Source organism: Mobula birostris, chromosome 7 (assembly GCF_030028105.1).
Source record: "Mobula birostris isolate sMobBir1 chromosome 7, sMobBir1.hap1, whole genome shotgun sequence".
Taxonomy (NCBI): Eukaryota; Metazoa; Chordata; class Chondrichthyes; order Myliobatiformes; family Myliobatidae; genus Mobula; species Mobula birostris.
The window spans coordinates 189,838,515-190,126,872 of NC_092376.1; positions in this window are offsets into that span (position 1 = coordinate 189,838,515).

The window sequence follows — 288,358 nt, forward strand, 5'->3', positions numbered from 1 at the left end:
CGATACTGAATAGTACTGCAGTGTGTGTGTTTAACCACTCTATACTGTACAGTGCAGGATTGTTTGTATTTCCGCACTCTATATTGGATAGTGCTGGAGTGTCTGTGTTTCCCCACTCTATACTGGATAGTGCAGGAGTGTCTGTATTTCACCAAACTAAACAGGATTGTGCTGGAGTGTCTGTGTTTCCGCAGTCTATACTGGATACTGCAGGACTGTCTGTATTTCCCCACACCCTACTGGATAGTGCAGGAGTATCTGTGTTTCCCCAGTCTAAACTGGACAGTGCAGAAGTGTCTGTGTTTCCTCACTCCGTACTGCATAGTGCAGGAGTGTCTGGGTTTCCCCACTCGATACTGAATAGCACTGCAGTGTGTGTGTTTAACCACTCTATACTGTACAGTGCAGGATTGTTTGTATTTCCGCACTCTATATTGGATAGTGCTGGAGTGTCTGTGTTTCCCCACTCTATACTGGATATTGCAGGACTGTCTGCATTTCCCCACACCCTACTGGATAGTGCAGGAGTATCTGTGTTTCCCCAGTCTAAACTGGACAGTGCAGAAGTGTCTGTGTTTCCTCACTCCGTACTGCATAGTGCAGGAGTGTCTGGGTTTCCCCACTCGATACTGAATAGTACTGCAGTGTGTGTGTTTAACCACTCTATACTGTACAGTGCAGGATTGTTTGTATTTCCGCACTCTATATTGGATAGTGCTGGAGTGTCTGTGTTTCCCCACTCTATACTGGATAGTGCAGGAGTGTCTGTATTTCACCAAACTAAACAGGATTGTGCTGGAGTGTCTGTGTTTCCGCAGTCTATACTGGATACTGCAGGACTGTCTGTATTTCCCCACACCCTACTGGATAGTGCAGGAGTATCTGTGTTTCCCCAGTCTAAACTGGACAGTGCAGAAGTGTCTGTGTTTCCTCACTCCGTACTGCATAGTGCAGGAGTGTCTGGGTTTCCCCACTCGATACTGAATAGCACTGCAGTGTGTGTGTTTAACCACTCTATACTGTACAGTGCAGGATTGTTTGTATTTCCGCACTCTATATTGGATAGTGCTGGAGTGTCTGTGTTTCCCCACTCTATACTGGATAGTGCAGGAGTGTCTGTGTTTCCCCAGCATATACTGGATATTGCAGGACTGTCTGCATTTCCCCACACCCTACTGGATAATGCAGGATTATCTGTGTTTCGCCACTCCGTATTGCACAGTGCAGGAGTGTCTGGGTTTCCCCACTCGATACAGGACCACGCAAGAGTGTCTGTGCTTTCCCACTGTATACTGAATAGTGCTGGAGTGTCTGTGTTTAACCACTCTCTACTGGATAGTGCAGGAGTGTCTTTGCTTCCTCACTCTATACTGGATAGTGCGGGAGTGTCCGTGTTTCGCCACTCTGCACTGCACAGTGCAGGAGTGTCTGGATTTCTCCACTCGATACAGGACCATGCAGTAGTGTCTCTGTTTCCCCACTCTATACTGGATAGTGCAGGAGTGTCTGCGTTTCCCCACTCTGAACTGGATAGAGCGGGAGTGTCTGTGTTTCCCCATTCTTTTCAAGATAGTGCTGGAGTGTCTGTCCTTCCCCACTCTATACTGTATAGTGCAGGGTTGTCTCTGTTTCCGCACTCTATATTGGATAGTGCAGGAGTGTCTGTGTTTCCCCACTCTATACAAAATTGTGCAGCAGTGTCTGTGTTTCCCCAATCTACATTGTATAGTGCAGTATTGTCTGTGTTTCCCCAAGCTATACAGGATTGCGTTGGAGTATCTGTGTTTCCCCAGTCTATACTGGACAGTGCTGGACTGTCTGTGTTTCCCCAGTCTATACTGGACAGTGCAGGAGTGTCTGGGTTTTCGCACTCTATACTGCATTGAGCAGGAGTGTCTGCATTTCCCCACTCGATACAGGACCATGCATGAGTGTCTGTGTTTCCCCACTCTATACTGGATATTGCTGCAGTGTCTGTGTTTCCCCACTCTGTACTGGATAGTGCAGGAGAGTCTGTGTTTCCCCACTCTATACTGGATAGTGCTGGAGTGTCTGTGTTTCCCCACCCTATACTGGATAGTGCTGGAGTGTCTGTGTTTCCCCACTCAATACTGTATAGTGCAGGAGTGTCTGTGTTTCCCCACTCCATACTGGATAGTCCAGGAGTGTCTGTGTTTAACCACTCAATACTGGATAGTGCAGGAGTGTCTGTGTTTCCCCACTCCATACTGGATAGTCCAGGAGGATCTGTGTTTCCCCAGTATATACATGATAGTGCAGGAGTGTTGGTGTTTCCCCACTCTATACTGGATAGTGCAGGAGACCCTCTGTTTCGGCACTCTATATAGAATAGTGCAGGCGTGTCTGTGTTTCCCCATACTATACTGGATAGTGCAGGAGTGTCTGTGTTTCCCCATACTATACTGGATCGTGCAGGAGTGTCTGTGTTTTCCAACTCTATACTCGACAGTACTGGATTGCCTTTGTTTCCCCACTCTGTACTGGATAGTGCAGGAATGACTGTGATTCCCCACACCCTACTGGTTAGTGCAGTGGTATCTGTGTTTCCACAGTCTATACTGTATAGTGCAGGAGTGTCTGTGTTTCCCCACTCAATACTGGATAGTGCTGGAGTGTCTGTGTTTCCCCACTCTATACTGTATAGTGCAGGAGTGTCTGTGTTTCCCCACTCAATACTGTATAGTGCTGGAGAGTCTGTGTTTCCCCACTCTATACTGGATATTGCAGCAGTGTCTGTGTTTCCCCACTCTATACTGGATAGTGCATGAGTGTCTGTGTTTCCCCACTCTATACTGGATAGTGCTGGATTGTCTGTGTTTCCCCACTCTATACTGGATATTGCAGGAGTGTCTGTGTTTCCCCACTCTATACTGGATATTGCAGGAGTGTCTGCGTTTCCCCACTCTGAACTGGATACAGCAGGAATGTCTGTGTTTCCCCAGCATATACTGGATAGTGCAGGAGTGTTGGTGTTTCCCCACCCTATGCTGGATAGTGCCAGAGTGTCTGTGTTTCTGCACTCTATACAAAATTGTGCTGCAATGTTTGTGTTTCCCCAATCTGTATTGTGTAGTGCAGTATTGTCTGTGTTTCCCTTCTCTATGCTGGATAGTGCAGGAGTGTCTGTGTTTCCCCACTCTTTTCAAGATAGTGCTGGAATTTCTGTGTTTCCCCAAGCTATACAGGATTGCGTTGGAGTGTCTGTGTTTCCCCACACCCTACTGGATACTGCAGGGGTATCTGTGTTTCCCCAGTCTATACTGGACAGTGAAGGATTGTCTGTGTTTCCCCACTCTATACTGGATAGTGCAGGAGTGTCTGTGTTTCCCCACTCTATACTGGATAGTGCAGGAGTGTCTGGGTTTCCCAACTCTATACTGGATAGTGCAGGAGTGTCTGTGTTTTTCCAAACTATACAGGATTGCTCTGGAGTGTCTGTGTTTCCTCGCACTATACTGGATCGTGCAGGAGTGTCTGTGTTTTCCAACTCTATACTGGATAGAGCAGGAATGACTGTGATTCCCCACTCGATACAGGACCATGCAGGAATTTCTGTGCTTCCCCACTCCATACTGAATAGTGCTGCAGTTTGTGTGTTTAACCACTCTATACTGTATAGTGCAGGATTGTTTGTATTTCCGCACTCTATATTGGATAGTGCAGTAGAGTCTGTGTTTCCCCACTCTATACTGGATATTGCAGCAGTGTCTGTGTTTCCCCACTCTATACTGGATAGTGCATGAGTGTCTGTGTTTCCCCACTCTATACTGGATAGTGCTGGATTGTCTGTGTTTCCCCACTCTATACTGGATATTGCAGGAGTGTCTGTGTTTCCCCACTCTATACTGGATATTGCAGGAGTGTCTGCGTTTCCCCACTCTGAACTGGATACAGCAGGAATGTCTGTGTTTCCCCAGCATATACTGGATAGTGCAGGAGTGTTGGTGTTTCCCCACCCTATGCTGGATAGTGCCAGAGTGTCTGTGTTTCTGCACTCTATACAAAATTGTGCTGCAATGTTTGTGTTTCCCCAATCTGTATTGTGTAGTGCAGTATTGTCTGTGTTTCCCTTCTCTATGCTGGATCGTGCAGGAGTGTCTGTGTTTCCCCACTCTTTTCAAGATAGTGCTGGAATTTCTGTGTTTCCCCAAGCTATACAGGATTGCGTTGGAGTGTCTGTGTTTCCCCACACCCTACTGGATACTGCAGGGGTATCTGTGTTTCCCCAGTCTATACTGGACAGTGAAGGATTGTCTGTGTTTCCCCACTCTATACTGGATAGTGCAGGAGTGTCTGTGTTTCCCCACTCTATACTGGATAGTGCAGGAGTGTCTGGGTTTCCCAACTCTATACTGGATAGTGCAGGAGTGTCTGTGTTTTTCCAAACTATACAGGATTGCTCTGGAGTGTCTGTGTTTCCTCGCACTATACTGGATCGTGCAGGAGTGTCTGTGTTTTCCAACTCTATACTGGATAGTGCAGGAATGACTGTGATTCCCCACTCGATACAGGACCATGCAGGAATTTCTGTGCTTCCCCACTCCATACTGAATAGTGCTGCAGTTTGTGTGTTTAACCACTCTATACTGTATAGTGCAGGATTGTTTGTATTTCCGCACTCTATATTGGATAGTGCAGTAGAGTCTGTGTTTCCCCACTCTATACTGGATATTGCAGGAGTGTCTGTGTTTCCCCACTCTATACTGGATATTGCAGGAGTGTCTGCGTTTCCCCACTCTGAACTGGATAGAGCGGGAATGTCTGTGTTTCCCCATTCTTTTCAAGATAGTGCAGGAATGTCTGTGTTTCCCCAGCATATACTGGATAGTGCAGGAGTGTTGGTATTTCCCCACTCTATACTGGATAGTGCAGGAGTGTCTGTGTTTCAGCACTCTATACTGGATAGTGCAGGAGTGTCTGTGTTTCCCCACTCCATACTGGATTGTCCAGGAGGATCTGTGTTTCCCCAGTATATACACGATAGTGCAGGAGTGTTGGTGTTTCCCTTACTCTATGCTGGATAGTGCTGGAGTGTTTGTCTTGCCCCACCTTATAATGGATACTGCAGGAGTGTCTCTGTTTCTCCGCTCTATAGTGGATAGTGCAGGAGACCCTCTGTTTCCGCACTCTATATAGAATTGTGCAGGAGTGTCTGTGATTCCCCACTCTGCACTTCACAGTGCAGGAGTGTCTGGGTTTCCCCACTCAACAGAGGACCATGCAGTAGTGTCTGTGTTTCCCCACTCTCTACTGGATAGTGCAGGAGTGTCTGCGTTTCCCCACTCTGAACTGGATAGAGCGGGATTGTCTGTGTTTCCCCACTCTACACTGGATATTTCTGTATTGTGTGTGTCTCCCCACTCTATACTGGATAGTGCAGGATTGTCTGTGTTTCCCCACATTATACTGGATAGTGCAGGAGTGTCTGTGTTTTTCCAAACTATACAGGATTGCTCTGGAGGTCTGTGTTTCCTCGCACTATACTGGATAGTGCAGGAGTGTCTGTGTTTTCCAACTCTATACTGGATAGTGCAGGAATGACTGTGATTCTCCACTCGATACAGGATCATGCAGGAGTGTCTGTGCTTCCCCACTCCATACTGAATAGTACTGGAGTGTCTGTGTTTAACCACTCTATACTGTATAGTGCTGCAGTTTGTGTGTTTAACCACTCTCCACTGGATGGTGCAGGATTGTTTGTATTTCCGCACTCTATATTGGATAGTGCAGTAGAGTCTGTGTTTCCCCACTCTATACTGGATAGTGCAGGAGTATCTGTGTTTCCCACTCGAAACTGCATAGTGCAGGGGTGTCTGTGTTTCACCACTCTATACTGGATAGTGCAGGAGTATCTGTGTTTCCCACGCAAAACTGCATAGTGCAGGGGTGTCTGTGTTTCCCCACTCTATACTGGATAGAGTAGGAGTGTCTGTGTTTCCCCACTCCGTACTGCATAGTGCGTGACTGTCTGTCTTTCCCCACTTTACTCCTGGATTGTACAGGACTGTCAGTGTTTCCCCACTCTGCACTGTATAGTGCAGGAGAGTCTGTGTTTTACCTCTCTATAATAGATAGTGCGGCAGTGTCTGTGTTTCCCTAGTCCATACTGGATAGAGCAGGAGTGTCTATGTTTCCCCAGTCTATCATAAATCGTCCAGGTGTGTCTGAATTAACCAACTCCATACTGGATAGTGCAGGAGTGTCTGTGTTTCCCCACTCTGTACTGGACAGTGCAGGATTTTCAGTGTTTCCCACTCTATAATGGATCGTGCAGGAGTGTCTGTGCTTTCCCACTCTACACTCCGATAGTGCAGGTGGGTCTGTGTTTCCCCACTCTACACTGGATAGTGCAGGAGAGTCTGTGTTTCCACAGTCTGTACTGGATAGTGCAGGAGTGTCTGTGCTTTCCCACTCTATAATGGATAGTGCTGCAGTGTCTGTGTTTCTGCTCTCTATACCGGACAGTTCAGAACGGTCTGTGTTTCCCCGCTTCATACTGGATAGCGCAGGAGTGTCTGTGTTTCCCCAGTCTATACTCGATAGTGCAGGAGTGACTGTGTTTCCCCATACTATACTGAATAGTGCGGGTGTGTCTGTCTCTCCCACTCATTACTAGATAGTGCAAGAGTGTCTGTGTTTCCCCACTCTATGCAGGATAGTGCAGGAGTGTCTGTGTTTCCCCACTCTATACTGGATAGTGCAGGAGTGTCCATGTTTCCCCACTCTATGCTGGATAGTGCAGGAGAGTCTGTGTTTCCACAGTCTGTACTGGATAGTGCAGGAGTGTCTGTGCTTTCCCACTCTATAATGGATAGTGCTGCAGTGTCTGTGTTTCTGCTCTCTATACCGGACAGTTCAGAACGGTCTGTGTTTCCCCGCTTCATACTGGATAGCGCAGGAGTGTCTGTGTTTCCCCAGTCTATACTCGATAGTGCAGGAGTGACTGTGTTTCCCCATACTATACTGAATAGTGCGGGTGTGTCTGTCTCTCCCACTCATTACTAGATAGTGCAAGAGTGTCTGTGTTTCCCCACTCTATGCAGGATAGTGCAGGAGTGTCTGTGTTTCCCCACTCTATACTGGATAGTGCAGGAGTGTCCATGTTTCCCCACTCTATGCTGGATAGTGCAGGAGTGTCTGTGTTTCCCCACTCAATACTGGATAGTACAGGAGTGTCTGTGTTTCCCCATTCTGCACTGCACAGTGCAGGAGTGTCTGGATTTCTCCACTCGATACAGGACCATGCAGTAGTGTCTCTGTTTCCCCACTCTATACTGGATAGTGCAGGAGTGTCTGCGTTTCCCCACTCTGAACTGGATAGAGCGGGAGTGTCTGTGTTTCCCCATTCTTTTCAAGATAGCGCTGGAGTGTCTGTGCTTCCCCACTCTATACAAAATTGTGCAGCAGTGTCTGTGTTTCCCCAATCTACATTGTATAGTGCAGTATTGTCTGTGTTTCCCCAAGCTATACAGGATTGCGTTGGAGTATCTGTGTTTCCCCAGTCTATACTGGACAGTGCAGGAGTGTCTGTGTTTTCGCACTCTGTACTGCACAGTGCAGGAGTGTCTGGGTTTCCCCACTCGATACAGGAACATGTAATAGTGTCTGTGTTTCCCCACTCCATACTGGACAGTGCTGGACTGTCTGTGTTTTCGCACTCTGTACTGCACAATGCAGGAGCGTCTGGGTTTCCCCACTCTATACTGGATCATGCAGGAGTTTCTGAGCTTCCCCACTCCATACTGAATAGTACTGGAGTGTCTGTGTTTAACCACTCTCCACTGGATGGTGCAGGAGAGTCTGCGTTTCCCCACCCTATACGGGATTCTAAACGAGTATCTGTGTTTCCCCACTCCATGCTGAACATTGCAGGAGTGTCTGTGTTTCCGCACTCTATATTGGATAGTGCAGGATTGTCTCTGTTTCCGCACTCTATATTGGATAGTGCAGGTGTGTCTGTGTTTCTGCAGTATATACTGGATGGTGCAGGGGTGTCTGTGTTTCCCTACACTATACTGGACAGTGCAGCAGTGTTTGTGTTTCCCCACTCTATACTGGATAGTGCAGGAGTTTCTGTGTTTCCCAGCTCTATACTGGATTGCGCATTAGTGTCTGTGTTTCCCCACTCTATACTCGATAGTGCAGGAGTGTCTGTGTTTCCCCGAGCTATACAGGATTGTGTTGGAGTATCTGTGTTTCCCCAGTCTATACTGGATACTGCAGGGCTGTCTGTATTCCCCTACACCCCACTGGATAGTGCAGGAGTGTCTGTGTTTCCCCACTCTATACTGGATAGTGCAGGAGTGTCTGTGTTTCCCCAGTATATACTGGATAGTGCAGGGCTATTGGTGTTTCCCCACTCTATACTCAATAGTGCAGGAGTGTGTGTGTTTCCCCACTCTATTCTGGATAGTGCAGGAGTATCTGTGTTTCCCAGCTCTATACTGGATTGCACATCAGTGTCTGTGTTTTCCCAGCTCTATACTCAATAGTGCAGGAGTGTCTGTGTTTCCCATCTCTGTACTAGATAGTGCAGGATTGTCTGTGTTTCCCCAAGCTATACAGGATTGCATTGGAGTATCTGTGTTTCCCCTGTCTATACTGGATACTGCAGGGCTGTCTGTATTCCCCTACAACCCACTGGATAGTGCAGGAGTGTCTGTGTTTCCCCACTCCATACTGGATAGTCCAGGAGTGTCTGTGTTTAACCACTCTATACTGGATAGTGCAGGAGTGTGTGTGTTTCCCCACTCTATACTGGATAGTGCAGGAGAGTCTGTGTTTCCCCACTCTATACTGTATAGTGCAGGAATGACTGTGATTCCCCACACCCTAATGGTTAGTGCAGCAGTATCTGTGTTTCCACAGTCTATACTGTATAGTGCAGGAGTATCTGTGTTTCACAACTCTATACTGGATAGTGCACGGGTATCTGTTTCCCCACTCTATTCTGGATAGTGCAGGAGTTTCTGTGTTTCCCAGCTCTATACTCGACAGTGCAGGAGTGTCTGTGTTTAACCACTCTATACTGGATAGTGTAGGAGTGTCTGTGTTTCCCCACTCTATGCAGGATAGTGCAGGAGTGTCTGTGTTTCCCCACTCTATACTGGATAGTGCAGGCGAGTCTGTGTTTCCCCACTCTATACTGGATAGTGCAGGCGAGTCTGTGTTTCCCCACTCCATACTGGATAGTGCAGGCGAGTCTGTGTTTCCCCACTCTATACTGGATAGTGCAGGCGAGTCTGTGTTTCCCCACTCCATACTGGATAGTGCAGGAGACCCTCTGTTTCCGCACTCTATATAGGATGGTGCAGGGGTGTCTGTGTCTCCCTACACTATACTGGACAGTGCAGCAGTGTTTGTGTTTCCCCACTCTATACTGGATAGTGCAGGAGAGTCTGTGTTTCCCCACTCTATACTGTATAGTGCAGGAATGACTGTGATTCCCCACACCCTAATGGTTAGTGCAGCAGTATCTGTGTTTCCACAGTCTATACTGTATAGTGCAGGAGTATCTGTGTTTCACAACTCTATACTGGATAGTGCACGGGTATCTGTGTTTCCCCACTCTATTCTGGATAGTGCAGGAGTTTCTGTGTTTCCCAGCTCTATACTCGACAGTGCAGGAGTGTCTGTGTTTCCCATCTCTGTACTGGATAGTGCAGGATTGTCTGTGTTTTCCCAAGCTATACAGGATTGCGTTGGAGTATCTGTGTTTCCCCAGTCTATACTGGATACTGCAGGGCTGTCTGTATTCCCCTACACCCCACTGGATAGTGCAGGAGTGTCTGTGTCTCCCTACTCCATACTGGATAGTGTAGGAGTGTCTGTGTTTCAGCACTCTATACTGGATAGTGCAGGAGTGTCTGTGTTTCCCCAGTATATACTGGATAGTGCAGGAGTATTGGTGTTTCCCCACTCTATACTGGATAGTGCAGGCGAGTCTGTGTTTCCCCACTCTATACTGGATAGTGCAGGAGACCCTCTGTTTCTGCACTCTATATAGGATGGTGCAGGGGTGTCTGTGTTTCCCTACACTATACTGGACTGTGCAGCAGTGTTTGTATTTCCCCACTCTATACCGGATAGTGCAGGAGTGTCTGTGTTTCCCTACTCCATATTGGATAGTGCAGGAGTGTCTGTGTTTCCCCAGTATATACTGGATAGTGCAGGAGTATTGGTGTTTCCCCACTCTATACTGGATAGTGCAGGCGAGTCTGTGTTTCCCCACTCTATACTGGATAGTGCAGGCGAGTCTGTGTTTCCCCACTCCATACTGGATAGTGCAGGCGAGTCTGTGTTTCCCCACTCCATACTGGATAGTGCAGGCGAGTCTGTGTTTCCCCACTCTATACTGGATAGTGCAGGCGAGTCTGTGTTTCCCCACTCCATACTGGATAGTGCAGGAGACCCTCTGTTTCCGCACTCTATATAGGATGGTGCAGGGGTGTCTGTGTCTCCCTACACTATACTGGACAGTGCAGCAGTGTTTGTGTTTCCCCACTCTTTACTGGATAGTGCAGGAGTGTCTGTGTTTCCCTAAGCTATACAGGATTGCGTTGGAGTGTCTGTGTTTCCCCAGTCTATATTGGATACTGCAGGACTGTCTTTATATCCCTACACCCTACTGGATAGTGCAGGAGTATCTTTGTTTCCCCAGTCTATACTGGATAGTGCAGGAGTGTCTGTGCTTCCCCACTCCATATTGGATAGTACTGGAGTGTCTGTGTTTAACCACTCTATACTGTATAGTGCAGGAATGACTGTGATTCCCCACACGCTACTGGTTAGTGCAGCAGTATCTGTGTTTCCACAGTCTATACTGTATAGTGCAGGAGTATCTGTGTTTCACAACTCTATACTGGATTGTGCATGAATGTCTGTGTTTCCCCACTCTATACTCGTTAGTGCAGGAGTGTCTGTGTTTAACCACTCTATACTGGATACTGCAGGACTGTCTTTAATTCCCTACACCCTACTGGATAGTGCAGGAGTGTCTGTGTTTCCCCATTTGATACAGGATCATGCAGGAGTTTCTGAGCTTCTCCACTCCATACTGAATCTGTGTTTCCCCAGTCTGTACTGGACAGTGCAGGAGTGTCTGTGATTAACCACTCTATACTGGATAGTGCAGGGAGGTCTGTATTTCCCCACACTATACTGGTTATTACAGCAGTGTGTGCGTTTCCTCACCCTGAACTGAATAGTGCAGGAGTGTCTGTGTTTCCCCAGTCTATACTGGACAGTGCAGGAGTGACTGTGTTTCCCCACTCTATACTGGATAGTGCTGGAGTATCTGTGTTTCCCCAGTCTATACTGGACAGTGCAGGAGTGTCTGTGTTTCCCCACTCTATACTGGACAGTGCAGGAGTGTCTGTGTTTCCCCACTCTATACTGGATAGTGCTGGAGTGTCTGTGTTTCTCCACTCTATAGTCGATAGTGCAGGAGTGTCTGTGTTTCCCCACTCTATACTGGATAGTGCTGGAGTGTCTGTGTTTCTCCACTCTATAGTCGATAGTGCAGGAGTGTCTGTTTTTCCCCACACTTTTCTGGATATTGCTGGAGTGTCTGTGTTTCCTCACTGTACTGGAAAGTACTGTCACATCGGGGGGGGGAGGCATTGGGAACAAGGGTGGACCGAAATGCAAGACACATCTTGTGAGGTTAATTAAATTGTTTTGACTGTTTGATATCAGGAGAGCAAGCAGAAGCAGGGATAGCCAAATTGACAAGGACTGAGGACTACTACTAGGCTGGGGCTATGTGTCTGGGCTAGGACTCAGAACTGGATCCCAGAACTAGCTGCGACATGAAGTGGCTATGGGATGGATTCCAAGCCAGAGACTGGGCAAGGACCCAATACCTGGGTCTTGCCTCGGGCTCGGACCCCAGAACCAGACATGGACATGACATGGGCTAGGGAGAGGAGGAACACGGGAAAATAGAGCCTTTGTCTTGAGAGAGCAGGTACATGGAACCATGGATACATACACAGAACACAGAGTCGGGTCCCCTCCTTGGGTACAGGACATAAGGTCGGGACTCATGTCCCTCGGCGGGGCAATGGCAGGACAGTGTGATTTACCCTACTGAGGCAAGGACAAGCCACGACAAGACATGACCCCCCGCGGGGCAACGGCAAGACGGCCAGACTTACCCCACGGAGGCGAGGACACGACACTACAAGACATGACCCACGGCGAGGCAACGGCAAGACGACCTCACTTACCCCACGGAGGGAAGGACAAGACATGACAAGACAAGACCCCCTGCAGTGCAATGGCAAGATGGCCAGACTTGCCCCACGGAGGTGAGGACAAGACAAAGCCAACACGAAAGCACACCAGACAGTACCTATCTAGTTCCGGTGATAGAACTAGACCGAGGTGCAGGCGAGGGCTGCAGACGAGGGCTAGAGGTGACAGGGGCAGAGAAGGGATTCAGATGGGGGGGGGGGTAGGACAGGAATCACAGACTGTGAGGGCCAGTACTTGACTTAGAACTTGGATACCACCAGGGCCAGGACTTGACTAGGAACTTGGATGCCACCAGGGCCGGGACTTGACTCGGAACTTGGATGCCTCCATGACCAGGACTTGAATCGGAACTTGGATGCTGCTAGTGCCAGGACTTGACTTGGTACGTGGATACCACCAGGGACGGGAATTGACTCGGTACTTGGACACCACCGGAGCCAGGACTTGACTTGGAGCCTCCGGGTAGTGGCGAGCTCTCGACTCCACCCGGGAACAGTAGACAGCGGTTCTTGATTCCCTTCGCGGTTTACCTGACGGACCCACATCAGTGAGGAAACTTTGCAGGCTCGCTTTGGCGAGGTAACTTGACAGGAGTTCTCTGGTGAGGAAAGGTGAATTACTGGTACTCGCTTTGGGTGGAGACTAGGCTTGCTCTGGCCATATGACATTGGCACGCCGTACCTTTGGTGGCTTTCAAGACGCTCTCGTGCCGAACACCTGAAATCCGGAAACTATAAACTACCGGTTCAGCCGAGAGTAAATTACCTCGAATCACAATGGCCGAGGGACATGGGGAAACAGGGAACCAAAGGGAAACAGGGAGTTAACGGTCCGGATCGTAACATAAACAGAAAATTTAAAGAGACCCCGATCCGAACCATGACAAGTACAGGAGTGACTGTGATTCCCCACTCTATACTGGACAGTGCAGGAGTATCTGTGTTTCCCCACTCTGTATTGGATAATGCAGGAGTGTCTGTGTTTCCCCACACCGTATTGGATAATGCAGGAGTGTCTGTGTTTCCCCACTCTATACTGGATAGTGCAGGGGTGTCTGTGTTTCCCCACTCTATACTGGATAGTGCAGGAGTGTCTGTGATTCCCCACTCTATACTGGATAGTGCAGGGGCGTCTGTGTTTCCCCACTCTATACTGGATAGTGCAGGAGTGTCTGTGTTTCCCCACTCTGTATTGGATAGTGCTGGAGTGCCTATTTTTCCCCACTCTGTACTGGATAGTGCAGGAGTGTCTGTGTTTCCCCACTCTATACTGGTAGTTTGAGAGTGTCTTTGAAGCCCCACTCTTTATTGGATAGTGTGAGAGTTTCTGTGTAGCCCGCTCCACACTGGACAGTGCATGCACTCAGATAAATATATTTATCAATATTTTGCTCTGCTCTTCCCTATAATAACAATGCATTGCAGTCTTTGAGTTAATGGTTTATTCAGTAGTTTCCATTGATCTGTTCCTGTGATTTCCGTGCAGTTAGTCATATGCAGACACTCTGGTTTTTGCTGTGATCTTTGGACAGTTTTCTCAGCCTTATTGACTGTTTATGTCCTTTCACTTAGAGATCACTTCTACGCTGTAACACTCATGTTACCTGACTTTAAAATATTAACACTTTTTTCTCCACTGTCTTAGAACATTGACCATTGTACTGTATTGACAGATAAAAGGAGGTATGTCAAGGTTCCAAAATGCTTGCCAATTGCATGGGAGGAAGACTAGTGTCTGAATGATCTATTTTCCTGTAGTTATAACAAGGTCTTGGGGTATGTTTTCTATGTCTCTGGTTATGGGTATCAATGTGAGTGTTGGGTGAAGGGTGCTTTTGAGCTTTGGTGGAGATAACCCTAACAAGCTGGGTAAAGGAAGGTATGAAGTTCTGTTACTTAGTTGGTGGAAATTAGTACTACAAGTTTGGGCCATCAGATATTGCAGGAAACTTTGTGACTGGGTAAGTTAAGATCTCAACAAAGGATTTACTTGCAATGGTGTCCAGGGTCACAAATTAGATGAAACAATTCTCTTTTATTTTAAACTGCAGCAACTCATATGTTCCTTGTGAATCTAGCTCTGCAGAATGGTTCATTCACAGAGCCATGCATGTGTAACTGAATTTTGTTGAAGTGGTGTCCAAATATACATTAAAAAACTACAGTCACTGTTCCCTTACTTTATGTCAACATCCCATTTGCAGAAAGGACCTAATAAGAACATTATAAATAGGAGCAGGAGTAGGCCATGTGGCCCATCGAACCTCTTCCACCATTCAATAAGATCATGGCTGATCTGGCCATGCACTCATCTCCACCTACATGCCTTTTCTCCACAACGCTTAATTTCCCTACTATGCAAAAATCTATGCAATATTGTCTTAAAAATATTTTGAGGGAGCCTCCATTGTTTCATTGGGCAGAGAATTCTACAGGGTTCATCATCCTCAGAGAAAACAATTTGTTTTATGTAATAGAGAAATGGAGGTCATTGAAAGGTGAAATTTTGAGAGTACAGGATCTTTATGTTCCTGTTCAGTTGAAAGGAAAGGTTAAAAGTTTTCAAGGGATATTGGAAACTTGGTTTGGAAAAACAGAGGAATCTTCAATAAATATAGGCAGCTTGGAGTTAATGAGGTGCTCGAAGAATATAAAGAATGTAAAAAGAATCTTAAGAAAGAAATTAGAAAAGCTGAAAGAAGATACGAGGCTGCTTTGGCAAGTAAGTGAAAATAAATCCATAGGGTTTTAGTTATGTCAGTGGCAAAAGGATAGTGAGGAATAAAATTGGTCCCTTAGAGAATCAGAGTGGATGGATTTGTGCGGAGCCAAAAGAGATGGGGGAGATTTTGAACAATTTCTTTTCTTCGGTATTCACGAAGAAGAAGGATATTGAATTATGTAAAGTAAAGGAAACAAGAAGAGTAGTCATGGAAAGTATGACGATTAAAGAAGAGGAAGTACTGGTGCTTTTAAGGAATATAAAAGTGGATAAGTCTCCGGGTCCGGACAAGATATTCCCTCGGACTTGAGGGAAGTTAGTGTGGAAATAGCAGGGGCTCTGACAGAAATATTTCAAATGTCATTAGAAACGGGGATGGTGCCGGAGGATTGGGGTATTGCTCATGTGGTTCCATTGTTGAAAAAGGGTTCTAAGAGTAAACCTGGCAATTATCGGCCTGTGAGTTTGACATCAGTGGTGGGTAAATTGATGGAAAGTATTCTTAGAGATGGTATATGTAATTATCTGGATAGACAGGGTCTGATTAGGAACAGTCAACATTGATTTGTGCGTGGAAGGTCATGTTTGACAAATCTTATTGAATTTTTTGATGAGGTTACTAAGAAAGTTGACGAGGGTAAAGCAGTGGATGTTGTCTATATGGACTTCAGTAAGGCCTTTGACAAGGCTCCACACGGACAAGGACCCCACTAAGGAGCACCAGGCCATTGTCTCCCACACCATCACCGACTTTATCCGCTCAGGGGATCTCCCATCCACTGCTACCAACCTTATAGTTCCCACACCTCGCACTTCCCGTTTCTACCTCCTACCCAAGATCCACAAACCTGCCTGTCCTGGCCGACCTATTGTCTCAGCTTGCTCCTGCCCCACCGAACTCATTTCTGCATACCTCGACACTGTTTTATCACCCCTTGTTCAATCCCTTCCGACCTATGTTCGTGACACTTCTCATGCTCCTAAACTTTTCGATGATTTTAATTTTCCCTGGCCCTCACCGCTTTATTTTCACCATGGATGTCCAGTCCTCATATACTTCCATCCCCCATCAGAAAGGTCTCAAAGCTCTACGCTTCTTTTTGGATTCCAGACCTGATCAGTTCCCCTCTACCACCACTCTGCTCCGTCTAGCGGAATTAGTCCTTACCCTTAATAATTTCTCCTTTGGCTCCTCCCACTTCTTCCAAACTAAAGGCACCCATATGGGCACCCGTATGGGTCCTAGCTATGCCTGCCTTTTTGTTGGGTTTGTGGAACAATCTATGTTCCGTGCCTATTCTGGTATCTGTCCCCCACTTTTCCTTCGCTACATCGACGACTGCATTGGCGCTGCTTCCTGCACGCATGCAGAACTCGTTGACTTTATTAACTTTGCCTCCAACTTTCACCCTGCCCTCAAGTTTACCTGGTCCATTTCCGACACCTCCCACCCCTTTCTAGATCTTTCTGTCTCTGTCTCTGGAGACAGCTTATCCATTGATGTCTACTATAAGCCTACTGACTCTCATGGCTATCTGGACTATTCCTTTTCTCACCCTGTCTCTTGCAAAAATGCCATCGCCTTCTCGCAATTCCTCCGTCTCCGCCGCATCTGCTCTCAGGATGAGGCTTTTCATTCTAGGACGAGAGAGATATCTTCCTTTTTTAAAGAAAGGGGCTTCCCTTCCTCCACTATCAACTCTGCTCTTAAACGCATCGCCCCCATTTCACGTACATCTGCTCTCACTCCATCCTCCCGCCACCCCACTAGGAATAGGGTTCCCCTGGTCCTCACCTACCACCCCACCAGCCTCCGGGTCCAACATATTATTCTCCGTAACTTCCGCCACCTCCAACGGGATCCCACCACTAAGCACATCTTTCCCTCCCCCACTCTCTCTGCATTCCGCAGGGATCGCTCCCTACACAACTCCTTGTCCATTCGTCCCCCCCATCCCTCCCCACTGATCTCCCTCCTGGCACTTATCCGTGTAAGCCGAACAAGTGCTACACATGCCCTTACACTTCCTCCCTTACCACCATTCAGGGCCCCAAACAGTCCTTCCAGGTGAGGCGACACTTCATCTGTGAGTCGGCTGGGGTGATATACCGCATCCGGTGCTCCCGATGTGGCCTTCTATATATTGGCGAGACCCGACGCAGACTGGGAGACCGCTTTGCTGAACATCTACGCTCTGTCCGCCAGAGAAAGCAGGATCTCCCAGTGGCCACACATTTTAATTCCACATCCCATTCCCATTCTGACATGTCTATCCACGGCCTCCTCTACTGTAAAGATGAAGCCACACTCAGGTTGGAGGAACAGCACCTTATATTCCGTCTGGGTAGCCTCCAACCTGATGGCCTGGACATCGACTTCTCTAACTTCCGCTAGGCCCCACCTCCCCCTCGTACCCCATCTGTTACTTATTTTTATGCACACATTCTTTCTCTCACTCTCCTTTTTCTCCCTCTGTCCCTCTGAATATACCTCTTGCCCATCCTCTGGGTCCCCCCCCCACCTTGTCTTTCTTCCCAGACCTTCTGTCCCATGATCCTCTCGTATCCCCTTTTGCCAATCACCTGTCCAGCTCTTGGCTCTATCCCTCCCCCTCCTGTCTTCTCCTATCATTTTGGATCTCCCCCTCCCCCTCCAACTTTCAAATCCCTTACTCACTCTTCCTTCAGTTAGTCCTGACGAAGGGTCTCGGCCTGAAACGTCGACTGCACCTCTTCCTAGAGATGCTGCCTGGCCTGCTGCGTTCACCAGCAACTTTGATGTGTGTTGCTTGAATTTCCAGCATCTGCAGAATTCCTGTTGTTTCCACACGGATGGTTAGTTAGGAAGGTTCAATCATTAGGCATTAATATCGAAGTAGTAAAATGGATTCAGCAGTGGCTGGATGGGAGACGCCAGAGAGTAGTGGTGGATAACTGTGTGTCAGATTGGAGGAGGGTGTGTAGCGGTGTGCCTCGGGGATCTGTACTGGGTCCAATGTTGTTTGTCATGTATATTAATGATCTGGATGATGGGGTGGTAAATTGGATTAGTAAGTATGCAGATAATACTAAGATAGGTGGAGTTGTGGATAATGAAGTAGGTTTTCAAAGCTTGCAGACAGATTTAGGCCAGTTAGAAGAGTGGGCTGAAAGATGGCAGATGGAGTTTAATGCTGAAAAATGTGAGGTACTACATTTTGGTAGAACTAACCAAAATAGGACATACATGGTAAATGGTAGGGTATTGAAGAATGCTGTAGAACAGAGGGATCTAGGAATAATGGTGCATAGTTCCCTGAAGGTGGAATCTCATGTGGATAGGGTGGTGAAGAAAGCTGTTGGTATGCTGGCCTTTATTAATCAGAGCATTGAGTATAGGAGTTGGGATGTATTGTTGAAATTGTATAAGGCATGGTAAGGCTAAATTTGGAGTATTGTGTGCAGTTCTGGTCACCGAATTATTGGAAAGATGTCAATAAAATTGAGAGAGTACAGAGAAGATTTACTAAAATGTTGCCTGGGTTTCATTTCCTAAGGTACGGAGAAAGGTTGAAGAGATTAGGTCTTTATTCTTTGGAGCATAGAAGATTGAGGGGGGACTTGACAGAGGTGTTTAAAATTATGAGGGGGATTGATAAAGTTGACGTGGATAGGCTTTTTCGATTGAGGGTGGGGGAGATTCAAACAAGAGGATATGAGTTGAGAGTTAAAGGACAAAAGTTTAGGGGTAACATGAGGGGGAACTTCTTTACTCAGAGAGTGGTAGCTGTGTGGAATGCGCTTCCAGCAGAAGTGGTTGAGGCAGGTTCGATGTTTCGTTTAAAGTTAAATTGGATAGATATATGGACAGGAAAGGAATGGAGGCTTATGGGCTCAGTGCAGGTCGCTGGGACTAGGTGAGAGTAAGAGTTCGGCATGGACTAGAAGGGTCGAGATGGCCATATTGTTATATGGTTATAAAACCAGTTCCTCCTCATCTTTGTCCAAAATCTATTCCCCTGAATCTTGAGTCTATGCCCCCTAGTTCTATACTCACCTACCAGTGGAAACAACTTTCCTGCCTCTATCCCTTTCATAATTTTATGTTTCTATAAGATTTCCTTCATCCTTCTGAATTCCAGCAAGTACCATCCCAGGTGACTCAATCTCTCCTCATAGTCTAACCTCCTCATCACTGGAATCAACCTGGTGAACCTCCTCTGCACTAACTCCAAAGCCAGTACATCCTTCCTCAAGTAAAGAGGCCTGAACGGCACGCAGTACTCCAGCTTGTACATACTTATGTCCAACTTGTACAGTTGCGGCATAACCTCCCTGCTCTTAAATTCAATGCCTCCAGCAATGAAGGCCAACCAACATTTCATTTGCCTTCTTGATAGCCTGCTGCACCTGCAAACTTACCTTTTGTGATTCATGCACGAGCACTCCCGAGTCCTTCTGCACAGCAGCATGCTGCAACTTTTTACTATTTAAATAATAATCTGCCCTTTCATTTTTCTTTCCAAAGTGGATGACCTTGCATTTAGCAACATTGTACTCCATCTGCCAGATCCTTGCTCATTCACTGAACCTATTTGTATCTCTCTGCAGACTCTCCATATCTTCTGCACAATTTGCTTTTCCACTGAATTTAGTATCACCAGCAAACTTTGATACATGACACTCAGTCTCCTGTTCCAGGTCGTTAATGTATATGGTGAACAGTTGTGGGCACACTACTCATCACTGATTGCTAACCAGAGTAACGCCCATGCACCTCAACACTCTGCTTCCCAATCCTCTATCCATGCTAATTCATCACCTCCAATTCTATGCATTCTTATCTTATGGATAAGTCTTTTATAGGGCACCTTATCAAAAGCCTTCTGGAATTCCAAGAAGACACTCGGTCCCTCTGTTCCCCTCTATCCACTGCATTTGTTATATCCTCAAGAACTTCAGTAAGTTTCTCAAACAGGACTTCTCTTTGCATCCTGCCTTTTGCCTACATCCTTTTTTGAACACGGGCATGACATTCGCAGTCTTCCAATCCTTCGGGACCTGTTCAAAGTTCAGGGAAATTTGGTAAATTATCACCAAAGCCTGTACTACTGCCATTTTTTTCAGTACCCTGGGATGCATTCCATCAGGGCCAGGGGACTTAGGTACCTTCAAGCCCACAAGTTTGCTCAGCACTACCTCTTTAGTGATAGCTATTCTGTCAAGGTCCTCACCTCCCATCATATCCATAACATCTCTCTTTAGTATGTTAGACGTGTCCTCCACCGTGAGGGCCAACACAAAACAATCATTCAAAGTCTCGGCCATTTTCTGATTACTCAATGTCAATTCCCTCTTCTCGTCCTCCAAGGGACCTACGTTCACTTTAGCCACCTTTTCCCGCATTGTGTAATCATAAAAACTTTTAGTATTCATTTTTATATTTTGTGCTGGTTTATTTTCATAATCTAGCATCCCTTTCTTTATTGTTCGCTTAGTGGTACTTAGTTGCTTTTTAAAGTTTTTCCAATCTTCCAGTTTCCCATTACTCTTGGCAACTTTGTGTGCAATATCATTTTGGTGTCATTCAGCCTTCAGGTAGTGATCTATCTTCTGATAAAGCTATGTCATATTGTGTACATGGCTGTTGTGCATCCTGTGTCTACATCAAACTCTCCCAAGTCTGAGAAACAAAGAACTCAATAGTTATGAATTAGTGAAACATCACATGATATGCTGAGTGTTAAATGCCTAATTGGTCCAGAATTTGTTGCAGGATAGTTTATGATGCAGTAATGAACAGATCTGTATGTTTTAAAGAGTAGTGTCTAGTGTATTGAGTTGTTAATATCAATAATGATTTTGGTAATGGTTGTATTTATATATCTCCCCCCATAAGGCAATGAATATCATTTTGTTTCTTTGAGAAACTCAGTTGGAATACAATGCTAGTCCTCAGTTGCTAAAACATGCAATATGTGAAGAGGAATATGAAGGATTCAACAATTATATCATACAAAAAATGGGAGTGAATGATTACGTTAGCTCTTTAAAGTAAAATATTGTAAATTAAACTAACGGTGAAGAAATTACTTCTGCAGAACTATTTTGTATCAGTCTGCATGGTGGAGGAAGCAAACAATACATTATAATTAATGACTTCAATTTCATTCCAATCCACCTCTGAAGAAGGTCATTTGAAATGCAAGCCCAACAGACCAGATAATTTCACTGTAGTTGCTCCTTAACATATGTCTCAGATATCCAAGATACTTCTTACTCTTCCAAAGTGCCTTTGAGTTGTGGGTTCCATGAGCCATCCAACACGCATCCTGAACTTATTCACAATAAGTAAGTGTCCAGGATGGAAGCATCCATATTTCACTGGAAATATAATAGGGGATATCGGGGGATGATAGGGGATATCAGGCTGATTGTTCCTATATTAGGGGAATGTGACTGTGCCTTTGATCCAATTCATTTGAATCTCACTTTTGTCGTTCCCCTTCAGGTATTCTAAAATTTTTTTTCACTGCACTCAATACCCTCTTCATATGCTTAGTCTTCTCATTAGTCAGAGCGCAAGTTTTATTTCCTGAAGTTAAAGTAAAATTGACTTGTCTCAAAATACTGAAAGTTAGTGGATTGATTTGAAAGGCAAGAGCGAGGTTGGAATTGCACTTTCAGCACTTCCTTAATATGTATAAATGTTCTTTAAACTCAAACTTGACAAAGAATTGACATACTGAACAGTATATACAAGTTTTAAACTTCTATAGGAATCATAAGATACAGTATGTTGCAGTCATTAATTTAACCCAACAATAATATGGTTGAAACTAAATGTATTTACTTGTCTACACAGTTAATAATTATAATTAAACAACATTTATCCTCACTGATGCCAATATACATTGCAGGCAACATACTCAATTGCTAGGGAGAGAGCACATATGCCAATGAAGCTAGTTACAGGTTCTCTTTTTCCCCAAGGCCCTCCAGATCATCTCCATTTCTCTTTAAGGGTACCAAAATGTCAGATGGTTTCAACGAGCTATAATCTTAAAACATAGAACATTACAGCACAGTACAAGACCCTTCATGCTACAATGTTGTGCCGACCTTTTAACCTACTCGAAGATCAATCTAACCCTTCTCTCATACATAGCCCTCCATTTTCCTATTATCCTTGTGTCTATCTAAGTTTTTTAAAATAATTCTAATGTATCAGCCTCTACCAACACCGCTAGCAGGGTGTTCCTTGTACCGACCACCTTCTGCATAAGGAACATCCCCAACTGATTTTCATCCAATCACATTAAAATTATGTCCTTTATATATTTTAAATATATATTTAGAATATCCAGTTATTAAATGAAATGCATATTTTCTCATCAACACTAGTAATTAGCATGAAGACAATTATTACTAATTTAATTTTCATTGGCGAAGAAAACCTGTGATGTTCACATGGTTATCTTCCTATATAAACCATTTGCTGAGGATCAGACATTTACACTGCAGGGCACATATATCACCATTTTAACCTAGTTGTTCAATTAGCCTCTTTGCAAGCATTCCATGTCCTTGCTATAAGGTTTTATCTTATTTTCAACCATTCGAAAAGGTAGAAAGTCACAAATAAGGAAAGACGTAAAAAAGCATAAATTATCAGAAACCTTTGACAAAGAGTGAAGCTGCAATACAATATGCATTTGGCATATGAAAGACTTCAGTTAATTTAGCAGTACAGCATGTAGTTAGTACAAAGTTACTTGCTGTTCTGAATTCTGGTTGAGAGATTTTAAATGTGCTCCATTGATCTCATATTAAGTTTATCTAATTGGAGACTTAGCCAAGCTGACAGGAAGATACCATTTTTGGTCCCCAAGCTGTCCAGAATTGGTTAATTTCAGCTGGGGTTTATTGCCCAGGGTGCTGCAATTGACCTGAATGAAGGAGCAGGTGAGCCAACGTTCCTGATTCTTTTTGTCACCCAGTGATCTATGCTTGTAAGTGCTGGTGAGTAGTTTAATTGCAGTGTTCCCTGGTGATATTGACTGTTGAAGTTCATAAATAAATTCTCACCTGTTAGTTGAACCACCAGACTGGAAGGGAGCTAAACAAGTGTGTCCCAGAAAGGGATGAAATTAGCAGTGGAAAAAAAACTGGTAGGAAGTAAATTACTTTAGAAAGAAACCTACTAATGACAGTAATAATTCAGTTGTGAAAACCAATTGGCACCCATAAAATAGCTAGATCAGTCCTGCTATAAAAATTAGACTGTCACTAATGTCTTGGTTTGACCTTCTTGTCAGGGAACAGGGTAATATTCTCCTTGATCTTGCAGCTCTCATCCCACAGACTTTCCTATCTCATCTCTCAATCCACAGCATACATTGAAGAAGAGTTATTAAAAAGAATAAATCTCTGACTTTTTCCATGGAAACAGGGAAGCAAGAGGTCACAAATAGAATCGCAAGCCTTTGCTATGAAATGACTACATAGTGTATTCAGTTTCTTCTGTGAGACAGTTATGAAATGGAAGACCACAGTAGGACATCATCAGTCATCCCAAAGTAAAGCTAATAGCAGGTCTGTGTGGTGAAATAGTTTGTTGCCTAATGTTAAATGCTGTTTAAATCTTAACTTCATGGAATTGTAGAATTTTACTGCAACTCACTATGCCCAAAAGAGCAATGCACTGAACATTCTTCCCATTTTTTCCTGAAAAGAGTTTTGTTTTTCTCTCTGCTACTTCTATTCGAAGTCCTAGGCTGGAATCTGTACAGTATTTAATATTTGAGTAATATTGTAAATGCATTGTTTGGTTAAGCGTTCTTTGTTAGTTTACATAATTAATTTTGGGTTATAGAAACATAGAAAATAGGTGCAGGAGTAGGCCATTCAGCCCTTCGAGCCTGCACCGCCATTCATTATGATCATGGCTGATCATCCAACTCAGAACACCGCCCCAGCCCTCCCTCCATACCCCCTGACCCCCGTAGCCACAAGGGCCATATCTAACTCCCTCTTAAATATAGCCAATGAACTGGCCTCAACTGTTTCCTGTGGCAGAGAATTCCACAGATTCACCACTCTCTGTGTGAAGAAGTTTTTCCTAATCTCGGTCCTAAAAGGCTTCCCCTCTATCCTCAAACTGTGGCCCCTCGTTCTGAACTTCCCCAACATCGGGAATAATCTTCCTGCATCTAGCCTGTCCAATCCCTTTAGGATCTTATACGTTTCAATCAGATCCCCCCCTCAATCTTCTAAATTCCAACGAGTACAAGCCCAGTTCATCCAGTCTCTCTTCATATGAAAGTCCTGCCATCCCAGGAATCAATCTTGTGAACCTTCTTTGTACTCCCTCTATGGCAAGGATGTCTTTCCTCAGATTAGGGGACCAAAACTGCACACAATACTCCAGGTGTGCTCTCACTAAGGCCTTGTACAACTGCAGTAGTACCTCCCTGCTCCTGTACTCGAATCCTCTCGCTATAAATGCCAGCATACCATTCGCCTTTTTCACCGCCTGCTGTACCTGCATGCCCACTTTCAATGACTGGTGTATAATGACACCCAGGTCTCGTTGCACCTCCCCTTTTCCTAATCGGCCACCATTCAGATAATAATCTGTTTTCCTATTTTTGCCACCAAAGTGGATAACTTCACATTTATCCACATTAAATTGCATCTGCCATGAACTTGCCCACTCACCCAACCTGTCCAAGTCACCCTGCATCCTCTTAGCATCCTCCTCACAGCTAACACTGCCACCCAGCTTCATGTCATCCGCAAACTTGGAGATGCTGCATTTAATTCCCTCATCCAAGTCATTAATATATATTGTAAACAACTGGGGTCCCAGCACTGAGCCTTGCGGTACCCCACTAGTCTCTGCCTGCCATTCTGAAAAGGTCCCGTTTATTCCCACTCTCTGCTTCCTGTCTGCTAACCAATTCTCCACCCACACCAATACCTTACCCCCAATACCGTGTGCTTTAAGTTTGCACACTAATCTCCTGTGTGGGACCTTGTCAAAAGCCTTTTGAAAATCCAAATATACCACATCCACTGGTTCTCCCCTATCCACTCTACTAGTTACATCCTCAAAAAATTCTATGAGATTCGTCAGACATGATTTTCCTTTCACAAATCCATGCTGACTTTGTCCGATCATTTCACCGCTTTCCAAATGTGCTGTTATCACATCCTTGATAACTGACTCCAGCAGTTTCTCCACCACCGACGTTAGGCTAACCGGTCTATAATTCCCCGGTTTCTCTCTCCCTCCTTTTTTAAAAAGTGGAGTTACATTAGCCACCCTCCAATCCTCAGGAACTAGTCCAGAATCTAACAAGTTTTGAAAAATTATCACTAATGCATCCACTATTTCTTGGGCTACTTCCTTATGCACTCTAGGATGCAGACCATCTGGCCCTGGGGATTTATCTGCCTTCAATCCCTTCAATTTACCTAACACCACTTCCCTACTAACATGTATTTCGCTCAGTTCCTCCATCTCACTGGACCCTCTATCCCCTACTATTTCTGGAAGATTATATATGTCCTCCTTAGTGAAGACAGAACCAAAGTAATTATTCAATTGGTCTGCCATGTCCTTGCTCCCCATAATCAATTCACCCGTTTCTGTCTGCAGGGGACCTACATTTGTCTTTACCAGTCTTTTCCTTTTTACATACCTATAAAAGCTTTTACAGTCCGTTTTTATGTTCCCTGCCAATTTTCTCTCATAATCTTTTTTCCCCTTCCTAATTAAGCCCTTTGTCCTCCTCTGCTGAACTCTGAATTTCTCCCAGTCCTCAGGTGAGCCACTTTCTCTGGCTAATTTGTATGCTTCTTCCTTGGAATTGATACTATCCCTAATTTCTCTTGTCAGCCATGGGTGCACTACCTTCCTTGATTTATTCTTTTGCCAAACTGGGATGAACAATTGTTGTAGTTCATCCATGCGATCTTTAAATGCTTGCCATTGCATATCCACCGTCAATCCTTTAAGTGTCATTTGCCAGTCTATCTTAGCTAATTCACGTCTCATACCTTCAAAGTTACCCCTCTTTAAGTTCAGAACCTTTGTTACTGAATTAACTATGTCACTCTCCATCTTAATGAAAAATTCCACCATATTATGGTCACTGTTACCCAAGGGGCCTCTCACGACAAGATTGCTAATTAACCCTTCCTCATTGCTCAAAACCCAGTCCAGAATAGCCTGCTCTCTAGTTAGTTCCTCGACATGTTGGTTCAAAAAACCATCCCGCATACATTCCAAGAAATCCTCTTCCTCAGCACCTTTACCAATTTGGTTCACCCAATCTACATGTAGATTGAAGTCACCCATTATAACTGCTGTTCCTTTATTGCACACATTTCTAATTTCCTGTTTAATACCATCTCCGACCTCACTACTACTGTTAGGTGGCCTGTACACAACTCCCACCAGCGTCTTCTGCCCCTTAGTGTTATGCAGCTCTACCCATATCGATTCCACATCTTCCCGGCTAATGTCCTTCCTTTCTATTGCGTTAATCTCTTCTTTAACCAGCAACGCCACCCCACCTCCCCTTCCTTCATGTCTATCCCTCCTGAATATTGAATATCCCTGAACGTTGAGCTCCCATCCCTGGTCACCCTGGAGCCATGTCTCTGTGATCCCAACTATATCATAATCATTAATAACAATCTGCACTTTCAATTCATCCACCTTATATATAAAAGTACATGAATGGCATACATCTTTATGCCACCACATCATACATGAGTGCCTCAGTAAAAAAAAAAAGAGGGGGAAAAATAAAGTAGGCAAATATCCAGGTTTCTGTGCTTCTCTTTCAACTGATTTCTGTAGTTACAAAACTTAACAGTGGTAAAAACAAAACATGTGGTTAAAAACAAGAAGGCCAGCATTGTGGGGTGTGATTGGCTAAGACAATTACAACTTGATAGGAAATCCATCTACCATTTGCATGCCAAATACTCTAAATTAGAATTAACTGAAAGCAAATAAGAAAGGTACTGGATGACGCCACAGCAATGTTCAAGGATGGCACTTGAAAACTCAGATATATCGAGGGTATAATAGTGTTAAATGAAAATGCCACACCCATGTTTTAGAAAGCCTGTCTGGTTCCTTATACATGATAAAGTCGCCAGTGAGCTAGATCTAATGGAGTCCAAAGGAATTCTTTCCAACATTGAGTGAAGCCCATGGGCAACACTAGTCCCAGGAGCCAAGAAGGGAAATACTTCATCACAGTGGACTTAGCTGAGGCCCACCTACAGATGGAAATAGAAGAAGATTCTAAAGTGTTTCTTACCAGAAACTCTCACAAGGAGCTTTATCAGATAATAGACTTTCTTTTGGAGTATCATCTGCACCTACCTAAGAGCAGTCATGTCACATGTTATGAGTGATGGAAGTGAATGCCCCATAACCGTTGCATCACACTCCCTTACCGCTACCGAGGAAAAGTATGCACAGATTGACAGAGAGGCCTTGAGTCTGGTTTGGGGCACAAGACACTTCAACCAGTACTTATATGGGAGAGATTACCCTCGTTACTGATCATCAACTGCTTTCAATCCACTAACAGCACCAGCAGAAATGCAGCGGTGGCCTCTGTTTCTTGGGGGACATAATTACAAGACTGAATTCAAGAGGACAACTAATCATAGAAATGCAGATGAATTGTCCCACTTACCCTTAGAAAAGGAAATACCTGAAAAATTTACAAAAGAGGACTCTGCTTTATGAAGTTTTTCTAATGCAAATTGAAAGTCTCCTTATTATGGCAGAGATTATCCAAAGAGAAACCAGAAAAGACCCCACACTGTCTCAGGTCTACATTGCAGCAAAAAAATGGCTGGAATGTGCAGCAGCAATTCCAGTTCCCCCATTTTTACCAGCGCCGGGATAAACTTACGCTTGACAGTGGTTGCCTTACGTGGGTATTGAGAGTTGAGAGCTAAAATGTAGGAAGATCCTCATACTGGTCTTCTCGGCATGGCCAAAATAAAAACATTGGCTCGCAGCTTTGTCTGGTAGCCTGGGATAGGTCAGCAGGTCAGGTAGCTCGCCATACACTATTCGTGATACCAAGATGCCAAAAGCAAAGCTTCTCTGTACCTGGGAATGGTCTGCATTGCCCTGACAGAAGATTCATCTGGATTTTGCTGAAGTATTCATGGACACAAATTTCTTGGTAGTCATGGATATAGCTACACAGTGGCCGGAAGTGTTCCCCATTGCCTGCATTACAGCCTCACACTCTGTTGATGTGCTGAGAAACCTCTTCTCAAGGATTGGTGTTCCAGAACACTTAGTCAGTGACAAAGGATTACAGTTTATTGTGGAATAGGTACAGTTATTCCTCAAAATTAATGAAATAAGACTTATTACATCTGCACTCTACCACAAAGCTACAGATGGCTTGGTGGAAAGGCTTGCACTACTAAACATGCTACACTGAATTGGAAGCTTGCCAACTTCCCCCTGCCATATTACAATGCAGCACACTCCGCAACCACAACTCACAAGCTATGCTGTTCCTTGGTCATTGCTTACAGATACACTTAGATCTCCTCAAACCCAGTATCAGAAGGGGTACACAGGTCACACAGTTGAGATAAAATTGAGGTCTCCACAAATGAGGTTCACTGTTTCACTGCTGAACAAACAGTTACAGCAAGGGGCTACACAGGTTATCAAAGGTGGATACCAGAAAGATTAAGGGCAGAACTGGACCACTCCCCTTTCACAATGGATATTGCATCTAATGTCATTTGGAGATGACATATTGATCATCAAAGTCAATTGTTAGACTCTTCTACTCCTACAACCATCATCGAGGTGGCTGCAGAACCTGAGATTGTTTCACAGCTATAAGTCTGACCTGCCAAGCAGAGTGACCTCCCTTGTCAAGAAAGACATTATCCCACATGAGTAAGAAATCCTCCAAGCAATTAAATCTTTAGGCTGGTGGCACCCATCCCTCTCCAGCCCATACCACATCTGATGTCCTCCAACTCAATCGCTCACCCTGGTCTCGAACAGGGAACTCATCTGCCCTAGTCGGTGATTTTGGCAATGAGGTCCTTCGTCCAGTAGTGCCATGTTAACACCACCCCCTCACATCATAAAAAATGTATAAAGCACATGACATTCCTTCTTGCTTAGTCATCTTGTCTTGTTCATCCATCATCATCATCGATGAAGACCTCGACACCATTGATGGTGTCGAGACTAGCGCATGATTTGGATTTAAGTGAGGGAGAGTTGCGCAGCGTCAGCCTCCCCCTCCCTTCCCAATTCCCATCTGGATCCAATAGCAAGACAGAGTCGAAACGGCTGGAGATGGGACTAGGTGCAGTGGATGACCAGGACGTTCTCTGTGTCTTGTCCTGCTCTACACGTTCCACGACACTTGAGAGACAGCCTTCTTGACCATTGGACCTTCCAGTGGTCACGTCCGCTCAATCAGCCAGAGTCTGTCTTCACATGCTGGGATAGACAACTCCCTATCTCACCAAGCGTTTGAGACCCGTCGGCTACCCTCACCTGGTTTAGCCGGTTTGTTGAAGCTGTTGCCCGCTGTGTAGCCGCTGTCGCATGCAAACAGCTAAGAGGAGCCGCAGGTGAGAGCTGAGTGTCAGGTGGGGACCAGAGGTGGACTAACCACCTTGAAAAGGACACGACATGTTCCCCCACTAGAGGTGCTACCCCTCCCTGACACCGTATACACCCCATCACTGCTTAACAATAAACTCCAACTCAATACACAATGCAACTCAACTCAAATATGTAAGGCATGGCACTCTAATCATTTTAGAGAGCAATACATTACCTATTTGAGTTGAGTTGCATTCTATATTGAGTTGGACTTTATTGCTAAGCAAGGAGGAGTGTTGTGTATTTAATATTTCAGTAATATTGTAAATATATTGTTTGATTAAGCATTCTTTCTTTGTTTACATAATTCATTCGGGTTATATGTAAGAAGTACGTGAATGGCATACATCAGTACATCACTACTTCATCTGTGAGCAATTCACTAAACTGACTCCTTGTGTTTTTCTTTCAATTAGTTTCTGGAGTTACAAAATATAACACCTTCACTGAAGAGAAATCTCCTAATATCCTTTTGGCTATGCAGGAAATGTAGTCTCCAGTGCAGTTCTGATCGAGCTGTTCTAGGTATGTCCTATGTTCAATCTCTGTAACCAGCCACAGCTACATAGATAATGTAGACTGTCTGAGATAAGAATCATTGGGATTCCCAATTCTTATTGCTATTTACTTACCTTGACCAGGATTAGAGCAATATTGATGTCAAAGCTCTATTTTTGAAAAAGGCTAAAGAGAATTGTCTTTCCAAGATTTGTCATTCATGCAAAAGTCAATTCTCTTGCAAAGAGGGAAGAAAACATTTAACTGGGTAGTGGAGAGGATTGGGTGATTTTTATATAGTATAAGTTCTCTTGAGTGTGGTACTGTATCTCTGAAAGGAAAAGGATCTTTCAAGAGCAAGATCTGAGAAGAAAAGTTTGATAATTGTTGCAGGACTTCAGTTTTCCTTCCAGCAGATGATGATGTCCCTGTTGAATTCTCAGTGGGTGAGACCTTGGATGTCAAAGTCACAGACTTTTTGTTTTACTGAGTTGAGTCTTGGTTGTCAATAGGTTGCTGAGTCTTTTGTTCTCTCTCTAGCCACCATTTATTTTTTTTTTCGCTTATACTTCTTCTGCTGGACCACTGTCTTCAGGGGACTGTAGAAATGTTTCTTGTCTTTTGGAGAAAGGAGAAGCTTCCAATCCAGAAACACCTTTTGTTTGTGTTTAATTATCTCTTTGGTTCCTTGGCAATTCTCATTCAGACTTTGTTATTCTTGGTAAAATAGGCAAGTGCCAAATATGGCAGAGTTCAGTGAAGCCCGTGAGCCATGAACATGTAACAATGCCTTCTGGAAGTTGTTCTGAGAGCAGCTAGCTTTTTCTGTTTCTTCAGAGCTTAACATTTTTTTTTAAATGAGTGCCAATACTGATCTTTGATGACAGGTTAATGCAGAAAGTAGAGTAAATCAGGTGAGGTCAGTCCACCATTCAGTGGTAGTTGTCATGTATAGGTTCAATTAGTGGAAACATCAGGGATCATTGTTATTATCTTAACTATTTACAATTAAATGACCTAGATGAAATGACTGTAATGAATCAGGTTTGCTGCCAGTACACATGTAGATGCTAAGTTGTGAAGAGGACACAAAATGTTTTTATATTCCAGATGTTGATTAGTAAAGGAGAGCACTCTATATTTATTTTGACCATATTAACGACCGGTTCTGCTACTTTTAAGGACCTCTGGACATACACTCACCAATCAATATCCTGCCATGCATTGCTTTGGTAGACCTCCACATTTGCACTACCTCCCATGTCACAATAGGGTGCTGGGAATGGACCCAATTGAGAGATACAAACACTGAAGTACAAGGAACAGGACTTGACTGGAGAAGGGATGTGACAGGATACAGGCAAGGAGCAGGGACAAGAACGCAGACTTAGGCTAGGGAAAGCAGAACCAGAACTAGGAACCATGGACTAGGAGACAAGGCTTGGACTACGAGCCCGAGACTGGACAAGGACCAAAAACCTGGGTCTTGCCTCAGGCTCGGACCCCAGAACCAGGCAAGGACATGACGTGGCTTGAGGCTTGGGGTCTTGGGTCTTGAGCTTGGCTTGGAATCCTCGAGGCTTGGGGTCTTGGGTCTTGAGCTTGGCTCGGGATCCTCGAGGCTTGGGGTCTTGGGTCTTGAGCTTGGCTCGGGATCCTCGAGGCTTGGGGTCTTGGGTCTTGAGCTTGGCTCGGGATCCTCGAGGCTTGGGGTCTTCATCTTGAAATGCAGAGACTAATAACTCAGAGACTGGAGCTGAAAGACAGACTGGGAACTGAAGATCAACATAGAGCCAGGACTTATCCTTCAACAAACCAGGACTCAACTTCATCTCCACACCAAGGTGGGACAGGTCTCTCCATCAGGTAATGGCAGAACAACCAGACTTACCCAACAGAGGCAAGGACAAGACAAGACAGGTCCCCCTGCAGGGCAACAGCAAAACAGCCTGGCTTACCCCCACAGAGGCAAGGACACAACAAGACAAGACAGATCCTCCTGCAGGGCAATGGCAAAATGGCCTGGCTTACCCCACAGAGGGAAGGACAAGAGACAAACACCAAAGAACAACAGACAGTTCCATCTCTGCTCCAGGGAAGCTCCAAGTCTCAGTTCGGCCAGCAACCTCAGCTGGCTACAGAAACAGCCAGATCCCTAGCTATCTTGGAGTGGTTGGCAGCCACTCAGCTGGCCCAGGAAACGGCCAAATCCATACCACAAAAACCACTCCAACAAGTGGTAACAAGGCTCCATGAAGCAGTGGTCCTCCAACCAGGCCTAGAGATCACAAATGGTTTCACTAGCCTTCCATCAACAGGTTGCTCCAAGGGGGACTGACAAGACAAACCAGCAGCCCACACTCAATCCCAAGGCTACTTATAGTGCAAGCCCAAAGATATGAATCGGGTGCCTATATTTAACTTAAACGAGGGACAGCTGGAAGACCCAGAGTCCTGAGTCCATGGACTGGACTGTGAACCGGAATGCAGACTTTACGGACCGGACCATAACATCCCATTTCTCTGGATTAAATTTTATTTGGTGTTTTCCTGACAACAGACCAAATCATCTACATTTTCTTGCAGTCTAAAGCTTATCTCCAAACTGTCACCCAGACAACCAGCTACTACCTGATGCACCATGGCTGGAAACTAAAGGTTAAAGCCTGAAGCTTGATCCAAGAACACTATAGATTTGTTAACTTGGAATTTCTGGATCGGGAAAAGCTAGGGTGTGTCATAAAAGGAGACATTGAAATCCTTTTGGCAGACTAAATAGAATAAAAGCTATTCAACATGGGATACTCAGATGCTGAGCAATTATTGAATTCTTCAAGGATGCAGCAGAATTGATGAATAAAGCTATTATAATGGATGTTTTATACCCTGACTATTTAAAAAAAAACACGATCTGATGTCTCACAAGAGACCCATGCCTAAAGTGAGGGTTCCTGGAAAAAAGAAATAGTAAATTAGTTAATAAATTGTCCAGATAACAGGAAACAGAATCAGTGAAAATGTCAGCCGCAACTACCCGAGGGAAAGATCTGTGAGTAAAAAAAAGAAAAATAAAACCTACAGATCAGGCAGCATCTGGGTTGAGAGAAGCAAAGTAAAATTTTAGGCTGATAAATTTCCATCAGAACAAGTCAAAAAGGAAATGTACTTTAGTAATTTCTTGAAACAGTACAGCATAGGAAAAGGCTCTTCAACCCATAATGTGCTGAATTAAATTGTTAATCTGATACCCAACTAAACTAATCCCTTCTGCCTACTCAATGTTCCTAATCCTCCATTCTCTGCACATTCCCTATCTATGACCCTTGTGAATGCTCCTATCATAGCGACACTATGACCCATGCAGTTCATTCTGAGCTATTAATCTGCCTCATTCCATCGACCTGCACCTGGATCACAGCCTTCCGTACCCCTCCCATCCATGTACTTATCCAAACTTGTTTTAAATGTTGAAATTGAGTTCACATCCAACACTTCTGCTGGCAGCTCATTCCACAAGCTCACCACCCTCCGAGTGTAGAATGTTCCTCATGTTCCCTTAAAAATGCCACTTTTCATCCCTAACCCATGACCCCTAGTTCTAGTCTCAGCCGACTTCACTAGCAAAAACCTGTTTGCATTTACCATACCTGTACTCGTCAATTTTATATACTCTAGCAAATCTCCCCTCATTCATCTAAGTATCGAGGAATGACTACTCTCTGGCTTCTCCCATCAATCAAATGGGAGACAGACGGGGTGGAGTTGAAGCAAAGAATGGGGCTGATACTTAACCTCGCTGACCACACTCAACACTTTCAGTCGTGATGCATGATCACAACCCAAAATATTGATTATTCCTTTCTCAGTTCATACTTTGCTCCAAATTCCAGCATCTGCTTTCTTTGTGTCAACATTTCAGAAGTACTTAGCTGGCTATAAAGTATTTTGTGATGGTCTGCAGGTACAAAGAGTGAGATGTAAATTCAAGCTGTTGCTTTTGCAGACCAACATATGAACAAAGAGTGATTGTGGACCTAGTGGGACATCTTCTGTTGAAATCCTTCATGACCTGCCCGCAAAAGAGTCTGTTCCAGTCAATTACAAAATGCAGACAGAAGATCCTTCCGCTCAACAGAACACTTACTTTAGGACCCTTACTGTGTCCAGCAGTGGTTGCCAAATTATGCAGATTTCAAAGATTAAAATTCAAAATACATTTATTATCAAAGTATGTATACTATATAAACCTTTAAAAGTAAGTAAACAACATTCAGAACTGAAGTTCACAAAAGTGAGTGCACAACCACAAAGCCAGTCACAGCCAATCCAGGAGCCTATTAGCTGCAGACCACAGTAAGCTGAATTTATCACTCTCCTCTGGCCCTGACACCCTCACCTTTTCAGTCTGGCAGAGTGATTAAATCAGCTAAACATTGGCTCATTCCTGGGACCCTCCACCCTGATTCAGCATGTACCTAGACCTTCCATTCTGACCCAATGCCGAAATCAGTCAAACATCGGCTTCTTCCTGGCTCTTGGTCCCGAGTTCTGCCACCTCAGCTCTGCCTCATCTTGGCTTGCTTTGCCTCGCCTCAGTTCTACACTTCAAATCACCTCCAAGTCTGCTCCAGCAAAGGCTCATTGGCTCATTTCTTGCTCTTGGACCTGAGTGTTACTGCCTTCATTTGGCCTGTACACACCATGCCTCAATATTCCTGCAGCTTCAAGATAGCAGTTCATACTGCAAAAATGCTAGGCCATGAAGGTGCTTCAATAGCTCAGTTACAGGCTATTGATTGCAGTGATCATTTTCAAGAAAAGTGTGATTAATAGTCAGTAGTTTTGTTTGCTGCCAGTAAGTCGCTGCCTATGCTTCAGCAGCTCCAGAGGTTTTCCAGCACAACAGCCCCATTAGTTGTGTATTTTTTAAGTATACATGTACTTTTGGTCTTTCAACTTTTTCAGATAACTTTTTTGAGATGATCTCGAACATCTATGAATGCCATAAGGGAATGCAACCTGAATTTAAACTTTTACCTTGCTCTTACAGTACATTTGCTGTTGTTGAATCCATAGATATGAATGTCAAAAACTACATTAGTAATTTGATCAGCAAAAGGATTAACTTATTTGGGCCAAATCACCTGCTTCTATGCTGCACTGCATTGTTCTATGTTCTGTATTCAAATGTGAGTCAAACTATTTTAATTTTATAAATACGGTAATGGTATTTTGATAATAAAGTTGATCTCTTTTGACTACCGTTAAAACAGTTATTTCAAACATTAAACGTTTTACTTCAGTTTGACAGCCAGCAATAATGTCTATTTTTCAAGGGTAGGAGGCTGTTTGTGTTTCATTCTGACATACTCCGTAGCCTGATAGCCAATGTACGATGTACTGGTTCATGGCAGTCAGGTTTTCTGACACTTAGATTCACACTGGTAAAGATTATCAGGAAATGTAGAGGAGGCTTGGCTCAAAAGCAGAGCAGCGGAGATAACCTTTGTGGTGAGTTATAAATTTAATAATAAACTGCAACACACCATGTCATGCACGAGGATTGATTCAATAATGTATTCCCATTCCTCCATCTCTAGCTGCACTATGATGCTTCTTCTAAAGAAAAAAGTCTGGATAGAGGTGAATGCATGCTGGTCTCATCTACCCTTCGCCCAGATTATATTTCCTCTTAATTGATTTTTCACGGAAATATTCATAAAATTGCATCTATTCAAAGTTCTAACATTGGGCAGACATTTGGTGAGCTTAGTCACAACTTGGAAACAATAATTAAAATTATGGTCAGCAAAGTTATGCATGCAGCAAGTTACATTGCACAAAGAGGCCGAATTTGTTTTGTTTTTAAGGCGTCAGCCCTGTGTAGATGACAGACACGGAAAGCTGACACTGAGCCACGATTTTTAATGAGGATGATCAAAAACACTTTCATAGGTCACTAATTGTCACTAACTTCCAGTTATTGGTGAAGTTTTTCGCACCAATTTATGTCAATGGAGATTTAGGGAGTGATAGAATCATACACCCACAGAGTCAGGACCTTCGGCCCATCCCGTACATGATACCTCCCTTCACTGCAATATCTAATGATTAAGTGCTGACTCTTCTACTTACTGAGAGATTTTTCTGCTGTTATCCTAACCACAATTTACATTTCGCCAAAGGCAGAAGTTAAGCACGCCCCTGATCTATTTAGTGCCATGATTATCAAAAAACAAACAGCCTTCCTGACACCTTTCACATACTTCTAGGACTTCAGTCAGACTAACCTGAAGAAACTTCTTCCCAATTATCATCAGTATATCACCTGCAGCACCAGGGGTCCCAACACATTTGACCACTGCTACCCCACCATCAGGAATTCCTAACGTTCCATCCATATTGGTTGTTCTCCTCCTACCTGCATAAAGGCAGGATCTAAAGAACAAGCCAATAGAGGTAAAGACTTCAAAGAAGTGGCCATAGAGGGCAGAGGAATGGCTATGGGTTTGCTTTGAGTTGGTGGACTGAGCCATATTCAAAGACGCAACAGAAAACCTAAATAATTACGCCAGAGTTGTCATGGATGTTATAAAGACACTCATGGATGATTCATATTTTCATATTTCATTCATATTCTTCCCCAACCAGAAGCCCTAGATGAAACAAGATATCCGCAATCTGCTCAGGGCTAGATTGGTGTCATTCAGTTCTGCAGACCAAGGAAAGTAAAAGAGGTCTAGGTATGACCTCTGGAGAGCCACTTCACATACCAACTGGCAATTCTGGACCAAACCTGAATCACAGGAGCATGCTCAAAAGATGTGGTAGGACATGATTGCTATCACATCCTGCACAGTTGTCAAGCGGCGTATATGACAACAATGTTACGCTCCCATATGAGTGTGATGCCTTTTATATTCACTTTGACTGACATAACACCTTCACAAACTCCCACAACCCACACAACCCTGTGATTGCAGTCTCTGAGGCTGACATGAGAGCATCCTTCCAGAGGGTGAGCCCATGCAAGGTACCTAGCCCAGACAGTGTATCTCCCTGAGTACCAAAGACTTGTTCTAATCAACTGGCATCTTTAATTTCACAGTTTGACAGTCTGTGATACTCACCTGCTTCAAGCAGGATTCAACCATACAAGTGCCCAAGAAGAACGTGCTAACCTGCCCCAAAGACTATTGTCCAGTAGTACTTACGTCCACTATGATGAAGTGTCTTGAGAGGCTGGTCATGAAATATATCAACTTCTGCCTGAGGAATGACTTGGATCTATTCCAACTTGCCTACCATCACAACAGGTGAACAGCAGATGACATTTCATTGGCTCTTCTTTCAGTCCTGAAACATCTGGTCAGTGAAGATGCATACGTCAGAATGCTCTTCATTGACTATAGCTCAGCATTCAACATTATTGAAAATACTGAAAGTAGATAAATCCTCGAGCAGATGGACTACACCCCGGGGTTTTGAAAGAGGTAACTGAAGAGATTGTGGAGATAATAGAACTGATCTTGGAAGAATCACTAGATTCTGGCATGGCTCCAGAGGACTGTAAGATTGCAAATGCTACTTCACACTTTAAGGGAGGGAGGAAGAAGAAAAGAAAGTATCGGCCAGTTAGCCTGAGTTTAGCAGTTAAAGGGATTTTGGAGTCTACTATTAAGAATAAAGTTTGGGAGACTTGGAGCCACGTGATAAAATAGGCCAAAGTCAACTTGGTTTTCTAAAGGGGAAAACTTGTCTGACAAATCTTCTGGAATTCGTTGAGGAAATAACAGGCAGGATAGACAAAGGTTGTTGACTATTTAGATTTTCAGAAGGCTTTTGATAAGGTGGGATGCGTGAAGCTTCTGAACAAGAGAAGACCCCATGGTTTAAAGAAAAGATACCAGCAGGGATAGAAACTTGGCTGACTGGCAGGAGGCAAAGAGTTGGAATAAAGGGGACCTTTCTGGTTGCCTGCCAGTGACCAGTGTTGTTCCACAGGGGATGGTGTTGGCACTGTTGTGTATTTAATATTTCAGTAGTATTTGAGTAATATTGTGAACATATTGTTTGATTAAGCATTCTTATTCCTTCAAATAATTCATTATGGGTTATATGTAAAAATAAGTGAACAGTCTATGTAATGAAACTATCACATGATACATGCACACTTCACTTAAAGTAAACACAAAATTAGATAAGTTATTCCAGACTCCCTTGTTTTTATTTCAATTAATTTTTACGTTTTAGAGATACTAAACATAAACAGTGGTGACAAGAAAGTTTAGAATGAACCAGAAATGTCCACCTACCTTTGAAGCACACACACTGTTGATGTATTGAAAAGCCTCTTTGTAAGGACTGGTGGTTCAGAACATTTAGTCAGTGACAATGGACCTCAGTTTGTGGTGTAACAGTTTCAGAGATACTAAAATGAAGCCTGCAGATATCCAACTAAGAACTTATATGGGGAAAAAGATAACTCCTGTGGGAATGACATTGGGGAATGACATAATGAAATGTAACAACGAACAAGCCACATTGGGCTTGTACGTGGTAAAAATATGTGGGCCAACATTGTTGGGATGTGATTGGTTGAGACAACTATAACTTGATTGGTGATCCACCCACCATTTGCATGCCACATATCGAACAATAAAGCCAACTGAAAGCAAATTAAGGAAGGTACTGGATGATGCCATAGCAATGTTCAAGGATGGCATTGGAAAACACAAACATATCAAGGATAAATTAGAGTTAAATGAAAGTGTCACATTCAAAGCCCGTCCGTTTCCTTATACCTCAACTGTAATAATGTAGCCAGTGAGCTAGATCACATGGAGACTGAAGGAATTCATTTCAAGGTTGAGTGGAGCCCATGGGCAATGCCAGGGGTCTCAGTTGCCAAGAAGAATAGGTCTGCCAGGATCTGGGGTGATTTTAAGGTCACCATCAGCCCAGTACTGAAAGTATATCGATACCTTTGCCCAGGATAGAGGATACCTTTCACAAACCTTTCTGGAGGAAAACACTTCAGCAAAGTGGGCCTAGCTGAGGCCTACCTACAGATGGAGATTGGGCGATGGAGTGTTTCTCATCGCAAGCACTCACAATGGGATTTATTGCTATAATGGGCTTATTCTTAGGGTAGTGTCTGCAATTGCACTCTCATGGAAAGCTATAGACCAAGTGCTACAAGGCTGCCGAGGCACTCAGCTGGACGACATCGTTGTTACTGGTAAGGATGACAAGGATAGTGTTAAAAAGATTAGAATATTATTGGCTCTGAGCATGAAGGGACAAGTGTAAGTTCTTTAATCCAAGCATCTCTTAATGTGATTGCATCATCGACGCACAAGGATTGTTCAAATGTGCTGAGGGAATCCGAGCGGCAGTGGGTGCACCACACCAAAGGCCCCATCACAGCAGCAGCCTGCTTCAGGGTTTGTCAATTACTGGAACGGAATCCCACCCAATCTGGCTATTGTGCTCCATCTCCTCAACTCATTTCCACAGGCTAGGAGAAATGGCAATCAGCAAAGCAGTGTGAGGTGACTTTCTAAAAGGTAAAACAAGTGGTGACATCGGACACTGTACTCACACATTATGATCCACATTGTCCAGTGAAGCTTGCCTGAGATGCCCTCCCTTATGATATTGGTGCAGTTATGTCACATTTTATGAGTGATGAAAGTGAAGACCCCCAAAAAAGCCTTTGCATCACGTTCCCTTCCCGCTGGAGAAAAAAATTACGCATAGATCGACAGAGAGGCCTTGAGTCTAGTTTGGGATGTAAAATATTTTAACCAGTACTTACATAGGAGGGAGTTTACCCTCATTACTGATCATCAAACTTCTGGCCATTTTCAATCTCCAGAAGCAGCACAGCATGAAGGCAGAGATGGACTGTGTTTCTTGCAGGACACAATTACACATTCGAATTCAAGAGGATGACTAATCATAGAAATACTGATGGGTTGTCCCATTTACCTTTGGAAAAATAAGTATCTGAAAATTTTTCAAAAGAGAACACTCCTCTTGACGTATTCTCCCTAATGCAGCAGGAAAATCTCCCTATTACAGCAGAAATGATCCAAAGGGAAACCAGGAAAGAGCCCACACTGCCTCAGGTCTAAATGGCCACCCAAAATGTACAGAGGGAACTCCAGTTCACCCATTTTTAGCAGCACCGAGATGAGCTTGCCTTTGACAGAGGCTGCATTGTGAGTGTTGCTGTGCCATCCAAGCTGATAGCTAAGGTGATGGAGAAGCTACATGCTGGTCTCACTTTACACTTTATGTGTGGCCAAGCACAGCTCCAATACCATTTTCAAGTTTGCTGATTACACCACCATTGTAAACCGATTCAAAAATGACGATGAATCTGCATATAGGAGGGAAATGGAAAATTTGGTTGATTCGTACTACAATATCTTCTTACTCAATGTCAGCAAGACCAAGAAGCTGATTATTGACTTCAGAAGGAGGAAACCGGAGGTCCATGAGCCAGTTCTAAACAGAGGATCAGAGGTGGAGAGGATCAGCAACTTTAAATTCCCGGGTGTTATCATTTCTGAGGAACAGTCCTGGGCCCAGCATGCAAGTGCAATTATGAAGAAACCGTGGCAACACTTCTGCTTCCTGACGAGTTTGCAAAGAGTCAGCATGGTATGTAAAACTTTGACAAACTCCTACAGATGTGCAGTGGAGAGCATACTGATTGGCTGCATCACAGCCCGGTTTGAAAACACCAATGCCCTTGAACAGAAGTTCCGACAAAAAGTGGTGGATAAACCCGTCTATCATGAGCAAAACCACTGAGCACAGCTACATGAAGCACTATCACAGGAGAGTAGCATCCATCATCAGGGACTCCCATCACCTAGATCATGCCCTCTTCTCGCTGCTGCCATCAGGAAAGTGGTACAGGAGATTCAGGACCCACACCAACAGGTTCAAGAACAGTTACTATCCCTCAACCATCAAGCTCTTAAACCAAAGGGGATAACTTCACTTGCCCCATCTCTGAAAAGTTCCCACAAACAATGGATTCATTTTCAAGGGCTCTTCATTTCATATTCTCAATATTTATTACTTATTTTAATTATTATTTATTTCATTTTGTATTTGCACCGTTTTTGTTGTCAGAAGTGTTCCCAAAAGCCTCCACAACAGCACACTATTGATGTGCTGAAAAGCCTCTTTGCAAATATTCGTGTTCCAGAACACTTAGTCAGTGACAATGGACCACATGTGGCGGCTCACCCACAAAGCAAGCGAACCGGCTCCAGCAGTCGCTGGTGAGCCCGCAGCCAGTGGCAACCAAGAGGACTCTGAGTGCGGGACAGACCTCAGCCCAGAAGCCGACGTCGCTTCTGCCCCGCAGAGAGCGGGGGTTGTTGGGTGCGGGTTCTTAAGTGTGCACCGATTCAAACGGTAAACAATTCAACCCGACCCTGCTCGAGTCAGTGTGTTGTTTACACTTGGAGCATATCAGCGCGACTACATTGGTGACCCCAACGGTCCAACGGCATTTGGACCCAACATGAGTGACTCGGCTCTGCAGAATGCAGTTTCCCTTAAACTGCCAACCTTCTGGACCACCCAACCCCTGGTCTGGTTTGAGCAAGCTGAGACCCAGTTCCAGGTCAGGCAAATTGTCTCAGACGCCACCAGGTATTACTACGTGGTGGGCGCCCTCGACCAGGAGACAGCAGGCAGCGTTATCTACTTTCTACATCAACCCCCGGCAACAGACAGGTACGAGGCACTCAAGGCCCTGTTAATCCGCACATTTGGCCTCTCCCACTGTGAATGGGCTGCTCGGTTACTACATATGGATGACCAGGGCGACCGCGCGCCATCAGCTTCGATGAGCGACATGCTAGCACTGGCAGATGGCCATAAGCCTTGCCTGCTGTTTGAACAGATCTTATTGGAGCAAATGCCAGAAGATATCCGCCTCCTGCTAGCAGATGAAGACTTCAGAGACCCGCGTGGGGTGGCTGCCCATGCGAACGTGCTTTGGTGCGCCAAACAAATTGGCGGAACCACCATCGGAATTAGTGCTGCTGCACGGCTGAAAGCCCATCCCTCCCACACCCCAGCAGCGAAGCACGTAACACCCACACCAAGGGACGGCGTCACTTCTGAGTCTTGGTGTATTTATCATTTTGGGGCCCGCCGCTGCCAACCGCCATGTTCGTTCCAGAGAAATGCCAGGACCAGCTGTCGCTGATGACTGCGGCGGCTAGTCACCGTAACAGCCTCCTCTACGTTTGGGACAAGCTCTCCGGGCGAAGATTCCTGGTGGACATGGGGGCGGAAATCAGTGTCCTACCCCCCTCGAGCCACGATACCCGAACTAGAAGAACAGGAACGGAACTTACGGCAGCCAACAGCGGCACCATTCGCACCTACGGCACAAGAACCATCCCCTTGCAGTTCGGTTCCAGCCTCTTTACATGGACATTTACTCTGGCCGCAGTATCACAGCCATTGCTGGGTGCACTGCCTGTTCGTGGATTTGAAGGGATGCTGATTGGTCGATACGAAGATGTTCCAGTCTTTCTCCCTTGGTGAGGCCAGGTTACCGGCCCCGCACCTGGATTCCGTCACTTATTCTGAGAACGAGTTCGCCAGAGTGTTGTTGGAGTTCCCATCTACTACCACGCCACAGTTTTCCTCAACAAACCCCAAGCATGGCAAGATGCACCACATCCCCACACAGGGAGCTCCCCTTCATGCCCGGGCCCGCAGGCTACCGCCCGACAAGCTCCACCTTGTGAAAGAGGAATTCACGAAGATGGAGGAGATGGAGATCGTGCGGCATTCTGACAGCCCGTGGGCCTCCCCGCTCCACGTGGTGCCCAAGTCCGCGGGAGGGTGGAGACCGTGTGGCGACTATCGGAGGCTGAACGACGTCACCACGTCCGATCGTTACCCGGTACCGCACATCCAGGACTTTATGGCCAACCTGCACGGGGCGTGCATCTTTTGGAAGATTGACCTGGTCCGAGGGTATCATCAGATCCCAGTCCACCCGGATGATGTGCCCGAGACGGCCCTCATTGCCCCCTTTGGCAGGTTTGAGTTCCTCAGGATGCCGCTCGGGCTCAAAAATGTGGTGCAGACTTTACAGTGCTTGATGGACACAGTAGGGTGAGATCTGGACTTTCTGTTCATCTACCTGGATGACACACTTATCGCTAGCCACTCCCCCCAGGAACATCTAGCACATCTACGCCTGCTCTGCCGCCACCAAAGCGACTACGGCCTGGCTATCAATCCCGCCAAATGCCAGTTTGGCCTATCCGCCGTCGACTTCTTGGGACACCGGATTGACGGCCATGGAGCTGTTCCTCTGCTGGCGAAAGTTGAAGCCATCCGCCAATTCGCTAGACCCAGCACTGTTAAAGGCCTGCAGGAATTTGTTGGGATGGTTAACTTTTACCACCATTTCCTGCCCTCAGCGGCCCGGATCATGCGGCCCCTTTTTAGCTTGATGTCCAGCAAGGTCAAAGAGGTCACCAGGCGAAGGGGGCTTTCAAACAAGCCAAAAACGTGCTAGCAAACGCCACAATCCTGGTCCACCCCCGGGTCGATGTCCCCACTGCCCTCACTGTGGATGCCTCCGACGCGGCAGATGGCGGCGTGCTCGAGCAGCTCATCGAAGGTCAGTGGAAGCCGCTCGCCTTCTTCAGCCGGCACCTAGGACCCCCGGAACTTAAGTACAGCGCTTTCGACAGGGAGCTGCTGGCCCTGTACCTTGCCTTCCGGCACTTCAGGTACTTCCTGGAAGGGAGGGAGTTCACGGTCTTCACAGACCACAAGCCCCTCACTTTCACGTTTGCCAAAGTGTCGGACCCGTGGTCGAGCCGCCAACAATGCGATCTGTCATACATCTCGGAGTTTACCACCACGGTCAAGCACATCTCCGGGAAGAACAAGGTGGTGGCAGACGCGCTGTCACGAACCTCCATCTAATCAGCGCACTCTGTCTCCGGGGGTGGATTATGCGGCATTAGCTGAGGTGCAACGGCTGGATGGAGAGATGCTGGAGTACCGAACTGCAGTCTCAGGACTCCGCCTTGAAGAGATACCCATTGGGCCCGAAGGTAAGAAGCTCCTTTGCAATGTGTCCAGGGGGCAACCTCGGCCCATTGTCCCAAACACTTACAGGTGCCGCGTTTTTGACACCTTGCACGGTTTAGCCCACCCTTCCATCCAGGCAACCATCCGGCTGATCGCAGACAGGTCTGTGTGCAGGTTTGCCACACAGGTTTGCCTACACAAGCAGGTCGGGCACTGGGCCAGGACATGCACGCAATGTCAAACCTCCAAAATCCAGAGGCACGTGACGGCCCCACTGCAACCCTTCTAGCCGATACATAGAAGGTTCGAACATGTCCACATGGACATCGTCAGCCCACTGCCAGTTTTGGGACAGGTTCACAAGGTGACCGGAAACAGTCCCACTCGCTGACACGGCCACGGAGACATGCGCCAGAGACCTGATTACCACCTGGGTGGCACGGTTCGGACTCCCAGCCCACGTCACTTCAGACAGGGGTGAGCAGTTCACATCGGCTTTGTGGTCTGCGCTAGCACAACTACTCGGAACCCAGCTCCACCGAATGACTGCTTACCACCCGCAGTCCAACAGCCTGGTGGGACGTTTCCACAGGCACTTGAAGTTGGCCTAGATGGCACACCTCTGAGGGCCAGACAGGGTGGACGAACTCCCCTGGGTGCTGCTTGGTATCCGCACAACACCCAAGGAGGACCTGGCCACATCATCAGCTGAACTGGTTTACGGTGCCCTGCTCACAGATCCCGGTGAGTTTGTGCCAGCACCCCGTGGCCCGGAGGACACACTTGCTGGGGTCCGAACTAAATTTTGGGAGTGGCTTGGAACACTTGCTTAAGTGACCTAAGATCGAAGGAGATGAGTTACACAGCTCTTGTTATATGCACGTGCAGTTCAACTCTTTAGATGTTTATGCAGAACGTTTGAAGTTAATAACTCATCTCCTTCTACTTTAGGCGACAAACTTATCAATCACCCCTGCTGTGGACCAGTTTCCGGAGGTCCAAGATGCCGACTTCTACAAAGAAGGGATCCGTATGCTCCATGACCGCTGGACTAAGTGTGTAAATTTTGGAGGGGACTATGTTGAAAAATAGATGTGCTAGGCTTTCTAAAATTGATTCTTTCTACCTTAGGCCACCAAATTATCAATCACTCCTCGTAGAAGACTGGGGGGAAGTTTTTAAAAACGTGCAGAGAACAATTTAAAAAATCATTAGAAGGGAAAAGATGAAGTATGAAAGCAAGCTGGTAAATAATATCAAAGTGAATAGTAAAATTTTTTTCAAGTATGTTAAAAATAAAAGAGAAATGAGAGTGGATATAGGACCACTAGTAAATGAGGCAGGAGAAATAATAATGGGGGACAAGGAGATGGCTGATGAACTAAATGAGTATTTTGCATCAGTCTTCACTGTGGAAGACACTAGCAGTGTGCCAGATGTTATAGTGTGTGAGGAAAGAGAAGTGGGTGCAGTTACTGTTACAAGAGAGAAGGTGCTCAAAAAGCTGAAAGACCTAAAGTCACCCGGACCAGAGAAACTGCATCCTAGGGTTCTGAAAGAGGTAGCGTTAGAGATTGTGGATGCATTAGAAATGATCTTTCGGAAATCATTGGACTCTGGCATCGTGTCAGAGGACTGGAAAATTGCAAATGTTCATCTGGTAGTGAAGCATCGCTGCCATTCACGCTATTGGGCTTCGCTTTGTAGGAAGTAATGCCTTGCAAACCCCGGCAGAGTTGCTGTGCATCCAATGTCGCCTCCAACCTTGTTCGAAATTGTCTGTTCACTCTTGAAATTGCCCTCTGCAAATCATACCTGGTTTTCTGGTACAGGCCTGGATAACCAGACTTGAAAGCCACAGATCTAGCCTTCAGCAGACGATGTACCTCCTTGTCCATCCACAGCTTTTGGTTTGGGAATGTACAGTAAGCCTTTGCAGGCACACACTCATCCACACAGGTTTTAATTAAGTTGGTAACAACTGCAGTATAATCATCCAGGTTTGAAGATGAATCCCTGAATATGGTCCAGTCCGCCGATTCAAAGAAGTCCTGTTGGCGCTCCTGTGCTTCCCTTGTCCAAACCTTCTTGGTCCTCACTGCTGGTGTCACAGTCTTCAGTCTCTGCCTATATTCAGTGAGTAGAAGTACAGCCAGGTGATCAGACTTCCTGAACTGAGGGTGTGTATTAGCACAGTAGGCTTTCTTGATGGTGGTGTAACAGTGCTCCAGTGTGTTGTTTCCTCTAGTATTGCAAGTGATCTGTTGAAGGTAATTGCTTAGTGATTTTTTCAGAGTGGCCTGGTTAAAATCCCCCAAAACAATGGTGAAGGTGTTCGGGTGCACTGTTTCACGCATGTTGATCCCATCACTCAGATTATCTAAAACCTATTATGTTATTTGAGAAAGGATGTTATGGCATTGGAGAGGGTCCAGACGAGGCTCATGAGAATGATCTCAAGAATGAAAGGTTTAACATGAGGTGCGTTTGATGGTTGTGGACCTGTACTCATTGGAGTTTAAAAGAATGAGGGGGCGCTCACTGAAACCTATCGAACATTGAAAGTACTAGTAGAGTGAATGTGGAGAGGATGTTTTCTATAGTGAGAAGTCTAGGACAGCAGGCACAATCTCAGAACAGAGGGACATCCATCCCTTTAGAACAGAGATGAGAACATATTTATTTAGCCAGAGAGTGGTGAATCTGTGATATTCATTGCCACAGATGGCTGTGTAGGCCAAGTCATTGTGTATATGTAAGGCAGAGGTCGACTGGTTCTTGATTAATCAGGGTGTCAAAGGATACAGGATGAAGGTAGGAGAATGGGGTTGAGGGAGATAATAAATCAGCCATGATGGAATGGCTGTCGACTCAATGGGCTGAATGGCCTATTCTGCTCATGCATCTTATAATTTTAGAATCTATCATCCGCACAAAACTAAGCAATAAACTTGAAACCTTGGGCCTAGATAGCTCTTTGCGCAACTAGATCCTCAATTTCCTCAGTTGCAGATCCCAGTCAATTTGGACTGGCAACAGTATCTCCTCCACAATCTCCATCAGCACAGGTGCTTAACCTCCTGCTCTACTCACTTTATACTTGTGATTGTGAGGCTCAATACTGCTTCAATGCCATATTCAAGTTTGCTGACAACACCACTGTTTTTGGTAAATCAAAGGTGGTGATGAATCAGCATATAAGGGAATGTCGACTCAGACCATGAGAGGCCCTGTAAGGCATTTTCATGCCTTACAAGGTGCAGATCGGAAGTCTGTGTGGGGCACCACTCCTCGCACAGACACTAGAGCAATGTGCGATTAAGTACTTTGCTCAAGGACACAAACATGCTGCCACAGCTGAGGCTCAAACTAGCGACCTTCAGATCACTAGATGAACACCTTAACCACTTGGCCACATGCCCAACACAAATATAAGAGAGATATATAACGCATATAAGAGAGAGATTGAATATCTGGCTGAATGGTGCCAAACAACAAACCCTCAGTCAATGTCAGCGAAAATAAGTGTTGTTTATTGGCTACAGAAGGAGGAAACTGTAGGTACATAAGCTAGTTCTCATCAGAGAATCGGAGGTGAAGAGGGTCAGTAACTTCCAATCCCTTAGAATTATCATTTTTAGAGGATTTCAGAACCAGCATGTGAGGACCATTAAAAACAAGGCACAGCAGTGTCTCTACTTTCTTAGAAGTTAGCACATATTTGGCATGTCATCGAGAACTTTGACGAACTTCGATAGTTGCATGGTGGAGAGCATCCCAACTGGTTGTATCATGGCCTGTTATGGAAAAACGAATACTGTACCCGTGAATGGTAAAGCCTATAAAATGTAGTGGATACAGCCCAATCCATCATGGGTAAAGCCTTCCCCACCATTGAACACATCGATATGGAGCACTGCTACAAGAAAACAATATCCATCACCCAGGCCATGCTCTCTTCTTTGTGCTGCCATTGGGAAGAAGGAACAGAGCCTTATGTCCCACACCACCAGGTTTGGAACAGTTATTACCCTTTAACCATCAGGGTCCTGAACTAGTGTGGATAACTTCAGTCACCTCAACACTGAAATGATTCCACAACCTAGGGACTCGCTTTCAATGTCTCAACAACTCATGTTCACGATATTATCATTACTTATTTCTTTAGGGTTTTCTTGTATTTGCATTTTGTTTTCTATTGCACATTGGATGTTCACCAGTCTTTGTGTGTAGTTTTAAATTGATTGCTCAAAAGAAAACAAATCTTATGACAATATATGATGACTTATACATGTTCTGATAATAAATTTACTTTCAACTTTGAACATTTTCCATTTGCCAGCACTGGGCCTCTATCCCTCCACACCTCTTATATCTAAGTGTCTGTCCAAATACCTTTTAACTGTTGTATTTACAAATACCTTCACTACTAGGTAACTACCACAGTCTGTGTGAAAAATTTGCCCTCAGATCTCCTTTAAATACTTCCCCTTTCACCTTAAACCCTAGTCCTCTAGTTTTAGTCACTCCTACCCTGAAAAGAGACTGTGACTATTGACCCTATCTATGCCCACATAATTTTATCAACATCCTCAGCCTCCTGTGCTCCAGTAGGAATAATTCCAGCCTCTTCAATCTCTCCTTGTAACTAAAGTCCTCCAATCCAGACAGCATCTTTTGAACCTCTTCTGTACTGTTTCCAGTGCTATCGCATCCTTTCTATAATTAGGTGACCAAAATTGCACGTAGTTCTCCAGGTGTGGCCTCACCAACATCTTCTAAGACTGTAACATGATGCTCCAACTCTGAAACTCAGAAATACTGCCAATGAAAGCAAGCAAGCTGACCATCTTCTTCACTATGCTATTTACCTGTGTCACAATTTTCAGGGAGCTATGAATGTACTAAAAGGTCCCTCTTACATCAATGTTTCTAAGCTCTGACAGTATTAAATAACCTGAATGCTTTACTTCACTTCTCTCCTCAACATGAGAATGTTTACATAGAGCGCTGCCCCAGGAAGGCAGCATCTATTATCAAGGACTCCCATCATCCACTCCACGCTCTCTTCTCACTGCTACCATCCGGAGAGAGGAACAGAAGCCTTAGCTCCCTCGCCACAAGGTTCAGAAACAGCATGGGTAGCTTCACTCACCACTGCTCCGAACTGATTGTACAACCAACAAATCTACAACTCATTTGCTCAGTTTTTAAAATTTGCAATATTTCTCTTCTTTTGCACATTGGTCGTTTGTCAGTCTTTGGTTATGTAGTTTTTTGAAAATTCTATTGTATTTAATTTTCTGTAATTGCTTACATAAAATAAATCTCAAGATAGTGTATGGTTACATATACGGACTTTGATAATAAATTTCATTTTGAATTTTAAACTTTGTTTTGGATTAAATTCCATCTGCAAACACACCACCCAGCTTCTCAGCTTACCTCTGCTCATCTTTATCCTTGGGCAACCACTTTCATGATGGTATCTATAATTCCATAAATGACCATGGCCTCAGCAGACTTACTTACCGACCAGAATCAAAGTTATTAGATTATGAGGAGACGCAGTCCTCTTTTATTGTCATTTAGTAATGCATGCATTAAGAAATGATACAATATTCCTCCAGAATGATATCACAGACAAGACAAAAAAGACTGAAAAACTGACAAAGACCACATAATTATAACATGTAGTTACAACAGTGCAAAGCAATACCATAATTTGATAAAGAACAGACCATGGGCACGGTAAAAAAAAGTCTCAAAGTCTCTCGAAAGTCCCATCATGTCACGCAGACGGAGAAGGAAGAAAAACTCTCCCTGCCATGAGCTTCCAGTGCTGCAGACTTGCCGATGCAGCATCCTGGAAGCACCCGACCACAGCCGACTCTAGAGTCCATCCGAAAACTTTGAGCCTCCGACCAGCCCTCCGACACCGAGCACCGAGCACCTTCTCTGCCGAGCGTTTTGACCCCGGCCCCGGCAATAGGCAAAGCCGAGGATTTGGGGCCTTCCCCTCCAGAGACTCTCGATCGCACAGTAGTAGCAGCAGCGAAGCGGGCAATTCAGAAGTTTCTCCAGATGTTCCTCCGTGCTTCTCTCGTCTGTCTCCATTAAGTAGGACGTGCACGACATCCTACTTAACAAAAATGATATCATTTCGGAGCGGCTGCATGCACTGCGCCGCGCCACAATCTTCTCCTCCCCTCCTATAACATACATGACTACATGTTACATAACATGCATGACTGACAACGAAGTTCCATGACTGATTCCTCCCCACTGAGGGAGCAAAATTTCTTATAATAGCTACAAATTGTAAAATGCAAAGATGAAATGTAATCATATCTAAAGATTCTGATGATCTGGCAAAATCATCCATTACAGACTTCCAGTAAGAGGTGGCACATGTATTTCAAGGACAAAGATGATGGTGATTCAATTTGCCCGCTACCTTTACAGAAGCAACAGTTAAGAAGTTAATTTATTTCCTGCAAGATCAACCTTAGCAGTCCTGTTGTTTCCTCACAGTCTGACAATGTTTTTGTCCTTCAAGTCTCTATCCAGTTAACATCTGAGAGCAACAATTGAACTGTTTTCACCATCTTTCAGCCAGTGAACTCAGCATCATACTCTTGCTGCATGAATGAGCGTTTTAGGGCAATGGAGCTTTGATCTATTATTTTTGCTATGAATTAACTCAAAAGTGCAGGTAGCCTGTTCGTTTTGGTGTTTACTATCTAGTCCTGTACTGGTTTACTGCTTCTTCATTCCCAAATATTCCCAGTACCGATCCTTAATGCACTTTTACACTGCTTGTTGCACAGGGATTGGTTTGATCTGAAGTAGAGAGGCCTGGTTGTTCGGCAGCTCAGTCTTTTGCATGATGATAGAAGCCACAAACACCCATGTCACTTTAAAATTACATTTTGTATTAATATACAGACCACCAAGATTAGCACTCTACCACTCTGGTGATTGAAGTCGTCTGTATAAAAGTACTGATAAAAGGTAATTATTAAATCCACTTCATGAAATACTGACATTGCTTTGTCTGGGGTTTATTCGTTATACCATACATAATTGTTCTTGTTATATTCCTGACAACAGCAGCTAGGGGCATTCACTGACTGAGAAGATCAAAAAAACTAAATGAACTGTTGTGGCCTGTAAAAGGATACAGGAAAAGGCAACAGATAAAAAGTGGCCCATCTTGATTGCCAAATGTCTGATAACTGCGGTTGCCTTAAAAATAACATCCTTTCATGATTCTAAGCTGACTAATAAATCCCAAGGTATTCCTGAGCGGCCAAGTAGGAAGTCAATCGACATGCCCTTTGCCTGTACTGACACAGCTGCCATTGAAATAAATATTTTGAAATCATCTGCAGGTGTAAATGAACAGTGGCACAGAAAAACTTTAGCTAGCTAATTGTCTCACCACATTAAAGGAGAACATTGTGAGCACAGCTGATCACGGAAATACCTGTCAGTCATCTAGGATGTTTCAGTGACTTTTACTTTATGTACTGGAGAATAGCATAGAGCAGAGAATAGGGGTAGGATGTGGGTCCCTGATATTATAACAACAGCTGCCTCTTAAGATAACTTTATTTATTATTCAAAGTGCATTGCAACGAGGCTTCTCACTGAGGGCCCAAGTGTTGCCTCAGAGTTGTAAAATGCAAACACTACATATAATCAAGTCTACTGAGTGCGTGGAATGGGCTGCCGGCGACTGTGGTGGAGGCGGATGCATGTACCTTTTAAGAGACTCTTGGATAGGTACATGGAACTTAGAAAAATAGAGGGCTAGGGGTAACCCTAGGTAATTTCTAAAGTAAGTACATGTTTAGTGCAGCATTGTGGGCCGAAGGGCCTGTATTGTGCTGTAGGTTTTCTATGATTCTATCTTTCTAAACCATTCTGATAATTTGACAAAAGCATCAGTGGAGGAAACTCAATAACTTAAGTAAATGAAATGTCCCATAGTCAGAGCTTTAATATTACGGGCTTCTGATGAAATATTGGTGACAGTTATTGGGTTGTTGATATGCAATATATGTTTGTGGTGCGTCATGCATCAGATGTGCCATTTCGTCAGCATTTTGTTTGTGTTTTTTTGAGGCTGAGTCACCAGCTCAATGCTCAACCCAACATAGATGAAAGTGTGCAAAGTGATGGTGGGATTCAAACTCACGACCACTCGCCTCAAAGTCCAGTGCAGATGCCACTACAGATGCCAGTACACTACCAGTCAGCTAATAGATGTTTAGCATTATAGTAATAATCTGCCCTACCCTACCATACCAGACTAAAAGACTGAAAACAGCTGTCAGGAACTGGATGCTGAAGTGTAATTGTCAATCCAGTGATGTCTGCAGACTACATTTCATGAACTTCTTGAAATTTAGGTACAATGAAAAGACAGTGATTACATTTGGGATGTTCTTAATCCTCAGATTTAGCTCAGATTAAATTTATTATCGAAGTACACATTTGTCACCATATGCAACCCTGAGATTCATTTTCTTACAGGCAATCACTGTAAGTCCAAGAGCCATAATAGAATAGACAAACAACCAATGTGCAAGACAGCAAAATATGCAAATACAAAAGAGAAAAAAAATCATAAATAAATATTAAATAGATATCAAGAAGATAAAATGAAGAGTCCTTGAAAGTGAGTCCATAGGTTGTGGAAACATATCAACGATGGGGCAAAAGAAACCTTTGGTTCAAAAGCCTGACGGCTGAGGGGTGATAACTGTGTCTGAACCTGGTAGTGTGAGCCTTGAGTATTCTATACCTTCTTCCTGATGGCAGCAGCAAGAATAGGGCGTGTCTTGGGTGGATGGGGTCCTTGATGATGATTGCTGCTTTCCTGCGACAACGCTCCATGTAGGTTTTGCTCATGATGGCCTGGGCCATATTCACTACTTTAGTAGGATTTTCCAGTCAAAGGCATTGGTGCTTCCATACTAGACTGTGATGCAACCAGTCAATATACTCAATATACTACCACACATCTATTGAACTGGATTAACTTTATTTCTTAAATCCTTCACATACGAGTAAGAATCTTTATGTTATGTCTCCATCTAAATGTGCAATGTGCAATCATAGTAATTTATAATAATTTGTAATAAATAGAACAGTCAATGTAATATAGAGTACACTCAAATCAGCGTGAGTTCATCACTCTGACGGCCTGGTGGAAGAAGCTGCCCTGGAGCCTGTTGGTCCTGGCTTTTATGCTGCGGTACTGTTTCCCCGATGGTAGCTGCTGGAATAGATTGTGGTTGGGATGACTCAGGTCCCCAATGATCCTTCAGGCCCTTTTTACACATTTGTCCTTGTAAGTGTCCTGAATGGTGGGAAGTTCACATCTACAGATGCGCTAGGCTGTCCGCACCACTCTCTGCAGAGTCCTGTGATTAAGGAGGTACAGTTCCCATACCAGGCAGTGATGCAGCCAGTCAAGATGCTCTCAATTGTGCCCCTCTAGAAAGCTCTTGGGATTTGGGGGCCCATAACAAACTTCCTCAACCATCTGAGGTGAAAGGGACGCTGTTGTGGCTTTTTCACTACACAGCCGGTGTACGTGAGGTCCTTAGTGACGTGGATGCCGAGGAACTTGAAGCTGTTTACCCTCTCATCTCCAGATCCATTGATGTCAATAGGGGTTAGCCCATCTCCATTCCTCCTGTGGTCTACAACCAGCTCCTTTGTTTTTGCTACACTGAGGGAGAGGTTGATTTCTCGACACCACTGTGGCAGGGTAATAACTTCTTCTCTGTCGGCTGCCTTGTTATTAATGAGATTAGGCCAATCAATGCAGTGTCATCAGCAAACTTAATTAGCAGATTGGAGCTGTGGGTGGTGATACAGTCATAGGTATACAGGGAGTAAAGGAGGGGATTTAGTACACAGCCCTGAGGGGCTCCAGTATTGAGAGTCAGAGGGATGAAGGTGAGGGAGCTCACTCTTACAACCTGCTGGCAATCTGACAGGAAGTCCAGGATCCAGTTGCACATGGCAAGGTCAAGGCTGAGGTCTCTGAGCTTCTTGTCGAGCCTGGATGGAACTATGGGTTTGCATGCTGAACTGTAGTCCAAGAACAGCATTCTCACATAAGCATCCTTCTTCTCCAGATGTGTAAGGACAGTAGGTAGAGCAGTGGCTATCGCATCATCTGTCGATCAGTTGTGTCGGTAGGCGAATTGTAGGGGGTCCAGTTTGGGTGGTAGCAAGCTGCAGATGTAGTCTTTGACCAGCCTCTCAAAATAGTAACTTATTATTGAAAACAACAGGAATTCTGCAGATGCTGGAAATTCAAGCAACACACATCAAAGTTGCTGGTGAACGCAGCAGGCCAGGCAGCATCTGTAGAAAGAGGTGCAGTCGACTTCTCAAGCCGAGACCCTTCGTCAGAACTAACTGAAGGAAGAGTGAGTAAGGGATTTGAAAGTTGGAGGGGGAGGGGGAGATCCAAAATGATAGGAGCAGACAGGAGGGGGAGGGATAGAGCCAAGAGCTGGACAGGTGATAGGCAAAAGGGGATACAAGAGGATCATGGGACAGGAGGTCCGGGAAGAAAGACAAGGGGGGGGGACCCAGAGGATGGGCAAGAGGTATATTCAGAGGGACAGAGGGAGAGAAAGGAGAGTGAGAGAAAGAATGTGTGCATAAAAATGAGTAACAGATGGGGTACGAGGGGGAGGTGGCGCCTTAGCGGAAGTTAGAGAAGTCAATGTTCATGCCATCAGGTTGGAAGCTACCCAGACGGAATATAAGGTGTTGTTCCTCCAACCTGAGTGTGGCTTCATCTTTACAGTAGAGGAAGCCGTGGATGGACATGTCAGAATGGGAATGGGATGTGGAATTAAAATGTGTGGCCACTGGGAGATCCTGCTTTCTCTGGCGGACAGAGCATAGATGTTCAGCAAAGCGGTCTCCCAGTCTGCGTCGGGTCTCGCCAATATATAAAAGGCCACATCGGGAGCACCGGACGCAGTATATCACCCCAGTCGACTCACAGGTGAAGTGTTGCCTCACCTGGAAGGACAGTTTGGGGCCCTGAATGGTGGTAAGGGAGGAAGTGTAACGGCATGTGTAGCACTTGTTCCGCTTACACAGATAAGTGCCAGGAGAGAGATCAGTGGGGAGGGATGGGGGGGACGAATGGACAAGGGAGTTGTGTAGGGAGCGATCCCTGCGGAATGCAGAGAGAGGGGGGGAGGGAAAGATGTGCTTAGTGGTGGGATCCCGTTGGAGGTGGCGGAAGTTACGGAGAATAATATGTTGGACCCGGAGGCTGGTGGGGTGGTAGGTGAGGACCAGGGGAACCCTATTCCTAGTGGGGTGGCGGGAGGATGGAGTGAGAGCAGATGTACGTGAAATGGGGGAGATGCGTTTAAGAGCAGAGTTGATAGTGGAGGAAGGGAAGCCCCTTTCTTTAAAAAAGGAAGACATCTCCCTCGTCCTAGAATGAAAAGCCTCATCCTGAGAGCAGATGCGGCGGAGACGGAGGAATTGCGAGAAGGGGATGGCATTTTTGCAAGAGACAGGGTGAGAAGAGGAATAGTCCAGATAGCTGTGAGAGTCAGTAGGCTTATAGTAGACATCAGTGGATAAGCTGTCTCCAGAGACAGAGACAGAAAGATCTAGAAAGGGGAGGGAGGTGTCGGAAATGGACCAGGTAAACTTGAGGGCAGGGTGAAAGTTGGAGGCAAAGTTAATAAAATCAACGAGTTCTGCATGCGTGCAGGAAGCAGCGCCAATGCAGTCGTCGATGTAGCGAAGGAAAAGTGGGGGACAGATACCAGAATAGGCACGGAACATAGATTGTTCCACAAACCCAACAAAAAGGCAGGCATAGCTAGGACCCATACGGGTGCCCATAGCTACACCTTTAGTTTGGAGGAAGTGGGAGGAGCCAAAGGAGAAATTATTAAGAGTAAGGACTAATTCCGCTAGACGGAGCAGAGTGGTGGTAGAGGGGAACTGATTAGGTCTGGAATCCAAAAAGAAGCGTAGAGCTTTAAGACCTTCCTGATGGGGGATGGAAGTATATAGGGACTGGACATCCATGGTGAAAATAAAGCGGTGGGGGCCAGGGAACTTAAAATCATCGAAAAGTTTAAGAGCGTGAGAAGTATCATGAACATAGGTAGGAAGGGATTGAACAAGGGGTGATAAAACAGTGTCGAGGTATGCAGAAACGAGTTCGGTGGGGCAGGAGCAAGCTGAGACAATAGGTCGGCCAGGACAGGCAGGTTTGTGGATCTTGGGTAGGAGGTAGAAATGGGAAGTGCGGGGTGTGGGAACTATAAGGTTGGTAGCAGTGGATGGGAGATCCCCTGAGCGGATAAAGTCGGTGATGGTGTGGGAGACAATGGCCTGGTGCTCCTTAGTGGGGTCACGATCGAGGGGTAAATAAGAGGAGGTATCCGCGAGTTGTCGCTGTGCCTCGGCAAGGTAGAGGTCAGTACGCCAGACTACAACAGCACCCCCCTTATCGGCGGGTTTAATAATAAGGTTAGGATTAGTGCGGAGGGAGTGGAGAGCAGAGTGTTCCGAAGGAGTGAGGTTGGAATGGGGACAAGGTAGGGTGAAGTCGAGATGGTTGATGCCCCGTCAGCAGTTAGCGATAAAGAGATCCAGAGCAGGCAGAAGACCAGAGCGGGGTGTCCATGAAGAAGATGAGGGTTGAAGACGGGAGAAGGGGTCATCGGTGGGGGTGGAAGAGTCATTGCCGAAGAAGTAGGCTCGGAGATGGAGACGGCGGAAGAAAAGTTCCACATCATAGCGAACACAGAACTCGCTGAGGCGTGGGCGAAGGGGGACAAAGGTGAGGCCCTTACTGAGGACAGAGCGTTCTGCCTCCGACAGTTGAAGGTCAGAGGAGATGGTAAAGACCCGGCACGGATGAGAGCTGGGATCGGGGGGGGGGGTGGGGAGGCTGGGGGTGTCAGTGGAGAGGGGAGGGTTGGGGTGAGAGGATGATGGAGCCTCCGAGGGCCCAGGAGCTGACGGTGGGATCTGAGGAAGACGGGGCTGCGGAGTGGTGGTGGGGGAAGGGGAGAAGGGAGTCACAACAGCAGCACATAAAGACCCGGCCTCGAGTTCAAGGCTGGCATCGCAGTTGGTGGTTGCGCAATCGCTGTGAAGGTGTCCATGGTCGTTGCTGGAGTCCGGGTTTTGAAAATGCCTTGAGGTGCTGGAGCTGCCGAGATCAATGGCAGAGGCAATCTGAAGTTCATGCCTGCTAGCGTCAGGGCCAGCAGGCTCTGGAGTCCGTAGATGTAGAATCTTGCGATCTTTGCCTAACATGACAAAGTCAAAAAAACGGCGATTGCAGGCGTGAATCCGACGGAGGATGAAATAACGGGTAGGACCATTACAGACGGTGAAGAAAGTGTCCCGAAGGTGAGGAAGGGTCTGGGATAGGGACACCAAGTACGTCCTCATGGCGGAGAGAGTCGCCTTCAGAGCTTGACGGGAGAAGCGGCGAGACGCAGAGTCAATAAAATGTGAGTACCTGGGATCCTCAGAAGGTCCAAACTGAGAGGCTTGGAAACGAATCCTAGAGCCAACTGGAGTAAGTTGGCGATGGAGGCACGTTCCAAGAAAGGATATATGGCTGTGATAGCGAGTCTGAGTCAAAGTGTGGTCGAAAAGTTGAAGAGCCGAAGAAATTACAGATGGGGAGCAGTGAGAGATGGTTTCACTGAACTCCCGTCGAAGAGAGGATCTAAACTTCTTCGGTGTAGGCATCACCGGAAGAGGCTTCGCAGTAGTGAATTTAAACGCAAACAACAGGAATTCTGCAGATGCCATGTGCCAAAAGCTTTCTTTACGATCGTATCTACCGATGACACTACTTTCAATGAACTATGGACCATATTACCAAATAGCTTTGTTCTACAGCACTCATTCATTGTGTAAAACCTACTCTAGTTGGTCCTACCAAAGTGCAACACCTCACACTTGTCTGCAATAAATTCCATTTGACATTTTTCAGCCCATTTTTCCTGCTGGTACAGATCCTGGTACAACACTGCTAATCTTGGTGTCATCCACAAATTTGCTGATCCAGTTTACCATATTATGATCCAGATTGTTGATATAGATAACAAACCACAATGGATCCAGCACTAATTCCTGTGGCACACCAGTAGTCACAGACCTCCAGTCAGGCAGGCAATCATCTACTGCCACTCTCTGGCTTCACCCACAAAGTCAATGTCTAATCCTATTTACTACCTCATCTTGAATGCCAAGCAACTGAACATTCTTGACCAACCTCCCATGCAGGACCTTGTTAAGTGCCTTGCTAATGTCCATGTAGATAACATCCATTGACTTGCCTTCATCAACTTTCCTCAAAAAAATCTGTAAGGTTGGTTAGACCAGACACAAAGCAATGTTGGTTATCTCTAATCAGTGCCTGTCCAAACACTCATATATCCAGTCCCTCAGAATACCTTCCGAAAAAATTCCCGTGAGTCAGGCTCACTGGCTTAAAATTTGCTAGTTTATTTTTAGAGTATTTCTTAAACACCAAAACAGCTTGGTTAACCTCTAATGGAAACATAGAAAGCCTACAGCACAACACAGGCCCTTCGGCCCACAAAGCTGTGCCGAACATGTCCCTACCTTAGAAATTACTAGGCTGACCTACAGCCCTCTATTTTTCTAAGTTTCATATACCTATCCAAAAGTTTCTTAAAAGACCCTATCACACCTGCCTCCACCACCATTGCCAGCAGCCCACTCCACGCACTCACCACTCTCTGAGTAAAAAACTTATCCCTGACATCTCCTCTGTACCGACTCCCCAGCACCTTAAACCTGTGTCCTCTTGTGGCAACCATTTCAGCCCTGGGAGAAAGCCTCTGGCTATCTACACGATCAATACCCCTCATCATCTTATACACCTCTGTCAGGTCACCTCTCATCCTCTGTTGCTCCAAGGAGAAAAGGCCAAGTTCACTCAACCTCTTTTCATAAGGCATACTCCCCAATCCAGGCAACATCCTTGTAAATCTCTTCTGAACCCTTTCTATGGCTTCCATATCCTTCCTGTAGTGAGGCGACCAGAACCGAGCATAGTACTACAAGTGGGGTCTGACCGGGGTCTTCTATAGCTGCAACACTACCTCTCATCTCCTAAATTCAATTCCACGATTGATGAAGGCCAATACACCATACGCTTTCTTAACCACAGAGTCAATCCGCGCAGCTGCTTTGAGCGTCCTATAGGATCGGACCCCAAGATCCCTCTGATCCTCCACACTGCCAAGAGTCTTACCATTAATACTATATTCTGCTATCATACTTGATGTACCAAAATGAACCACTTCACACTTATCTGGGTTGAACTCCATCTGCCACTTCTCAGCCCAGTTTTGCATCCTATCAATGTCCAGCTGTAACCTCTGACAGCCTTCCACACTATCCACAACACCTTCAACTTTTGTGCATCAACAAACTTACTAATCCATCCATCCACTTCCTCATCCAGGAGGGGAGGGAGGGAGGGAAGGGACAGATTGGAAGTCTGTGTGGAGCGCCACTCCTCGCACAGACACTAGAGCAATGTGTGGTTAAGTGCCTTGCTCAAGGACACAAACATGCTGCCACAGCTGAAGCTCGAACTAGCGACATTCAGATCACTAGACAAATGCCTTAACCACTTGGCCACGTGCCCATCCTGGTCATTTATAAAAATCACGAAGAGTAAGGGCCCCAGAACAGAACCCTGAGGCACACCACTGGTCACCGACCTCCGTGCATAATATGACCCATCTACAACCACTCTTTGCGTCCTCTGGGTAAGCCAGTTCTAGATCCACAAAGCAATGTCCCCTTGGATCCCATGCCTCCTTACTTTCTCAATAAGCCTTGTTTATGGGGCACCTTATCAAATGCCTTGCTGAAATCCATATGCACTACATCTACTGCTCTTACTTCATCAATGTGTTTAGTCATATCCTCAAAAAATTCAATCAGGCTCATAATGCACGACCTGCCCTTGACAAAGCCATACTGACTATTCCTAATCATACTATACCTCTCCAAATGTTCATAAATCCTGCCTCTCAGGATCTTCTCCATAAATTTACCAACCACTGAGGTAAGAATCACTGGTCTATAATTTCCTGGGCTATCTTTACTCCCTTTCTTGAATAAAGGAACAACATCCGCAACCCTCCAATCTTCCGGAACCTCTCCTGTCCCCATTGATGATGTAAAGATCATCGCCAGATCATCCCTCACCTCCCACAGTAGCCTGGGTTACATCTCATCTCGTTCCGGCGACTTATTCAACTTGATGCTTTCCAAAAGCTCCAACACATCATCTTTCTTCATATCTACATGCTCAAGCTTTTCAGTCTGCTGCAAGTCATCACTACAATCACCAAGATCCTTTTCCATAGTGAATACTGAAGCACCTCTGCTATTTCCTCCGGTTTCATACATACTTTCCCACTGTCACACTTGATAGGTCCTATTCTTTCACATCTTATCCTCTTGCTCTTCACACACTTGTAGAATGTCTAGGGGTTTTCCTTAATCCTGCCCTCCAAGGCCTTCTCATGGCCCCTTCTGGCTCTCCTAATTTCCTTCTTAAGCTCCTTCCTATTAGCCTTATAATCTTCTAGATCTCTAACATTACTTAGCTCTCTGAACCTTTTGTAAGGTTTCCTTTTTTCTTGACTAGATTTTTTACAGCCTTTGTACACCACGGTTCCTGTACCCTACCATAACTTCCCTGTCTCATTGGAACGTACCTGTGCAAAACTCCACACAAATATCCCCTGAACGTTTGCCACATTCCTACTGTACTTTTCCCTAAGAACATCTGTTTCCAATTTAAGCTTCCAATTTCCTGCCTTATAGCCTCATAATTCCCCTTACTCCAATTCAACGCTCTTCTAACTTGTTTGTTCCTATCTCTCTCCAATGCTATTGTAAAGGAGATAGAATTATGATCACTACCTCCAAAATGCTCTCCCAATGTGAGATTTGACACATCACCAGATTCCTTTCCAATACCAAATCAAGTACAGCCTCTCCTCTTGTAGGCTTATCTACATATTGTGCCAAGAAACCTTCCTGAACACACCTAACAAACTCCACCCCATCTAAACCCCCTGCTCTAGGGAGATGCCAATCGATATTTGGGAAATTAAAATCTCCCACCACAACAACTCTGTTATTGTTACACCTTTCCAGGGTCTGTTTCCCTATCTGCTCCTCCATATCCCTGTTACTATTGGGCGGCCTATAAAAACACCCATTAAGTCATTGACCCCTTCCTGTTCCTAACCTCTACCCACAGAGACTCCATAGACAATTCCTCCATGGCAGTCTCCTTTTCTGCAGCCATGATACTATCTCTGATCAACAGTGCCACGCCCCCACCTCTTTTGCCTCCCTCCCTGTCCTTTCTGAAACATCTAAAACCCAGCATTTGGAGTAACCATTCCTGTCCCTGAGCCATCCAAGTCTCTGTAATGGCCACCACATCATATCTCCAAGTACTGATCCACGCTCTAAGCTGATCCATTTTGTTCACAACACTCCTTGCGTTAAAATAGACGCATCTCAAACCTTCGGTCTGAGTGCGTCCCTTCTCTATCACCTGCCTATTCTCCCTCTTGCACTGTCTACAAGCTTTCTCTATTTGTGAGCCAACCTCCTCTTCCCCAGTTTGGTTGCCACCCCCCAACAATTCTAGTTTAACTCTCCCCAGTAGCCTTAGCAAACCTCCCTGCCAGGATATCAGTCCCCCTGGGATTCAAATGTAACCTGTCCTTTTTGTACAGGTCAAACCTGCCCCAAAAGAGGTCACAATGATCCAGAAATCTGAATCCCTTCCCCGTGCTCCAATCCCTCAGCCACGCATTTATCCTCCACCTCATTCTATTCCTATTCTCACGGTCACTTGGCACAGGCAGTAATCCCAAGATTGTTACCTTTGTGGTCCTGCTTCTCAACTTCCTTCCTAACTCCCTGTACTCTTTTTTCAGGACCTCTTCCCTTTTCCTACCTATGTCAACGGTACCAATATGTACCATGACCTCTGGCTGTTCTCCCTCCTACTGCAGGATATCTTGGACGCGATCCAAAATATCCCGGACCCTGGCACCTGGGAAGCAAACTACCATCCGAGTTTCTTTCCTGCGTCCACAGAATCGCCTGTCTGACCCCCTAACTATAGAGTCCCCTATCACTACTGCCTTCCTCTTCCTTTCCCTACCCTTCTGAGCCACAGGGCCAGAATCTGTGCCAGAGGCATGGCCACTGTTGTTTTCCCCAGGTAGGCTGTCACTCCCAACAGTACTCAAACAGGAGTACTTATTGTCAAGGAGTACAGCCACAGGGGTACTCTCTAGTACTTGATTCTTCCCCTTCCCCCTCCTGACCGTGGCCCACTTATCTGTCTCCAGTGGCCCCGGTGTGACCACCTGCTTATAACTCCTTTCTCTCACCTCCTCGCTCTCCCTGACCAGGCGAAGGTCATGGAGCTGCATCTCCAGTTTCCTAACTCGGTCCCTTAGCAGCTGCAGCTCGATGCACTTGATACAGATGTGGCCATCCGGAAGGCTGGGAGACTCCAGGACCTCCCACATCTGACACCCAGCACAAAAAAACTGGCCTCACATACATTCTTCCTTTCTGCAATTAACACCGGTAAACCTACTTTACCTCGTTCCGTTACCACCTAAGCCCGTTGAGCCAAAGCCCTATCACTCTGCTGCCTCTCACTCCGCTGCCCGCTGGATATGGCAGTCTTCTTTTTAAGCCTTTCGCGCTCTACTGGCTGACGTCACGCACCTGCGTAGTCTTGCCTCTCTGTTACCCTGAGTGGTAAAAACTGCCTTGGCTCTGAAAATCAGCCATTCACTCACAGCCTTCTTGCTTTAAATCAAAAACCCTCCACTTATTGCTAAGGATGAGTTAAATATCCCTGTTAAGGTCCCGGCAATTTCTGAACTTGCCTCCCACAGGGTTTGAGGGAACACTTTGTCAGGCCCTGAGGACCTATCAATCCTAATTTGCCTCAAGACAGCAAACACCTCTTCTATAATCTGTATAGGGTCCATGAAGTTGATGCCACCTAGCCTCATTTCTACAGACTGTGTCAGTCTATACATACAGTATGTGCAGTGCTGTTTGAGATATGTGCTCTCTCCGGGACTGTGTGTAAAAACCATCCACCCTTCTTTTGACACCTTTCTCATTAATCATTCAAATTTTTATAATTGATAAAGTTGTTTGAATATAGTGGCGAGCATTTGGTCCACAATGACAGAAGAGGAAGCTCGTTGAACTCAACAACTGTTTCATTGTGATAAACACAAAACAGCCCAGGAACCATGACCCGGAGAGTGAACCCAGTCAGTCTCACACCGACAGCGGAGGTGACCATCACACATCCCGGTTACGGTCAGGGTGACCCACAAATACACAAGCAACTAACTGCATAGCCCAAAAAAAAGGAACTGGAACTTCCCATCATAATCGCACAAAAGCATTTTAACATAAGAACAACAAACAGTGCTGGTCATTAGAAATGCAAGGGACTGCTGTCAACCATGCCCACCTCAGAGCTCCACACTGCCCCCACCCGAGGGTCAGCAGCCTCTGGCAGCCCCAGAGTCCATAGCAAAGTCCAAAATCCCTCGTGGGCATCAACACTGCCTCCTGTTTGTGTGAGGCAAGGGGCAGGGCACCTGCAGTGTCACTTCCTTCCTTCAGCTTTGCCAAGGGCTGGCACAGTGCCAGCTGCATCCAGTGCAGCATGACTGCCTTCCACTGCTCAGGTACCTGCACCCGATTTATCACATCGGAGATGGGGTTGAGCACCTCTCCCGGCCCCTTCCAGTGGCTTCCAAGCCTGGGGGATGGCCAGGAGGGGCAGTAGACCCATACTAGGGCCCCCACCATAATGACAGATGAGGAAGCTCGTTAACTCAACAACCGTTTTATTGTGATAAGCACAAAACAGACCGGGAACCATGACCCGGAGAGAGAACCCAACCAGTCTCACACTGACAGGGGAGGTGACCATCACACACCCCGGTTACAGCTAGGATGACCCACAAATACACAATCAGATAATTGTATAACCCAAGCTAAAATGTGACGATAAATGAACTGGAACTTCCCACCATAATCCCACAAAAGCATTTTAACACAAGATCAATAAGCAGTACTGGTCATTAGAAATGCAGGGACTGCTGTCAACCATACCCCCCACCGAGCGTCACGATATGAGGTTCACTCTGAAGATTCAAATTTCAAGACAAAAATTCATTCAACTGAGCATAATAAAGCAATTCCTAAAAATAACTAAATGCAATAGATAAAAAAGTTTTTAGTATAAATTACCAGGGAGCAAGCTTGAAACTAATGGTAACCTGATGTCTTGTTGCTAATTCCAAAATGACAGTTTTATTCCATACTTAAATGATGCCCAAGTTAAATCGGCTTGGATTTTTCTGCATGGCTAAAGAAGCAAAGACAAGCATCAATGGGGATGCTGAAGTTGATGAAACCTGGGTGTGGGCGGAAGCACAGAAGAAGCAGGATGCAAGCAAGGGCCTCGTCCCATTAGAGAGGGGAAATAAAGAAAAGGCAGTGGGAGGCCGCCTGAGCAGCAGCTGAGACTGGTGCAGTGAGGCCACAACAAAAACCATCTGTCTTCATTACAGTCTGGCATTTCTATACGCCGTTGTGCTCTCCGCAGTTTCCTCAGTGCTTGGGAAAGAGACCACATTTTGCACACTACCATGTTTGTTGTTTATTATACCAAGTATACTGAATCAATCAGACTTCAAATGAATAAATATCAGAAATTAAATTAATAAGGATAGAGCTAAAGTAATATATACAAATTAAAAAGAGATAATGAAATGCATTTGTCAGTATATATTACACACACATAAAAATTATTCATTACAAAAGAAAAATACTATAACTATTATAATATTTTATGCATTGCTCTTTTGAGTCATTCTGACTACTTAATTGTTTCATTAAGAAACACTTCATGTGTCCTTAGCTTCATCTTCAAATTGTGAATCAGTTAGGGGGCTTAAAGTTTTTCCTCAATACTTTATTTATTAATTTAGACATACAGCATGGTTAGAGGCCCTTCTTCCCCAGTGAGCCTGTGCCGCCCAATTACAATCATATATGATATATGCTGTAAGATTGGTTGTTATGTGGCAGCAGTACAGTGCAATACATAAAAAATACTATAAATTATACTGAAAAATATATAATAATGTTAAATAGGTAGTGCAAAACTAGTGAGGTAGTGTTCATGGATTTATTGTCCATTCAGGAATCTGCTGATGGGGAGAATAAACTGTTCCTAAAATTTTAAGTCCATGTCTTCTGGCTCCTGTACGTCCTCCCTGATGGTTGCAGTGAGAAGAGGGCAGATTTTGGTTGGTGGTGGTGTGTGCTGCCTTTCTGAGTGTCTCCTTTTGAAGATGTCCTCATTGGTGGGAAGGCTAGTGCCTATGATAGGTTTACAACCCTCAGTAGCCTTTTCTGATCCCTTGCACTGTGAATTACACCATGTGACAAATTAACCTAGGTATTTCCAGTGGCAGCTGCAGGAAAGTGAAAGGGAACAAAATTGTCAAGCCACACATGGAAATAGAGTAATAGGGTAGGAATTAGATTGGTTCTGAGAGTTATGGAACTGCCCAGGACTATTAGTGGGTTAGAAATTCTGTGCTACTAAAGTAGCTCTTAGAGCCAACCCACGCCTGCTTCTCCTGCCCGCAGCTACAGTTTCTGAATATGGTTCTCATGCAATAGTATGGATACCGTTTAGAGCCATGTTGGTTTTAGTTCTCTATTACTAGGTGTTAAGTGTGTGTTAAAAAAATAACTAATACCATTCAGCGGCTGCATTAAATTATGTCAGGACTCTCTTTCTTGAAGGTGAATCTGACCACTAAGGCACACCTATACCAAGAGGCATTGCAAAGCTTTAAGCTGCAGGGAATGGATCCCTAGCAGGCGAGAGCAGTGGTATCAACATTCTGATGGAAGAAGCAACGATTAACAAGAACATTTTTTACACAAGTTAGGATAGTCATAAACCCTGTGAAGACAGACATTTCTGAACTGCAAAGGTGTCACTGTTTCACTGTGGACCCATACTTTTTCCCCAAACCGTGATAGACTCTTCCTCTAGTAGGTCCGCAGTTAACTGGTCTTGTGCATGTCCAGTCAGCAGCTCCTTCTATGTCCCATTCTGTGCTGTCAGTTTCACCCATGGACTTGACCCTGCATGTTCAGAGACAAACAAGGGAGAACAAGGAGAAAAACAAATGATAAGCTGTGACTGGTGTGACAGTGAACAGTGAGAACACAAAAATCATCAAGTACTTGGAGACAGCAGGTACTAAAGAGGCAGCAACATAATGGTCAGAGGATAAGGAACTTGTGTAGGGTAATATACATAATTCACAACCACTGACATTGAATTGGGGTTTCTCTTTAAGGGGCTAGTCTGACGAGATGATGTAGTTACATAAAAGGCTTTCACCACATTTTGTGTTCAGTATTTTGGAGTTCAATAAATGAGTTGTACACTTTTTTCTGAAACAAAAAAATGCCTCATGTTGTTTTACTTGTGAAAACCTAGATTAGAGGTCCTGATGCTCTAGAACAATTCCAGAGTTATTGAACATGTCGAGTGATGCAGTTGCTTTGAAGCTGCTGGAGTTTTGGGAACAAAATGCCGCTGCTTGGTTTGTACAAGCTGAGGCCAAATTTGCTCATCAAGAAATCTCCACCAACAACACCAAATTCTACTACATGGTAGCATTGCTTGGAAACTCCATGGCTGCAGGAGTGATGAGCCTACTAGAACATCTTCCTGAACAGATAAATACCGATCACTGAAAACTCACCTTTTACAGACTATTGGACTATTAGAGTCTGAGCACACCAAACAGTTGCTCTGCTTACCTGGTCCTGGCAATGCTAGATCTTCCAGTTAGGGAAACGTTCAATTGGAGTAACGGGAAATATGAGGCTATCAGGTAGGAAATTGGAAGCATAAATTGGAAACAGATGTTCTCAGGGAAATGTACGGAAGAAATGTGGCAAACGTTCAAGGGATATTTGCTTGGGGTTCTGAGTAGGTACGTTCCAGTGAGACAGGGAAGGGATGGTAGGGTACAAGATCCATGGTGTACAAAGGCTGTTGTAAATCTAGTCAAGAAGAAAAGAAGAGCTTACGAAAGGTTCAAAAACTAGGTAATGATAGGAATCAAGAAGATTATAAGGCTAGCAGGAGGAGCTTAAGAATAAAATGAGGAGAGCCAGAAGGGGCCATGAGAAGGCCTTGGCTGACAGGAATAAGGAAAACCACAAGGCATTCTACAAGAGCGAGAAGAAAAAACGTGAGAGAATAGGACCAATCAAGAGTGACAGTGGAGAAGTGTGCATGCAACCAGAGGAAATAGCGGAGGTACTTAATGAATACTTTGTTTCAGTCGTCGTGGCTACCCCTCGAGGTCGGGGATGATGGTCTTCGTTCTGTTGATCTACTTATGGGTTCTCAAGTGGCTGATGAGTCCAATCTCGGCCTTGAAAGTTCTTCCGCATTCAGGACAGGTAGTTCTAGATGACAGATCGGGCTTTGGTTGTTGCTGCCTCTTTCCATTTTCTTCTCTTTTCTTCTAATTCTGCACATCTATTGGCTTGAAAGTTGCTGTTCCTTCTCGGATGATAGCTTGCCAGAGTTTCCTGTCCTTGGCATTGGGTTCTCAATTGTTGTTGTCAATGTTACATTTCTTCATGTTGGCTTTTAAGACATCTGAATCTCTTCTGCTGTCCGCCTCTTTTACATTTGCCTTCTTTAAGCTGGGAGTAGATTTGTTTCGGCAGACGTTCGTCTTTCATCCGAACAGTATGACCGCTCCATCTTAGTTGGTTCTTGATGACGTAGGCTTCAATGCTTGTTGTTCTTGCTTCATTTAGCTCTCTGACGTTGGTTCTTCTATCTTCCCAGCTGATATTTAAGATGTTTCGAAGACAGCGTTGATGGAACTTTTCCACTGCCTTCAGATGTCGTCAGTATGTTGTCCAGGTTTCTGATGCATACAGGAGCGTTGGGATCACTGCTTTGTACACTAACATTTTGGTGTCTGTTTGGATGTCATGATCATGAAAGACTCTTGTTCAGAAACGTCCAAAAGCTGTTCCAGAGCACTTAAGACAATGCTGGATCTCATCATTAAGGTCATCATTGGAGGAGAGGTGGCTTCCAAGATACGGAAAGTGGTCCACGTTTTCCAGGGTTGTTTCGCCAAGTTGAATTGATGATTCTGTCCGATTTATCTCAGTTGGTGACGTTTGATAGATGATCTGAGTCTTCTTGGAATTGATGGTAAGTCCAAGTTTCGTGTATGCACGGCTGAAGGCAGTCAGAATCTGTTGTAGGTGGTTTTCTGAAAGAGCTGCAACACTGTTGTCATCTGCGTATTGGAACTCGATGAGGGAACTCGTGGACGTTTTCGTTTTGGACTTGAGACGGCAAGATTGAAAAGTCTGCCATCTGTTCTGTAGACAATTTCGATTCCTGGGGGTAGGTCATCCTTGATAATGTGGATGATTGTCACAATGAAGATGGTGAACAAAGTTGGGGCAATCACGCATCTGTGTTTTACTCCTGATCTAACTTGAAAAGACTCACAGTTACTGTTATTGACCATGACTGTGGCAAGCATGCCATCGTGGAGGAGTCTCAGAATTCGAATTTACTTTTCAGGGCATCCATAGGTGGATAGGACATCCCATAGGAGTTCCCTTGATACCGAGTCAAAGGCTTTGGTGAGGTTGATGAATGCCATACACAAAGGTTGAAGTTGTTCACAACATTTTTCTTGCAGTTGTCGCATTGTGAAGATCATGTCAATTGCTCCACGTGATGGTCTAAAACCGGCTTGTGTCTCCAGAAGGATCTTCTCGGCTAAACGCTTAAGCCGGTTGTTCATGATGCGGGTGAGGATCTTTCCTGCTGTTGCTAACAGGGAAATTCCACAATAGTTTCCGCATTTGGATCGATCACCTTTCCTTTTGCAGATGGTAATAATTGCTGAGTCTCTAAAGTCTGCTGGTACATCTTCATTTATCCAGATCTTGATGAGAAGTTGACACAGTTGATAATGAAGCAGGTTACCTCCAATTTTAATTCCACATCTCATTCCCATTCTGACATGTCTATCCACGGCCTCCTTACTGTAAAGATGAAGCCACACTCAGGTTGGAGGAACAACACCTTATATTCCGTCTGGGTAGCCTCCAACCTGATGGCATGAACATTAACTTCTCTAACTTCTGCTAATGCCCCACCTCCCCGTCGTACTCCATCCATTAATTATTTTTATACACACATTCTTTCTCTCACTCTCCTTTTTCTCCCTCTGTCCCTCTGACTATACCCCTTGCCCATCCTTTGGGTTTCCCCCCGACCTTTTCCTTCTCCCTGGGCCTTCTGTCCCATGATCCTCTCATATCCCCTTTGCCAATCACCTGTCCAGCTCTTGGCTCCATCCCTCCCCCTCCTGTCTTCTCCTATCATCTTGAATCTCCCCCTCCCCCTCCCACTTTCAAATCTCTTACTATCTCTTCCTTCAGTTAGTCCTGATGAAGGGTCTCGTCCTGAAACGTCGACTGTACCTCTTTCTAGAGATGCTGCCTGGCCTGCTGCATTCACCAGCAACTTTGATGTGTGTTGCTTGAATTTCCAGCATCTGCAGAATTCCTCTTGTTTACCTCCAATTTTGTAGACCTCGGCTGGTATTCCATCGAGTCCAGCAGCCTTGTTGTTTATCAAGATTTTGATGGCTTCCTCGACTTCTTCAGGTGTTGGTATTTTGCTTAGGGAGTCATCAATGGGCTGTTTTGGAATGTTGTTAATCACATTCCTGTCAAGTGAGACGGTTTGGTTTAGAAGATCTTCAAAGTGCTCCCTCCATCTAGAATTGATGTCAGCATTGCTCTTCAGGATGGTTGAACCATCTTTGCTTGATCTTGGTGATTGTAGGGATGACTTGTAGTGGACGGAAAAGCTTGAACGTGTAGACATTAAGGAAGAGAATGTGCTGGAGCTTTTGGAAAACATCAAGTTGGATAAGTCACCGGGACTGAATGGGATGTACCCCAGGCTACTGTGAGAAGCAAGGAAGAAGATTGCTGAGCCTCTGGCAATGATTTTTGCTTAATCAATGAGGACAGAAGAGGTTCTGGAGGATTGGAGGGTTGCAGATGTTGTTCCCTTATTTAAGAACGGGAGTAGAGATAGCCCAGGAAATATAGGGCAGTGAGTCTTACTTCAGTGATTGGTAAATTGATGGAGAAGATCCTGAGAGGCAGGATTTATGAACATCTGGAGAGGCTTAATATGATTAGGAATAGTCAGCATGGCTTTGTCAAAGGCAGATCATGCCTTATGAGCCCGAGTGAATTTTTTGAGGATGTGACTAAACAGATTGATGAAGGTAGAGCAGTAGATGTAGTGTATATGAATTTTAACAAGGCATTTGATAAGGTACCTCATGCAAGGCTTATTGAGAAAGTAAGGAGGCATGGGATCCAAGGGGACATTGCTTTGTGGATCCAGAACTGGCTTGCCCACAGAAGGCGAAGATTAGTTGTAGACGAGTCATATTCTGCATGGAGGCCAGTGGCCAGTGGTGTGCCTTAGGGATCTGTTCTGGGACCCCTACTCTTTGTAATTTTTTATAAATAACCTGGATGAGAAAGTGGAGGGATGGTTTAGTAAATTTGCTGATGACACAAGGGTTGGGGGTGTTGTGGATAGTGTGGAGAGCTGTCAGAGGTTACAGCAGGACATCGGTAGGATGCAAAACTGGGCTGAGAAGTGGCAGATGGAGTTCAACCCAAATAAGTGTGAAGTGGTTCATTTTGGTAGGTCAAATATGATGGCAGAATATAGCATTAATGGTAAGGCTCTTGGCAGTGTGGAGGATCAGAGGGACCTTGGGGTCCGAGTCCATAGGACACTCAAAGCTGCTACGCAGGTTGACTCTTGTGGTTAAGAAGGCATGCGGTGTATTAGCCTTCATCAATCGTGGGATTGAATTTAAGAGCTGAGAGGTAATGTTGCAGCTATATGGGACCCTGGTCAGACCCACTTGGAGTACTGTGCTCAGTTCTGGTCGCCTCACTACAGGAAGGACGTGGAAACCATAGAAAGGGTGCAGAGGAGATTTACAAGGATGTTGCCTGGATTGGGGAGTATGCCTTATGAGAACAGGTTGAGTGAACTCGGCCTTTTCTCCTTGGAGCGACGGAGGATGAGAGGTGACCTGATAGAGGTGTATAAGATTCATTGATCGTGTGGATAGTCAGAGACTTTTCCCCAGGGCTGAAATGGCTAGCACAAGAGGGCATAGTTTTAAGGTGTTTGGAAGTAGGTACAGAAGAGATGTCAGGGGTAAGTTTTTTACACAGAGAGTGGTGAGTGTGTGGAATGGGCTGCCAGCGGCAGTGGTGGAGGCGGAAACGATTGGGTCTTTTAAGAGACTCCTGGATGGCTACATGGAGCTTAGAAAAATAGAGGGCTATGGGTAAAGCCTAGGTAGTTCTAAGGTAAGGACATGTTCGGCACAGCTTTGTGGGCCGAAGGGCCTGTATTGTGCTGTAGGTTTTCTATATTTCTATGTTTCTAATGGACCACATGTTGTCTCTCCTTGGAAATCATCATTTTTGGTTTATTTTTAAAGAATTCTTCATACAGCAAACACCTGATCAAGTTTGCATAGCCCTTGTTAATGCCCCTGTGATGGACCATAAGGATATTGCTGAAATGCCTGTTAGTCTACAGTCAGCTCAATGACTACAGACCGGTGGCATTGACCTCCCACATCATGAAGGCCCTGGAGAGACTTGTTCTGGAGCTGCTCTGGCCTATGGTCAGGCCACACTTAGATCCTCTCCAGTTTGCTGACTAGCCCCAACTAGGAGTTGAGGATGCCATCGTCTACCTGCTGAACCGTGTCTATGCCCACCCGGACAAGCCAGCAAGCACTGTGAGGGTCATGTTTTTTGACTTCTCCAGTGCGTTCAACACCATCCACCCTGCTCTGCTGGGGGAAAAGCTGACAGAGATGCGGGTGGATGCTTTCCTGGTATCATGGATTCTTGATTACCAGACTGGCAGACCACAGTACGTGTGCTTGCAACACTGTGTGTCCGACAGAGTGATCAGCAGCACTGAGGCTCCACAGGGGACTGTCTTGTCTCCCTTTCTCTTCACCATTTACACCTCGGACTTCAACTACTGCACAGAGTTTTGTCATCTTCAGAAGTTTTCGCATGACTCTGCCATAGTTGGATGCATCAGCAAGGGAGATGAGGAGTACAGGGCTACAGTAAGAAACTTTGTCACATGGTGTGAGCAGAATTATCTGCAGCTTAATGTGAAAAAGACTAAGGAGCTGGTGGTGGACCTGAGGAGAGCTAAGGTATCGGTGACCCCTGTTTCCATCCGGGGGGTCGGTGTGGACATGGTGGAGAATTACAAATACCTGGAGATACGAATTGACAATAAACTGGACCGGTCTAAGAACACTGAGGCTGTCTACAAGAAGGGTCAGAGCCGTCTCTATTTCCTGAGTGGACTGAGGTTCTTTAACATCTGCCGGATAATGCTGAGAATGTTCTACGAGTCTGTGGTGGCCAGTGCTATCATGTTTGCTGTTGTGTGCCGGGGCAGCAGGCTGAGGGTAGCAGACACCAACAGAATCAACAAACTCATTCGTAAGGCCAGTGATGTTGTGAGGATGGAACTGGACTCTCTGACAGTGGTGTCTGAAAAGAGGATGCTGTCTAAGTTGCATGCTATCTTGGTCAATGTCTCCCATCCACTACATAATGTACTGGTTGGGCACAGGAGTACATTCAGCCAGAGACTCATTCCTGCCTGTGGCCATCAAACTTCACAACTCCTCCCTTGGAGGGTCTGACACCCTGAGCCAATAGGCTGGTCCTGGACTTACTTCATAATGTACTGGCATAATTTACATATTACTATTTAACTATTTATGGTTCTATTACTATTTATTATTTATGGTGCAACTGTAACGAAAACCAATTTCCCCCGGGATCAATAAAGTATGACTATGACTATGACTATGACAGCTAGGCAGCGGTGCATCATTCCTCCTCCTTTCTCTCCCTCAGTAAGTCCGATTAGCAAGGCCCCCAACTTAAGGACGCCCGCGGCTGTGAAACACACCATGTGCTTTCACCATGCTCGTTTTGGTACCAATACCAGGAAGTGCCAACCACCTTGCAGCTTCAACAGTGTCAGTGCATCGGGACATTTGAGGTCTGTGAATGTTGTGCTCCCAGCTGCCAGGGTCATCTACTCTTCATTACAGACACCCTTTCAGGACGACGCTTCCTGAGTGATATGGGTGCTGTAAATGAGAAAGCAAAGAAAGGGAAAGCTGTCAATGGAAGCAGGATACAGATCTACAGGACACAACAGCCGACGGTCTGCTTCAGTGAGTGATGTTGCACGTGGGACTTTTTCTTGGCTAAAGTGACTAGACCTCTGCTCGGTGCAGATTTCTTGGGTGTCCAAGGATTATTAGTCAATCTTATAAGCTGCCAACTTGTGGATGTCAAGGAATTGGGGTTGTTTCCTTGCTCCCCCAGTAAGTTCCTCACAATGACTCTGTCAAGCGCATGTACCACCACATGTGAGTTTACTCAAATGTTGGGTGAATTCCCAGACCTATCAAGCCCACAATCTCCAGTACAGTGACAAAACATAGGGTCGAGCACCGCATTCCCACAACTGGACTACCAGCCCATGCCTGTGTGTGTAAACTGGACCCAGAGAAACTGGCAACCACAAAGGCTGAGCTTGCCTGCCTCTCCACCCATCTTCATATTGTCTGCAAACTTTGCAACAAAGCCATCAATTCCATCATCCAAATCATTGACATATAATGTAAAAAGAACCTGTCCCAACACAGACCTCTGTGGAACAACACTAGCCACCGGCAGCCAGTCAGAAAAAGCTCCTTTTATTCCCACTCTTTGCCTCCTGCCAATCACCCATTGCTTTATCCATGCTAGAATATTTCCTGTAATACCTTGGGCTTGTAGCTTGTTAAGCAGCCTACTGTGTGGCACCATGTCAAAAACTTTCTTAAAATCCAGGTAACAACATAAACTGATTCTTCTTTGTCTATCCTGCTTGTTATTTCTTCAAAGAATTCCAACAGATTGGTCAGGCAAGACTTTCCCTTGAGGAAACCATGCTGACTATGGCCTATTCTATCATGAGCCTCTAAGTACTCTGAGACCTCATCCTTAGTAATTGATTCCAATATCTTCCTGACCTCTGAGGTCAGACTAACTGGTGTATAGTTTCCTTTCCTCTGCTGCTCTCCCTTCATGAAGAGTGGAGTGACATTTGTAATTTCTTTCTTCAGCCACCTCTTTCAGAACTCTGGGGTGTACACCAGCTGGTCTGGGTGACTTAATTATCTTCAGGCTTTTCAGTTTCCAAAGAACTTACTGTCTAGTAATGGTAACTTCACAAACTTCGTGCCGTCTGACACCTGGAACTTCCACCATACTTCTAGTGCCTTCCACAGTGAAGAGTAATGCAAAATACTTATTCAGTTCATCCGCTGTTTCACTGCCCCCCATTATTACCTCTCCAGCATCATTTTCCATCAATACGACATCCGCTCTCGCTTTTCTTTTACACTTTTGTATCTGAAGAAACTTTTAGTATCCTCCTTAATATTATTGGCTAGCTTACTTTCACATTCCATCTTTACCTTCTTAATGACTGTTTTAGTTGCCTTCTGTTGGTTTTTAAAAGCTTCCCAATCCTCTAACTTCCCACTAATTTTTACTTGATTATATGCTCTCTCTTTGGCTTTTTTGCTGGCTTTGACTTCTCTTCTTAGCCAGGGTTGTGTCATCTTTCCTTTTGAATACTTTTTCCTCTTTGGGTTGTATATATCTTGTGCCTTCTGAATTGCTTCCAGAAATTCCTGCCATTGCTGCTCTACCATCATCCCTGTCAGTGTTCTTTTCCAATCAATCCTGGACAAATCCTCTCTCATGCCTCTGTAATTCCCTTTATTCCATTGTAATACTGATATATCTGACTTAATCTTCTCCTTCTCAAATTTCAGGGTGAATTTGATCGTATTATGATCACTTGCTCTAAGGGTTCTTTTACCTTCAGCTCTCTAAGCATTTCCGGTTTCTTGCACAACACCAAGTTCAGAGTAGTGGGCTCAACCATGAGCTGCTCTAAAAAGTCATTTTGTTGGCACACTAGAAATTCCCCCTCCTGTAATCCAGCACCAAGCTGATTTTCCCAATCCACCTGCATATTGATATATTGCATGACAATTGTAACATTTCCCTTTTGGCATGTGTTTTCTACCTCCCATTGTAACTTGTGAGCCACATCCTTACTACCGTTTGGGGGTCTCCATGCAACCCCCGTCAGGGTCTTTTTACCCTTGCAATTCCTTAGCTCTATCCACAATGATTCAACATCTTCCAACCCTCTGTCACCTCTTTCTAATGATTTGATTTAACTTTTTACCAACAAAGCAACACTGCCCGCTTTGCCTTCCTGCTTGTCCTTTTGATACAATGTGTATCATTGGACATTAAGCTCCCAGCTATAAGCTTTCAGCCATGATTCAGTACAACATCATACCTGCCAACCTGTAACTGTACTGCAAGTTTATCTACCTTATTCTGTACGCTACGCACATTCAGATACAACACCTTCAGTCCTGTATTCACCCTTTTCGATTTTGTTGCACCATGCTCAACATTTTGATTCCTAACTTTGTCTGAGGTCTTGCCAACATCTACCTCCACAACCTCTCCACCAACTGTTCTGGCACTCTGGTTCCCATCTCCCTGCAACTCTAGTTTAAACCCCACCATGCAGCATTAACAAACCTTCCAGCAGGTGCAAACCCTCCCTTCTGTACAGGACCCACATTCCCTGGAAGCAAGCCCAATGATCCAAAAATCTTATGCCCTCCCTCCTACAGCAACTCCTTAGCCACATGTTAAACTGTATAATCTTCTGAGTTCTAGCCTCATTAGCCTGTGGCACAGGCAGCAATCCTGAGATCACAAATCTGGAGGTTCTGCCCTTTAGTTTAGCACCTAACTCCCTGAAATCCCTATGCAGAACCTCATCATATCATCCTACCCATGTCATTGGTACCTATGTGGACCACGACTTCTGGCTGTTCACGCTCCCACTTAAGATTGCTGAGGACTCGATCCAAGATGTCCTGGACCCTGGCACCCGGGAGGCAACATGCCATCCGGGAATCTCGTTCTCAGCCACAGAACCTCCTGTCTATTCTCCTAACTAACAAAACTCCTATCACCATAGCGTGTCTCTTCTTTCCCTTCCCTTCTGAGTCACAGAGGCAGACTCAGTGCCAGAGACCTAACCACTGTGACTTTCCTCTGTAGGTCATCCTCCTCAATAGTATCCAAAGTGATATACCTGTTGTTGAGGGGGTTGGTCACAGGGGTTCTCTGAACTGGCTCCTTAACCCCTTTCCTCTTCCTGACTGTCACCCCATTTCCTGCACCTTGGGTGTAACTACCTCTCTCTACATTCTATCTATTACCCCTTCAGCCTCCTGAATGATCTGGAGGTCATCCAGTTCCAGCTCCAGCTCCAACTCCTTAATGCAGATTGTTGGAAGCTATAGCTGGATATGCTTCTCACAGTTACTGTATAGTTGTCAGGGACACTGTAGGTCTCCCTGCCTTCCAGTGGCTAAAATTAGCTACAATTGGCTAAAATCTTTCATAACATCCAAAATCTCCTCAAACTTCTAATGAAGTGTAACCACTGGCATGCCTTCTTTATAATTGCTTCAATATGTTCAGGCCTGGATAGATCCTCTGAGTTGTTGATGGCCAGGAACTTGAGACTGCTCACCTTTTACTCTGCCGACCCCTTGATGAGGACTAGTGTCTTTTTTCTCGACTCCACTGACCTTAAGGCACAAGGGCAATGAGGCTTGTCGGCCAACTTGATCCAAAACTGTTGTGGTGATAAGAGGCACTGAGTAATAAGACCATAAGATATAGGAGCAGAATTAGGCCATTTGTCCCATCAAGTCTGCTCTGCCATTTCATTGCAGCTGATCCACTTTTCCTCTCAGCTCCAATCTCCTGCCTTCTTCCCATATCTCTTCATGCCCTGACCAATCAAGAATCTATCAACCTCTGTCTTAAATATACATAAAGACGGCCTCCACAGCTGCCTGTGGGAACAAATTCCACAGATTCATCACCCTCTGGCTAAAGAAATTCCTCCTCATCTCTATTCTAAAGGATGCCCCTCTATTCTGGGACTGTGTCCTCTGGTCTTAGACACTCCCACCATAGGAAACATCCTCTCCACATCCACTCTATCAAGGCCTTTCACAATTTCAATAGGCTTCAATTAGGTCACCCCTCAATCTTCTAAATTCCAGTTAATACAGGCTCAGAGCCATCAAACGTTTTCATATGATGAGCCATTTAATCCTGGAATCATTTTTGAGAAAATCTTCTTTGAACCCTCTCCAGTTTCAGCATATCTTTTCTAAGATAAGGGGCCCAAAACTGCACACAGGCCTCACCAGCGCTTTATAAATTTTCAACATTACATCCTTACTTTTCAATGGTAGAAGTATGTTTTCCTGATTGAAGTCTGTAGCAAGTGGAGTGCCACAGGGATTGAGGCCGGGTCCTTCACTGTCTGTGATTTAGATGACAGTTTAAGTGATATGATTAGTAAATTTGCAGATAGAATGAAATTTGGTAGTTATAGCTAGTGAAGAAGGTTTTCTAACGATGCAGTAGTACATGGATCAGCTAGATGTTTGAACAGGGACAGATGGAATTTAATCCATACAAGTGTGAGGTAATGCACCCCAAATTCCGGTGGAAAATAGAGTATAAGAGAAAATGGCAGGGATTATAGGAGCATTAATGTACAGAAAGATAATATTAACTGCATGGAATGGATGCCTCTTGTTGTAAGAAGATTGGCTAGGCTGGGTTTATTCACACTGAAAGATAGGAGGCTGAGGGATGATGTTATACAAGTTTATAAAATTATGTGGAACAGATACGACAGATAATTAGAATCTTTTTTCCAGGGTAGAGAAGTCTAGAACTAGAGAATGCAGGTTTGAAATGAGAAGGGAGACACTTTAAAGTGATATGAGGGCTGAATTTTTCACACAGAGGTTGGTGGTTATCTACAAACAGCTGCCAGAGGAGATGATAGAGATAGAGATATTACAAAGTATTACAACATCTAAAAAACATTTGGGCAGATACTTGTATTGGAAAGACATAAAGGGATACAGGTTTAATGAGGGCAAATGGGAAAATGTAGGGGCCCATTTCTGTGCTGTAGGATTCTTTAAATATATGAGAGATTGCATTTTGACAGGTTTAATAAGGCGAGGCTATCAACCATATACTGTAAGAACCACTGAGAAGCAGAAGGACTTTGGTCCGCATATCCAAAAATGCTTGAAGGCTGTAGTTTAGATGGGTTAGGTGGTTAAAATGTTTGGCATAGAATATCAGAGCAAAGTGGTTATGATGTATATTATAAATAGAAACATAGAAACATAGAAAACCTACAGCACAATACAGGCCCTTTGGCCCACAAAGTTGTGCCAAACATGTCCCTACCCTAGAAATTACTAGGCTTACCCCTAGCCCTCTATTTCTCGAAGCTCCATGTACCTATCCAAAAGTCTCTTAAAAGACCCTATCGTATCCGCTCCATCACTGTTGCCAGCAGCCCATTCCACGCAATCACCACTCTGAGTAAAAAACTTACCCCTGACATCTGCTCTGTACCTGCACCCCAGCACCTTAAACCTGTGTCCTCTTGTGGCAACCATTTCAGCCCTGGGAGAAAGCCTCTGACTATCCACACGATCAATGCCTCTCATCATCTTATATACCATATCAAGTCACTTCTCATCCTCTGTCGCTCCAAGGAGAAAAGGCCGAGTTCATTCAACCTATTCTCATAAGACATGCTTCCCAGTCCAGGCAACATCTTTGTAAATCTCCTCTGCACCCTTTCTATGGCTTCCACATCCTTCCTGTAGTGAGGTAACCAAAACTGAACACAGTTCTCGAAGTGGGGTCTTAGCAGGGACCTATATAGCTGCAACATTACTTCTCGGCACCTAAATTCAATTCCACGATTGATGAAGGCCAATACACCATACACCTTCATAACCACAGAGTCAACCTGCACAGCTGCTTTGAGCGCCCTGTGGACTCGGACCCCAAGATCCCTCTGATCCTCCACACTGCCAAGAGTCTTACCATTAATACTGTATTCCGCCATCATATTTGACCTACCAAAATGAACCACTTCACACTTAGGTGGGTTGAACTCCATCTGTCACTTCTCAGAACAGTTTTGCATCCTATCAATGTCCCACTGTAACCTCTGACAGTTCTGGATCCACAAAGCAATGTCCCCTTGGATCCCATGCCTCCTTACTTTCTCAATAAGCCTTGCATGGGGCACCTTATCAAATGCCTTGCTGAAATCCATAAACACTACATCTAAGGCTCTTCCTTCATCAATGTGTTTAGTCACATCCTCAAAAAATTCAGTCAGGCTCATAAGGCATGACCTGCCCTTGACAAAGCCATGCTGACTATTCCTAATCATATTATACCTCTCCAAATGTTAATCAATGCTGCCTCTCAGGATCTTCTCCATCAACTTACCAACCACTGAGGTAAGGTCTATAATTTCCTGGGCTATCTCTACTCCTTTTCTTGAATAAAAGAACATCCGCAACCCTCCAATCCTCCAGAACCTCTCCCGTCCCCATTGATGATGCAAAGATCATCGTCAGAGGCTCAGCAAACTATATAGGCCTCGGCTTAAATATTGTGTGCAGTTCTGCTTGCCACACAAGAAGGCGATGATTATACTTTCCTTGCCAAGGAGAAGGCTGAGAGGAGAATAGATTGAAATATACAGAAAGTGTATGGCTCAGAAAATGTTCCCCTCAGAGAGCATAGGTTTAAGATAACCATATAACAATTACAGCATGGAAACAGGCCATCTTGGTCCTTCTAGACCGTGCCGAACTCCAACTCTCACCTAGTCCCACCGACCTGCACTCAGCCCATAACCTTCCATTCCTTTCCTGTCCATATATCTATCCAATTTAACTTTAAATGACAACATTGAACCTGCCTCAACCACTTCTGCTGGAAGCTCGTTCCACACAGCTACCACGCTCTGAGTAAAGAAGTTCCCCCTCATGTTACCCCTAAACTTTTGCCCTTTAACTCTCAACTGATATCCTCTTGTTTGAATCTCCCCCACTCTCAATGGAAAAGGCCTATCCACGTCAACTCTATCTATCCCCCTCATAATTTTAAATACCTCTATCAAGTCCCCCCTCAACCTTCTACGCTCCAAAGAATAAAGACCCAACTTGTTCAACCTTTCTCTGGAACTTAGGTGCTGAAACCCAGGTAACATTCTAGTAAATCTTCTCTGTACTCTCTCTATTTTGTTGACATCTTTCCTATAATTTGGTGACCAGAACTGCACACAATACTCCAAATTTGGCTTTACCAAAGCCTTTTACAACTTCAACATTACCATCCAACTCCTATACTCAATGCAAACACGAGGAAATCTGCAGATGCTGGAATTTCAAGCAACACGTATAAAAGTTGCTGGTGAACACAGCAGGCCAGGCAGCATCTCTAGGAAGAGGTACAGTCGATGTTTCGGGCCGAGACCCTTCGTCTCAGCCCAAAACATCGACTGTACCTCTTCCTAGAGATGCTGCTTGGCCTGCTGTGTTCACCAGCAACTTTTATGCGTGTTCCTATACTCAATGCTCTGAGTAAGAAAGACCAGCATACCAAAAGCTTTCTTCAACACCATATCCGCATGAGATTCCACCTTCAGGGAACTATGCATCATTATTCTTAGATCCCTCTGTTCTACTGCATTCTTCAATGTCCTACCATTTACTGTGTAGGTCCTATTTTGATTAGTACTACCAAAATGTAGCATCTCACATTTATCAGTATTAAACTCCATCTGCCATCTTTCAGCCCACTCCTCTAACTGACCTAAATCTCTCTGCAAGCTTTGAAAACCTACTTCATTATCCACAACTCCACCTATCTTAGTTTCATCTGCATACTTACTAATCCAATTTACCACCCCATCATCCAGATCATTAATGTGTATGACAAACAACATTGGACCCAGTACAGATCCCTGAAGCACATTACTAGCCACCGGCCTCCAATCTGACAAATAGTTATCTACCACTACTCTTTGGCGTCTCCCATCTAGCCACTGCTGAATCCATTTTACTACTTCAATATTAATACTTAACGATTGAACCTTCCTAACTAACCTTCCATGTGGAACTTTGTCAAAGGCCTTACTGAAGTCCATATAGACAACATCTACCACTTTACCCTCAACAACTTTCCTAGTAACCTCTTCAAAAAATTCAATAAGATTTGTCAAACATGACCTTCCACGCACAAATCCATGTTGACTGTTCCTAATCAGACCCTGTCTATCCAGATAATTATATATACCATCTCTAAGAATACTTCCCATCAATTTACCCACCACTGACGTCAAACTCACAGGCCGATAATTGCTAGGTTTACTCTTAGAACCCTTTTTAAACAATGGAACATCATGAGCAATACGCCAATCCTCTGGCACCATCCCCGTTTCTAATGACATTTGAAATATTTCTGTCAGAGCACCTGCTATTTCCACACTAACTTCCCTCAAGGTCCTAGGGAATATCTTGTCAGGACCCAAAGACTTATCCACTTTTATATTCCTTAAAAGCACCAGTTCTTCCTCTTCTTTAATCATCATAGTTTCCAAAACTTCCCTACCTGTTTCCCTTACCTTACACAATTCAATATCCTTCTTCTTAGTGCATACCGAAGAAAGGAAATTGTTCAGAATCTCCCCCATCTCTTTTGGCTCCACACATAGCCGTCCACTCTGATTCTCTAAGGGACCAATTTTATCCCTCACTATCCTTTTGCTATTAATGTAACTGTAGAAACCCTTTGGATTTATTTTCACCTTACTTGCCAAAGCAACCTCGTATATTCTTTTAGCTTCTCTAATTTCTTTCTTAAGATTCTTTTTACATTCTTTATATCCCTTGAACACTTCATTTACTCCATGCTGCCTATATATTGTAGATTTCCCTTTTTTCCCGAACCAAGTTTCCAATATCCCTTGAAAACCATGGCTCTCTCAAACTTTTAACCTTTCCTTTCAACCTAACAGGAACATAAAGATCCTGTACCCTCAAAATTTCACCTTAAAATGACCTCCATTTCTCCATTACATCCTTCCCAGAAAACAAATTGTCCCAATCCACTCCTTCTAATTCCATTTTCATCTCCTCAAAGTTAGCCTTTCTCCAATCAAAAATCTCAACCTGGGTCCCTTTGTGGGTCTCGGCCTGAAACGTTATCTGCAGCTGGCTAGGTAGCACCTCTTCCTAGAGATGCTACCTAGCCTGCTGCATTCACCAGCCACTTTGACATATGGGCAGAAGTTGGCTTTGCATAAATATCACATGCAATTTTCTGCAATTTTTACTCAAGGTGATAAGTGAGCAGAGGCTACACTATAATCACAGAAAGGCTGTTTGCATTTAAAGGTAAAATTTTGAAAACATAATTTGACAATATTGGGTGAGAATTTCAGGGGAGAATTAGAAAGTCACAGTAAGGATTAGCTTTGCGGGTTAGGGGAGTAAATAAGGAAGAAGATATTTTTCGCCTGGTTGGTGGTTGCTATCTGGACTAGAACTTGAATTGTCATAACATTGAAAAAATTGGTACCAGTATTATAGTTGTTGGACAGTATGGAGATGCTGGGCTGAAAGGCCTGATTGTGTGCTATATGACGATGATTTTAAGAGCTGATGTTGGCAAGAGAAGCAAGAAGTACAGATGGTGTAGATTGATCTTGACACTGTCAGAAATGGATGGGTGAAAGTAGGAGGGTATATCACCAACTAAGGTCTGAAATATGGGAAGTTGAGGACTGGAAACAAATTGTAAATAAGAGAGAAGCAAATGTTGTGCAAGAGATATTTTAAGCAACTCAGCATGCAGGCAATAGAATTTTGGATGAGCTGAAATTCACAGAGCCGGGAGGATGAAAATATCAAAGCAAGCATCTGAATCATTAGATCTAGAAGTGACAAAACCACCAATAAGAGTTGAATAAAAGGTGGATTGGACTGTGCCAGAGACTAGATTGAGAGTTTTTGTTGAGTTGGATGTCCTGTATAATAAAATTTATTAAGTTGCAACATTATGTTGCAGTTGTATAAACTGCTGGTGAGAATTTAAGGTGGGGGGTTATATGGGAAGCAGAGTTTGAGGGTCAGCACAACAATGTGGGCTGAAGGGCCTGTACTGTGCTGTACTATTCTATGTAAAATTGATCAAGCTATGCCAGGTTAGTTGGGGAGCGGCAGAGGACAGCAGTCTTGAAGACCTGCAGGAGACGTTCGATCGGGTTAGGGTCGGGAATCTGATTGGGCCACTCAAAGACATCAACTTTATTCATTTGAAGCCACTCCATGGTTGCTCTGGCAATATGCTTTGGGTTGTTGTCCTGATGAAAGACAAACATCCTCCCCACTTTAAACTCTTTGGCAGAGGCTAGCAGATTTTTATTCAGGATCTCTCTTCCTGTTCATCTTCCGATCAATCGTGATCAGATTTCCCATCCTTGCAGGTGAAAACCATCCCCATTAGATAATGTTATCTCCACCGTACTTTAAAGTGGAATGGTGTTACTTAGATGATGAGCAGTATAAGATTTATGCTACATGTGTCGATTAGTGTTGAGGCTGAGAAGTTCTACTTTAGATTCATCCAACCACAAGACCTCCTTCCACATCTTCACAGTAATGCTTTGCAAAGTATTTACGGCAAGAATATGCTTTTTGTTTTAACCAGGGCTTCTTCATTGTCACTCTTCCATAAATACCCTATTTTTAGGCAAGGCCTTGGAGACTGTGGAGCCATGAATTTTACCTCCAGTTGTAGCCACTGACTTCTGCTGTTCACTCAGAATGACTGTTGACGTCATAGTAGCCTCTCCTACAAGTGCCATTCTTCTCCGATGACTATGTTTAGAGGGACGACATGACCTAGTCAGTGTAGCTGTGGTTTCTCAATGGACTGTACTGAGCTCTAAGGTATTTTCAGAATGGTCTTGTGTCCTTCCCCAGATTCATGCTTTTCTATTATCATTTATGTGACTTGTCTTGAATGCTCTTTTGTCTTCATTTTGGTTTTGTCTGTTGAAAAGCTACCTTAGGGAGAGAAAGTACTTATTAGATTAGACTAGATTACAAAGTTTGTAGATTCAACTTTATTATCTTTGAGCCGAGTACAGATACAAAACCAATGAAATGCAGTTAGCATCTAACCAGGAATGCAAAGAATAGTGTTATTTACAAAATAACTGTGAATAAAAAGTAAGTGCTACAGTACACAAATGTAAAAGTACTGAGGAAGTACAATATGGGTGCAATATTTCTTAGCGCTGTGATGTGAAGTTCAGCAGGGTCACAGCCTCAGAGAAGAAGCTCTTCCTGGGCCTGCTGGTGCGGGAGCGGAGGCTCCTGTAGCGCCTACTGGATGAGAGGAGAGTAAAAAGTCCATCGTTAAGGTGAACTCAATGAAAACAGATGATCCTCCAATTTTCTACATAAACAAATTGGGTGAGTTGGTAAGGCTGTGTATTGCACCTGAGGAATGTTAGCATTGTAATTACCGTAAGATCATAAGATATAGGTGCAGAAGTAGGCCATTCAGCCCATTGAGTCTGCTCCACCATTCATGAGCTGATCCAATTTTTCCAGTCATCCCCACTCCCCTGCCTTCTCCCGATCAAGAACCTATCTATCTCTGCCTTAAATGCACCCAATGACTTAGCCTCCACAGCCACTTGTGGCAACAAATTCCACAGATTTACCACCCTCTGACTAAAGTAACTTCTCTGCTTCTCTGTTCTAAATGGATGTCCTACGATCCTGAAGTCATGCCCTCTTGTCCAATACTCCCCTATCATGAGAAATAACTTTGCCATATCTATTCTGTTCAGGCCTTTTAACATTCAGAATGTTTCTTCATAGGGAATGAATTACAAAGGGAATGAATACTTCTTCATCCTCACAATTCAGGTTTTTAATTTTTAGTAAATTGTTGACAAATATTGAAATTTTTCTTTTGATTTGACATGAAGTGTTTTGTAGATAGACCAAAAATCGTACTTCAATATTTTTAAATTCAGAAAATGAGACAGTAAAATGTGAGAATAGTTGTGGGGCCTGGGTACTTTTTCAAGGCATTGCATTATCTCCATCAAAGCTCCTGTCATTCTCCTATGCTCTAGGGAAAGTAGTCCAAACCTAATTAGTCTTACCCTACCTCATGCTCCCAGGTCCTGGGAACATCCTTACATGTGACTGTGCATGATTTGAGATGGTTGCTGTGCACATTTAGTCATTGTAGAATGTTTGTGTACTTCTTGCTGAGTAAGCGGTCTCTGTTTGTAATTTTTATAATTTAACCATATAACAATTACAGCACGGAAACAGGCCATCTCGGCCCTTCTAGTCCGTGCCGAACTCTTACTCTCACCTAGTCCCACCGACCTGCACTCAGCCCATAACCTTCCATTCCTTTCCTGTCCACATAGCTATCCAATTTAACTTTAAATGACAACATCGATTTTTATAATTTACTGTATGTTTATTTTATGTTTTTCTTGTGAGTGCCTGTGACACTGCTGCAAGTCAGTATTGCATTGCATCTGTGTATACATGCATCCATGTATACATGCATCTATGTATACATGCATTTGTGCATATGTCAGTAAACTTGACTTTAAGACTTTGATAATGTTTTACATGTTCCATATGCGTAAAGACCATTTATATATTGAGTATGCCTTATACTTCCAGCATTCTTACCCGTGGACTGCTTGGTAAATGGTACGGGTTTTGCCTACAAATATAATGAATATGTACTTTGTTTAGATTTATATCTAGACCCATAAATACAGAATGTATTAAGGAAGAGACTTCAGTATCATATATCTGATATGCAGGTGCTGGTGTGATTTATTACTCTGCTTCATAGCTGAAAGGGTTAATAAGATGACAAGCAGTTTAAGCTGAAGCATTGTTGATATTACCTTCTTTTACATTGACAAGTTCACTTATTTTCCCTTTGGCACAGGTAATCAGACCCTATCCCTCGAGAACATCCCCAAGGATCAGCTTTACACTGAAACCCAAGGGCATCTCCATATGCTTTTCTGCATTGAAGGCAGCTCTCTGTGGAAACTATATGAACTTTGATGTTTTCCAGTTAAATGGGGATTTCAACTTTGACAATGCACTAAAGGCCTTCCTAAAAATGCTGCTGTCAATTTGTTACAGCGATCTGCTGATCAGTCACTACAAAACCATCCAAATTTTTATTTCCCCATAGGTTAAAATACCTGCTATTCTATTTTAAGTTCTTTATCACTGTGCAAGTGGTCAAGATCAAGAGACCATGTCCTCATCTTGTCTTGGGTCCTAGTGTGAAAAGCTGGAATGCTAGTTCCATTATAGTACGCACGTCACTGCCTCTATTTTGTTGTAGGGTATTATTGTCAAGCCTTCCTGCCATATATCCATCTCAATAGTTAGTTCAATAGTAGCAAGATATAAATTCTTTCATGTCATTGGTATAAGTTGTCATCATGTGCACATACGTTGGCTCCACAAGATGAGCGAGGTACCAGGTGGACACTTTCAAAGTGCTGTTAAGTATACTTCATCCATAAATGTTTTAATATAAAAGAGAAATTTGGCCTGAGATCTCTCAGTGAACAGTCAGGGTGACAAGTGGATATACTAAACGAATACTCCTGGAAATTTTCACCAGAATCAGAATCAGAATCAGGTTTATTTTCACCGGCATGTGTCATGAAATTTGTTAACTTAGCAGCAGCAGTTCAATGTACATAATATAAAAGAAAATAAATAAATAAAATATAATAATAATAATAAAACATAAGTAAATCAATTACAATATATATATATTGAATAGATTAAGAATCATGCAAAAACCAGAAATAATATATATTTAAAAAGTGAGGTGATGTCCAAGGGTTCAATGTCCATTTAGGAATTGGATGGCAGAGGGAAAAAAGCTGTTCCTGAATTGCTGGGTGTGTGCCTTCAGGTTACTGTACTGCTACCTGATGGTAACAGTGGGAAAGGACATGTCCTGGGTGATAGAGGTCCTTAATAATGGACACTGACTTTCTGAGACACTGCTCCTTGAAAATGTCCTGGGTACTTTGTAGGCTAGTACCCAAGATGGTTATAACCAGACTGCACGGATTATGCTCTTCCGGTTAGGAAGTCAAGGATCCAATTGCAGAGGGAGGTACAGAAACCCAGGTTCTGCAACTTATCAATCAGGATTGTGAGAATGATGGTATTAAATGCTGAGCTATAGTCGATGAACAGCATCCTGACGTAGGTGTTTGTGTTGTCCAGGTGGTATAAAACCGTGTGAAGAGCCATTGAGATTGCATCTACCATTGACCTGTTGTGGCGATAGGCAAATTGCAATGGGTCCAGGTCCTTGCTGAGGCAGGAGTTCAGTCTAGTCATAACCAACCTCTCAAACCATTTCATCACTGTAGATGTGAGTGCTACCAGGCGATAGTACCAAAGCAAATTGTTGGGATTCTCTAAATGACATTTTGCTTGGAAATTTAATGTTATTAACCTGTTGGTCCTTCAATAAGGTTTGATATGAGGGAGCTTTATTTTAAATCTACTTTATGTTGTATTGGTACATACCCTAAGGGATTTTTCCCAAGATAGTGTAGAAGGATGTATACTTTCCAAATTAGGCATCATTCAGGAGGTTGCACAACAAAATGTATATTGACATAAATACATCCATAGAACAAGTGTTTAACCTTTCCTACAGTTAAACACTCTCCACCCTTCTGGTACAAAGAAGCATCATCAGTAAATAAAATGTCAGACTGCAGCTGTTCACTGTGAAGAGTAGACTCTGTGACAGCAGAGAAACTAGGTACATGAATGAGCACAGAATAAAATATAAAGAAAAGTAATCATAAATTGTTGTTTACTGAACCATTGAATGTTTGAGACAGAATATAATGGGAATATTAAATCATTTTAGGTAAAGCATGTGCTTCTAGGCAAACTTTAGGTGCCGTGATTGATCCAGTCTTTGACATCTATTTTTCATCATTACTCCATAAGATGTCTGTGATTATGATTAATTGAAAAGTGTAAATAGTTTGCCAGCAAAAGGCTTAGTTATTATCCATCTCAGTAAAAACAGCCTTTCTTAGCTAATTAACATTACCTTTGAGAACAAAATCTGCACAAATATTTTTTACCAAATCACGATGCCTTAGCTCGCGAGCAATGAAAGAAGAAACTATGTCTATTGTGAATCTTTCATCTTTTATTTCATGTTTCCACGAAAATGATCAGCTAAATTTCAACAAGGCTGTTAAATTAAAATTAAGTGAAGGCTGTACAATTAAAATTGATGGCCCAGATTTTTCTCCTTGGTGATTCTGGGGAAAAATTACCAGCTAGCAACAATTTCTTGGTCAATGTACTTCTGGTATCAGCATCTGCTCACATGTAAGCTCCATTTCAGTGCTGTGACCAGTGGCAGAGCTCAGTCACGCAGTGCTGAGCAGCCGGAAGTGCTTTGTATTAATTGTGATCCCATTTAACCATATAACCATATAACAATTACAGCACAGAAACAGGCCATCTCAGCCCTTCTAGTCCGTGCCGAACTCTTACTCTCACCTAGGCCCACCGACCTGCACTCAGCCCATAACCCTCCATTCCTTTCCTGTCCATATATCTATCCAATTTAACTTTAAACAACAATATCGAACCTGCCTCTGCCACTTCTGCTGGAAGTTCGTTCCACACAGCCACCACTCTCTGAGTAAAGAAGTTCCCCTTCATGTTACCCCTAAACTTTTGCCCTTTAACTCTAAACTCATGTCCTCTTGTTTGAATCTCCCCTACCCTCAATGGAAAAAGCCTATCCACATCAATTCTATCTATCCCCCTCATAATTTTAAATACCTCTATCAAGTCCTCCCTCAACCTCCTACGCTCCAAAGAATAAAGACCCAACTTGTTCAACCTTTCGCTGTAACTTAGGTGCTGAAACCCAGGTAACATTCTAGTAAATCTTCTCTGTACTCTCTCTATTTTGTTGACATCTTTCCTATAATTCGGTGACCAGAACTGTACACAATATTCCAAATTTGGCCTTACCAATGCCTTGTACAATTTTAACATTACATCCCAACTGCTATACTCAATGCTCTGATTTATAAAGGCCAGCATACCAAAAACTTTCTTCACCACCCTATCCACATGAGATTCCACCTTCAGGGAACTATGCATCATTATTCCTAGATCCCTCTGTTCTACACCATTCTTCAATGCCCTACCATTTACCATGTATGTCCTGTTTTGATTAGTGCTACCAAAATGTAGCACCTCCCAGTTATCAGCATTAAACTCCATCTGCCATCTTTCAGCCCACTCTTCTAACTGGCCTAAATCTCTCTGTAAGCTTTGAAAGCACTCTTCATTATCCACAACGCCACCTATCTTAGTATCATCTGCATACTTACTCATCCAATTTACCACCCTATCATCCAGATCATTAATGCATATGACAAACAACACTGGACCCAGTACAGAACCCTGAGGCACACCACTAGTCACCGGCCTCCAATCTGACAAACAGTTATCCACCACTACTCTCTGGCGTCTCTCATCCAGCCACTGTTGAATCCATTTTACTACTTCGATATTAATACCTAACGATTGAACCTTCCTAACTAACCTTCCAGTTGGAACCTTGTCAAAGGCCTTACTGAAGTCCATATAGGCAACATCCACCACTTTACTCTCGTCAACTTTCCTAGTAACCTCTTCAAAAAATTCAATAAGATTTGTCAGATATGACCTTCCACGCACAAATCCATGTTGACTGTTCCTAATCAAACCCTGTCTATCTGGATAATTATATATACCATCTCTAAGAATACTTTCCATTAATTTACCCACCACTGACGTCAAACTTACAGGCCAATAATTGCTAGGTTTACTCTTAGAACCCTTTTTTAAACAATGGAACAACATGAGCAATACGCCAATCCTCCGGCGTATTGCTCATGTTGAATTATATGAATTATTTTAATAATTAAATCAATATCAGCTGTTTTCAGATGTGCTTACCAGAGACACATAGAAACAATCTGAAAAACCATTAACAAGAGTCATCAGTATGGTTGGAGGAAAGACTGACAGTGGGGGCTCAGCGTCTCTCCTCAAAACCCTACTTCATCCCCAGCATCTAGTCACTACTCATCAATTGCACATTGTTACACATTGGTTTTGAATTCTGTTCAAGGAGCTTCAAAAGTTTAGTACGGTCATGGGGGTTGCCCAGTGGGCTCCAGTTTGGAAGTAGGGGTTGGCTGAAATAACAGTGGGTGGGGATAATTTCTGCAAACTAAATTCTTATCAAATTAGTAGTCTTACCAGAGAAGCCTTGCCTAAGCAGGTTCTCGACCCAATATGTCAGCAATTCATTTCCCTCCACAGATGCTGCTTGACCTGCTAAGTTCCTCCAGCAATTTATTTATTGCTCTCATCTAATTACATGTGCCTTATAATATGTTTCATTAATGAATGTTACTGATATCTCCCCAAAACACCAGCTTAATCAATTAAACTGGTGAAAAAGAGCTTAATAAGTTAATGGCGATTTATCTTGTGTTCAAATATTTTTATTATTTTTGCTTTTGAAGACATTTTCAATGGAAACAATAAGTATTGCAAGGTTTCCATGTTCATTCAAACAGCAACTTAGAAAAATGTATCTTTGACACTTTGTCATTATTATTAATATTAATTTTATGCACAACAGGATGTTTGAGAATAACAGTCTGCTCAATGAGTAATACCTCTGTCTGTTAAATGGACACAAAGTGTATGGCAAATCCCCACATTTTCTACTTTTTTGCAGCTAATGATGTTTATCTGTATTTACAAAATTCTATGAAATGAGAATGAAGAGAAGAAAAGTCTGCTTTAGGTGCCAAATAAAACCCAAACCATTTTGGGGTGACCAATGTATACTGATTTTCTTACCTTGCATCTGGCTTTTAAATCTTAATTAATATTTTTGATAAATTCTCTTCTTGCTCCCAATTGCTATCACTTATCTGCTTTCTCCAGACTCAAATGTCTTGTTTCTGCAATAAACTTTGGTCTTTTTTTAATTAACAAGGCATGATTTCACATTGACTCTTTTTGTGTTGAAAAGCAACAATAGTAAACTGGAGAACAGCACCAAGGTTTCGGTGAATGATGGAAATATGAAACCAACTCAAATGAGTCCAGATTTGTAATGGGAAGGTAACAATGAGAAAAACAAGTATGGAAATTTATGATAATTGGCAAGCCACCTATTCTCATTGCTAATGTCCAAAATAAGTAGGAATTTTCCTTTTGCAGTTTGGACAGCTGCGGTTTATGATGGGGAGCCTGTTGGATTCCTGAGCAAAGATAGAACACCTCACTGTGTAATGCAATTGCATGTTAGGGGACAAAGAAGCTTCACCCACAAACAAGATCTGAAAAAATACCTAGACCCAACTAAGCCATGATCTATGACTTCACTATTTCAAAGCTGTCAAAATCCATTTTTTTCTCACACTCAAAAACATTCAGAAACATTCAAAAAGGCCATTAAACAATAACATGTTTTGAAAAACAATGTAAAATTCTGTGTTAAAATTGGAAGGAATAATAGAAGAGCAGATTATTATTTAAATGGTGAAAGATTGCAGCATGCTGTTGTGCAGAGGGACTTGGGAGTGCTTGTGCATGAATTGCAAACAGTTGGCTTGCAGGTACAACAGGTTATTAAGAAGGCAAACGGAATGTTGGCCTTCATTGCTAGAGGGATTGAATTCAAGAGCAGGGAGATCATGCTGCAACTATACAGGGTACTGGTGAGACTGCACCTGGAGTACTGTGTGCAGTTCTGGTCTCCATACTTGAGGAAAGATATACTGGCTTTGTAGGCAGTGCAGAGGAGGTTCACCAGGTTGATTCCAGAGATGAAGGGGTTACCCTATGAGGAGCGATTGAGTCTCCTGGGACTATACTCTCTGGAATTCAGAAGAATGAGATGGGATCTTATGGAAACATACAAAATTCTGGAAGGGATAGATAAGATAGAAGTATGAAAGTTGTTTCCTTTGGTAGGTGAGACTAGAACTAGGGGACATTGCCTCAAGATTCAGAGAAGAAGATTTAGGAAGGAGATGAAGAGAAACTGTTTTCCCCAGAGAGTGGTGAATCTGTGGAATTCTCTGCCCAGTGAAGCAGTTGAGAATTCTTCTTAAGTATATTTAAGATACAGTTAGATAGATGTTTATATCGTAGGGGAATTAAGGGTTATGGGGAAAAGGCAGGTAGATGGAGCTGAGTTTACGGACAAGTCAACCAAGATCTTACTGAATGGCGAGGCAGGCTCGAAGGGTCGGATGGCCTACTTCTGCTCCTATTTCTTATGCTGTTATGTTCTTATGTAAAATAAACCTTGGTTCCTTACAGCCATCCCACTCAAATGAAAAGATTGAGAAAGCACTCAGCATCTTGGTCTTGAACTGAGCATTCTTGTAAATAGTGTTCATAATGACTTGACCATGTTATCTAGCATATTTTCTAATAGCAAAACAGCACTGGAGATTGAAGCTCCTACTTCTTCATTTCTGATACTCCACGCCAGAGATACAAATTACACCCAAATTTGGTCTTTTAAGTCACTGAGGTCATGACATCAAGCTCAAAACAGAATTATCAAACTTGATATATGCACTGATGACAGTAGGATGCAGGTGGGCGCTGAACTTGTGGTGAAAGATGATGTGGTTACTTAATGCTATTAAGAAGTTATACAAGCTGTTTGACTAACATTCCCTTGGCAAGTATGAGATCATGATGGCATCACTCTTGAATAGGCTTTCCATTGCTGAAATGTGTGAAGTTTGCACTCTCTTCTCTTAACTGATCATCATATGTTACTCTTGCTTAGGCAGCAAGATCAATAATACACATTTCAAACTCCTTTATTCACTATTGTAATTGTCTACCAATATTCAAATTATTGTATGCTTATTGCTTTGAACCAAGAAAGATGTAGTTTTCCAGCCCCAATAAGGACATATATAATCTTCCCTCTCCATGATGGTTGAATCAGGAATAAAAGGATTTATCATACGAGGAACGTTTGATGACTCTGAGTCTGTACTCATTGGAATTCAGAAGGATGAGGGGGATCTCACTGAAACCTTTTGAATGTTGAAAGGCCTAGACAGAGTAGATGTGGAAAGGATGTTTCCCATGGTGGGAGAGTCTAGAACAAGAGGGAGCAGCCTCAGGATAGAGGGACACCCTTTCAAAACAGAGATGTGGAGAAAGTTCTTTAGCCAAAGGGTGGTGAATTTGTGGAATCTGTTGCCACATGCAGCTGTGGAAACCAGGTCGTTGGGTGTACTTAAGGCAGAGATTGATAGGTTCTTGATTGGACATGCCATCAAAGGTTACAGGGAGAAGGCCGGGAACTGGGGTTGAGGTGGACATAGAAAAGAAGGATCAGCCATGATTGAATGGGGGAGCAGACTCGATGGCCCAAATGGCCTAATTCTGCTCCTACGTCTATGGTCTTATGGTCTAAAACAAGTCCTGAAAACGTCTGCGCAATACTTAGTTACATTAAACCTGTCCCATTTCCTCTAATCTGTTACTACAGAGCTTGAAAAATTGATACGGTGAAGTTAGTTCATGTAACAGGAGTGTGTATGTGATTTTTAAATATGGCCTACTGCATCTTTAGTAGCAAGTGTTCAGAGTTCTGACAAGGCAGCTATCTAAAGCCTGTGAGGAAGGAGAGTTCAACAGTTGTACATCTCCATCTGTTTCAGGCGTTGTCTGCAATCACACAGTTGTAGTGCTTTGTGAAAACTAATTATAGCAAATAATTTTATTCTAGGATGGTGAAGATAAAGGAAGTAAGAAGAGCAGAGAGGATAATTATGTTTGGAAAGCAACAAGAAGTTGTTTGTGGGAGGGGATTGTAGAAAGCAATTGGATAAGTGAAACTGAATTAAAGGAATTAAAGTATTAACAAAATAATAATTGATACAAATGTAGCCCCCTGGTAAGCCTCAGGCTCCCTCAGCTCGCTGTCGTCTAGGGGGAGCCCCCTTTCGCCCCGCCAAACTGGGTAATCAAGTTTGTGTGGATGCTGTGTGATGTACCCGACCCCACCAAATAACAGACAGTACACCATATGCGACTAAATGATTACACTTTATAGATCTTACTGGAGCTGTGTAATTAATAGAGATAAAATATAAAAGAAAAGTAAAAGGTGCCAAACTTATCAAAGTTCAAAACTTCGTGCACAACAGTTGGAGTTTAAGTAACGGAGTCTTCTTTCCACCATTCGATCCCCTCCGACCACCTCGACCCACCGCCTGGGATCAACCACAGTGTTCGACCAGATGCTCCACATGAGTCTGTCTCCGTCTCCTTTCCTCGCTGAAGACCCTGGGCCTCGGACTCCCGCTCAGGGTCCGTTCTGCCGCCCAGCTTACAGCATCACGTCTCCTCTCCCTGTCCCCATTGCAGATTCTCCCTCAAAGCCCGTGAAAAACAATAGCTAACAAACACACAAGAAAGAATAACATCTATCCCAATTGGTTCATTCCTTCTCTTATCAATAATATAACCCAAACAAGCAGAAAGAGAGAGAGAGAACTCCTTACATCACAGTTATTATTATAGAAAAGCCATTTTAATTATAACATAACAAAGAAGCCATTTTGTTAGCCTTCGCAGTAACATAAAAGAAGAAACCTCTTACACTCTCCACCCACCAAATAAAGTCATGTCCTCATGACTTCTAAATAAATAGCCAACCCTTCCTGAAGACACAAGAACCCAATCCAGGTACAAACAGTGACATTGCTCCCCAAATAGAGGACCTTACATAAGGCTCCTCAGGCGCTACATAAGCCAACCTACCTGGGAGTTTCCTAATCCTCCGAGACCTCCGTACCCCCTCACCTAAACCCTTCAGGCTCAGACACTACTGGGGATACCTCAGGTCAACTTACCATCTCCTCTCAATCTCTCACTCATGCCCCCACTGCAACTCGGAGCCCCCTGTCCCGTGTCCGGGGCCCCGCTTCTTTTCCTTCAGGGTCCTGCAGTAACCCAGGCTGCCCACAGATAGCCCTCCCCACTACACCTGACTCAGTGGGAGAAGGGCCAAAAGTCTCTTCCTCAATCAAGGGGAAATTAGCGAAAGGTAACATGTACTACACATTGAGTACATCATCGTTTAAATCCGTATTCTTCCTCATTTCATCGATCGGTAGCTGCTGTTTGATTTTCTCCAAACTGAAGCGCTTAGCCTGGGCTGCCTCTGCAGCCTCTTCAGCCTCCTTCAATTGAGACGTCAGCTTCTTCTCTGACCCCTCCAACTCTCTCCCCAGTCTCAGCAGTTCTGACCCACGCTTCTTGGCCATCTCAATCTGGGATGCAATTACACCACCATCTTCCAATCTGTTCTGGATCGATTTCTTGAGTTTCTGCTGATCCTTTTGAAGGTTGGTCATGGTTTTGTTTCTCTGGATTAATTCATCAGTAAATGACCGTAGTTTCAGCTCAGATTCCTGTTTCCCCGTCTCCACTTTGACGAGCGTGAACTCCAGTTCTTCAGTAGCTGTCCAAGGCTCCGGCACTCGCCTCACATCATCCTCCCCCAAGGCGAATCCAAACCCTAGGCAATCATCCACATACTCCAAAACTCCAAATACCTCCACATCCCCCATGGCCTTCCTCATGCCCCGCAGGAAGATGTCAGGGGATCCGGATATGCACTGTGGCATCTTTTCGGATTGGAAGAATCCTAGGGGACCTATAATGGCCGTCTTCTCCTTGTCAGCCTCACTCATCAGGATCTGGCAAAATCCACTCCTCAGATCCAGCACATTAAACCACGTCACACCACACAAACAGACCATAGCATCTTCGGCCTTCAGGGCTATATTCTGGTCAATGACAGTGCGCCTCTTCAGAGTCCTATAATCCACACACACGCTGCCTACGTCTTCCACGGCTGCAGGGTCCAGTCGCTGCAACCTCTCTCTCACCGAGGTGTCTTCAGCGGTCAACTCCCCTCCCTTGCGGTAGTTCGGAGTGTTTGCTAAGAGGGTCTCACCCTCAGATACGTCCCCCAGGCCATACCACAATCGGCTCTCATTTAAATTCGGTACCAGCCCCATGCTGCTACACACGTCCTCACAAGCAGCTCGAAAGACTGAGTGCACAGACAATGTCCCCATGAACTCCAATTTCACTGACCAATAATCATCTTCTCGATAATCACTGGCACTGGTACCCCAATCTCCAGTACCCTTTGTGATGGGACCCCTATGAACTGTGCTTTTGAGAAGAGAGAGAGAGAGAGTTATTTAACATCGATATCTTGTTTTGAAGAGAGAGAGACAAAGACTAACTGTTGGACTGTCACTTTAAGGCACGAGGAAGAACTGGCTAACTTTTTGATTTTTGCTGAGTTGGAGAGAGAGGTGGCACCGAGTAGCTCGTAAGTTGTTATGGTGACCGAAGGTGGTGTTATTTGATGGACACTCGATGTTATGATTTTTTCGGCAGCGTGTTAATACTTCTCAAGGACTTTAGCCTGCTTCCATTTCTTGCACAGAGAGAGGGAGGAGGAGTTATCTGAGTGACAGTTGGTGCTCAGCACGGGAAGATAAAATAGATAAAATAGGAGGTCAAATGATAGACCTCAGACACATGTGTATTTATGTATACATGTATATGTATACATTTATATTACTGTATTGCGTAGTTACTGATAAATATTATTAGTTTATAGCAATACTGGACTCCAAACTGTTTTCCATTTCTGCTAGTTCTTTATTCCCGTCACGGAGTACGTGACAAAATTGGGGGCTAGTCTGGAATATGAACAAAATTGGTTGGGAGGTTTGTTTGAATTGATTGGGGGAAAATCCCTTTTGATTTGGTTGTGTGGAAAAACAGCAGAAATGGATATTAGGAACTTTCTGAAATCACCAGACCTGGTGACTTTGAAGTTAACTAAAAAGGATGATGTGTGGGACATGGCTAAAGAATTGAGAATTGAGGTAAAGAAGGGTATGACTAAGGTAGAAATTCAAAGAAGAATAGTTGAATATTGTATTTCAACCAAGTAGTTTACTGAGGATGTGTTGAAAATGTTCATGGAAGGTAAACCTATTGATAATGAGTTTCAGCTTCTGTTGGAAAAATTAAAGATGGAGCAATTGAAATTAAAACAGTTCAAGAGAAAGGCTAGAGAGGCAGAAAAACAGAGTTTGAAAGGGAGAAATGGCAACGTAAAGATCACGTGGCAGAAAGACAGAGACAGTTTAAAAGGGAGATTTAGAGGCAAAGAGGTTTCGTGTCGGACCCTGATGATTTTTACAGCTCAGAAGGGCTTGTTTTGTGTGATGAATTGAAAAGTCGTGTTCTTGATGATGTAAGGGCATACCCAGATGCAGAGGATGATGATAAGAAATCAGACAAAGAAGTTTTAACCCACAAGGTTGAGTTTACTCCAGAAAAGAGTTTGCCAGTGAATAGCTGGTTCAGGGTGACCTTGAATGTAAAACTGGGGCAAGTGATGACAGTCCAGAAGAGGCAGCTGTCCTGATTGAATGTGTTCAGGTTGTTGAAGTACCTGTGAGTTCACAGGATTCTGAACCTTGTGTTGAAGCTCAGTTAAAGTCAGAGGTGTCTGACTTGGTTGAAAAGGAATGCAGTTTTTTTGTGTCAGATGATCTTGGTTCAGTGAATAAGGGGTTAACCTTGGTACCAGTGGAATGTAAGGATTCTCAGTCACTTGTATTAGACCGTGTTTTAAAAGTTGGTGATGAGATGGAAATTGGTGAGGTCAGTGTTGCTGAAAATAATGGGAAAAGTGCTGTTCCTGGACTATTAGATAAAGTGCTGGAAAAGGTTGGATTGGTTGCATGACCTTTGACCCTGCTTGCAGGACAAAGGCCTGCTGAGAAAGGACGTGCTACTCTGTGGAATTTTGTTTGGACATTTGGACACCTACAAGGTTACGATGTTGTGGAGATGGAGAAAATTTGTTATGATTTGGGGGGGAGGGAGTTATGGAAGCAAATCGAAGTGAAAGTTGTAATCAGATGAATGGATTGTTTGATCTCTTCCATAATGTATACATGGTTCTTATAAGCCTGATGATGGTGCAAAGTTTGGTAAACAATGGAGCCATGTTGACACCTCTCCAAGATAAGGTTGGTATAGCTGTTCAACTGATGAGCAAAGCTACTGTTGAGGCCTATGATAACAAAACCAGAGGTTTAAATTATGATGACGTGTCACAGACTTTTCTATTTTCCAGATTTCAGCAGGACTTAGAGGCTAGTACAGTTGATAAGAATAAGGTGTATGAGAAAGGTTTGTGTTTATTAAGAAGGAATTTATAGAGGAACAGAAGCGAGATTCTGAAATGATGGCTTTAAAGGAGATAGCTCTCACAGGAGAAGAGGTTCAGAGAGAGTCAGTGGGACATTACCCTAGAAATGGGGTGCTGATGAGGAAGTGGAGACCAACCACTGTGCCTGCAAGTCACGTGGTGGTTCTGGAAGTTTACAGGGCTGAAATTTTAAACATGGCTCACAGTATGCCTTTAGGTGGACCTCATGGAGTGAGAGAGACAGTGAATAGGATTATGAAGGAACTTCACTGGCCTAGTTTAAGAAAGGGTGTTGTGAATTTTTACAGGACTGACCATACCTGTCAAGTTGAGGGGAAATCTAATCAGGTTATTCAACTAACACTACTTAAACCGATATCTGCTTTTAGTGAACTTTTTCTGAGGGTCATAGTGGATTGTGTGGGCCCATTGCCAAAGACTGCAGCTGGTTATCAGTATGTGTTAATAATTGCATGTGCTGTGTCTAGGTCCCCTGAAGCATTGTCTTTTGAAAACACCGAGGCCAAGACTGTGGTAACAGCATTCAGTAAGTTTGTCACACTGGTAAGTCTGCCCAAAGAAACTCAATTTGACCAGGGAAGTAACTTTACTTTGAGAACATTCCAGGGGATAGTTAGAGAATTGGAAGCTAGGCACATGGTGTCATCTGCATATTACACAGAGTCCAAGGGAGCCTTGGAACGGCTGAACTCAACGCTTAAGACCATGATTAAAGCACATTGTGTGAGAAATGGGAAAAATTGGGATGAAGGGGTTCTCCTCCTCTTATTTATTGTTGGAGATTCGATTCAGAAGGCATGGGAGGGTAGTTTATTGAAACTTGTATTCAGTTACAGGTCAGAAGAAACTTTGACCTTACTCAGAGAACTATGGTCTGATTTAGAAAAATGTGTCAGTGTGTTTAAGTATGTTTTAAAATTCTGGGAAAGATTTAATAGGCTTTGTGACTTTGCCAAGGGAAGCTTACAAAATGGTCGAATAAAAATAAAACGCTTGTTTGCTAGAATTGCAGCTGGAAGAATTGTTGTTGAACAAAATGGAGTCGTGGAATCTGATAATGGAGTGGAAAAACATGTTTACCCACTGAATCTAGTCTCACCAAGATGTCAGAATTCCACTGTTTTGGAAACTATTACTGATAAGGTCCATCAGTTGGACCCTAGACCACAAAAACCACAAAAACAAGTGAAAGGACTAATTGACCTTTTGAAATGGTGCACAGGTGCAGTGCATCACGTCATTATAAGTTCAGCCCAGCCCATGAAACAGCATCTTCACAGAGAGAACTTTGAGGAAAGTAAAATGGTTGAAGAAGAAATTAGAAACAAGAAAGAACAAGGAAAGCGAATGGATAACCGTATTGATAAAGTGGGGAAGGCTAAATACCTTATTAAGATTGACTTTTTAAAAGGATACTGGGGTGTTCCTTTAACATAGAGAGCTAAAGAGATATTAGCATTTGTGACACCATCTAGACTGTGTGAGTACAATGTTTTACCCTTCGGGATGAAAAATGCTCCAGGGACATTTCAAAGAATGATCAGTTCTGCGATTGGAGGGTTAGAAAGCACAGGGGTTTATATCAGGGGTTTATATCAATGATTTAGTAGTCTGGAATGACACGTGGGAAGAGCAGATTGCAGCTGTAGAAAAATGGTTTGACAGACTTTCCAAGACCAATCTTACCATGAACCTTGATAAGAGTGAGTTTGATCACGCTACTGTTATTTATCTTGGCTATGTAGTAGGCCAGGGCCACCTGGCTTCTGTACAGGCCAAGGTTCAAGCTATTGCTGGATTTCCTGTTCTGACCGGCAAGAAAGCTTTGAGAAGGTTTTTAGGAATGGTTGGGGATTATGGTGAGTGATGTAAGAACTTTGCTGACATCGCTCTCCCCCTAACAAAACTCCTAGGGAAGAGTAAAAGATTTGTATGGAATGACCTTTGCCAGGAGGCATTTGAACGTCCAGAGCAAGGGCTCCAGAACAAGGGGTCACAGTTTGAAGATAAAGGGGAAGCCTTTTAGGACCGAGATTAGGAAAAACTTCTTCACTCAGAGAGTGGTGAATCTGTGGAATTCTCTGCCACAGGAAACAGTTGAGGCCAGTTCATTGGCTATATTTAAGAGGGAGTTAGATATGGCCCTTGTGGCTACGGGGATCAGGGGGTATGGAGGGAAGGCTGGGGCGGGGTTCTGAGTTGGATGATCAGCCATGATCATAATAAATGGTGGTGCAGGCTCGAAGGGCCGAATGGCCTACTCCTGCACCTATTTTCTATGTTTCTATGTCTGAAAACCATCCTGTGCTCAAAGCACCTGATTTTTCAAAACCATTCTCGATAGCAACAGACGTTAGTGACGAAGCTGCTGGGGCAGTACTGTTACAGGAAGGAGTGAATGACATTGAACATCCAGTAGCTTATTTCTCAAAGAACTTTAATGTACACCAGAAAAAATTATTCAACTGTTGAAAAGGAATTATTAGCACTTATTCTGGCCTTACAACATTTTGAGGCCAATGTTAAAAAAAAAGGACCTCGAAATCTTTCTGTTGTCCAGAGACCACTTGTGGTTTACATGGGTTATAATCCACTGGTGTTTCTAACTAAGATGAAGGATAAGAATAGAAGGTTGTTAAATTGGAGTCTGATATTGCAAGAATTTGATCTGACAATCAAACATGTGAAGGATACTGACAATATTATAGCTGATTAGTTATCCAGATATTAAGTTGGAAATTGTACATATTTTTGCTCTGTCATCTGATGATTTTACCTGTATTGTTTCAAACACTGTAATTTACATCCAGTCAAAAAAAAATTCGTCTTCGTCAAATTTTTTTTTCTGCAGAAGGGGAGTGTGACGGGATCCTGAATTAACCCTATGAACTGTGCTCATTTACCCCATTAACTGTGCTTTTGAGAAGAGAGCGAGAGAGTTATTTAACATCGATATCTTGTCTTGAAGAGAGAGAGACAAAGACTAACTGTTGGACTGTCACTTTAAGGCACGAGGAAGAACTGGCTAACCTTTAGATTTTTGCTGAGTTGGAGAGAGAGATGGCACCGAGTAGCTCGTAAGTTGCTATGGTGACCGAAGGCGGTGTTATTTGATGGACACTTGATGTTATGATTTTTTCGGTAGCATGTTAATACTTCTCAAGGACTTTAGCCTGCTTGCATTTCTTACACAGAGAGAGGAAGGAGGAGTTATCTGAGTGACAGTTGGTGCTCAGCATGGGAAGATAAAATAGATAAAATAGGAGGTCAGATGTTAGACACGTTCTGGACATTGAATGAGCATTGTTGTGCCCGCAAAAAAAGTGGGGTTTGGAGGATCGATCCATCGCTCTTGCAGTGAAAAGCAAAGGGGTTGACTGCTGGGGAGTTGTCCATGTGTCCACCCTCGCCTGGGTGATAGCTCCACCATAGAAAACCGGTCCCCTTTGCTGTGGTCACAGTCAGTGACTTTTAAAGGATTTCGAAGGACAACGAGAAGATCGACGGCATCAGCTCACCTGAAGACTCAAATCTCTCTCTCCATCACTACTCAACTCAATACCACGAACCGAACTGAACTGTTCTTTACTCATCATCGTAAGACTGTATGTTTTTACCCCTAGACTTAAAGAACCTTGGTTTTTCATACATGTAGTTCCACACTTACTGATATATTTACTTATATGTATAATCATTGCCAAACTGTTTGATTTATCTACATTTATATTACTGTATTGCATAGTTACTAATAAATATTATTAGTTTATAGCAATACTGGACTCCAAAGTGTTTTCCATCTCTGCTGGTTCTTTATTCCTGTCACGGGGTACGTGACACCTTAATGTTGTCAAGAACAAATGCTTCAGAAACCAGTTGTAAAACAAATTTTTCAACAACTTGACCTGAGCCCCGGTGTCGAGGATGGCTTTAGCATAGCTTCCATCTATCCGTAACGACACACGGAGGCGTGGTCCCTCTAAGCCTTCAGGCATATGGTCTGTTCCTTTCGGAAGTTCCTTGGTATATTGCTGGGAACTTGCTCCCCCAGAGACCCCAAGCCGTTCCCCCCACTGGGCCTCCACTCAGTTTCCCGACACCTCTCTGATCAGCTGAACAACTGAGGGAGGGCCTGATCCCCTTAAATGATCCCCCTGGCACTGCAAGCAATTTAGCTGCCCTCCTAGCCAAAGAAGATACACTGAAAGCTCTATCCCAATCTCCCGACACAGGTATGGAAAGCCCCCAGGCACTGCATTTTACTTCCAGTCGATCCAGATGCATTTTCCCCTGCTTTCAGATAACCGGCAGCTGTCACTACAGAGTAATTGAACCTGACAGCTCTAACACCGTCAACAGCCCGCCAACTCAAACTTTCAACCAATCCCTGTCGCTCTCCCTCAACTGAGCACTGCCACTCATCTAACAACTGAGAGATCCGCTCTGCCCACATCTCACATGCCTCCACCCCTTTAGGGGTGGACATTATCCCAAAATCCAGGCAGAGCCTGCCATAGCTGGAACATTTATTCACAGACACTACCTCCGAATCAGACCACTCTTTCCTCTCTCTCCTAACAGTATGGACAGCCCATGGTCCCGCCTCACCTGAGGCACCAATAGACACTGGCAGTCCCACCACCAACTCGTCAGCGCTAGTCTGAACTCGAACAAAGACCTCCGGGGTACCAACAGCCACCCCACCCAACACGCATGCAGTAATAACCAGCAATTCCACAGAGACACATATTATTAACCACAATCCCACAGAGACACAGCAGCACGGATTTAAACAGGGCAATTACACAGCACCCCACTGAATCAAATCTCAGATGAAACCCCCAAATGTAGCCCCTGGTAAGCCTCAGGCTCGCTCAGCTCGCTGTCGTCTAGGGGGAGCAGCCTTCGGCCCCTCCAAACTGGGTAATCAAGTTTGTGTGGATGTTGTGTGATGTACCCGACCCCACCAAATAACAGACAGTACACCATATGCGATTAAATAATTACACTTTACAGATCTTACTGGAACTATGTAATTAATAGAGATAAAATATAAAAGGAAAGAAAAAGGTGCCAAACTTATCAAACTTCAACCACTTTGTGCACACAGTTGGAGCTCAAGTAACTGAGTCTTTTTTCCACCATTCGATCCCCTCTGACCACTTCGACCGGCCGCCTGGGACCAACCACAGTGGTCGACCTGACGCTCCTCACAAGTCTGTCTTTGTTTCCTCTCCTCGACGAAGACCCTGGGCCTTGGACTCCCACTCAGGGTCCGTTCTGCTGCCCAGCTTACAGCATCGCGTCTCCTCTCTCTGTTCCCATCGCGCCTTCTGCCCAAAGCCCGCAAAAACAATAGCTTACAGACACACAAGAAAGAATAACATCTATCCCAATTGGTTTGTTCCTTCTCTTATCAATAATATAACCCAAACAAGCAGAGAGAGAGAGAGGGAACTCCTTACATCACAGTTATTATTACAGAAAAGCCATTTTAATTATAACATAACAAATAAGCCATTTTGTTAGCCTTCGCAGTAACATAAAAGAAGAAACCCCTTACACAAATAAAAGAGCAGAACCAGAACAAAAGACCAAAGAACCAAGGCCACATTGGTGATGATTGGCCACTGGCCAATGAGAAAGACTGAGATGTGATAGGGTGTGAAGTTTGTGACTAGGGTCCAAAGAAATTAAATATTTACCATGACGCTGAATGTGATTTGACCCATCAATTGCGTTGTCTAATCAATTCTCCTTCATTGTATTCTCCTTTAGTCCTATAATTTATTCTAGCCATCTGGACACAAGATGGGGTCTGATCAGCCCCGACTGGGTCACCTGGAGGAGGTTGTATGATGTTGAAAGACTCGAAACACCCGATGATTCCAGGAACATCACTGAAGATGTGTCCAGAAGCATCAATAGATGTATGTACACAGCAGTTGCCAATCACACCCCTCCTGCAACCACGTTTCACTAATAGCTACAACATCATATTTCCAGGTATCAATCCATGCTCTAAGCTCATCCACCTTTCTTACAATGCTCCTAGCATTAAAATAGATGCACTTAAGAAACTCTCCACCTCCTACTCTGTTTATCCTTAATGGAGCTTAAAACTTTGTTATCTTTTTCTTCCTTGTCCCCTACATCTTTGGTCTGAGTGCTCCTGATTTCTGTCCCCTGCCTATCCTCCCTCACACACTGTCTACCTGCTTTCTCTATTTGTGAACTAACCTCCTCTCTCTTAGTCTCTTTAATTTGATTCCCTCCTCCCAACCATTCCAGTTTAAAGTCACCTCAGTAGCCCTCGCAAATCTCCCCGCCAGGATATTGGTCCCCTAGGATTCAAGTGTAACCTGCCCTTTTTGTACAGGACACACCTGTGCCAAAAGAGGTCCCAATGATCCGAAAACTTGAATCCCTGCCCCACTGCTCCAATCCCTCAGCCAGGCATTTATCCTCCACCTCATTGTATTCCTACTCTCACTGTCGCGTGGCACAGGCAGTAATCCCGAGATTACTACCTTTGTGGTCCTTTTTCTCAACTCCCTTCCTAATTCCCTATATTCTTCTTTCAGGCCCTACATGTAATGGCCATTACATCATAATTCCATGTATGTATCCAAGCTCTCAGTTCATCACCTTTTTTTCCTGATGCTTCTTGCATTGAAGTACACGCACTTCAGCCCTTCTACCTTACTACCTTTACACCCTTTATTCTGCCTCTCTTTCCTCAAAGCCTCTTTAGATGTTAGATCTGGCTTTACTCCAGTCAGTTCTCGCGTGACTTTTATCCTCCTCCACCTCACTATCTGCTCTACCACTCTGGTGTTGGAGCAGATGTTGAAGGACCTAGACAGAGTAGATGTGGAAAGGATGTCTCCCATGGTGGGAGAGTCCAGGACAAGAGGGCACAGCCTCAGGATAGTTGGGCGCCCTTTCAAAACAGAGATGTGCAGAAATTTCTTTAGCCAAGGGGTGGTGAATTTGTTGCCACAGGCAGCTGTGGAGGCCAGGTCATTGGGTATATTTAAGACAGAGATTGATAGGTTCTTGATTGGACATGGCATTAAAGGTTATGGGGAGAAGGTTGGGAATTGGGGTTGAGGAGGAAAAACATAGAAAATACAGAAAACCTACAGCACAATACAGGCTCTTCGGCCCACAAAGTTGTGCCAAACATGTCCCTACCTTAGAAATTACTAGGCTTACCTATAAACCTCTATTTTCCTAAGCTCCATGTACCTATCCAAAAATTTCTTAAAAGACCCTATCGTATCTGCCTCCACCACAGTTGCCAGCAGCCCATTCCACGCACTCACCACTCTCTGATTAAAAAACCTACCCCTGTCATCTCCTCTGTACCTACTCCCTAGCACCTTAAACCTGTGTCCTCTTGTGGCAACCATTTCAGCCCTGGGTAAAAGTCTCTGACTATCCACATGATCAATGCTTCTCATCATCTTATACTCCTCTATCAGGTCACCTCTCATCCTCCGTCGCTCCAAGGAGAAAAGGCTGAGTTCACTCAACCTATTCTCATAAGGCATGTTCCCCAATCCAGGCAACATCCTTGTAAATCTCCTCTGCACCCTTTCTATGGCTTCCCCATCCTTCCTGTAGTGAGGTGACCAGAACTGAGCCCAGTACTCCAAGTGAGGCCTGACCAGGGTCCTATATAGCTGCAACATTACCTCTCAGCTCTTAAATTCAATTCCACAATTAATGAAGGCCAGTACAACGTATGCCTTCTTAACCACTGAGTCAACCTGTGCAGCTGCTTTGAGCGTCCTATGGACTTGGACCCCAAGAGCCCTCTGATCTTCCATACTGCCAAGAGTCTTACCATTAATACTGTATTCTGCCATCATATTTGACCTACCAAAATGAACCGCTTCACACTTACCTGGGTTGAACTCCATCTGCCACTTCTCAGCCCAGTTTTGCATCCTATCAATGTCCCACTGTAGCCTCTGACAGCCCTCCACACTATTCACAACACCTCCAACCTTTGTGTCATCAGCAAACTTACTAACTCATCCCTCCACCTCCTCATCCAGGTCATTTATAAAAAATCATGGAGTAAGGGTCCCAGAACAGATCCCTGAGGCATTCCACTGTTGACCAACCTCCATGCAGAATATGATCCATATACAACCACTCTTTGCCTTCTGTGGGCAAGCCATTTCTGGATCCACAAAGCAATGTCCCCTTGGATCCCATGCCTCCTTACTTTCTCAATAAGCCTTGCATGCAGTACCTTATCAAATGCCTGCATCTACTGCTCTTCCTTCAAGGATGTGTTCAATCACATCCTCAAAAAATTCAGTCAGGCTCATAAGGCACGACCTGCCCTTGACAAAGCCATGCTGACTACTCCTAATCATATTATACCTCTCCAAATGTTCATAAATCCTGCCTCTCAGGATCTTCTCCATCAGCCATGGTAGAGAGGACTTGATGGGCCAGATGGCCTAATTCTGCTCCTATGTCTTTTGGTCTTATTATGAATAAACCCTGGTTGCCATCCTTACATTGGAGTATATCTTTCCACCGCACTTGGTTTCCAACATTGCCACCTCACACCATGACAGAAGTCCCCGCCAAGTAATGGATCCAGTGAAGGTTGAACAGTGACTTTTTGACATCGTTTGGCTTGAGGTGAGAATGTCATCTATTCACAAGACCACATTCTGAGTTTCTCATTTACGTTCTGAGTTTCTTACGTCCTCGTTCTAAACTTTTCTTGTCAACAGTCCGAGTTTCTCAAGTCCACGTTCTTAGCTTCTCTAATAAGAATCTGAGTTTCTCCAGTCTCCATTCAGAGTTTTTCCAGTCATAAGTACTTGGGTTCCCAGCTTCAGGGTCTCGTGATTCAGGTGTGCATAACGACTGAGCGCTTCAAGCAAGTTTATCAACAAAATTTGTTAGATTCAACAAATCAGCGTTCAATCAATAGCGAAAATTTTGGAAGAACTTGCCTTTTTCTGACGCTGTTCTTTGCAAGTTCCTTGTCTTTGTTAATGTCAAATCAATGTTTGGAAGGAAATTATCCGGAATAATTGAAATAAGCTTCCATGCCAACAACTGCAGTGGGATAGACTAACCTTTTACAATACATAATTCCCAGTTGTCTGTTCTGATGAGTGATGCTAATGGTAGCAGGGGTCTCCTGAAAGAGCTCTACAGAGAGCAAACTAGCTCAGTGATAAGAAGGTTCAGATATGCTGTCCGAATCTGTAAAATTGAGAGTACAGACTTTTGTATCCTAATTGCCTCTGGAAAAACACTGAGCAAGACCATTCCAGGACCTTCACTAGGTTTCAGGTTTCATGTTTTCAGGGTCTCAAGGCTTTTTTCTAGCCTAAGCATCCCAGGGTCTCAAAGTCATCAAGGTTCTCAAGTTTTCCGAGGATTATTCAATGTTCTCCCTGCCTTGTGGTTTCCAGGCAGCTATCAGGTGCTGGCTATATGTTACACACTTGGACACAAAAGGGACTTCCAGGTGTGCAGAAGTTTAAAATAACATCTTTATTTTTCTTTCTGGAAATACAGGAACACCAGCGCATCAGCTCACCGTGCATGCTGCCAGGCCGTCTCCGTCTACTCCATCACGTGTGCCCAGCTGTGCCCCCAGGACCCCTCAGCTGCCCTAAGTGCCTGTATAAGCGTTGCCTCTTGTAACATTCAATTAACCTACATAAATATTACCGTTGCTAGTGCAACTGAACATTAATCAAATTGTGAATGAACAAAATAACAAACCAAAGCAATAAAAATAATATGAACATAATATAAGAAAATTAGGGGGGTATCCAGTGTCCATTAATATGCTCCACCTTACTATGGGTCCCACACCCTCCCCTTCAAAATGAATGTTGTCCTGACATTATAGATTTCCCAGGGTACTCATGTCTTCAACTGGTGAGTTATAGTGGTAGGTTATAAAGGAGTCAGTCTTTTGGGATACTGTCTGTACAGTAACAGTCTTTGACATGACATAGATCTCCCTCTTTATGTCACATGTCAGCAACAGGCATCACTGGCCAGATGATATCTTAAGTGCTACTCCACTACTTGTGTGGGCTATGTATCTCGGACTGAAGGTTTTGACCCTAAGTCTACCCCATATCCCATTACACAGATCCACATGTCCTACTGTATGCCTCACACATGTTCCAATGTCCTTCTATATATCAGTGGTCTGTGTTCGACTGATGGTTGACCTAATGTGTTGTATGTGAGTGTCTTGGGTGAGTTTCTTTGTTGGAAAGGATACTTTCTTATAGGAGATGACCACTGCTCAAGATCCCTCTCGTCTGCTTCATCAGATGACGACGCCTGCTCAGAGCTCATCTCATATAACCATATAACAGTGCCGAACTCAGCCCATAACCCTCCATTCCTTTCCTGTCCATGTATCTATCCAATTTAACTTTAAATGACAACATCGAACCTGCCTCAACCACCTCTGCTGGAAGCTTGTTCCACACAGCTACCACTCTCTGAGTAAAGAAGTTCTCCCTCGTGTTACCCCTAAACTTTTGCCCTTTAACTCTCAACTCATGCTCTCTTGTTTGAATCTCCCCATTCTCAATGGAAAAAGCCTATCTCGTTTGCTGTTTCTCCATTCTCCATCTCTGGTTCCATCCTACCTTCCTCACCCTCATCTGGACACTCAACTTTCTCACCGCCTTGCTCTAGTTCTCTGTCATCTGCTTGTGGTTGGAACTCCTCTGCTTCCACTCTCAGCTGGCTTCTGAGCGGGTCGAATGACTCTGCTGGTCGTGTGGTGATGAATCTCCAGTTACTCTCATCCCCTGAACTACTGTGCGGATCTCTCTCCTTCTGCCTTTCCTGCCTTTCACTTTTCTTATCTGTGTTTGGCTTTTTCTTTTGTATTTTCTTTTTCCCCTGCTCATCTTCTTCCACGGGCAGAAAGTCACAGGGCAGTAGCAGGTTCCTGTGTAGGACTCTAGTCTTTCCTGGGCCTCTCTCATGTCGTACGACGTAGACAGGACATCTCGGTTACGATGTGGACTTGCTCCTCCCAATAAGACCTGAGCTTCCCGGGTCCTCCTCTGTCCCTGAAGCTCCGCACTAATACTCTACACCCTGGCTGTAGTTCCACTCCATAAGTCTTCCGGTCATACTGCTTCTTTGCTCTATTTTGCTCCCTCTGAGCTGTCTGTGATGCCAGCCTGTATGCCTCTTGCATCCGCCTTCTCCACTTACTGGCATATTCGCTGTGAGAGGTGCTCTGGTCACTTGGTGTCAGGCCAAACATAATGTGCACAGGTAGCTGGGGACTTCTACCATAGAGGAGGTAGTATGGGGCATATCCTGTCGCTTCACTATGCGTACAGTTATACGCATGTAGGACCTTGGCTAAGGAGCTCTTCCAATCTGACTTGGCTTCCTCTGTCAAGTTTCTCAGCATGGAAAGGAGTGTTCGATTAAATTTCTCAACCTGACCGTTTCCAGCTGGGTGTTAAGGTGTTATGCGTGAGTCTTGGATGCCACAGTATTCTTCCAGCTTGGAAAACAGCTTATTCTCAAACTCCTTGCCCTGATCATGATGCAACTTGGCCGGAAATCCAAACTTGAGGGCAAAGTCTCCAAAGATCTTTTCAGAGCCAGTTTTTGCTGACTTGTTGGTACATGCATATGCCTGGGTAAAGCACGTAAAGTGATCAATGACAACCGGGATGTACTCATATCCTCCTTTACAGCTTTCCAGATGCAGATAATCTATTGAAACCATATCAAAAGGATATGTGGTTACTACATTAACCAGTGGTGCTCTAGTTGGCTTGATTGGGCGCTTCCGCTTCAGGCAGCTACACACCTTGGTCACATAATGGTCCACATCTCTTTGCAGATGAGGCCAATAGAATCGCTCATGGATCAGGCTAAGTGTCCGCTCCGCTCTGAGGTGTCCCATCTCCTCATGCAGCTCCTTGTATATCAGCTGATGGAATGTTTAAGGTAACACTAGTTGATCTCGAGCCGCTGACTTTCTGTACAGAATGCTGTCTTTGTTGAGATACAACTTGTTTCTCTCCCTCACTAGAACAGAGGTGTCATCACGCCGATCTCTTCCCCATCGATGAGGCCACTGTCCTGTCATGACATACTCTCGCACCTTGCCAATGACTGGGTCATCCTTTTGTGCTTCCTTTAGGTTCTCGGTGGAGATTTCTGCCACTGTGGAAGTTAGTCTTTCATGCTCTACATCAGTACATGCTGCAGTGATGGTGGCTGGACACAACCAGGGGTCACATTCATGCAATTCGAGTGGAGTGCCTGTGTGACAGTTGTTATTGTCTCTGGCTCCATTTCCTGTGAGCATGTGCGGATGTACTGCTCCATATCAAGTTGCAACCGTGACAAGCCATCCGCGTCTCCATTAACTTTCCCACGTCGATACTTGATTGAGAAATTAAAGTCAGCTAACTCCGCAATCCACCGGTGTGTTGTGGCGTTCAGTTTCACTGTGGTCAAAACATAGGTTAGGGGATTATTATCGGTGTAGACAGTGAATGAGGGCGCATAATATAGATACTCACGAAAACTTTCACAAATGGCCCACTACATTGCCAAAAACTCTAACTTTCCAGAATGGAGGTGGTAATTCTTTTCTGGTGCAGTTAGTGTTCTGGACCCATAACCTATGACGACCAGCTTGTCTCTGGTACAGTACTGCACCCAGCCCCTCCTGAGAGGCATCACAATGCAACACAAACGGCTTCTCAAAGTCGGGGTAACCTAGGAGTGGTGGGCACAGCAGGTACTCTAACAGCTGGCAGAGCACTTCCTGGTGCCTCTCGGTCCAGGTGATGGGTTGGCTTGAGGGTAGCTGGTCTGACTATTTGCGCTTCCCCTGCTCCTACTTGCACTTGATCCTTGGACCTTACTTCCTGGGGTCTTCTCGGTGGATAACAGACTGTACAGCGGCTTGGCAATGCGTGAGAAGTTTGGGATATATGGGCGGTAGTACGATAGGAACCCTAGCATTTTCCTCAGGTCTCCCACAGTCTCAGGTCTGCGGCCTTTGAGCGCTTATACTGGTGCCATCTCAGCAGGATCCATGCAGTAGCCATCTTTGGATACAATCTTTCCCAGGAATTTCACTTTGTCTTTAAACACTTCACACTTTTTAGCTGTCAGTTTTATCCCATGTGCTTGGTAGCGACGTAACACCTCTCTCATATCCCGTAGATGGTCTTCAAAAGACTGGCTGTGGACAAGATTGTCATCCAAATATGGCTGACATGTTTCATCTCTCAAACCCACGAGGCACTCCTCCATACTGCGCTGGAACTCTGCTGGGGCTGAGGACAGGCCGAAGGGGATCCTTACCCACTCGTATAAGCCCCAAGGTGTTATAAAGGCTATAAGTGGCCTGCTACTCTCCTTCAGGAAACCCTGATTGTACACCTTGTCCTGATCCAGTACCGAGAACCATACACTCCCACTCAGGCTGTTCAACATATCTTGCACTCGAGGGATGGCGTGACGGTCAGGGATGGATTTTCCGTTCAGCTCACGGTAATCGACGCACAGACGTAAACTCCCATCCTTCTTACGGATGCAGACTATTGGTGATGAGTATGAGGACTGGGATTTTTGAATCCATCCTCTATTCAGTAGGTCCTCCACATACTCCTTCACCTCCTTGTGGAGTGGTTTGGGTACAGAAGTGTAGGTGTGCCTTACAAGAGTTGTGTTGCTCAGTCTGATTTTTAACTGCAGAGATGGAATGCATCCCACATCACTCTCATCTTTTGAAAATGCAGCACACTCTTCTCACAGCATCTGTCTCACCTGTTCCTGCTGGTCTGGAGTCAGGTGATCAACAGACACTGGAGGGTCCCATGACTCATGTTTGCATGTGTCCAGCTGTCTGTGTTTCTCTTTGTGATTCTCAGGAGCGCTGGCTGTTTTTGCTGTGTTTACACTGGCATTGACTGGCCTTACATCTACTGGGTAAATAGCCTTGATTTGCTGTAGCTGTCCCAGCACTGTGCGAGGAGTGAGAGTAATGTCGTGATTGCTGTCATTAGTGACGGGAATAGCCACCCAATTTCCCTTCTGCAGGCAGATGACGGTGTCAGTAATGTTCAACCCCTCTGGCCACTTTGGGACTTCATCTGGTTCAAAAAGAACTTCTGTTTTGCGGAAAGGGGCCCTGTCCTCACACGACACTTAACCTCCCTGGTCTGGCCTGCCGGAATCACTGTCTTTAGTTTTCCAACTCTCACCTCGCCCTCCTTGTCATTCTGGTCACCGCTCTGCACTACGTGGATCAACTCAATTGCCTTTTTGCAGTCAATGGAAAAAGTGTCTCTTACCAGAGCAGGTGTAACTTCTGGATGCTGCTCCATTCCATTCATCGCCAGCTGTTCGGTTACATTGTAGCCGATGATCGGTGGCTCTGCTACTCCGGGCTCATTGGAGACAAGCACCGGAACAAGCAGTTCTGGCGTTGGGCCCCTATGTGATCCCAACTTGAACTTCAGCTCAACCCATCCTGCAAAGGGTATGGGTGTCTGGTTTGCTGCTTTGCCCACAAGTTTCTTGTTCTCACCCAGGAGCACACCCGTGTTCCGTACCCCGATGTGTGGAAAACAGGACTCTCTGCACTTTTCATTTATAATAGTGACTTGTGAGCCAGTATCTCATAATGCTTGCGTTGCTACTCCCTCAAAGAAACAATCTACCGTGCACTTCTTCCCGATGAGAGCTGTCAGCTTAGCGTGGTGACGTAAAGAGAGATGACTGACGTAGATAGCACCCACCATCTGTAGTTCAGCCCTTCCAATTTTCCCTAACTCTGCCTCCAGCTGCCTGACTGTCTCGCAAAGAAACTCATGCACCCTGTTATCTGGTCCAGCTTGGCTTGGAGCTGATGACTCTGGGATTGTGACAGGCCGGATTGTCACATTGCCGTCAGATTCCCTGCCAGCCTTCTTTGTCCTCTACAGCCCCTTGAGAGGTGCCCTGTCTGCCCACACTTGAAACAGTGTTCACACTGGTCACCTGTTCCTTGCTCCTGACATGCTTTACATCCTCTCCTAACACTCATTCTTACTTGGCGGGTGGGTCCTTGAGAGTTAGATGTGCTTTTCCTTATTTCAGCCACTTCTTCTCTCAGCAGCCTGACTGCTTCATAAAGCTCTGTGTCTCCTGAGCTAGCTACAGCAGGTGCTTTACGGCTCTTAGGCTTCACAACTTCGTCTGACTGCTCTAGAACCCCCACCCTGGCTTCGGCTGCACCCTGACTCTGCTGACTGTTCTGTATTTCTGTCTGTAATTCACTTACTTTTGGGACTCTGTTGCTTGCGTTCTTTCTTTGCTTGGACTGTCTTTCCGATTCAACACTGACTGCTTCATTCATCCTGTCCACGAGTATTTCATCGGTCACTCTCTGATCGTCGAGATAAGGCTTAAGCTGAAACTTGATATGGTCACTTGTCAGCTCAGTACTAACTGACCTCAAGAATCTCTTCTGGATGAGCTTGGGACTGTACTGTTCGTCTGACCCTACTTCTTTCGAAGCAAGTAACAGCCTCTCTTTTAACTCAATTGCTCTAAAGAGGAAATTTTGGGGAGACTCACAACTGTCTTGTGTTATGTTTACCAGTCTGTGGTATAAATCTGTAGAACTGTTCTCATTGAAATGTCCCTTTAATATTGTCTTCAGTCGAGGAAGGGTAAGGTCACTTTTATCTCAAGCATATCACGAATACTCAAACCTGGACTGATTGACTTGATCACTGCTTCCATGATCTCAGCCTCACTGTGTCCCCTACTCAGGCCTCTGTCAATCCGATGCATCAGGTTTGTGTATGAGAGTTTGTCCTCTGTCCCTTTTCCCCGATCTGACCCAGATCTTGAATTCTCTCCTTATTGTCACTTCCGGGAGCCGGTTTGCAGCTGTAGGCAGCACATTCTGTGAAGCTGAAGCTTGACTTGAAGATGCCCTGTTCACTCTTTCATTCAGCCTCCTAACTCCATCCTGCAGAGCTTCACTGTTTAGCTGGAGCTCTAAGTATTTTTCTGCCAAGCTCCTTTCTTCAGCTGTTCTCTGGCTGGTTTGTTTAATGTTGTCTGTTCTTTCCCCCTTACCAGTGTTTCTAGTATTTCCTCTCAGTTGCTCAACTGATTCCATCATTCTCCTTAGATAACACTTCACAACATCCTCCTCTTCATCATTAATTGCATTGTCCATAGATTCAGTAATTAATCTAATTAACATTCGCCTTGTGGCAACATTTTCACATGGGATCTTAGCTTCCACACACACCTCTTTGAGCTGATCCAGTTGCAAAAGACAAGGTCTCTGCCGACTCCTCCAGATCCATTATGTGTGAAGCAGCCGCGCCCCGAAGCTGCGCGTTCCCGCTGTCCATCAAACGCGATTCGTGTCCTCGTTGTTGTCACACTGAGCGCGACGTTAATTGTCTCGGGCTTCGGCACCAAATGTTTGTTGCACACTTGGACACAAAAGGGACTTCCAGGTGTGCAGAAGTTTAAAATAACGTCTTTATTTTCCTTTCTGGAAGTACAGGAACACCAGCGCATCGGCTCACCATGCATGCTGCGGGGCCATTTCCGTCTCCTCCATCACATACGCATTCCCGAGCTCCCCAGGCCCCCTCAGCTGCCCCAAGTGCCTGTATAAGCTTTGCCCCTTGTAACCATCAATTAACCTACTAAAATATTACCGTTGCTAGTGCAACTGAACATTAATCAAATTGTGAATGAACAAAATAACAAACCAAAGCGATAAAAATAATATGAACATAATATAAGAAAATTAGGGGGGTATCCAGTGTCCATTAATATGCTCCACCTTACTATGGGTCCCACATATAGCGAGGGAGGTACTGTAATAAGTTATTTGGGCATGCGGGGTGTCAGAAAGCATCAGGCTCTGGGGTGTTTAGAGCGCTCAAACTAGTTAATTGTTCAATGAGAGTTGTTAATCATTTGGAGTTCTTGTACTTTTTCTTGAGCGACACACATTCTAATGCAGACCACTGGCGCTTTCTGTTTAAACTTGATAAATTTACTCAAAATGCTCAGGGATTACGTGTTATTTGTATTACTTAAGTGGATGTACACTAAGGCTAATCGCAGGGTGAAGATTTTGAGAATGCTGTGTCTCACAGTGTCACTCAGCCGAGCCACTGATGTTGTGTTGGGATTTTATCAACAGACTCTGCTCCTCATCTCTGCTTCAGAATCTGTCTTTCCTCTGCACTTGGGTTCTGACATTGCCAGTGTAGATTGTGACATAGAATTGCTCAGGGCGGTTTAAAATGATTTAGCAGGGGTATGAGAAACAGTGATGGAGCTGAGGATGGGGCAGTGGGTTTACAGACAGAGGGAGTGTGTAGTGCGTCTGTCAGGAAGGACAGGCTGATGAAAGGGCGAAGTGGGATGAGTCACTGTGTAATAGGGGGACAGAATTGAGAAGGGTGATAATTATAGGACTGAAGGTGTTATATTTGAATTTACATGGAATAACATAGATGATCTTTTATCTCAGTTAGAGATTGGTAGGTATGATGTTGTGAGCATCATGCCTGAAAGAAGATTACAATTAGGAGCTTAACATCCAAGGATACACATTGTATCAAAAGAACAGGCATGTAGATAGAGGGGGTAACTTGGCTCTATTGTTGAAACATGAAATCAATTCCTTCGAAAGAGATGACATAGGATCAGAATATATAGAATCATTATTGGTAGAGTTAAGGAACTGCAAGGGTGAAAAGGCTCTGATGGGAGTTGTAGACAGATCTCCGAACAGAATCCAGGATATGGACGACAAATTACAATGAGAGATAGAAAGTGTCAGTGACGACAAATTACAATGAGAGATAGAAAGTGTCAGTGTCATAAGGCCAATGATTCGAAGAAGGAGTCTGAGAGTCTGAGTGGGAGTGCCGAGAAAGACATTTTTGAAATTTTCGTTATTTTTTTTCTCCAACGGCGTTCTGAGAGGCGGGACTGCGCAGGCGTGTGACGTCGGGCTGTGCAGCGCGGCAGATTTAAAAGGAATAGAGCCTCATAGAGCGGGCAGCGGAGTTTGCGGGCTGCGGAGTGAGCCGGGAGCAGAGTGAAGACTTAAGGGCTTCGGCTCAACAGGCTTAGGCGGAAACAGGCGAGGGAGGTTTGGCATTCATTTTCTGTTGTTATTTGAGGAGAGGGGCAGTATGAGTGTGAGGGCAGTTTGCTGTTCTCGGTGTCGGATGTGGGAGGCCCTGGAGTCTACAAGCCTCCCGGACGTCTACATCTGCGCCAAGTGCATCGAGATGCAGCTCCTTAGGGATCGCGTTACGGAACTGGAGCTGCAGCTCGATGACCTTCGTCTGGTCAGGGAGAGTGAGGAGGTGATAGAGAGGAGCTGCAGGCAGGTGGTCACGCCGGGGCCATGGGAGGCAGACAAGTGGGTCACGGTTAGGAGGGGGAAGGGGAAAGGTCAGGTAATAGGGAGAACCCCGGTGGCTGTGCCCCTTAACAACAGGTACTCCTGTTTGAGTACTGCTGGGGGGGACAGCTTACCCGGGAGAAGCGACAGTGGCCGTGCCCCCGGCACAGAGTCCGGCCCTGTAGCTCAGAAGGGTAGGGCAAGGAAGCGGAGGGCAGTCGTGATAGGGGACTCGATAGTAAGGGGGTCAGATAGGCGATTCTGTGGACGCAGTCCAGAGACCCGGATGGTAGTTTGCCTCCCTGGTGCCAGGGTCCGGGATATTTCTGATCGTGTCCAAGATATCCTGAAGTGGGAGGGTGAGGAGCCAGAGGTCGTGGTACATATAGGTACCAATGACATAGGTAGGAAAAGGGATGAGGTCCTGAAAGGAGAATATAGGAAGCTAGGAAGGGAGTTGAGAAAAAGGACCGCAAAGGTAGTAATCTCGGGATTACTGCCTGTGCCACGCGACAGTGAGAGTAGGAATGCGATGAGGTGGAGGATAAATGCGTGGCTGAGGGATTGGAGCAGGGGGCAGGGATTCAAGTTTTTGGATCATTGGGACCTCTTTTGGCGCAGGCGTGACCTGTACAAAAAGGACGGGTTGCACTTGAATCCTAGGGGGACCAATATCCTGGCAGGGAGATTAGCGGGGGCTACTGAGGTGACTTTAAACTAGAATGGTTGGGGGGTGGGAATCAAATTAAAGAGGCTAGGCGTGAGGAGGTTAGTTCACTACAGGGGGATGGGAACCAGTGCAGAGAGGCAGAGGGGTGTAAAGTGAGGGTAGAAACAAAAAGTACTATGGAGAAAAGTAAAAGTGGCCAGGCCGACAAATCCAGGGCAAGCATTAAAAAGGGCCACTTTTCAGCATAATTGTATAAGGGCTAAGAGAGTTGTAAAAGAGCGCCTGAAGGCTTTGTGTGTCAATGCAAGGAGCATTCGTAATAAGGTGGATGAATTGAAAGTGCAGATTGTTATTAATGATTATGATGTAGTTGGGATCACAGAGACATGGCTCCAGGGTGACCAGGGATGGGAGCTCAACGTTCAGGGATATTCAATATTCAGGAGGGATAGACATGAAGGAAGGGGAAGTGGGGTGGCGTTGCTGGTTAAAGAAGAGATTAACGCAATAGAAAGGAAGGACATAAGCCGGGAAGATGTGGAATCGATATGGGTAGAGCTAAGAAATGATCGGACAAAGTCAGCATGGATTTGTGAAAGGAAAATCATGTCTGACGAATCTCATAGAATTTTTTGAGGATGTAACTAGTAGAGTGGATAGGGGAGAACCAGTGGATGTGGTATATTTGGATTTTCAGAAGGCTTTTGACAAGGTCCCACACAGGAGATTAGTGTGCAAACTTAAAGCACACCGTATTGGGGGTAAGGTATTGGTGTGGGTGAAGAGTTGGTTAGCAGACAGGAAGCAAAGAGTGGGAATAAACGGGACCTTTTCAGAATGGCAGGCGGTGACTAGTGGGGTACCGCAAGGCTCAGTGCTGGGACCCCAGTTGTTTACAATATATATTAATGACTTGGATGAGGGAATTAAATGCAGCATCTCCAAGTTTGCAGATGACACGAAGCTGGGTGGCAGTGTTAGCTGTGAGGAGGATGCTAAGAGGATGCAGGGTGACTTGGGTAGGTTGGGTGAGTGGGCAAATTCATGGCAGGTGCAATTTAATGTGGATAAATGTGAAGTTATCCACTTTGGTGGCAAAAATAGGAAAACAGATTATTATCTGAATGGTGGCCGATTAGGAAAAGGGGAGGTGCAACAAGACCTGGGTGTCATTATACACCAGTCATTGAAAGTGGGCATGCAGGTACAGCAGGCGGTGAAAAAGGCGAATGGTATGCTGGCATTTATAGCGAGAGGATTTGAGTACAGGAGCAGGGAGGTACTACTGCAGTTGTACAAGGCCTTGGTGAGACCGCACCTGGAGTATTGTGTGCAGTTTTGGTCCCCTAATCTGAGAAAAGACATCCTTGCCATAGAGGGAGTACAGAGAAGGTTCACCAGATTGATTCCTGGGATGGCAGGACTTTCATATGAAGAAAGAATGGATGAACTGGGCTTGTACTCGTTGGAATTTAGAAGATTGAGGGGGGATCTGATTGAAACGTATAAGATCCTTAAGGGATTGGACAGGCTAGATGTAGGAAGATTGTTCCCGATGTTGGGGAAGTCCAGAATGAGGGGTCACAGTTTGAGGATAGAGGGGAAGCCTTTTAGGACCGAGATTAGGAAAAACTTTTTCACAGAGAGAGTGGTGAATCTGTGGAATTCTCTGCCACAGGAAACAGTTGAGGCCAGTTCATTGGCTATATTTAAGAGGGAGTTAGATATGGCCCTTGTGGCTACGGGGGTCAGGGGGTATGGAGGGAAGGCTGGGGCGGTGTTCTGAGTTGGATGATCAGCCATGATCATAATAAATGGCGGTGCCGGCTCGAAGGGCCGAATGGCCTACTCCTGCACCTATTTTCTATGTTTCTATGTTTCTATGTTACGATAGTCAGGTTGCTAGGGAATATCAGGTTGGTGCTGATCTTGGATCCCAAGGGATTGAATTTGTGGACTGTCTATGAGATAGCTTTTTAGAGCGGTTTGTGTTGAACACACTAGGGAGTCAGCTGTTCTGGATTAGATGCTGTGTAATGAACCAAATTTGATGAGGGAGCTTAAGGTAAAACAACCCTTAAGAGGCAGTGATCATAATATGATAGAATTCATTGACCCTGCAAAATGAGGGGGAGAAGGTAAAGTCAAATGTATCCGTATTATAGTGGAGTAAAGGGAATTACAGAGGCATGAGAGAGGAAGTGGTCAAAGTTGACCGAAAAGGGATACTAGAAGGGATGGTGAAAGAGCACCAATGGCTGGAGTTTCTGGAAGCAATTTGGAAGGTGCAGGATATATACATCCCAAAGAAGAAGAAGTACTCTAAAGGCAGGATGACACAACCATGGCTGAGAAGGAAGTCAAAGCCAACATAAAAGCAAAAGAAAGGGCAAATAATATCGCAAAAATTAGTGGGAAGTTAGAAGATTGGGAGGCTTTTAAAAACCAAAAGAAGGCAACAAAAAACTCATAAGGTGGGAAAATATGAAATGTGAAAGTAAGCTAGCCAATGATATCAAAGAGGATACCAAATGTTTTTTTTTTCAGATGTACACAAAGTAAAAGAGAGGCAAGAGTAGATATTGAACTGCTAGAAAATGATGCTGGAGAGGTAGTAATGGGGAACAGGAGATGGCAGACAAACTGAATGAGTATTTTGCATCAGTCTTCACTGTGGAAGACACTAACAGTATTTCAGAAGTTCAAGAGTGTCAGGGAGCAGAATTGAGCGTAATTGCTATTACTAGGAAGAAGATGATTGGGAAACCGAATGGACTGAAGGAAGTTAAGTCACCTGGACCAGATGGACTACACCCCAGGGTTCTGAAATAGGAAGCTGAAGAGATTTTGGAGGCATTAGTAATGATCTTAAAAGAATCACTAGATGCAAGCATTTTTCTGCAGGACTGGAAAATTGTAAATGCCACTCCAGTCTTCAAGAAGGGTGAGAGACAGAAGCCTTTAATGCTTGGTTGCCAGTAACTAGTGGTATTCCTCAGGGTTCAGTGTTGGGACCACTTCTCTTTATGTTATATGTCAATGATATGGATGATGGAATTGGTGGCTTTCAGGCCAAGTTTGTGGATGATATGAAGATAGGTGGAGTGGCAGGTAGTATTGAGGAAGCAGGGAAGCTTCAGAAGGTGATACTAAGATAGGTGGCGTTGTGGATAATGAAGTAGGTTTTCAAAGCTTGCAGAGAGATTTAGGCTAGTTAGAAGAGTGGGTTAAAAGATGGCAGATGAAGTTTAATGCTGAAAAATGTGAGGTACTACATTTTCGTAGGACTAATCAAAATAGGACATACATGGTAAATGGTAGGGCATTGCAGAATGCTGTAGAACAGAGGGATCTAGGAATAATGGTGCATAGTTCCCTGAAAGTGGAATCTCATGTGGATAGGGTGGTGAAGAAAGCTTTTGGTATGCTGGCCTTTATAAATCAGAGCATTGAGTATAGGAGTTGGGATGTAAAGCTGAAATTGTATAAGGCATTGGTAAGGCCAAATTTGGAGTATTGTGTACAGTTCTGGTCACCGAATTATAGGAAAGATGTCAATAAAATTGAGAGAGTACAGAGGAGATTTACTAAAATGTTGCCTGGGTTTCATCTCCTAAGTTACAGAGAAAGGTTGAACAAGTTAGGTCTTTATTCTTTGGAGCGTAGAAGGTTGAGAGGGGACTTGATAGAGATGTTTAAAATTATGAGGGGGATTGATAGATTTTTCATGGATAGGCTTTTTCCATTGAGAGTGGAGGAGATTCAAACAAGAGGACATGAGTTGAGAGTAAAAGGGCAAAAGTTTAGGAGTAACATGAGGGGGAACTTCTTTACTCAGAGAGTGGTGGCTGTTTGGAACGAGCTTCCAGCAGAAGTGGTTGAGGCAGGTTCGATGTTGTCATTTAAAGTTAAATTGGATAGTTGTATGGACAGGAAGGGAATGGAGAGTTATGGACCGAGTGCAGGTCGGTGGGACTAGGTGAGAGTAGGAGTTCGGCGTGGACTAGAAGGGCCGAGATGGCCTGTTTCTGTTCTGTAATTGTTATATGTTATGTTATATGGTTATAAGGACAGATGGATTTGGAAAATGGGCAACAAAGTGGTAGATGGAATACAGTGTCAGGAAGTGCATAGTCACGCACTTTGGTAAAAAGAATAAAAGTGTAGTATATTTTCGAAACGAGGAGAAAATTCAAAACACAAAGTACAAAGGGATTTGGGAGTCCTCATGCAGGATTCCCTAAAGGTTAACTTGCAGGTTGAGTTGCTGGTGAGGAAGATAACTATAATGTTAGCATTTATTTTGAGAGGACTAATATATTAAAGCAAAGGTATAATACTGAGGCTTAATAAGATACTGGTGAGGCCTCAGTTAGTGTATTGTGAACAGATTGTGCCTCATACCTAAGAAACAATGTGCTGATGTTGGAGAGGGTTCAAAGGAGTTTCATGAAAATGATTGCAAGAATGAAAGGCTTATCATATAAGGAGCATTTGATAACTCTGGATCTGCACTTCTGGGAATTTAAAAGAATGTGTGGGATTCTTTTTGGAACCTATCAAATGTTGAAAGGCCTAGATAGAGTGATGTGGAGAGGATGGATGATTGGGGTAGCTTGGTCCAGAGGGCACAGCCTCAGAAAGGAGGGACATCTATTTAGAACAGAGATGAGGAGGAATTTCTTTAGCCAGAGAGTGATGAATCTGTGGAATTTGTTTCCACTAGTGGCTGTGGAGGCCAGGTCATTGGGTACATTTAAGGCAGAAATTGAGGATTCTTGATATTGTCAGGGCATGGAAGATTATGGAGATAAGGCAGGAGAATGGGGTTAAAAGGGAAATGGATCAGCTATGATCAAATGTCAGAGCAGATTTGATGGGCTGAATGGCCCAATTCTGTTCCTATGTCTTATGATCTCATGGAATAGGGACTAGCAAATATTATACCTTTTTTCAAGAAAGGAAACAGGGATAACCTAATTAATTGCCAATGAACCTCATGTGGAGGTGGCAATGGTGATTTATGAGGATAAGGCAGAGAGTGTTATCCACATGGATGTTAATAAGGCATCTGACAATATCCTTCATGGCACCTTGATACAAAAGGTAAAAATGCATAGGATCCAAGGTAAACTGCAAGTTTGGATTTGCAACTGGCTTGTCCATAGAAGATAGAGAATAGGGTTGGAAGTCTGCTATTTTGGCTGGAAGTTTGATACCAGTGGTGTTCTGCAAGGTTCTATGCTGTGACCTGTGTTGTTTGTGATCTATTTCAATGATTTGGATGAGAATATAGATGCGTGGATTCGCAAATTTGTGGATCATACCAAGAACACAGCAAGATGTGCAGTGAATTGGTTATGGATATGGGCAGAGAAGTGGCAGATGGATTTATTCCAGGCAAGTATGAAGTGTTGCACTTTTTAAGGTCAAATACAAGGAGTAAGTATACAGATTATAATAGACCCCTTAATAGCAAGGTATAGAAGTATCTTGGAGTCCTGGCCGTAGGTCACAGAAAATGGTTATGAAAGAGGAAAAGGTGTAAAGAAGGCATATGGAATACTTGCCTTCATTTTCAGTGGTGTTACATATTAGAGTTAGGAAGTCTCCAACTGTATAAAACTTTAGTCATATTGCACTCAGATTATTGTGTTCAGTTCTGGTTGCCCTATTATATGAAGGATAGGGGGATTATTGAAAAATTGGAGAAGAAGTTAATCAACATGGTTCCAGGATTAGAGGGAATAAACTGCAGGGACATTATAGACAAACTTGCGTTGTTCTCTTAGAGCATCAGGTGCATCAGACCAGATAGAGTTTGTTAAGATTATGAGAGGCTTACATAGGGTAGGCAGTCAGAATCTGTTCCCCAGCATAGAAACCAAAAACACCAGAGGACATGCTTTGAAAATTAGAGGGAAGTGTATTGCATAGATCTATTTCTTGTAGAACAATGGCCTCACCCCTTAGCATTATGTGTTCAACTGTTGTTTGCACAAATGTATTGTCTACACATGCACATTATTCTCTCTCTTGCTGCAATGTAAGTACACTAGTTAAAGCCATCTCCCACATGCATGCCTTTATTTAATATATATGTAGCATGCACAGACACAATAAACTGGTGACAATTACGAACCTAAATATCAGAAAATATCACAAACTGCACTGACAGTTATGGGACAAAACTGCATGAGAAAGCTGAAGGACACTAAACATGAGTAACAGTGAAAGATGCACTGAATTTGAGTGCAAATAACATGGCAATGGCTTCATTTGGGAAAGTTGAAAAATTTGATAGCACTAATGACAGCTGGGAGTCATATATCGAGAACATTGAACTGTATCGCAACACGAACAACGTGGTGGTGCAAAAGGAAGCCCCTACAGTTCTTAGCTTAATGGTCCCAAGAACATACAGTCTCTTACGCAACCTAGTAGCCCCTGAAAAGCCCACAAGTAAGACGTTCAATGAAATTGTTACAATTTTACAAAATCACTTGAGCCCTAAATCACTGGTAGTAGCTGAGATTTAGGTTCTACAAAAAGAACCAATCAAAAATTGAAAGCATTTCTGAATACTTTGCAGAACCCTGGGTGTCAAGATCTCTGAAGACCTAACCTGGTCCCAACATATTGATGCAGTTATAAAAAAGGCAAGACAGTGACTATACTCCATTAGGAGTTTGAAGAGATCTGGTATGTGAACAAATACACTCAAAAACTTCTATAGATGTATCACAGAGAACATTCTGACAGGCTGCATCACTGTCTGGTATGGGGAGGGCACAGGACCGTAAGAAGCTGCAGAGGGTTGTAAATTTAGTTGTCTCCACATTGGGTACTAACCTACAAAGTACCCGGGACATCTTTAACGAGCAGTGTCTCAAAAAGGCAGTGTCCATTATTAAAAACCTCCAGCACCTAGGGCATGCCCTTTCCTCATTGTTATCATCAGGTAAGAGGTACAGAAGCCTGAAGGCACACTCCCAGTGATTCAGGAACAGCTTCTTCCCCTCTGCTATCTCCCCTCTGGGATTGGTAGACGCTCAGGCATGAAGACCAGAATTGCACTGGATTAAATAGTGACACCAAGATTCCATAAAGCATGTCTAGTGCCTTATGCTATATCATTAGAGACTGCAGAAAAGGAGTTAGAATGTGAAGTGTTCAAAATGTCTCTGACAAAAAGCCAAAGATGTTATCGATGTGGCAAATCCTCCCATGATGCAAATGCCTGTTCGTTCAAAGAAAAAGTCTGCAATCAGTGTCACAGACAAAGTCACATAGAGAGAATGTGCAAGGCACACAAAAAGCACAACCGAGTGAAAAGTCTCAAACACAAAACTAATGCATAAAGTTACCTAATGTAAAACAGAATTAGACAACATAGAGTCTGACAAAGGTGAACTCTCATGCCAGGAAAAGCGTAGCATAACTGAAGCAGATCACAAAATCACCTGGATCACAATAGATATGTCTGGTGTAAAGCTGGATATAGGGTCAGCTTTCTCCAGAATTCCAGAGGCTGACTACAATAGACTCATTTCTAAGATACCATTAGAGAAGACCTCCATGATGCTAAAGATATACACAGGCAAAGAAGTGTCTCCCAAAGGCAAACTGAAAGTAAATGTGATGTATGGAGGCCAAACACAACAGTTAGAGCTTTATGTGTTGAAGGGTGGAAGGCCAGCACTTTTCATATATGAATAGTTGAGAAAAATCCAACTAGATAGGCACTCAATCAAACCTTTCAGTGTGACGTCAAAAGGCAATGGCAGCCTAAATGGCAACACTAACCAGAGACTGGCCCAGCTGCTTAATGCTAATGAGAAGGTGTTTGAGAATGGGATTGGGAGACTTAAAGGCATGAAGGCCAGAATTGAACTGGATGAAATAGCAACACTACGATTCCATAAGGCATGTCTGGCACTGAGCCTGGCGCTGTTGTGCAGGAGAGAAGAGGGAGAAGAGGAATGTGGTAGTCGTAGGGGATTCCATAGTCAGGGGAGCGGACAGGAGATTCTGTGAGCCTGATAGAGATACCCGCATGGTGTGTTGCCTCCCAGGTGTCAGGGTACGGGATGTCTCAGATCGGGTCCTGAATATTCTGAAGGGGGAGGGTGAGCAGCCAGTTGTCTTGGTACATGTTTTTACCAATGACATAGACAGGACAAAGGAGGAGGTCCTGAAGAGAGATTTCCAGGAGTTAGGAAGGAAGCTCAGAAACAGGACCTCCAGGGTAGTAATCTCGGAATTGCGACCTTTGCCACGTGCTAGCGAGGGCAAGAATAGTAGGATCAGGCAGATGAATGTGTGGCTGAGAGACTGGTGCAGGGGGCAGGGCTTCAGATTCGTGGATAATTGGGATCTCTTCTGGGGGAAGTATGACCTGTTCAAAATGGACAGGTTACACCTGAACCCGAAGGGGACCAATATCCTGGCGGGAAAGTTTAATAGAGCTGTTAGGGAGGGTTTAAACTAATTTGGCAGGGGGATGGGAACCGGAATGACAGAGCGGAGGAAGGGGAGAAGAGAAATAAATCTAAAATAGTGAGCAGTAAAGATGTCAGGAAAGACAGGCAGGTGATGGGGCAAATTTGTAGCCATTGGGATGAGTTACAGTGAAATCAAAGTGAAAAGTACCAAATACTGGTCTTAGTGTTATACTTAAATGCACGCACCATAAGTAATAAGGTGGATGATCTTGTCGTACAGCTACAGATTGGCAGGTATGATATTGTGGCCATCACTGAGACGTGGCGAAAGGATGTGTGTCTCTGGGAGCTGAACGTCCAAGGATACACGGTGTATCGGAAGGATAGGAAGGTAGGCAGAGGGGGAGGCGTGGCTTTATTGATAAGAAATTATATTAAATCATTAGAAAGAGGTGATATAGGATTGGAAGGTGCAGAATCTTTATGGGTTGAGCTAAGAAATTGCAAAGGAAAAAGGACCCTGATGGCAGTTATTTATAGGCCTCCAAACAGCTGCAGGGATGTGACCTACAAATTACAACAGGAAATAGAAAAGGCTTGTCAGAAGGGCGGTGTTATGATAATTGTGGGGGATTTTAACATGCGAGTGGATTGGGAAAATCAGATCGGCACTGGATCTCAAGAGAGAGAATTTGTAGAATGTCTGCGAGATGGCTTTTTAGAACAGCTTGTTGTTGAGCCCACTAGGGGATCGTCTGTACTGGATTGGGTATTGTGTAATGAACCGGAGGTGATTAGATAGATTGAAGTGAAGGAATCCTTAGGAGGCAGTGATCATAACATGATTGAGTTCACTGTGAAATTTGAAGAAGAGAAGCGGAAATCTGATGTGTCGGTATTTCAGTGGAGTAAAGGAAATTACACTGGCATGAGAGAGGAACTGGCCAAAGTTGACTGGAAAGGGACACTGGTGGGAAGGATGGCAGAGCAGCAGTGGCTGGAGTTTATGCGAGAAGTGAGGAAGGTGCAAGACAGGTATATTCCAGAAAAGAAGAAATTTTCGAATGGAAAAAGGATGCAACCGTGGTTGACGAGAGAAGTCAAAGCCAAAGTTAAAGCAAAGGAGAAGGCATACAAGGAAGCAAAAATTAGTGGGAAGACGGAGGATTGGGAAATTTTTAAAACCTTACAAAAGGAAACTAAGAAGGTCATAAAGAGGGAAAAGATTAACTATGAAAGAAAGCTAGCAAATAATATCAAAGAGGATACTAAAAGCTTTTTCAAGTATATAAAGAGTTAAAAACAGGTGAGAGTAGATATAGGACCGATAGAAAATGATGCTGGAGAAATTGTAATGGGGGATAAGGAGATGGCGGAGGAACTGAACGAGTATTTTGCATCAGTCTTCACTGAGGAAGACATCAGCAGTATACTGGACACTCAAGGGTGGCAGGGAAGAGGAGTGTGCACAGTCTTAATTACGACAGAGAAAGTACTCAGGAAGCTGAATAGTCTAAAGGTAGATAAATCACCCGGACCAGATGGACTACATCCGCGTGTTCTGAAGGAAGTAGCTGTGGAGATTGCGGAGGCATTAGCAATGATCTTTCAAAAGTCGATAGATTCTGCCATGGTTCCGGTGGACTGGAAGATTGCAAACGCCACTCCGCTATTTAAGAAGGGGGCAAGGAAGCAAAAAGGAAATTATAGACCTGTTAGCTTGACATTGGTGGTTGGGAAGTTGTTGGAGTCGATTGTCAAGGATGAGGTTACAGAGTACCTGGAGGCATATGACAAGATAGGCAGAACTCAGCATGGATTCCTTAAAGGAAAATCCTGCCTGACAAACCTATTACAGTTTTTTGAGGAAATTACCAGTAGGCTAGACAAGAGAGATGTGGTGAATGTTGTATATTTGGATTTTCAGAGGGCCTTTGACAAGGTGCCACACATAGGGCTATTTAACAAGATAAGAGCCCATGGAATTACGGGAAAGATACATATGTGGATGGCTGATTGGCAGGAAGCAGAGATTGGGAATAAGGGGATCCTATTCTGGTTGGCTGCCGGTTACCAGTGGTGTTCCACAGGGCTCCGTGTTGGGGCCGCTTCTTTTTACATTGTACATCAATGATCTGGATTATGGAATAGATGGCTTTGTGGCTAAGTTTGCTGATGATACGAAAACAGGTAGTGCTGAGGAAACGGAGAGTCTGCAGAGAGACTTGGATAGATCGGAAGAATGGGCAAAGTGAAGTACAATGTTGGAAAGTGTATGGTTATGCACTTTGGCAGAAGTAATAAACGGGCAGACTATTATTTAAATGGGGAAAGAATTCAAAGTTCTGAGATGCAACGGGACTTGAGAGTCCTTGTACAGGATACCCTTAAGGTTAACCTCCAGGCTGAGTCGGTAGTGAAGAAGGCGAAAGCAATGTTGGCATTCATTTCTAGAGGAATAGAGTATAGGAGCATATGTGATGTTGAGGCTCTATAAGGTGCTGGTGAGACCTCACTTGGAGTACTGTGGGCAGTTTTGGTCTCCTTATTTAAGAAAGGATGTGCTGACGTTGGAGAGGGTACAGAGAAGATTCACTAGAATGATTCTGGGAATGAGAGGGTTAACATATGAGGAACGTTTGTCCGCTCTTGGACTGTATTCCTTGGAGTTTCGAAGAATGAGGGGAGACCTTATAGAAACATTTCGAATGTTGAAAGGCGTGGACAGAGTGGATGTGGCAAAGTTGTTTCCCATGATGGGGGAGTCTAGTACGAGAGGGCATGACTTAAGGGTTGAAGGGCGCCCATTCAGAACAGAAATGCGAAGAATTTTTTTTAGCCAGAGGGTGGTGAATCTATGGAATTTGTTGCCGCGGGCAGCAGTGGAGGCCAAGTCATTGGGTGTATTTAAGGCAGAGATTGATCGGTATCTGAGTAGCCAGGGCATCAAAGGTTATGGTGAAAAGGCAGGGGAGTGGGACTAAATGGGAGAATGGATCAGCTTATGATAAAATGGCAGAGCAGACTCGATGGGCCAATTGGCCGACTTCTGCTCCTTTGTCTTATGGTCTTGTGGTCTTATGGTCTAGTGCCTTATGCATTATGTCCTAAGTGGATGCTGTACTGCAGAGCTTGGAGGCATCTGCAATTCTCTCCAAGGCTGAGTGGAGCGACTGGGGCACTCGCATTGTCCTGGTGATACTTGCATATGTGGGGATTTTAGGATGAGCATCAACCGGGTGTTGTGTACTGTGCAGTATCCCCTGCCACGAATAAAAGAAATTTTTGCATCTTTGGCTGGCGGGGAGAGGTTTTCAAAGATTGACTTATCACAAACCTATCTGCAAATGGAGGTTGACGAGTCAACTGTCAGTGTGTCAAAGAACGCTGATGTGTGGATCTTGTGTTGGGGCTCCCTCTAAACTGCGCACCAGAAGGTTAGAAAATCTGCAAGAAGGACACTTGGGTACAACTAGGATGACGAGTCTTGCCTGCAGCTACGTGTGGTGGCTGGGAATTGAGAATGGCCAAAAGCTGTTCGGGATGCCAACAAGTTCAAAATGCACCCCTACTGGCACCATTACACCCATGGGATTGGCCACCATCACCATGACAAAGAGTACATATTGACTTTGCTGGGCTGTTTACGGACTCCATGTTTATGATTGCTGTGGATGCTCATTTGAAGTGGCCAGAGGTTAAAGCAATGAAGTTGATGATGATGAGATGATGAGAGGCATTGATTGTGTGGATAGTCAGAGGCTTTTCCCAGGGCTGAGGTGGCTAGCCCAAGAGGGCACAGTTTCAAGGCGTTTGGAAGTAGGTACAGAGGAGATATCAGGGATAAATTTTTTACACAGAGAGTGGTGAGTGCATGGAATGGGCTGCTGGTGGAGGTAGATACGATAGGGTCTTTTAAGAGATTCCTGGATAGGTACATGGAGCTCAGAATAATAGAGGGCTATGGGTAACCCTAGGTAATTTCTAAGGTAAGGACATGTTCAACATAGTTTTGTGGGCCGAATGGCCTGTATTGTGCTGTAGGTTTTCTATGCTTCTATATTTCTAAGTCAACCGCCTCAGCAAAGATTCTCTCCGCACTGAGGACTATCTTCGCCAGAAACGGCTTATCAGAACAAATTGTGAATGACAATAGACCACAATACATGTCAGAAGAATTACGACTGTTCTTGAAGAAAATGGCATCAGACATTTCTAGTCCTCACCACCCAGCAATGAATGGGTTAGCTGAAAGGTTTATCCAAACCTTCAAGAAGTCCATTAAAGCAGTGGACAAGGAGAATATTCCTCTACAGTACAAGGTGGATTTCTTTTTGTGTATTGAAACTCTGTTCATGCGACGACAAGTCAAACAGCTGAAATGTTGTTCATGAACAAGAATCTGAGCTCTTGCATAGTCTTCCTGAAACCAGATCTACAGAGGGAAGTGCCGAATAAACAGTTCAACCAGTTGCCAAATTAAGCAACGAGAAACTTCGAGATTGGACTAGAGGTCCGAGCGCGTGATTATCGAGAAAACAAGTGGACGCTCAGTAGGACAGCTTCAAGAACTGGACTACTGATAATACACAATGGATGTTGAAGATCAGACATGGAGTCATTATGTCATATGGATGCTCAACCAAAGAACACACCTGAGTCGATTGCATTCCAACAAGACGGACACATTACAGTCACCAGACTTACCTTTCAGGGAGGATGATGTCACTGACAGCAACGTGACACCGGAAACCGAGAATGTCGTCTTAGACAAGGTATCTACTAAACCTGATGCCATTCCACAGGCCCAGAGATGCAATGAGAACATTATCATTGACAAGACAACTGCCAAACCTGATGCTACTTCACATGTCCAGAGGTGCTGTCCGGAAGGAAACAGAGTACCACCCAAAAGACTGAACTATGAAGTTATTTATGGACTGGTATTGTGAAAGCATGTTTATTTGGAATATGGGTTTATGAAAGGGAAATTGAATGTTTTGTACATATACAGTTTTACGTTGCAATAATGTAAAGGGGGATGAATCTATTTCTTTTAAAGAAATGGCCCTCTCCACCCTTAGCATTACGTAGGCATGCGCATTGTTCTCTCTCTCTCTCCCCAGTGTGAATACACCAGTTAAAACCATTCCCCACATGCAGGCCTTTATTTTATAGATATGTAGTTGTGTAACAGGAAGTATAAAAGTAATATGTGGCACAGGTTTTTTTATCCAGAGAGTGGCACGTTACCAGGGATGGTAGTGGAATCAGGCTGTCTGGTGGAGCTTAAAATGCTTTTAGATAGAAACATGAAAATCAAAGTGAGATTGGACAGGCACATTGGTTTGCAGCGAGAGAATTTTATTATGACATCCAGATATCTGGGTTCCATTTATCATCTATTATTTCCTCTATAATCATCTGCCAGGTATAAGATCTGGTCATCTATTTCTGATTATTTCTTGAATACTTTTGCATTGGCAACACCAATCCTTAAGCTTGTAACCATGATGATACTGGCAGACAAAATCAGTTCTTTTGGTAAGCTTTGCCAATGCAAGCCTCAACATTTTAACAACCACTTTCTTTATCAACAGTAGTCATTGCAGGAATTCATACTTAATCATCCATTTTTTTAGAATTTAAAGAAGTAAGATATAAAAGGAGTAAGCCCTCAAGAGTTTCATCATTCTCAGCATCCAGTTGTTTTGGAGAAACTAATTCCAAAGATTTACAGCCCTCTGTGTTCAGGCATATCTCCACTCTCACTAACATTGTATGTTGAGATAATTCTGAATCCTTCAGTTCAAAAAGAATATCCTCTCAACATCACACACAAAATGCTGGAGATACTCTGCAGGCCAGGCAGCATCCAGGAAAATTGTACAGTCGACATTTCGGGCTGAAACCCTTTGGCAGGAACCCTTCAGTCCTGTGAAGGGTTTCTGCCTGAAACACCAACTGTCCTCTTTTACTAGATGCTGCCTGGTCTGCTGACCACCTCCAGCATTTTGTATGTGCTGCTCAGATTTCCAGCAACTGCAGTTTTTCTCTTGTTTGTGATCCTCTCAGCATCATTCCTGACAGTTGCTTTCAGAATTTTATATGTCAAAATGAATTCCAGAGCTATAGTGTATTTGACCTATCTCACTTTTCAAGGGAAACAGATCACAGTTTCCCCAGTCTCACATCATGTTGGCTGTTCCGTCCATCATCACCATCTCCAGTGCTATCAGATCTTTCCTATAGTGGCATGACCAGAACTACACATAGTACTCCAGCTGAAGTTTAACCAATGATTTATAAAGTTGGAATATGACCTCCCTGGTTTTGCATTCAGTATATTGACTAATGTAGGCCAGTATCATATTTGCCTTATTTTAAACATCTTATCTACCTATGTGCCACCTTCAAGGATTTTTGCATTTGTGCACCAAGGTTCCTCTGTTCCTCAGTATTCCTGAGAACTCTACCGTTCCTGGTGTAATTCTCAACCTCATTAGTACTCCCAAAATGTAACGTGCCATGCTTATCTGCATTAAACTCCACCAACCATTCCTCAGCTTATTTTATCAACACATTGACATCACCCTGTAGGCTAGGGGTCCCAAATTTTTTATGTAAGGGATCAGTGGATCCCAGGTTGGGAACCCCTGTAAAATGTCCTATTCTATCAACTGCACCAACAATATTTTTGTCATATGAGCTGTTTATGCCACCGACATTCGCATCCAAATTGTCCACATATATTACAATTAGTTCTATTACTAATCCCTGTAGAACTTCACTAGTTATAGCCTTCCAGGCAACAAAATATGTCAACTCTCTAGCATCCACATGCTGTTGTGCAGAAGGACATAGGAAGGTGTGGACATGAATCACAAAAGATCAGTTTGCAAGTGCAAAAGTTATTAAGAAGGCAAATAGATTACTTACCTTCATTACTCGAGGGATTGGATGTAAGAGCAAAGAGATTATACTTCAACTGTACAGGGTACTGGTGAGGCCACATTTGGGGAAGGGTACTATATGCAGTTCTGGTCTTATTTGAGGAAAGATACTGGTGTTAGAAGTGGTGCAGAGGGGGTTTACAAGGCTGATTTTGGAGATGAGGGAGTTAGGAGAGATTGAGTCGCTGGGACTGTACTCACTAGAATTCATAAGAATGAGATGGATTTTATTGAAATAAGTAACATTATGAAAGGAATAGATGAGATAGAGGCAGAAAAGTTTACTCTACTGTAAGTGAGAGTAGAACTAGGGGACATAGTCTCGAGATTTGGGGGAATAGATTTAGGATGAAGATGAGCAGAAACTGCTTTTCCCAGAATGTAGTGAATCTGTAGAATTCTCTGCCCAGGGAAGCATGAGAACCACTACTACTACATTGACTCAGGCCTAGGGGGCGTTGACCATAGACTTGGGAGGGCGCCCAGGGTTCATCCTCCCTGGAAGCATGAGAAGCTACATCATTAAATATATTTAAGACACAGATAGGTTTTTGCACAGCAGGGAAATTAAGATTTATGGGGGAAAGGCAAGGAGGTGAAGTTGAGTCCATGGGCAGATCAGCCATGATAGAATGGTAGAGTAGACTCAACAGGCCAGACGAACTACTATTCTACCTATTATGTTTGTAGGTTATCGCCCTCTGTCTCCTAGTATCAAACGGGTTCCTTTCTCCATCTCATGAATTGGTATACTATGGCCCTGATGTATTATACCAACTTGTATTTAATTTCACAAATTTAAAAAATACTTTACATTTTTACAGCCACATTCATCCATACCTTGCTCACTTGCCTACTTTTTACAGTCTCTATGTCCTCATCACGACCCATTTTGTATTATCATCCAGCACTGATATATTGCACTCAGACCTTTTGCTTTAGTTAACACTATAAATTATAAATGGCTGAGGTCCTGCAACTGAACCTGGTAGTACTCTGCTAATGTCTGCTGCCATTTTAACTTCTGCTTTCTGTTCCTTGCTTTAACAATGGTAAATGTTTGCCAAAAAAGTGTATGGCATAGTTTTATTGAAGGAATAATACATTAAGAGCTGAAAAAAGAGCACATTAATTGTGACAAGCAACACACATCAAAGTTGCTGGTGAACGCAGTAGGCCAGGCAGCATCTCTAGGAAGAGGTACAGTCAACGTTTCCGGTCGAGACCCTTCGTCAACGTCTCGAAGGGTCTCAGCCTGAAACGTCGACTGTACCTCTTTCTAGAGATGCTGCCTGGCCTGCTGCGTTCACCAGCAACTTTTATATGTGTTGCTTGAATTTCCAGCATCTGCAGATTTCCTCATGTTTGCCAATCTAAAGCCACCTACATTCTGACATCCTTATCAGAGAGGCTCAATGCCTTAGTGAGCTGAAGAAGAGTGTTAGAGTCCTTCATACCAAGTGGGCCATCATATATAAAGGTTTTCTTCGATGATATGCATAATGCATGCTTATAAAAATTAAAGTACGAGATGTACCCCAGGCTACTGTGGGAGGTGAGGGACAAGATTGCTGAGCCTCTGGTGATGCTCTTTGCATCATCAATGGGGACGGGAGAGGTTCCGGAGGATTGGAGGGTTGCAGATGTTGCTCCCTTATTCAAGAAAGAGAGTAGAGATAGCCCAGGAAATTATAGACCAGTGAGTCTTACTTCAGTGGTTGGTAAGTTGATGGAGAAGATTCTGAGAGTCAGGATTTATGAACATTTGGAGAGACATAATATGATTAAGAATAGTCAGCATAGCTTTGTCAAAAGCAGGTCGTGCTTTACAAGTCTGATTGAATTTTTTGAGGATGTAATTCACATTGATAAAGATAGAGTAGTAGATGTATTGTATATGGATTTCAGCAAGGCATCAGACAAGGTACCCCATGCAAGGCTTATTGAGAAAGTAAGCCCCATCCTATTATGGCAATTTTTGGTTTGCCAATGACAGAACATAGATGTTTATCCTCTTCAGCCTGTCAGATGATCGCATTTGTTACTTTAATGGCCAGAAGATCCATTTTATTGAACTGGAAGAAGACCAAACCTCCTACCACATTTCAATGGTTTTCCCAAACTATATCCTGTTTAAATTTAGAAAAAATCTGAAGTGATGTTTTTGATCCTTCGGTTAAATTTGAAGAGACTTGGAAATCATTTATTCAACATTTTCATATGATGTAATTTGACCTTTCCAAATCCTTCTTGTTAAACTAAAATATATGAATAGAGGAGCGGAGTTAATAACATGCTTGAATGTATTCGATTTAAGATATTGGTTCAGCCTTGTTTTGTTCCTTTTGCTTTTTTTGGATTTAGTATTTAGTTATTTTTGTTTTTTTCTGGAGTTTTTCTTTGTATTTCTTTTCTTTTTATTTCTTTTTCCTCTATGATTAGCTACAGTATATATTAAGAGTTTGGAAGTCTATTACACCTGTATTAGTTGAAATCTTTTTTGTACATGTTTATGAACAATAACATTATTCCAATCTCTCTGTATCAATATTGTTATTCTGTTTATAATTTTGGAAAATAAATAAAAAGATTTAAAAAGAAAGAGAAAGTAAGGAGACGTGGGATCCAAGGAGACATTGCTTTGCGGATCCAGAACTGGCTTGTCCAGAGAAGGCGGATCATATTCTGCATGGAGGTCGGTGGCCAGTGGTGTGCCTCAGGGATCTGTTCTGGAACCCCTACCCTTTGTGATTTTTGTAAAATACCTGGCTGAGGAAGTGGAGGGATGGGTTAGTAAATTTGCTGACGACACAAAGGTTGGAGGTGTCGTGGATAGTGTGGAGGGCTGTCAGACATTACAGCGGGACATTGGTAGGAAGCAAAAACAGGTTAAGAAGTGGCAGATGGAGTTCAACTCAGATAAGTGTGAGGTGGTTCATTCTGGTAGGTCAAGCATGATGGCAGAATATAGTATCAATGATAAGACTCTTAACAGTGTGGAGGATCAGAGGGATCTTGGTGTCCGAGTCCATAGGACACTCAAAGCAGCTGCGCAGGTTGACTCTATGGTTAAGAAGGGATATGGTGCATTGGCCTTCATCAACCATGGAATTGAATTTAGGAGCCAAGAGGTAATGTTACAGCTATATAGGACCCTGGTCAGACCCCACTTGGAGTACTGTGCTCATTTCTGGTCGCCTCACTACAGGAAGGATGTGAAAACCATAGAAAGGGTGCAAAGGAGATTTACAAGGATGTTGCCTGGATTGGGGAGCATGCCTTATGAGAATAGGTTGAGTGAACTCGGCACTTTTTCCTTGGAGCAACGGAGGATGAGCGGTGACCTATTCGAGGTGTATAAGATTATGAGATGCATTGATCGTGTGGATAGTCAGAGGCTTTTTCCCTGGGCTGAAATGGCTAGTATGAGAAGACACAGTTTTAAGGTGCTTGGAAGTAACTACAGAGGAGATGTCAGGGGAACGTTTTTTACGCGGAGATATGTGAGTGCGTGGAATGGGCTGCCGGCGACAGCGGTGGAGGCGAATATGATAGGGTCTTTTAAGAGACTCCTGGATAGGTACATGAAGCTCAGAAAAATAAAGGGCTATAGGTAACTCTATGTAATTTCTAAGGTTAGGGTTTAGCACAGCATTGTGGGCCGAATGGCCTGTATTCTGTTGTAAGATTTTTATGTTTCTATGTTTACAATAGATCAACAAAATGAGAATGGAGTTGTGGGGATTAGGAGAAGTAATGAAAAATGCTCATGGATTCAGCCATGATCCATTGACTAGCAGACCAAGTTCCTGAGCTATTATTGCATCCACCTACTTCTGTCTCTTAAGTTCTCAGAAAATGTTGCTTTTCTAACGTTTGTATTTAATGGTGATTTCACGATGATAAAATAGCTTCTTCATCAGCACATATTGTTCCCAGCTCTCAATAGCTTTCACAAGAATGCACTCATGCTAAGCAATCCTTAACAGCTCTGGTTTTCTTATTATGCAAGACTTTTCAGAGTCTTAGACCTTAGATAGGCCTATTCTCTGAGCTGCTGTGCTGTTGGACTTTAAATTGCAGCACATCAGACCAAGTTTAAACAACTAGCCCTCATTACTTAGCCTTTATGCTTTAATATTATTCTGATGAATGTGATCTTTATACAATCCAGACTAATTAATTTTTCCTGTGATTGATTGTACAAAATTGAATGCAATGCTCCAAATGAGGTCTATGATGATTCTGTTGTCCAGATGTATCACTTTCTTCCTTTTGAATTCCAGCCCTCTTGAGCTAAAAGGCCAGCATTGTATTATTGATTAGTCTTTGTATCCCTGCACTACTATTTGCTTACATGGTGCTTAATTTTGTTGTTATTTGCAACTAGATTTTGAGCATTAAGCAATAATTTTCATTTGATTTTCTTTGATTTAGTAAGGATAACCTAACTTTTTTCCACATTAAACATTATTTGTATTAATTTTTCTATCACTTTATATATCTCCTTTTACTAACCCTTTGTTTTCCATTACCTAACCAATTATGGCACTGAGTCACAGGGTCACCTTAATCCAATGTGTGTACACATTTAATAATAATTTCTTCTGTGGACCTTTGGCAATTCCGTTAACGTACACATCCTGTACCGAATGAAGTGGTCACTGAATGTCTGCTGCTGCAGTAGCCCGTCCACTTCAAGGTCTGACATGTTGTGCATTCAGAGACGTTCTTCTGAGCACCACGGTTGTAACCTCTGCTTATTTGAGTTACCATCGACTTCCTGTCAGCTTGAACAAGTCCTTTGACCTCTCACTAACTAGGTGTTTATGCCCACAGAACTGCCTCTCACTGGAAGATATTTTTGTTTGTTTTTCGCACCACTCTCTGTAAAATCTGGAGAACTGCTGTGCATGAAAGTATCAGAAGATCAGCAATTTCTGAATTACTTAAGCCACTCCATCTGGTACCAACAATCAATTCACAGTCAAAGTCACCGAGACGACATTTCTTCCCCATTCTGACATTTGGTCTGAACAACAAATAGGGTGGCCACTGAATGTATCTAATACTGTAATCCACCAGATTCCAGATCAATACAAAACAAATATCAGATTGGTTAGACAGACTAACATAGTTTTATCCAATCTAGTCCACTTCTCTTTGAAAGGCATATATTTGTGCAACTGTGTATGGAACCAGAGGAGATAGCAGTGGTACTTAATGAGTACTTTGCTTCAGTATTCACTATGGAAAAGGATCTTGGCGATTGTGGGGATGACTTACAGTGGACTGAAAAGTTTGAGCATGTAGATATTAAGAAAGAGATGTGAAGGATCTTTTGGAAAGCACCAAGTTGGATAAGTCACCGGGACAGGACGAGATGTACCCCAGACTACCCTGAGGGAGGAGATTGCCTCTAGCAATGATCTTTGCATCATCAATGGGGACGGGAGAAGGTCCGGAGGATTGGAGGGTTGCGGATGTTGTTCCTTTATTCAAGAAAGGGAGTAAAGATAGCCCAGGAAATTATAGACCGGTGAGTCTTATTTTAGTGGCTGGTAAGTTGATGGAGAAAATCCTGAGAGGGAGGATTTATGAACATTTGGAGAGGCATAATATCATTAGGAATAGTCAGCATGGCTTTATGAAAGGCAGGTCGTGCCTTACAAGCCTGATTGAATTTTCTGAGTATGTGACTAAACACATTGATGAAGGAAGAGCAGTAGACGTAGTGTATATAGATTTCAGCAAGGCATTTAACAAGGTACCCCATGCAAGGTTTATTGAGAAAGTAAAGAGGCATGGGATCCAAGGGGACATTGCTTTGTGGATCCAGAATTGTCTTGGCCAGAGAAGGCAAAGAATTGTTGTAGACGGGTCATATTCTGCATGGTGGTCAGTGGCCAGTGGTGCTCCTCAGGGATCTGTTCTGGGACCCCTACTCTTTGTGATTTTTATAAATGACCTGGACGAGGAAGTGGATGATGACACAAAGGTTGGGGCAATAGTGGATAGTGTAGAGGGCTGTCAGAGGTTACAGCGGGACATTGATAGGATGCAAAACTGGGTGGGCTGAGAAGTGATAGAGATATATAAGTTGATGAGATGCATTGATCATGTGTATTGTGCTGTAGGTTTTCTATGTTTCTACTGCACAGCTTCACTTCGACAGATTCGAGATTCAAGTTTATTTATCACATCTGCATCGAAGTATACAGTAAATTGCATCATTTGCATTAAAAATCAACACACACTTGGGGGTGTGCTTGTACCAGTCCACAAAGGTCACTGCACATTCTGGCACCAATTATGCTCACAATGCTCGACAGAACCACACAGAACACAACAAAACACAAACAACATGCAATAAAACACAATTGCAAAATAAGCTCTATTCCTCCCTCCCACTCACAAATACAGGTCTCTGACCCCAAAACAGTCCATATTTTTCAGCCTCCCACCTCAGTGGACACACAGATATTAGGCATTCAACTTCCCCTATGAACTTGCAGATCTAGAGTTCCAGCCAACAGGTCTCAAGTTCCAAACTTCTGATTTGACCCTTGGGCCTCAATCCTTGGCATCAATACAGGACCCTCCAATTACTGAACATCTGGCCTGGCACTCCAGACTCACCAAAATGGGATGCTGAACACTTGATTTCAAACTCACCAATTCATGAATGCAAGAGATCATCAGATCCCGTTCCTCCTGCCTGCATGAAATTCTGACTGCACAACCTACCAACAGATTGCTGATCCTAAGGAAGCCACCAGACTCATCCTCTCTGTCTCCAAAAGCATCACCACAAGTCCAAAAAAACATTAAAACTCAACTGTGGAAATTGAAGCTCAACACCATCTTGAACAAATTTCTTTCCATGATATTGGTTTTCCTTCCTCCCGCTTCAGACTCAGCTAAGTAAGGCTCAGTCAGTTTAGTCAGTAAAGATGCTACTCAGTGATAGATATTGAAATCCCCACTCAGAGCACATTTGCTACCTGAAGGACCTATTAAGTAGATTCAATACATAAAAATATTCTGTGTTTTATCCACTGACGTGAGGGCACAGTGTCAGTAGGTAGTAACAACAAGGGCGTTGCGTTTCTGATAAACACAAGAGATTCATCGATGCTGGAGGAACACAGCAGGCCAGGCAGTTCTATGGAGAGGAATAAAGAATCAACATTTTGGGATATGACTCTTCATCAGGACTGGAGAGAAAGGACTTCTTTCCCCTTTCTTGAAACGTTGACTCTTTATTCCTTTCCATAGATGCTGCTAGACTTGTTGAGTTCATTCAGCATTTGGTGTGTGTTGCTTTTCTCGTGTTTTATAGGATGCATTGAGACCATTGAGTGCCTATAAAAAGAATTCCCCCCTTGGAAGTTTTCATGTTTTATTGTTTTACAGCATTGACTTTTTTGACACTGATCAACAGAAAAAAAACTCTTGTGTCAACGTAAAAACAGATCTCTACAAAGCGATCTAAATTAATTATAAATATAAAACATAAAATTATTGATTGTGCAAGTGTTCACCCCTTTCAAGTCAGTAGTTAGTGGATACACATTTGGCACAATTCCAACCTTGAGTCTGTGTGGGTAGGTCTCTATAGCTTTGCACATCTGGACACTGCAATTTTTCTCCCATTCTTCTTTACAAAACTGCTCAGGCTCTGTCAGCTTGCAGCGGGATCATGAGTGAACAGCCCTTTTCAAGTCCAGCCACAAATTCTCAATTGGATTGAGGTCTGGACACTGACTTGGCCACTCCAGGACATTAATTTTGTTGTTTTCAAGCTACTTTTGAGTAGCTTTGGCTTTATACATGGGGTCATTGTCTTGTTGGAAAACAAATCTTCTCCCAAGTCACAGTTCTCTTGCAGACTGCATCAGGTTTTCCTCCAGGATTTCCCTGTATTTTGCTGCATTCATTTTACCCTGTACCTGCATAACCTTCCAGGGTCTGCTACAGTGAAGCATCCTCACATCCACCAACATGTTTCATGGTCACGATGGTGTGTTTTTGATGACGTGTGGTGTTTGGCTTATGCCAAACATAACATTTAATCTGATAGCCAAAAAGCTCAATTTTGGTTTCATCAGACCATAGAACCTTCTTCCAGCTGACTTCAGAGTCTCCCACATGCCTTCTGGCAAACTGTAGTTGAGATTTCATGTGGGTTTTTTCCCCCACAGTGTCTTTCTCTTTGCCACTCTTTCATAAAGCTGCAACTGGTGAAGCACCCGGGCAACAGTTATTGTATGTGCAGTCTCTCCCATCTCAGCCACTGAACATTGTAGCTCTAGGCAGATTTACAGCTGTGCCATATTTTTTCCATTACTTGATGATTAACTTAACTGTACTCCAAGGGATATTCAAGGGAGTTCAGCTTTGTGGGCCAAAGGGCCTATATTGTGCTGTCGGTTTTCTATGTTTCTATCAAATTTCTCGACATATGCCAGTGATATTTAACCTGAATCTGATTGTGATGCTGATTTTGACTCTTCAGCCAACATCTTAAATTCTTCACATCCTCTTTCTTAACATCTACATACTCAAGCTTCTCAGTCCATTGTAAGTCATCCCTACAATCGCCAATATCCTGTTCTGTCGTGAATACTGTAGCAAAGTACTCATTAAGTACCTCTGCTATCTCCTCCAGTTCCATACACACTTTTCCACTGTCACACTTGATTAATCTTATTCTCTCACATCTTATCCTCTTGTTCTTCACTTACTTCTAGAATGCCTTGGGGTTTTCCTTAATACTGTCCACCAAGGCCTTCTCATAGTCCCTTCTGGCTCTCCTAATTTCTTTTTTAAGCTCCTTCCTGCTAGCCTTATAATCTTTTAGATCTCTATTATTACCTAGTTTTTTGAACCTTTCGTAACCTCTTCTTTTCTTCTTGACCAGATTTATAACAGCCTTTGTACACCACAGTTCCTGTACCCTACCATCCTTCCCCTATCTCATTGGAATGTACCTATGCAGAACTCCACACAAATATCCCCTGAACATCTGCCACATTTAGAACCATAGAACCATAGAATATTACAGCACAGAAACAGGCCTTTTGGCCCTTCTTGGCTGTGCCGAACCATTTTTCTGCCTAGTCCTACTGATATGCACCTGGACCATATCCCTCCCTACACCTCCCATCCATGTACCTGTCCAAGTTTTTCTTAAATGTTAAAAGTGAGCCCATATTTACCATTTCATCTGGCAGCTCATTCCACACTCTCACCACTCTCTGTGTGAAGAAGCCCCCCCCCCCCCTGATGTTCCCTTTAAACTTTTCCCTCTTCACCCTTAACCCATGTCCTCTGGTTTTTTTCTCCCCTAGCCTCAGTGGAAGAAGCCTGCTTGCATTCACTGTATCCATACCCATCATAATTTTATATACCTCTATCAAATCTTCCCTCATTCTTCTACGCTCCAGGGAATAAAGTTCTAACCTATTCAACCTTTCTCTGTAACTGAGTTTCTCAAGTCCCGGCAACATCCTTGTAAACCTTCTCTGCACTCTTTCAACCTTATTTATATCCTTCCTGTAATTTGGTGACCAAAACTGAACACAATACTCCAGATTCGGCCTCACCAATGCCTTATACAACCTCATCATAACATTCCAGCTCTTATACTCAATACTTTGATTAATAAAGGCCAATGTACCAAAAGCTCTCTTTACGACCCTATCTACCTGTGACGCCACTTTTAAGGAATTTTTTATCTGTATTCCCAAATCCCTCTGTTCTACTGCATTCTTCAGTGCCCTACCACTTACGTTGTATGTTCTACCTTGGATTGTCCTTCCAAAGTGCAATACCTCACACTTGTCTGTATTAAGCTCCATCTGCCATTTTTTAGCCCATTTTCCCAGCTGGTCCAAATCCCTCTGCAAGTTTTGAAAACCTTCCCCATTGTCCACTACACCTGCAATCTTTGTATCGTCAGCAAATTTGCTGATCCAATTTACCGCATTATCATCCAAATCATTGATATAGATGACAAATAACAATGGACCCAACACTGATCCCTGTGGCACACCACTAGTCACAGGCCTCCACTCAGAGAAGCAATCCTCCACTACCACTCTCTGGCTTCTTCCATTGAGCCAATGTCTAATCCAATTTACTACTTCTCCATGTATATGTAGCAACTGAATCTTCCTAACTAACCTCCCAAGCGGGACCTTGTCAGAGGCCTTACTGAAGTCCATATAGACAACATCCACTGCCTTCCCTTCATCCACTTTCCTGGTAACCTCCTCAAAAAACGCTAATGGATTGGTTAAACATGACCTACCACGCACAAAGCCATGTTGACTCTCCTTAATAAGTCCCTGTCTATCCAAATACTTGTAGATCCTAATCTCTCAGTACTCCTTCCAATAATTTACCTACTACCAACGTCAAATTTACCAGCCTATAATTTCCTGGATTACTTTTAGAGCCTTCTTTGAACAACGGAACAACATGAGTCATTCTCCAATTCTCCGGCACCTCACCCGTAGGTACCGACATTTTAAATGTATCTGCCAGAGCCCTTGCAGTTTCAGCACTAGTCTCCCTCAAGGTCCGAGGGAATACCCTGTCAGGTCCTAGAGATTTATCTACTCTGATTTGCCTCAAGATAGCAAGCACCTCCTCCTCTTCAATCTGTATAGGTTCCATGACCTCACTACTTGTTTGCCTATTTCCATTGACTCCATGCCAGTTTCCTTAGTAAATACAGATGCAAAAAAAACCATTTAAGATCTCCCCCATTTCTTTTGGTTCCATACATAGCCCACTACTCTGATCTTCAAGAGGACCAATTTTATCCCTTACTATCCTTTTGCTCGTAATATACCTGTAGAAGCTCTTTGGATTATCCTTCACCTTGACTGTCAAAGCAACCTTATGTCTTCTTTTAGCCCTACTGATTTCTTTCTTAAGTATTTTTCTGCATTTTTTATTCTCTTCAGGCACCTTATTTGCTCCCTGTTTCCTATACATGTCATACATCTCTCTTTTCTTCTTTATCAGAGTTCCAATATCCCTTGAGAACCAAGGTTCTTTATTCTTATTCACTTTGCCTTTAATCCTGACAGGAACATACAAATTCTGCACTCTCAAAATTTTTCCTTTGAAGGCTTCCCACTTACAAATCACATCCTTGCCAGAGAACAACCTGTCCCAATCCACGCTTTTTAGATCCTTTCTCATTTCTTCAAATATGGCCCTTTTCCAGTTTAGAACCTCAACCCGAGGACCAGATCTATCTTCCTCCATGATCAAGTTGAAACTAATGGTGTTATGATCACTGGAACGAAAATGTTCCTCTACACACACTTTCATCATCTGTCCTAACTGGTTTCCTAATAGGAGATCTAATATTGCATCCTCTCTAGTTGGTACCTCTATATATTGATTTAGACAACTTTCTCTGAACACATTTTACAAACTCTAATCCATCTAGCCCTTTAACAATATGGGAATCCCAATAAATATGTGGAAAATTAAAATCCCCCACTATCACAACTTTATGTTTCCTGCAGTTGTCTGCTATCTCTCTGCAGATTTGCTCCTCCAATTCTCGCTGACTATTGGGTGGTCTATAATACAACCTCATCAATGTGGTCATACATTTCCTGTTTCTCAGCTCCACCCATATGGCCTCAGTAGACAAGCCCTCTTATCTGTCCTGCCTGAACACTGCTGTAACATTTTCCCTGAATAGCAATGCCACCGCCGCCCCCCCCCCCCGACCCTTCATTCCCCTGCCTCTATCATGACTGAAACATCAGAACCCTGGAACATTAAGCTGCCAGTCCTGCCCCTCCTGCAGCCAAGTTTCACTAATGGCTATAATGTCGTAATTCCATGTGTCAATCCACGCCCTCAGCTTGTCAGCCTTCCCCACAATACTCCTTGCATTTAAATAGACGTACCTCAGAATTTCTTCCGTATATTTCCCTGTGAACATCTGTTTCCAATTTATGCTTCCAAGTTCCTACCTGATAGCCTCATATTTCCCCTTACTCCAATTAACTGCTTTCCTAACTTGTCTGTTCCTATCCCTCTCCAGTGTTATGGTAAAGGAGATAGCATTGTGATCACTATCTCCAGAATGCTCTCCTACTGAGAGATCTTACATCTGACCAGGTTCATTTCCTAATACCAGATCAAGTACAGCCTCTCCTCTTGTAGGCTTACCTATATATTGTGTCAAGAAACCTTCCTGAACACAACCTAACAAACTCCACCCCATCTAAACCCCTTGCTCTTGGGACATGCCAATCGATATTTGGGAAATTAAAATCTCCCACCACAACAACCCTGTTATTATTACACCTTTCCCGAATCTGTCTCCCTATCTGCTCCTTGATGTTCCTGTTACTGTTGGGTGGTCTATAAAAAACACCCAGTAGAGATCATGACCCCTTCCTATTCCTAACTTCCACCCACAGAGACACCGTAGACAATCCCTCTATGTCTTCCACCTTTTCTGCATCCATGTCACTATCTCTGATCAGCCGTGCCACACGCCCACCTCTTTTGCCTTCCTCCCTGTCCTTTCTGAAACATGTAAGACCCGGCACTTGAAGTAACCATTCCTGTCCATGAGTCACCCAAGTCTCTGTAATGGCCACCACATCATAGCTCCAAGTACTGATCCACGCTCTAAACTCATCTGCTGTTTTGCAGTAACAGTACATTGCAATGTAGAATTTTAAAAAGCTATAAATTACAGTAAGAAATATAGTTATAAAATTAAATAAGTAGTGCAAAAAGAGAGCAAAACAATTATTCTATGATATGAATATAATTTACTCAGTTTAGTTGGGAAATTCTGAATGAATCATGGAGTTGAGGTGATGCATATACACCAAAGTTTCTTCATTAAAGAAGTTTTACAATTGTAGAATGTTCAACAATATTGCTGGTAATCTTTTAATCCAGATTACATAATTATTTGTCAGCAAATTCCCTTGTGGCTGTGACATATATTCATGGAATACTCACTCAAATGCTTTAATGCCTGATCCATTAATAAAACAAGAGATGGCTATTCTTCCTGAAGAATGATGGTCTTGAAAACTATCTTTCAATGTATTTCCTTTACATATTGGTAGCTCCGCTAAAGCCAATCATCTCCAGAAGAACAGAGATACTGTTGACCCTTCTTGGCCATGGCATTTATGTGTTTAGACCACAAGACAGGCTATTGGTGATGTTCATTGCCAGGGTCCTTAAACGCCCAGCACACTCAATTGAGGAAGGGCCAAGAAGATGTCACGAGCAGAGAAGTATGAAATATTTTTTGTAAGTTAATGATCTACAGATTAAAGAAAAACAGCCAACTATTTATTTACCTTGCTACACCTGAATTTTTAGTTCAACAACAGCTTCAATGGTCATTATTTTCTACTTACACCCATCTTTCAAAAATGTTCACTAATTTCCACCTGCATCCATCTTTCATCAATGATCACCACTTTCTACTTGCAGTCATATTTCATGAAAGGTCAACACTTTCTACCTGCACTCAACTTTCTTTCTTTTTAAATCTTTTTATTGAATAAGTACACAGAAGGTAAACCATATAGGCACTAATACACAGTTAGAATATAATATATTACAGGAAATATTAATACAGAAAAAAATTAATACAAACAGTGCAATTTAAACATAAAATAACAAGGTAATATAATAGTATACTAATTTTTATATATATCAATAGAAAAAGAAACCCCCCCCCCCAAAAAAAAACACCATGCAACTAAACTAAAAAGCAAAGCAAAGCAATGGGCTAACTAGGAAACAAGTAGAGTTAAAGAACTTAAAATCACTTCCTCAAACTCGACCTCCATTAAAAACAGTTAAAAAAAAACAAGAAGGGAATATAAATATGGACCGAGAGAAAAAAAATTACATTAAATGAAAATGTTGAATAAAAGATCTCCAGGTCTGATCGAATTTAACTCAAGAATCATAAAGATTACTTCTAATTTTCTCCAAATTTAAGCATAATATCATCTGGGAAAACTAAAAATACGTAGTTGGAGCATTAGTCTCTTTCCAATGTTGTAAAATACATCTTTTCACCATTAAAGTAAGAAATGCAATCATTATACGGGCTGAAGGAGAAAGATTACTGGAAATTTTAGGTAATCCAAAGATAGCAGTAATAGGGTGAGGAGAGATATCTATATTCAATATCTTTGAGATAATATTAAAAATGTCTCTCCAAAAAGTTTCCAGAGTAGGACAGGACCAAAACGTATGAGTTAAAGAGGCTATCTGCCCCGGACATCTATCACAAAAAGGATTAATATGAGAATAGAAACGAGCTAATTTATCTTTGGACATATGTGCTCTATGGACAACTTTAAATTGAATTAGGGAATGTTTAGCACAGATAGAGGAAGTATTGACTAGTTGTAAAATCTGCCCCCAGTCATCCACGGAAATAATAAAACCCAATTCCTGTTCCCAATCTGACCTAATCTTATCAAATGGAGCTTTCCTAAGTTTCATAATAATATTATAAATAATAGCCATTGCACCTTTCTGACATGGATTAAGGTTAATTATAGTATCTAAAATATATGTAGGAGGGAGCATTGGAAAGGAAGAAAGTATAGTACTTGGGAAATTTCTAACTTGGAGAGATCTAAAAAAATGTATTCTTGTTAAACTATATTTATTAGATATTTGTTCAAAAGACATAAGGGAACCATCTAAAAATAAATCCAAAAACCGTGAAATACCCTTAGTCTTCCAAATTTGAAAAGCATGATCTGTGAAGGAAGGAGGAAAAAATATGTTACCTAAAATAGGGATCACTAGCCCAAATTGGGTAAGATCGAAAAATTTTCTGAATTGAAACCAAATACGTGAGGTATATTTAACTATCGGGTTACAGACCTGTTTGTGGCGTTTCAAATCAAAAGGAAGAGAAGAACCTAAAATAGAGCCAAGTGCATAACCTTGACCAGATTGTAATTCCAATGCTACCCATTTAGGAATGGGTAGTGTATCTTGGTCAAGTAACCAAAATTTCATGTGTCAAATATTAATTGCCCAATAATAGAATCTAAAGTTAGGTAATGCTAAACCTCCCTCTCTCTTAGCTTTCTGTAAATGTATTTTACCCAGTCTCGGGTTTTTATGTTGCCAAATAAATGAAGAGATTTTAGAGTCAACTTTATCAAAAAAAGATTTTGGAACAAAAATCGGTAATGCCTGAAATATATATAAAAATTTTGGCAGAATAAACATCTTAACTGCATTAATACGACCAATCAAAGTTAAATATAATGGAGACCATTTAAATGAAAGTTGAGTAATATGATAAATTAAGGGTAAAAAATTAGTCTTAAATAGATCTTTGTGTTTACAAGTAATTTTAATCCCAAGATATGAAAAATAATTATTAATCAATTTAAACAGAAGGTTATGATACAAGGGAAGTTGCTTATTAATCGGGAAAAGTTCACTCTTACTGAGATTTAACTTGTAACTGGAAAAGAGACTAAATTGTGCTAATAAATCTAAAGCAGCAGGGATAGATTTTTGGGGATTAGAAATATATAGAAGTAAGTCATCAGCATAAAGTGATACTTTATGAGTCTTTAAGCCCCGAGTTATCCCAATAATATTTGGAGATTCTCGAATAGCAATTGCAAGAGATTCTAATGCAATGTCAAATAATAAAGGACTAAGAGGACAACCTTGTCTAGTACCTCGAGAAAGAAGGAAAAGGGGTGAACTTAAAGAGTTAGTATGAACTAAGGCCATAGGAGAATGGACTCAACTTTCAACAGTGGTCACTGCTTACTAACTACAATCAACAGTCACTACTTTCTAATTGGCACACATCTTTCATCAATGGTCACTACTTTTTACCTGCACCCATTTTTTATCAATGCTCACCACTTTTTATCTACGCCCATCTATCATCAATGGTCAAAACTTTCTACCTGCACTCAACTTTCATCAATGGTCACTACTTTCTAACTGCACACATATTTCATCAATGGTCATTACTTTTAACCTGTACCAATCTTTCATCAAAGGTCACTTCTTTCTACCTGCACCCAACTTTCATCAATGGGCAATACTTATTACCTGATGTCAACTTTCATCAATTGTCACTACTTACTACCTGCACACAACTTTCATCAATGATCACTGCTTTCTGCCTACATCCATTTTATTCAAAGGTCACTTCTTTCTACCTGCACCCATCTTTCATCATTGATCACTACTTTCTACCAGCACTCAGCTTTCAACAATGGAGACCACATTCGACCTATACTCAAATTTCATCAGAGGTCACGACTTTCTACTTGCATTGAACTTTCATCAATGATCACTACTTTCTTCCTGCACTCATCTTTCATCAATGGTCACTACTTTTTATCTGCACCCATCCATCACCAATGGTCAAAACTTTCTATTTGCACTGAACTTTCATCAATGGTCGCTACTTTCTACCTGCACCCATCTTTCAACAATGGTCACTACTTTCTATCTCCATCCATATTTCATTAATGGTCACTACTTTCTACCTGATGTCAACTTTCATCAATGATCACTACTTTCTACCTGATGTCAACTTTCATCAGTTGTCACTACTTTCTACCTGCATCCATTCTTTTCAAAGGTCACTTCTTTCTACCTGCATCCATCTTTCATCAATGGTCACTACTTTCTACCAGCATTCAACCTTCATCAATGGACACCACATTCGACCTATACTCAACTTTCGTCAAAGGTTACTACATACTATCTGCACTCAATGTTCATCAGTGGTCATTACTTTCTAGCTGCGCTCATTTTTTAATCAACAGTCACCACTTTTTATCTGTACCCATCTATCATCAATGGTCAAAACTCTCTAACTCCACTCAACTTTCATCAATGGTTATTACTTTCTACCTGAACACTTATTTCATCAATTGACAATACTTTCTACCTGCACTTAACATTCATCAATGGTCATTACTTTTAACCTGCACCAATCTTTCATCAAAGGTCACTTCTTTCTACCTGCACTCAACTTTCATCAATGGTCACTTAACATTCATCAATGTCCACTACTTTCAACCTGCACCCATCTTTCATTAATGGTCACTACTTTCTACCTGATGTCAGCTTTCATCAATGGTCACTACTTTCAACCTGCACCCATCTTTCATTAATGGTCACTGCTATCTACCTGATGTCAACTTTCATTAACGGTCATTACTTTCTCCCGGCAATGAGTTTCACCTCTGGTCACTGCTCTCTACCAACACTCAATTTACATCAATGGTCAATAGTCATAGTCATAGTCATACTTTATTGATCCCGGGGAAATTGGCTTTCGTTACAGTTGCACCATAAATAATTAAATAGTAATAAAACCATAAATAATTAAATAGTAATATGTAAATTATGCCAGGAAATAAGTCCAGGACCAACCTATTGGCTCAGGGTGTATGACCCTTCAAGGGAGGAGTTGTAAAGTCTGATGGCTTCCTATGATGCTCAGTGTTGCACCTCGGTGGAATGAGTCTCTGGCTGAATGTACTCCTGTGCCCAACCAGTACATTATGTAGTGGATGGGAGACATTGTCCAAGATGGCATGCAACGTGGACAGCATCCTCTTTTCAGACACCTCCGTCAGAGAGTCCAGTTCCATCCCCACAACATCACTGGCCTTACGAATGAGTTTGTTGATTCTGTTGGTGTCTGCTACCCTCAGCCTGCTGCCCCGGCACACAACAGCAAACATGATCGCACTGGCCACCATTGACTCGTAGAACATCCTCAGCATTGTCCGGCAGATGTTAAAGGACCTCAGTCTCCTCAGGAAATAGAGATGGCTCTGACCCTTCTTGTAGACAACCTCAGTGTTCTTTGACCAGTCCAGTTTATTGTCAATTTGTATCCCCAGATATTTGTAATCCTCCATCATGTCCACACTGACCCCCTGGATGGAAACAGAGGTCACCGGTACCTGAGCTCTCCTCAGGTCTACCACCAGCTCCTTAGTCTTTTTCACATTAAGCTGCAGATAATTCTGCTCGCACCATGTGACAAAATTTCCTACCGTAGCCCTGTGCTCAGCCTCATCTCCCTTGCTGATGCATCCAACCATGGCAGAGTCATCAGAAAACTTCTGAAGATGACAAGACTCTGTGCAGTAGTTGAAGTCCGAGGTGTAAATGGTGAAGAGAAAGGGAGACAAGACAGTCCCCTGTGGGGCCCCAGTGCTGCTGATCACTTTGTCGGACGCACAGTGTTGCAAACACATGTACTGTGGTCCACCAGTCAGGTAATCAAGAATCTACAATACTTTCTACCGACACTCAACTTTCATCAATGGTCACTTCATTCTACCAGCACTCAACTTTCATCTATGATTACTACTTCTTGCTTGCACCCATCTTTCATCAATAGTCATTATTTTCTACCTGCACTCAACCTCCATCAATAGTCATTACATTCTACCTGCACTACTTTCAACCTGTATTGTGTCTGTCGAATTGTAGATTATATTCTTTTCATTATCTGTCTTAATTACTATTATATATAAAATCAAATTCCAAATTGTTGAAATTGGTACGCTTCTTTAATATCCGAACATTGCAGAATGGGATTATTGAAGGAATGGGATCTGGATATACTTTATACTTTATACTTTATTGTCGCCAGACAATTGGTACTAGAATGTACAATCATCACAGTGATATTTGATTCTGCGCCTCCCGCTCCTACAAATCGATAGTAAATATTAAAAATTTAAATTATAAATCATAAATAGAAAATAGAAAATGGGAAGTAAGGTAGTACAAAAAAACCGAGAGGCAGGTCCGGATATTTGGAGGGTACGGCCCAGATCCGGGTCAGGATCCGTTCAGCAGTCTTATCACAGATGGAAAGAAGCTGTTCCCAAATCTTGCCGTACGACTCTTCAAACTCCTGAACCTTCTCCCAGAGGGAAGAGGGACGAACGGTGTGTTGGCTGGGTGGGTCGTGTCCTTGATTATCCTGGCAGCACTGCTCCGACAGCGTGCGGTGTAAAGTGAGTCCACGGACAGAAGATTGGTTTGTGTGACGTGCTGCACCGTGTTCACGATCTTCTGCAGCTTCTTTCGGTCTTGGACAGGACAACTTCCATACTAGGTTGTTATGCACCCTAGAAGAATGCTTTCTACGGTGCATCTATAAAAATTAGTGAGGGTTTTAGGGGACAGGCCAAATTTCTTTAGTTTTCTCAGGAAGTAAAGGCGCTGGTGGGCCTTCTTGGCAGTGAACTCTGCTTGGTTGGACCAAGTCAGGTCATTTGTGATATTGACCCCGAGGAACTAAAAGCTTTTGACCTGTTCCACTTGCGCACCACCGATGTAAGTTGGGTTGTGCGGTTCGCTACTCTTTCTGAAGTCAAACAACCAATTCCGTCATCTTGCTGACATTGAGGGATAGGTTATTGTCTTTGCACCATGCCACCAGGTTCTTAATTTTCTCTCTGTACTCAAACTCATCATTACCCGAGATACGGCCGACAATTGTGGTGTCATCAGCAAACGTATATATTGAGTTTGATGGAAACTTGGCTACACAATCATGGGTGTACAGTGAGTACAGCAGGGGGCTGAGTACACAGCCTTGTGGGGCACCAGTACTCAGAATGATTGAGAGGAGAGCTTGTCCCTTATTTTTACAGCCTGGGTCCTGTCTGTGTGCAAGTTGAAGATCCAGCTGCAGATCTGAGTGCTAAGGCCCAGGTTCTGGAGCTTAGGAATCAGTTTATTTGGAATGATGGTATTAAAGGCAGAGCTGTAGTCAATGAAAAGGAGCCTTACGTATGTGTCTTTATTCTCCAGGTGTTCTAAGGAGGAATGTAGGGCCAGAGAGATGGCATCTGCCGTTGACCTGTTGCTCCGGTAGGCGAATTGCAAAGCATCGAGGTTGACCGGTAGGCTGTGGCTGATGTGTGCCACAAGCAATCTCTCGAAGCACTTCATAGCAATTAGTCATAGTCATAGTCATAATCATACTTTATTGATCCCGGGGGAAATTGGTTTTCATTGCAGTTGCACCATAAATAATAAATAGTAATAAAACCATAAATAGTTAAATAGTAATATGTAAATTATGCCAGTAATTTATGAAATAAGTCCAGGACCAGCCTATTGGCTCAGGGTGTCTGACCCTCCAAGGCAGTAGATGTAAAGTTTGATGGCCACAGGCAGGAATGAATTCCTATGATGCTCAGTGTTGCATCTCGGTGGAATGAGTCTCTGGCTGAATGTATTCCTGTACCCACCCAGTACATTATGTAGTGGATGGGAGACATTGTCTAAGACGGCATGCAAAGTGGACAGCATCCTCTTTTCAGACACCTCCGTCAGAGAGTCCAGTTCCATCCCCACAACATCACTGGCCTTACGAATGAGTTTGTTGATTCTGTTGGTGTCTGCTATCCTCTGCTTGCTGCCCCAGCACAGAACAGCAAACATGATAGCACTGGCCACCACAGACTCGTAGAACATCCTCAGCACCGTCCAGCAGATGTTAAAGGACTCCAGTCTCCTCAGGAAATAGAGACGGCTCTGATCCTTCTTGTAGACAGCCTCAGTGTTCTTTGACCAGTCCGGTTTATTGTCAATTCGTATCCCCAGGTGTTTGTAATCCTCCACCATGTCCACTCTGACCCCCTGGATGGAAACAGGGGTCACCAGTACCTTAGCTCTCCTCAGGTCTACCACCAGCTCCTTGTCTTTTTCACATTAAGCTGCAGATAATTCTGCTCACACCATGTGACAAAGTTTCCTACCGTAGCCCTGTACTCAGTCTCATCTCCCTTGCTGATGCATCCAACTATGGCAGAGTCATGCGAAAACTTCTGAAGATGACAAGACTCTGTGCAGTAGTTGAAGTCCGAGGTGTAAATGGTGAAGAGAAAGGGAGACAAGACAGTCCCCTGTGGAGCCCCAGTGCTGCTGATCACTCTGTCGGACACACAGTGTTGCAAGCACACGTACTGTGGTCTGCCAGTCAGGTAATCAAGAATCCATGACACCAGGAAAGCATCCACCTGCATCGCTGTCAGCTTCTCCCCCAGCAGAGCAGGGCGGATGGTGTTGAACGCACTGGAGAAGTCAAAAAAACATGACCCTCACAGTGCTCGCTGGCTTGTCCGGGTGGGCGTAGACACGGTTCAGCAGGAAGACGATGGCATCCTCAACTCCTAGTCGGAGCTGGTAGGCAAACTGGAAGGGATCTAAGTGTGGCCTGACCATAGGCTGGAGCAGCTCCAGAACAAGTCTCTCCAGGGTCTTCATGATGTGGGAGGTCAATGCCATCAGAGCCATAGGTCGATAGTCATTCAGGCATGCCACCTTGCTCTTCTTCGGCACTGGGATTACCGTTGCCTTCTTAAAACACGAGGGGATCTTAGACTGAAGCAAGGAGCAGTTGAAGATGTCAGCAAACACTCCAGCTAGCTCGCTTGCACAGGCCCGGAGAACCCATCCTAGGATGCAATCTGGGCCCGTCGCATTCCTTGGATTTATCTTCAGGAAGGCCCTTCTAACGTCTTCCTCGGTGATGATGAATCTCGATGCTACCAGGTCTGGTTCATCCTGAGGGAGTGGGACGTTCCTCTTCTGTTCGAATCTTGCGTAGAATACATTAAGTTCATCAGGAAGAGAAGCACCACAGTTATTGATATTTCCAGCCTTTTCTTTGTGCCCAGTGATCTCATTTAGACCCTGCCATAGTCTACTGACATCCCTCTGGTTAGCCTGGGCTTCCAACTTGGCTCGATATTGCCTCTTGGTGCCCTTAATGGCTTTCCGGAGTTCATGCCTGGATTCCGTGTAGCAACTGGTATCCCCGGACCTAAAAGCCACAGCTCTAGCCTTTAAAAGGGACTTGACCTCATAATTCATCCAAGGTTTCCAGTTAGGGAATAACCGGATCGTCTTGCGAGACACAAAGTCCTCCGTGCATTTCCAAATAAAGTCCGTGACAGCTGAGGCATACTCATCGAGGTTAGCTGCCGATCCTTGAATACTAACCAGTCCACCGATTCAAAGCAGTCACGGAGGACCTCATCCGTTTCCTCCGTCCAACGCGACACTACTTTTGACACCGTGACCTCCCGCTTCAGTTTCTGTTTGTGAGCTGGGAGGAGGAGTACGGCTTGATGGTCTGATTTTCCGAAGTGAGGTCCTGGGACGGAACGGTAGGCATCCTTGACTGCTGTGTAGCAGTGGTCAAGTATATTCGGGCCTCTAGTGGGGCAGGAGACATGTTGGTATAATTTTGGCAGCGCCTTTCTGAGGTTGGCCTGGTTAAAGTCCCCGGCTGTAATGAGCAAAGCCTCCGAGTACCTGGTCTCATGTTCACTGATGTTGGCATACAGTATGTTCAGAGCACACTCCATGTCCGCCTAGGGGGGAATGTAGACCACTGTCAGTACGACCGAGGTGAATTCCTGTGGCAGATAGTAGGGACGACACTTCACCGACAGGTGTTCCAGGTCCGGGCTGCAGGAGCTTGTCAGTGCCACTGCGTCCGAGCACCACGCAGTGTTGATCAGTAGGCAGACACCACCTCTCCTCGTCTTGCCCGAAGACGCCGTGCGGTCCATCTGATGAATTGAAAATCTCTCCGGTCGGATGGCACAATCGGGGGTGGCAGGGGAGAGCCAGGTCTTGGTGAAACAGAATACACAGCAGTTCTGCATCTCCCTGCAGTAGGTGAGTCTCCCTTTAAGATCATCCACCTTGTTCTCTATGGCTTGTACATCCGCTAGTTGGATGGTGGGCATCATAGGGACCCTGAAGCCTCTCAGCTTCAATCTGACCAGCAGCCCAGCTCTTTCCCCACACTTCCTCGGTAAGTAGTGCATCTTTCCAGGTTCCCATCGACGCAGTCTGTTGTTGGCAGCTCTTTGGGGTTGGTGGATGCGTCCGGCAGGGATCGATCGGTGGGTCGCGTCGTCGGACGCTCCGGATCGGGCCGAGTGATGGGGGAGACTCCACTGCCACTCCCAACTGCCAGGGGCCCGGGCTGTCGATTGGGTCGGGCCCCGAAGCCGACACTTTATCCCAGAGGGCCGGGCTCCTGGCTGAAACAAGTCCGTATGCTGAGTCACGGTTGTGGAGGCCTCCACTCCAGCCAAGCCTTAGGCTCGATTTCCGAGGTTGGCAGCGGAGGCCTCACTTCCAGCAGCTGTGGATGTCCACCAACGGGGCTTTACAGTGGTCGCTCCGGGGAAGCGTCTGAGGTACCTTGAGGTCTCCGACGTCACTCCTGTGTGGTCGTCTGCTCCGGAGAGGTGCTGGTCAAAATGAGCCGTGTCTCCAAGCGGCGATGTGATTGGCAACTAAAGATTCCAGAATTTTGTTGCTTCAGGTGTGATAGAATAGGAGGGGGAAGGGGGGAGGTGTTGCATTGCTTGCCAGAGAAAATATAACAGTGGTGCTCTGGCAGGATAGATTAGTGGACTCGTCTAGGGAGGATATTTGGTTGGAATTAAGGAATAGGAAAGGTGTTTGTGACGCTTATAGGGGTGTATTATAGACCACCTAATGGGGACCAAGAACTGCAGGAGCAAACTTGTAAGGAGATAGCAGATATTTGTACTAAGCACAAGGTTGTGATTGTGGGAGATTTTAATTTTCCACATATAGACTGGGAAGCCCATTCTTGTGCATGTAATGAGAGCTGTGTGATGGAATAAAATGGCGCTTGTAACTGGCAACTCTGCGCATGCTGTCCGGAGCAAACTGCCCTCTACACTGTCCTATACCCGAGAAACTTTTCTAAACCTCCAATCTGCTACATCTAGCAAGATCAACAACATCCTGGTGAAGCTACTAACCCAGCTGGAGATTACCGCGCCAGAATTGCTTCTTAAACTCTGGACCGCACCTGGACCCGACCAACGAGGCCTGGTCCGAGGCCCAGGTATCAATCCATGCTCTAAGCTCATCCACCTTTCTTACAATGCTCCTAGCATTAGAATAGATGCATTTAAGAATCTCTCCACCTCCTACTCTCTGTTTATCCTTAAAGGAGCAAACAATTTTTTAACTTTTTCTTCCTTGTCCCCTACATCTTTAGTCTGAGTGCTCCCGATCTCTGTCCCCAGCCTATCCTCCCTCGTACACTGTCTACCTGCTTTCTTTATTTGTGAACTAACGTCCTCTCTCCTAGTCTCTTTAATTTTATTCCCACTCCTCAACCATTCTAGTTTAAAGTCAGCTCAGTAGCCCTCGCAAATCTCCCCGCCAGGATATTGGTCCCCCTAGGATTCAAATGTAACCCATCCTTTTTGTACAGGTCACACCTGCGCCAAAAGAAGTCCCAATGATCCAAAAATTTGAATTCCTGCCCCCTGCTCCAATCCCTCAGCCACACATTTATCCTCCACCTCATTGCATTCCTACTCTCACTGTCGCGTGGCACAGGCAGTAATCCCGAGATTACTACCTTTGCGGTCCTTTTTCTCAACTCCCTTCTTAACTCCCTATATTCTTCTTTCAGTTCCTCTCCCCTTTTCCTACCTATGTCATTGGTACCTATATGTACCATGACCTCTGGCTCCTCTCCCTCCCACTTCATGATCTCTTGGACGCGATCAGAAACTTCCCGGACCCTGACACCAAGGAGGCAAACAACCATCCGGGTCTCCAGACTGCGTCCACAGAATTGCCTATCTGACCCCCTAACTATCGAGTCCCCTATTACTACTGCCCTCTTCTTCCTTTCCCTACCCTTCTGAGCAGCAGGGCCAGTCTCTGTGCTGGAGACTTGGCCATTGTTGCTTCCCCCAGGTATGCTGTCTCCCCCAACAGTACTCAAACAGGAGTACTTATTGTCAAGGGGCACAGCCACAAGGATACTCTCTATTACCTGACTCTTCCTATTCCCCCTCCTAGCCGTGACCCAGTTGTCTGCCTCCCGTGGCCCCGGTGTGACCACCTGCCTGTAACTCCTCTCTATCAACTCCTCACTCTCCCTGACCAGACGAAGGTCATCAAGTTGCAGCTCCAGTTCCCTAACGCAGTCTCTTAGGAGCTGCAGCTCAGCGCACCTGGCACAGATGTGGACATCCGGGAGGCTGGGAGACTCCACGACCTCCCACATCCGGCACTGAGAATAATAAACTGTCCTCACACTCATACTTGCCCCTCTCCTCAAATAACCACAAAAAATGAATACCAAACCTTTCTGGCCTCGCCCGTTTCCGCCTAAGCCCATTGAGCCAAAGCCCTTAAACCTTCACTCTGCTCCTGGCTCACCCCGCTGCCCGCAAACTATGCTACCAGCTGTATATGGCTATGTTCCTTTTAAATCTTCCGCGCTTCACTCCCCAACGTCACATGCCTGCACAGTCCCGCCTCTCTGAACACCGATGAAAAAAACCGAAAAATTCAAAATGGCTTCCTCCGCACTCCCGCTCTGATTCTCAGATTTCCTTCTCCGAATTAAACCCGAGTCAGGATTTGTGTCCTTTTAAATCTTCCGCGCTTCACTCTCCGATGTCTTCTAGATCATTGATACAGACAATAAACAACAATGGTCCCGGCACAGATCCCTGAGGCACACCACTAGTCACAGGCCTCCAGTCTGAAATACAATCATCCACTACCACTCTCTGTCTTCTCCCACAAACTCTCCATGGATACCTAGTGTCTGAACCTTCTGATCTAACCTCCCATGTGGGACCTTGTCAAAGACCTTACTAAAGTCCATGTAGACAGCACCTACAGCCTTTACAACTCCTCCCTTGGGGTGTCAGACACCCTGTGCCGATAGGCTGGTCCTGGACTTATTTCGTAATTTACTGGCATAATTTTCATATTACTATTTAACTATTTATGGTTCTATTAATATTTATTATTTATGGAGTAACTGTAACAAAAACCAATTTCCCCCTGGGATCAATAAAGTATGACTATGACTGTGACTATGACTTTCCTTCATCTAGTTTCTTGGTAACCTCCTCAAAAAACTCTACAAGATTCTTTAAACATGATCTAAACACAAAGCCATGCTAACTATCCTTAATCAGCCCTTGGATGTCCAAATGCTTGTATATCCGATCTCTCAGAACACCTTCCAATAATTTACCTACTACTGATGTCGAGCTTACCGGACTGTAATTACCTGGTTTACTTTTGGAGCCTTTTTTAAACAACGGAACAACATGAGCTACCCTCTAATGATTCCTCCAGCACGACACCTGTGGCTAAGGACATTTTAAATTTTTTTGCCAGGGCCCCTGCAATTTCTACACTAGTCTTTCTCAAGGTCCGAGGAAATATCATGTCAGGCCCGGGGGATTTATCTACCTTTATTCGCTGTAAAGCAGCAAGCACCTCCTCCTCTTTAATCTCTATATGTTCCATGACACTACTGCTTGTTTCCCTTCCTTCCATATACGCTATGCCAGTTTCCTGAGTAAATACTGATGTAAAAAAACTGTTTAAGATCTCCCCCACCTCGTGAGGCTCCACACATAGATGATCTTCTAGGGCAGTGGTACCCAACCACCTGGCCGCGGACCGGTACTGGCCCACAAACCTTGTGCTACTGGGCCGCAAGGAAACGATATGAGCCAGCTGCATCTTTCCTCATTCCCTGTCACGCACTGTTGAACTTGAACATAGGGTTGCCAACCGTCCCGTATTTGCCGAGACATCCCGTACATTGGGCTAAATTGGTTTGTCCCATACGGGACCGCCCTTGTCCCGTATTTCCCCTGCTAAGGTAGAGCGTTCCTATGAAACTGTTCGTGAAGAAATGGTGTGAAGCGAAGAAGCAATTACCATTAATTTATATGGGAAAAATTTTTGAGCGTTCCCAGACCCAAAAAATAACCTAACAAATCATACCAAATAACACATAAAACTGAAAATAAACAACACTAACATATAGTAAAAGCAGGAATGATATGATAAATACACAACCTATATAAAGTAGAAATAATGTATGTACGGTATAGTCAGGAAGATGAAGCCAAAACCGATTTGTGGGGAAGAAAGTCGACAGGTACGCATATGCACACATCACATACGCACGTGACGCATGCACAAACAGGTGCCCGTGCAAGGCTTCATGGTCATGGTAGTCTTTCCTGGGGTAAAGTGTCCCGGGATTTGACTGCTACTTTTGTCCCTTATTTGGGAGTGAGAAAGTTGGCAACCCTAACTGTAAAAGACATACTGAGGTGAGTTTAACCCGACATGAACACCACCCGCCCCCACCCCCCCACACCCCGCCGGTCAACCGGTCTGCAATATTGTCAATATTAAACCGGTCTGCGGTGCAAAACAGGTTGGGGCCCCTATTCGAGGGTACCAATTTTGTCCCTTACTATCCTTTTACTCTTAATATACTCGTAGAAACCCTTCGGGTTTACCTTCACATTATCTGCTAAAGCAACCTCATGTCTTCTTTTGCCTTCCTGATTTCTGTCTTTAGCATTTTCTTACATTTTCTATACTCTTCAAGTACCTCATTTGTTCTTTGTTGCCTATACCTGCTACCCACCTCTCTTTATTTCTTAACCAGATCGCCAATATCCCTTGAAAACCAAGGTTCCCTATGCCTGTTAACTTTGCCTTTAATCCTGCAGGAACATGCAAACTCTGCACTCTCAAAATTTTGCCTTTGAAGGCCTTCCACTTACTGAACACATCCTTGCCAGAAAACAACTTATCCAATCCACACTTCCTAGATCCTTTCTCATTTTCACAAAATTGACCCTCTCCAATGTAGAACCTCAACTCGAGGACCAGACCTATCCTTATCCATAATTAACTTGAAACTAATGACATTATGGTCATTGGACCCAAAATGTTCACCTACACATACTTCTGTCACCTGACCTGTCTGGTTCCCTAATAGGCGATCAAGTATTTCATCCTCTCTCGTAGGTACCTCTATATATTGATTTAGAAAACTTTCCTGAACATATTTGACAAACGCCAAGCCATCCAGCCCTTTCACAGTGTGGGAGTCCCAGTCAATATGTGCAAAGTTAAAATCCCCTACTATTACAACTTTCTGTTTCTTACATCGGTCTGCTATCTCTCTACAGATTTGCTCCTCTAATTCTCTCTGTCTATTGGGCGATCTATAATACAACCCTGTTAGTATGGTCACACCTTTCCCATTCCTCAGCTCCTCCCATATGGCCTCTGTAGACAAGCCCTCCCAGGCTGCCCTGTCTACACACAGTTGTGATATTTTCCCTCACCAGTAATGCCACTCCTCCCACTTTCATCCCTCCCCCTCTGTCACGTCTGAAACAACGAAACCCCAGAACATTAAGCTGTCAGTCCTGCCCCTCCTGCAACCAACTCTCACTAATAGTAATAATGTTGTAATCCCACGTGCCAATCCACGCCCTAAACTCATCTGCCTTACCTACAATACTCCTTGCATTGAAATAGATGCACCTGAGAATATCTCTATCATGTACAAACCTTTGATTTCTGTCTGTACACGCAGTCCTCGCATGAGCTTTATCCTCCTCCACCTCACTCTCTGCTCTAACACTCTGGTTCCCCTCCCCCTGCACATCTAGTTCAAACCCCCCAGAGCAGCACTAGCTAATCTACCCAGAAGGATGTTAGTCCCCCTCCAGCTCAGGTGCAAACAGTCCCATCAGAACGGGTCCCACCTTCCCTGGAACGAAGCCCAATTGTCCAGAAACATGAAGCCCTCTCTCCTGCACCATTTCCTTAGCCATGTATTTAGAAAAATAGAAACATAGAAAATAAGTGCAGGAGTAGGCAATTCAGCCCTTCGAGCCTGCACCACCATTTATTATGATCATGGCTGATCATCCAACTCAGAACACCGCCCCAGCCTTCCCTCCATACCCCCGATCCCCATAGCCGCAAGGGCAATATCTAACTCCTTCTTAAATATAGCCAATGAACTGGCCTCAAATGTTTCCTGTGGCAGAGAATTCCACAGATTCACCACTTTCTGTGTGAAGAAGTTTTTCCTAATCTCAGTCCTAAAAGGCTTCCCCTCTATCCTCAAACTGTGGCCCCTCGTTCTGGACTTCCCCAACATCGGGAACAATCTTCCTGCATCTAGCCTGTCCAATCCCTTTAGGATCTTATACGTTTCAATCAGATCCCCCCTCAATCTTCTAAATTCCAACGAGTACAAGCCCAGTTCATCCAGTCTTTCTTCATATGAAAGTCCTGCCATCCTAGGAATCAATCTGGTGAACCTTCTTTGTACTCCCTCTATGGCAAGGATGTCTTTCCTCAGATTAGGGGACCAAAACTGCACACAATACTCCAGGTGTGGTCTCACCAAGGCCTTGTACAACTGCAGTAATACCTCCCTGCTCCTGTACTCGAATCCTCTCGCTATAAATGCCAGCATACCATTCGCCTTTTTCACCGCCTGCTGTACCTGCATGCCCACTTTCAATGACTGGTGTATAATGACACCCAGGTCTTGTTGCACCTCCCCTTTTCCTAATCAGCCACCATTCAGATAATCATCTGTTTTCCTATTTTTGCCACCAAAGTGGATAACTTCACATTTATCCACATTAAATTGCATCTGCCATGAATTTGCCCACTCACCTAACCTATCCAAGTCACCCTGCATCCTCTTAGCATCCTCCTCACAGCTAACACTGCAACCCAGCTTCGTGTCATCCGCAAACTTGGAGATGCTGCATTTAATTCCCTCATCCAAGTCATTAATATGTATTGTAAACAACTGGGGTCCCAGCACTGAGCCTTGCGGTACCCCACTTGTCACCGCCTGCCATTCTGAAAATTTAGCTGCATGATCTTCCTATTTCTAGCCTCACTAGCACGTGGCATGAGTAGCAATCCTGAGATTGCAACCCTGGAGGTCCTGTCCTTCAACTTTGCACCTAACTTCCTAAAATCTCTTTGTAGGACCTCCTCCACCATGACATCTGGCTGCTCACCCTCCCTCCTGAGAATACCGAGAACTTGATCTGAGATATCGCGGACCCTGGCATCAGGGAGGCTACAGACTACCCGGGATTCTTGATCGCACCCATAGAACCTCTTATCTGTCCCCCTAACTATCGAATCCCCTATCACTACTGCTGTCCTCTTTTCCCTCCTTCCTTTCTGAGTTGAGGGTCCAGTCTTGGTGCCAGAGACGCAACCACTACAATTTGTCCCTGGTCGGTTGTCCCCACCAACAGTATCCAAAACAGTATACTTATTGTTCATGGGAACAGCCGCAGGGGTGCTCTGCTCTTTCTGTCTATTCCCCTTCCCTCTCCTGACAGTTACCTGCTTCTTGACTTTTAGGGGTGACTGTCTCCTTGAAACTCCGACGCATTTCTGCCTCTGCCTCACAAATGATCTGAAGTTCATCTAGTTCCAGCTCCAGTTCCCTAACTCGGTTTGTCAGGAGCTGCAGCTGGATGCACCTTTTACAGGTGTAGTCATCAGCGACAATTGTGCTGTCCCTTACTTCCCACATACAGCATACGGAGCACTTGACTGCCCTAACTGCTGCCTCTATTACCTACTCCTAAGTTAATTAAATTAATTAAAGGAACTTACCCGGCCTCACCTCACTGGGAGCAAGCTCGTCCTCAGCCTCTGCTCGCCGAAGCCTCTCGAGCCAAAGCCTCAAAGCTCCACTCCTTCACTGGCCCACTCACACACTGGCCACTTCTCTTCAGTTACCCCCTCTTTAATTTGTCTGTGCCAATTATCTCAAGTACTCACTCCCTCTAATCAACTAATCAACACTCTGTTTAACCCTTCGGTTGTCCTCCACGCTCCTTTTAAAGCACACTCACCTCAGCTGGTTCCCAGCACTCAGCGCTTTCCCGAGCCCCTCACTCCTCCTCCTGTTGTGATGGTCCCTCATGCAACATAACTGCATTTCATGGTTCTCCTCAGCATTCTGGATAGACCTCTTTCTATAATGTTTCATCAACCTCAGATTTAGCACTTTTGTTCTTCTCCACACACTTTAATTGTAACCAAGTGCTACTGTCGACATTAAGCTATTTTCAGGTAATAACGGTCAACGACTGCCTCTCAAAGTCCAACCCTACATCACTGCCATGAGAGGTGGAACCGGCTGTATAGGCTAATCCCCTATACACCGGATATGATGGGTTACAGAAACTTGATGTATAGGCTAATCCCCTATACAGCAGATACGATGGGTTACAGAAACTTGATGCATAGGCTAATCCCCTCTTCAGCGGATACGATGGGTTACAGAAACGGCTGTATAGGCTAATCCCCTATACAGCGGATACGATGGGTTACAGAAACGGTTGTATACGCTAATCTCCTATACAGCAGATACGATGGGTTACAGAAACTTGATGTATAGGCTAATCCCCTATACAGCGGATGCGATGGGTTACAGAAACGACTGCATAGGCTAATCCATACACACTGGATATGATGGGTTACAGACACAGCTGTATAGGCTAATGCCCTATACAGCAGATACGATGGGTTACAGAAACGTGATGAACTATGACCATACCATCGATTTTGGATGATGGAGATGGGAGGTTATCAATATCCTATGTTCCACTGGGAAACCAACATAAATACTTCAGTATTTTTGGTAAGTTTTGAATCAATATCTGATTCAGACATGACTTTAACATAACTAGTCAAAAACAAAACTGAGAGAAGGAATTGCACTCCCAAGGATCTGTTGCTAGGCCATGTGCACAGGAGTATTCCAAAGTTGGTATACGTATATGTCCAGTCAGTTACTTTGGAGTAAGTAAAATCTGACTGAAGACATCGAGCTCAGGATTTGAACTGCGCAATCTTTGTATCACTGAAAGTCAATTGCTGTAAATGTCGTTGTTGGGAGAGAACACAATCAGCCCGATGTATGATGACATTTACATATCTAGCTGAAACTGACCAACAAAAAAGTTCCCACAGTGTGGTGATCAGAACTCTGTAGTTCTCGGGCTATATTATGCAGTTTGAACATACATTTCCTACCTGAACTTTCCTAATCTGTCCTGTTCTAGCATTCTAAAATTCCCAAGTACACTTGGATTTGAATCCCATAGCCCTGCTAAGCCTCACTACGAAGTACTGGTACCCCTCACGATACTGACTCCTCCCACTCTCCACAATCTCAGTTTTATACTCTGTAAAATAGAAACATAGAAAACCTACAGCACAATACAGGCCCTTCAACCCACAAAGCTGTGCCAAATTTATCCTTACCTGAGAAATTACCTAAGGTTACCCATAGCCCTCTATTTTTCAGAGCTCCATCTACCTGTCCAGCAGTCTCTTAAAAGACCCTATCATATCCGCCTCCACCACCGTCGCCCCATTTCATGTACTCACCACTCTCTGCATAAAAACCTATCTTCTGTACCTACTTCCAAGCACCTTAAAACTGTGCCCTCTCATGCTAGCGGTTTTAGCCCTGGAAGAAAGCTTCTGACTATCCACACGATCAATGCCTCTCATAATCTTATACACCTCTACCAAGTCACCTCTGGGTTTCCACATCCTTCCTATAATGAGGCGACCAGAACTAAGCACAGTACTCCAAGTGGGGTCTGACCAGACTCCTATATAGCTGCAACATTACCTCTCGGCTCCTAAACTCAATCCCATGATTGATGAAGGCCAATGCACTGTATGCTTTCTTAACCATAGAGTCAACCTGCGCAGCAGCCTTGAGTGTCCTATGGACTCAGAACCCAAGATCCCTCTGATCCTCCACTCTGCCAAAAGTCTTACCATTAATAATATATTCTGAAATCATATTTGACCTACCAAAATGAACCACTTCACACTTATTTGGATTGAATTCCATCTGCCACTTCTCAGCCCAGTTTTGCATCCTATCAATGTCCCACTGTAACCTCTGACAGCCTTCAACACTATCCACAATACCTCCAACCTTAGTGTCATCAGCAAATGTACTAACCCATCCCTCCTTCTTCATCCAGGTCATTTATAAAAATCACGAAGAGTAGGGGTCCCAGAACAGATCCCTGAGGCACACCACTGGTGACCGACCTCCATGCAGAATATGACCCATCTACAACCACTCTTTGCCTTCTGTGGGCAAGCCAGTTCTGGATCCACAAAGCAATGTCCCCTTGGATCTCATGCCTCCTAACTTTCTCAATAAGCCTTGCATGGGGTACCTTATCAAATGCCTTGCTGAAATCCATATACACTACATCTGCTGCTCTTCCTTCATCAATGTGTTTCGTCACATCCTCAAAAAATTCAATCAGGCCAGTAAGACATAACCTGCCTTTCACAAAGCCATGCTGACTATTCCTAATCATATTATACCTCTCCAAATGTTCATAAATCCTGTCTCTCAGGATCTTCTCCATCAACTTACCGATCACTGAAGTAAAATGAAGACCATATGGAAGTGGACTTCCTGTGTGTTGGAGGTAGGCTTTGCTAACCTTGCTAAGAATTCCTGAGCTAAACCTTGAGTTCATCCCCGCTGAAAGTATAGTCTGTTCTGGCTGACCGCCTAACTCATGTTGCAATTGCCACTAATTTTGGACAACTGGCAACATGACAGTAACTGCAAGTTAATGTGAAAGTTAAGTTGAATGTCATATGTTGATTGCAAAAATTAATTGAGGATACCAAAAGTTTCTTCAGATACATAAAGTGTAAAAGAGAGTTGAGAGTGGATATTAGGCTGCTGAAAAGTGATTCTGGAGATGTAGTATTGGGGATCAAGGAAATGTTGGATGAACTGAATAAGTATTTTACATCAGTCTTCACTGTGGAAGACACTAGCAGTAAGAAGGAAGTTCTAGGTGACAGGCGTCATGAAATGTGTGAAGTTACCATTACTAGGGATTACTTCAGATTCTTGGGAAACTGTAAGGTCTGAAGCTAGATAAGTCACTGGGACCAGATAGTGTGCTTGCCAGAGTTCTGAAAGAGATCAAGGAGGCATTAATAATGATCTTCCAAGAATCATTAGATTCTGGAATGGTTCTGGAAGACTGGAAAAGTGCAAAAGTCACTCCACTCTTCAAGAAGGGAGAGAGGCAGAAGAAAGGAAACTATAGGTCAGTTCTGCAGTAAAAGGGAGACTTTCAATTTACATTAGGAAGAATACATCAAGAGGATTGTCCTTTTTTGTAAATTTTTCGGTTTATTTTCTTTTCCAGGATAAAAGGACAAAAATCATCAGCATTTCCACGATTAGTTGTCCTCTTGAATTTGTTCTTGTAATTCTGCCTTCCAAGAAACAGAGCCCATCTCTAAATTCATGCTGCTGCTGTTATTGAAAAACATTTTGGTGGATTGAAAATGGACACTGCTAGTTGATGGTCAATAATAAGAGTACAATCTCTCCCATGCAAGTATTGGTTAAAACATTTTACACAACAAACGAGGTTCAAGACTTCTCTGTCAATTTGAGTGTAATTTTTCTCTGCGACAGTAAGGGGACATGATGCAAAGCTTTGAGGTTTTCACTTCCATCACTCATATTCTGTGACATGACTGCACTTATACCATAAGGTGAGGCATCACAGGCAAGCTTCTCTGGATGAAGTGGATCATAATGTAAGAGTACAGTATCTGACGTCACCTTTTCCTTTACCTTTTGGAAGGCCACCTTGCGCTGCTTTGTCCATTGCCATTCCTTCCTGTTCTGCAGTAATGAGTTCAAGGATGGAGCACAGTAGCCAGGTTTGCCAGGTACCTGTTAGAGTAATTGACAAACCCTAAAAAAGTCCACATCTGTGACATTTTCTTTGGCCTTGGGTCATCTGCTACCACTTGGATTTTCTCAGCATATGTGTATAAGAATCTTGTGTGTCAATGGTGTGACCACAGTAAGTGATGCTTGGTTTAAAGAATTAACATTTGCCATGTCATGCCCTAAACCCGTAATCTTCTTTTCTATTTAACACTGCTAAACAGAAGATTTTGGAGATGATCTTTATTATTCTCACTGGTAACGATGATATTACCTAGGTAACACCTACTGTCTGGGCAGCCTTGCAGCACCTGATCTATCACTTTCTGCCAGAGTGCAGGGGCAGATGCTACTTCAGAAATAAGCCTTTTATAGCAATAAAGCCCTTTGTGAATGTTTATGGTGAAAAACACTTTGGACTCTTCTTCTATCTCCATCTGCAAGTAGACCTCAGTTAAGTCCACTTTGCTGAAGTGTTTCCCTTCAGAAAGGTTTGTAAAATATCCATTACCATGTGCAGAGGATAGTAATCTACTTTCAGTACTAGGTTGATGGTGACCTTAAAATCATCACAGATCCTAACATACCCATCCTTTTTGGCTACTGGGAATACTGGTATTGCCTAATCTGGCACTCTTGATGCTTTATTACGTATGGTATAAGGAACTGGGTGGGCCTTATAAAAATTGGGTGTGGCATTTTCATTTAACGTTATTTTACCCTTGATATGTTTGAGTTTTCCAATGTTATCCTGCTAGAGCATTATCTAGAACCTTTCTGAATTTGCTTTTAGTTACTTTATTGGCATGCAATTTGTGGTTGGATCTCCAATCAAATTGTAGTTATCTCACCAACCATGACCCCAGAATACTGGTTCTTCTGATTTTACCACATGCAAGCCCAAAGTGGATTGTTGGTTATTGTATTTCTCCTGTATAAGTTCTTTGTTGGATATCTGCAAGCTTCAGTTCGGTGTCTTTTAAATGCCGTTCAAAGTCATCTTGTAGAATGATTGAAACAACTGAACCAGTGTCCAATTCCATTTTAATTAATTTGTTGTTCACTTCTGATGTAAGCCATATTGCTTCTATCTTGTTAATTTTCATATGTAAGTCTCAAGGCTACTCAGTCCTCTCTTGTCTCATCATTATCATATTTTCCAACAACAACATGCTGATTAGTGCTGTTCTTGAAACAGCAACTTGACTTTTTAACCTTTTTCTCTTCCCTGTGCAGCTCATTTATTTTTGTCTGTCCGACATGCACTTTGTATGTGTTTTACTTTGTTGTATATTGTGCAAGTTTCGCCTTTAAAGTCGCATTAGTCAGACGTAGGTGAGACGCTGCCGCAACAGTAACACAATTTGTTCTTCCAGGCATGTTTCTGCTTAGACGTTGCAATTTTGTTGACGTTCACTTTCATTCCTGAATGCAACTCAGTTGTGTCTCTGGCTGCTGTTTCAATTGATATAGTGATTTCAGCTGCTCATTTAAAGGTGAGTTGTGTTTCAGTTTGGAGCTTTTTTTGAATGGTTACTTGTGAGATTCCACAAACTAAATGATCTCTCAGTGCTTAATTAAACCTATCACTGAACTGACAAAGCTCACACAACTTCTTCAATTCAGCCACATAAGCTGAAATAGACTCCCCTTGCTTTTGATTCTGCTTATGAAATCTAAAGCATTTTGTGATCAACAATGGTTTCGGTTCTAAATGTTCCTATATTTCTTTCATGATATCAGCAAAACTGATTTTGGCAGGTTTGGTTGGAGCAGTTAAACTTCTAAACAAACTGTATGCTTTTTCGCCTATTGCACCCAGCAACACTGACACTCATTGGATATTTCATTTTCTTCAAATACTGCTCAATTTGTTCAGTATACATGATGCAGTTATCTGTTTGGCAATCAGACCCATCTATCTTTCCAATGCAGCCATTCTTTTCTGCTTTTTAAAATTTATTATCATCACTCATTACTCACTACTTACAAAACCACAGCTGTACTTGTTGTTTGTTAGCTTCATCCATTTTCTGCGTTTTAAAAAAAATATTTTTCTCCCCTTCCCAAGGAAAATCTGTTGTGCTTCAACAGGTAGCTAGTCATCTCGAGTTCATTTTAAAACCACTGTTATGTTCTGTAACTCTAGAAATTAACCAAAAGAAAAACCCAGGAGTTTATAATTTTCTCCAAAATAAAAACTGAAGAGAAATATACATTGAAAATCTCAAGTATTTCCTTTGGTTCCACATATAGACAGCTATGCTGATCTTTAAGGGGATCTATATTCTCCCTAACAAGCTTTTTACTCTTAATATACTGATAAATTATCTGTTATTTTGCATCAGCTTGCTTGCCACGTCCTTGTTATATCCTCATTTTGCCCTCCTAACTTCTCTCGTAAGTGCACTCTCACACTTCTTCTAGTCATCAGGAGATTCACTAGTTCCCAATTCTTTATACTCCCTCTTTTTCTTAACAACAGCCTCAATAGCTATCTTCAGCCAGGGTACCTGAAACCTTCCAGCCTTGCCCTTCACCGCAAAAGGAACATGCAAGCCCTGAAATGTCCTTAAGGGCCTTTCATTTGGCAGACACTCCTTTCAAGTCAAGTCAAGTTAAGTCAAGTCACTTATTATTGTCATTTCGATCATATCTGCTGGTACAGTACACAGTAAAAACAAGACAACATTTTTCAGCACCATGAACAATACAAAAACTACACTGAACTACGTAAAAAACAACACAAAACTACACTAGACTACAGACCTACCCAGGACTGCATGAAGTACGTAAAACAGTGCAGGCATTGCAATAAATAATAAACAAGACAATAAGCACAGTAAAGGGCAGTAGGCTGGTGTCAGTCCAGGTTCTGGGTATTCTGCTGGCTTGGGGGAAGAAATTGTTGCATAGTCCGGTCATGAGAGCCTGAATGCTTCGGTGCCTTTTGCCAGATGGCAGGAGGGAGAAGAGTTTGTATGAGGGGTGCGTGGGGTCCTTTATAATGCTGTTTGCTTTGCAGATGCAGCATGTGGTGTAAATGTCTGTAATGGCAGGAAGAGAGACCCTGATTATCTTCTCAGCTGACCTCACTATCCGCTGCAGGGTCTTGCGATCCGAGACGGTGCAATTCCCAAACCACGCAGTGATGCAGCTGCTCAGGATGCTCTCAATGCAACCCCTGTAGAATGCAGTGAGGATGGACTTTTCTCAGCCTTCGCAGAAAATAGAGTATTTTCACTGCAAATAGTCACAACCATGGATCAGTTCTTTCAGTGAGAAAACACAGAATGGGGCAAATGCAAGAGAAGAGAGCACAGAAAAGGATATCTCTGTATTAAGAGAATATCGAATGGGATTTCTCTATTTTGAACAAATACAGGATGGAATGACTACCTTTCATAAGGGCACGTTATGGGGAGTTCCACTGAGCAGAGCTCCTAAACTCGCTTCCTTCATGAGCTTCATTGTACAACTTCCATATGCATGGCCTGTTCTATCGTATGAAATGCCTTGAAACACATGCACAATAGAAAATCACTGTCCAGGTGTCTTGCTCAAAACTGCTCTTTTCCCCACCCAGCACCATCTCCTTGGCACAGTATAGCTTCTGGTTCATTGTGTTTTTTTAAAATTTTGTTTGCCTCTGCCTACCAAACAATCAGTGTTGGTGTTCGTGTCAAATTGCGTATGAAAATGACACACTCACCTTAAATGGATGTCCTCTGATATTAGCCAGCCGAGAAGAAAGGTGCCAGCTGTCCACTCTATTGATGCCTCTCATAAACTTATACATCTCAATCAAGTCACCTCTCATCCTCCTTTGCTCCTAAGTTTACTCAATCTTTCCTCACAAAACATATTCTCTAATCCAGGCAGCTTCCTGGTAAATCTCCTCTTCACCCTCTCTAAAGCTTCTGCAGCCTTCCTACAATGAGGCAACCAGAATTGAATGCAGTAATCTAAGTGTGGTCTAACTATAGTTTTACATAGCCTTGCAGGTCTTGAACTTAGTCACCGAGTCCTGAATAATGAAAGCCAACACACCACACCATACACCTTCTTAACCACCCTAACAACTTGTATGGCAACTTTGTGGGATCTACAGAAGGGAATAATAGCTATCTTGACTATCTTTTCCAAATCAAATACAAGTTGGAGAGGTTGATTACATTTGTCTTTTACAGTGAATGGAAAATGTAAAAGATATGGATTAAAAGAAAGGAAACCGGTGAATACTACAATCTCAAAAGAGCATTGCAAAAAAATTCATAGAAAAATGCAGCAGGGAAATGGCCCTATTGGCCCACCACACTCAAGCTAATTATGATGCCTATCTACGTTAATCCCATTTGCCTGCATTAGGCCCACATACCTCTATACTTTGCTATCCAAGTATCTTTCTTTTAAGTGTTGTAATTGTGCTTCTAGCATCTTGTTCCTGACTGTGGCCACCCAGTGAATATCACGGTCCAGCTCTAACAGAGAATTGCCATTTGAAATAACATACAGACACTTTTTTTCCCAAAAGCTGTAAGATCTACTGAGTACTTCCTGTATTCTCTGTTCTGATTTAAGATAAAAATGTTTCTGAAACAAATCCAAATGGTGCACAAAATGAGATGTCTAAAAGATCATATTTCAACCTGACCACAAAACTGTTACTTGTATTTTTGGGACAAAATTAAAAAATCAACAAAGATTATTCACAGAACTGAGATTGCATATCAGAAAGGTAAGCTTGTAGACACAACACTGCTTATCAGTAATCAGCAGAACAATTTTCACATTTGTTATCCAGAGTACGCATTAGTATTGAGCCTACTTGAGAAACTCTGCAGGTGGCTACCTGGCGCCACCTCTGGAGTTGCCCAGATGTTGAAGCGTATTATGCCTACCCTTCTTTCATACTTGGGCAAAGCTTGCTGTTTAAATTCAGCTTTCTACTCTTCCCACCTGGAGATAAGCTGAGCTTTTGGTGTTTGTAAAATGCCAGATGAAAAGAAGAAAGAAAAATCCAATTGAATCAGTGACCTGTCAACCTCCGTATTATGACACAGCACTGAAATTTACTTCCAACTGACTGGGATACAATTATACACCCTCCAGCCTCTCTGTACTGACGTTCATTGTGATTATTTGACTGAAATTTCATCATTTGATATCTCAATACAACCTTTTAACTCTTAACGTGTGATCAAAAATAATATCTCCTACTCACTGGCAATCAACACAGGCACATCTCAAGGATGTGTGTTTAGCCCACTACTCTACTCTCTCTACACTCATGACTGTATGGATGGGCACAGCTCAAATGCCATCTATAAATTCACAGCTGTTGTTTGCAGAATCTCATGTGGTGACAAGGAGAGGTGTAGGAGTGAAATGGATCAGCTGAATGAGAGGTGTCACAACAACAACCTTGCACTCAACTAGTAAGACCAAGGGACTGATCATGGATTTCAGGAAGGGGAAGTCAGGTGAACACACACCGAGCAGCACACACTAAGTGCCAGAGGAACTCAGTAGCCCAGGCAGCATCCATGGAAAGAAGTAGAGTCGATGTTTTGGGCCGAGACCCTTCGGTATGGCCTCGGCAGGGTCTCGGCCCGAAACATCGACTGTACTTTTTTCCATGGATGCTGCCTGGCCTGCCAAGTTCCTCCAGCATTTTGTGTCTGTTGCTTGGATTTTCAGCATCGGCAGATTTTCTCTTGTTTATGATTGGATAACATAAACCAGCCTTTTCAAGTAGTGGAAAAGGTGAGCAGCTTCAAATTCCAAGGTGTCAACACCTCTGAAGATCTATCATGGGCCCAAAATATTGAAGCAATTATGCCAACACTTATCTTTCATCAGGATTTTGAGGAGATTTGGTATGGTACCAAAGACTCCAGCAAATTTCTACAGATACCCTGGAGAGCACTCTGACTGGTTGCAACACTGTCTGGTGTGGAGGCACCAACACACAGGATCAGAAAGAGCTGCAGAAGGTTGTAAAGTCAGCCAGTTCCATCATGGACACTATCCTCCCCACCACTGAGGAGATCTTCAATGGGTGATGCTCAAGAAAGTGCCCATCATTAAAGACTCTCGCCATCCAGGACATGCCCACTTCTCATTGCTACTATCAGGGAAGAGGTATAGAAGCTTGGAGGCACACACTCGACATTTTAAAAACAGCTTCTTCCCCTCCACCGTCACATTTCTGAACAGACAATGACCACCTCGTTTTTGCTCCCTTTTCGCATTACTTTTTAATATATATTCCTTATTGTTATCTCTTATTGTAACATAGTTATTTTTAAAGTATTGTCTGTACTGCTGCTACAAAATGACAAATTTCATGACAGATGTCAGTTATAATAAACCTGATTCTTATTCTGATTCTGAAGTTATGGTGTTGATGTCATGGTGCTCTGAAAACACTTACATCATTGATTACAGAAATTAAAAATCATCTGTATTTGTAAGGTACTGTCCCAGGGTATCCCAAAACTATAATCAGATTATTCTGAGTGAATTATTACAGCTTTGTGGGTAAGTACTATACTACACAAAGATATTCTGCAGACAGCAGTAAAAATAAATGATCAGTTTATTAGTTAGAGAATGACAGTGGAATGACAGTGCAAGTCACCAGGAAGTAGATCTGTGGAATCTCAAGAGTTGTCATATATTTCAAATAGTAATTTTGAGACAATTAAAAAGAGACACAAGCAAAACAAAGAGATTTTAAGTACCTGCTATAGCTTCTGTGTTTTTCAGTACTTTGATTTATGGGTTAATATCTAGAGTAGGCCCCTATAAAGATCAGATTAGTAGAGAGAAAAAAAATTAAACTATACATGTTGCATCAATCAAAACTTGTTTTCAAGTAGCAGTTTTAATTTTATTGCTCTGTTACTGAGGCATGCTTGAATATATTTCACCTCTTAAACTCACTAAAATTGCAATCTAATCTTGGGAGAGGCTATTCTTGTCTTTTTCAGTAAAATTTCACTGAGGTGTCTCACAAACATTAAACTATCATGCAATATTTCAATTGTTTGCATGGCCTTGATTAAACAAAAGGAAAGGTTGTATCAGTAATTTAGGAGATCTGAGACTGGCAAACCGGATTTCAGCATCAAACAGAAGAGAAGCAATCTTTCTCCAATTGCAGATATGTTAACTCCATGACATCAGTCACCCCTTTGTGTTTTGAATTCAGCTGCCATGATGCAATCTCAGATGACCTGTGTGCTTGTCCTATCAATAGGCACTAGATTAGCGATGCATGGAAGAGTGAATCTCAAGAAGGAACTTGCTCAGCAAATAAAAACATCAGATAGTAATCTATTCAAGCTGCGATGCTGGTATTGAAGTGCATCAGAAAACACATATACCGATTTCTGGAAGAGCAGTTTTATTCCCAGCCTTTTTGAAACCCAGTAATCTTAGGACCCTACGTTGAAAGCAGAAGTTTTGCTCTTGGTCTCTGTAATTATCCCCACTCCTACAACTCTATCCTTGATCACTTCCCTAAAATTCTCTGGTTCTTAGTCCAAAGAAAAAGTTAACAGTTTGGCTAACCATAAAACATAGGAGCAGATTTAAGCCAGTCAGAATATTGAGTCTGATTCCCCCATTCCATCATGGTTGATCTATTATCCTCCTCCACCCCATTGTCCTGCTTTCTCCCCATAACCTTTGATGCCCCGACTCATCAAGAACCTATCAACTTCTGCTGTAAATATACCCAATGATTTGGCCTTTACAGCAATGAATTCCATAGATTCACCAGCTGCTGGCTAAAAAAATTCCTCCTTATCTCTGTTCTAAAGGGACATCTTTCTATTCTGAGGCTGTGTCTTGTGGTCTTAAACTCCCTCTAAACTCCAGTGAGTACAAGCCCAGAATCATCAAACACTCCTCACATGTTAACCCGTTCATTCCAGGATCATTATCATGAAGATCCTCTGGTCCTCTCCAATGCCTGAACATCCTTTCTCAGATAAGTGGCCCAAAACTGCTCACAATATTCCAAGTATGATCAGACCAATGCCTTAGTAGAAGGCAACTAAAAAATCCAAAAGATGAGAAAAGATGAAATATGAAGGGAATCTAGTCAATAACATAAAAGAGGTACCAAAAGTTTTCTCAAATACAGTATATAAAGAGTAAAAGAGAGGTGAGAATAGAATTTGGACCGCTGGAAAACCATACTGGAGAGGTAGCAGTGGAGGACAAGGAGGTGGCAGACAAATTAATTAAGTACTTTGGATTTGTGGTAGAAAGTAGCAGTATGCTAGAGGTTTGAGTGTGTGAGGGGGCCAGAAGTGATTGCAGTTGCTATTATTAGGGAGAAGGTGCTTAAGAAGCTGAGAAGTATGAAGGTAGATAGGTCATCTGGACCAGATGGACTACAGTTCCGGATTTTGGAAGGGGCAGCTGAAGAGATTGTGGAGGCATTAATTAAGATCTTTCAAGAATCACTAGATTCTGGAATGGTCCCGGAGGACTGGAAAGTTGCAAATCTCACTCCACTCTTCAAGAAGGGAAAGAGACAGAAGAAAGGAACTTATAGGCTAGTTAGCCCAACTTCAGTGTTTGGGAAGAGGTTGGAGCCATTAAGGATGAGGTTTCTGGGTACTTGGAGGGACATGATAAAATAGGCCAAAGTCAGCGTGGTTTATTTAAGGGAAAATCTTGTCTGAAAACTCTGTAGGAATTCTTTGAGGAAATATCAGGAGGGATAGACAAAGGATAATACATGGATGTTGTTTACTTGGATTTTCAGAAGGCGTTTGCAAGGTGTCACTCATGTGACTGCTTAACAAGATAAGAAGCCATGGTATTACAGGAAAGATACTAGCATGGCTAGATTGGTTATTTGCTAGGAGGCAAAGAGTGAGAATAAAAGGGGCCTTTCCTGATTGGCTGCCAGTGACTGGTGGTGTTCTGCAGGAGCAGTGTTAGGACCACTTACTTTCATGTTACAGTCAATGATTTGGATGACAGATTTGATAGCATGGTGGCCAAGTTTGTAGATGATACAAAGAAAGTTGGAGGGGCAGGTGTTGCTGAGCAAGGAGGGAGTCTGTAGAAGGACTTAGAGTGTTTAGACACAGAAGAGGCAGATTGAATATAGCATAGGGAAGTAATAAAGGCAACAACTGTTTTCGAAAAGGAAGAAAATTCAAAAATCAGAGGTGCAAAGTGTTGGGAGTCCTTGTGCAGGATTCCCGAAAGGTTAACTTACAGGTTGAGTCAATGGTAAGGAAGGGAAATGCAATGTGGGCATTCATGTCCAGAGGACTACAATATAAGAGCAAGGCTGTGGTGCTGAGGCTTTATAGGGCATTGGTCAGACTGCACATGAAGTATTGTGAACAGTTCTGGGCCCCTCATCTAAGCAAAGATGTGTTAGCATTGGAGAGGGTCCAGAGGATGACCATGGAATGTTTCCAGGAATGAAAAGGTTAACATACTCTCTGGAGTTTTGTAGAATGGGGGGGGGGGAATCTAATTGACACCCATCGAATATTGAAATATCTGGATTGAGTGGTGTAGGGAGGATGTTTCCTATAGTGTAGGACCAGAGGGCACAGCCTCAGACCGGAGGGACATCCATTTAGAACAGAGGTGAGGAGAAATTCCTTCAGCCAGAGGGTAATAAATCAGTGGAATTGATTACCACAAGTGGTTGTGGAGGCAAAGGTCATTGAGTATATTTAAAGCAGAGGTTAATAGGTTCTTCATTAGCAAAGGCGCCAAAAGTTATGGAGAGAAGCAGGAAGGAGTTGAGAGGGATAATAAATCAACCATGATGGAATGGCCTATCACATTCTTTCTTCAGCTCTTAACCTTTCCCACCCACCTGGCTTCACCTATCACTTCTCCCTTGTCCACCATCCCCTCCCCCCACCTTATTATTATTATTCTGGCATCTTCACCCTTCCTTTCCGGTTTTGAAGAAGGGTCTTGGCACGAAACATTGCCTGTTTATTCATTTGCATAGATGCTGTCTGACCTGCTGATCTCCTCCAGTGTTGTGTGTGTGTTTGTAGGGAAAGACACTTAAAGGTATGGCTTTAAGTAAGTGCAGCATCAGTATTTTCTCAGCGCCCTTACCTCTCACCAGGTTTTACAAAAGACAAGGATTTAATAATAAATGCAGAAGATTCTGTAGATGCTGGAAATCCAGAGCAACACACACAAAATGTTCAAACAGGAATGAGGATAGGAATTAAAATGGTTGACCACTGGGAAATTCCGCTTTTGGCAGATGAAGTGGAAGTACTCGACAAAACATAGAACATAAGAATATAGAACACACAATGTTGTACTGACCCTTAAATCCTGCCTCCCATATAACCCCCCCCCACCTTAAATTCCTCCATATACCTGTCTAGTAGTCTCTTAAATTTCACCGGTGTATCTGCCTCCACCACTCACTCAGGCAGTGCATTCCATGCACCAACCACTCTCTGAGTAAAAAACCTTCCTCTAATATCCCCCTTGAACTTCCCACCCCTTACCTTAAAGCCATGTCCTCTTGGATTGAGCAGTGGAGCCCTGGGGAAGAGGCGCTGGCTATCCACTCTATCTATTCCTTTTAATATCTTGTATACCTCTATAATGACTCCTCTCATCCTCCTTCTCTCCAAAGAGTAAAGCCCTGGCTCCCTTAATCTCTGATCATAATCCATACTCTCTAAACCAGGCAGCATCCTGGTAAATCTCCTCTGTACCCTTTCCAATGCTTCCACATCCTTCCTATAGTGTGACGACCAGAACTGGACACAGTACTCCAAGTGTGGCCTAACCAGAGTCTTATGGAGCTGCATCATTACCTCACGAAACTTAACCTCGACTTTTGAAAGCGAACACCCCATAAGCTTTCTTAACTACCCTATCTACCTGTGAGACAACTTTCAGGGATCTGTGGACATGTACCCCGAGATTCCTCTGCTCCTCCACACTACCAAGTATCCTGCCATTTACTTTGTACTCTGCCTTGGTGTTTGTCCTTCCAAAGTGTACCACCTCACACTTCTCCGGGTTGAACTCCATCTGCCACTTCTCAGCCCACTTCTGTATCCTATCAATGTCTCTCTGCAATCTTCGACAATTCTCTAAACTATCCACAACACCACCAACATTTGTGTTGTCTGCAAACTTTCCAACCTACCCTTCTACCCCACATCCAGGTCGTTAATAAAAATCATGAAAAGTAGTGGGCCCAGAACCGATCCTTGTGGGACACCACTAGTCACAACCCTCCAAACCGAATGTATTCCCTCCACCACAACCCTCTGCTTTCTACAAGCAAATCAATTCTGTATCCACCTGGCCAAACTTCCCTGGATCCCGTGCCTTCTGACTTTTTGAATAAGCCTGCCATGTGAAACCTTGTCAAATTCCTTACTACAATCCATGTAGATCACATCCACTGCACTATCCTGATCTATATGGCTGGTCACCTCCTCAAAGAACTCTATCAGACTTGTTAGACATGATCAGCCCTTCACAAAGCCATGCTGACTGGCCCTGATCAGACCATGATTCTCTAAATGCCCATAAATCCTATCTCTAAGAAACTTTTCCAACAGCTTTCCCACCATAGACGTAAGGCTCACTGGTCTATAATTACCCATACTATCTCTACTATCTTTTTTGAACAAGGGGACGACAATCGCCTCCCTCCAATCCTCTTGTACCATTCCTGTGGTCAACGAGGATGTCATGGTCTGGTCCGTGAAGTCTGCATTCCGGTTCACAGTCCAGTCCGGAGAATCAGGACTCCGGGTCTTCCAGCTGTCCCTCGTTTGGTTGAGTTAAGCATGGGCACTTGATTTCCATCTTGGGGCTTTGAATATAAGCAGCTTTGGGGTTGAGTGTGGACGGCTGGTTTGTTTTGTCAAGATCCCCTGCAAGCAACCTGCTGGTAGAAGACTAGAGCAGCCAATTGCCGTCTTTAGGCTGCGTTAGGGAAGCATCCCCTCATGGAGCCTTGCTGTCAGTAGTCAGAGCTGTCTTTGTGGTATGGATTTGGCAGTTTCCGGGGCCAGCTGAGGTTGCTGGCCGAACTGAGACTCAGAGCTTCCCTGGAGCAGAGATGGAACTGTCTGTCATTCTTTGGTGTTGTTGCTTCTTGTCCTCGCATTTGTGGGGTAAGCCAGGCCGTTCTGCCATTGTCCTGCGGGGGGGGGGGGGTCTTGTCTTGTCTTGTCCTCGCCTCCGTGGGGTATGTCCGGCCGTTCTGCCGTTGCCCTACAGGGGGTCTTGTCTTGTCTTGGCCTCACTTCCATGGGATAAGTCAAGCCGTTTTGTCGTTGCCCTGAGGGGGGATCTGTCTTGTCTTGTCTTTGCCTCTGTTGGGTAAGTCTGGCTGTACTGCCGTTACCCGACGGATGGTCGTGTCCCACCTTGGTGTGGAGGAGTTGAGTCCCGGCTTGTCTAATTATAAGTCCCGGCTCTGTGTCTATGTACTGTCATGTCTCATGTTGGTGTCGTGTTAAAGATGAGTCCCGGCTTTTCGAAGGATAAATCCTGGCTCTATGTTAATGTACAGTTCCCAGTCTGTCTCCGAGTTCCAGCCTCCGAGTTATCAGTCTCCGCAAGCTCAGGATCCAAGACCCCAGCCGGCAGCCAAAGCTCAATATCCCAGACCCCATCCGGCGGCCAAAGCTCAAGATCCCAGACCCCAGCTGGCAGCAAAGCTCAATATCCCAGACCCCAGCTGGCAGCCAAAGCTCAAGATCCCAGACCCCAGCTGGCAGCCAAAGCTCAAGATCCCAGACCCCAACCGGCGGCCAAAGCTCAAGATCCCAGACCCCAGCCAGCAGCCAAAGCTCAAGACCCCAGCCTCAAGCCAAGCTCAAGACCCAAGAATCCAGCCTCAAGCCAAACTCAAGACCCAAGACCCCAGCCTCAAGCCAAGCTCAAGACCCAAGACCCCAGCCTCAAGCCAGTTCAAGACCCAAGACCCCAGCCACGTCCTGTCCTGAAGCCATGTCATGTCCTTGCCCGGTTCTGGGGTCCGAGCCCAAGGCAAGACCCAGGTTCTGGGTCCTTGTCCAGTCTCAGGTTTGGAGTCCAAGCCTTGTCTCCTAGTCCATGGTTCCTAGTCCTGGTCCCGCTTTCCGTTGCCCAAGACTGCGTTGTTGTCCCTGCTCCTTGCCTGAATCCTGTCACATCCCTCCTCTAGTCAAGTCCTGTTCCTTGTACTTCAGTGTCTGTGTCTTGCATTTGGGTCCATTCCCAGTTCCCACTGTGACAGAGGACATAAAGATCCTAGCCAGAGGGTCAGCAATCTCTTCCCTCGCCTCGTGGAGCAGCCTGGGGAATATTCCGTCAGGCCCCGGGGACTTATCTATCCTAATGTATTTTAACAACTTCAACACCTCCTCTCCCTTAATATCATCATGCTCTAGAACAGCAGCATCACTCATATCGTCCTCACCATCATCAGGTTCCCTCTCATTGGCGAATACCGAAGAGAAGTATTCATTGAGGACCTCGTTCACTTTCACAGCCTCCAGGCACATCTTCCCACCATTATCTCTAATCGGTCCTACATTCACTCCTGTCATCCTTTTGCTCTTCACATAATTGAAGAATGCCTTGGGGTTTTCCTTTACCTTACTCGCCAAGGACTTTTCGTGCCCCCTTCTTGCTCTCCTCAGCCCCTTCTTAAGCCCCTTTCTTGCTAACCTATATTCCTCAATAGATCCATCTGATCCTTGCTTCCTAAACCTCATGTATGCTGCCTTCTTCCACCTGACTAGATTTTCCACCTCACTGTCACCCATGGTTCCTTCACCCTACCATTCTTTATCTTCCTCACCAAGACGTATTTATCCCTAACATCCTGCAAGAGATACCTAAACATCGACCACATGTCCATAGTATATTTCCTTACAAAACCTTCATCCCAATTCACACCCGCAAGTTCTAGCCTTATAGCCTCATAATTTCCACTTTGCCAATTAAAAATTTTCCTGTCCTTTCTGATTCTATCCTTTTCCACGATAATGTTAAAGGCCAGGGAGCGGTGGTCACTGTCCGCCAGATGCTCACCCACTGAGAGATCTGTGACCTGACCCGGTTCGTTACCTAATACTAGATCTAGTATGGCATTCCCCCTAGTCGGCCTGTCAACACACTGTGACAGGAATCCATCCTGGACACACTTAACAAACTCTGCCCCATCTAAACTATTGGAATTAATCAGGTGCCAATCAATATTAGGGAAGTTAAAGTCACCCATGATAACAACCCTGTTATTTTTGCACCTTTCCAAAATCTGCCTCCCAATCTGCTCCTCGGTATCTCTGCTGCTACCAGGGGGCCTATAGAATACTCCCAATAGAGTAACTGCTCCCTTCCTGTTCCTGACTTCTACCCATACTGACTCAAAAGAGGATCCTGCTACATTACCCACCCTTTTTGTAACTGTAATAGTATCCCTGAACAGTAATGCCACCCCTCTTCCCCTTTCCCCCCTCTCTATCCCTTTTAAAGCACTGAAATCCAGGAATATTGAGAATCCATTCCTGCCCTGGAGCCAGCCAAGTCTCTGTAACGGCCACTACATCATAATTCCATGTATGTATCCAAGCTCTCAGTTCATCACCTTTGTTCCTGATGCTTTTTGCATTGAAGTACATGCACTTTAGCCCTTCTACCTACTACCTTTACAGTCCAATTTATGTCAGGCCTCATCAATGTAGAGTAGGTCACATTGGGAGCACTGGATATATTAGACAACCCTAACAGATTTGCAAATGAAGTGTCGCCTCACCGGGAAACACTGCTTAGCATCCTGAGTGGAGGTGAGGGAGGACGTGGATGGGCAGGTGTAGCATTTCTGTCGCTTGCAGGGATAAGTGCCAGGTGGGAGATAAGTGGAGAGGGTTAAATGGACGGGAATGATAGAGGGAGCTATCCCTGTGGAAAGTGGAGAGTTGGGGATGAGGTAAAGATGTTTGGAGGTAGGATCCCTTTGAATATGGCAGAATTTGCGGAGAATGATGTGTTGGATGTAGAAGCTCATGGGGTAGTAGTAACTCTATTCCTGTTAAAAATGAGGTGAATGCAGATGTCTGGGACATGGAGGAAATATGGGTGAGGGCAGCGTCAATGGTGGAGGAAGGGAAACCCCATTCTTTGAAGAAGGAGGACATCTATGATGCTCTGGAAAGGAAAGCTCTATCCTGGGAATGGATTCAGCAGAGATGAAGGAATTGAGAAAGGGGAATAGCATTTTTACAGGAGACAGATTTGGAAGATTAGTCAAGATTACCATGGGAATCGGTAGATTTATAAAAGATGTCAGTGGACAGTTTGTCTCCAGAGAAGGAGACAGAAAGATGAAACAAAAGGAGAGGGGTCAGTAGTGGATCGTGGATTTAAGGGCAGGGTGGAGGTTAGAGGCAAAGTTGATGAATCTGACAATCTTAATACAGTTGCATGAAGCAGCATCAATGCAGTCATCAACATAGCGCAGGGAGAGTTGGGGAGCTTTACCGGGGAAGGTTTGGAGCCAATGAACAGACAGACATAGCTGTGACCTTTGAAAGTGCCCATTGCTATCCCTTGTGTCAGTGGGAGGAGCCAAGGGAGAAATTGTTGAGGATGAGGACCAGTTCTGCCAGATGGAGGGACGTTGTGGTAAAGGAAAACTGGATGTGTCTTTTGTTGAGAAAGAAGCAGAGAGCTTTAAGGCCTGCTTGATGGGGGTTGGGTGGGTAGAAGTGTAAAGGGACTGGACATCCCATGGTGAAAATGAAGCAGTCAGAGCAGGGAGCTGAAAATTGTTGAGGAGATCCCGATCACGGATGTAGTGGGAAGGGACTGAACCAAAGGGGATAGAATGGAAAGGTACACTAATGATGATGATGATGGCTGGTTCTTTGCTTGCGAAGATCAGGAGGGAACTCCATCGCTGAAGGACTTTTTCCTGCCCGGGCTTGCATGGGTTCATCGTGAGAAATAGTGTGCAGGTACCAGTTTCACTCTTTAGGCCAGGGGACGTTCCACAATGGCACAGTGACTTGCAGTGACTGTGGTAACTGCAAAGCTGTAGGCTGAGTCACTGGAGCCTCAGTTGCTGCTCTCCCTTCCATTTACCAAGGCTCTGGTTCTTGCCCTCTCCCTTGTTCTCTAGGACCCTAATTTCCTGCCTTCTCCCACTCACAATATCCAGTTTGTTTCCTATGCTCTCTTGAAACTTCCAGAGTCAACCTTAAATTTGCTGAGTTGGAGAATGTATTATCTACTGTGAAACATCAAAAGTAAGGTGAATTGAAAGTGACTGAATAGGCAAGAAGCAAGGTCCCATTAAATTGAAGGAAGAAGGAAGCCAGGCTCCAGTAACTGGGAGGGTAAGAAACAGTGTCCCAGTGAACCATCAGGATTGTTTAATAGTTGGACCCAGTAACATCTGGGGCGCCTAGGGGCAACTTGTGTGGAGGCAGAACTCTCAATGGATACGATTAAATATTCCCGCTGCAGCCTGATACAGATAAAAAGTACACTGCTTCCAAGGTCAGTACAGTTAACAAAGACGTCTTAAGGCATTTAAACCAACTATCGCTGCTTAAAACTGATAGAAACAATACTGATTGTGGACGGATGCACCCTCGTAGGATTCCATGAAGGGAGCATGGCTGCGGATCAGGGATACAAGTGCATTGAAGGAAATGGGGTTTTAAACTCCCAATACTAACCATCTTGCTGGCAAATGTGCATTCCTGGTGAATAAAATCGATGATCTCAGAGCTAGGGAGCTGAATCAGAGTGACGTCAGGACCTCGTGTGTCCTTCGTTTCACGGAATCCTGGTTAACCCCTTCCATACTGGATGCAGCGATTCAGATCAATGGGTTTACTATACACCATCAAGATAGATCTCTTAAAAGCAAGGTGGCGGAGTACGCTTCATGATCAACTCTTCTTGGTACATAAATATAACAGTGCTGTCCCAATTCTGCTCACCAGACCTGGAATATCTAGCAGTTAACTATTGTCCTTTTTATCTACCACGGGAGATTTCCAGGATCATTTTGGTAGTGGTATACATTCCACCTCAGGCCAATGTCCATCAGGCTTTAGATGATTCGAGCAATGGGATCAACATGCATGAAACAGCGCACTCTAACACCTTCACTATTGTTTTGGGGGATTTTAAACAGACCAATCTGAAAAAAAATCACTAAGCAATTACCATTAATAGATAACTTGTAGTACCAGATGAAACAACACACTGGACCATTGTTACACCACCATCAAGAATGCCTACCATGGTATTCCACGTCCTCACATGGGGAAGTCTGATCACCTGGCTGTACTTCTACTCCCTGAGTATAGGCAGAGACTGAAGACTGCAGCACCAGTAGTGAGGACCAAGAAGGTTTGGACAAGGGAAGCACAGGAGCACCTACAGGACTGCTTTGAATTGGTGGTCTGGACCGTATTCAGGGATTCATCTTCGAATCTGGATGGGTATGTTGCAGTTGTTACTAACTTCATAAAAACCTGTGTGGATGAGTGTGTGCCTACAAAGACTTACAGTACATTCCCAAACCAAAAGCCATGAATAAACCAGGAGGTACGTCATCTGCTGAAGTCTAGATCTGGGGCACACAATTCTGGCGACTCAGGCCGGTACCAGGAAACCAGGTATGATTTGCAGAGGGCTATTTCAAAGACAAAGAGACAATTTAGAACAAGGATGTAGGGAACATCAGATGTACGACAACTCAGGCAGGGTTTGCAAGACATTACTTCCTACAAGGCGAAACTCAATAGCATGAATGGTAGTGATGCTTCACTACCAGATGAACTCAGTGCCTTCTCGGCCCGCTTTGAAAGGGAGAATATAACTACAGCTGTGAAGATCCCTGCTACACCTGATGACCCTGTGATCTCCATCTCAGAGGCTGATGTTAGGCTGTCTTTAAAGAGGGTGAACCCTTGCAAGGTAAAGGGTACCTGGTAAGGCTCTGAAAACCTGTGCCAACCAACTGGCAGGAGTATTCAAGCCAACTGGCAGGAGTATTCAAGGACATTTTCAACTTCTCACTGCTACGGGTGGAAATTCCCACTTGCTTCAAAAAGGCAACAATTATACCAGTGCCTAAGAAAAATAATGTGGATTGCCTTAACAACTATCACCCAGTAGCACACACATCTACAGCTTTGAGAGGTTGGTCACGACTAGACTGAACTCCTGCCTCAGCAAAGACCTGGACCCATTGCAATTGGCCTATTGTCACAATAGGCAGGTGCAATCTCATTGGCTCTTACTCTCAGACCGTGCTTAACCCACTACTCTACTCTCTCTATACCCATGACTGTGTGGCTAGGCATAGCTCAAATACCATCTATGAATTTGCTGATAATGCAATCATTGTTGGCAGAATCTCATATGGTGATTAGAGGGCATACAGGAGTGAGATATGCCAACTAGCGGAGTGGTGCCGCAGCAACAACCTGGCACTCAATGTCAGTAAGACGAAAGAGCTGATTGTGGACTTCAGGAAGAGTAAGATGAAGGATCACATATGAATCCTCATAGAGGGATCAGAACTGGAGAGAGTGAGCAGTTTCAAGTTTCTGAGTGTCAAGATCTCTGAGGATCTAACCTGGTCCCAACATATCGATGCAGTTATAAAGAAGGCAAGACAGTGACTATACTTTAGAAGTTTGAAGAGATTTGGTATGTCAACAAATACACTCAAAGACTTATATAGATGTACCTTGGAGAGCATTCTGACAGGCTGCATCACTGTCTGGTATGGGGGGGGTGGTGTGGGATGCTACTGCACAGGACCGAAAGAAGCTGCAGAGGGTTGTAATTTTAATCGGCTTCATCTTGGGTACTAGTCTACAAAATACCCAGGGCACCTTCAAAGAGCGGTATCTCAGAAAGGCAGCGTCCATTATTAAGGACCTCCAGCACCCAGGGCATGCTCTTTTCTCACTGTTACCATCAGGTAGGAGATACAGAAGACTGAAGGCACACACTCAGTGATTCAGGAACAGCTTCTTCCCCTCTGCCTTCCAATTCCTAAATGAATATTGAACTCTTGAACACTACCTCACTCTTTTAATATATGTTATTTCTGTTTTTCGCACAATTTTTGCACAATACCATTAGTTTCAACATAATTATGGAGAAGGATAGGACTGGACCTAAGATTGAGATTTTTGATTGGAGAAAGGTTAAATTTGAGGAGATGTGAAAGGATTTAGAAGGAGTGGATTGGGACAATTTGTTTTATGGGAAGGATGTAATAGAAAAATGGAGGTCATTTAAAGGTGAAATTTTAAGGGTACAGGATCTTTATGTTCATGTTAGGTTGAAAGGAAAGGTTAAAAGTTTGAGAGAGCCATGGTTTTCAAGGGATGTTGGAAACTTGGTTCGGAAAATGAGAGGGATCTTCAATAAATATAGGCAGCTTGGAGTTAATGAGGTGCTCGAGGAATATAAAGAATGTATAAAAGAATCTTAAGAAATAAATTAGAAAAGCTAAAAGAAGATACGAGGCTGCTTTGGCAAGTAAGGTGAAAATAAATCCCAAAGGATTCTATAGTTATGTTAATAGCAAAAGGATAGTGAGGGGTAAAATTGGTCCCTTAGAGAATCAGAGTGGACGGCTATGTGCGGAGCCAAAAGAGATGGGGGAGATTTTGAACAATTTCTTTACTTCAGTATTCACTAAGGAGAAGGATATTGAATTGTGTAAGGTAAAAAGAACAAGAAAGGTAGTTATGGAAAGTATGACAATTAAAGAAGAGGAAGTAGTCAGTAGTCAGTAGTCATACTTTATTGATCCCGGGGGAAACTGATTTTCGTTACAGTTGCACCATAAATAATAAATAGTAATAGAACCATACATAGTAATAGAACCATAAATAGTTAAATAGTAATATGTAAATTATGCCAGTAAAATTATGAAATAAGTCCAGGACCAGCCTATCGGCTCAGGGTATCTGACCCTCCAAGGGAGTAGTTGTAAAGTTTGATGGCCACAGGCAGGAATGATTTCCTATGACAGTCTGTGCTGCATCTTGGAGGAATGAGTCTCTGGCTGAATTTACTCCTGTGCCCACCCAGTACACTATGCAGTGGATGGGAGACATTGACCAAGATGGAATGCACTTAGACAGCATCCTCTTTTCAGACACCACCGTGAGGGAGTCCAGTTCTGGCGCTTTTAAGGAATATAAAAGTGGATAATTCTCCGGGTCCAGACAAGATATTCCCTAGGTCCTTGAGGGAAATTAGTGTGGAAATAGCAAGGGTTCTAACAGAAATACTTCAGATGTCATTAGAAACGGGGATGGTGCCGGAGGATTGGGGTATTGCTCATGTGGTTCCATTGTTTAAAAAGGGTTCTAAGAGTAAACCTGGCAATTATCGGCCTGTGAGTTTGACATCAGTGGTGGGTAAATTGATGGAAAGTATTCTTAGAGATGGTATATATAATTATCTGGATAGACAAGGTCTGATTAGGAACAGTCAACATGGATTTGTGCGTGGAAGGTCATGTTTGACAAATCTTATTGAATTTTTTGATGAGTTTACTAAGAAAGTTGACGAGGGTAAAGTGGTGGACGTTGTCTATATGGACTTCAGTAAGGCCTTTGACAAGGTTCCACATGGAAGGTTAGTTAGGAAGGTTCAATCGTTAGGCATTAAATTGAAGTAGTAAAATGGATTCAACAGTGGCTGGATGGGAGACACCAGAGAGTAGTGGTGGATAACTGTGTGTCAGATTGGAGGACGGTGTGTAGCGGTGTGCCTCAGGGATTTGTACTGGGCCCAATGTTGTTTGTCATATATATTAATGATCTGGATGATGGGGTGGTAAATTAGATTAGTAAATATGCAGATGATACTAAGATAGGTGGAGTTGTGGATAATGAAGTAGGTTTTCAAAGCTTGCAGAGAGGTGGTTTAGGACAGTTAGAAGAATGGGCTGAAAGATGGCAGATGGAGTTTAATGTTGAAAAATGTGAGGTGCTACATTTTGGTAGGACTAATCAAAATAGGACATACATAGTAAATAGTAGGGCATTGAAGAATGCAGTAGAACAAAGGGATCGAGGAATAATGGTGCATAGTTCCCTGAAGGTAGAATCTCATGTGGATAGGGTGGTGAAGAAAGCTTTTGGTGTGCTGGCCTTTATTAATAAGAGCATTGAGTATAGGAGTTGGGATGTAATGTTGAAATTGTATAAGGCATTGATAAGGCCAAATTTGGAGTATTGTGTACAGTTCTGGTCACCGAATTATAGGAAAGATGTCAATAAAATTGAGAGAGTACAGAGAAGGTTTACTAAAATGTTGCCTGAGTTTCATCTCCTAAGTTACAGAGAAAGGTTGAACAAGTTGGGTCTTTATTCTTTGGAGCGTAGAAGGTTGAGGGGGGCCTTGATAGAGGTGTTTAAAATTATGAGGGGGATTGATAGAGTTGACGTGGATAGGCTTTTTCCATTGAGAATAGGGGAGATTCAAACAAGAGGACATGGCTTTAGAGTTAAAGGGCAAAAGTTTAGGGGTAACATGAGGGGGAAGTTCTTTACTCAGAAAGTGGTAGCTGTGTGGAACGAGCTTCCAGAAGAAGTGGTTGAGGCAGGTTCAATGTTGTCATGTAAAGTTAAATTGGATAGATATATGGACAAGAAAGGAATGGAGGGTTATGGGCTGAGTGCAGGTCGCTGGGACTAGGTAAGAGTAAGAGTTCAGCACGGACTACAAGGGCCGAGATGGCCTGTTTCCGTGCTGTAATAGTTATATGGTTATATGATTTTTAATCTATTCAATCTATACTGTAACACAGACAAAATGCTGGTGGAACGCAGCAGGCCAGGCAGCATCTATAGGAAGAGGTACAGTCGACGTTTCAGGCCGAGACCCTTCATCAGGACGAACTGAAATTACCTATACTGTAATTGATTTACTTATTTATTAATTATTTTCTTTTCTTCTGTATTACGTATTGCCTTGAACTGCTGATGCTAAGTTAACAAATTTCACAATACATGCCAGTGATAATGAACCTGATTCTGATTCTGGGGTACTGGAGCATTACTAGAAATAACATGTCTGCTAGTCCAGCACACCAAAGTCCTGGTCCCGACTGTGTCAGATTAACAGTTTGACTGTAATTGGTCATGGGAGTTTGCTCTGTGGTAATTGGCTGCCACATTTCCTACAAAACATCAATGGTAAGCTTTCTTTTGGCTACGCTTGCATTTTGAAATGTCCTGGAAAGGATATGTACATTTCTATATAAGTGAAAGCACCTTTTTAAACTTGATTTCTTGGAGGTTTGCTGAGCAAGAGAAAATTACAAAGATAAGGACATGCAGGAGATTTAAATCTATAAAAAATATGAATACCCTGAAACTGAAATGTTGTCAGAGCATGAGCCATTTCAGATGTAGAGTACTCCTTCCTCAGATATGGACAACAGATCAACCATTTACCTGTGCCTGAGTTTTCCAAGTGTTCACAGCTATGCCAGTCCTAACTCTGCTTCCATCCCCATGAAAAGTTATTGCCCTCATAAGTTCAGTAGGAGAAAGCCACCTGACCTCTTGAACCCAAAGGAACAGGACTATATACTTAATATTCTCTTCCTTTTGCTGGCCAGTGGTGTAGTGACATCAGCACCAAACTTCGATACGAGTGGTCCCAGGTTCAAATCTGGCCAGATTCTTGCACACTTTCCATCCATGCTAGGTTGAGCGTTGAGCTAGAAACTCAGACTCGTAAAAAAACAAGACAAATCTGCTAAAGAAATGACTTTGTGAATATAGACAATGGGAAAGAAGCACTACAAAACAGCTGTACATAATGAATATGATTTATAGGTTTAATACATATTTTAAATGTAATATTAGTCCTAAGGTAATTGGCATCAGTCCAGGAATGTCTTGTTCTTCGTCTCTGTTTTACCACCTTTGTTTGTTTGATGGTGATTTCCTTGAAGGCATCATTCGAGTGTGTTAAGGGTATTTGACCAAAAAATATATAAGCATCTGCTTTTTCTGAAATCTAATAGCTTAGAGGATGTCAAAAGAGAGAGGTCTGCTGCTGATGCAGTTTTGAATTTAGAGGCAAACACATTATCCTGTGCTCAATATCGTTATAACCCAAATAATTCATAGTGTCTCTGGAAAACTAGAGCCCTTCACAGAGATGATAACCAGAGCAGCTCCAAGCACAGTGCTTGCTTCCTTTGGTGTGCTCCCTGCAATAAATGCTGAGACGTGGTTCAATCTGAACTAATATTCATCAGCTCCTGCAGTCTGAAGCCAGTTCATAAAGGTAAATTCGCCCACTCCCTATCCTCACACCTGAACCATCTTCCATAAGGAGAATAAAACACTATAGATTACACAAGAGAAAACTCCAAATGCCATGAGAAAAAAAAAAGGCAGTTTTTTTTTGTCCAGGGATTACATTTATTATTAATGTGCACAATTTTTCTGCGTACAAAACATATGGGAATGAGAACAGATGTTCTGTTCCAATAACAAGCTTTATTACAATCAATTAAATGTCAAAATGTCTTTAACTGTCTACAGTTTTTCAAAAGTACCAATTACAAAGAACTAACTACCTTAATTGTATGTACTCTCTCAAATTGGTGTTGTTTTGAATTTGGTGTTTAAAATAATTTTTATTCATGGCTTGGGTGTGGGCACGTGGCCAAGTGGTTAAGGCATTGGACTAGCAACCTGAAGGTCGTGAGTTCGAGCCCCAGCTGAGGCAACATGTGTTGTGTCCTTGAGCAAGGCACTTAATCACACATTTTTCTGTGACGACACTGGTGCCAAGCTGTATGGGTCCTAATGCCCTTCCCTTGGACAACAGTGGTGTCGTGGAGAGGGGAGACTTGAAGCATGGGCAACTGCTGGTCTTCCATACAACCTTGCCCAGGCCTGCGCCCTGGAGAGTGAAGACTTTCCAGGTGCAAATCCATGGTCTCGCAAGACTAACAGATGACTTTATGGCTTGGGGCTCCATGATGAAGCAAACTCTGGAATTTCTACCTGAACCAATTGTTCTAATTCTCATGTTATGAGGTAATTTGTATTAACAGTTTTCTGTAAAAACAGTGTCCCATGCTCGAACATATGTTTTGGCTTTGGTTTCAGCTAAGATAAGGACACATGTTGTCCAGCTTAGGAATGTGTTTCAGCCAATCAAGATTGTGGGCTGTGAAAGAAGGCTCTAGGGAGCTGTGGGGAAGAGCTTTCTGAAGAACAGTAGTCTAGATTGGGATTTTATAACAGCACAGATAAGACCTTCCATGAAATTTGTTATCTCACTCTATCCTTCCAGATACAGCTATTGCACCTGCTTGTTGTGTAAGTTTGAATTACATTGTTCCATATCTCTTGAAGCAATTGGCAAAATGCATAAAAAAGCTTAAGATTGAGACAAATGGCACAAGAAGGAGAGCAATTTCTACACACCATGCAGCAGAGTCCAAAGCACCAACAACAGATGCATGGTCCTTTTAATAGTATTTAATATATCCATTGGACTTAAATCCATTAATTATGCAAGTGCTGTTATAACTGAAATAAAATGCCAGAGGTATTGATTTTTCAAATCAACTTCTGGAACAATAAAATAAAGTATAATACATGTGTTTTGCAAAGTGTCTACAAAGTCTAACAACATCAGACATTACATGAGAATTGTTACTTGTTATATATTTAATATTTGAGTCATATTGTAAATATATTGTTTAAGTATTGATTCAGCATTCATTGCTTGTTTAAACAATTGTTTAAATAATTCATAACCAGTTACATACAGAAATATGTGAATAACGTATGTCATTATGCCACCGCATCGTGTGTGTGAACCTAAATAAAAATGAAATATACATGCTTTCTGGGGCTCACATCTTTTTATTTCACTAAGTTCTATGTTTTGCAGCTACAAAATTAAACAGTGGTAATGAGGCAGTTTCAAGACAAAGCTAAGAAGCCTACCCATCTGGTGAAGCTCAGCAAGAGATTCAATCTTAAAAGAAAACACAGCAAGACATTAGCTTTTAAAAAAATGTATAGAACATTTTTTTCTTCGAAACAGCACATGTTCTTCGCAAGAGGAGAGAAATGGTTGAGTTTTAAAAAGGCAGAAAATGGATGAAATTCACGGGTTAAGAGTACTGGGTGATAGGCTGAGTGATGCACTGAGAGATCATTTTGTTTGTGGAATCTTACAAGAAACCATTCAAAAATGTCCCCTAAATGAAGCATAACTCACATTTAAATGAGCAGTTGAAATATTCATGGAAACTGCAGCCTGCGGCACTATTGAGTTGCAGACAGGACTGAAACTGAGTGTGAACAAAATTGCAACGTCTAAACAGAAACCTGCCTGGCCAAACAAATTGTGCTACCATTGTGGGAGGGTCTCACATATCCCAGACCGATGCAAGTTTAAAGGCATACCAAGAGTATGTCAGGCAGACCAGAATAAATAGACTGCACTGAGAAGAGAAAAAGATAAAAAGTCAAGTTGCAATTTCAAAAAAGAGCACTAATATGCATGTTGTTGTTGGAAAATATGATAATGATAAGAGTAACATATGACTGGGTAGCCTTAAGATTTACAATATGAAAACTAACAAGAGCCAAGCAACACACATCAAATTTGCTGGTGAACATAGCAGGCCAGGCAGCATCTCTAGGAAGAGGTACAGTCGACGGTTTGTGCCGAAACCCTTTGTCAGGACTAACTGAAGGAAGAGCTAGTAAGAGATTTGAAAGTGGGAGGGGGAGGGGGAGATCCAAAGAGCCAAGCAATATGTTACAGCAAAAGTGAACAGCAAATTAATTGAAATGGAATTGGACACTTGCTCAGCTATTTCAGTTATCCCACAAAGTGAGTTTGAATGGTACTTCAAAGAAATTGAACTTAAGCCTACAGATATCCAACTAAGAATGCTTAGTGGAGAAAAGATAACTCCGGTGGGAATGACATTTGCAACAGTGAAATACAACAACTAACAAGCCACATTGGGCTTGTATATGATAAAAAACAGGAGGGCAAGCAATGTGGGTCCGTGATTGGTTGAGACAACTACAACTTGATTGGAGATCCATTTATCAATTGCATGCAACATCCCCTCCAGTTAACTGAAAGCAAATTAAGAAAGGAACTGGACAGCAATGTTCAAGGATGACATTCAAGAACTCGAACTTATCAAGGGAAAAATAGTGTTAAATGAAAATGTCACAACCAAGTTTTACAAAGCCCTTCTGGTTCCTTATACCATCTATGATAAAATAGCCAGTGGGCTATATCACATGAGGGCTAAAGGAATTCTTTTTAAGGTTGAGTGGAGCCTATGAGCAACTGCAGTTGTCCCTATAGCAAAGACGAAGGGGTCTGTCAGGATCTGTGGTGATCTTAAGGTCACCATCAAACCAGTACTAAAAATAGATCAATTCCCTCTGCCAAGGATAAAGGTTACCTTTGCAAACCTGGCTATTGTGCTTTACCGTTTGAACTCATTGCTGCAGGTTAGGAAGAAATGGCAATGGACAAAGCAGTGTGAGGTGGCTTTCAAAAAGGTAAAGCAAATGGTGACATCGGACACTGTACTCACACATTATGATCCACATTGTCCAGTGAAGCTTGCTTGAGATGCCTCACTTTATGGTATAGGTACAGTCATGTCACATGTTATGAGTTATGGAATTGAATGCCCCATAGCCTTTGCATCACGTTTCCTTACCACTGCAGAGAAAAATTACACACAGGTTGGCGTAGAAGCCCTAAGTCTGGTTTGGAATGTAAAACTTTTCAACCAATACTTAATTGGAAAAGAGTTTACTCTCATTACTGATCATCAACCACTACTGTCCATTTTCAATTCATGGAAGGGTGCTCCACTAACAGCAGCAGCATAAGTGCAGAGAAGGGCTCTGTTTCTTGGAGGACATGATTACAAGGTCGATTTCAAGAGGACAAGTAATCATGGAAATGCTGACGGATTGTCCCATTTATCCTTGAAAAGGAAAACCTGAACAAAATTTACAAAAAGAGGACGTTCTTCTTGACGTGCTCTGAAAGTCTCCATAATAAGGTAGAGATGATCCAGAGGGAAACCAGAAAAGACCCCACACTGTCTCAAGTATACACGGCCACCCAAAATAGCTGGATTGTGCAACAGAAATCCAAGTTCTCCCATTTTTACCAGTGACTGGATGAACTTGCCCTTGATGTGGGTTGCTTATGAGGGGATTGAGAGGTGTTGTACCATCGAAGCTGAGAGCTAAAGTGTTGGAGGAGCTACATGCCAGTCATCTAGGCATGGTCAAAATGAAAATGTTGGCTTGAAGTGTTGTTTGGTGGCCTGAGATGGATCAGCACATCGAGCAGCTGGCCATGCGATGTTTGGAATGCCAACACGTCCAGAAGATGTCAAGATCAGCACCTCCCCATTGCAGGGAATGACCTGAATTGCCCTGACAGTGGATTCATGTGGATTTTGCCGGACTATTCATGGACACTAATTTCTTGGTAGCAGTTGATGCAGCGACAAAGTGGCCAGAAGTGCTCCCAACAGCCTCCACTACAGCCTTGCACACTGATGTGTTGAGAAGCCTCTTCTCAAGGACTGGAGTTCCGGAACACTCGGTCAGTGGCAATGGACCACAGTTTGTTGTGGAACAATTTCAGTCATTCCTGAAAATGAATGGAATAAGACATATTATATCTGCTCTGTAACACCCAGATACAAATGGCTTTGTGGAAAGGCTTGTCCAGAGTCTAAAGAACGTACTGTGAGCAACGTCAGCAGAACACACTACACTGACACTGAATCAGAAGCTTGCCAATTTCCTCCTTGCATTTTGCAAGGCAGCACAATCCAGATCCAATTACTGCGGTTCGTGGGCCGTCCCTTATACTCATGCTTAGATCATGTCAAACTCAATCTCAGATGGACTATACAGGACAAGTAACTGAGACAAACTGAAGACTCCTCAAACAAGGAGTTTTTATGTTTCACTCCTGGACAAGCAGTCCTGGTGAGGGACTACAGAGATGATCGAAAGTGGGCACTCAGAAAGATTAAGGACAGAACTGGACTACTGTCCCACACAGTGGAGATTGAGACTAATATCACCTGGAGATGACACATTGATTAGTTGAGGAGAGCGGAGCCAATTGTTAGTGAAGAATGGTGTCCAGAGCTGTCAGAACCGCTTCCTGCATTCCCAGAGTCAGCTCCTACAGCCATCATCGAAGAGACACCAGAACCTAAGGTTGTTTCAGAGCCACAAGTCTCACCTACAAAACAGAGTGACATCATCTTCACCCCACCCCATTATCAGGAGAGACATTATCCCACAAGAGTAAGAAATCCTCCACAGTGATTAATTCTTTAGGCCTGAATGGAACAATCTAAAATTTACTATACTGTAGATACCTTTATAGTAATACTGTGCATATAGTTGTGATGCATTCTATATAAAAGTGGAGTTTATAGCTGTGCAAGGATAAATGCCATGTATTTAAGGTTTCAGTGATATTTGAATTATAATTTAAATAGATTGTTTGATTAAGCATTCTTTATTTAAAGAATTCATCTTGGATAATACGTAAAAGTACGTGAATGACATATATCATTAAGCCACAATGTCACATGTGCATGCCTCACTAAAGGTAAAAGCCCATTCTCCTAGGCTCCCATCTTTTTCTTTCAATTATTTTTATGCTTTGTAGTTACAAAACATAACATTACCAACAATTGCAGAAGAAAATAAAGCCCTGTATTTCTGTCATGGTTTCACAATCCAGAGTACTTCACTGCCAATGAAGTCTATTCACTCTTCACTGCAAGTGTAGCAAATGCAGTTGAGATGCATTACACACGGCTCCATGTATAGTAATATGGTATTCAGTTCAGTTAAAAATCATCGAAGTAGCAAGGGATATCTCTATTGCTCTCATTCCAAATCAAGCCATGCGATCTTTCACATACATGAATAGAGTGGTTTTGCCTGAATTTCTCATCCATGACAATGTGGACCTCAGTGTGCCTTTTATCATGAGGTAATTATAAGGAAGTCCTAATCTGATATGGTGGCATCCAGCAGCTTATTCCACATACTCCATAAAACCATAAGACCATTCGGCCCATCAAGTCTGCTCTGCCATTCAATCATGGGCTGGTCCAATTCCTCCAGTCATCTCTACTCCCCTGCCTTCACTCCTTTGATGCCCTGGCTAATCAAGCACCTATCTATCTCTGCCTTGAATCACCCAATGACTTGGCCTCCACAGCCACTCATGGCAACAAATTCCACAAATTTACCACTCTCTGACTAAAGTAATTTCTCTGCATCTCAGTTCTAAAAGGACATCCTTCAATCCTGAAGTCGCGCCCTCTTGTCCTAGACTCCCCTACCATGGGAAATAACTTTGCCATATCTAATCTGTTCAGGCCTTTCAGCATTCGAAATGTTTCTACGAGATCCCTCCCTCATTCTCCTGAACTCCAGGGAATACAGCCCAACAGCTGCCAGACATTCCTCATACGGTAACCCTTTCATTCCTGGAATCAATCTCATGAATCTTCTCTGAACCCTCTCTAATGTCAGGATATCCTTTCTAAAATAAGAAGCCCAAAACTGCACTCCAAGTATGGTCTCACAAGTGCCTTATAGAGCCTCAACATCACATCCCTGCTCTTATATTCTGTACTCTAGAAATGAATGCCAACATTGCATTCGCCTTCTTCACAACAGACTCAACCTGGAGGTTAACCTTTAGGGTATATTTTACAAGGACTCCCAAGTCCCCTTGCATCTCTGCATTTTGAATTCTCTTCCCATCTAAATAATAGTCTGCCCATTTATTTCCTCCACCAAAGTGCATGACCATACACTTTCCAACACTGCATTTCATTTGCCACTTCTTTGCCCATTCCCCTAAACTACCTAAGTCTCTCTGCAGGATCTCTGTTTCCTCAGCACTACCCGCTCCTCCACCTATCTTTGTATCATCGGCAAGTTTAGCCACAAATCCATTAATACTGTAGTTCAAGTAACTGACATACATCGTAAAAAGCAGCGGTCCCAACGCCGACCCCTGTGGAAATCCACTGGTAACCGGCAGCCAGCCGGAGTAGGATCCCTTTATTCCCACTCTCTGTTTTCTGCCGACCAACCAATGCTCCACCCATGCTAGTAACTTCCCTGTAATTCCATGGGCTCTTATCTTGTTAAGCAGCCTCATGTGCGGCAACTTGTCAAAGGCCTTCTGAACATCTGAGTACACCACGTCTACTGCATCTTCTTTGCCTACCATGCTTGTACTTTCCTCAAAGGATTGCAGTAGGTTTGTCAGGCAGGGTTTTCTTTTCAAGAAACCATACTGGTTTTGGCCTATCTTGTCATGTGCCTCCAGGTACTCCGTAATCTCATCCCAAACAATCGATTCCAACAACTTCCCAACCACTGATGTCAAGCTAACAGGTCTATAGCTTCCTTTCTGCTGACTCCCACCCTTCTTAAATAGCAAAGTAACATTTGCAATTTTCCAGTCATCCATACAATTTCAGAATCGATCAATTCTTGAAAGATCATTGTTACTGCCTCCACAATCTCTCCAGCTACTTCCTTCAGAACCCAAGGGTGCATTCATAGAACATAGAACATAGAATAGTACAGCACAGTACAGACCTTTTGGCCCACAATGTTGTGCTGACCCTTAAACCCTGCCTCCCATATAACACCCCACCTGGCGGACGGACATCTACCTCACTGAGGCCAAACGGCAGCTCTCCGACACCTCCTCTTAGTTACCCCACCAAACAGGACCCCACCAAAAAACATCAAACCATTGTCTTCCACACAATCACCGCCCTTATCAACTCCAGAGACCTTCCATCCTCAGCTGCTAAACTCATTATTCCCACACCCCGTACCGCTCGGTTTTACCTCTTCCCAAAGATACACAAGCCTGACTGTCACAGTAGACCCATAGTTTCTGCCTGCTCTTGTCCAACCGAACTTGTACCTGCCTACCTGGACTCCACTTTGTCACCCATAGTTCAGTCCCTCCCCACCTACATCCGGGATACATCCCATGCCCTCCACCTCTTCAATAACTTCCAGTTCCTCGGTCTCAACCGCTTCATTTTTACTATGGATGTCCAATCCTTATACACCTCCATTCCCCATCAAGAAGGCCTCAAAGCCCTCTGCTACTTCCTGGATAATAGACCTCACCAGTTCTTCACCACCACTACCCTCCTCCGGTTGGTGGAACTGGTTCTCACACTTAATAACTTCTCTTTTGGCTCTTCCCACTTTCTTTAGACTAAGGGTGTAGCTATGGGAACTCGCATGGGACCCGGCTACACCTGCCTCTTCGTTGGTTATGTGGAACAGCCTGTGCTCCAAACCTATTCTGGTACTGCTCCCCAACTTTTCCTTCGATACATTGATGACTACATTGGTGCTGCTTCCTGCACCCATGCTGAGCTCGTCAATTTCATCAACTTTCCTTCAAACTTCCACCCAGCCCTCAATTTCACTTGGTCTATCTCTGACGCTTCTCTCCCCTTTCTCAATCTCTTGGTCTCCATCTCTGGAGACAGACTGACCACTGACATCTTCTACAAGCCCACTGACTCTCATAACTACCACAACTATACCTCTTCTCACCCCGCCACATGCAAAAATGCCATTCCCTATTCCCAGTTCCTCCATCTCCGCCGCATCTGCTACCAGGATAAGGCTTTCCATTCCAGGACATCTCAAATGTCCTCTTTCTTTAAGGATCATGGTTTCCCTTCTATGGTGATCAATGATGCCCTCACCCGCATCTCCTCCATTTCCTGCACTTCGGCCCTTACCCCATCCTCCAGCCACCACAGCAGAGACAGAGTTCCCCTTGTCCTCACCTACCACCCCACCAGCCTCCGGATCCAGTACATTATCCTCCGCAACTTCCGCCACCTTCAACAGGACCCCACCACTAAGCACATCTTTCCCTCTCCACCCCTCTCCACTTTCCGCAGGGATCGATCCCTCCACGACTCACTTATCCGCACGTCCATCCCCCCAGATCTCCCACCCAGCACTTATCCCTGTAAGCGTAAGTTCTACACCTGTCCCTACACCTCCTCTCTTGCCATCATTCAGGGCCCCAAACAGTCCTTCCAGGTGAGGCAACACTTCACTTGCGAATCTGTTGCGGTCACCTATTGCATCTAGTGCTCCCGGTGCGGCCTCCTCTACATCGGTGAAACCCGACGCAGATTGGGGGACCGCTTCGTTGAGCACCTCCGCTCTGTCCGCCACAACGGACAGGATCTCCCATTAGTCACCCACTTCAACTCTGCTTCCCATTCCCATTCAGATATGTCCATACATGGCCTCCCCTACTGCCATGATGAGGTTAAACTCAGGTTGGAGGAGCAACACCTCATATACCGTCTGGGTAGTCTCCAGCCCCTTGGTATGAACATAGAATTCTCCAAATTCCAGTAATTCCCTCCCCCTCCCTTCCTCTATCCCTATTTCACAATACCTCCCTCATAGTTCCGCCTCCTTCTACTACTTCGCATTGTTCTCCTGCCAATCACCTCCCTGCTTCCCCTCGCCCACCCCTTTGTCTTTCAAATTACTGTTTTTTTCAACTACCAGCATTCTTCAAACCCTCGCCAAAGTTCTTCCTTCAGTCCTGACGAAGGGTTTCAGCCCGAAACATCGACTAATCCTTTCAACTGATGCTGACTGATCTGCTGAGTTCCTCCAGCGCATTGTGAGTGTTCCTAACACCCCACCTTAAATTCCTCCATATACCTGATATTCCACCAGGTCCAGGAGATTTACCCACCCGCAGACTATTAAGTTTCCTGAGTACCTTCTCAGTCATAATTTTCACTGCACAAACTTCACTTACCTGGCACTCTTGATTGTCCAGTATACTGCAGATGTGCAAAATACGCATTCAGTTCCTCTGCCATCTCTGAATCTCTCCAGCATCATTTTGTATTGGCCCTATGTCTACTTTCGACTCTCTTTTACCCTTTATATACTTAAAAAAGCTTTCAGAATCTTCTTTGATATTAGTCGCCAGCTTCTTTCATAATTCATCTTTTCCTTCCTAAGGACCTTCTTAGCTTCCTTCTGCAAGTTTTTAAAAGCTCCCCAATCCTCTATCTTCCCAATAGCTCTGGCTTCCTTGTATGCCCTCTCTTTTGCTTTTACTTTGGCTTTGACTTCACTTGTCAGCCACAGTGGTGTCCTTCTTCCCTTTGAAAATGTCTTCTTATTTGGAATATATCTGTCTTGCACTTCCCTCATTTTTCACAGAAACTCCAGCCATTGCTTCTCTGCTGTCCTTCCTTCTAGTGTCCCTTTCCAGTCAACTTCAGCCAGTTCCCCTCTCATGCCATTGAAATTTCCTTTACTCCACTGAAATATTGACGCATTTGATTTTATTTTTTCCCTCTCAGATTTCAATATGAACTTGATCATATTGTGATCACTGTTCTCTAAGGGTTCCTTAACCTTAAGCCCACCCACCCTCTGTGTGGGAAAACATCTCAGCTCTCCTTTAAATATTTCCCCTCACCTTAAACCCATATTATTGAGTTTTCAACTCTCCTTTCAATTGGAAAAAGGCTGGAACTATATACCCTGTCAGGGCCTTTCATGAATTTATAAGCACCTGTAAAGATGCTCCTCAGCCTCCTGTGCTCCAATGAGAACAATTCCATCCCATCCAATCTCTCCTTGCAACCACAGTTATTCCAGGCAACATCCTAATGGATCACTTCTGCACTCCTTAGAGTGCCACCATCATTTCATGGTGCAGTGACCAAAGTTAGACACAATATTCCAAGTGTGGTCCAGCCAATATCTTGCACAGCTGCAACATGATGTTCCATGATTTTATGCTTTTTCTCCCTCTTTTTTTTTAAATCATGGAACCATTTCAACTCATTGAAACTTTGGACAATGTCAGCAACAGGTCACCAAACATTTTGAAAAGCTCAAACAGATAAATAGAGGGTTAGCTCAAGCAAAGCGGCCAGTGCGTGAGTGGGCCAGTGAAGGAGTGGAGCTTTGATGCTTTGACTCGAGAGGCTTTGACGAGAAGAGGCGGAGGACAAGCTAACTCGCAGTTAGTTTTTACAATGTCTCCTGAGATGGTGATGTGCCTCTCTTGTGAGATGTGGCAGTCTTGGGGGAACGCCCCTCTCCCGCAGAGTCACATCTGCCAGAAGTGCATACAGCTGGGTGATCTGGAAGACCGTGTAAGGAATCTGGAGCAGCAGCTGGATGACCTTCGACTCATAAGGGAGAATGAGGCAGTCATAGATGAGAGCTACAGGAAGGTAGTCACACCAAGGCTGTTGGAAGCAGGTCGTTGGGTGACAGTCAGAGGGGGGAAAGCGAAGGTGAGCAGACAGGTAGTGCAGAGCACCCCTGTAGCCATTCCCCTGAATAATTTAAGTTTACTGTCCTGTAAACTGTTGGCGGGGACGACCGACCAGGTGTGAGCCACGGCGGCAGGGCCTCCGGCACTGAGTCTGACCCGGTGGTGCAGAATGGTGGGACGGAGAAGAGGAGAGCTGTCATCATTGGAGACTCTATAGTCAGGGGAGCAGAGAGGAGATTTTGTGGACGTGAGAAGGATAACCGCATGGTTTGTTGCCTCCCGGGTGCCAGGGTCCGGCATGTCTCTGACCGGGTGCACGACATCCTGGTATGAGAGGGAAAGCAACCAGAAGTCATGATACATGTTTGGACCAACGACACAGGCAGGAAGAGGGATGAGGTCCTGAAGTGTGAGTTTTGGGAATTAGGCAGAAGGCTGAAGAACAGGGTGACGTTCTCAGGATTGCTGCCAGTGCTACGTGACAGAGGTGGTAGGAATTGGAGGAGATGGCAGTTGAATGCGTGGCTGAGGGGTTGGTGCAGGGAGCAGGGTTTTAGATTTTTAGATCATTGGGTTCTCTTCTGGGGAAGGTGGGACCTGTACAGATTGGATGGGTTGCACCTGAACTCGAGGGGGAGCAATATTCTTGCAGGTAGGTTTGCTAGCATGGTTCGGGAGGGTTTAAACTAATTTGCGAGGGGGATGGGACCCAGAGCGATAGAGCAGTGAAAGAAGTGCATGGAGTAAAGCCAGATCTAACATACAGAGAGGCTTTGAGGAAAGAGAAGCAGAATAAACAGTGTAAAGACAGTAAGGTAGAAGGGCTGAAATCTGTGTACCTCAATGCAAGAAACATCAGGAACAAAGGTGATGAACTGAAAGCTTGGAAACATACATGGAATTATGATGTAGTGGCCATTACAGAGACTTGGCTGGCACCAGGGCAGGAATAGATTCTCAATATTCCTGGATTTCAGTGCTTTAAAATGGATAGAGAGGGCAGAAAAAGGGGAGGAGGGGTGGCATTACTGGTCAGGGATACTATTACAGCTACAGAAAGGGTGGGTAATGTAGCAGGATCCTCTTTTGAGTCAGTACGGATGGAAGTCAGGAACAGGAAGGGAGCAGTTACTCTACTGGGGGTATTCTATAGGCCCCCTGGTAGCAGCAGAGATACAGAGGAACAGATTGGGAGGCAGATTTTGGAAAGGTGCAAAAATAACAGGGTTGTTATCATGGGTGACTTTAACTTCCCTAATATTGATTGGCACCTGATTAGTTCCAAGGGTTCAGATGGGGCAGAATCTGTTAAGTGTGTCGAGAATGGATTCCTGTCACAGTATGTGGACAGGCCGACCGGGGGAATGCCACACTTGATCTAGTACTAGGTAATGAACCGGGTCAGGTTACAGATCTCTCAGTGGGTAAGCATCTGGGAGACAGTGACCACTGCTCCCTGGCCTTTATAGTTATCATGGAAAAGGATAGAATCAAAGAGGACAGGAAAATTTTTAGTTGGGGAAAGGCAAATTATGAGGCTATAAGGCTAGAACTTGCGGGTGTGAATTGGGATGATGTTTTTGCAGGGAAATGTACTATGGACATGTGGTCAATGTTTAGAGATTTCTTGCGGGATGTAAGGGATAAATTTGTCCCGGTGAGGAAGATAAAGAATGGTAGGATGAAGGAACCATGGATGACAAGTGAGCTGGAAAATCTAGTCAGGTGGAAGAAGGCAGCATACATGAGGTTTAGGAAGCAAGGATCAGATGGGTCTATTGAGGAATATAGGAAGCAAGAAAGGAGCTTAAGAAAGGGCTGAGAAGAGCAAGAAGGGGACATGAGAAGGCCTTGGTGAGTAGGGTAAAGGAAAACCCCAAGGCATTCTTCAATTATGTGAAGAAAAAAAGGATGACAGGAGTGAAGGTAGGACTGATTAGAGATAAAGGTGGGAAGATGTGCCTGGAAGCTGTGGAAGTGAGCGAGGTCCTCAATGAATACTTTTCTTCGGTATTCACCAATGAGAGGGAACTTGATGATGGTGAGGACAATATGAGTGAGGTTGATATTCTGGAGCACGTTGATATTAAGGGAGAGGAGGTGTTGGAGTTGTTAAAATACATTAGGACAGATAAGTCCCCGGGGCCTGACGGAATATTCCCCAGGCTGCTCCACGGGGCGAGAGAAGAGATTGCTGAGCCTCTGGCTAGGATCTTTATGTCTTCGTTGTCCACGGGAATGGTACCGGAGGATTGGAGGGAAGCAAGTGTTGTTCCCTTCTTCAAAAAAGGTAGTAGGGATAGTCTGGGTAATTACAGACCAGTGAGCCTTACATCTGTGGTGGGAAAGCTGTTGGAAAAGATTCTTAGAGATAGGATATATGGGCAATTAGAGAATCATGGTCTGATCAGGGACAGTCAGCATGGCTTTGAGATGGGCAGATCGTGTCTAACAAGCCTGATAGAGTTCTTTTAGGAGGTGACCAGGCATATAGATGAGGGTAGTGCAGTGGATGTGATCTATATGGATTTTAATAAGGCATTTGACAAGGTTCCATATGGTAGGCTTATTCAGAAAGTTAGAAGGCATGGGATCCAGGGAAGTTTGGCCAGGTGGATTCAGAATTGGCTTGCCTGCAGAAGGCAGAGGGTGGTGGTGGAGGGAGTACATTCAGATTGGAGGATTGTGACTAGTGGTGTCCCACAAGGATCTGTTCTGGGACCTCTACTTTTCATGATTTTTATTAACGACCTGGATGTGGGGGTAGAAGGGTGGGTTGGCAAGTTTGCAGACGACACAAAGGTTGGTGGTGTTGTAGATAGTGTAGAGGATTGTCAAAGATTGCAGAGAGACGTTGATAGGATGCAGAAGTGGGCTGAGAAGTGGCAGATGGAGTTCAACCTGGAGAAGTGTGAGGTGGTACACTTTGGAAGGACAAACTCCAAGGCAGAGTACAAAGTAAATGGCAGGATACTTGGTAGTGTGGAGGAGCAGAGGGATCTCGGGGTACATGTCCACAGATCCCTGAAAGTTGCCTCACAGGTGGATAGAGTAGTTAAGAAAGCTTATGGGGTGTTAGCTTTCATAAGTCGAGGGATAGAGTTTAAGAGTTGCAATGTAATAATGCAGCTCTATAAAACTCTGGTTAGGCCACACTTGGAGTACTGTGTCCAGTTCTGGTCGCCTCACTATAGGAAGGATGTGAAAGCATTGGAAAGGGTACAGAGGAGATTTATCAGGATGCTGCCTGGTTTACAAAGTATGCATTATGATCAGAGATTAAGGGAGCTAGGGCTTTACTCTTTGGAGAGAAGGAGGATGAGAGGAGACATGCTAGAGGTGTACAAGATAATAAGAGGAATAGATAGAATGGATAGCCAGCGCCTCTTCCCCAGGGCACCACTGCTCAATACAAGAGAACATGGCTTTAAGGTAAGGGGTGGGAAGTTCAAGGGGGATATTAGAGGAAGGTTTTTTACTCAGAGAGTGGTTGGTGCGTGGAATGCACTGCCTGAGTCAGTGGTGGAGGCAGATACACTAGTGAAGTTTAAGAGACTACTAGACAGGTATATGGAGGAATCTAAGGTGGGAGCTTATATGGGAGGCAGGGTTTGAGGGTCGGCACAACATTGTGGGCCGAAGGGCCTGTACTGTGCTGTACTATTCTATGTTCTATGTTATCTCCATCACTGTCATCTTTAAAACACAAGAATCATGGCAATTTCATTCCTGTTCATTTCTACAATACTTTTTTATTCACAATTACATTGAGCTCCTCAGTCATCAAAAATCTGTAGTTCTCTATGATGGAGACAAAAGACACTGTGGATGCTGTAATCTGGAGCAACACATGAGATGATTGAAGAACTCAACAAGTCAGCCAAATGGAGCCCAGATGAAGGGTCTTGACCCAAAACATTGACTGTTTAGTTTCTTCCATTAATGCTGCCTGAATTCCTCCAGCATCTGTGTGCAGCTTCTCCATTATGTTCACCGAGCTAGAAGTATTAACATAGCCTTTTGGTCAGTTATCAGCACATACGGTGTGTTCCACAGTGCAAGTACTGCCTATTTAAAGGTATTTATCCTGGGATACAATTTAATTGAGTCACAGATGGTGAGTGATCCTGGAAACACTGTCGTTTATATCCACTTCTCCCTTTTGTAGACTGGAAGCAAAGAAAATCTGTAGAAGAAGGCTACAAAACTCCTTGGTGATGCCATTGAAAGAGATCAGCTGTTTACATCAGCTACTGTCCTCATGTACCATCATATCCACTGATGAAAACATTCAATTTCAATCTACTCTCATGACTTCATCTGTCAAAAACAACCGGGTTTTGTGAGCTAGAGATTAAGTGAAATATGCACTTTACTCATTGCCTGTTAGTCTGGTGTAAAACACCAAGCAACAATATTCTATTACTCATAAGTCCCAAGTATCTTAGAATACTTTTTGCCCAGTAAGTCCCTCATCTGCTATCTGTGCCATGGTGAAGCTCATAGACAAAGTTATTTGACCTGTAGATCATGAGGTGTGAGATCAGAGATTACAGGAGGGCAAACAAAGGTTTGAGCCTGAGACATAGGGGCAAGAGTCAACCAGGCAGAGGAGTGAATCAGGATCAGTGAATAGACAGAAGAGGCAATCAAACTGAACATACAGGAAGGCAGATTTGGATGGATTATCAGAGTAGGATTGGTGGATAGATCAACATGAGGATGGGCCAGGATTCAGGGCAGATTATTGTGAGATGGTAGTAGGGATTTTTCAAGAGTAGGGCTAAGAGGTAATTTCCTGATGAAGGGTACATAATGAAGGAGGGTGGAGCAGTGATCAAGAGCCTGAAGAGGTAGGGAGGGCTGGGACTGGTGGTGTGGTGAGTTGGTGATGACACTCCTTGGAAAATGATGGCCACCTCAAACTCTGCAGCAGGGGTCAGGTGGAGTCACTCATTAATGCCAAAACATGCTTCAAACATACAGTGAAGCCCTGTTTTATTGTGTGGGATGTAGACCATTTAGGGTATGAATTAGAGAAAACAATTTTGTATTAGTGACATTGTAACCTTTGTTGAAATTATTTGATGTCGCTGTGGCATTCATGCATATTTGCATTTATTCACACAGAATACAGAACAAAATTTCAGAAGTGTTTTACTGGCAAACAAGAAGTTTTGATGAAATTGCACTTTGTATTATAGTAACATTTGAATTGTGTAAACAATGATTTTCTTCTGTGGACATTATTGCATGAAGGGGAGGAGAAGGTGGTGGTGCGACGCAGTGCACGAGGCTGCTCCGAAATGATATCGTATTTGTTAAGTAGGATGCTGTGCACAATCCTGATTTGATGGAGACAGATGTGAGAAGCACGGAGGAACATCTGGAGAAACTTCTGAAATGCCTGCTTCACTGCGGCTGCTATTGTGCAATCAAGAATCTCTGGAGGGGAAGGCCCCAGATCCTCGGCTTTGCCTATTGCCTGTTGCCGGGGCCGGGGTCAAAGCACTCGGCAGAGATGGTGCTCGGTGCTTGGTGTTGGAGGGCTGGTCGGAGGCTCGAAGTTTTCGGACAGACTCAAGAGTCGGCTGTGGTCGGGTGCTTCCAGGATGCTGCATCGGCAAGTTTGCGACGCTGGAAGCTCATGGCAGGGAGAGTTTTTCTTCCTTCTACCATCTGTGTGAGATGATGGGACTTTCAAGAGACTTTGAGACTTTTTTTTTACTGTGCCCATGGTCTGTTCTTTATCAAATTACGGTATTGCTTTGCACTGTTGTAACTATATTTTATAATTATGTGGTTTTTATCAGTTTTTCAGTCTTGGTTTGTCTTGTGTTTCTGTGATATCATTCTGGAGGAACATTGTATCATTTCTTAATGCATGCATTACTAAACGACAATAAAAGAGGACTGCGTGTCCTCATAATCTAATCTAATCTAATAATCTAATATCAACCCGTTTCCCAAAGAATTCAACTCGGATCACTCAACACTTCTTGCACGGCATAGAAATCAAATCTACAATTGTCTAACTCATTTTATTAAGATATAATATGACAGCTCAACCTATATCATCTGTATTTCTTGAAATAAATCCTAATATTTCAATAAACTGTTCATTGAAATATGCTGTTTCTTATATCATGAACCTAAACCCTTAAACGCCTTCATTCCAACCTCTCATCAAACTTCTGGCACTCAAAGTTTAACAGCTGCATTTAATTTTTAAGTCATATCTACCACTTTACAGATATTGAAATCTATCTCCAATGTTTTTGAACATTCTACATTCTGTCCAGTATTCTGTCTAGTTTCTTTTGAAGTTACTACAATTCCTCTTTAGCATTATATTCAAATTTAAACACTATTATTTCTTATTACTATTATTACGGTGAACAGACTGGTCCTAGACTCTGCTCCATGGGATCTCAATATCGACTTTCATTCTGAGAAACTGCTCTTAACTCCTAGTTTGCTTCTTGTCTATCAAAGAGGTTTTGATCTTATTTTCAACATTCTATATGAATCTGGATCCTCATATTGCACTTAAAGTGCACATTTCACCACAGACTTCTCTTTCATTCAGCTAAATACTGTGTTGTATAATTACTAAGGGAAGTAGTTAAAGGCAGTCAAAGACCTTCTCTGCAGGATAGTTTTGTGAAGGTGTGGCATTATCCATGACAGATTTGTACAAGTAGAAAGCGTAGTGAAACCTGATGCTACTATAGAGCAACCCCTGTGTTGTTTGTGTAAATGTGGACAACTGATCTCTGCTATGTCAAGATCTTTGAGCTGAGTGAGAGTCTGGCCATATGTCTCCAGTATTATGAAAGTACCCTAAAGGAATATTAAGAGCCAGAATTTATGAGATTATAAAGCTCTAAGACAATTATTATTCTTTTCATTGAAATTGATAGGGCTCAGCAAAATGAGTAGTTGCAGCAAACAAATCCCCATTTTTAAGTGTATTTTGTTCTTGAGGTATTGCAGAAGAAAGTTTAATGTATTCAATGGAAATTAATCGCTTTTTGTCTCCATTATGTTGTCATTCTTGCTTTGGGGTCAGAAGATCAGAACTAGCGTCCACTTTAATGCTAACTATAAATTGTCCCTCCAGATTTTGCGTGACTTCTGTTGTACAGATACCTTATATTGAAAGAAAACAATTTTTTGTTGAATTGCATTTATAGCAATTATAAGAAAAATATACAGCTCCAAACATTTCATGAAAATACTGAGAAGTATAGGAGACCTAGAGAGAAACATTAATGTTTAGGGATGTGCCCCTTTATCAGAGTACTGAAAAACAAAGGAACGCTTGGATGAAATATCAGAGCTGTCAAAATGTTCAGGCAAAGAAACTCTCAGGTGTAATTAAGAACCATACAGCCATTATGTGTAGCATTGCACTAAGGAAATTAATTATCCTCAACGATTAGTCTCTTTCAGAAGTTGATGGAACTGTACTATTTTCTCATTTTAATGTAACGAATAATTTGACAATAATTTTACTTTCATTTCCAAATGGCTTGTTAGTTACAGATTAATCCACAGCTGAACCCAGGGGCTCGGACCTAACGATCTTTTTCTCTTCCATACAAATGGACATTTGCTGTTGTTTATAAAAATCCCAGGAATCAATTTCTTTGCTTTCATCCTGATATGGAATTCCAAACAACCAACTCATTTTCATATTTCCTTCAGCTATCAAACTACAGAAAATGAAGCCCTGTTAAAATTAATGAATTCCAATGAGCTAGCTCTCTCTTCACATCACTTCCCCTCCCACACCATGCTTAGTGACATAAGGTAGGCTTCCATTTCAGCAGATTCTTCCATTAAAGCCTTGGACAAATGGTTCCAAAAGTGCAGAAGTCTTACTTCTTAACATAATTTGGGCCTTTGCTGCAAATATCATGTTTCAGTTTAGCTCCATAGACAATTCCTCCAAATGCAAAAGTTCAGAATACAACAGTGACTTATAATTAATATTGCATCTTTAATTAAGTAACAATCCTAAAGTTCTTCATGGAAGCAAAATAGAGGGAAAAAATCAGCCCCAACTCACATAAGGACATGTTAAGCTCAAGGTAGGATTTAGGATGATCCATGAGAAGCGGAGAAATTTAAACATAATTTAACATTTGGAATTGCATGGATTTGTTGAAGCAAGGCAGTGTTCAACTAACTTGAGCCAATGTTTTGAGGAGGTAACAAAGAGGATTGATGAAAGTAGTAGATTTAATGTACTTCATATAATTTTAACATAGTGCTTAACGAAGTCATGTATGGCAGAATTGACTGCGAATATTGGAAGTCAAAGGAATCCAAGGAAAAGCAGCAGATTGGATTAAAAATTAGTTTAATGGGAGAAAACAAAAAGTTATAGTTAAGGGCTCCATGCAAGTAGCTCCAAATTAATTCCTTTCATTTTGTCATATATATTAATGGCATAAATTTAAAATGATGGATGATAGATAATGCCAAAGTGTTTCAGTGATTCCAAATTAGCAGCATTATTGACAATATTTCAGCTGCAGAGATGTTCCTAACGTCCCTACCATTTGCTGTATATGCCTTACCAAAATTTGACCTTCCAAAATCTACTACCTCATGCTTGTCTGGACTAAGTTCCATCTGCCACCACTGCATCCAACTTTCCAGTGGACCTTTGTCCCACTGTATCCTTAGACAACCATCTTCTCTGGTTAGAGTCCACGAATTTTCAAGTCACCTGTAAACTTAGTAATTAGGCTATCGACATTCTCATTTGTATATATTACAAACAACAAAGCTCCCAGTACTGAGCCATGCCTTACACCATGTTACAGATTTGCAGTCAAAAGCACCTCTCCACCACTACCTCCTATCACTGTTAAAATCTACATTGCATTTGCAATGCAATGGTGAGCACATGAAGAGCAGAAACAATACAAAATTGTGGACTGTAAGCAGCGAAGTGAGAATTACCTACATTGCTCCATTTTTGGTGGACATGGATGCATTGTAAATTCCCATGATTTCTGATTCTATCTATTGTTCAACTTCTATGACTGTTCCAACTCTTAGAAAAGATTTAAACAATTGACCTAATCCCTGGCTTTCCACCGAACAGCTGTGGCTTTTTCAGGAGTGTATCCAATTCTCTTTTCAAAGTTGTACTATTAAACTGTCCCACCACTCTTTTAAACTGTGAAGTCAATACCATAATAGTTCATCATGTCAAAAAGAACTTCCCTTTTTTCCTCAGATGCTTTTGCTATTTACGTATTGTACAAAATCTCAAACATCAAACCTCTTTGTAATTACTTGCATAGGACCAAATTCCATTGCATTTCATTCCATTCTTATTCATACAAACTCTCAATGACCGAACTCTCATTGTCATTATCTATATAATGTGAGTATCCATCCATTACAATTATATATAATTGTAAATCCATTTCCCACTCATTCAGTTTGTGTTACAATGCTTGTCAATGTGTGTATTTTTTCTATCTAATTTAATGCCTCAACAGTAATAGCAACATTTCCAAAGTGATTCATACTTCTAGGTTTCAATGGATTTAAAATTCTAATAATTTTGTTTCAAAAGTATATTTTTACTGAGTGCATTACTAAGTGACTCAAATCAATATTAAGTGGCCTATACCAGAGACATTTCTCAATTGATCATTGCTATTTTTAGGTCTCTCTAATTGCTATCTATAGGTCTCTCTAATTGCTATCTATAGGTCTGAAGTTACCTGGTACTGGAATTAGATGTTTTGGCAGATTAGTTATGGATCATAGAAATTTGGGCTATTTTCTATATTTCCTAAAGGTTTTTTTGAGGAGTAAACTATCTTGGTCCTGATATTTTGCAGTTAACAAGCTAACTATGCAACATATTTGGTTATTGATAGATAACTACCTGGAACAGGAACAACTGCTTTACTCTTTCCTTGATTTCTTTATAAAAAATTGAGCAGAGGAATCGGAACGGATTCACAATCTGTCGATCTTGAGTCTGGTGATGTCACTGAACTATAGCTGCGAGTTGGTTCCCTTAAAATGATCTGGTGTTACTAAAGTTTAGGGCAAGTATCAGACTACAAATAGTTCGTGATTTTTTTTTAAATGATGAAGTAAATTTATTGTTTATTTTGATGGTTGGCGTTAATGAGTGCCTTCAATCCATATAACAATAGAAGTAAAAATGACGGCACTTTGGCATTAGGTCTTACAAAATTTGGAGTAGTTATGTAAAATTCTTTTTAGTTTTAACCTTTTTAGCAATAAACACTTCTGGGGGTTAGTAGAGAATATCCTTCATGTTGAGTGCTCCCTTTTAGGATATTCAATTATTAATAACAGTGATCTCTCGTACTCAGCATAAATATGATTAGAATTAGCACTAATCATGTCATATTGAGTGCCTCTTATGTCAGCTATTCAGCACAGTCATATCCACCATGACATCATCTCTCGAGGTCACAGACAACTCTGACCTTTTCCTCATGCACAGTTTTTCTACTGCCTAGGAAGCTCTCCTGAATTGATTTGAAATGTTGACTCTTCTCTTTATGAGGCAGTAAAATTGATAATTATTCAGATGGGAGCTGACTGTTGAGTGAAAAATCAATGCCACCAGCTCTCTGTTGTGTATAAAATTACTTCTGAGATTCTGGATGGAATGGATGTGCAAGCTAAAAGCAGCAGGCAGGGGATCATAGAGAGGATTAGATGGACAGCATTATAAGCCCTGAGGGCAGATTTTCAGTGGGTGGGAGCACACCGGCAGGGGGTCATTACCAGTAATGATATGACTCATTGATCATCTGTTTACATTACTTTGCCATCAGGTTATAAATCTCAGATGCATGGAGATGGATCCCAGGGCTGCACACGGCAGATGATTAGATTACTCTCATTATCACACTGAGATAAAAAGAAGAATGTTATTGATTATTCATCGGTTAGTCATCAAATATGTTTTTAAAGACAATTAAACCTTAATGAACACAATGGCTGTTAATAGTCACTGATTAATCTTTTAGCTTGTTGATTAGTAATATTTCTGAATGACTTGCAAATTGTTTAATAGCACTGATGAGACTCTAATGACTAATACCACACAGTTTAGTGAGAATACATCAATTTCTTAAGTTTAGTGTCTGGTACCATACCAAACACCATGATATGGAAGGTTCCACTGAGCCAATGAAGGGTGTAGCAGAAAAGACTGCAGTAAGCCTTAATGAAGTGACTGAAGAATTGGAGAAGTAAATGTGTGATCCTGTTCTGAAGCACATCCCTCTATTCTGAGGTTGCTTCCGCTGGTCCTGGATTCCGCTCCACATCAACTCTACCTCCGCCTTTCAACATTCAATAGGCTTCAATGAGATCTTCCCTCATTCTTCTAAACTCCAGTGAGTACAGGCTCGGAGTTATCAATCACTCCCCATATGATAAGCCCTTCAATTCCGGAAACATTCTTGTGAATGTCCTTTCAACTACCTCCAATGTCAACATATCCGTTCTAAAATGAGACTACTCAGAATATTCCAAGTGAGGCCTTACCAGTCCCTTAAAAGGTCTCAGCATTACACCCTTGTTTGTATATTCTAGTTCTCTTGAAAGGAATGCTAAAATTGCATTGGTCTTCCTCACTACTAACTCTACCTGGATTTTTGAATCTTCTCCCCATTTAGATAATAATCTATGTTTTTTTTTCCTTCTACCAAAATACATGACCATACACTTCTCAACACTATATTCCATCTGCCACTTCTTTGCCCAGTCTCCTAATCTGTCGAAGTCCTTCTACAGACTCCCTGCTTCCTGAGCTCCTCCACCTATAGTGTCTATAAAAAGTATTCAACCCCCCCACTTGGAAGTTTTCATGTTTTATTGTTTTAAAATAGGAATCACAGTGGATTTAATTTGACTTTTTTTTTACACAAACCAACAGAAAAATATTTGTTCGTGTCAGTGAAAACAGATCTCAATAAAGTAATCCAAATTAAGTACAAATATAAAACACAAAATAATTGATTCACCCCGTTCAAGTCAATATTTAGTGTTTAGTAGATGCACATTGCCCCTCCACCTATAGTGCCTATAAAAAGTATTCAACAACCCCCTTGGAAGTTTTCATGTTTTATTGTTTTACAACATGGAATCACAGTGGATTTAATTTGACTTTTTTTACACAAACCAACAGAAAAATATTTGTTTGTGTCAATGAAAACAGATCTCTACAAGGTGATTTAAATTAATTATAAATATAAAACACAAAATAATTGATTGCATAAGTTTTCACCCCATCAAGTCAGTAGTAATAGATTCACCTTGGGCAGCAATTACAGCCTTGAATTTGTGTGGATAGAGATCAGCTTTGCACATCTGGACACCGCAATTTTTCCCCCCATTCCTCTTTACAAAACTGCTTAAGCTCTGTCAGATTGCAGAGGGATAGTGAGTGAACAACCCTTTTCAAGTCCAGCCACAAATTCTCAATTGGATTAAGGTCTGGACTCTGACTTGGCCACTCTGACTTGACATTAACTTTGTTGTTTTCAAGCCATTTTTGAGAGGTTTGGCTTTATACTTGGGGTCATTGCCTTGCTGGAAAACAAGTCTCTCAAGTTGCAATTCTCTTGCAGACCTGAGCAACAATTGCATGTGCAGTCTCTCCCATCTCACCCACTGAAGCTTGTAACTCCCCCAGAGTTGTCACAGGTCTCTTGCTGCCCTTCTGTGCTAGTGCCCTTCTTGCACAGTCACTCCATTTTTGAGGACAGGAATTTACAGAGGTGCCATATTTTTTCCATTTCTTGATGACTGACTTAACTGTACTCCAAGGGATACTCAGTGACTTGGAAATTATCCTGTATCCATCTCCTGAATTGCGCTTTTCAATAACTTTTTTGTGGAGTTCCTTGGAGTGTTCTTTTGTCTTTATGGTGTGGTTTTGCCAGGATACTGATTCACCAGCAGCTGATACAGATGCATTTTACTACAATCAGTTGAAGCACCTTGACTGCACACGGTGATCTCCATTTAACTAATTATGTGACCTCTAAGATCAATTGTCTGCATTAGTTTGAGTCGCGGGGTAATCATGCAGCTCTATAAAACTCTGGTGAGACCACACTTGGAGTACTGTGTCCAGTTCAGGTTGCCTCACTATAGGAAGGGTGTGGAAATGTTGGAAAGGGTATAGAGGAGATTTATCAGGATGCTGCCTGGTTTAGAGAGTATGGATTATGATCAGAGATTAAGGGAGCTAGGGCTTTACTCTTTGGAGAGAAGGAGCATGAGAGGAGACATAACAGAGATATACAAGATATTAAGAGGAATAGATAGAGTGGGTAGCCAGCGCCTCTTCCCCAGGGCACCACTGCTGAATAGAAGAGGACATGGCTTTAAGGCAAGGGGTGGGAAGTTCAAGGGGGATATTAGAGGAAAGTTTTATACTCAGAGAGTGGTTGGTGCATGGAATGCACTGCCTGAGTCAGTGGTGGAGGCAGATACACCGGTGAAATTTAAGAGACTACTAGACAGGTATATGGAGGAATTTAAGGTGGGGGGTTATATGGGAGATAGGGTTTAAGGGTCAGCACAACATTGTGGGCTGAAGGGCCTATACTGTGCTGTACTATTCTATGTCTATGTCTATGTTAAGCTCCCCAACTATGATCTTCATTCAGCCACAACTCTGTGATGCCCACACATCATACTTTCCCGTCTCTAACTGCAGTACAAGATCATCTATCTTATGCTGTATACTGTGTGCTTTCAAATATAACACAGTCAGTCCTGTACTTGTCACCCTTTTCATTCGTGTCCCCATGTTACACTGCAACTCACCCCACTGATTGCTATTTTACCCTTCCACCTGCCATTCCTTCCTGTCAGTCTCTCTGTACACTGCATCTACTTGCATAACTGTCCCAAATCATCCTATTCTTACCCTCACTGGCACATGGCACAGGTTGAAATCCAAAGAATTATTCGTCTACCTAACTCCCTAAATTCCCTCTTCGGAACCTCTTTCCTTTTCCTACCTATGTCATTGGCCGGCTGGTGGCACAATGGTGTCAGTGCCAGGCTCTGGAGCAAAGGCTCCTGAGTTTGAATCCAGGTCGGGCCACCCCTGAGCACGCTTTCCATCTGTGTCATGTTGAACGTCGAGCTAGCCACTCGGCCTCGTAAAAAAAAAGGGTCAAGTCAGGAATGTTCATATCGTGACCCGGTTAATCCGAAAGGAGACCAATCCTGACACCACGCGCCAGACAAGAATGGTTGACTGTCTGGTGCGACGCGTTAACAAAAACCTATATCATTGGTGCCAATATACGAGGGGTGATTGATAAGTTTGTGGCCTAAGATAGAAGCAGTCAATTTTAGAAAACCTAGCACATTTATTTTTCAACATAGTCCCCTCCTACATTTACACACTTAGTCCAGTGGTCGTACAGCATACGGATCTTGGACCTTCAGAAAGTGTCCACAGATGGGTGATTGATAAGTTTGTGGCCTAAGATAGAAGGAGATGAGTTATACAAACAACAGGAATTCTGCAGATGCTGGAAATTCAAGCAACACACATCAAAGTTGCTGGTGAACGCAGCAGGCCAAGCAGCATCTGTAGGAAGAGGTGCAGTCGACGTTTCAGGCCGAGACCCTTCGTCAGAACTAACTGAAGGAAGAGTGAGTAAGGGATTTGAAAGTTGGAGGGGGAGGGGGAGATCCAAAATGATAGGAGAAGGCAGGAGGGGGAGGGATGGAGCCAAGAGCTGGACAGGTGATAGGCAAAAGGGGATACGAGAGGATCATGGGACAGGAGGTCCGGGAAGAAAGACAAGGGGGGGGGGGACCCAGAGGATGGGCAAGAGGTATATTCAGAGGGACAGAGGGAGAAAAAGGAGAGTGAGAGAAAGAATGTGTGCATAAAAATAAGTAACAGATGGGGTACGAGGGGGAGGTGGGGCCTAGCGGAAATTAGAGAAGTCGATGTTCATGCCATCAGGTTGGAGGCTACCCAGACGGAATATAAGGTGTTGTTCCTCCAACCTGAGTGTGGCTTCATCTTTACAGTAGAGGAGGCCGTGGATAGACATGTCAGCATGGGAATGGGATGTGGAATTAAAATGTGTGGCCACTGGGAGATCCTGCTTTCTCTGGCGGACAGAGCGTAGATGTTCAGCAAAGCGGTCTCCCAGTCTGCGTCGGATCTCGCCAATATATAAAAGGCCACATCGGGAGCACCGGACGCAGTATATCACCCCAGTCTACTCACAGGTGAAGTGTTGCCTCACTTGGAAGGACTGTTTGGGGCCCTGAATGGTGGTAAGGGAGGAAGTGTAAGGGCATGTGTAGCTCTTGTTCCGCTTACACGGATAAGTACCAGGAGGGAGATCAGTGGGGAGGGATGGGGGGGACGAATGGACTAGGAAATTGTGTAGGGAGCGATCCCTGTGGAATGCAGAGAGAGCGGGGGAGAAAAAGATGTGCTTAGCGGTGGGATCCCGTTGGAGGTGGCGGAAGTTACGGAGAATAATATGTTGGACCCGGAGGCTGGTGGGGTGGTAGGTGAGGACCAGGGGAACCCTATTCCTAGTGGGGTGGCGGGAGGATGGAGTGAGAGCAGATGTGCGTGAAATGGGGGAGATGCGTTTGAGAGCAGAGTTGATGGTGGAGGAAGGGAAGCCCCTTTCTTTAAAAAAGGAAGACATCTCCCTCGTCCTAGAATGAAAAGCCTCATCCTGAGAGCAGATGCGGCGGAGACGGAGGAATTGCGAGAAGGGGATGGCGTTTTTGCAAGAGACAGGGTGAGAAGAGGAATAGTTCAGATAGCTGTGAGAGTCAGTAGGCTTATAGTAGACATCAGTGGATAAGCTGTCTCCAGAGACAGAGATGAGTTATACAGCTTTACTTACGTGCACATGCAGTTCAACTCTTTGAGTGATTATGCAGAAATTTTGAAGTTAGTAACCCATCAGTTAATAACTCATCAGGGGTGATTGATAAGTTCGTGGCCTACAGTAGAAAGAGATGAATTATTAACTTCAAACTTTCTGCATAATCACTCAAAAAGTTGAACTGCATGTGCATTTAACAAGAGCTGTATAATTCATCTCCTTCTACCTTAGGCCATGAACTTATCAATCGCCCCTGCTGTGGACCACTTTCTGGAGGTTCAAGATGCAGACATCTACAAGAAGGGGTCCGTATGCACCACAACCGCTGGACTTAGTGTGTAAATATCGGAGGGGACTATGTTGAAAAATAAATGTGCTAGGTTTTCTAAAATTGACTCCTTCTACCTTAGGCCACAAACTTATCAATCACCCCTGGTAAACCAGGACTACCGGCTGTCCACCCTACTTCTTTAGCGTGCCATGGACCTGATCCGAGACATCCCTGATCTTGGCACTAACAAGGTAACATACCATCCAGGTGTCTCTTTCCCATGTGCATGGATTCTTGTGGCTACTCTTCTACTCCCATATCACTACTGAAGTCCTCTTTCCTTTCCCTCCCTTTCTGAACCAAAGTGCCAGACTCAATGGCAGAGACCCAGTCATTGTGACTCCCCCTTGGTAGGTTGTATCCTCCCAACAGTATCCAAAGTGGTGTCATCCCTTTAGTGAGAGGCTCCAGGATTGGAGGGCCTCTGAATAAAGGGATATGCCTTTAAAATCGAGATGAGGAAAATTTTCTTCAGCCAGAGGTTGGTGAATCTCAAAGTCATAGAGTTATACAGCATGGAAACAACTGGTCCATGCCAACCACCATGTCCAATCCAACCTGGTTCCTTTGCTAGTGCTTAGCCCATGACCTTTTAAACATTTCCAATTCTTGTCATTTTCCAACTACCTTTTATATGTTGCTATTGTTCCTGCCTCAGCCACTTCCTGTGGCAACACATTCCATGTAGATATGACCCTTCCTGAAGATTGATTTAATCTTTAACCACTTACATTAAACCTATGACCTTTTGTTCTTCATTACCCAAATTTCCAAAAACGACTCAGTGCATTCTTCCTATTTATGTCTGTCATGATTCCATACACATCCACTCTCTTAGTCTGCTATGTTCCAAGGAAAAAAGTTCTGCCTGTCCAATCTCTCCCTGTAACTCACTCCCTTAAGCCCTTGTAAAATCTTTGTAAATATTTTCTGCACTCTTTCCAATTAAATAACATCTTTCGTACAGCACAGTGGTCCAAACTAAACATAATCCTCCAAATGCACTCTCACCCTCACCTGAGACCATGAGCTCTCAACTTTTATATCAGTATCCTTCACCACCCCGTCAACCTTTGGTTTCAGTGAACCAGCTGTTTGTAGTCTAAGGTCTCTGCATTCTGCAACACTCTTTGCGGCTCTGCCATTCACTATGAATACTCTACCTGTATTAGATGTTGAATACGCTGCAACATCTCACACTTAGCTGAATTAAATTCCACTTGCCATTCCTTGGCCCATTCATTCAGCTGATCAAGATGGAACATAGAAAATAGAATAATACAGCATAGTGCAGGCCTTTTGGCCCACAATGTTGTGCTGACCCTTAAACCCTGCCTCCCATATAACCCCCAACCTTAAATTCCTCCATATACCTGTCTAGTGGTCTCTTAAATTTCACCAGTGTATCTCCCTCCACCACTGACTCAGGCAGTGCATTCCACGCATCAACCACTGTCTGAGTAAAAAACCTTCCTCCACTATCCCCTTTGAACTTCCTACCCCTTTCCTTAAAGCAATGTCCTCTTGTATTGAGCAGTGGTGCCCTGGGGAAGAGGCACTGGCTATCCATTCTATCTATTCTTCTTAATATCTTGTATACCTCTATCATATCTCCTCTCATCCTCCTTCTCTTCAAAGAGTAAAGCCCTAGCTCCCTTAATCTCTGATCATAATCCATACTCTCTAAACCAGACAGCAATCTGGTAAATCTCCTCTGTACACTTTCCAATGCTTCCACATCCTTCCTATAGTGAGGCGACCCAGAACTGGACACAGTACTCCAAGTGTGGCCTAACCAGAGTTTTATACAGCTGCATCATTACCTCGCAACTCTTAAACTCTATCCCTCGACTTATGAAAGCTAACACCCCATAAGCTTTCTTAACTACCCTAACTACCTGTGAGGCAACTTTCAGAGATCTGTGGACATAAGACCATAAGACCATAAGACAAAGGAGCAGAAGTCAGCCATTCGGCCCATCAAGGCTGCTCCGCCATTTTATCATGAGCTGATCCATTCTCCCATTTAGTCCCACTCCCGCGCCTTCTCACCATAACCTTTGATGCCCTGGCTACTCAGATACCTATCAATCGCTGCCTTAAATACACCCAATGATTTGGCCTCCACTGCTGCCTGTGGCAACAAATTCCACAGATTCGCAACCCTCTGACTAAAAAAAATTCTTCGCATATCTCTTCTGAATGGGCGCCCTTCAATCCTTAAGTCATGCCCTCTCATACTAGACTCCCCCATCATGGGAAACAACTTTGCCACATCCACGCTGTCCATGCCTTTCAACATTCGAAATGTTTCTATGAGGTCTCCCATCATTCTTCTAAACTCCAAGGAATACAGTCCAAGAGCGGACAAACGTTCCTCATATGTTAACCCCCTCATTCCCGGAATCATTCTAGTGAATCTTCTCTGTACCCTCTCCAATGTCAGCGCATCCTTTCTTAAATCAGGAGACCAAAACTGCCCACAGTACTCCAAATGAGGTCTCACCAGTGCCTTATAGAGCCTCAACATCACATCCCTGCTCCTATACTCTATTTTCTAGAGATGAATGCCAACATTGCATTTGCCTTCTTCACTACTGACTCAACCTGAAGGTTAACCTTAAGGGTATCCTGTACGAGGACTCCCAAGTTCCGTTGCATCTCAGAACTTTGAATTCTTTCCCCATTTAAATAATAGTCTGCCCGTTTATTACTTCTGCCAAAGTGCATAACCATACACTTTCCAACATTGTACTTCATTTGCCACTTCTTTGTCCATTCTTCCATTCTATCCAAGTCTCTCTGCAGACTCTCCATTTCCTCAGCACTACCGGCCCCTCCACCTATCTTCGTATCATCAGCAAACTTAGCCACAAAGCCATCTATTGCATAATCCAAATCGTTGATGTACAATGTAAAAAGAAGCGGCCCCAACACGGAGCCCTGTGGAACACCACTGGTAACCGGCAGCCAACCAGAATAGGATCCCCTTATTCCCAATCTCTGTTTCCTGCCAATCAACCAACGCTCTATCCACGTTTGAAATTTTCCCATAATTCCATGGGCTCTTATCTTGTTAAGTAGCCTCATGTGTGGTACCTTGTCAAAGGCCTTCTGAACATCCAAATATACAACATCCCCTGCATCTCCCTTGTCTAGCCTACTTGTAATTTCCTCAAAAAATTGTAATAGGTTTGTCAGGCAGGATTTTCCTTTAAGGAATCCATGCTGAGTTCTGCCTATTTTGTCATATGCCTCCAGGTACTCTGTAACCTCATCCTTGACAATCGACTCCAACATCTTCCCAACCACTGATGTCAAGCTAACAGGTCCAATATTTCCTTTTTGCTTCCTTTCCCCCTTCTTAAATAGCGGAGTGACATTTGCAATCTTCTAGTCCTCTGGAACCATGCCAGAATCTATCGACTTTTGAAAGATCATCGCTAATACCTCCGCAATCTCTACAGCTCCGCAGAACACGAGGGTGCATTCCATCTGGTCTGGAAAATGTATCTACCTTTAGACTATTCAGCTTCCTGAGTACTTTCTCTGTCGTAATTGTGACTGCGCACACTTCTCTTCCCTGCCACCCTTGAGTGTCCGGTATACTGTTGGTGTCTTCCTCAGTGAAGACTGATGCAAAATACTCGTTCAGTTCCTCCACCATCTCCTTATCTCCTATTACAATTTCTCCAGCATCATTTTCTATCGGTCCTATATCTACTCTCACCTGTCTTTTACTCTTTATATACTTGAAAAAGCTTTTAGTATCCTCTTTGCTATTATTTGCTAGCTTCCTTTCATAGTTAATCTTTTCCCTCTTAATGACCTTCTTAGTTTCCTTTTGTAAGCTTTTAAAAACTTCCCAATCCTCTGTCTTCCCATTAATTTTTGCTTCCTTCTATGCCCTCTCCTTTGCTTTAACTTTGGCTTTGACTTCTCTTGTCAACCATGGTTGCAACCTTTTTCCATTCGAAAATTTCTTCTTTTCTGGAATATACCTGTCTTGCACCTTCCTCACTTCTCGCATAAACTCCAGCCACTACTGCTCTGCCGTCTTTCCCACTAGTGTCCCTTTCTAGTCAACTTTGGCCAGTTCCTCTCTCATGCCAGTGTAATTTCCTTTACTCCACTGAAATATTGACACATCAGATTTCGGCTTCTCTTTTTCAAATTTCACAGTGAACTCAATCATATTATGATCACTGCCTCCTAAGGGTTCCTTCACCTCAATCTCTCCAATCACCTCCGGTTCATTACACAATACCCAATCCAGTACAGCCGATCCCCTAGTGGGCTCAACAACAAGCTGTTCTAAAAAGCCATCTCGCAGACATTCTACAAATTCTCTCTCGTAAGATCCAGTGCCGAGCTGATTTTCCCATCCACTCGCATATTAAAATCCTCCACAATTATCATAACCCTGCCCTTCTGACAAGCCTTTTCTATTTCCTGTTGTAATTTGTAGTCCACATCACTGCAGCTGTTTGGAGGCCTATAAATAACTGCCATCAGGGTCCTTTTACCCCTAATATTTCTTAGCTCAACCCATAAAGATTCTGCACCTTCCGATCCTATACCACCTCTTTCTAATGATTTAATATCATTTCTTACCAATAAAGCCACGCCTCCCCCTCTGCCTACCTTCCTATCCTTCTGATACACTGTGTATCTTTGGACGTTCAGTTCCCAGAGACATGTATCCTTTAGCCACGTCTCAGTGATGGGCACAATATCATACCTGCCAATCTGTAGCTGTACAACAAGATCATCCACCTTATTCCTTATGCTGCGTGCATTTAAGTATAACACCTTAAGACCAGTATTTTGTACTTTTCGCTTTGATTTCACTGTAGCTTTATTGCACTGCAACTCATCCCAATGGCTACAAATTTGCCCCATCAGCTGCCTGTCTTTCCTGACATCTTTACTGCTCACTATCTTAGATTTATTTCTGTTTTCCATTTCCTCCGCTCTATCATTCCGGTTCCCATCCCCCTGCCAAATTAGTTTAAACCCTCCCTAACAGCTTCTATTAAACTTTCTCCCAGATCCCTCTGGTCCTTCACACTATCAAGTATCTTGCCATTTACTCTGCCTTGGAGTTTGTCCTTCCAAAGTGTACCACCTCACACTTCTCCGGGTTGAACTCCATCTGCCACTTCTCAGCCCACTTCTGCATCCTATCAATGTCTCTCTGCAATTTTCAACAATCCTCTACACTATCTACAACACCACCAACCTTTGTGTCGTCTGCAAACTTGCCAACCCACCCTTCTACCCCTACATCCAGGTCATTAATAAAACTCACCAAAAGTAGAGGTCCCAGAACCGATCCTTGTGGGACACCACTAGTTACAACCCTCCAACCAAATGTACTCCCTCCACCATGACCCTCTGCCTTCTGCAGGCAAGCCAATTCTGAATCCACCTGGCCAAACTTCCCTGGATCCCACACCTTCTGACTTTCTGAATAAGCCTACCGTGTGGAACCTTGTCAAATGCCTTAGTAAAATCCATGTAGATCACATCCACTGCACTACCCTCATCTATATGCCTGGTCACCTCCTCAAAGAACTCTGTCAGGCTTGTTAGACACGATCTGCCCTTCACAAAGCCATGCTGACTATCCCTGATCAGACCATGATTCTCTAATTGCCCATATATCCTATCTCTAAGAATCTTTTCCAACAGCTTTCCCACTACAGACCTAAGGCTCACTGGTCTATAATTACCCGGACTATCCCTACTAACTTTTTTGAACAAGGGGAAAACATTCGCCTCCCTGCAATCCTCCAGTACCATTCCCGTGGACAATGAGGACATAAAGATCCTAGCCAGAGGCTCAGCAATCTCTTCCCTAACCTCGTGGAGCAGCCTGGGGAATATTCCGTCCGGCCCTGGGGACTTAACTGCCTTAATGTATTTTAACAACTCCAACACCTCCTCTCCCTTAATATCAACATGCTCCAGAGCATCAACCACACTCATATTGTCCTCACCGTTATCAAGTTCCCTCTCATTGGTGAATACCGGAGAGAAGTATTCACCTAGGACCTCGCTTACTTCCACAGCCTCCAGGCACATCTTCCCACCTTTATCTCTAATCAGTCCTACCTTCACTCCTGTCATCCTTTTTTTCTTCACATAATTGAAGAATGCCTTGGGGTTTTCCTTTACCCTACTCGCCAAGGCCTTCTCATGCCCCCTTCTTGCTCTCCTCAGCCCCTTCTTAAGCTCCTTTCTTGCTACCCTATATTCCTCAATAGACCCATCTGATCCTTGCTTCCTAAACCTCATGTATGCTGCCTTCTTCCACCTGACTAGATTTTCCACCTCACTTGTCACCCATGGTTCCTTCACCCTACCATTCTTTATCTTCGTCACCGGGACAAATTTATCCCTGTCATCCTGCAAGAGATCCCTAAACATCGACCGCATGTCCGTAGTACATTTCCCTGCAAAAACTGTCCCAATTCACACCTGCAAGTTCTAGCCTTATACTTTACCCTTCTCCAATTAAAGATTTTCTTATCCTCTCTGATTCTATCCTTTTCCACGATAATATTAAAGGCCAGGGAGCGGTGATCACTGTCCCCCAGATGCACACCCACTGAGAGATCTGTAACCTGACCCGGTTCGTTACCTAATACTAGATCTAGTATGGCATTCCCCCTAGTCGGCCTGTCAGTATACTGTGACAGGAATCCGTTCTGGACATACTTAACAAACTCTGCCCCGTCTAAACCATCGGAACTAATCAGGTGCCAATCAATATTAGGGAAGTTAAAGTCACCCATGATAATAACCCTGTTATTTTTGAACCTTTCCAAAATCTGCCTCCCAATCTGCTCCTCTGTATCTCTGCTGCTACCAGGGGGCCTATAGAATACCCCCAGTAGAGTAACTGCTCCCTTCCTGTTCCTGACTTCCACCCATACTGACTCAAAAGAGGATCCTGCTACATTACCCACCCTTTTTGTAGCTGTAATAGTATCCCTGACTGGTAATGCCACCCCTCCTTCCCCTTCTCCCCCTTCCCTATCCCTTTGAAAGATCCCCTTGTAGTGTTTGATAACCACCTTCATTGTCCACTATACCACCTATTTTAGTGTAATCTGCAAATTTACTTATCATGCCTTGTAGCTTCTTAGCTAAATCATTGATATAGCTGACAAACGATAGGCCCAGCAATGACTCCTGAGACGCACAACTAAGGATAAACCTCCAGTTCAAGAAACAATGTTCCACTAGCACCCTCTGCTTTTTAACTATTTAGCCAGCTCTCCCTGGATTTCATGTGACCTAACCTTCCAGAGCAGCCTGCCATATGAAACGTTATTAAAGTCCTTGAAGCCCATATGAACTATACCTACCAACCTGTCCTCATCGAATGTCTTAGTTGCATTAATAAACAACTCAATGAAGTTCATCAGCTGTGAGCTCCCATGTGCAAAGCCAGGCTGACTACCACTAATCAATCCCTGTCTTATCCTTCATAATCCTCTTCAGTAACTTACCCACCACAAATGTTGGATTTACTGGTTTATAGTTCCCAAGATCTCCCCCGTCCCCTCCCACTTTCAAATCTCTTACTATCTCTTCTTTCAGTTAGTCCTGATGAAGGGTCTCGGCCCGAAACGTCGACTGTACCTCTTCTTATAGATGCTGCCTGGCCTGCTGCGTTCACCAGCATTTTTTGTGTGTGTTGCTTGAATTTCTAGCATCTGCAGATTTCCTTGTGTTATAGTTCCCAAGCCTTTCTTTGCATCCCTTCTTAATAAAGGCAGAATACCTGCTGCCCTCCAGTCTAGTGGCACCTCACCCGTGGGTAATGATAATGAAACATTTCAGCCAGGCTTCCCACAGTGTTCTTGAACATCCATAGTCAGACCCTGGAGATTTGTCTACCTTCATACCATAAGATATAGGAGTAGAATTAGGAGTACAATTTGGCCCATCGAGTCTCTTCTGCTATTTCATCATGGGTGATCCAATTTTCCTCTTAGCTTCAATCTTTGACATTTTAAGACATCCAGCAAATCCTGTATTATAATGCTGACTATCATCATTACCTCCCCATTTATTGTTCTAGTTCCAAGCTCTTCATGTCTTTCTCCATCATAAAAAAAAAGAAGAAAATAATCATGAAGGATTTTTCACATCTTCTGAGGCTCCACACAAGGTTGCCTGCTTTGGTCTTTGAGGGGATCCAATTCTTTCTCTAGCTCTCTATTTTTCCCTTATGTCAGTGGAAATTGTTGATACAAAAGGCTGCAATAGTCAAGTCATTGGGAGTAGTTAAGGCAGAGATCAGAATCAAAATTAAAATCAGGTTTATTATTATCACTGTCATGAAACGTGATGTTTTGTGACAGCAGTACAGTGCAAAGACCATGATTAGATTGTGGGAGCACTGATAAGGTTGGAGGGGGCAGGGCTGCACAGCTACTGTTCATAGTTTTCACTTTGCTTGGATCTATCCTTTTATTTCAGCCAAAATGGATGGTCCAAATTGAGTTTTAAATTTACAATTTGAGCTTGAAGTCTATTTGCCATAGTTTGTCTCTGTTTATGAAGTGATGAAGTTATAACTTGTTTGCTTCAGAGAGAATGTTTGTGTGGAAGAGAGAATTTTTTTTTCCCTATACGCAACTCACCTTGACAAACCCTGTGAGAGTACAATTTGTTGTGATGTTGCTCCATTGTCCAGTGATTCCTTCAACTGGAGGAGGCAGTTTGAGCCATTTCCCATCACATTTGCCAAATGGTGACCCTGCCAGTCTCCTGCTTCCCCAATATACAGAACCGGTTTCTTAGCCTAAATTTTCCCAGACTATTTGGTCTCAGTATGTTCTGAAGTTCTATTTGCCTCCCCAGCAAACTGTCTCTCTCTTCCATGGAAGATATAACATATGTTATGCTATCTGGCTGCTGGTGGAGTTGGTCTTCGGGGCTGAAGCCCTTCTCAGATTACTGTGCTACAAATTAGCTTTAGCTGTGCTTTTTTGACTGTGGTCCTTCGAACATGACTCTGGGTGAAAGCCACCTAAATACTATTCCACATGTTTGAGACCACCTTCATAATTTTCTGCAGAAGACCTGAATGAGTTTCAGCACTAATGGTAGCACTAGTTTACTGCACCAAAAATATGTGAAATCCAGCTTCAAAGAAAAGTGATCTATTTTCTTTTATTTCAAAACGAACAGATGCTGTCTTTGTCTCACAACATCATAACTTTTTTTTAAATGACATCCAGCTTAATTAATTAAACCTATTTGTAAAATACTTGGTTGTAATATTTCATCCCATTTATATGCCTTGTACATAGTTTCTTGACTCTTAATTTCTGATGGATGGAATGATAATGGAGTGAATGGAAAAGACAATTTGCATTGCTGGTACAATGATCGTGCCTGGAGGCTAAACAGCTGGTGTGTGTCACTCTAGTTATATTCTGCCAGCTTAATGGAGTTTGGGTGGCGAGAGAAAAGCACTCAGATAGGGTCAGATCGTGGTCAGAAGGGTGAATATGTTGTGAAAAAAAGGTTGAATAAGAAGACATTGCAGTCATAACTTGAAGACAGCTGGCACCTGCTACTGGTGCACAGTGGGGAAGAAACAAAGGTCAGGAGCCATTTGTTCAGCACTCCAGTCAAAGTGCCATGTGACCTGAAGATTAATCAACATTAACTATTTTCTGTATTTTGTTTAAAGAAGACTGTCTTTTGTCATTAACTCCATCACCCAGTCTGTATAATGTACAAATGCAAATGTATCTTTGTTCCCACGACTTTTATTGTGCTTTCAACAGATTTTGGCAAAAGTTCATGAAATATAATGTGATTTAGCAACTCCCAATAGAAGCTGATATAACATTATTTGGGCTCTTTTCTTAAAAGGATTTCAAAGCTTATTGCAAATTTGAGAATATTCCCTGATTACATCACTTGGTAAAGATCGATCCTTAGCTTAACACATCTCTAGGAAATGGCGGGACAATTAGCCTTTGTGCTCCTGGATCAAGGGAGATATTTTGGCTGACAGTATTGTGATGGCAGCAAAGGAGCACTTTTCAGTATCCATTGTGGACAGAATCCACCTTAGTTGTGATTTTCCTCAGGCATGGAAGTGGGTCTCATAACGACAATGAGCTTGATGTTTGTAAAAACTCACCCTCACAAAAATTAATGCTTCAAAATAAGAGCGGAATTACTCTTCAGCAGGTACTTTGTTTCGGGCTGAGACCCTTCTTCGGGAATGGAAAGGAAGGAGAGAAGTCAGAGTAAGAGGTGGAGGGGCTGTCCTCCTTCCTGTGCCCACTAATACTCCTGATTCTATCACCAGTCACTGACACAAGGGGTGACTTACTGTGCCCAGTTAACCTGCCAAGCAGTGCTTTAGAGATGTGCGAGTAAATCTGAGCACGCCTGAAGAAACTGCAATCAGAGGGAGAATGTGCAAGCTTCGTACCGACAGTAGCACAACCTAGCACAACATGCAGTACAACTAGGCTGACTTTTATTGCTTCTTAAAATATTTAACCATACAGTTTCTTCTATGTTCTGAAAAGAAAAATAACAGGTCATGGGAAAGTTCAGTGTTCTTCAGTCGTGGATATTTATTTATTGAGATACAATGGCGAACAGGCCCTTCGGCCCTTTGAGCTGTGCCTCCCAGCAACCCCCAATTTAACTCTAGCCTAATCATGGGACAGTTTACAATGACCAACTCTTCTTTCTCAATCTTATTAATTTTTTTAAAAGTACATGTATACAAACAAGAGGAGGATTATCTCCGATATCTGTATTGATAACAATACATATAAAAGGTCAAATAAACATTATCAAGATCATACATAGTATTAATCTAACAGTATATAATAAAAATAAAATACTCCTCTTATCATTTCATAAAGAGAGAAAAAAGATAAAGAAACTTTTATAATTTTATATATAGGAAAAAAACACTATTCTCCATAAACAAAAACAAAAAATAATATAAAAGAAAAAAAAGAGGGAAAAAAGGGGGGTGCTGGACAGCCCACATTGAGAGTAAAGTAAAAGAAAGAAAAACTTTCTGATCAAATCCAAAGTTTCGAGAGAGTAACTGGGAAAGCAGTAAATCAAACCATATGAAAATATTAAATAAAAGGTCGCCAGGTTTCTTCAAATTTAAAGGCTGTATCAAATGTCCAACTTCTTATTTTCTCTAAACCTAAACAGTACATAATGGAGGAAAGCCAATAGAAAACAATAGGTGGATTAGAATCCTTCCATTTAAGCAAAATGGCTCTCCTAGCCAATAAAGTTGTAAGTGCTACCTTCTGTTGAGCGGAAACAGGAACATATCCTGCTTCCAGTGGAATACAATGACCAATTAACTTACTAACTGGTACGTCTTTGGACTATGGGATGAAACCAGAGCATTCAGAGGAGCCTCACGCAGTCACGGGGAGAAGATACAACCCCTTTACAGGCAGCAGTGGGAATTCAACCTGGGTCACTTGTGCTGTAAAATGTTGTGCTAACCACTACACTACTGTGCTGTCCTATTGATAGAGAATGTGCTGTTACACTGTTTACATGTGTTTTCAGTGTTATAACAAAGTTCCTTTAAAGACATGAACAGTGTTAAAATGGAGCAAACTTTGTAGGAAGTGAAAGGGGAAATGAGATAAACTAAGGTAAGCATATCTCAAAATTATTTTGCCCATACAAAGCAAACTCATGCTAGTGTAGTAGTTATACTGGAAGAAATTAAAATGAAGATGTTGGAAATATTCAACATACAAGCAGCATCTGTAGCCAGTGAAACAGAGTTAACATTTTAGGGAGAAGCTACCTGAATTAGTACTCTGACCCTGGCCTGATGGACTGCATAAAACAGTAGAGCCATGCTATTCTCTGTTCTCGCTTTGACAGCCAGTTTACTGGATACAAAGAGATGATAACCTTGTGAGACTGAAAATAATGTCCTCCTAGTACAGTTTTTAAAATGGTGGGTGAAACTCTGAGAAGCATAAAGACATGGAAGGAAGATAGTGATGAAAATGGTCATTGCTGGGTCTTACCCAACACCATGCAGTACATGTAACCTGGCTCTAATCTGCACTCCTCAATTATCTAGGACTTTGATGTTTTGTTCAAAGTTGATTATATATATTTTGATAATATATTACCATATATCACCTTAAGAATCATTTTCTTTTGAGAATTCTCAGTAAATACAAAGAAACACAATAGCATCAATGAAAAAACTGCACACAAATCGATGGGCAAAAATCAACAAATTATGCAACTACAAAATCAAAAAAAAATGAATGAAGTGAAGTACCCACTTTGGATCAGAAACCTGATCGTTAAGGGGTAATAACTGTTTCTGAACCTGGTGGTGTGAGACTCTTGATGGCAGTAGTGAGAAGAAAGCAAGGCCTGCATGGTGGGGATCCTTCATGATAGCCACTGCTTTCCTGCAAACAGTGCTCCTCCAAGATATGCTCACAGGTGGGGAGGACTTTACCTGTGATTAACTGAGATGTATCCACTATGTTTTTTTGTAGCCTTTTCCATTCAAGGGCATTGGTGTGACTGTGATTTGGAGTTAAGTGTAGTCTAGAATGACTGAACAATTCTTTTGCTCATCCTTACATTTTTTTATGTCTCACAGGGCCTGAGAGAGCCATCAGGCTGTCAATCTCATGTCTTGTGTGTAAGCTGGCACCACTGATATTGCAGCACTTCTCCAGAATTATCTGATGAGTCAACTAAAACATGCTTGTGTCACTGGGGCAGAGATTGAAACCACAATGTCCTCAATTAGAAGTAGAAATGGTTACAATTGGCCAATTGCTGACATTTGTCTGCTCACATTTAAATATATTTTCAAATAAATTTTTCACCATATGCAGAAAATATTTGAGCAAGTTTTATATTTCCCACCACCGTAAAACCCTAAGACACTGGAGCAGGATTAGATCATTTGGCCCAATCATGACTGATCCATTTCGCTTTTCAGCCTATTCTCCTTCTGTCTTCCCATAACCTTTCATACACTGACTACCAACCTCCACCTTAAATGCACCCAGAGACGTGGTCTCCACAGCTGCCTGTGGCAAAGGACTCACCACCCTCTGGCTAAAGAACACCCTCTTCATCTCTGTTCTAAATGAATGTCCCTCTATTTTGAGGCTGTGCCCTCTGGTCCTAGGAAAGGAAACATCAAAGGAAGCATTCTCTTCACATCCACTCCAACTAGGATTTTCAACATTCAAATAGGTTTCAAAGAGATCCCTGCTCATTCTTCTAAATCTCAGTGAGTAAAGGCCCAGAGTCATTAAATGCTGCTCATATGATAACCCTTTCATTCTCGTGAATCCACTCTGAACCCTCTCTGACGTCAGCACATCCGTTCTTAAATACAGGGCCCAAAACTGCTCACAATACTCCAAGTGAGGCCCCACCAGTGCCTTAAGCAACCTCAGCATTACATCCTTGCTTTTATATCATAGTCCTCTTGAATGTGATCATATATTCACGTAAGTCCTAAAACTAGATAAAGAGAACCCAATTAAATAAATAACACAAAACATTGTTTATTTATTTATTGAGAAAAATTATCCAATATTACATGTCTTTGTTGAAAAATGTATGTGAACCTTTGCTTCCAGTAACTGGTGTGTCTCCATGAAGTTATTCCTCAATAACTTCAACCAAGTATTTCCAGTACCTGTTGATCTGTCCTGTACATTGTCTTAGAGGAATTTTCAGCCATTTCTCCTTACACAACTGCTTCAACTCTGGGATGTTGGTGGGCTTCCTTGCATGAACTACTTGCTTCATGTCCTTCCAAAACATTTTTATAGGATAAAGGTCAGGACTTTGACTTGGCCATTCCAAAACACAAATTTTCTTCTTTTTAAACCATTCTGTTGTTCATTTACTCTTGTCTTTCGTATCATTGTCTTGTTGCATTATCCAACATCTATTAAGCTTCAGGTGATGGACTGCTACCCCGGCATTCTCTTGTAAACTGTCTTGGTACAATTTTGAATTCATTGTTCCCTCAACAATTGTAAGCTGTGCAGGCCCTGAGCAGCAAAACAGCTCTAAACCATGATGCTCCTTCCACCGTGATTCACATCTGGGATAAGGTTTTGATGTTGGAGCGCAGTGCCCTTTTTCCTCCAAACATAGTAATGTGCATTTCTGCTAAAAAGTTCAACTTTTGTCTCCTCTGTCCATAGAACATTATCCCAGAAGCATTGTAGAACATCCAGGTAGTCTTTTTCGAACTTGAGACACGCAGCAATGTTTTATTTTGGAGAGCAGTGGTCTCCTCGGTGCTGTCCTTTCATGAACACATTCTTGTTCAGTGTTTTTCTTATAGTCGACACATGAACACACTTTAGCAAGTTCTAGAGGTTTCTACAGGTCTTTTGCTGTTACCCTTTGGTTCTTTTTCCCCTTCTTCAGCATTGCACATTGTGTTCTTGGTGTGATCTTTGCAGGATGCCCACTCCTAGGGACAGTAACAACAGTACTGAATTTCCTCCATTTGTAGACAATTTTTCTTACTGTGGACTGATGAACACTCAGGTCTTTAGAAATGCTTTTGTAGCCTTATCCAGCTTCATGCATCTCTATAATTCTTCTTCTAAGGTCCTCTGAAAATTATTTTGATCGAGGCATGGTGCACATAAATAGATCTTTGTTGAGCAGAACAGGCTCTTTCAGTAACCTGACTTTGTGGGCCTTTTTTGTAGGGCAGGGCAACTCTACAACCCACACTTCCAGTCTCATCTCATTGACTGGAGCACCTGACTTCAAATAGCTTTTGCAGAACCCAGAGGTTCACATACTTTTTCCAACAAATACATGTAATATTGGATCATTTTACTCAATAAATAAAAGAACGAGTATAAAGTTTTTGGTGTTATTTATTTAATTGGGTTTTCTTTATCTAGTTTTAGGACTTACATGAAGACCTGATCACATTTTAGATCATATTTATGCAGAAATAGAAAAAAAATTTTCAGGGTTCACAAACTTTCTAGCATCACTGTATAGATCTATTTCTTTTAGAGCAATGACCCCCGCCCCCCAACTAGCATGATGTATTCATCTGTTGTCTGTGCATGTGCTGTTGTCTATGTTTGCACGTTGTTCTCTCTCTCTCTGCAATGTGAACGCACCAGTTAAAGCCATTTCCCATGTGCGTGCTTTCAGTTAATATATATGTAGCTGTGCAGACACACACAACAAATTGGCAATGAGTATGATCCTGAATTTCAGAGAATATAATGAACTGCACAGACAGTTACAGGACGAAACAGTGAGAATAAAACAGAGTGAGAAGGCCATCACTGATGCCAACAAACGCATCAGTAACAGTGAAAGACCCACCGAACTTAAAGTTAAAATAATGTGGTGATGGCTTCATTTAGGAAAGTTGACAAACTTGATAGTGTTATTGAAGGTTGGAAGTCATATATTGAGAGAGTTGAACTGTATGGTAAAGTGAACAACGTTGTGGAGCAAAAGGAAGCCCCTACACTACAGTCTCTTACACAACCTAGCAACCCTTGAATCTTACAAAATCGCTTGAGCCCTAAACCACTGGTAATAGCTGATAAATTTAGATTTTACAAAAGAAGCCAGTCAAAAGATGAAAGCATTTTTGAATACATTGCCGAACTCGCAAACTTTCCCAGTACTGTGACTTTAGATATGGACTTTCTGATGCATTAAGGGACAGGATTTTATGTGGCATGCATAGTCAAAGCACTTAAAAGAGGCTTCAATTCAAAAGAGACCAAACCTTAGAATGGGCACTGACTATTTCAATGTTGTTCGAGACTGCAGCAAAGGATACAGCAGAACTACAGAAAAGAAGGTTAGAATATGAAATGTACAAAATGTCCCTGGATGGTGCAAAAAACCAAAGATGCCATTGATGTGACAAATCTTGCCATGATGCAAATGACTGCTGGTTCAAAAGAAAGTCTGCAGAATGTGTCACAGACAAGGTCACATACAGAGAATGTTCAAGGCAGACAAAAAACACAATTGAGTGAAAGATCTCAAAAACAAAACTAAGCAAATGCATAAAGATATCAAATATAAAACAAAATTAGACCACATGGAGTCTGACAAAGGTGAGCTGTCATGCCTAGAACTGCATAGTATAACTGAAGCAGATCACAAAATCATTCGGATCACAATAGATATTTCTGGTATAAAACTGAAAATTAGATTATGAAGACACACAGTCCTCTTTTATTGTCATTTAGTAATGCATGCATTAAGATATGATATAATATTTCCTCCGGTGTGATATCACAAAACACAGGACAGACCAAGACTGAAAAAAACTAACAAAACCACATAATTAGAACATATAGTTACAACAGTGCAACAATACCATAACTTGATGAAGAAGTCCATGAGCACAGTAAAAGTTCAAGGTCTCTCAAATGTTCCACAACTCACACAGACGGGAGAAGGAAGAAAAACTCTCCCTGCCATATCCGATCACGGTCCGACTCTGAGTCATCGGAAAACTTCGAGCTCTAATCAGCTCACTGACACCGAGTACTGAGCGCCATCTCTATCCGAACAATTCAACCTCCTTCTCGGTTGCCAACAGCAGACAAAGCCAGGGATTTTGAGGCCTTCCCTCCGAAAGATTGCCGACCCCACAGTAACGACAGCAGAGAACGAGCATTTCAGAAATTTTTCCAGATGTTTCTCTGTGCTTTCACGTCCCTCTCCATCAAATCAGAATTGTCCACGGCCCCTGTTTAACAGATACAACATCATTTTTCACCGGAGGGCTGCGCACGCGCAGTGCGCTGCTTTCTCTGCTCCCACATTTGGAGCTGGATATGGGGTCAGCTTTGTCCATAATTCCAGAGATTGATTACAACAGACTGTTTTCTAAGATACCATTAGAGAAGACCTCTGTAATGCTAAAGACTTACACAGGTGAAAAAGTGTCTCCCAAAGGCAAACTGAAAGTAAATGTGATGTATGAAGGCCAAACACAACAATTAGAGCTTTATGTGTTAAAAGTGGAGAATCAGCACTTTCTGGATGTGAATGGTTGAGAAAACTCCAACTAGACAGGCTCTCAATCAAAGCTGCCACTGAGGCATCAGCAGACAATGGCAGCCCAACAGCTGCTTAATGCTGAGGAGAAGGTGTTTGAGAAGGGAATCGGTAAGCTCAGAGGCATGAAGGCCAGAATTGAACTGGATGAAACAGCAACCCCGAGATTCCACAAAGGGTGTCCAGTGCCTTATGCACTAAGTCCTAAAGTGGATGCTGAACTGCAGAGATTGAAGGCATCTGGAATTCTCTCCAAATTTCAGTGAAGTGATTGGGCCAGATCCCATTGTCCCAGTGATCAAGAAAGGGAAGGCCAGAGCCATTCGCCTAGGTGGGGATTTCAAGGTGAGCATTTACCCAGTGCTGCATACTGTGCAGTCTCCCTGCCACAAATAGAAGACATTTTTGCATCTTTGGCAGGCAGAGAGAGATCTTCAAAGATTGACTGATCAAAAGCCTATCTGCAAATGCAGATTGAAGAGTCAAGAAGGAAGTTCTTCACAATCAACACGTACAAGGGACTGTTTCAGTATAATTGTCTCATCTTTGGTGTTGCTTCAGCTCCAGCAATTTGGCAAAGAGCAATGGACCAAGTGTTCCAAGATATCCCAGGAACATCACGTTACCGGCAACAATGATGAAAAGCACCTCCAGAACCTTGGCGAAGTGCTTACCAGGCTGAATAAGTATGGTCTGCGTGCAAAGAGAGAGAAATTTGAGTTTTTCAAGAATGAAATCTCATATTGTGGACATGTTATTGACAAGCATGGCTTTAAGTCTCAAGAGAAGATTGAAGCAGTGCTGTAGGCAAAATGTGTCACAACTCAGGTCATACTTGGGCCTCATAAACTACTACCACCGGTTTCTCCTAAACACTACCACAGTGCTACATGCATCGAACACACTGTTACACATAGGAGCAAAGTGGGAATGATCAGAAAGATGTGAAAAATCATTCAAGGAAACAAAGAAACTAATCACACCTGATGAACTGTTCCCACATTATGACCCATCCCTGCCCATCAGACTGGCATACAATGTGTTCCCTTATGGCATTGGAGCTGTTTTGTCACACATTATGAAAGATGGATCTGAATGCTCGATTGCATTTGCTTCAAGATCACTGACGAGCCTAGAGCGCAAATATGCACAAGTCGACTGAGACGCCCTTAGACTAGTATGAGGAATAAAGAATTTCCACCTCTAACTCTATGGACAAACATTTATGCTAGTGACAGATCACCAGCCATTTTCAATTCCAGGAAAGGAATCCCAGGAAGGAAGTGAGGGTAGGAATAGGATGCTCTGGAGGATGAACAAGTGGTTGAGGAACTGGTGTAGGGAGCAGGGTTTCAGATTTCAGGATAATTGGGACCTCTTCTGGGGCAGGTGGGACCTGTACAAGAGAGACGGGTTACACTTGAACTACAGGGGGACCAATATCCTTTCAGGGAGGTTTGTTAATGCTATTGGGGGGGCTTTAAACTAGATTTGCAGGGGGATGGGAACCAAAGTGCCAGAGATGACAGTGTGGCTGGGGTGAAAATAAATGATGTTAAAAGTTCAAGCAAATCCGCTAATAGAAAGATTGTGAGTGGTGGTAAAAATCTTCTGAGGTGTATATATTTCAATGCTAGGAGTATTGCGGGGAAGGCGGATGAGTTGAGGGCATGGATTGACACGTGGAATTATGACGTTGTAGCAATTAGTGAAACTTGGCTACAGGAGGAGCAGGACTGGCAGCTTAATATTCCAAGGTTCCGATGTTTCAGATGTGATCGAGGCAGAGGAATGAAAGGTGGGGGAGCGGCATTGCTTGTTAGGGAAAATATTACAGCAGTGCTCAGGCAGGACAGATTAGAGGGCTTGTCTACTGAGTCTTTGTGGGTGGAGCTGAGAAACAGGAAAGGTATGGCCACATTAGTGGGATTGCATTACAGACCACCCAATAGTCAAAGAGAATTGGAAGTGCAAATCTGCAGAGAAATAGCAGGCAACTGCAGGAAACATAAAGTTGTGGTGGTAGGGGATTTTAATTTTCCATATATTGATTGGGTCTCCCATACTGTTAGGGGTCTAGATGGTTTAGAGTTTGTAAAATGTGTTCAGGAAAGTTTTCTAAATCAATATACAGAGGGACCAACTAGAGGGGATGCAATATTGGATCGCCTGTTAGGAAATGAGTTAGGACAAGTTACAGAAGTCTGTGTAGGGGAGCACTTTGGTTCCAGTGATCATAACACCATTAGTTTCAACTTGATCATGGACGAGGATAGATCTGGTCCTAGGGTTGAGGTTCTTAACTGGAAGAAGGCCAAATTTGAAGAAATGAGAAAGGATCTAAAAAGCGTGGATTGGGACAGGTTGTTCTCTGGCATGGATGTGATCGGTAGGTGGGAAGCCTTCAAAGCAGAAATTTTGAGAGTGCAGAATTTGTATGTTCCTGTCAGGATTAAAGGCCAGGTGAATAGGAATAAGGAACCTTGGTTCTCAAGGGATATTGCAACTCTGATAAAGAAGAAGAGGGAGTTGTATGATGTGTATAGGAAGCAGGGAGTAAATAAGGTGCTTGAGGAGTATAAGAAGTGCAAGAAAATACTTAAGAAAGAAATCAGGAGGGCTAAAAGAAGACATGAGGTTGCCTTGGCAGTCAAAGTGAAGAATAATCCAAAGAGCTTTTACAGGTATATTAAGAGCAAAAGGATAGTAAGGGATAAAATTGGTCCTCTTGAAGATCAGAGTGCTCGGCTATGTGCGGAACCAAAGGAAATGGGGGAGATCTTAAATAGGTTTTTTGCATCTGTATTTACTAAGGAAACTGGCATGAAGTCTATGGAATTAAGGGAAACAAGTAGTGAGATCATGGAAACTGTACAGATTGAAAAGGAGGAGGTCTTTGCTGTCTAGAGGAAAATTAAAGTGGATAAATCCCCAGGACCTGACAGGGTGTTCCCTCGGACCTTGAAGGAGACTAGTGTTGAAATTGCAGGGGCCCTGGCTGAAATATTTAAAATGTCGCTGTCTACAGGTGAGGTGCTGGAGGATTAGAGAGTGGCTCATGTTGTTCCGTTGTTTAAAAAAGGATCGAAAAGTAATCCGGGAAATTATAGGCCAGTAAGTTTAACGTCGGTAGTAGGTAAGTTATTGGAGGGAGTACTAAGAGACAGAATCTACAAGCATTCGGATAGACAGGGACTTATTAGGGAGAGTCAACATGGCTTTGTGCGTGGTAGGTCATGTTTGACCAATCTATTGGGGTCTTTCGAGGAGGTTACCAGGAAAGTGGATGAAGGGAAGGCAGTGGATATTGTCTACATGGACTTCAGTAAGGCCTTTGACAAGGTCCCGCATGGGAGGTTAGTTAGGAAAATTCAGTCGCTAGGTATACATGGAGAGGTGGTAAATTGGATTAGACATTGGCTCAATGGAAGAAGCCAGGGAGTGATGGTAGAGAACTGCTTCTCTGAGTAGACAGTAGTAGACAGTGAAGAAGGTTTTCAGAGCCTGCAGAGGGACTTGGACCAGCTGGAAAAATGGGCTGAAAAATGGCAGATGGAGATTAATACTGACAAGTGTGAGGTGTTGCACGTTGAAAGGACAAACCAACGTAGAACATACAGGATTAATGGTAAGGCACTGAGGACTGCAGTGGAACAGAGGGATCTGGGAATACAGATACAAAATTCCCTAAAAGTGGCTTCACAGGTAGATAGGGTCGTAAAGAGAGCTTTTGGTACATTGGCCTTTATTAATCAAAGTATTGAGTATAAGAGCTGGAATGTTATGATGAGGTTGTATAAGGCATTGGTGAGGCCGAATCTGGAGTATTGTGTTCAGTTTTGGTCACCAAGTTACAGGAAGGATATAAATAAGGTTGAAAGAGTGCAGAGAAGGTTTACAAGGATGTTGCCGGGGCTTGAGAAACTCAGTTACAGAGAAAGGTTGAATAGGTTAGGACTTTATTCCCTGGAGCGTAGAAGAATGAGGGGAGATTTGATAGAGGTATATAAAATTATGATGGGTATAGATAGAGTGAATGCAAGCAGGCTTCTTCCACTGAGGCAAGGGGAGAAAAAAAACAGAGGACATGGGTTCAGGGTGAGGGGGGAAAAGTTTAAAGGGAACATTAGGGGGGGCTTCTTCACACAGAGAGTGGTGGGAGTATGGAATGAGCTGCCAGACGAGGTGGTAAATGTGGGCTCTTTTTTAACATTTAAGAATAAATTGGACAGATACATGGATGGGAGGTGTATGGAGGGATATGGTCCGTGTGCAGGTCAGTGGTACTAGGCAGAAAATGGTTCAGCACAGCCAAGAAGGGCCAAAAGGCCTGTTTTCGGTGCTGTAGTTTCTATGGTTCTATGGTTCTATGGTTCCAGTGATGACTACTACTTGGTTACAACGTTGGGCACTATTCCTTGGGGCCCACTCTTATAACATAGAGTTCAAGGTACCAAACAGCACAACAATTCTGATGGCTTATTATGTCTTTCACTATTGACGACTGAAGAAGAAATTTATTTGTACTGTGACTCAGCAGAAGAGATCTACACCGCATTGGTGGGCCAGTTGTTGGCAACAAATTCCAAGGTATAAACTGAAACAAGGAATGACCTGACATTGTCAAAAGTCTGGGAAATCACCATGCAAGGATGGTGAGCTCGTAGTAACTTTATGTTTCTGGAGTTCTCAGTGAGACAAAACCAACTGTTCTCTGTCAAAGAACACTGATGTGTGGATCTCGTGTTGTGGTTCCCTCTAAACTGCACACCAAAATGTTAGAAAATCTGCATGAAGGACACCTGGGTACAGTCAAGCTGAAGAGCCTCACCCGGAGCTACATGTAGTGGCTGAGAATAGATAAATAAATTGAAGACTTGGCCAAAAGTTGTTCAGGATGCTCAAAGTACAAAATGCACCCCCACTGGCACCGTTACACATGTGGGAGTAGTCACTGTCACCGTGGCAAAGACTGAATATTGACTTTGCTGGGCTATTCATGGACTGATTGCTCTGGCTGATCCTTCAAAGTGGCCGGAGGTTATACCAATGAAGTCAATCACCTCAGCAAAGACTGTCCGTGCTCTGAGGACTACCTCCACCCGAAACGGCTTATCATAACAAACTGTGAGTGACAACGGAGCACAGTACATGTCAGAAGCATTCGGAGTGTTCATGAAGAAAAATGGCATCAGACATTTCAAGTCATCTCCTCAACACCCAGCAATGAATGGGTTAGCTGAAAGGTTTATCCAAACCTTCAAGAAGTCCATTAAAGCAGTGGACAAGGAGAATATTCCTCTACAGTACAAGGTGGATTTCTTTTTGTGTATTGAAACTCTGTTCATGCGACGACAAGTCAAACAGCTGAAATGTTGTTCATGAGCAGGAATCTGAGATCTCGCATAGACTTCCTGAAACCAGATCTACAGAGGGAAGTGCCGAATAAACAGTTCAGCCAGTTGTCAAGTGAAGCACAAGGAACTTCGAGATTGGGCAGGAAGCTCTAGTGCATGATTACAGAGAAGACAAGTGGACACTCGGTAGGTTAGCTACAAAAACTGGACCACCGATGTACACCATGGATGTTAGAGATCAGACATGAAGTCAACATGTCAACCAGATACTGGATGCTCAACCAAAGAACACACCTGAATCGATTGCACCCAACAAGCCAGACACATTACAGTTATCGGACTTACCTCTCAGTGATGATGTCACTGACAGCAATGTAACGCCGGAAACCGAGAACATTATCTTAGAGGAGACACCTGCCAAACCTAATGCCACTCCACAAGTCCAGAGGCGCTTTCCTGAAAGAAACAGGATTCTGAAACATTAGAACTGTGTAGTTATGGACTGTTATTGTAAAAGCATGTTTATTTGGAATATGGGTTTATGAAAGGGAAATTGAATGTTTTGTTCATCTACATTTTTATGTTGCATTAATTAAAAGGGGGAGGAAGTGTAATGCATGGATCTATTTCTTTTAGAACAATGAATCCCCCCTCCCTCTTAGCACTACATATTGATCTAATATCTGTGCATTTGCTGTTGTCTATGCATGCGCATTGTTCTCTCTCTCTCTCACTCTCCCTCTCTCTGGTGAATACACCAGTTAAGGCCATCTCCCATTCACAAACTTTCATTTAATATACATGTAGTTGTGCACTGATACAACAGATACTAATATTGCACTCACCTTCCTCACCACTGATTGAATCTGCAAATTAACATTTATAAAATCCTCCACAAAGACTCCCTTTGCACCTTGGAGTTTTGAATTTTCTTCACATTTGGAAAATAGTCTATGCTTTTATTTCTTCTACCAAAGTGCATGACCATACACTTCCCAACACTATATCCCATTTGCCACTTCTTTGCCCATTCTTCTAATCTGTCTGAGTCCTTCTGTAGCCTCTTTGCTTCCTCAACACTACCTACCCTTCCACCTATCAATCTATCATCAGCAAACTTGGCCACAAATCCATCAATTTCATCTTCAAATCATAGGCATACAACGTAAAAATAATTGGTCCCAACACAGACCACTGTGGCCAATCTGTAAAGGATCCCTTTATTACCACTGTTTGCCTCCTGTCAATCAGCCAATGCTCTATCTATGCTGGTAGCTTTCCTGTAATACAATGGCTCTTGTTAAGTAGCCTTGTTAATAGGCCATGCTGACTTTGGCCTATTTTGTTATTTTCGACTCCAGCAGCTTCCCAACTAGTGACATCAGACTAGCTGGCCGATAATTTCCTTTCTTCTGCCTTCCTGCATTCTTGAAGAATGGAGTGACATTTACAAAGTTCCATTCCTCCAGAACTTTGGCAGACTCTATTGATTCTTGAAAGATCATTAATAATGCCTCCACAATCTCTTCAGCAACCTCTTTTAGAGCCTTGGGGTGTAGTCCATCAGGTCCAAGTGACTTACCTACCTTCAGACCTTTCAGTTTCCCAAGTACCTTCTCCCTGGTAATGGCAGCTGCATTGACTCTGTCCCTTGACTCCCTCAAATGTCTTCCACAGTGATGCAAAATACTTTTTTCAGCTCATCAGCATTTTTTGTCCCCATTATGATCTCTCCATTGTCATTTTCTGGTGATACAATATCTACACTCATCTCTCTTTTACTCTTTATATATCCAAAAAAAAACTTTTGGTAATCATTTTTGATATTATTGGCTACCTTACCTTCTTATTTTATCTTTCCCTCTTTATGGTTTTTTCATTGCTTCCTGTTGGTTTTCAAGAATTTCAAATCCTCTAACTTCCCACTAACTTTTGCTCTACTATGTACCCACTCATTCATTTTCATGTTGGCTTTTGCTTCCCTTGTCAGCCACAATTGTGTCATCATGCCTTTAAAATACTTCCTCTTCTTTGGGATGTATCTATCTTGCACATTCTGAATTGTTCCAGAAACTCCAGCCATTGCTGCTCTGCCGACATCCCTGCTAGTGTTCTCTTCCAAGCAACTTTGGCCAGTTCCTCTCTCGTGCCTCTGTAATTTCCTTTCTTTCACTGTCATACTGATACATCTGACTGGCTTCTCCCTCTCAAATTGCAGTGTGAATTCTATCATATTATGAGTCTTGTTACCTAAGGGTTTCATTACCTTATGCTCCCTAATCATATCCGGTTCATTATACAACACCCAATCCATAATTGCTGATCCCTAGTGGACTTAATCACAAGCTGCTCCAAGAAGCCATCTCAGAGGCATTCCACAAATTTTCTCTCTTGTCATTCAGTATCAACTTGATTTTCCCATTCTAGCTGCATATTGAAATCCCTCATGACTAACAGAACACTGTCTTTTTGACATGTTTTTTCTATCTCCAGCTTTAATTTGTAGACCATATCCTGGCTACTGTTTGAAGGCCTGTATATAATTCCCATCAGGCTCTTCTTACCCTTGCAGTTTCTTAACTTTACCCACAAGGATTCTACATCTTCCAATTCCATGTCACCTCTTTCTAAATTGATTTCATTTGTTATCAGCAGAGTTACTCCTCCTCCTTTGCCTACCTGCCCATCAGGTATTACGAAGTATATTAATCTGTACTTCCATCCCTCTGCCAAATTAGTTTAAACCCTCCCCAAAAGCTCTAGCAAACAATTCCTGCAAGGACATTGGTCCCCTCAGGACACATCCATCACCACATAAGGGAACCCAAGCTTGTATTCTTGATGAGGCCCAACCAAGGTCTTGTACAAGGACACTAAAGTACAGAAAGTTTTATTTAACTGTATAGTTGGTTTCCATAACAACACATCCCATTATTTTGTTTGCTCTCAGTATTTCTTTGCAACATTGATAGTGAATGTTTTGCGATGCCCACAGCATTACACATTGCTCATTTTATTCTCATCTGGGGTAAATTTAGAACTTATACACTATATATTGGCTTGGTATTATTGTTACCCACATGCATTTGACAGTCATTATGTTAAATGCTTATTGTATATCTACATTAATTATAATCTTTTTATGTAAATCCATTCCGCCATCGTATCTAGATCCATTTTAATTTCTTTTTCTCCTCAAGAGTGCTGACATTGACATGCATTCATATCATCCATGAACTTGCAGACAATTCCCTAATCGCTTTCATCCATGTCATTAATATAATTCATGAGAATCAATAGTCCTAACACCGATCCCTGTGGAACTTCACTAATATTCAGTTTCCTTCTTCAATACCATGCCTATTAATGATAGTTGTCTTTCTTTGAATGTCCAACAGTTCCTTATCCAGCCAAGGATCTTTGCTTATTCAGGGCTGTAAAATAAAAGAATCTATTATCTTATACTATGTCAAAAATCTTTATGACAACCATAGCATCGGGTAACTGAAAACCTCAGAAGATTTAACTAGTCAATAGACAGAATTCTCAGTTAAAAATGACTGAGACGTGCAAATTTGCATTACTTTGAGTATTTTCAGATGACTTCAAGTTGATATTTGATAGATTTCAACAAGAAGTAACAATTTTGTCAATGTATGCAATATGTAAAATCTTTCGATTTTTATAGCTTGAAATATAAATAGTACAAACTGCCAACATTCTACATTTTCATTAAAGTATTTTTATGACATAAGCAGGCTCAATTGATCCATAGTAATTTTTCTGCAAACCATTTCAATATTGAGATGGGTATATTATTATCAGGAAATATGAAGTAATTTGGGTAAATGGATTTGAAGGACAGTGCATGCTTAATCTAATACAATTCTGCTACAGGCAAAGAGATTGAGGGACTCCTGTTCTCATGTTCCCTGAAAATGTCAATTGATGTTTATGATCACAGGACTAACGTTGGAACATTTCTCCATTCTTGGATTATTCAACATAATATTCCTAAAAAAATCTTTTTGTTTCTATTTAGATTAGCAATGTGCCTATACTTGTAACTAATAATGGAACAGAACAACAGATAAATTTACATCATCTCCAGTGCCCTTATAAATATGTCATTATCGATGACACAGCCTATATTTCTGTGAGTAATAGGCCTTCTGGGTAGGGTTCTGTTACATGAATTAAGTACCAAGTTACTTACTCTTTATCTTCAAACAGGTTCCATAGTGCAAAACAATAGCTTCTAATTACTCCTTAAGGTATTGGGGCTATCGAGTGATACATAGTTTTAACCATATCAAGACCTAGTCAGATTAAAACCAGCCCTTGGAAGAATTTGCCTGTAGCTGTTAACTCTAATTTTCATTCTTTGGTTTCATCTCTCTTTGCCCTGTCATTGACGGCCAATAGTACTGTTTCTAAATCTGGACAATGGTGAAACATAGAGATATCAATTCCTTTCTCCACTTTGAATTGACTTGGTTGATTTCTATCTGAGCTGTGATCTAGCAGAAAATGTTGACCTCACTGACATCAGACTGGAACGATGAATGGTGATATCATTCAGGATTCATTAGGCGATTTACTGTGTTTTCATCCAGGTAATGTAGCTGCCAGAAGGTCTCATGAAGAGCTGGGGAACCTGAAGACAACTGTAGCATTCTACTGGTTGCTGTTTTTAGATCAGGGGTTTACAACCTAGGGCCTACAGACTGCTCAGTTAATGGTAAGGCTTCAAGGCATAAAAAAGGTTGGGAACCCCTCTTTTGGATCACCTTTTAGAGCATAAAATGTGAACCTTGAGATTCTGATCTTTATAATCAAGTACAATGCAAGTCAAGGCTTTGAGCTACCAGGTTGTACAAAATCTCCAAATAAAACAAAGGACAAAGTCATTGTAGTTGAAGTTTTCACTTGGCTAACAGTTTATGGACAAAGTGCTGGGAAATAGGATTAGTAGATATGGGTACTTGAAGATTTGCGTGGACGTGGTGAGCCAACAGGTCTGTTTCTGTGCTCTGTGACTCTATAACAAGTATTGAAGATACAGAAATTGCAATAAGAATTGGAAGGAAAAATAGAAGCACGTTCTATATAAGGATTAGTGGGAAGCATAAAAAATATTGAAGTATTTTATAAACATACCTTGAGAAAAGTATCGTCAACAGAAAGATGGAGTCAGGTAAGAAGAAATTCATCTCGTGGAGGGCTGCAGCCTGACTGGGAAATTAATGAGTCTTCACAAAATAGTGCAAGTTACTAATGTTACCACAAAAGGGAAGGGATCATGTAGAAAAATCACCATGTCCAGAAAAATGCATAGCAAGTTGATTTTTTTAACATTTCATTTGTGAGATATGAACATCCGGTAAAGGCCACATTTATTGTCCATCCCTCATTGTCCTTCAGCTGGATGACTTAGAGACCATAAAACCATAAGACATAGGAGCAGAATTAAACCAGTCAGCCCATTGAGTCTGCTCCGTCATTCCATCATGGCTGATCCTGGGTCCCACTCAACCCTACACGCCTGCCTTCTTGCCATTTCTTTCGATGCCCTGAACAAGCAGGAAACTATCAACTTCCACCTAAAATATACCCACGGACTTGGCCTCCAGCTCAGTCTGTGGTAGAACATTCCACAGATTCACTACTTTCTGGCTAAAAATATTCCTCCTTACCTCTGTTCTCAACTTTCTGGATGCCCCCACCATTGGAAACATCCCCTCCACATCCACCCTATCTTGTCCTTTCAACATTCGGTAGGTTTCAATGAGATTCCCATGCATTCTTCTAAATTCCAGTGAGTACAGGCCCAAAGCTGCTAAAAGCTTCTCATGTGTTAACCCCTTCATTCCCAGAATCATCCTGTTGCACTTCCTCTGGACTCTTTCCAATGACAACACATCCTTTCTGAGATATGGGGCCCAAAACTGTTGACAATACTTCAAGTGCGGCCTGACCAGTGTCTTATAAGGCCTCAGCATTACCTCCTTGCTTTTATATTCTATTCCCCTTGATACAAGTGCAAATGTTGCATTTGCCTTCTTCACCACAGACTCAACCTGTAAATTAATCATCTGCTCTCAGGATGAGGCTTTTCATTCCAGGACGAGGAGATGTCCTCCTTTTTTAAAGAAAGGGGCTTCCCTTCCTCCACCATCAACTCTGCTCTCAAACGCATCTCCCCCATTTCACGCACATCTGCTCTCACTCCATCCTCCACTTGGAATACGGTTCCCCTGGTCCTCACCTACCACCCCACCAGCGTCTGGGTCCAGCATATTATTCTCTGTAACTTCCGCCACCTCCAACGGGATCCCACCACTAAGCACATCTTTCCCTCCGCCCCCCCCCCACTTTCCGCAGGGATCGCTCCCTATGCGACTGCCTTGTCCATTCGTTCCCCCCCATCCATCCCCACTGATCTCCCTCCTGGCACTTATCCTTGTAAGCGGAACAAGTGCTACACATGCCCTTACACTTCCTCCCTTACCACCGTTCAGGGCCCCAGACAATCCTTCCAGGTGAGGCAACACTTCACCTGTGAGTCGGCTGGGGTGATAAACTGCGTCCGGTGCTCCCAATGTGGCCTTCTATATATTTGCGAGACCTGACACAGACCGGGAGATCGTTTTGCTGAACACCTACACTCTGTCCGCCAGAGAAAGCAGGATCTCCCCGTGGCCGCACATTTTATTTCCACATCCCATTCCCATTCTGATTTGTCTGTCCACAGCCTCCTCTACTGTAAAGATGAAGCCACACTCGGAGGAACAACACCTTATATTCCCTCTGGGTAGCCCCCAACCTGATGGTATGAACATTGACTTCTCAAACTTCTGCTAATGCCCCACCTCCTCCTCGTACCCCATCCGTTATTTATTTATATACACACATTCTTTTTCTCTCTCCTTTTTCTCCCTCTGTCCCTCTGACTATACCCCTTGCCCATCCTCTGGGTTTTTTTCACCCCCTCCTCCTTTTCCTTCTCCCTGGGCCTCCTGTCTCATGTTCCTCTCATATCCCTTTTGCCAATCACCTGTCTGGCTGGCTGCCGGTTACCAGTGGATTTCCACAGGGGTCAGTGTTGGGACCGCTGCGTTTTACGATGTATGTCAATGTCTAATGGATTTGTGGCTAAATTTGCCGATGATACAAGGATAGGTGGAGGAGCGGGAAGTGTTGAGGAAACAGAGAGCCTGCAGAGAGACTTAGATAGTTTAGGTGAATGGGCAAAGAAGTGGCAAATGAAGTACAATGTTGGAAAGTGTATGATCATGCACTTTGGTGGATAAAATAAATGGGCAGACTATTATTTAGATGGGGAGAGAATTCAAAATGTGGAGATTCAAAGGGACTTAGGAGTCCTTGTTCAAGATACCCTAAAGGTTAATGCCAAGGTTGAATCTGTTGTGAAGAAGGCAAATGCACTGTTGGCAGAGGTATAGAATATAGAGCAGGGATGTGATGTTGAGGCTCTATAAGGCACTCGTGAGACCACACAGAGTATTGTATGCAGTTTCACGCTCCTTATTTTAGAAAGGATATACTGACATTGGAGAGAGTTCAGAGAAGATTCAGAAGAATGATTCCAGGAATGAGTGGTTTACCCTGGAGTTCAGAAGAATCTGGGGGTGGGGGAGAATCTCATAGAAACATTCCAAATGTTAAAAGGCCTGAACAGATTAGATATGGCAATGTTATTTCCCATGGTAGGGAATTCTAGGACAAGAGGGCACAACTTCAGGATTGAAGGACGTCCTTTTAGAACTGAGATGTGGAGAAATTACTTTAGTCAGAGGGTGGCAAATCTGTGGAATTTGTTGCCACAAGCAGCTGTGGAGGCCAAGCATTGGGTGCATTTAAGGCAGAGATTGATAGGTTCTTGATCGGGAGAAGGCAGGGGATGGGGGATGACTAGAAGAATTCGATTAACCCATGATTGAATGGCAGAGCAGACTCGATGGGTCGCACGGCTCACTTCTGCTCTCATATCTTATGGTCTTCTTTGTGGCACCTTATCAAATGCCTTCTGAAGATCCAAGTAAATAACATATTCTGCCTCTCTACTCTGCTTTTTACTTCCTCGAAGAATTCTAACAGACTCGATAGGCAAGATTTCCCTTTACAGAAACCATGCTGACTTCAATTTATTTTATAATTACTCTCCAAGTACCCCAAAACCTCATCCTTAATAATAGACTCCAACACTTTCTCTACCACTGAGGTTAGGTTAAACGGCTATAATTTCCTTTCTTTTGCCTTCTTCCCTTTCTAAAGAGAAAAGTGACATTTTGTCAGGACACTGAAGCAGGGATCCAATTGCAGACCCAGTACTGTGCACACAGTGATATTAGTTGATTAACAAATCCCAAGGTGCAAACAGAGTCGGTATCAAAGTTCAGGCACAGATCAAAACATCCAGAGAAGTCCAAAAACCAGAATCGGGAAAGAGGCAGAGTCAATAGACAGACAGACACCAATGCTGGAAAGGCTCAGGAAAATTCACTGGCACAATCTGGCAACAAACAGGTGAAAACATGGGACTGAAATACACTGAGCAATAAACAGAGAGGCAGATGATGGATGGAGCACAATGAGACACAGGTGGCAGCAATACAGGTAATAATGAGAAACAGGTGAGAGACAGAGTACTCAGTAATACAGGGGCTGGAGCAGAGCAGGAGCAGGTACAGGAGCACATAGAATACAAAACCACAGACTGACAGCTAGGGGGAAACACACAAAATGATAGAGTTCAACTGGAGGTACTGACACATTTGCAATCTTCTAGTACTCCGGGACCATGCCAGAATCAAGTGATTCTTGAAAGATCATGACCAATGCATCCATTATCTCCTCAGCAACCTCTCTCAGGAGTCGGGGATGTAGTCCACCTGGTCCAGGTGACTTATCCACCTTAAGACCTTTCAGTTTGTCCAGCACATTATCCTTTGCAATAGCAATGGCACTCACTCCTGCTCCCTGACACTCATGGACATCTGACACACTGCTAGTGCCTTCCACAGTGAAGACTGATGTGAAGTACCCATTAAGTTCATTTGCCATTTCTTTGTCCCCCATTACTACCTCACCAGCATTATTGTCCAATGGTCCAATATCAACTCTCACCTTCCTTTTACTTTTTGTATGACAGAAAAAACTTTTGCTATTCTGCTTTATATTATTGACTCGTCTGCCCTCATATTTCATCTTTTCCCTTCTTGAAGCTTTCTTAGTTGCCTTTTGTTTGATTTTAAAAGCTTCCCAATCATCCAACTTTCCACTCACTTTTGCTACCTAACATGTCCTTTCCTTGGCTCTTATGCATTCTTTAATTTCCCTTGTCAGCCACGGTTGACTACCCCTGCACTTATTCTTATGTGTGACATATCTATCCTGTGCCTTGTGAACTATTCCCAGAAACTGCAGCCATCTCTACTCTGCTGTCACCCCCACCAGTATCTCCTTCCAGTCCTCCTGGGCAAGCTCCTCCCTTGTGCCTTTGTAATTCCCCTCATTCCATTGTGATACTGATACATGTGACTTGTGCTTCTCCCTCTCAAATTGCAGTATGAGTTCAATCATATCATGATCACTGCCTCCTATGGGCTCCTTTACATTAAGCTGACTCATAAGATTTGTGTTATTTCACAACACCCAATCTAAGGTATCCTTTCCCCGAGTAGGTTCAAGCATAAGCTGCTCTAAAAAGCCTCCTCATAGGCATTCAACAAATTCCCTCTCTTTTGATCTGACACTAACTTAATTTTCCCAATCCTCTTGCATATTGAAATCCCCCATTACAATTATCGTTATTACATGCCCTTTCCAGATCCCTTTGCAATCTCAGCCTTACATCTTGGTTACTATTTTGGAGGCCTATATATAGAAACATAGAAAATAGGTGCAGGAGTAGGCCATTCAGCCCTTCGAGCCTGCACCGCCATTCAGTATGATCATGGCTGATCATCCAACTCGGAACTCTGCACCAACCTTCCCTCCATACCCCCTGACCCCTTTAGCCACAAGGGCCATATCTAACTCCCTCTTAAATATAGCCAATGAACTGGCCTCAACTGTTTCCAGTGGCAGAGAATTCCACAGATTCACCACTCTCTGTGTGAAGAAGTTTTTCCTAATCTCAGTCCTAAAAGGCTTCTCCTTTATCCTCAAACAATGACCCCTCATTCTGGACCCCCCTAACATAGGGAACAATCTTCCTGCATCTAGCCTGTCCAATCCCTTTAGGATTTTATACGTTTCAATCAGATCCCCCCTCAATCTTCTAAATTCCAATGAGTATAAGCCTAGCTCATCCAGTCTTTCATCATATGAAAGTCCTGCCATCCCAGGAATCAATCTGGTGAACCTTCTTTGTACTCCCTCTATGGGGAGTATCCTCAGATTAGGGGACCAAAACTGCACACAATACTCCAGGTGTGGTCTCACCAAGGCCTTGTACAACTGCAGTAGTACCTCCCTGCTCCTGTACTCGAATCCTCTCGCTATAAATGCCAGCATACCATTCGCCTTTTTCACTGCCTGCTGTACCTGCATGCCCACTTTCAATGACTGGTGTATAATGACATCCAGGTCTCATTGCATCTCCCCTTTTCCTAATCGGCCACCATTCAGATAATAATCTGTTTTCCTGTTTTTGCCACCAAAGTGGATAACTTCACATTTATCCACATTAAATTGCATCTGCCATGAATTTGCCCACTCACCTAACCTATCCAAGTCACCCTGCATCCTCTTAGCATCCTCCTCACAGCCAACATGGCCGCCCAGCTTCGTGTCATCCGCAAACCTGGAGATGCTGCATTTAATTCCCTCATCCAAGTCATTAATATATATTGTAAACAACTGGGGTCCCAGCACTGAGCCTTGCAGTACCCCACTAGTCACTGCCTGCCATTCTGAAAAGGTCCCGTTTATTCCCACTCTTTGCTTCCTGTCTGCCAACCAATTCTCTATCCACATCAATACCTTACCCCCAATACCGTGTGCTTTAAGTTTGCACACTAATCTCCTGTGTGGGACCTTGTCAAAAGCCCTTTGAAAATCCAAATATACCACATCCACTGGTTCTCCCCTATCCACTCTACTAGTTACATCCTCAAAAAATTCTATGAGATTCGTCAGACATGATTTTCCTTTCACAAATCCATGCTGACTTTGTCCGATGATTTCACTGCTTTCCAAATGTGCTGTTATCACAGCTTTGATAACTGACTCCAGCAGTTTCCCCACCACCGACGTTAGGCTAACCGGTCTATAATTCCCCGGTTTCTCTCTCCCTCCTTTTTTAAAAAGTGGGGTTACATTAGCCACTCTCCAATCCTCAGGAACTAGTCCAGAATCTAAAGAGTCCCATAACGTTTTTTTTACCCTTGGAGTTTCTTAACTCCACCCACAAAGATTTCAAAATTCTCTGACTCTTTGTCACCATTCTCTAAATATATAATTCCATCTCTTAACAACAGAACCATACCACCGCCTATGCCTTCCTCCCTGTCCTTTTGATACAAAGTATATCCTTTTTAACATCAAAGTTCCCAACTATCGCTTTCATTCAGCCATGACTCAGTGATGCCCACAATGTCATACCAACCAATCTCTAATTGCACAATGAGTTTGTCCACGTTATTCCAAATGTTCGGCACATTTAAGTACAGCTCCTTCAGTCCTGCATTCTTTGCCCTTTTGAATTTTGCCCTGTGGTACAGTTTAACTATTTGCTCTCTCTGCATTTGTACCCAATCATTGGCTTGTCCACCCATACATTCATGCTGCAGCCATCATCTATTTGTAAACTTGCTGGATCATTTTCAGCGAAACTTTACCTCACATTCTCCAAGACTGGGGAATCTCTGGCTCACGTTCTCCCTGATTGGCTAGTCTCCAGCTTAAGTTCTCCATAACTGGGGACACTTCGCCTCACATTCTCTGTGAGTGAGAAAACTCCTCCTCACGTTCTCAGTGAATGGGAACTCTCCGCCTCACATTCATCGTGACTGGGGACTCCCGGCTCAGTTTCTCTGTGACTGGGAAACTCTGTCTCACGGTTTCCATGACTGGGAACCCTGCGGCTCACGTTCACCCAAACTGGAGAATCTCTGCCTCACGTTCACCATGACTGGAAAATCTTGAAGCTCACGGTCTCCCTGACCAGGGATTCTCAGGATGACATTCTCCGTGACTGGGATAACCTGAAGCTTACGTTCTCCATGACTGGGGGTTCTCCGGATCACATTCTCCATGACTGGGGAAACTCCTCCTCATATTCTTCCTGAGTGGGGACTCCCGGCTCACTTTCTCTGTGACTGAGGAACCTGCAGTTCACATTCTCCGTGACAGTGGAATTGTCACATCACGTTTTCCGTGACTGGGGACCCTGCAGCTCATGTTCTCCGTGACTGGGAACTCTCCACCTCACGTTCTCAGTGTCTGGGACTCTGCCGCTCATGTTTTCTATGACTGGGGACTCTCTCCTCACGTTTTTCCTGACTTTGGAATCTCCAGATCACGGTCTCCATGACTGGGAATTCTCCAGATCACATTCTCCGTGACTGGAGAAACTCCTCCTCATATTCTTCCTGAATGGGGACTCCCGGCTTACTTTCTCTGTGACTGGGGACCCTGCAGCTCACATTCTCCATGACTGTGGCATTCTGCACCTCACATTCTCTGTGACTGGGAATTCTCCACCTCACATTCTCTGTGACAGGGAACTCTCCACCTCACGTTCTCCGTGACTGGGAACTCTCAGCTCAATTTCTCCGTGACTGGGGACACACCGCCTCTCGTTCTCTGTGACTGGGTACTCTCAGTCTCACGTTCTTCGTGACTGGGTATTCTCCAGCTGACATTCTTCGTGACTGTTAACTCCCCACCTCACGTTCTCCATTACTAGGAAATCTTGCTGTTAACATTCTCCGTGACTGGGTTTATCTAGCCCACGTTTTCCATGACTGGGAACTCTCCACCTCACGTTCTCCAGGACGTATGACTCTCCTTCTCACATTTCCTGTGACTGTGGAAACTCCACCTCCTGTTCTTTATGACAGGAGACGCTCTTCATCACGTTCTCCGTGACAGGAGCAATCCTGCCTCACGTTCTCCGTGACTGGGAACTCTCCACATCACCATCTACATTACTGGGAAATCTTGCTTTTCACGTTCTCCGTAACTGGGGATTTTCCAGCTCAGGTTTTCCATGACTGGGGACTCTCTGCGTCATGTCCTCGTGACTGGTAAATCTTGCTGTTCACGTTCTCCGTGCCTGGAACATCTTACTGTTCATGTTCTCCATGACTGGGAAATCTTGCTGTTCACGTTTTCCATGACTGGGAAATCTTGCTGATCATGTTCTCCGTAACTGGGGAGTTTCCAGCTCATGTTTTCCATAACAGGGGAGTCTCCGCGTCATGTTTTCCGTGACTGGGAACTCTCCACCTCACGTTCTCAGTGTCTGGGACTCTGCTGCTCATGTTTTCTATGACTGGGAACTCTCACCTCATGTTTTCCGTGACTGGGGACTCTCTTCCTCTCGTTCTTCGTGACTCGGTATTCTCTGGCTCACGTTCTTCGTAACTGGTAACTCCACACCTCACGTTTTCCATTACTAGGAAATCTTGCTGTTCACATTCTCTGTGACTGGGGATTTTCCAGCCCACGTTTTCCATGACTGGGGACTCTCCACCTCACGTTCTCCAGGACGTATGACCCCCTCACATTTCCTGTGACTGTGGAAACTCCACCTCACATTCTATGTGACAGGAGACCCTCTTCATCACGTTCTCCATGACTGGGAATTCTGTGCCTCACCATCTGAATTACTGCAAAATCTTGCTGTTCACTTTCTCCGTAACTGGGGATTTTCCAACTCACGTTTTCCATGACTGGGGACTCTCTGATGTCACTTTCTCCGTGACTGGTAAATCTTGCTGTTCATGTTCTCCATGACAGGGAACTCTCCACCTCACGTTCTCCGTGACAGGGAATTCTCCACCTCACGTTCTCCGTGACTGGGAATTCTGCACCTCACGTTCTCCCTCCACCTCACGTTCTCCGTGACTGGGAATTCTCAACCTCACGTTCTCAGTGTCTGGGACTCTGCCACTCATCTTTTCTATGACTGGGGGCTCTCGTCTCAAATTTTCCCTGACTTTGGAATCTCCAGCTCACGGTCTCCATGACTGGGGATTCTCCAGATCACATTCTCCGTGACTGGGGAAACTCCTCCTCATATTCTCCCTGAATGGGGACTCCCGGCTCACTTTCTCTGTGACTGGGGACCCTGCAGCTCACATTCTCTGTGACTGTGGAATCGCCGCATCACGTTTTCCGTGACTGGGGACCCTGCAGCTCACGTTCACCGTGACTGGGGAATTCTCCACCTTACGTTCTCCGTGACTGGGAAACTTCAGCTCAATTTCTCCGTGACTAGGGACACACTGTCTCTCGTCACCTGTGACTGGGTACTCTCTGTCTCACGTTCTCTGTGAATGGGAACTCTCTGTCTCACGTTCTCCATGACTGGTTACTCTCTGTATCACGTTCTCCGTGACTGGGGTCTCTCTGTCTCACGTTCTCCATGACTGGGTACTCTCTGTCTCACCATCTCCATTACTGGGAAATCTTGCTGTTCACCTTCTCTGTGATTGGGGATTTTCTGGCTCATGTTCTCCGTGACTGGAGACTCCACACCTCACGTTCTCCATCACTGGGAACTGTCCACCTCACGTTCTCCATTACTGAGGACTCTCCGCCTCATGTTCTCCGTAACTTTGGAATCTCTGGCTCACATTCTTCATGACTGGTGACTCTCCACCTCACGTTCTCCGTGACTTTGGAATTTCGGCTCACATTCTCCGTGACTGGGAATTTCTCACCTCACGTTCACCGTGACAGGGAACTCTCCACCTCACGTTCTCCCTGAAAGGGAATTCTCCACCTCACGTTCTCCGTGCCTGGGAATTCTCCACCTCACTTTCTCCCTCCAGCTCACATTCTCCATGACAGGGAACTCCCCACATCACGTTCTCCATGACTGGGATTCTCCACCTCACGTTCTCCGTGACTGGGAATACTCCACCTCACGTTCTCCGTGACTGGGAATTCTCCACCTCATGTTCTCTGTGACTTTGGAATTTCTAGCTCACATTCTCTTTGACAGGGAATTCTCCACCTCACATTCTCTGTGACTTTGGAATTTCTGGCTCACATTATCTGTGACAGGGGACTCTCCACTTCAGGTTCTCCATGACTGCGGACTCATCACCTCACGTTCTCTGTGAATGGAAATTCTCCACCTCACGTTCTCCGTGATTGGGAATTCTCCACCTTACGTTCTCCGTGACCTTGGAATTTCCAGCTCACATTCTCTGTGACAGGGGACGCTCCACCTCACGTTCTCCGTGACTGGGAAATCTCCATCACACGTTCTCCATGACTGGGAATTCTCCACTTCACGTTCTCTGTGACTTTGGAATTTCCAGCTCGCATTCCCTGTGACAGGAAATTCTCCACCTCACGTTCTCCGTGACTTTGGAATTTCTGGCTCACTTTCTCTGTGACAGGGGACTCTCCACCTCACGTTCTCCGTGAATGGAAATTCTCCACCTCACGTTCTCCGTGACTGGGAATTCTCCACCTGACGTTCTTCGTGTCGAGGAATTCTCCACCTCACGTTCTCCGTGACTGGGAATTCTCCACCTCACGTTCTCCGTCATTGGGAAACTTTAGCTCAATTTCTCCGTGACTGGGGACACACCGCCTAACGCTCTCCGTGACTGGGGAATTTCTGTCTCACGTTCTCTGTGACTGGGTACTCTCTGTGTCACGTTCTTCATGACAAAGTATTCTCCGGCTCACGTTCTTTGTGACTGTTAACTCCCCACCTCACCATCTCCATTACTAGGAAATCTTTCTGTTCACTTTCACCGTAACTGAGGATTTTCCAGTTCACGTTTTCCATGACTGGGAACTCTCTGCGTCACATTCTCCGTGACTGGTAAATCTTGCTGTTCACGTTCTCTGTGACTGGGAAATCTTGCTGTTCATGTTCTCCATGACAGGGAAATCTTGCTGTTCACGTTCTCCGTGACTGGGAATTCTCCACCTCACATTCTCTGAGACAGTGAATTCTCCACCTCACGTTCTCCGTGACTGGGAATTCTCCACCTCACGTTCTCCCTCCACCTCACGTTCTCCGTGACTGGGAATTCTCCACCTCACGTTCTCCCTCCACCTCACGTTCTCCGTGACTGGGAATTCTCCACCTCACGTTCTCCCTCCACCTCACGTTCTCCGTGACAGGGAATTCTCCACCTCACGTTCTCCCTCCACCTCATGTTCTCCATGATTGGGAATTCTCCACCTCATGTTCTCAGTGTCTGGGACTCTGCCGCTCATGTTTTCTATGACTGGGGACTCTCGTCTCACATTTTCTGTGACTGGGAAATCTCCAGCACACGGTTTCCATGACTGGAGATTCTCCGGATCACATTCTCCGTGACTGGAGAAACTCCTCCTCATATTCTCCCTGAATGGGGACTCCCGGCTCACTTTCTCTGTCACTGGGGACCCTGCAGCTCACGTTCACCGTGACAGAGGAATTCTCCACCTCACGATCTCCGTGCCCGGGAAACTTCAGCTCAATTTCTCCGTGACTGGGGACACACCACATCTTGTTCTCTGTAACTGGGTACTCTCTGTCTAACGTTCTCCGTGACTGGGTACTCTCTGTCTCATGTTCTCCGTGACTGGGAACTCTCTGTGTCACCATCTCCATTGCTGGGAAATCTTGCTGTTCACCTTCTCAGTTATTGGGGATTTTCCGGCTCACGTTTTCCATTACTGGGAACACTCCCAGCCTCATGTTCTCTGTGACTGGAGACTCCCCACCTCACGTTCTCCATCACTGGAAGCTGTCCACCGCACGTTCTCCCTCCACCTCACATTCTCCATGAAAGGGAACTCTCCACCTCACGTTCTCCATAACAGGGAACTCTCCACCTCATGTTCTCAGTGTCTGGGACTCTGCTGCTCATGTTTTCTATAGCTGGGGACTCTCATCTCACATTTTCCGTGACTGTGGAATCTCCAGCTCAAGGTCTCCATGACTGGGGATTCTCCGGATCACATTCTCCGTGACTGGGGAAACTCCTCCTCATATTATCCCTGAATGGGGACTCCCGGCTCACATGCTCTGTGACGGGGGACCTTCCAGCTCACATTCTCTGTGACAAGGGACTCTCCACCTCACGTTCTCCATGACAGGGAACTCTCCAGCTCACATTCTCTGTGACTGGGAACCCTGCAGCTCACATTCTCCGTGACTGTGGAAACGCCGCATCACGTTTTCCGTGACTGGGGACCCTGCAGCTCACGTTCACCGTGACTGGGGAATCTCCACCTCACATTCACCGTAACTGGGGAAACTACACCTCACTTTCTCCATCACTGGGAAACTTCAGCTCAATTTCTCCGTGACTGGGGAAACACTGCCTCACGTTCTCCATCATTGGGAACTGTTCAACTCACGTTCTCCGTTACTGGGGACTCTCCGCCTCACGTTCTCCATAACTTTGGAATCTCTGGCTCACATTGTCCATGACTGGAGACTCTCCACCATACGTTCTCCGTGACTGGGAATTCTCCACCTCACGTTCTCCGTGACTGGGAATTCTGCACCTCACATTCTCCGTGACACTGGATCTTCTTCATCACGTTCTCCATGATTGGGAATTCTCCGCCTCACCCTCTGTATTACTGGAAAATCTTGCTGTTCACGTTCTCCATAACTGAGGATTTTCCAGCACACGTTTTCCATGACTGGGGACACTCTACGTCACGTTCTCCATGAATGGGAAATCTTGCTGTTCATGTTCTCCATGACTGGGAAATATTGCTTTTCACGTTCTCTGTGACTGGGAATTTTCCACCTCACGTTCTCCCTCCACCTCACATTCTCCATGACAGGGAACTCTCCACCTCACGTTCTCCATGACAGGGAATTCTCCACCTCACGTTCTCCATGACAGGGAATTCTCCACCTCACGTTCTCCCTCCACCTCACATTCTCCATGACAGGGAACTCTCCACCTCACGTTCTCCATGACTGGGATTCTCCACCTCACATTCTCCGTGACTGGGAATTCTCTAGCTCATGTTTTCTGTGATAGGGGACTCTCTACCTCACGTTATATGCGACAGGGAATTCTCCACCTCACGTTCTCCGTGACTGGGATTCTCCACCTCACGTTATCCGTGACTGGGAATTCTCTACCTCACGTTCTCTTTGTCAGGGAACTCTCTACCTCACGTTCTCCCTCCACCTCACATTCTCCATGACAGGGAACTCTCCACCTCACGTTCTCCATGACTGGGAACTCTCCACCTCACGTTCTCAGTGTCCGGGACTCTGCCACTCATGTTTTCTATAACTGCGGACTCTTGTCTCATGTTTTCCGTGACTGTGGAATCTCCAGCTCATATTCTCCGTGACTGGGAATTTTCCACCTCACGTTCACCGTGACAGGGAACTCTCTACCTCACATTCTCCGTGACTGGGAATTCTCCACCTCACATTCTCCATGACAGGGAATTCTCCACCTCACGTTCTCCGTGTTTGGGAATTCTCCACCTCACGTTCTCCCTCCACCTCACATTCTCCATAACAGGGAACTCTCCACCTCACGTTCGCCATGACTGGGGTTCTCCACCTCACGTTCTCCGTTACTGGGAATTCTCTAGCTCATGTTTTCTGTGACAGGGGACTCTCTACCTCACGTTATATGCGACAGGGAATTCTCCACCTCACGTTCTCCATGACTGGGATTCTTCACCTCACGTTATCCGTGACTGGGAATTCTCTACCTCACGTTCTCCCACCACCTCACATTCTCCATGACTGGGAACTCTCCACCTCATGTTCTCAGTGTCTGGGACTCTGCCACTCATGTTTTCTATAACTGTGGACTCTCGTCTCATGTTTTCCGTGACTGTGGAATCTCCAGCTCACAGTCTCCATGACTGGGGATTCTCCGGATCACATTCTCCGTGACTGGGGAAACTCCTCCTCATATTATCCCTGAATGGGGACTCCCGGCTCACTTTCTCTGTGACTGGGGACCCTACAGCTCACATTCTCCGTGACTGTGGAATCGCCGCATCACGTTTTCCGTGACCGGGGACCCTGCAGCTCACATTCTCGGTGACTGGGAAACTTAAGCTCAATTTCTCCGTGACTGGGGACACACCGCCTCTCGTTCTCTGTTACTGGGTACTCTCTGTCTCACGTTCCCCGTGACTGGGGTCTCTCTTCCTCTCATTCTCCATGACTGGGCACTCTCTGTCTCACCATCTCCACTACTGGTAAATCTTGCTGTTCACCTTCTCCGTGATTGGGGATTTTCTGGCTCAACTTCTCCGTGACTGGGAACACCCAGCCTCATGTTCTCTGTTACTGGAGACTCCATGCCTCACGTTCTCCATCACTGGGAACTGTCCACCTCACGTTCTCCGTAACTTTGGAATCTCTGGCTCTCATTCTCCATGACTGGCAACTCTCTACCTCATGTTCTCCATGACTGGGGATTCTCCACCTCACGTTCTCCATGACTGGGAATTCTCCACGTCACATTCTCCGTGACCTTGGAATTTCCAGCTCACATTCTCGTTGACAGGGGACTCTCCACCTCACGTTCTCCGTGACTGGGGACTCACCACCTCACGTACTCCGTGAATGGAAATTCTCCACCTCACGTTCTCCATGATTGGGAATTCTCCATCTCATATTCTTTGTGTCAAGGAATTCTTCACCTCACGTTCTCCGTGACTGGGAATTCTCCACCTCACGTTCTCCGTGACTGGGAATTCTCCACCTCATGTTCTCAGTGACTGGGAATTCTCCACCTCACATTCTCTGTGACTTTGGAATTTCCAGCTCACATTCCCTGTGACAGGGAATTCTCCACCTCACGTTCTCCGTTACTGGGAATTCTCCACCTCACGTTCTCCGTCATTGGGAAACTTTAGCTCAATTTCTCCGTGACTGGGGACACACCGCCTAACACTCTCCGTGACTGGGGAATTTCTGTCTCACGTTCTCTGTGACAAGGTACTCTCTGTCTCACGTTCTTCATGACAAGGTATTCTCCGGCTCACGTTCTTTGTGACTGTTAACTCCCCACCTCACCATCTCCATTACTAGGAAATCTTGCTGTTCACTTTCACCGTAACTGAGGATTTTCCAGTTCACGTTTTCCATGACTGGGGACTCTCTGCGTCACATTCTCCGTGACTGGTAAATCTTGCTGTTCACGTTCTCTGTGACTGGGACCTTTCCACCTCATGTTCTCCGTGACTGGGAATTCTCCACTCACATTCTCTGTGACTGGGAATTCTCCACCTCAAGTTCTTCGTGACGGGGAACTCTCCACCTCACGTTCTTCCTCCACCTTACGTTCTCCGTGACTGGGAATTCGCCACCTCACGTTCTCCGTAACAGGGAATTCTCCACCTCACGTTCTCTCTCCACCTCACATTCTCCATGACAGGGGACTCTCCACCTCACATTCTTTGTGACAGGGAACTCTCCACCTCACGTTCTCCGTGACAGGAAATTCTCCACCTCATGTTCTCCGTGACAGGGAGCTCTCCACCTCACGTTCTCAATGTCTGGGACTCTGCCGCTCATGTTTTCTATAACTGGGGACTCTCGTCTCATGTTTTCTATAACTGGGGACTCTCGTCTCATGTTTTCCGTGGTTGGGGTATTTCCAGGTCACGGTCTCCATGACTGGGGATTCTCCAGATCACATTCTCCGTGACTGGGGAAACTCCTCATATTCTCCCTGAATGGGGACTCCCCGCTCACATGCTCGGTGATGGGGGACCCTGCAGCTCACATCCTCCGTGACTGTGGAATCGCCGCATCACGTTTTCCATGACTGGGGACCCTGCAGCTCACGTTCACCGTGACTGGGTCCTCTGTCTCATGTTCTCCGTGACTGGGGTCTCTCTTCCTCTCGTTCTCCATGACTGGGTACTCTCTGTCTCACGTTCTCCATGACTGGGTACTCTCTGTCTCACCATCTCCATTACTGGTAAATCTTGCTGTACACCTTCTCCGTGATTGGGGATTTTCTGGCTCAAGTTCTCCGTGATTGGGAGCACCCAGCCTCATGTTCTCCGTTACTGAAGACTCCACGCCTCACGTTCTCCATCACCGGGAACTGTCCACCTCACGTTCTCCGTAACTTTGGAATCTCTGGCTCACATTCTCCATGAATGGCGACTCTCCACCTCATGTTCTGCATGACTGGGAATTCGCCACCTTACGTTCTCCGTGACCTTGGAATTTCCAGCTCACATTCCCTGTGACAGGGGACTATCCACCTCACGTTCTCCATGACTAGGAATTCTCCACCTCACGTTCTCTGTGACTGGGAATTCTCCACCTCACATTCTCCATGACTGGGAACTCTCCACCTCATGTTCTCCATGACTGGGAATTCTCCACATCAAGTTCGCCGTGACTGGGATTCTCCACCTCACATTCTCCGTGACTGGGAATTCTCTACCTCATGTTCTCTGTGACAGGGGAGTCTCGACCTCACAATCTCCGCAACGGTGAATTCTCCACCTCACGTTCTCCGTGACTGGGAATTCTCCACCTCACATTCTCCATGACAGGGAACTCTCGACCTCACGTGCTCCATGATGGGGAACTCTCCACCTGACATTCTCCGTGACTGGGATTCTCCACTTCACGTTCTCCGTGACTGGGAATTCGCCACCTTACATTCTCCGTGACCTTGGGATTTCCAGCTCACATTCCCTGTGACAGGGGACTCTCCACCTCACGTTCCCCGTGACTGGGGATTCTGCACCTCACGTTCTCTGTGACTGGGAACTCTCCACCTCACATTCTCCGTGACTGAGAATTATCTACATCAAGTTCGCCGTGACTAGGATTCTCCACCTCACGTTCTCCGTGACTGGGAATTCTCTACCTCACGTTCTCTGTGACAGGGGACTCTCCACCTCACGTTCTCCGCAACAGTGAATTCTCCACCTCACATACTCAGTGACTGGGAATTTCCAACCTCACATTCTCCATGACAGGGAAATCTCGACCTCACGTGCTCCATGATAGGGAACTCTCCACCTCACGTTCTCCGTGACTGGGATTCTCCACTCACGATCTCCGTGATTGGGAATTTTCCACCTCACGGTCACCCTCCACCTCACATTCTCCATGACAGGGAACTCTCCACCTCACTTTCTCCGTGACTGGGAAATCTTGCTGTTCATGTTCTCAGTGACAGAGGATTTTCCAGCTCAGGTTTTCCATGACTGGGGACTCTCTGCGTCACGTTCTCTGTGACTGGAAAATCTTGCTGGTCACGTTCTCCGTGACTGGGAAATCTTGCTTTTCACGTTCTCGGTAACTGGGAGCTTTCCACCACACGTTCTCCGTGACCGAGAGATTTCCAGCTCTGATTCTCCGTGACTGGGAATTCTCCACCTCACTTTCACCGTGACTGGGAATTCTCCATCTCACGTTCTCCATGACAGGGAATTCTCCACCTCACTTTTTCCCTCCACCTCACATTCTCCATGACAGGGATCTCTCCACCTCACGTTCTCCCTCCACCTCACATTCTCCATGACAGGGAACTCTCCACCTCACGTTCTCCGTGACTGGGATTCTCCACCTCACGTTCTCCGTGACCGGGAATTTCCAGCTCACGTTCTACATGACTGGGAACACTCCACCTCACGTTCTCCGTGACTAGGAATTCTCCACATCATGTTCGCCGTGACTGGGATTCTCAACCTCACATTCTCCGCAAAAGTGAATTCTCCACCTCATGTTCTCCGCGACTGGAAATTCTCCACCACACATTCTCCATGACAGAGAAATCACGACCTTACGTGCTCCAAGATAGGGAACTCTCCACCTCACGTTCTCCGTCATTGGCATTCTCCACCTCACGTTCTCCGTGACCGGGAATACTCTACCTCACATTCTCTGTGACCGTGAATTCTCCACCTCACGTTCTCCCTCCACTTCACAATCTCCATGACAGGGAACTCTCTACCTCACGTTCGTCATGACTGGGGACTCTCCACCTCATGTTCTTCGTGACTGGGAAATCTTGCTATTCATGTTCTCCGTGACTGGGAAATCTTGCTGTTCATGTTCTCTGTGACTGGGGATTTTCCATCTCACGTTTTCCATGACTGGGGACTCTTTGCTTCACGTTCTCTGTGACTGGGAATTCTCCGCCTCATCCTCTCCATTACTGGGAAATCTTGCTGTTCACGATCTCCATAACGGGGGATTTTCCAGCTCACGTTTTCCATGACTGGGGACCCTCTATGTCACGTTCTCTGTGACTGGGAAATCTTGCTGTTCATCTTCACCGTAGCTGGGAATTTTCCAGCTCACGTTTTCCATGACTCCGGACTCTCTGCTTCTCGTTCTCTATGACTGGGAAATCCTGCTGGTCACGTTCTCCGTGACTGGGAAATCTTGCTTTTCACGTTCTCGGTGAGTGGGAGCTTTCCACGTCATGTTCTCCGTGACCGGGAGCTTTCCAGCTCTCATTCTCCGGAACTGAGAATTCTACCTCACTTTCACCGTGACAGGGAATTCTCCACCTCACGTTCTCCATGACAGGGAACTCTCCACCTCACGTTCTCCCTCCACCTCACATTCTCCATGACAGAGAAATCTCCACATCACGCTCACTGTGACTGGGATTCTCCACCTCACGTTCTCCGTGACAGGGAATTCTCCACCACACGTTCTCCGTGACAGGGAATTCTCCACCTCACGTTCTCCATGACAGGGAACTCTCCACCTCACGTTCTCCCTCCACCTCACATTCTCCATGACAGAGAAATCTCCACATCACGCTCACTGTGACTGGGATTCTCCACCTCACGTTCTCCGTGACAGGGAATTCTCCACCACACGTTCTCCGTGACTGGGAATTCTCTACCTCACGTTTTCCGTGACAGAGGATTCTCCACCTCACGTTCTCCGTGACTGGGAAATCTCTACCTCACATTCTCCGTGACAGGGGATTCTCCACCTCACATTCTCCATGACCGGGAACTCTCGACCTCACGTGCTCCATGATGGGGAACTCTCCACCTGACGTTCTCCATGACTGGGATTCTCCACCTCACGTTCTCCGTGACTGGGAATTCGCCACCTTACGTTCTCCGTGACCTTGGAATTTCCAGCTCACATTCCCTGTGACAGTGGACTCTCCACCTCACGTTCCCCGTGACTGAGATTCTCCACCTCACGTTCTCTGTGACTGGGAATTCTCCACCTCACGTTCCCCGTGACAGGGTACTCTCCACCTCACGTTCTCCGTGACTGGGAATGCTCCACCTCACGTTCTCCCTCCACCTCATATTCTCCATGACAGGGATCTCTCCACCTCACGTTCTCCGTGACTGGGAACTCCCCGCCTCACGTTCTTTGTGACACTGGACCCTCTTAATCACCTTCTCCGTGAATGGGGAAACTGCCTCACGTTCTCCGTGACTGGGAATTCTCCACCTCACCCTCTCCACTACTGGAAAATCTTGCTGTTCACGTTCTCCATAACTGGGGATTTTCCAGCTCACATTTTCCATGACAGGGGACCCTCTACGTCACGTTCTCCGTGACTGAGAAATCTTGCTGATCATGATCTCCGTGACTGGGAAAACTTTCTGTTCATCTTCTTCGTAACTGAGGATTTTCCAGGTCATGTTTTCCATGACTGGGGAGCCACTACCTCACGTTCTCCGTGACTGGGATATCTTGCTGTTCACGTTCTCAGTGACTCGGAAATCTTGCTGTTCATCTTCTCCGTAACTGGGGATTTTCCAGCTCACGTTTTCCATGACTGGGGACTCTCTGCTTCTCGTTCTCTGTGACTGGGAAATCTTGCTGGTCACTTTCTCCGTGACTGGGAAATCTTGCTTTTCACGTTCTCGGTGAGTGGGAGCTTTCCACCTCACGTTCTCCCTGACCGGGAGCTTTCCAGCTCTCGTTCTCCGGAACTGAGAATTCTCCACCTCACTTTCACCGTGACAGGGAATTCTCCACCTCACGTTCTCCATGACAGGGAACTCTCCACCTCACGTTCTCCCTCCACTACATTTTTCTCCATGACACGGAACTCTCCACATCACGTTCTCTGTGACAGGGGACTCTCCACCTCACATTCTCCGCAACAGGGAATTCTCCACCACACGTTCTCTGTGACCTGGAATTCTCTACCTCACATTCTCCGTGACAGGGAACTCTCGACCTCATGTTCTCCGTAACCGGGGATATTCCAGCGCACATTTTCTATGACTGGGGACCCTCTACGTCACGTTCTCCGTGACTGGGAATTCTCCACCTTACATTCTCCATGACTGCGAACTCTCCACATCACGTGCTCTGATAGGGAAATCTCCACCTCACTTTCTCTGTGACTGGGAATTCTCTACCTCATGTTCTCCGTGACAGGGGACTGTCCACCTCACGTTCTCCGTGACTGGGAATTCTCCACCTCACATTCTCCATGACAGAGAACTCTCCACCTCACATTCTCCATGACTGGGAACTCTGCGCCTCACGTTCTGCGTGACTGGGAATTCTCCAACTCACATTTTTTGTGACACTGGACCCTCTTCATCACATTCTCCGTGAAAAGGGAAACTGCCTCACGTTCTCCGTGATTGGGATTTCACCGCCTCACCCTCTCCATTACTGGGAAATCCTTCTGTTCATCTTCTCCGTAACTGGGGATTTTCCAGCTCACGCTTTCCATGACTGGGGACCCTCTACGTCACATTCTCCGTGACTGGGATATCTTGCTGTTCATGTTCTCAGTGACTGTGAAATCTTGCTGTTCACATTCTCGGTGACTGGGAACTCTGCACTTCACATTCTCCATGACAGAGATCTCTCCACATCACAGTCTCCGTGACTGGGATTCTTCACCTCACGTTCTCTGCAACTAGGAATTCTCTACATCACGTTCTCTGTGACAGGGGTCACTCCACCTCACGTTCTCTGTGACAGGGGTCACTCCACCTCACGTTCTCCGCGACAGGGAATTCTCCACCTCACGTTCTCCGTGACTGTGAATTCTCTACCTCACATTCTCCATGACAGGGGATTCTCCACCTCACGTTCTCCGTGACTGGGAATTCTCCACCTCACATTCTCCATGACACGGGACTCTCCACCTCACGTTCTCCGTGACTGGGAACTCTCCACCTCACGTTCTCCGTGACTGGGAATTCTCCACCTCACGTTCTTTGTGACACTGGACCCTCTTCATCACCTTCTCCGTGAATGGGGAAACCGCCTCGCGTTCTCTGTGACTGGGAATTCCCCGCCTCACCCTCTCCATTACTGGGAAATCTTGCTGTTCACGTTCTCCATAACTGGGGATTTTCCATCTCACGTTTTCCATGACTGGGGACCCTCTACGTCACGTTCTCTATGACTGGGAATTCTCCACCTCACATTTTCCATGACAGGGAACTCTCGACCTCGCATGCTCTGATAGGGAACTCCCCACCTCAGGTTCTCCGTTACTGGGATTCTCTACATCATGTTCTCCGTGACTGGAAATTTTCTACCTCATGTTCTCCGTAACAGGGGACTCTCCACCTCACGTTCTCCGTGACTGGCAATTCTGCACATCACGTTCTCTGTGACTGGGAATTCTCCACCTCACGTTCTTTGTGACACTGGACCCTCTTCATCATCTTCTCCGTGAATGGGGAAACTGCCTTACGTTCTCTGTGACAGGGAATTCTCCACCTCCCCCTCTCCATTACTGGGAAATCTTGCTGTTCACGTTTCCATAACTGGGGATTTTCCAGCTCACGTTTTCCATTACTGGGGACCCTCTACGTCACGTTCTCCGTGACTGGAAATTCTTGCTGTTCACGTTCTCCGTGACTGGGATATCTGGCTGTTCACGTTCTCCGTGATTCGGAAATCTTGCTGTTCATCTTCTCCGTAACTGGGGATTTTCCAGCTCATATTTTCCATGACTGGGGACCCTCTACGTCACTTTCTCCATGACTGGAAAATCTTGCCGTTCACGTTCTCCATGACTGGGAAATCTTGCTGTTTATCTTCTCCATAACTGAGGATTTTACAGCTCACGTTTTCCATTACTGGGGACCCTCTACATCACGTTCTCCATGACTGGGATATCTTGCTGTTCACGTTCTCCGTGACTGGGATATCTTGCTGTTCACGTTCTCCGTGACTGGCAAATCTTGCTGTTAATCTTCTCCGTAACTGGGGATTTTCCAGCTCACGTTTCCATGACTGGGGACCCTCTACGTCACGTTCTCCGTGACTGGGATATCTTGCTGTTCATGTTCTCAGTGACTGTGAAATCTTGCTGTTCACATTCTCGGTGACTGGGAACTCTGCACTTCACATTCTCCATGACAGAGAACTCTCCACATCACGTTCTCCGTGACTGGGATTCTCCACCTCATGTTCTCCGCGACTGGGAATTCCCTACCTCATGTTCTCTGTGACAGGGAACTCTCCACCTCACGTTCTCCGTGACTGGGGACCCTCTACTTCACGTTCTCCGTGATGGGAAATCTTGCTGTTCACGTTCTCCGTGACAGGGAAATCTTTCTGTTCATCTTCTCCGTAACTGGGGATTTTCCAGCTCATGTTTTCCATGACTGGGGACCCTCTACGTCACGTTCTCCGTGACTGGAAATTCTTACTGTTCACATTCCCCGTGACTGGGATATCTTGCTGTTCACGTTCTCCGTGACTGGGAAATCTTGCTGTTAATCTTCTCCATAACTGGGGATTTTCCAGCTCACGTTTTCCATGACTGGGGACCCTCTACGTCACGTTGTCCATGACTGGGATATCTTGCTGTTCATGTTCTCCGTGACTGTGAAATCTTGCTGTTCACATTCTCGGCGACTGGGAGCTGTCCACCTCACGATCTCCGTGACTGGGAGCTTTCAAGCTCACATTCCCCATGACTGGGAATTCTCCACCTCACGTTCACCGTGACAGGCAACTCTCCACATCACGTTCTCCGTGACAGGGAACTCTCCACCACACGTTCCCCATGACAGGGAATTCTCCACATCACGTTCTCCGCGACACTGGACCCTCTTCATCACATTCTCCGTGAATAGGGAAACTCTGCCTCACGTTCTCCGTGACTGAGAATTCTCCGCCTCACCCTCTCCATTACTGGGAATTCTTGCTGTTCACGTTCTCCGTAACTGGAGATATTCCAGCACACGTTTTCTATGACTGGGGAACCTCTTCGTCACGTTCTCCATGACTGAGAATTCTCCACCTCACATTTTCCATGACAGGGAACTCTTGACCTCGCGTGCTCTGATAGGGAACTCTCCACCTCACATTCTTTGTGACACTGGACCCTCTTCATCACCTTCTCCGTGAATGTGGAAACTGCCTCACGTTCTCCGTGACTGGGAATTCTCCGCCTCACCCTCTCCATTACTGGGAAATCTTGCTGTTCACGTTCTCCATAACTGGGGATTTTCCATCTCACGTTTTCCATGACTGGGGACCCTCTACGTCACGTTCTCCATGACTGGGAATTCTCCACCTCACATTTTCCATGACAGGGAACTCTCGACCTCGCGTGCTCTGATAGGGAACTCTCCACCTCACATTCTCCGTTACTGGGATTCTCTACCTCACGTTCTCCGTGACTGGAAATTCTCCACCTCACATTCTCCGTGACTGTGAATTCTCCACCTCACGTTCTCCATGACAGGGAACTCTCCACTTCACGTTCTCCGTGACTGGGAATTCTCCACATCATGTTCTCTGTGACTGGGAATTCTCCGCCTCACCCTCTCCATTACTGGGAAATCTTGCTGTTCACATTTCCATAACTGGGGATTTTCCAGCTCACGTTTTCCATGACTAGAGACCCTCTACGTCACGTTCTCTGTGACTGTCATATCTTGCTGTTCATCTTCTCCGTAACTGGGGATTTTCCAGCTCACGTTTTCCATGACTGGGGACCCTCTACGTCACGTTCTCCGTGACTGGGATATCTTGCTGTTCACATTCTCCGTGACTGGGATATCTTGCTGTTCATGTTCTCCGTGACTGTGAAATCTTGCTGTTCACATTCTCGGCGACTGGGAGCTATCCACCTCATGATCTCCGTGACTGAGTGCTTTCAAGCACACATTCCCTGTGACTGGGAATTCTCCACCTCACTTTCACCGTGACAGGCAACTCTCCACCTCACGGTCTCCGTGACTAGGAATTCTCCACCTCATTGTCTCCGTGACAGGGAATTCTCCACCACACGTTCTCCATGACAGAGAACTCTCCACCTCACGTTCTCTGTGAATGGAAATTCTCCACCTCATGTTCTCCGTGACAGGGAATTCTCTACCTCACGTTCTCTGTGACAGTGGACACTCCACCTCAGGGTTTCCGCTACAGGGAATTCTCCACCACACGTTCTCCGTGACTGGGAATTCACCACCTCACATTTTCCCTCCACTTTACATTCTCCATGACAGGGAACTCTCCACCTCACGTTCTCCCTCCACCTCACATTCTCCATGACAGAGAACGCTCCACCTCACGTTCTCCGTGACTGGGGACCCTCTACTTCACGTTCTCCGTGATGGAGAAATCTTGCTGTTCACGTTCTCCGTGACTGGGAAATCATGTTGTTCATGTTTTCCATGACTGGGAAATCTTGCTGTTCACGTTCTCCATAACTGGGGATTTTCCAGCTCACGTTTTCCATGACTGGGGACCCTCTACTTCACGTTCTCCGTGACTGGCATATCTTGCTGTTCACGTTCTCCGTGACTGGGAAATTTTGCTGTTCATCTTCTCCGTAACTGGGGATTTTCCAGCTCACGTTTTCCATGACTGGGGACCCTCTACGTCACGTTCTCCATGACTGGGATATCTTGCTGTTCATGTTCTCCGTGACTGGAATATCTTGCTGTTCATGTTCTCCGTGACTGTGAAATCTTGCTGTTTACGTTCTCGGTGACTGGGAGCTATCCACCTCACGATCTCCATGACTGGGAGCTTTCAGGCTCACATTCTCCGTGAGTTGGAATTCTCCACTTCATGTTCACCGCGACAGGGAAGTCTCCACCTCACGTTCACCGCGACAGGGAAGTCTCCACCTCACGTTCTCCGTGACTGGAAATTCTCCACCTCATGTTCTCCATGACAGGGAATTCTCCACATCACGTTCTCCGTGACAGGGAACTCTCCACCACACGTTCTCCGTGACAGGGAATTCTCCACCTCACGTTCTCCGTGACTGGAAATTCTCCACATCACGTTCTCCGTGGCAGGGATTCTCCACCTCACGTTCTCCGCGACTGGGAATTCTCTACCTCACGTTCTCTGTGACAGGGGACACTCCACCTCACGTTCTCCGCTACAGGGAATTCTCCACCACACGTTCTCCGAGACTGGGTATTCTCTACCTCACGTTTTCCCTCCAGCTCACATTCTCCATGACAGGGAACTCTCCACCTCACGTTCTCCGTGACTGGGGACCCTCTACTTCACGTTCTCCGTGATGGGGAAATCTGGCTGTTCACATTTCCGTGACTGGGAAATCTTGCTGTTCACGTTCTCTGTAACTGGGGATTTTCCAGCTCACGTTTTCCATGACTGGCGACTCACTGCGTCACGTTCTCTGTGACTGGGAAATCTTGCTGGTCACCTTCTCCGTAACTGGGAAATCTTGCTTTTCACGTACTCGGTGACTGGAAATTCTCCACCTCACTTTCTCCATGACAGGGAGCACTCCACATCACGTTCGCCGTGACTGAGATTCTCCACCTCACGTTCTCCCTCCACTTCACATTCTCCATGACAAGGAACTCTCCATCTCACGTTCTCCGTGATTGGGAACTCTGCCTCACGTTCTCCGTGAATAAGGAAACTCTGCCTCACGTTCTCCGTGACTGGGAATTCTCGACCGCACGTGCTCCATGTTAGGGCACTCTCCACCTCACGTTCTCCGTGACCGGGAATCTCCAGCTCACGTTCTCCGTGACTGGGAATTCTCCACCTCACATTCTCCATGACAGGGAACTCTCCACCTCACGTTCGCCGTGACATGGGATTCTCTTTCTTTCTCAATCTTTTTATTAATTTCAGAATACAGAAACAAAACATAGCAATAATACCGATAATAGGAGATACATTGTTACACTTAAAAAAAATAATTGCAAAACCAAATAGTAGAAATTAACAAAGCTCCCATACATGTAGAACTAATCATGGATAATACAAAGCAAAAAAAAAAGGAAAGAAAAGAAAAAGAAAAAAGAACAAAAAAAAATCCATCCCCAAAGAAAAAAAATTAATCAACTAAACTAAAAGGCTTGGGCAAAACTAACAACTTGAAAATGGAAAAGAAGAAAACCTCAGTGTCGACGACTCCATTCCCCTCCAACAACAGTACAGAGAAATAAAACAAGTTTGGAAATGATCAAATTACATCAAATGAAAATGCTGAATAAATGGCCTCCAAGTTTTTTCAAACTTAATAGAAGGGTCATAAACTGCACTTCTAATTTTCTCCAAATTCAAACACACCATAGTTTGTGAAAACCAATGAAATACAGTAGGAGGGTTGATCTCTTTCCAATTCAACAAAATGGACCTTCTAGCTATTAAAGTAAGAAATTAACATCCTTCGTGATAAAGAGATTAAATTATTTAAGTCTATCATTCGTAGTCCAAAGATAGCAGTAATTGGATGAGGTTGTAAGTCTATATTTAGGACCGTTGAAATAATATCAAAAATATCTTTCCAATATTTCTCCAACAAGGGACATGACCAAAACATGTGAGTTAAAGAAGCAATCTCAGACTGGCATCTGTCACATATTGGATTAATATAAGAGTAATAACGAGATAGTTTATCTTTGGACATATGAGCCCTGTGGACTACTTTAAACTGTATCAACCTATGCTTAGCACATACAGAGGATGAATTCACCAACTGAAGAATTTTTTCCCATTTTTCAGTCGGTATATTAATCTCAAGTTCTCTTTTCCAGTCAGCTTTAATTTTATTAGAGGCATCAGGACATAGATTCATAATTATATTATATATAATTGCTATTACACCTTTCTGAGAAAGATTTAAATCTAAGATTTTTTCCAAAGTGTCCATTGGATATGGGTGTGGAAAATTAGGAGAGACAGTAATTAAAAAGTTTCTAATCTGTAGATATCTAAAAAAGTGAGATCTGGGTAAGTTGTATTTATTAGAGAGTTGATCAAAAGACATAAAACAGTTATCCAAGAATAAATCGCGAAAAGATATTATACCTTTGGTTTTCCAGTCAAAGTAAGCTTGATCCATCGTGGAAGGTTGAAAAAGAAAATTTGATATAATGGGACTTGCTAGAATAAATTGACTAAACCCAAAAAATCTTCGGAATTGAAACCATATACGTAAAGTATGCTGAACTATTGGGTTGTTCATTTGTTTATATGATTTAAAAGAAGTAAAAGGAAGTAAAGTTCCTAAAACCGAACCCAAGGAAAACCCTTGTAATGAATTAGCTTCAAGATTTACCCAATGAGGGTTTAAGGATGCGTCCAAATCTTGAGGCAAAATTTTAAAATATCGAATATTATTTGCCCAATAATAGAATCTAAAATTTGGGAGGGCGAGCCCCCCCTCCTTTTTAGATTTCTGTAGATATCTTTTACCTAACCTAGGATTTTTATTCTGCCAGATATATGAGGAAATTTTTGAATCTACGTTATCAAAAAAAGATTTTGGGATAAAAATTGGAACCGATTGGAATATATACAAAAATTTGGGCAAACCCTAATGCGAGCAGATTGATTTCTTCTTTTCAACTAATACTACGGAAGAAGTTTCCAACGGAACTGTTTGGGACGTCTTTAAAGCTTATATCCGTGGTCAGATTATTTCCTATTCGGCTGGTTTGAAAAGACGTATTAACAATGAAATACTTCTGTTGGTTGATAAAATTAAAGAAGTCGATAAAAAATATGCCATTTCTCCCAGTAAGGAGCTGTACAAACACAGAGTTGAACTCCAATTGGAACATAGCTTATTATTAACATCCTCGATCGAAAATCAATTAATGAGAACTAGAAGTGATTTTTATATTCATTGTGATAAATCGGGTAAATTACTGGCTAACCAATTGAATTTTGATTCGGTTAAACGTCAAATTACTAAGATCCGCAAACAGTATGATACTTTCACAGTTGATCATGTTGGGATAAACCAAACCTTTCAAGAATTTTATACCTCTTTATATCACTCTGATTTTCCTCATGATTCTAATTTCATGCATGATTTTTTAAGTAAATTGAGTTTTCCGAAACTATCTCCCGAAGATTGCCTATCATTAGAAACTTCCATTTCAGAGGAAGAAATAATAACTGCAATCTCATCATTGAATTCCGGTAAAGCACCCGGTCCTGATGGGTTTACAGTGGAATTTTTTAATTTTTTTTCCTCCATTCTTTCTTCTAAGTTGTCTAGAATATTTAAGGAAGCAATCAGTTTAGGTAAATTACCACAATCGTTTTATGAAGCCTGTATTTCCTTAATTCTTAAAAAGAATAAAGATCCTACGGATTGTGCATCATACAGACCGATATCTCTTCTGAATGTAGATTCAAAAATTTTTTCAAAAATTCTAGCTACTAGACTGGAGAAGGTGTTACCTCAAATTATTTCCATGGATCAAACCGGATTTATTAAAAATCGCTATTTATCCTTTAATATTAGGAGGTTAATGAATATTGTTTACACTCCCTCATTTACTACCTCTCATTTACTATCTCATTAGATGCTGAGAAAGCCTTTGACAGAGTTGAATGGCCTTATTTATTTAATGTTCTTGAGAAATTTAATTTTAATTTGGCATTTATATCTTGGATTAAATTGTTATATTACTCCCCAGTAGCCTCGGTTTGTACAAATAATTATAGATCTCCTTTTTTTCGTCTTTTTCGTGGTACTAGGCAAGGTTGCCCTCTTAGTCCTTTACTATTTAATATTGCTCTTGAACCTTTAGCAATTGCTATCCGTGACTCGCCAAATATTGTTGGTATTACCCGTGGAAACGAAATACATAAACTATCATTATATGCAGATGATTTGTTGTTATATATCTCTAACCCGGAGAAGTCAATTCCTGCTATCTTAGCTCTGTTAGCTCAATTTAGTAACTTCTCTGGTTACAAATTGAATCTTAGTAAGAGTGAATTATTCCCTTTAAATAAGCATGTACCTATTTATGGACATTTACCATTTAAATTGGTTACTGATTCATTTATATATTTAGGGATAACAATTACGAAAAAATATAAAGATTTATTTAAAGCTAATTTTTTACCTTTAATTGATCAGATTAAACTTTTATTTACCAAATGGTCCCCAATCTCTTTGTCTTTGATTGGTCGGATTAATGCTATTAAGATGACATGGGATTCTCCACCTCACGTTCTCCGTGACTGGGAATTCTCCACCTCACGTTCTCCATGACAGAGTACTCTCCACCTCACGTTCTCCGTGACTGGGAATTCTCCACCTCACGTTTTCCGTGACAGGGTACTCTCCACCTCACGTTCTCCGTGACTGGGAATTCTCCACCTCACGTTTTCGGTGACACAGGACCCTCTTCATCACCTTCTCCGTGAATAGGGAAACTCTGCCTCACGTTCTCCATTACTGGGAATTCTTGCTGTTCAAGTTCTCTGTAACTGGGGATATTCCAGCACACGTTTTCTATGACTGGGGACTCTCTACGTCACGTTCTCTATGACTGGGAATTCTCCACCTCACATTTTCCATGACAGGGAACTCTCGACCTCGCGTGCTCTGATAGGGAACTCTCCACCTCACGTTCTCCGTGACTGGGATTCTCCACCTCACGTTCTCTGTGACTGGGAATTCTCCACCTCACGTTCTCCCTCCACCTCACATTCTCCATGACAGGGAACTCTCCACCTCACGTTCTCCATGACTGGGAATTCTCCACCTCACGTTCTCCGTGACTGGGAATTCTCCACCTCACGTTCTTTGTGACACTGGACCCTCTTCATCACCTTCTCCGTGAATGGCGAAACTGCCTCACGTTCTCCGTGACTGGGAATTTTCCGCCTCACCCTCTCCATTAATGAGAAATCTTGCTGTTCACGTTCTCCATAACTGGGGATTTTCCAGCTCACATTTTCCATGACTGGGGACCCTTTACGTCACGTTCTTCGTGACTGGAAAATCTTGCTGTTCATCTTCTCTGTAACTGGGGATTTTCCAGCTCACGTTTTCCATGACTGGGGACCCTCTACGTCACATCTCCATGACTGGGAAATCTTGCTGTTCACGTTCTCCATGACTGGGAAATCTTGCTGTTCATCTTCTCCGTAACCTGGGATTTTCCAGCTCACGTTTTCCATGACTGGGGACCCTCTACGTCACGTTCTCCGTGACTGGGATATCTTGCTGTTCATATTCTCGGTGACTGGGAGCTTTCCACCTCACGATCTCCGTGACTGGGAGCTTTCAAGCTCACATTCTGCGTGACTGGGAATTCTCCACATCACGTTCTCCATGACAGGGAATTCTCTACCTCACGTTCTCTGTGACAGGGGATACACTACCTCATGTTCTCCGCTACAGGTAATTCTCCACCACACGTTCTCCGTGACTGGGAATTCTCTACCTCACGTTTTCCCTCCACCTCACATTCTCCATGACAGGGAACTCTCCACATCACGTTCGCCGTGACATGGCACTCTCCACCTCACATTCTCCGTGACTGGGAATTCTCTACCTCACGTTCTCCATGACTGGGAATTCTCCACCTCACGTTCTCCGTGACACTGGACCCTCTTCATCACCTTCTCCGTGTATAGGGAAACTCTGCCTCACGTTCTCCATGACTGGGAATTCTCTGACTCACCCTCTCCATTACTGGGAATTCTTGCTGTTCACGTTCTCCGTAACTGAGGATATTCCAGCACACGTTTTTTATGACAGGGGACCCTATACATCACGTTCTCCATGACTGGGAATTCTCCACCTCACGTTTTCCATGACAGGGAACTATCGACCTCGCGTGCTCTGATAGGGAACTCTCCACCTCATGTTCTCCGTGACAGGGGACTCTCCACCTCACGTTCTCCATGACCGGGAATTCTCCACCTCACGTTCTCCATGACCGGGAAATCTTGCTGTTCATCTTCTCTGTAACTGGGGATTTTCCAGCTCACGTTTTCCATGACTGGGGACCCACTACGTCACGTTCTCCGTGACTGGGATATCTTGCTGGTCACATTCTCAGTGACTGTGAAATCTTGCTGTTTACGTTCTCGGTGACTGGGAGCTTTCCACCTCACGATCTCCGTGACTGGGAGCTTTCAAGCTCACATTATGCGTGACTGGGAATTCGCCACCTCACGTTCACTGTGACGGGGAATTCTCCACAACACGTTCTCCGTGACAGGAAACTCTCCACATCACGTTCTCCGTGACTGGGATTCTCCACCTCACGTTCTCCGCGACTGGGAATTCTCTACCTCACGTTCTCTGTGACGGAGGACACACCACCTCACGTTCTCTGCTACAGGGAATTCTCCACCACACGTTCTCCGTGACTGGGAATTCTCCACATCACGTTTTCCATGACAGGGAACTCTCCACCTCACATTCTCCATGACAGGGAATTCTCCACAACACGTTCTCCGTGACACTGGACCCTCTTCATCACCTTATCCGTGAATAGGGAAACCCTGCCTCAATTTCTCCGTGACTGGGAATTCTCTGCCTCACCTTCTTCATTACTGGGAATCCTTGCTGTTCACGTTCTCCGTAACTGGGGATATTCCAGCAAACGTTTTCTATGACTGGGGAACCTCTACGTCACGTTCTCCGTGACTGGGAGATTTACAGCTCTTATTCTCCGTTATTTGGAATTCTCCACCTCACGTTCACCGTGACAGGGAAATTTCCACCTCACGTTCTCTGTGACTGGAAATTCTCCCCCTCATGTTTTTCATGACAGGGGACAATCCACCTCACGTTCTCCCTCCTCCTCACATTCTCCATGACAGGGAACTCTCCACATCACGTTCACCGTGACATGGCACTCTCCACCTCACGTTCTCCGTGACTGGTAATTCTCTACCTCACGTTCTCCGTGACTGGGAATTCTCCACCTCACGTTCTCCGTAAACTGGGAATTTTCCACCTGACGTTCTCCGTGACACTGGACCCTCTTCATCACCTACTCCGTGAATAGGGAAACTCTGCCTCACGTTCTCTATGACTGGGAATTCTCCGCCTCACCTTCTCCATTACTGGGAATTCTTGCTGTTCATGTTCTCCGTAACTGCGGATATTCCAGCACACGTTTTCTATGACTGGGGACCCTCTACGTCACGTTCTCCATGACTGAGAATTCTCCACCTCACATTTTCCATGACAGGGAACTCTCGACCTCGCGTGCTCAGTGACTGGGAACTCTCCACCTCACGTTCTCCATGACTGGGAATTCTTCACCTCACGTTCTCCATGACTGGGAATTCTTCACCTCACGTTCTCCGTGACTGGGAATTCTCCACCTCACGTTCTTTGTGACACTGGACCCTCTTCATCACCTTCTCCGTGAATGGGGAAACTGCCTCACGTTCTCCGTGACTAGGAATTCTGCGCCTCACCCTCTCCAGTACTGGGAAATCTTGCTGTTCATGTCCTCCATAACTGGGGATTTTCCAGCTCACGTTTTCCATGACTGGGGACCCTCTACGTCACATTCTCCATGACTGGGATATCTTGCTGTTCATGTTCTCCGTGACATGGAAATCTTGCTGTTCATTTTCCCTGTAACTGGGGATTTTCCAGCTCACGTTTTCCATGACTGGGGACTCTCTACGTCACATCTCCATTACTGGGAAATCTTGCTGTTCATGTCCTCCATAACTGGGGATTTTCCAGCTCACGTTTTCATAACAGGGGACCCTCTACGTCGCCTTCTCCGTGACTGGGATATCTTGCTGTTCATGTTCTCCGTGACTGTGAAATCTTGCTGTTCACATTCTCGGCAACTGGGAGCTTTCAAGCTCACATTCTCCGTGACTGGGAATTCTGCACCTCACGTTCACCGTGACAGGGAATTCTCCACCACACGTTCTCCGTGACAGGGAATTCTCCACATCACGTTCTCCGTGACTGGGATTCTCCACCTCACGTTCTCCGCGACTGGGAATTCTCTACCTCACGTTCTCTGTAACAGGAGACACACCACCTCACGTTCTCTGTAACAGGGGACACACCACCTCACGTTCTCCGCTATAGGGAATTCTCCTCCACACGTTCTCCATGACTGGGAATTCTCCACCTCACATTCTCCATGACAGGGAACTCTCCACCTCATGTTCTCCCTCGACCTCACATTCTCCATGACAGGAACTCTCCACATCACGTTCGCCATGACATGGGACTCTCCACATCACGTTCTCCGTGACTGGGAATTCTCTACCTCACGTTCTCCGTGACTGGGAATTCTCCACCTCACGTTCTCCGTGACACTGGACCCTCTTCATCATCTTTTCCGTGAATAGGGAAACTCTGCCTCACGTTCTCCGTGACTGGAAATTCTCTGCCTCACCCTCTCCATTACTGGGAATTCTTGCTGTTCACGTTCTCCATAACTGGGGATATTCCAGCACACATTTTCTATGACTGGGGACCCTCTAAGTCACGTTCTCCATGACTGGGAACTCTCCACTTCACATTCTCCATGACAGGGAACTCTCAACCTCACGTGCACCGTGACATGGGATTCTCCACCTCACGTTCTCCGTGTCTGGGAATTCTCCACCTCACGTTCTCAGTGACCGGGAATTCTCCACCTCACGTTCTCCGTGACACTGGACCCTCTTCATCACCTTCTCCATGAATAAGGAAGATCTGCCTCACGTTCTCCGTGACTGGGAATTCTCCGCCTCACCTTCTCCATTACAGGGAATTCTTGCTGTTCACGTTCTCCGTAACTGGGGATATTCCAGCACACGTTTTCTATGACTGGGGACCCTCTACGTCACGTTCTCCATGACTGGGAATTCTCCACCTCACATTTTCCATGACAGGGAACTCTCAACCTCACGTTCTCTGATAGGGAACTCTCCACCTCACGTTCTCTGTGACTGGGATTCTCCTCCTCACGTTCTCCGTGACTGGAAATTCTCCTCCTCACATTTTCCGTGATAGGGGACTCTCCACCTCACGTTCTCCGTGACTGGGAATTCTCCACCTCACGTTCTCCCTCCACCTCACATTCTCCATGACAGCGAACTCTCCACCTCACGTTCTCCGTGACTGGGAATTCTCCAACCTCACGTTCTCCGTGACTGGGAATTTTCCGCCTCACCCTCTCCATTACTGGGAAACCTTGCTGTTCACGATCTCCATAACTGGGGATTTTCCAGCTCACGTTTTCCATGACTGGGGACCCTCTACGTCACGTTCTCCGTGACTGGGATATCTTGCTGTTCACGTTCTCCGTGACTGGGATATCTTGTAGTTCATGTTTTCCATGACAGTGAAATCTTGCTGTTCACGTTCTTCGTGACTGGAAAATCTTGCTGTTCATGTTCTCTGTAACTGGGGATTGTCCAGCTCACGTTTTCCGTGATTGGGGACTCACTGCGTCACGTTCTCTGTGACCGGGAAATCTTGCTGGTCATCTTCTCCGTAACTGGGAAATCTTGCTTTTCACGTTCTCGTTGACTGGGAATTCTCCTCCTCACATTCTCCATGACAGGGAGCACTCCACATCATGTTCGACATGACTGGGATTCTCCACCTCACGTTCTCCGTGACTGGGAATTCTCTACATCACGTTCTCTGTGATAGGGGACACTCCACCTCACGTTGTCCACGACAGGGAATTCTCCACCTCACGTTCTCCCTCCATCTCACATTCTCCATGACAGGGAACTCTCCATCTCACGTTCTCCGTGAATAGGGAAACTCTGCCTCACGTTCTCCATGACTGGGATTTCTCGACCACACGTGCTCCATGATAGGGCACTCTCCACCTCACGTTCTCCGTGACTGGGATTCTCCACCGCACGTTCTCAGTGTCTGGGAATACTCTACCTCACGTTCTCCGTGACAGGGGACTCTCCACCTCACGTTTTCCCTCCACCTCACATTCTCCATGACAGGAAACTCTCCACCTCACGTTCTCCGTGACTGGGAATTCTCCACCTCACGTTCTCCGTGTCTGGGAATTCTCTACCTCACGTTCTCCGTGACACTGGACCCTCTTCATCACATTCTCCGTGAATAGGGAAGCTCTGCCTCACGTTCTCCGTGAATGGGAATTCTCCACCCCTCCCTCTCCATTACTGGGAATTCTTGCTGTTCACGTTCTCCGTAACTGGGGATATTCCAGTACACATTTTATATGACTGGGGACCCTATACGTCACGTTCTACGTGACTGGGAGCTTTGCAGCTTTTATTCTCCATTACTAGGAATTCTCCACATCACATTCACCGTGACATGGAACTTTCCACCTCACGTTCACCGTGACTGGAAATTCTCCACCTCACGTTTTTCATGACAGGGAATTCTCCACCTCACGTTCTCCCTCCACCTCACATTCTCCATGACAGGGAACTCTCCACATCACGTTTGCCGTGAAATTGGATTCTCCACCTCACGTTCTCCGTGTCTGGGAATTCTCCACCTCACGTTCTCTGTGACTGGGAATTCTCCACCTCATATTTTCCATGACAGGGAACACTCGACCTAACGTGCTCTGATAGGGAACTCTCCACCTCACGTTCTCCGTGACTGGGATATCTTGCTGTTCACGTTCTCCGTGACTGGGAAAGCTTGCTGTTCATCTTCTCCGTAACTGGGGATTTTCCAGCTCACGTTTTCCAAGATTCCGGACTCTCTGCTCTTCGTTCTCTGTGACTGGGAATTCTTGCTGGTTACGTTCTCCGTGAGTGGGAAATCTTGCTTTTCACGTTCTCGGTGAGTGGGAGCTTTCCACCTCACGCTCTCTGTGACCGGGAGCTTTCCAGCTCTCATTCTCCGGAACTGAGAATTCTCCAACTCACTTTCACCGTGACAGGGAATTCTGCACCTCATGTTCTCCATGACAGGGTACTCTGCACCTCATATTCTCCATGATACGGAACTCTCCACCTCACGTTCGCTGTGACTGGGAACACACCACCTCACGCTCTCCGTGACTTGGAATTCTCTACCTCACATTCTCTGTGTCAGGGGATCCTCCAACTCACATTCTCCGCGACAGGGAATTCTCCACCACACATTCTCCGTGACTGGGAATTCTCTATCTCACGTTCTCCGTGACAGTGTATTCACTACCTCACATTCTCCGTGACAGGGGACTCTCCATCTCACGTTATCCATGACTGGGAATTGTCCACCTCACGTTCTTTGTGACACTGGACCCTCTTCATCACCTTCTCCGTGAATGGGGAAACTGCCTCACGATGTCCGTGACCGGGAATCCTCCGCCTCACCCTCTTCATTATTGGGAAATCTTTCTGTTCATCTTCTCCGTAACTGGGGATATTCCAGCACACGTTTTCTATGATTGGGGACGCTCTACGTCACGTTCTCCGTGACTGGGAGCTTTCCAGCTCTTACTCTCCCTGACTGGAAATTCTCCACCTCACATTCTCCATGACAGGGAACTCTCGACCTCGCGTGCTCTGATAGGGAACTCTCCACCAGACTTTCTCCGTGACAGGGATTCTCCACCTCACGTTCTCCGTGACAGGGATTCTCCACCTCACGTTCTCCGTGACAGGGGACTCTCCACCTCACGTTCTCAGTGACTGGAAATTCTCCACCTCCATTTCTCCCTCCACCTCACATTCTCCATGACAGGGAGCTCTCCATCTCACGTTATCCATGACTGGGAATTCTCCACCTCACGTTCTTTGTGACACTGGACCCTCTTCATCACCTTCTCCGTGAATGGGGAAACTGCCTCATGATCTCCGTGACCGGGAATCCTCCGCCTCACCCTCTTCATTATTGGGAAATCTTTCTGTTCATCTCCTCCGTAACTGGGGATATTCCAGCACACATTTTCTATGATTGGGGACGCTCTACGTCACGTTCTCCGTGACTGGGAGCTTTCCAGCTCTTACTCTCCGTGACTGGGAATTCTCTACCTCACGTTCTCCATGACAGTGGATTCTCCACCTCACATTCTCCGTGACTGAGAATTCTCCACCTCACGTTCTCCGTGACTGGGATTCTCCACCTCATGTCCTCCGTGACTGTAAATTCTCTACGTCACGTTCTCCATGACAGGGGACTCTCCACCTCACGTTCTCTGTGACTGGGAATTCTCCACCTCTGTTTCTCCCTCCACCTCACATTCTCCATGACAGGGAACACTCCACCTCACGTTATCCATGACAGGGAACACTCCACCTCACCTTCCCCGTGACTGGGAACTCTCCACCTCACGTTCTCCGTGACTGGGAATTCTCCACCTCACGTTCTTTGTGACACTGGACCCTCTTCATCACCTTCTCCGTGAATGGGAAAACTGCCTCACGATCTCCGTGACTGGGAATTCCCCGCCTCACCCTCTGCATTACTGGGAAACCTTTCCGTTCATCTTCTCCGTAACTGGGGATATTCCAGCACACGTTTTCTATGATTGGGGACCCTCTACATCACGTTCTTCATGACTGGGAGCTTTCCAGCTCTTATTCTCCGTTACTGGGAATCCTCCACCTCACATTCACCGTGACAGGGAACTTTCCACCTCACGTTCTCCGTGACTGGATATTCTCCACCTCACATTCTCCATGACAGGGAACTCTCGACCTCACGTGCTCTGATAGGGAACTCTCCGTCTCACGTCCTCCGTGACTGTAAGTTCTCTACCTCACGTTCTCCGTGATAGGGGACTCTCCACTTCACGTTCTCTGTGACTGGGAATTCTCCACCTCACGTTCTCCCTCCACCTCACATTCTCCATGACAGGGAACTCTCCGCCACACTTTCTCCGTGACTGGGAATTCTCTACCTCACGTTCTCCGTGACAGTGGATTTTCCATCTCACGTCCTCCGTGACTGGGAATTCTCTACCACACATTCTCCGTGACAGGGGATTCTCCACTAGGAATTCTCCACCTCACGTTCTCCGTGACTGGGAATTCTCTACCTCACATTCTCCGTGACAGGGGATTCTCCACCTCACATTCTCCGTGACTGTAAATTCTCTGCCTCACGTTCTCCGTGACAGGGGACTCTCCACCTCACGTTCTCCCTCCACCTCACATTCTCCATGACAGAGAACACTCCACCTCACGTTCTCCGTGACTGGGAACTCTCCGCCTCACGTTTTCCGTGACTGGGAATTCTGCACCTCACGTTCTTTGTGACACTGGACCATCTTCATCACCTTCTCCGTGACTGGGAACTTTCCGCCTCACGTTCTCCGTGACTGGGAATTCTCCACCTCACGTACTTTGTGACACTGGACCGTCTTCATCACCTTCTCCGTGAATGGGGAAACAGCCTCACGATCTCCGTGACTATGAATTCTCCGCCTCACCCTCTCCATTACTGAGAAATCTTTCTGTTCATCTTCTCTGTAACTGGGGATATTCCAGCTCACGTTTTCTATGACTGGGGACTCTCTACTTCAAGTTCTCCGTGACTGGGAGCTTTCCAGCTCTTATTCTCCGTTACTGGGAATTCTCCACCTCACGTTCTCCGTGACTGGAAATTCTCCACATAGCGTTCTCCGTGACAGGGAATTCTCCACATCACGTTGTCCCTCCACCTCACATTCTCCATGACAGGGATCTCCGCATATCACGTTCGCCGTGACATGGGACTCCCCACCTCACGTTTTCCGTGACTGGGAATTCTCTACCTTATGTTCTCTGTGACAGGGGACACTCCACCTCGCGTTCTCCGCTACAGGGAATTCTCCACCACACGTCCTCCGTGACTGGGAACTCTCCACCTCACGTTCTCCCTCCACCTCACATTCTTCATGACAGGGAACTCTCCACCTCACGTTCTCCGTGACTGGGGACCCTCTACTTCACGTTCTCCGTGATGGGGAAATCTTGCTGTTCACGTTCTTCGTGACTGGGAAATCTTTCTGTTCACGTTCTCCATAACTGGGGACTTTCCACCTCACGTTTTCCATGACTGGGGACCCTCTACGTCACATTCTTCGTGACTGGAAAATCTTGCTGTTCATGTTCTCCGTGACTGGGAAATCATGCTGTTCCTCTTCTCCGTAAATGGGGATTTTCCAGCTCACGTTTTCCATGACTGGGGACTCACTGCGACACGATCTCTGTGACTGGGAAATCTTGCTGGCCACCATCCCCGTAACTGGGAAAATTTGCTTTTCACGTTCTCGGTGACTGGGAATCACCACCTCACATTCTCCATAACAGGGAGCACTCCACATCACGTTCGCCGTGACTGAGATTCTCCACCTCACGTTCTCCGTGACTGGAAATTCTCCACCTCACGTTCTCCGTGACTGTGAGTTATCCACCTCACGTTCTCCCTCCACCTCACATTCTCCATGACAGGAAACTCTCCATCTCACGTTCTCCGTGAATAGGAAAACTCTGCCTCACATTCTCCGTGACTGGGAATTCTCGACCACACGTGCTCCATGATAGGGTACTCTCTACCTCACGTTCTCCGTGACTGGGATTCTCCACTTCACATTCTCCGTGACAGGGGACTCTCCACATCACGTTCTCTGTGGCTGAGAATTCACAACCTCACGTTCTCCGTGACTGGGAATTCCGCACATCACGTTCTCCGTGACACTGGAATCTCTTCACCACATTCTCCGTGAATAGGGAATCTCTGCCTCACGTTCTCCGTGAATGGGAATTCTCCGCCCCACCCTCTCCATTACTGGGAATTCTTGCTGTTCACATTCTCCGTAACTGGGGATATTCCAGCACACGTTTTCTATGACTGGGGACGCTCTACGTCACGTTCTCCATGACTGGGAGCTTTCCAGCTCTTATTTTCCATTACTGGGAATTCTCCAACTCACGTTCACCGTGACAGGGAACTTTCCACCTCACGTTCTCCGTGACTGGGAATTCTCCACCTCACGTTCTCCATGACACTGGTCTCTCTTTATCACCTTCTCCGTGAATAGAGAAACTGTGCCTCACGTTCTCCGTGACTGGGAATTCTCCACCTTACATTCTTCGTGTCGAGGAATTCTCGACCTCACGTTCTGCATGACTGGGAATTCTCCACCTCACCTTCTCCGTGACTGCGAACACTCCACCTCACGTCTCCGTAACAGGGAACTCACCACCTCACGTTCTCCCTCCACCTCACGTTTTCCGTGACTGGGAATTCTCTACCTTATGTTCTCTGTGACAGGGGACACTCCACCTCGCGTTCTCCGCTACAGGGAATTCTCCACCACACGTCCTCCGTGACTGGGAACTCTCCACCTCACGTTCTCCCTCCACCTCACATTCTTCATGACAGGGAACTCTCCACCTCACGTTCTCCGTGACTGGGGACCCTCTACTTCACGTTCTCCGTGATGGGGAAATCTTGCTGTTCATGTTCTCCGTGACTGGGAAATCTTTCTGTTCACGTTCTCCATAACTGGGGACTTTCCACCTCACGTTTTCCATGACTGGGGACCCTCTACGTCACATTCTTCGTGACTGGAAAATCTTGCTGTTCATGTTCTCCGTGACTGGGAAATCTTGCTGTTCACGTTCTCCGTGACTGGGAATTCTCCGCCTCACCTTCTTCATTACTGGGAAATCTTGCTGTTCCCATTCTCCGTAACTGGGGATATTCTAGCACACGTTTTCTATGACTGTGGACCCTCTACGTCACATTCTCCATGACTGGGAATTCTCCACCTCACATTTTCCATGACAGGGAACTCTCGACCTCACGTGCTCTGATAGGGAACTATCTAACTGACGTTCTCCATGACTGGGATTCTCTACCTCACGTTCTCCGTGACTGGAAATTCTCCTCCTCACGTTTTCCGTGACAGGGGACTCTCCACCTCACGTTCTCCGTGACAGGGAATTCTACACCTCACGTTCTCCCTCCACCTCACATTCTCCATGACAGGGAACTCTGCACCTCACTTTCTCCATGACTGGGAACTCTTCACCTCACGTTCTCCGTGACTGGGAATTCTCCACCTCACCCTCTTCATTACTGGGAAATCTTGCTGTTCACGATCTCCATAACTGGGGTTTTCCAGCTCACGTTTTCCATGACTGGGGACTCTCTAAGTCACGTTATCCGTGACTGGGAAATCTTGCTGTTCACGTTATCCGTGATTGGGAAATCTTTCTGTTCATCTTCTCCGTAACTGGGGATTTTCCAGCTCACGTTTTCCATGACTGGGGACCGTGACTGTAAATTCTCTACCTCACGTTCTCTGTGACAGGGGACTCTCCACCTCACGTTCTCCGTGACTGGGTTATCTTGCTGGTCACTTTCTCCGTGACTGGGATTCTCCACCTCACGTTCTCCATGATTGTAAATTCTCTACCTCACGTTCTGTGTGACAGGGGACTCTCCACCTCACGTTCTCCGTGACTGGAAACTCTCCGCGTCACGTTTTCCGTGACCGGGAATTCTCCACCTCACGTTCTCCGTGACTGGTAATTCTCCACCTCAC